At 39.8% G+C, this 255,000-nt stretch overlaps 8 protein-coding genes across 27 annotated transcripts in view; 5 read left to right on the top strand and 3 right to left on the bottom strand.

The window, feature by feature from the left end:
- Nucleotides 1–32,919: 32,919 nt before the first annotated feature.
- dcp1b (decapping mRNA 1B) lies at nt 32,920–46,593 on the top strand. Of its 2 annotated transcripts, XM_078242484.1 has the most exons (10): nt 32,920–33,316; nt 33,879–33,919; nt 34,237–34,364; nt 40,672–40,738; nt 41,039–41,303; nt 41,542–41,634; nt 42,004–42,793; nt 43,833–44,062; nt 44,197–44,409; nt 44,571–46,593. In XM_078242484.1, exons 1-10 carry the CDS (start codon nt 33,158–33,160, stop codon nt 44,646–44,648), a joined length of 2,064 nt encoding a protein of 687 aa, XP_078098610.1. In that variant the 5' UTR covers nt 32,920–33,157; the 3' UTR covers nt 44,649–46,593. The 2 variants fall into 2 exon arrangements, with proteins under 2 accessions (XP_078098610.1, XP_078098611.1); XM_078242485.1 differs by lacking the exon at nt 33,879–33,919 and having other exon boundaries at nt 33,247–33,316.
- A 2,821-nt stretch (nt 46,594–49,414) lies between these two features.
- On the top strand, nt 49,415–136,521 carry cacna2d4a (calcium channel, voltage-dependent, alpha 2/delta subunit 4a). Its single transcript, XM_078242823.1, has 40 exons — nt 49,415–49,672; nt 53,442–53,638; nt 58,011–58,092; nt 60,750–60,866; nt 61,055–61,114; nt 61,488–61,650; nt 61,771–61,902; nt 62,385–62,445; nt 64,079–64,229; nt 65,119–65,193; nt 66,716–66,805; nt 67,071–67,184; nt 67,350–67,428; nt 68,503–68,636; nt 70,316–70,393; nt 70,480–70,560; nt 70,706–70,780; nt 70,931–71,017; nt 71,181–71,252; nt 71,487–71,548; nt 71,834–71,901; nt 71,994–72,039; nt 73,821–73,918; nt 74,109–74,202; nt 74,356–74,448; nt 74,866–74,993; nt 76,843–76,911; nt 123,854–123,915; nt 127,658–127,672; nt 128,140–128,184; nt 128,488–128,550; nt 129,760–129,830; nt 130,906–130,981; nt 131,072–131,124; nt 131,926–131,981; nt 132,421–132,441; nt 132,998–133,118; nt 133,886–134,001; nt 134,449–134,531; nt 134,743–136,521. Exons 2-40 carry the CDS (start codon nt 53,463–53,465, stop codon nt 134,833–134,835), a joined length of 3,360 nt encoding a protein of 1,119 aa, XP_078098949.1. The 5' UTR covers nt 49,415–49,672; nt 53,442–53,462; the 3' UTR covers nt 134,836–136,521.
- lrtm2a (leucine rich repeat transmembrane protein 2a) lies at nt 84,186–107,468 on the bottom strand. The gene is made up of 7 exons (XM_078242822.1): nt 107,009–107,468; nt 100,199–100,391; nt 89,191–89,420; nt 87,021–87,146; nt 86,374–86,462; nt 85,841–85,998; nt 84,186–84,727 (listed from the first exon to the last, which is right to left on the bottom strand). Exons 2-7 carry the CDS (start codon nt 100,275–100,277, stop codon nt 84,186–84,188), a joined length of 1,224 nt encoding a protein of 407 aa, XP_078098948.1. The 5' UTR covers nt 100,278–100,391; nt 107,009–107,468.
- A 1,090-nt stretch (nt 136,522–137,611) lies between the features above and the next one.
- On the top strand, nt 137,612–157,442 carry cpsf6 (cleavage and polyadenylation specific factor 6). 8 transcript variants are annotated; one of them, XR_013500992.1, is made up of 13 exons: nt 137,612–137,724; nt 141,430–141,639; nt 141,889–141,992; nt 142,466–142,611; nt 143,261–143,287; nt 144,727–144,900; nt 146,092–146,199; nt 147,859–148,348; nt 148,595–148,710; nt 148,839–148,992; nt 149,291–149,513; nt 155,200–155,262; nt 156,871–157,442. XR_013500992.1 is itself a non-coding variant. In XM_078243035.1 (12 exons), the coding sequence occupies exons 1-11, from the start codon at nt 137,665–137,667 to the stop codon at nt 149,499–149,501; spliced, it is 1,776 nt and encodes a 591-aa protein (XP_078099161.1). In that variant the 5' UTR covers nt 137,612–137,664; the 3' UTR covers nt 149,502–149,513; nt 156,871–157,442. The 8 variants fall into 8 exon arrangements, 7 of the variants coding, with proteins under 7 accessions (XP_078099161.1, XP_078099160.1, XP_078099162.1 ...); XM_078243035.1 differs by lacking the exon at nt 155,200–155,262 and having other exon boundaries at nt 149,315–149,513; XM_078243034.1 differs by lacking the exon at nt 155,200–155,262.
- Nucleotides 157,443–160,434: 2,992 nt separating this feature from the next.
- yeats4 (YEATS domain containing 4) lies at nt 160,435–163,448 on the top strand. The gene is made up of 7 exons (XM_078243041.1): nt 160,435–160,674; nt 160,894–161,013; nt 161,163–161,229; nt 161,886–161,980; nt 162,087–162,176; nt 162,426–162,513; nt 162,754–163,448. The coding sequence occupies exons 1-7, from the start codon at nt 160,624–160,626 to the stop codon at nt 162,921–162,923; spliced, it is 681 nt and encodes a 226-aa protein (XP_078099167.1). The 5' UTR covers nt 160,435–160,623; the 3' UTR covers nt 162,924–163,448.
- Nucleotides 163,449–165,624: 2,176 nt separating this feature from the next.
- On the top strand, nt 165,625–175,975 carry napepld (N-acyl phosphatidylethanolamine phospholipase D). Of its 6 annotated transcripts, none has more exons than XM_078281695.1 (10): nt 165,625–165,883; nt 168,764–168,836; nt 170,082–170,195; nt 170,412–170,552; nt 171,445–171,669; nt 171,797–171,900; nt 172,087–172,252; nt 172,489–172,637; nt 173,080–173,194; nt 174,501–175,975. In XM_078281695.1, the coding sequence occupies exons 1-10, from the start codon at nt 165,741–165,743 to the stop codon at nt 174,630–174,632; spliced, it is 1,362 nt and encodes a 453-aa protein (XP_078137821.1). In that variant the 5' UTR covers nt 165,625–165,740; the 3' UTR covers nt 174,633–175,975. The 6 variants fall into 6 exon arrangements, with proteins under 6 accessions (XP_078137821.1, XP_078098592.1, XP_078098594.1 ...); XM_078242468.1 differs by lacking the exon at nt 165,625–165,883 and adding an exon at nt 166,463–166,481; XM_078242467.1 differs by lacking the exon at nt 165,625–165,883 and adding an exon at nt 166,488–166,776.
- A 5,475-nt stretch (nt 175,976–181,450) lies between these two features.
- Nucleotides 181,451–199,912, bottom strand: LOC144512071 (proline-rich protein 5-like). Of its 2 annotated transcripts, none has more exons than XM_078242630.1 (10): nt 199,812–199,912; nt 192,978–193,066; nt 188,618–188,803; nt 187,829–187,909; nt 186,882–186,988; nt 186,271–186,362; nt 186,021–186,161; nt 183,115–183,259; nt 182,644–182,940; nt 181,451–182,401 (listed from the first exon to the last, which is right to left on the bottom strand). In XM_078242630.1, exons 2-10 carry the CDS (start codon nt 193,001–193,003, stop codon nt 182,025–182,027), a joined length of 1,452 nt encoding a protein of 483 aa, XP_078098756.1. In that variant the 5' UTR covers nt 193,004–193,066; nt 199,812–199,912; the 3' UTR covers nt 181,451–182,024. The 2 variants fall into 2 exon arrangements, with proteins under 2 accessions (XP_078098756.1, XP_078098755.1); XM_078242629.1 differs by lacking the exon at nt 199,812–199,912 and adding an exon at nt 195,787–196,070.
- A 10,610-nt stretch (nt 199,913–210,522) lies between these two features.
- Nucleotides 210,523–255,000, bottom strand: part of wnk1b (WNK lysine deficient protein kinase 1b) — a 97,000-nt gene continuing 52,522 nt past the window's right edge. The window contains exons 4-37 of one of the 6 annotated variants that reach the window (XM_078242662.1): nt 252,581–252,801; nt 251,121–251,278; nt 247,699–247,787; nt 246,908–247,047; nt 246,544–246,623; nt 246,025–246,303; nt 245,747–245,816; nt 244,976–245,169; nt 242,012–242,317; nt 238,695–240,110; nt 235,973–236,065; nt 235,049–235,123; nt 228,482–228,540; nt 228,159–228,309; nt 227,817–227,933; nt 227,435–227,545; nt 227,201–227,252; nt 226,632–226,772; nt 224,776–225,727; nt 224,115–224,434; nt 223,949–224,019; nt 223,540–223,596; nt 222,390–222,473; nt 222,232–222,268; nt 222,057–222,139; nt 221,539–221,820; nt 221,136–221,407; nt 220,667–220,742; nt 220,429–220,558; nt 219,133–219,330; nt 215,537–215,578; nt 213,656–213,828; nt 213,102–213,158; nt 210,523–212,002 (exon numbers count right to left, since the gene is read on the bottom strand). In XM_078242662.1, the coding sequence (XP_078098788.1) occupies nt 211,559–212,002; nt 213,102–213,158; nt 213,656–213,828; nt 215,537–215,578; nt 219,133–219,330; nt 220,429–220,558; nt 220,667–220,742; nt 221,136–221,407; nt 221,539–221,820; nt 222,057–222,139; nt 222,232–222,268; nt 222,390–222,473; nt 223,540–223,596; nt 223,949–224,019; nt 224,115–224,434; nt 224,776–225,727; nt 226,632–226,772; nt 227,201–227,252; nt 227,435–227,545; nt 227,817–227,933; nt 228,159–228,309; nt 228,482–228,540; nt 235,049–235,123; nt 235,973–236,065; nt 238,695–240,110; nt 242,012–242,317; nt 244,976–245,169; nt 245,747–245,816; nt 246,025–246,303; nt 246,544–246,623; nt 246,908–247,047; nt 247,699–247,787; nt 251,121–251,278; nt 252,581–252,801 (7,030 nt within the window). In that variant the 3' untranslated portion in view covers nt 210,523–211,558. The remainder of the gene's footprint in view (nt 212,003–213,101; nt 213,159–213,655; nt 213,829–215,536; nt 215,579–219,132; nt 219,331–220,428; nt 220,559–220,666; nt 220,743–221,135; nt 221,408–221,538; nt 221,821–222,056; nt 222,140–222,231; nt 222,269–222,389; nt 222,474–223,539; nt 223,597–223,948; nt 224,020–224,114; nt 224,435–224,775; nt 225,728–226,631; nt 226,773–227,200; nt 227,253–227,434; nt 227,546–227,816; nt 227,934–228,158; nt 228,310–228,481; nt 228,541–235,048; nt 235,124–235,972; nt 236,066–238,694; nt 240,111–242,011; nt 242,318–244,975; nt 245,170–245,746; nt 245,817–246,024; nt 246,304–246,543; nt 246,624–246,907; nt 247,048–247,698; nt 247,788–251,120; nt 251,279–252,580; nt 252,802–255,000) is intronic. The other 5 variants (XM_078242663.1, XM_078242664.1, XM_078242667.1 and 2 more) reach the window with 5 other exon arrangements.

The raw sequence follows: 255,000 nt of genomic DNA, 5'->3' as shown, positions 1-255,000 counted from the left end.
AAGAGCATGTTGAAGAGAAGGAAAGAGTAAAGCAAAAAATGGATAGAGAGAAAGAAAAAAGGAAGAAGGGAAAGAGATAAGTTGACAGAAAGAAGTACAGGAAATAGAAAAAAAACAAAGATGTGCTGACAGATTCTGTCCCATGTATGAATTTATCAACACCTGCCCTTATAATATAGTCTGTCAGCTGATACTGTACCGATGCACAACCAGACAAGACGCAGTCAAATATTCATTCCAAATTAGGTATTCCGGTGTTTATAGCCAGATACTCCTTAGCCATGTGTAAAGCGGTTGAGAGGGTCAGCATGTCCATATCTGAGGCCATGGTACTCTGCTGGAAATTGGTGGATAGCCACCTTATAGGAGAAGGTCCAGTATCTGAAATTAGCTTCTTTCTTGCGGTGGCTGAGCTCACCCTTGGGGACAGGGTGAGGGCCTCTGATATCCAGAAGAGGCCTGGAGTGGAATATCTGCTCTTCTGTCTTTCAAAGAGCCAGCGGAGGTGGTTCAGATATTTAATGCTCATATTCAGGTCAGGTCCAACTGAGGGAGATCCCAGGGCAGACCCAGAACATTGAGGAGGTATTGCATATCGTATGTGCCCTAGGAAGGCCTCAGGATTCCACAGGAAGAGCTGGGGAGAAGGATGTCAGGAAGTCTGGGCTACTTTACTTTGCCTGCTGCCACTACCCAGACTCAGATAAGCATCAGAAAATGGAAAGATATTCTGCTGGTTCAGTTATCACACAAATAATGCAATTTGGGCTAACACAAAGGGCTGAAGGTGGAGGACTGAATATTCTTAACAGGACATTGGAACACTTACCCAACAAATATAATTTTAATATGTATAATATTATTATAAAATGATGAAAATCACATCATCAAGAAATGGACATGTATTCCAAAAATTGGATTTCAAGTGCCAGGCTAGATTATTGGTGGAATATTTAACTCAATGCTGACTGAATTTTTTAATGTGTTCTAAATGAAGCTTTTAACCTGAACAGGTGTGTAGCAACAAAAACAATTCCTCAGAAGACAAAAGACAAAAGCATGTTCTAACTAAGCTCCAGCAAACAGCCCTCTTAAATCCTTAAATGTTTTTTCTTTTGTAAGGAGGCTTCAAAACAAAGTGAAATCAGAGATCACACCCTCTCTCACACACCGTTTCAGGTAAACTACACAGAGCTGAATGTCACCTTGAGGAACAAGCAGGCCAGCTGTAGTGATTTGTATTGCACACAGCTAGGTCTGCCTGCGTGACCACTTTCTATTAGTCCACCACAAATTACATCCACTCTCGCTTAATAATGTCTTCAGCACACACACACACACACACACACACACACACACACGTGAAAGCGTAATGTGTGTAGCTACCAACATTTCCATACATACAGTACACACATAATGTAAAGGTTTATGTAAGCGCACACGGTCACATATACAAGGAGCCGATGTGCACACTTACACACATATGCATGATAAGCTCATCCACACACACACACACACACACACACACACACACACACACACACACACACACGCATATTGTTCAGTAACAATCAAACTGAGTTTTCTCATAATTAATGGATTAATCAAGGAGTAATGAATGTGGAGTGGCTCCACACGGTGCTGATTAACAGAGATGATGGAGGGGCGAGGGGAAAACTCTGCAAGGGAGAAGCGGCCATGTTTGATGTAGCCGAGTGAGTGACTTAAGTGTGTGTGTGTGTGTGTGTGTGTGTTTGTATGTGGGCTAACAATAAATGGTAACAATGTCACACAGAAAGAAAAAGTAAGTTGTCTTCTGGCTTCCATTTCCTTTTAATTAAACATGTGTGTGTGTGTGTGTGTGTGTGTGTGTGTGTGTGTGTGTGTGTGTGTGTGTGTGTGTTTGTGTGTGTGTGTGTGTGTGTGTGTGTGTGTGTGTGTGTAATCACAGAGTGACTTTCTCTTCCCAATTAGGGCTTTAATCCATCAGCTGGCTGTTGCTATGGTGTTTCTCTCTCCACCCAATCAAAGCCAAGTACTCTCAGAGAGGAGAACACTTCAACAATAGTCTTTGATACGATGGACAAAAGGGTGAAGGGAGTGGTGATTAAAAAACAATAATTGACAAATAAGAATGAAAGAAGCTACTAAAAACAAAATAGGAAAGTAACTGTAAGCACTTTGTTTAATCTGTGTACACAGGCCTCCAAATACATTGCGACCACACATGAATTGAATATGTTTCATATGTGCAACCGGTTAATTATACTATGCGTATTATAGTGATGGAGTGCTTCAAGTTTAAAAGCTGTTTCTAAATTATGACCAAGAACTGAAAATTGATCAAATTAAAGTAGCTCTACTTAACTGAATTGGAATAAATCCACATTTTAATATATTAATCATTCAGAATTTTTTTTTGTAATTACATAAGACACTGTTTACAAATATTAACCTTATTCTTTAACATTTAATGTTTCGTTTTAGTTGTTTGTGCTTATTTTACTTAAATAAACACTCACCCTTCTCTCTCAGGCTGCTTTTTTCATTTTTACATTGATTTAAGCAGGCATATCAATTAGGAGAGAATTTGGATTTACTATGACTGCATTGCTAGCACAGCTGCTCTCACTGATCCCAGGAGGCAGCAGCACGACTGGAGGAAGCGGAATGTGTGGGTTTTTGTGTGTCTTTCCGTATGTGTGCGAGCAGACAGTGGACAGTAAGTGGTGGGACCAGTTTTTCTTCCATATTGTGCTCCAAAAAATGTCAAAAAATGTCTCTGGCGATGTCAGCATGTCTGACTGCATCTGTCCGTTTGTTTATCTCTGATACACAGAACAGAAACAACACAAACAAATCAAAGTCACACAGAACTCACATTGACTCACATCTCAAAACAGACCCAAATGTTTAGAGATCTGTAATTTCTTTCTAAAGATTTTCAAAGTAGCATATTTAAAAATGATCCATACACTGTGATATTAGGTATCTGTCTGCCATGGAACCGTTTCAGGATGCAGCCAACACACATACACGGGAGGAGGCAACATCCGCAACAGCTTTTTGCTTTAAGGTGATGTAATTAACAGTTGGAGAAAAATGACATTCATTACACACAATGTCCTGTCAATTTGTGCTGCATGTCTACACATAAGGAGACCTCTACTATTTTTAACGTGATATTTAATATACTGAACATGAAAACAAAAACAAAAAAACAGAATCCTGAATGAAATATCCCAGAATGATGCACAGCTTGATGCAATGGAATTATTTTTGTACGTATTATAGTATTTTTCACAAATGTTATTATTGTTGCTGTCCTATGAATATCACATTTCTCCAAAACCTAAACTTTTGAGGAGCTAAAAAAAATCAAATCAAAAACATTGTGACTTTGTGACAATGCATTTTTTTTCAGATATTCCAATGGGATTTAAAATAAATGATTTATTAATAATGGTTTATTAATTTCAAACACCAATCATATATCTGATGATTTCTTAGAATTTTTTTTCCCCAGTTCACAAAGACAACCAACTGCTTCAGTTCATCTGAAATATTAAAAATCACCAAATTTGGAGATACATGGTTTTCATTGGCCAGCAGAGTTATTGCATGTATTTCCATAAAATGTTTCACTAGGCTGCCTTTGAGTTTAACTTTGGCAAGATGTGGACCCATATAGGAGCCATGCAATAAAAAATGAAAGACAAAGCTCTCACTGTAGCTAGAAATGTGCGGCATGTAAACCTTCCCCTGTACCTCAATACAAGAGACAGAAGTGGAGAACAGGAAGAGAGAGATGAAAGGAGGGTGTCACAAAGAGGGACAGACACATTCAGAGTGTACCAGGTGTCCTGACCTTGTCTCTTTGACAGTAAACAGTTTAGATGGAATACAGCTGTCTTTACTGAGGCTAACAACTCCTTCGCTGCGTGGAGCAGTGTGGCACGGCCTAGCCCTGCTCACAGTGTGGACAAAGTCACAAATAATGGAAAGTTTCACTCCGAATCGAGACAGCCAACGGTGAGCACAATGAGTACAAACAATAACCAGATGACAAGGAAACATAGGATGCATTACGTTTTTCACCAAATGGAAAAAGAATGATTTGGAAAAGAACAATTATGCATAGCAAGCAAAACAATTCAGTCATTGTTAAACCTTTCACCTGCAGTCGACTATCAGCTACGGCGCTGGAAAGCACCGCACAGTATCTATCCTCATAATAGTGTAGCTCAACTCAGACACTTCAGTCAGAAGGCAGCATAGTGTCAGTGGAAAAGAATAGAGAAGAACTGCCTGTCTCCCTTTCCCTGTCTTACTTTCATAAGTGGATTTGTAATTCCGAGGTCCTGACCTGTCCTCCCCGACAGGACAGCCTTGCCTTAACTCAGCCCTGCAAATTACTGCTAACCCTGACCATGAAAAGTCTCGGTGTCCAAATCACAGAGCTTTTGATATTAAAGTGAACCTGACTTTGACTCTGACCTCTGCATAAAGATATTTCTATCTCTGGTTTTGAATCCCAGAATGTGACGTACAGTATATGGTCTGAAGTTTTTACATAATCATACATAATTTAAGGAAGAAGAATTTGGACTCATTTACCTGCCTCCAGTGCACTGATCACTGATTTTCCTGTCCGGGCATTTCACGCCTCCCGTTTACATCTTCTGTATATATAAGCTGCACAGCAGTGTCATTATCAAGTCCTGCTATGCTTAAATGCCCAAATGTGTGATCATCCTGCCACCTTCCTACCCTTCTTTCCACCTTCATTTTCTCCTCTTCTTCTTCTAATCTTCTTCCTCACCTTCTTCTTTCTTTTCTGCCCGTGGCCTCTTGCTGGTCTCCATTTCTTCATCCTGCCACTTGGGCCACTGCTGTGCTGACTATGCTTCTTTCTTAAGCTTTCTAATGCACTGTCATGTTCTAATAAATGCTTTGTGTGCCATTGTGTCTGATTTTGCGTGAGCTTGTGTGTCACGGCCAGTTATAGGAGGCTTGGGTGATTAACTCTGATAGCCACCAGATGCCTGATTTAGAGAGGTACAGTCACACACAAACACTGCACCACACACACACACACACACACACACACACACACACACACACACACACACACACACACACACACACACACAAACACCAACTTTAACACAGAGGCACAAGATAGACAGAAACAGACAGCAGAGCAGCACAAAGACACTGTGAGTGACAACAACTGAGTGAAAGCAAAAGAGACAAAAAGGGAGTGACACATAAAGAAGGCAGTGTGACAGTAGGTGAAAAGAGGTCCAACATGTGTGTACAGTATGTGTGTTAGTATGTTTGCACTGTGTGCTACAGAGCGCTGACTTTGTTCTTTTTAAAAAAACAACATATGAGTGAGAGCAGATGATTGTCACGTTTCTCCAGAATGGCTGTGACGTGACCTCAGATCAAAGCTTTGATTGGCCAGATGCCGCAGATGTTGTTTCCTCTTTGGTATTTGTGTATGTGTGTGTGTGTGTGTTTGAGAGAGAGAGAGAGAGAGAGAGAGAGAGAGAGAGAGAGAGAGGAAGGAAGAGATTATAATTCTGAAATGCATTTACCTTAACTGAGAGGACAGATTATGTGACTGTATATATGTTTATATGCGTGCTGTCAATCAATTAAAAAATGTAGTCAAGTTAATCACAGTCATGGGCTGTGTTTAATCACAATTAATCGCAAATTTAAAATACTAGGATTGACTTGTAAACGTGCAGTGTTAAAATAAATAAATGCATGACAAACTGGTTTGAAGAAACAAATTCTTCAGTTTTATTATCTCAACCCTTAACATTTATTAAACAAGCGTTCAATAACAATCTTAATTTGTATCCATATGAACTGCAGACATATTTAGCAGTAACCAACAACTGTTACAAAGTAATGTCTGCTACAAAGTCACAAATAGCTTACCTGTGATTTTTTTGCATAGTAACATCAACTCAAATGAATGCAACAATAAGTAGGCCTATTTTAAAAATAGAATGCCATGATGTATGTGAAGAGACAGAGGGAACAGTCACTACATTCTTGGTTAAAGATAATTACTTCCAAAAGTCTGCATCTGTGCAACATGCCTCCTGTCAACCAATCAGACTAGCATGTTGCCTGCCAAAGAGAACAGTCTCTCACATGGCACTGTTAAGGCAAGTGTAGCCAAGTACATTTTTGCAATATTACCATATGCACCTGCTTGTGACGACCACCACTGTAGTGAACATGTTTCTATGCTGACACAGGACTCTGCCTTATACCTGTATACGGTGCACCGTAGCCGGTGTTGCAGAGCTCTGTAGCGGCTAAACACATCTACCAACTGCCGTTGATACGAACCATGAGAATATGTGTAATCATCCGCACTGCGATAACGGGAAGAGGTTAGGGTCAAACTAGATAAAAATGATTACTTTGATTACTGCGTTAAAAAAATTATAATGCATTAATTTTTTTAGATTAACATTGAAAGCCCTAATATATTTATATGCATGTGTGCGTGCTTGCATTTGTGTGAGTATGCCTATGCATTTGTGTGTTTGTTAGACGCCCTCTCATCAGTTAGGCGTGTGTTAAGTGTTGGAATGGCTGATGTCTATACTGCCAAACACTAAAAACCCTGGGCTCGCTTGTCACAACCACTGCTGTAGAAAATCACAATATAATGGCCATATATACCTCTTCTGTAGCTATAGCTTTGATGTTTATTCTGCAATATAATGACAGATATAATGTTGGCAATTAATATTTAGAGAAACGGCTAAAAGTTGGATGTCATATGACTGGTTCAATGCTGGAATACAAATCCATCAAGTTTAGCCAATTATAGTCGTTTAAATAGGGTTAGAGTTAGGTCTCAAGTGCTTGTTTCTGGCAAGTCCTCCAAATGTTAGAAATACTAGTATATTAGCTATATATTAGCTCTGACCAGCAGTTTGAGCAAGTCCCTCTGTTCATGTGTTGTTTCCAAAGAAAATCCAAAACTTAACTGTATGTGTCTATGTTGACTCAATCAACTGCTGCATTTGATTTTGGTTGATAAAGAAAAAGCTGTCGCTGGCTTCCCATACAACATGCAGGTCTTTTAAACTGTTACTGATGTGAACTAATCATCCTGAAAATTAATGCTTGTCCAAACTGAATTCTCTTCTTCTGAGTAACTGTCTACGTGGGCTGCCTGCTGTTGGCAAATATTACTGCTTAAGGTTATATGCTTGCTGACCAGCAGTGAACAGGACTTCCTTTCATGGCTTGGTCCTCCTCAAAGCGCCATACTCGTTGCATTTTATCACAAATGATGTGCTTGTTTTAATGAGGCTGACTCCTACAGTGAGACTCGACCATATTTAGGCACACTCAATTTCAGATCCCGTGGTGAGGGTGCTTCAAAGACCATTGATTTTTTTTCCCTGTTTAAGGCCCCGGCCCACCTTAGGAAAAGTACCTCAACATCTGTGCTCCAATCAGCCCTACTGTGTTGTGAAATAACTTCCTGCATCATTAACACTTGGCAACCTTCTGTCGGGATGTTAGCACTTGCAATAATTAGCATTAGCATAAGTTAAATGTGGGAAAATTATCATTTATTACACTGCTGCTGCACTGGGATTTTGTCGTCACGAAGAGAAAGTTGATTATGATAAAATGCTAGATAGCTGGAGAGACGCTGGAGTGGTCCTCTTACCTAGAAACCAGGTGCTATTCTGGAGGAACATTAGCATGGCAGCTATTTTCAGAAGTACAGTGTTAATTTATGTTTATTGGACACAGTTTAAACTTTCCCACCTAGAAGTATTGTACTTAAACTTCTCCACAATGACTGACAACAAGCAATAGAGGGGTTTAAACATAGGTTTTTTTCTTATTATAAAGCAGCAAGCAAAGTGCTAAGTATCAAAACGCTCAATCCACAGAGAAATGCACACAGCTAGGAGTCAGAAACAGTGCCTTTTATTTAGCCGCCAGGACCTCTGTACAGTTGTGATGTCACAACTATACTATATATAGGTAGAAATGGCTGCTACTGTGCGGTTACAGTCATTCATCGACTGCAATGACGTGCAGAGACACAGAGTGCGCAGATCTGGAAGACCTGCTAACGCTGATCAGTCAGAGCAGACTGAGCTTTTTCAGAAGGGGGGCTTAAAGAGACAAGCGCTAAGACAGAAAGTTAGAGCTAAGAGAGAGTGTTTCAGACAGAGGGTGAATACAGGTACATTCAGACAGACAGTATGAGAAAAGTAATGTGTTTTTTGAACATTAAAGGATGTAAACATGTTCTAGTAGAAACCCAGAATACAAGAATAAACCTGAAAATTAGCATAATATGGGACCATTAAGTTGCCAGTGTATTAGCTAGTAATAACTCTGCACAGCAAATGGTAGTCAACACCAGAGCAGAATACAGTAGCTCACTAGTCTCATGACCCTTGTCTTGTATGTTGTAGCGGTCTCGAGAGTCTCCCAATGGAAGATATTAAGCACCTTTTCACAGATGCATCATCTAATCATAGAGCTAAATCATACTGAGAAGAAATTACATGCATGAATTATTGGCATTACTCATACACATAAATATATGTCAGTGTGTGTGTATATGAGAGACACTGTATGCCTGTGTGTGTGTCTGTGCAAGGTAACAACAGGACTGAGCAATGCGACATGGTTCCCTGTGTAACAGTTAATAACCCAACCCTGGTAATTGGCATAGAATATTGATGGAGAGGAAAATGTCCCCAGGCAGATCTCTGCTTCATTAGCAAAGACTAGGGGGACGGAAACAGGAGAGTTCATAGCAAGGAGGAGAAAAGAGGAGACGGAACAGAGAAACGGGAGGAAGAGGCAAAAAAAGATCGTTCCTAATGCCAGATGAGCAGACAGAAACAGAAAGGAGAAAAAGTGATCAGAAGAATAAGGAATAGATAGAGGGTCAGAGGAAAATGAGGGACAAGGACATTGTTTTGAATCATATGTGGGTTTTATAACAGCTTTCAGAAACCGAAGGATGTTGAATCACTCAATACATGAGTGACCATTAAACAGTTCCAGTAACAGATAGAAAAGCAGTTATGTCATTCTTTCCTGACTTGGTAGCAATTCATTATATTTAAAGGTGCAGTAGGTAAGACTTATAAAACTAACTTTCTGTCATATTTGCTGAAACTGACCCTACGTTCGATTAGAACTATATGAAGCAGGTAATAAAAAAAAAATCTGGCTCCTCTGGCACCACGTACAGCTTGTAGTGCGATTTGCAAAAATCCACAGCTCCCTGTTCAGATGCACCAATCATGGCCAGGGGGGGGGGTGTCTAACTGTGTGTCAATCACTGCTCATGCACACGCATTCATTCTCCCTTGTGGGGGGAGGGGCTTAGGAGAATGTTTTTGTTTTGTTTTTAGCAGAAAGGGGGGAGGGACTGAGAAGTTGTTGATGTTCAAATTTAAGTCCTGGATCTTCCCAATCCTACCTACAGCACCTTTAAGTGAGCTTACAGGTCTGAGCTGCATTCTGGGCTTGACTGTTAGAGATCAAACTATCAGGATATTACAACAATCACAATGACTCTCCCAGAAAAAACATCTTCCTCCTCGTCCTCTCGCTTTCCCCCTCTCTTTTTTTCTCTGTCCCTGTTGGAACATAGTGTTTGTTTAGTGTGGTATTGCCATGGTTACCCGTCTGCCACGTTGAGGTAATGTCATTAATCATCAACTTTATCACATTGCAACCCAGACAGACGCATGCACGCAGGAGACCAACTATGACATTTTACACTGTCCACTGCTGAAAACACTGAAGGGAACGACGTTTGAAGATTAACCAGCAACAGTAAACAGGCTGAGGTGTGTATTTAACATGGTGGCATGAAGGTAAGTCTGTGTCATCTCACACATATTTCTCTTCTTCATCCCCTCTCTTTATCTCTCTCTGTCTTTATGATCATATTCAATCTCTTTTGGTTGACATGACAACAGACGGTGTCGCGCCTCCTGTTCTGATGACATCACTACAGATGCCAAGCCAAACCCTAAAAAAAATCTCTCTCTCTCTCTCTCTCTCTCTCTCTCTCTCTCTCTCTCTCTCTCTCTCTCTCAGACATATTAATATAGAATACAAATCACAAATGTGAATAGGAGATGAGCTGGTGTAAAGGGTGGAGAGAGGAGATGAAAAAAGAGAGAATAATGTAGAGGAAGAGTGAGAGAAAGACAAATAGCAATAGTTACATCTGAACTACCACCATGGCCAGGAAAGGACTAAGAATCTACAGCCATGCTTGCTGCTCAATGTACTAAATGCTAAAATTAGCATACTAACATGCTAAGAATGACAATGCTAACATGGTAATATTTACCAGGTTCATCATCTTAGTTTAGCATGTTACCATGCTAACCTTTGCTAATAAGCAATGATTACTTTTGCAGGTATATGGCCATACATCAGAGTATTGGGAAAATGAAAACAATGACCTGATGATGGTGCTGGAGGAAATGTCACAGAATCACCATAGTCAGTACAATTCGTCCTCTAGGGACCTGTAGTAAATATCATGGCAATAAAAAAGATATTTCACTCAAAACCACAAAAGTCAAAGGATCACCAAAGTTAGGATTCCTCCTAAGGGAACCATGAATGTCTGTGCCAAATTTCTTTGCAATCCATCTGATAGTTGTTGAGATATTTTAGTCTCGACCAGATGGGTGGACTGACCCGACCGACCGACCGACCGACCGACCAACCAACAGACAGACACTGCCATCCATAGAGCCACAAAAAGTCACACATTTAAAAAACCCTCCTCTTTCTGGAGCTGGTTATAGACGCAGGTCTGAAAATGGAAACACACACACACACACACACACACACACACACACACACACACACACACACACACACACACACACACACACACACACACACACACACACACTGAAGAAGGAGTCCTGTAACAAGCCTGTTTTAGCCATTATGACTCCAGAGTGTGAAAGTGAGTCTGGTCTTTTGGGAAGTGGACTGCTCTATACACATACACACACACACACACACACACACACACACACACACACACACACACACACACACACACACACACACACACACACACACACACACACACACACACACACACACACACACACACACACACACACACACACATACAATGTGGTCTGTGGGGAAGTGGTCCATGGAGCACATGCATCAAGACTGGCCTAGATAGATGGGATAGTGGGACTCTTCTACACTCTTTTACACACATAGACAGTCAAGGACACTCTCATGGCCTATATAGTTGGGTCATTCATACTGGAACACCTTACCCTTGTCTTAATAAGAATAGAGGGATAGAGAGAAGAGAGAAAAAAAAGGAAGGGAAACCCACGCAACTGGCAGATTTCGAGGAAAAAAGCGTCAGAGACATAAAGGTAGAAAGCAAAAGGACAGAAAGAGATTAAATGGCCATTAGAGTGTGAAAAGAAGAGAGAAGGAGACAAGAATTTAGGCAGATTTTTGAAGACTCGCCTTCTAACCTTAGTTTCATCCTCTCGAGTCCAGCCCTGGTCGCTTTGGTAACAACCGATGAGAAGAACAGAACAGAATGCAACAGAAATGCAGACGGAACAGACTGAACAGACCAACAGAAATAAAGAAACAGAGAAAGGCTAAACAAATAAAATGGTCAGACACATAAAGAGATCATAAACTCACTGTTTGTGTTTCTACCTTCTGGTGCTTGTTGCCATGGATACTATTTAATGCAATAACCAAGATAGCTTAATCAAGGTAACGACAGGTCACATCCCTCTGTGACATTTCTTTATGTTGTCTTTATTGGAGAACCATACGCCAGCAGCAACAGAGACTTTAAAGGGACACTCAGCCAATTTTACACATGAGGATCAGATGACTGGTCATTAGGAAAAATTCTCAGCCTGTGAAACCAGTTGTACAATGTCTCTGGAGGGACTTAAAATAACCTTAACCCCCATCATGGTTATCTCGGATTGGCTTGACACTTTAACAGTAAGCCTAGGACATAGAGTTTGGAGAATCTTTCTAAACTTATGTAGTGTTAATTTAAATTTCTAAATTATTTCATTCAGTGGCTTGTCATGAGATACAGAGACCTGCAAGATGAACAGAATTATGCAACATCAAACAAAAATATTACAAGGTCGTCAGGGCATGATTACACCCGCTATAATGTCTTACATGAAAGAAGAGTCATGCTATTAATGGAAATGTCAATTTCTTATCAGAATTTATCAGCACACAACATACTTGAAGCATTTCTAAAGCAGCCCAAGAACACATAATCCGCACCTCACGATTTTCATCCAATGCCAACGTTCAATAGCAATGCAGGTACCCTATAGTGTATGTAGCAAGGTGCAAAGTAAGACCATGGAAGTCGGGGTGGTGTATGGGTAGGATGCTAGACTTTCATGCAGGAGACTAGAGTTTCTTTCCTATGACAGACCTGCTAATAATGTTTGTGTTCTTTCCATAACCTTTTCATGCCGTGAATTTAATGCAGAGTTTAAGCATAAAGCAAAAACTTAAAAAATGTTGGCATTGGATGTAAAAACAAAAACATTTTCACTGAATATAATTTGGGGTTTTGCAGATGCACTGGGTTGTTCTAAAAAAAAAAAAAAAGTATTCTTTAGACCAACTGCCCCTCCTTTTCATATGCTGGTGTTACTTAACCTTTTCCTGTCTGTGTCTAAAATAAGAAAAGTAACAGAAAGTGCTTGGTGCCCTAGGCTACAACAGGCTTTTGTTACCCATGATTCTTAGCTGCAAGAAGTCATTTGAGAGCTATAGGCCCTAGACACACACAGAGAAAAACATACCCAAACAAAAGTGCATCCACACACCCAGAGGCAGAAAAACACCCACAACCAAACACACAGAGGTGCATCACTCCTCTCTTAGTTTGATCTATCTTGCCTGGGTGCTGTCACCCAGCAGCGTGAAGCTCACAGCAGAGAGAGTGTGTGTGTGTGTGTGTGTGTGTGTGTGTGTGTGTGTGTGTGTGTGTGTGTGTGTGTATAGGCCCATGGCGACAGACCACCTTCTCTGTAGTGCAGCTATCCATCCATGACAAGCCCACAAGAGGCCCAACTAACAAGACTGCTGGAACAGAGAGCCTGATAGAAACACACATGACTGTACATCCTTTGTGCTTCAACCCTCACTTCTTGTGAGACAAAAGTGCCTAAAAAGGCAGACGCAAGGCTCTGCGAGATATGTACTAGTAGGCCTAAGCAAGGGAACACTTATGGCATGGTTTCTTCAGGGAGCGTGACGTTCCTTCCCATAGAGGAAGCAAAACATTACATTACATTTTTTACAAATACAAGCTGCTAAAAAGACACAATCATTTTCAAACCATTTGAATGTTGTGTACAATCAGTCGCAGCTCGTTGGGCATAAGAGACCTCATTCCATATCTTCAATATTACAAAATCCCTTATTCCCTGCTGGGACACCCAGGCTAAAAATATATGCACTCATGGTACTGTAAAACACTTCTGCTGTTCATAAAAGAGAATAATTTAGGGGTTCCTGGATAGCTCAACTTGTAGTGTGTGCACCCCATGTACAAAGGCTTGGTCCTTGTCGCAGTGACCGCAGGTTCAACTCCGACCTGTGGCCCTTTGCTGCATCTCATTCCCTCGCTCTCTCCCCTTTCACATCTTCAGCTGTCCTACATAATAAATGCTCAAAAAATAACCTTAAAATTGAGGAAGGAGACACACTTGGAGTGACAAGATTACTTTCAATTAGCTGCTGGAGAGGTAAGAAGTTAGCTGTCCAGAATTATATACACACACACACACACACTTCTTGTCGTGAAGAAGTCGGTAGTGTTCCAGCAGAGAACCTGAGGGTGACTAACATTCCCCCCCCCCCTCTGTTGTTCCCTCTTCCTTTTTTCTCCACTGAATCCATTTTAATCTTCCTTCTCCCTCTCTTTCTCTCTACCTTTTCAGACTCTGAAATTAGCCTCATGAAAAATAAATTGGGAGAGATGGTATGTCTTTTAGCTCATTTGCTAGGAATCATGTAGACTTTAAGGCCTAAAGACCTATTTCCTCAACCATCATCTTACTATAAGCAATTGGGTCCTAGTGTACATGAACACACGGTTTTCTGCCAACATTGGAGCAGTTTTGGTTGTTTCACATGAGAGATGTCTGGCTTGTTTTGTCTGTAAGTTTCTCAATGGTTTGAAGTGGGCAGATCTCAGCTGGAAAAAAGTTCTGTCATAAATTTCCGTGCACCACACAGGAAGAAAATCAATTTCTAGACTCTTTTAAACTCATTTAGATTATGTAATCTACCACTGTCACCATCAAGCGTACATTTATTTGTGTCAAAGTTATTGTTACAATTAGGTTAAAGCAATGCCAAGTAAAATGATCTGCACTTACAACTGCAATACATTGCGAGAAAACATCCACTTCCATCCACTGACCTTCAGTGTGATAGAATACAAGACAAAAAGCAATTTCAAGAGTCAGCTAATTGAATAAACAGATGTCTGCCTGAAAGGCTGAGAGAATACATCTAAAACTCAGAGAATCTACAGCATGCATTGGAAATTGGTCAGTAGCAATGTAAAATATACATCAGTTATGATTAATGAGATCAAACTTACAAAACACCTGTAGAGTATCAGTGTAACAGTGAGGCGTTGGCATTGTCAGAGGTCAAACACGCTTCGATATTCAATAGAGTCAAAGTGCTTCTTTGGAGAGGGAACACCCGAGTGATGAATGAATGACAACTTTTGACAGTTCGACGTGTCAAGCTTGTTGAGTGCCGTCAAAATTAAAGTGATGTGTCTCAGGCGGACAGTGGACTCACAGTGGCCTTCACTGCATGTTTAAAACATCTCCATCATCTCTGTTGCATGTTACCCCCCTCTGTCCTTCGGGTTATTATTTAGACTAATTCAGATGTCAAACTTTCTGTGCAGCTACAACATACAAACCTAAGTGAAACATACAGTGGGCATTATGCATTCTCTCTCTTCCTTTTAATACACACGCACGCACGCCACACACACACACACACACACACACACACACACACACACACACACACACAGGACAAGCTAAAAAGAAAAGAAAGGGAAAAAAAAAGTGGGATATCATTCATCATTTTAAAAGCAGGGTTGGTAACATTTTCCAATATATACTTTTTTATATATTTTTTTAAATGGTCTTTACACCCTGAAAGCAATAAATAACTTATGGGCTCTGAAAAAGGAGTGAAAAAGATCTGTCATCTGTAGCTGCTGTAATCCTGTAAAAACTCCCACCAATCAAACCGAACTGACCTTTTTTTTTAAGAACCAATAAAATGCCTCCTTGCCCAGCTGCTCGTACTCTACCCCTCCTTTGAACGAGCCCAAGCTCAGTGTGCGTCTTCGCCACTGGAGTTCCTGCAAGTCTGCTGAAGAATGGAGGAGAAACTCAGCAAAAGTTGCCGGCTTCCACACTTACTTGCAACCGCCCGCCCTGCTAAAAAGGCAAAGAAAAGAGACTGAAAAAGCGGAGACTAAAAGGGGCTGCAGGTCAAACTAGAGTAAACACTAGCATAGCTTTTCAGCGATGGCGACAGCTGAGGGCGCTGAAAAGCATGAAAAGTGAAGCCGTGTATGCGGTCTTTCTGATGGACAGGTACATTACGTTTTGTTTTTTTTTGGGGGGGGGGGGGGGGGGGATTTGTTGTTTTTTTAGGAAATGTCTAGCCAACGTTGCCCCCAAAACCCAATGCTAACGTTAGCTTCCCTGTTGATCTAGGCTACTAGTAAGCTACACTAGCTAATGTATGTTTACACATTCTTATCTAACAAAACGCCTGTGTAACGTTATATGGTCGCCAGGGTCTCAACATGTGTCATTTACATATTGGCTTTTCACAAATGTGCTGATGCAGGGTCTGCGTTTTTCTTCTTATTATTATTTTGTAGTTATGACAAGGATAAGTCGACGTCGACACCGTGGAAACACGGATCGATGAGACCACCTCTGCCAAAGTTGGACAAAGTTTTGATTACTATATGATATTTATTATTGTTTATATGAAAAATAAACACATTGGTTGTAACTATTGTGTGCAGCATGTACGGAGATGAGATATAATGTCTTGATCGTTGTAATAACATAAATGGAAAGTCATTTATAATTTTTTTTATTCGAACAAAATATAAAACCAAAGTAAATTGTGTAGTTGTATGTACAATAAAGTAGTTTTGATGAGTGGAATTACAGTCCTTCCTCCGCTCTACTCTGAAGCAGAGCGGCGCCTCGCTTTGAAGTGGTGCTCGTGCACATCTGTGTGTGGGGGGATTGTTGAGGGCAGGGAGAGGGGTTAGACAAAGCCAGAGGAGATGCTACTTTCAAATCTCGCTAGATTTTTTTTCCTATTTTTTAAGATTACTTTTTGGGGCATTTTTAGGTCTTTATTTCCACAGGACAGCGGAAGAAATGAAAGGGGAGAGAGAGGGAGGGAATGACATGCAGCAAAGGGCCGCAGGTCGGAGTCGAACCCGCGGCGTCGAGGAGTAAACCTCTATATATGTGCGTCTGCTCTACCAACTGAGCTAACCCGGCCACCTCGCTAGGTTTTCAACCTCACCAACCCTGCCTTTAAGTCCCCAGAACTATTTGGAAGGAACAAGAAGGTTTGACAAATGAGTCAGCTGACGTATAAAGCACCATGACAGGATAAGTTGCGCTAGTGGTCGCAGGGGTAAACTACAGTTCAGACTGCAGTTCAGCGTGCCTGCAAGTTTCAAATAAAAAACACTTGAAAATGGTCATAAATCGATATGAGAGTACTTGCTTGTTTTATGAATGAAGCCGGTTGGCGTGTTGAAGCAGGCATGCTGTTTGTGTTCGGCCAATCAGTGACGGTCATCCCTGCAAACCCAAGCACGAAGGTTCCTGTACTTTCAGAAAGTACTACCCTCCCCGATCGGAGACTTTTTGGGGGGAGTAATAAAGCCCCCAAAACTTAATTTAGACCCTGGTCCCTGTGGTCTAAATGCAATGAGGTCCTCAGAAGGTTACTAGTTCCGGGGGAAAGGGAATTCATGTAATATAACATTTACAATCTAATGCACATATTCCATAGAGTACAGTAAATGCTCCAACAAAATTGCTTTCCTTTTGGTGTTTCAAATGTTTTTTTCTATGTTTTTATGTTGTGTTTACAATAAAAATAAAAGTCCATAAAGTCTCTATTAATGCTTGTTTTCAAACTCAGATTTGAATAGTTTGTACTGGAAGCACTGTTGCTGAATACATGAAAATGACAACACGTATTCAATTGCACCTGCACATCATAACCTCACAACAAACCCACAACAACCAAAACACAAGTAGTGATGTGACCCTAACCTAGTTTAGTAACAAAGATGCACAAAAGAGAACACAGAGAAACCATGGTTACGGTTTTACAGCATCAAGCTCACATGGTTGAGCATTTCACATAAAACAAAACAAGATACAGTGAATTTATATAAGGCTATAAACCTAGATTTACATACGTTTACCCATTATAAAGCACATTGCTAACACTTCTATTGCCTACACATTTTTTTCTGCATATAGCACACTAGACAAGTTGTTCTTGTAAGTGATGGAGTTGTGGGTTGACCACTTTGTGTTCTGTGTGTTGAGCTTACAGCCTGCATTCCCCGTAGGGACCATAAATGGTGTTTTGTATCATGCTTTAAGATCTACTTCAAGTGCTCCAGACTGTTACAATAAAGGCAGGCAGATGGACTGATTAATTCATAGAGGAAAGGAAATGTCATCTCACTGAACGATAAACCCTGAAATGAACTAAAGAAAGAGAACAAATGATTGACAGGCAAAGACGGGTAAAGACACATTGTGAGACAGCGAGAGAACGAAGGGAAGAGAGGACAGACAAGATAGGGACAGAGTGAAGGACATGCATGGCTGCACATGAATAATATAGACTGCCTTCTACTCTTGTCATCTCACAGCTTCTCCTGTAACTTGGAAAACATGCATGCACACACACATGCACATGTTGAGTTGTTTTTTTCTGTGCGCAGAAACCGTTCATTTTAATGTAGCAGGATAGGAAGCACACTCTGCACAGCCTCTAAAACACACATGGAGCATTCCCTAGGGAGGTGATCGGGTTCAGGTTTCTATATATCCATGCAAGAGCGTAGAATTGGTTTCATGAGTTGGGAGGGCAGAATGATATCAGAATAAAACCCTGAAAATAATGCTATCTATACATGCATTATATACGATCCTATTTATATACTAATACTAATATACTAATACTACTAATACTAATATAGATAAATAATGCTGCATTTCTATACATTTCAAGAAATTGGTTATCAAGCTTTCATAATAAAGGTACTCTTGCAAAAGAATTAGTGATACCTTACCATTTATTTAGTTAAAAAAATGTCTTAGGATAAACGTAACCTTGTAGCATATTGAAGTGCATATGTTATAACTGATGTTCTGCAAAAAGGTCCACCCACTCCTGCTTATGAGGCTTATTGCTATGAGCTCATTGTAGTAATTCAAGGCGATCTACAGCAGAGTATCAATACTTTTATCAACTCAAAATCAAACCAAACCGAGACTGGAAATTCGGGTGGAAATGATGCCCTTGTATCCTTGTGGGTGGAAAAATCCTGCAAATTGAATTTGATGAGTCTACCCTCAACATTCTTTTTCTACAATGTTCTTCAGAGGATATGATTTAGGGGTTACTTTGGGTGAATGATGAGAGATGGAGAATGTGAAGGGGTATGAGGTGGAGAAAGAAAGGGAGAGAGAGAGAGTATAAAAGACGATGCTACAGGTCTACAGTCATTATTTCCACTGGTGGCTTCAGCCAGATCAATAGACTTAGGAGGTTGTGTGTGTGTGTGTGTGTGTGTGTGTGTGTGTGTGTGTGTGTGTGTGTGTGTCCTCTGCTCAGTTTGGACATGTGCTTAGTGTGTCCTACCTCTCTAACACACACACACACACACACACACACACACACACACACACACACACACACACACACACACACACACACACACACACACACACACACACACACACACACACACACACACACACACACACAGTGGGGCCGGTGTTGGCGTATTGTCCCACCAGAAATGAAGACGGAGGCCAGATAGCACTAAGAGCAGAGGACAGCCTCTGGATAGATTTCCAATACGCAACCAGAGGCTTAAGCAAGACAGAGTCACAGATAATCCTCCCTCCTGCTCCTCCTCCTCCTCCTCCTGAGCTCCCTCACTTCTCTTTCAATCCCTCTGGCCCTCCCTCTGACTCTGTTTCTCGCTCATTTCATCCCTTTATTCCTCTCTGTTACAGATCCTTCCTTTCTCTCCATTGGTTGCCTCCATTTGCTTCTTTCTGTCCCTCTGTTTCCTTGCCAGACTGTTTTTAACTCTGTCCTTCTCTTCTTTCTCCACGCCACACTTTTTTCTCTTCTTTCTCCATGTCTCTTCCTTTATACCATTTAATGCAACCTGTCGTTCTGTTCTCCTATTTCTCATACAATTAGCACCTCCCTTCTTTCTTCTCCTCCATGTGTCTTATTTGTCTCTCAGATGGTGTTTTACGTTAAAGAACAGCTGTTATTGAGTCACATCCTTAAAGTTAAAGCCATGACACACTCTGAGGGCACTGATATAAACTTCTTCAATGCTGATTGGCCTTTAATGGCTCATTACATGCTCTGCTACAGCTGCTACAACCTTGCTGTGACTAAGACATCTTTAATCACACATGGGGGTGGCATAGGGTAGCTTCTGAATTCTGACCCTATACATGTATTGTGCAGAAGTACTAACAGTGTAAGTGTTTCACTGCCTTTTCTCCTTGTGTCCCCTTTAATACAAAGCAATGTCTACTTGAGACACCTCATCACATGGTTTATAAGTTGTGAGAAGTGCTCAGGAGATGCTAAACTATACAGTATTTCACAAGAAGGATTTTATAGAGCTTTTGCCTGCTGCGACCGAAAATAAAGACGATGATAGCAGTGAGTCTGAACAAAAACAGTGAAATTGCAGGCAGAATAAGACAAAGCTTCTGTATAACACAGCACATGCTCTTTTTTAGCAAGCTGGAGTAAAGTCTAACCATATCACTTAAAAAACAAGTACTAAATTAACAACTACTAAACCCCAATTCCTCTGGTAATGCAGCTCAATGGCCAGCAGCAGACAGCAATGTTTGAATGAATTTGAGAGACAGTGAAGTTGGGAAAGAGCAGGAAGGTGGTTCTGTTACTCACAGACACAAATTAACTAATAGAAATGAATAGACATGCACGCACACTTCCTTGTGTGTGAAAGCAAATGCAAGTTCAACTGGCTGGCTTTTGTTTGGCGAGTGAGGGTGGGGGTAAAGTATTTGAAAGATATTGAAAATGAAAAAAGTTACCTCCCTGTTGTTGTCTCTAAGCTACAACTGGCATACAAACAGGCTTAAAAGACCACATAATACCATGTAAACAAACATTAAGGGACACGTTGCAGAGTAAATGAGTCAGGTATGGTGCAAAAATAGCTCATCAATGTAACATATGCAGACTTAGGCTACATGATTTTTGGTTCATATTTTTTTTTAAATTATTTTTAAAAGAAAAGAAGAAAAGCTATAGCCATATTACAATACAAAGTCCGACAAAAGCTATACAATGCTCCATTCCTATCTCTGCTACCTTGCCAGGAATTAAGATTAGCCTGATATTGAGAAACAACTGGATTGACTAACGGTGGATTGGTGCTTAATTGCCCAGAATTCCATCTATGTCAAGCGTACTGATAGATGGCTTAGCTCACTTAGCTGTTTCCCTGCCCCTGTGGATTCAAATGAAAACACATTTAAAAGAAATACTTGATTAGTGTTATCTCTATTTATAGAAGGCAACAACTTTGCCACTTGCAGTTGATCTGGTTTCACGTATTAAATCATTTGGAATCTCTTAATTATAATCATCTTTCGCTGTGACGATGAAAACTGAATCCACCTTAAAGTCCAGCTAATGATTGGACGTTTTTTTACATGCTCTTCAACAGTTGCTTGTGTGAGCATAGTGCAACCCCTTTGCAGACACATAACAACAGCTCTGTGTGAGAAGTTACACATAAAGTGGTGTTGCCACATGTCTTTTGAGGTGACTTCAATTGAATCAATGAGCATATCAAGTCGAGTCATTACAGTGAGGTGATTTGGCAGGTGGCCAGCACCCCAGTGTAACAATCGGAAACCAATTAATATCCCTGATGGAGGTATCATACTTCTGGCACAATGCCCACAGGGAAAATAAACTCACTGATTACACTGCTGTAAACTGCTGCTGTAATGAGTGTGTGTGTTTGTGCATGGTTGTGTGTGTGTTCCAATTTCTCTGTTCTACATGCAATGACATGAGATGCCACAGGTGTGCATTTGTTTCAATGCACACATCAGTTATTCATGTACAGTAAGTCTGTGATTCAGGTCGTGTTTAGAATAGAATAGAATTTTTATTGTCATTGTTTGGCAACAACAAAACACAGTTTAGCTCAGTGACTCAGTTTGACAGTATAAATAACAAATAGACAAAAATAAAAAATATAAAATTTAAATGGTAAAATATAAGAATTACAAACAAAATATAAAATAGTAACATTTGAATATTGAAATATAAAAATCAAGATAAACAAACTAAATAATAAGGTGGCACTACTAACATATAGAGTACAATGTTATTGCACTTATAAAAAGTATGAGATTATTGCACTACAGACTCTGGGTTTATTGCACATAAGTGCTTCTGCTGGTGTGTGTGTGTGTGTGTGTGTGTGTGTGTGTGTGTGTGTGTGTGTGTGTGTGCATTTGTGTGTGTTTTAAAGACACAGGCACAACTATTCATTATTATGTAGATGCAGTATAATTGGTACATTCAGTGAACATGAGCATTCAGAGCAATCAACTCTGTTTGAATTACAGAGTTGATGTAAAGATGGAGAGTAACTGATACTGGAGAGAAAATGTAATACCAACAACAAAGCTGTTTTTAGGTATCAGGAAGTGTAACATAAAGCCTCAGAATATAAGACAACTTCTGCTATATTTTGTTGTGTATTGGCAGGACTTTTTGTCCCTGAATCCCTCAAGGAAAATGTGTCTTTTCTTTTGCCTCCATCGATGGAGAGAAGAGAGCTCAGGGTCGGTTACAGAACAGTGTCTAAGTAGTTGGTAGGGCTTCACTGTCTTGGCCAAACACTTTAGGTTGGTTAAAATTGAACAGTTTTTGGTCAACAGATGGTCCCTCTTATAACTACACTGTGTTGTTATCTTTCATCTGCAGGAAACTCATTAAGTGGCTCCTATAATATCCACCTCCCTTCTCCACCTCACTACTGCCCTTAACAAATTAAAAAGAATAATAATATAAGTCACATTTAACACAATACAGTTCATTTATGTTAACATGGTATGCTATTACTTGCATACCATGCAACTGGATGATTGTATTGTTGGTGATCTTGTATTAATTAGAGTTTACTCAATATCATAGATCAGCTAAAAACCTGAGCTGTAACACATTTTTTTATTGGAGCAAAGCAGGATACCAACAGTGATACATCAGTGCCAATGTCGGTCTTTGTAACTCTTCAATAGCTGTCATGGAGCTGTCAAATAGATAGACGAATGAGGGATGAACTGTCCAAGGTGCTGAAACACCACCCAAGTAGACTTCAGCATGAGATACATGTGTTAAAAATGGCACAATAACTGGGCCTAAACTTATCAAGGATAAGAAAAAAGTTTAAAAAAAACCTTGAAAATTGACATTAAATTAAATCAATTAAACAAACACTGTGCATCTACATGCCTTATCTAGGATCTACCTGTAATGTTTTGCTGTTTTGCACTGTAGCCCTGTGCTGTAAAGTCACACTAAGGCTGAACTACTTTCTGCCCTGGCATTTGAATTCATTTATTAACCTTTTGGGTGGCTTTGTGGACCAATCGCCTACAAGACGGTGGCAATAACTTTGCACTTATAGGTTCAACCTATTCTTAAATAATAATAAAAAGCTAAATCAACCATTAAGATCTACTTGATTCATCAAGTTATTCTTCTTTATATGACGATTGTGATGATGACAATATCCATTACTTCTTTGGACAACTTGGAATAAAAGGCCCTTTTTGATAATAATAGATTAAGATGGTAATCAACGTGAACTGTCTTACAGACTGCACGCACGCACGCACGCACGCACACACACACACACACACACACACACACACACACACACACACACACACACACACACCTGCCCTTCATGATGATGCCATTGTGTTTGAGCTGCCAAACTATGTGAACATGACCGCAGCTTCTATAGTTATCATTCAACCTATGGTTAGTTGCTTGGAACAAACTGTTGGTGAATGTGCAACGCTGCGACACAGATGCACGCGCACACACACAGCCTACATTGCATACACACATACACCGCCACCCTCTCCTCATCCCCTGTTGCTATGGAACCTGTCGCCAAGGCAGAGAGGTACGTGGTTGTGATGGAAGTGGTGGACGAAGGAGACGATGATGATGATGCTCATAAAGATGATAATGGTGAACGGATAAACCCCTTTACTGAATTACAAGGTCCGGCCGGCTATAAACCAATGCGTTGCTGGGCTTTGCTCTCTGCAACGTGGGTGGAAGGAGCGACGCGTAATACTGCGCAATGCAAACAGACCCTTTCCTCACCGTCAAACAAAACACAGCCCTGGATTTCCATTCACGCTCTGCATGTGTTGCCTTTTAAACACTTAAAAAGTCGTCAAGTTGAACTTTAGTCGTGTCTTGTGCGAAACAATCTACTGTCCTCCGCTGCCGTCTACCAAAATAGCTCCTCATCAACCCAATTCTCAGCAGACAAATAAGTCCTGCAGGCCCTCCTACTGCCACCTGTCATATATATGCGCTGCTATTAATGATGATAACTGGGATTAAAACGTGACAAATACGACTATTGATTATAGAAGAAGGGAGGATCGATAGTGATTGAGAGCGCGTATCAGTGGGCGCTGCTCAATTTCCTGCTCCTTAGCGACCACTGTGTGTTCATTTCTGTTAAATGGGCATAGAAACGCAGGGCTGTGCAGTTTAGTTTAGTCCCAAAACGAAAAAAAAATCTTGAGGAGGCAAGATCTGCCAAATAATTTGTACGGACACGCTTTTGCTGTCATTTTCTGCTGGAAATGTGTCGAAGACAATAATGCTCCCCGCCTACAACTAAATATGACCACAGCCCACTCATTATGCCAATGGACAGGCCTATCAAACCAACAAGTGTAGACTAAACCAAGCAAGAAAAAGGCCTCATCCATATCTGTCCGCGGCTACCTGCAGCCCTGTTGCGTGATTATGGCACAAGTTGACTTGCTGCACAAACTGCACAGCGGGGTAAAGCTCAAATAAACAAACTGCACTCAGAGGGAAAGTGGAGGAAAGAGGACTGCATCTGTCCATCTGTTGAAAACGAGGAGAGCGCAAACACCCCTTATACCTCCCTTCCTCTTCTCTCCACCTCCTCCTTCACCATCCCATCCTCATTTCGGGATCATCATACCTCTCTTACTCCCTCCCTCCCTTCTTCCCTCACTCCCTTTCCTCTCTCATGCACAGTTACAAGATGTTTACCAGTTCTAAATAAAAAAAGACACCACATACCTTGATGGTTCTCAAGGGTGTCCTCCGGGATGTACATGTTTTTGCTTTCATTTACCATAAATGTAGTCCGGCGCTATCCCTATAGGTGAATGGAAGAGAGAGAGGAAAAAGCTGGAGAGGCGGAGGGAAAATAACGAGGGAAAAAAAAGCCCCCAAAAATAAAGAAATAAAAAAAAGGGGGGAGAAGAAATAACTGTCTGACACGGACAGTCTTGGGTATTCCGTTATTTTAGTTTATGGGGAGGATTTCTTCGGATGGAGTGAATATTACCTAATCCCCATGATGGAGGAGAAGGCGAGAAAAATGAGGGAGCTTTCGGCGGAACCGGTTGGGAAAACGCACCGGTGCATCTCTCGGTACATCCGGGCCCTAGGCGTGAAACATGAGACCAGCACCGCGTTCAATTCAATTCACACCTCGTTTGCTCTCTCGCTCACTCCACTTCTTTCTCTCCTCTCCCGGGTGTCTAAAAACAATAGGGTTTCAAAAAGGTTATAAAGCACGGGCGCTGTCAGTGACGGTCGCAATAGAAGTGCGCAAAAGACGCATTCGTGCGCATCTTCAGCAGCGTGTCAAATGTGAGAGGATGAAGAAGAGGAGGTGGAGGTGTTGGAGGAAGAGAAGTAGGAGGAAGAGAACAGGAGAAAAATTGGAAAATGAGAAGAGTGTAAATATTCCATCACGGGTAGCACGGGGTTAAATCTCCCAATAGGTTGTTGTTATTCCACGTATCTATAGCAGAGTCCCCCCAAAAAACAGAAGCCAGGCTGTCCTGTCTCATCCGGAGACGGGTTTCTGTGTCCTGATCCAGTCCATGATGGTCAGGCGGTGTGTCTGTCAGTCAGTCTGTGTGCCTGTCTGTCTGCCTGTGTCTCACTGATCGGGAGTTAGAGCTCTCTCTTCTCTCTGCCTCTGCTGCCCCTGCAGCTCAGCTCTGCAGTGATACCGAGAGAGAGAGAGAGAGAGAGAGAGAGAGAGAGAGAGAGAGGTAGCCCCCCCTCCCTATGCATGTAGACGCTTTGACTGTTTCCAGATGTGTGTGTGTGTGTGTGTGTGTGTGTGTGTGTGTGTGTGTGTGTGTGTGTGTGTGTGTGTGTCAGAGAGAAATAAGGAGGGAGGGAGACATATAGGCAACAGTGGAGAACCAGCGGCTGGTATCCAGATGATGATGATGGTAATGATGAACACAAAGATAATGATCATGTTGATGAAGTGTGTGTGTTTGTGTGTGAGTGTGTGTGTGTGAGAGAGAGAGAGAGAGAGAGAGAGAGAGAGAGAGAGAGAGAGAGTGTGTGTGTGTGTGTGTGTGTGTGTGTGTGTGTGTGTGTGTGTGTGTGTGTGAGAGAGAGAGAGAGAGAGAGAGAGAGAGAGAGAGAGAGAGTGTGTGTGTGTGTGTGTGTGTGTGTGTGTGTGTGTGTGTGTGTGTGTGTGTGTGTGTGTGTGTGTGTGTGTGGAGGGGGGGGGATTAAAAGGATCAGAGGGTCGGAAAAAAAGACAGAAAAGAAAGGTGGCCGAAACCCATGCAGACAAGAAAGAGAAAGTGTGCATGCTTGTTTGTTAGTGTGTGTGTGTGTGTGTGTGTGTGTGTGTGTGTGTGTGAGAGAGAGAGAGAGAGAGAGAGAGAGAGAGAGAGAGAGAGAGAGAGAGAGAGAGAGGCAATAATGATCCATAGCAGGCTCAAGCCTTGCATAGACTCTAATTTCGGCAGGAAGAAACAGAGATGGGAGATGTTGTACCTACATCTGATTTGCCCTTAGTCCCAACACATCTGGACTGCTTCAGCCCTGTTCTTTTCTTTGGCCAAGGCTTTGTTTACACACACACTAAAGATCTGGTTTTTCAACTCTTTTATGACTCAAGCTCTGATCTTTTCATGGCTCTCTTAAACAGAGAAAAACCACAAGGAAGCTGATTTTCAGATCTTTGGATGCTGTGTAAATACAGACTTAAATCTCATGAAGTAGAGGAATTCAGGAAGGTCAGTGCACAATGACTGAATGTGAACCATTTATCTAGAGGACAATAAAATGGTTTTTAGAATTCAATTATGTTTTTTTTTCTTTTGCCCTCTGGACAGTGAAATTTGTTTCAACATCATTCTCTATGGCCAGGAACTAATTTGTCCTGGCCCCTCAAGCACATAAAGTCATTTTCTGGAGACATGGGTCCATTTTCTTAGATAACACAACAATGAAATAATGCTCACTTAGGAGTCAAATGTCAAACAATGTCAACAACATCAGCTCTTAACTAAATAGCTCTGGACCAGGCTTTGATGACATTGAGTCAGCTTGGCTCTTTAATTCCTACTGAGGCTTTTTGATAGAGCTGCTTACACAAATAGCATGTTGGTTCCTAAATTGAGCTGTTTTCTTAAAAGCTCTCCACAGGCACCTTGATATAAAAGATAAAAAGGTAGAAACATTTTCTTTCCGTTATCTACTCAGTCGTTTAAAGGATCTTGACCTTATTTTGAAAAGCAGTTCCTGTCTTTTTATAGCTATACTCACATAACACAATGTCCCAATATTCTATATTAAAGGAGGATTTTTAGATGTCAAATGTATAAATGATATGGCAATGCTTCACAAAACAGAATAACTCAGCTCACTAATACATCAGGATGTATTGAAGTACCAAGCAGCAATTTCAGATTCTAATTCTGGTACTGGCCATCCCATGTAATTGTATTTGACGCTGAATACGAACTTCACAATGTGCAGACCTCATGTCAATCTCACTGCAGGCTATAATCAGGAGGTGAATCTGATGACTCAAACCAGCCTGCATTCATTTGTTCAGTGCCATAGCACAAAATCACCACCCACCATCCTGTAATAGAATAAAGCTTTTTGTCTGCATGTGTCACTGTAGACATAGTAAAGACAGGGAGACAGCTGATAAATTACTCTATTGATGACATTTGACATATGAATTGTCTATTTCTGAATTTCTGTTTTGTGATGCAGATGTTACGTTTCTATTCTGTATATTTGGAGGGAATACCTGCGCTGATGAATGAATTGAAACATTCGGTAACACTTTACTTGAAGGTATCGACATAATCGTGACATGACACTGTCATAACTATGACATGACACTGTCATGAACGTGTCATAAACGTTATAAACAAGTCATAAACGTTTATGACTTCTGTCATTAAGTGTCATTCGGTTTTTGTCATGACAAGTTCATGACAATTATGACAAGTTGACATTAATCAAAGTGACATTACCAGAAGTTGTCATGACAAAAGACATCCTCTGGTAATGTCATTCTGGTTAATGTCAAGTTGTCATTACAAAGACATCCCAAACTAATTTAATGTCAACTTGTCATGAGGACAAGACAACTTCTGCTTATGTCACTTTGATTAATGTCAACTTGTCATAATTGTCATGAATTTGTCATGACAAAAACCGAATGACACTTAATGACAGAAGTCATAAACGTTTATGACTTGTTTATAACGTTTATGACACGTTCATGACAGTGTCATGTCATAGTTATGACAGTGTCATGTCACGATTATGTCGATACCTTCAAGTAAAGTGTTACCAAACATTCTTCGAATTTTGTTGTACATGCTAAATGTTTTATTGGTAGGAAAAGCAGCAGTTAGTAAGTACTTGTGCTGCAGGAAAATGGCTCTTGTGACTGAGTTATACACATTACTAGATTGTTAATTATGGTGCTTTGATGCATAAGTAGCATTTAACTATTAAAGCTCATTTTAACTACTTACCTACTACCACTTAAAACCTGAGAGATGATAAATGGGTAGGCCAGAATAAAAAACAACATTCTGCAGACATTTGTATTCATTTTTTGGACTTTTCTCTAATCATTGGTTTTTGTAAAGTATTGGATACTTAAATCTGTGAGCCTTATGCGGTTATTGAAATAAAACAATCTGAGAATGTAAGAAGGGAAATCACTGGTAACCAATCATAGACACTTGAAACATGACAAGGGGCCACATCTACATGTAGACACTGCTGTTTTGTAATGGGCCACGAGTCCAAAAGATTAGGAATCACTAGCTGGTAACTATTGACAGATGGTCAGATAAATTAAGTGAAGTAAAAAGTACAATACTTCCCCCCTGAAATGATTAGAATTATAAAGCAGCAGAAAATGCAAATCCTCAAGCTACATTTTTTTACTCAAGTATACTACTTGAGTAAAGTATACTACTTGAGAATATGTACATCAGCCCTGTGACGATAGTGAGACAGATGGATATTGACATTATAATGGCAATCTGACTCTTCCTTTCACTTACTACCAAACCAGCCTCTGTTTGATTACACTGGCCAGTGAATGGAAGGACAGACGGAAGAAAGGATTGAGGGAAGGAAGAACTAATGGAGGGCAGGTCGTGGGAACAGACACTTGTGCCCAGGGGACACACAAACACACAGACTCACATACATAAATGTCCTCTGTAATCCAGCCTGCACATGGACTATAGATCTATTCTATTTATGACTGTTCTATATTTATAGTTCCCGACCCCCTTTGTATGTGTGTGAGCGTGTGTGAGTCTTGAGCTCAGCTGGTCTCTGAGAATCTCTGTACAGACAAACATACTCAAATGCTGGTATCTCATGTGGGAAACTAACAATCTGCTGGTCAGTCAAAGGGAAATCCCCTCATGACAGGGAGAGCTACTTTAATCAGCTGTGCAATGTGAGATTCAGGTTTTAGACCCAAAATCTGATTTAATATGCATCACTTTCTATTGGGATCCATTCTACACTCAAATGAAGAGCACAAAGAAATATTTAAATGTTTTAATAAATTAATCCTGGTAATTTGTGTGCATTGGCATCTACATAATGTACCTTGTCTTTATTTTTCTCAAAATTAATAAGAAATTAAAATAAACATTATAGTGCTGAAATTAAATGCAATATGAAGTTAAGCATTTTTAAAAATTAACTACCAAAACAGTTTTTCCACCAGCTAAGAAAAAATAGTTTCTGTATCTAATTCTACATTTTAATGGTTCATTTTTTTTTATGGTTCATGTCATTCGGTTATGCAAAATATCAAGTAAGGAAAATCTACAATTACACTGTTTATTTTTAAGAGTCATGTTTTACCTTGACAAATTCAAAAGGAAAATGAGGACTGAATTAGAGAATCACTTTAAAGTATTCACATAATCTAAGAAATTGGCCTGTTCCAAATATAGTCATGCAGTAGATACGGTGAAAATAAGACAGGTGAGATATTAAAAAAAGTGTGTTTACAAGTCAACTCAACACTGCTCTCTCTTAGTGCTGTTTGACACTTTTCTTAGCTTTGTTTCATCCATTAAGGAGCTATATTTTGTCTGCAAACTGCTCATGAGGAAGCAATGGTTTTAAGATGAGCTCTATATAGAAGATGGAAACTTCATGAGGCCTCAAATGCTACTTTTTGAAGAGAGTAAAGCATGTGCATTTACAAGTTGTAAATGCCCACATACATTGGGACCCAAATGAGGAATAAAATGCCTCGACGTGGAGCCAGATGGACCCATACTCAGGCAGGCCATCTATCACCCATTCACCGTCCCTTTACCTTCAGGTCCATGTCCAGCCCTATGAATGGCTTTAGCAAGACAACTGAAATCATGCAATATATCCCATATTTAAATTATAGATCTGTTTCCCACCAATAATACAGCCCCTTGCTTGTGTGCACACACAGAATAAGCACATATTGCTTTGTTTCAACAGGTATCACTTGGTACAGGATAATGATTTACCTCACTTAAAATATGTAAAAAATTGTTTCTTTCATTTTCCACTGCAGTACAATAATAAATACTCAACTTGTTCCAGTATATGTCACCTATTAACAAACAGCATGTCTGTTGTAATAAAAACAGACAAAAAAACATTTAAAATATATATAGAACAATGCATATTCTCCCCTTGCTGAATTTCAATGAGCTGCCTTTGGCTATATCCCATTATCCTTCCTGCCTGTGAGCCAATCATCAACATCTCTTGGCCTATCCCCACCAATCAGAGTCAAGCACTCAATCTTGATTGAATGGTTATTGACAGTATTGACCTGCTCATGTATAACTCATTAGCCTCATCGTTGACAAACCATCCTGACGAATAGACATATATACCTTGAACACACACACACACACACACACACACACACACACACACACACACACACACACACAGTACACTAGCACCCTGACAAAGTAATAGACATACTTGAAAGAAGACAAACAGGCCCATACTGAATGCCAAAGCAGATCTTTTCATGTTAATGGAGAGGCAGATGTGTCTGACCTGAAAGTGCTTCATTCACATTTAAGAGAAGTTATTTGAAGTGTTTAAAGCAGATGTTTTCATCCAGTGCTGCTTAAAATGAGTGAGCAGTCATTGTTTTTCTCAAGGACACTCTGACATGGCCGTTGATAGATGCATACCAGCTGTTGTACGTCTCTGTGACAATATAAAACCAATTACTGAAACAGCTTTCACAGTACACAGCAGAGCATAGGATAAGTGCCCATTTTGTATATAATTCTAAATAGCGGTAATTTGTAATAAAAGAGGAATCCATGTATGTCTTAATCAGTGGTTGTACGTCTTATTGAGTGATTATACAAGAAGTAATCTGCTATAAAATGCATACGGAAAATAGGGGCTTATGTGTATCCACTTGAAAAGTTGTCTGTGTCTCCTCAAGTACCGCAACAGAACAGGATATGTTGAACTAAATATGGAGATTCACTGTCAGGCGATGCAACAGATAGTGAGTGATAAGGGTATGGCTGATATGGATTTCAAGAATATACAGTCCTGAAAGTCCTGTTCCTGTATCAGTTACAGTTCTGTTCTTGAGTATTAATTTCTAGAAGGATATGTCTCATTTTGGAACCCTAGAGCTAGTTTATTATAAACTGTAGCTAAAATAACAGCATCTGAATTAACCTAGGAAGAGAAATACGTTTCTTTAATTAACAGCATAAAGACACAGGGACAGCAGCATTGTTGAAGGGGAAAGTGAAATATAGATTAACCAGAAAATTACAAGTGTAAACCATTGAACATGGGGGAAATGTAGCCTAGAGAACTGCACCATTGTAAACTTTGTACTATGCTCAAAATGGACTTAACTGGGCCCATGAAAGAATTACTAAATTACACTTTCCAAAAAAGATGCCTTATTTGCTTGTGTATTCATTCCTTCATCATCCATCTACAAATAGCTGGAAAGCCAACTGCAGTAACTCCGTACAAATAAAAACATGCTGTATTTGTTTCTATTTGGAGATTTTGTAACATGGTGTAACTGCTCTCAGGCTTTCTCCTCCCATTGAGACAAAACTCTTGGGACACACACACACACACACACACACACACACACACACACACACACACACACACACACACACACACACACACACACACACGCACACGCACACTTTCAGATCAACTCCGGCCCATGCAATAAATGGCCAGAGCAGGGATGGTTGTGTTTTATCTATCCCTTTGATGCCCCCTAGTGCATTTATTGGGAAATGTAACTAATAGGAGACATCAGTCAGCATCAGTGTTACTGTAATGTTACCCAGCAGTAAGATATAGAAATGAAAGACAAAAGAGGAACATCAACTGCTTACTTGTATGGGGAGAAGTGACAGGGACATAAAGTTAAATAGAATCAAACAAACAAACAAACAAACATACCGGTAGTCAAGCTTTCTTTCCTTACAATAGTAAGGGACCCAGCAACTTTGTGTGTGTCTGTCTACCATAACAAAGTGTTTGAAAACATATATACCACCAATACAGAGGATTGGAGCCCATACAAATAAATGAAATAAAAACACATTCCACAACCAACCCATTAGCAATTAAATTAACCTACCTAATATAAGTATTGCACGTTGCAGTATAAAGTTAATTTGAATTAAAAGAAAGCTACATATCTATGGTCGTGTCTCTCCTGACATTATCAATAATTGTTTGAAGAAAGTAATACTGAAAATCCATCCAGTTGACAAAAGTAATTCTCCATCGATTTTTCCAAGTTGATTAATAAGGCTGAAATCTCGAAGCCTGCTGCGCAACTACTCATGTCTGGTTGTTTACTGTCTGGCTAAACATGGCCGTTGACAAACTCACTCATGGCAGTTAGCCCTCGATAACGCTTGACAATTTAAAATGTACAAGTCTTAAGTTGCAAAACAATCTACTGCGCAGTTACAAATTTAATTGTCTTTTTACCTTGCTGTTGGTTTGGTTTTTATCTCATCTTCCTGCGACTCGTTAGCCGCTGAAGCTAAGTAGCGAGCTAACTTCTCCATAGGGAACAATGACAGCAACTTCTGCAGGTAGCAGCAGCTGCCTCACCGCTAAAGGACTGGACATAAGTCTGGCTGCTCTGCAGCGACAAGACCCATACATCAATGACATTGTGGACGTGGCCAGCCAAGTTGCCCTGTATACTTATAACAACAGGGCAAATGAGTGGGTAAGCTTGAACTTTGGTTAATATGCTAATTTAGCTTAGCCTTGTCATCGTCCCTGATAGGCGCGCTTTGTCACTGACACAGATTTACCCCAGCTAATGGATTGCATTAAGTAGATCCCAGCTTTGTTTTTTAGGGTGTGTGGTAGAAAACCATAAGTAAAGACCTACGCTTTAATATATATATATATATATATATATATATATATATATATATATATATATATATATATATATACAAACACACACAAATATATAAATAGGTATTTTGCACAAAATTGAAACGTTTATCTTTTATCCTCTATTTAATGATTCCCTGGAACATTGTCGTGTCACTAACGTTAATTATATTAACGTTATAAATGACTGTTGTGCCGCTAGCAACATGCACTTGTTAAAAAGACTGATATGTTCAATTCAGCTGTTTGGTATTGTACATGTTTTTTTTAGGAGGGTTTGATATTCTAAAATATTTCATTTTGCTTGTCCCCCAGTGACGAGATTTGGCTGACCAGTTATGTCAGTTATATCACTTTGCAATTTTTTTGTTGTATGTGTTTTTTAGGAGAAGACAGAGGTGGAAGGTACCCTTTTTATTTACACAAGGTAATGAAGTTGATGCAGGACTCTGAAATCTTGGTGTCTAAAGATTACAATTCTTAGTATTTTTTGGAAATACCTGTAAAGCTCTTCAACAGATATATTGAAACTACAGCCATACCTAAATGCTAACATGCAAACTTGAGTATGTATATGTTATTATTTAGCACAACTGTTTCTGTGTAATATATACCATCATGGTGAATACAACAGGACGTGACATAGCTGAAGTGCCTCTAGTTTCAAGTTGCGAATTGCGATTGACAAATGTTTACATGAATCCTTCAGCTGCATTTCTGTGATGTGTTCTTTGCGAATTTCAGACTGGCATCTCCCCGGCATGGTTTCACCATTATGAACAGACTCAGTATGGAGAACATGACAGAGCCAATTACCAAAGACCTCGACTTCCAGCTCCAGCACCCTTTCCTGCTTTATCGCAATGCACGGTGTAAGGATAAAGACACACAGATACACACACAGACACACTTCTGATGTCTGCCTGTTACTTATTGATATCTTCAGTTGTTTGTCTGACACATTTTGTTCTCAACACCTGTTGAGCATGTGAACAGAGGTCCTTTAGTGTAGTTTTATACCCAGACATTTTTTTAGTGCGATATTCATTGCAGTGAATCATAATTATCAGCGCCATACTGATATGTCTTAGCTGACAGTTTTATTGCACAGCCACTTTCAGTGTTGCTCACGGTACTCTGGATATCAATCTAAATCTTGAAATATTAAAGAAATCAAGATTAAGAGAAAATTGCAATAGAAAATGTTTTTTAAATGCAAAAAAACCTTGGTTATACAGGCGTCAGTAACACTAGAGTTAGACAGACAGTCACAGACTGTGCCGACATAGATGACAAAATACCAGGACTAGCCACATAGACTAAATAGTTTGAAGAGACTTTGCTGTTTCACAAGCAGCCAGACAGTGAGACAAACTTATTAAAATATGAAGACAAAGACAAACTGGCACTAAGGGAATAAAGCTAGATAGAGAGATAGACAGTCTAAGCAGAAATGACATGGATAAAAAAATCAGTCACCAGAGAAGAACTGGGAACAACATTAAAATTAGAAAAATAATTGTCCTTCTCATTGTTATTTTGGGGTCTGATTCAAAAGACTAATGGGTCTTTCACTTTCTGTAACTCTCCTGACCCTTAATATTGCTTATATGCATGTATGTTTTGCACACTAGATTTTGTATAATTCACGTCAGAATCCACATGAGACCATATCTTTGTGACTTTGAAGATCTGTAAGCAATGTTATAACATGACACCTAAAAATGACAGGTGTATCTATAGCTACAGGGATTAAGTTAGATGAAAGATTAACAATTTGATAGAGTGACTGAAGTGCGTCGGATGCTGTTCATTTGTGGGGGAACCATTAGTTCCATATAAGGAGCAGAGGTATTGTGGTGACTCCAATTCTATCAACCTGTCTCCCACACACACACACACACACACACACACACACACACACACACATTGCAGAGTGTGTCTGCAGGACAAGAGCCTGACAGCACTACAAAACCAGCCAGCAGAGATTAGATATTCTGCAACAGTCACTGATAATATAAACACACTCACTTAGGAATAGCTGACACACACAGACCTCCCTCCCTCTCTGTCATGGTCTCACACTCTCCATCAGGCTCAGTAAGAGGCAGGTGGAATGCTGTGTTTAGATACCAGTTGATTCCTTATGCCTGCTTTGATCCCCTTACTGTAGTACTTCATTATTCTTAGTGACACACATACAACACAGCCATTATTAAACATCAGAAGGCTCAGTGAAATAATGAGTATGACATAAACCTTTCTCGGTGACCTTAATACCTTTTACACCAGGTTTTAAATGCACTCAGGGCATTAAAGACGATCTGGGATAATGCTGGCCTATAGATGTGGTCAGAGCATTGGTTATGGGGAATAAATTGCAAGTAAACAGCCAAGTCACATTTCTTGGAAAGGAATTTAAAAACGCATAAAACCAATAATCACAGCTCAGTTGATGACTATTTCCTCTGATAAAAAGGAAATGTGGGTAGGGGTTATTATGGAAGTTAAAAAGTGGATGAGTACATAGCATACCTAAAGATCAGTGGCTCAGACAAAGATTACACTGATTGGAGATGGATAATAACGCACCCAAATAAGGAGACCACTATGCATCATGGTTATAAAGAAATGGATTTCTATCACCATAGCTGCTGTTATAAACTACGAATTGTTGGACCCTAAATTATTATTTTAGCATGCAGATATGTGACAAGGTTGAGCCAGATTTAGCTAACAAAACACGTAAAACAGCACCTCAGATGCTCTAAGAGACATCAAAATGCCAAGTGATCATCAGTGAACGTTTACCGGATAATGGTATGTGTGGGGTGAAGGAATTTTTTCCAGAAGACTGTATAAACAGGAACGCATCTCAGCTCAGGAAATATGTTTTTTCTCTGGCTAACATCTGATCCATTTAGGCCCCAGGCTGTTGGTAATGCTGCCAGTCCCACTGTGTTGTGTGACCTCTGTGCAAGGGTCGTGGAATCTTATCATTAGATAAACATGTAGCTCTCAGGACTGCCATTACTTCCTAGAATGGCAGTTGGCACAAAGTGGCACCCCATGCTAAAAATAAACACTGCCGAAATACAAAAGAACAGGGCAAGATTCAGGGAAGAGAACTTTAGTCCAAACAAGTCATAATTCCTCTGGCAAAAATCCCAGTACAGAGGGACAGACAGAATGCTTTCTACATTCTCCTTTCTATAAGCACCTACAATCCCAAACAGTGTTCCTGTCGCACCATTATCAGCATATGGAGTTGATCCGCTACCTAGTTCCAGCTTCTCAACTATGAAGAATTGCTGCTTTACTGTGTCCTATGTGATAGAAAGTTGAATATATTTCTGTTTTGGACTGTCAAATAAAATGAGCAAGTTGATGACGTCACCATGGCCTTTAGAGAAGTGTACTTTCCATTTTCTGACATTTTATAGACAAAATGAATAATTGTTTTGAGAGAAAATAACAAAAAATGTACTGTAGTAGCCACATACAGTATACTGGCTATGTGACTCACACTCCACTTAACATGTCAACGGCGTTCTGTATATCGGGTGTATGGACATTCTTACCTCCAGCTCGAACGTACGTATATCCCAGGTCTCTCTCTGACACCAGCAAGCCTTTGAATCTGACCTCAGGTTCCTCCTCCAGTCTCTCATGTTTGGGTTTCCTCTGAAACAGGCCTCTCAGCATGGCTCCACTAGTCTCTTAGGAGTCTCACGGTCTGGTAGTAATTGTCTCTAGAACTTAAAGTTGCTCAGGTTATACCTTAAGTTGCAGCTCCAGTAATATCTTAACTAGCAAAAGGTTCAATGAAAGTGATGCCCACTGCGATGTGACACTTCCTTTGATTCGATTTCAGAAGCGAAGGATGTACTGATGTGTCAATGTTCCTTTATCCAGGTTAGGTAGTGCACATAAAGCTGTCACAGCAGTTGTGGCAATGCCTCCTTAGACCTGGGCTTCAGTAGAAAAAGAGCAATTTGAATGTACCTGCAGTTTAGCCTCAGAGGAAGGTGTGACAATAGTGTAAACGTCTTCTTAGATGAGTTTCGGTAGCTGTAAATCGTAAAATTTACTCCTCCAATGTCATGAATTCCATTCCTGCAAACGAACGAAAGTGATGGTTCTTCTTGGACAACAATATTTCCAAGCATAGATGTGCGTTACTGTGAGTACCTACCCGTGACAAACCTCCAGCAAACTAAATATAGTGTACAAGAATATCAACACTGTTCCTCATGACTGATGCACAGAGCTCTCCCACAAAGCTGATCATACTGCAGTAAAAGCACACCTAATCCATCTTGGACAACACTGCTGCTTACAAATATTTCTGCATTTCTAACTATACTAAAGCTAAACAAAATTATTCCGTGAGTAGTCCCAGTAGTGCAGTTTGTGTTAAAGCCAAACAGGGTTACTGTATTGTTAAAGCGCATTTAAGCCTTGTGGAAAATACGATGTTGAACAAAACATATAAATCAGATTTAACTAAAAATGTCTTCTTTTAAAAGCAAAGTCCCAACAGAGTGGTTGTTAGGACAGACAATGATGTGCTGCCTCCCAGACATAAAATTAAAAATGTCTTTTCATGCATTCAAGTCCCACTGGAGTCCTGTCAAAGAGTCACTGTAGGTCTACAGCAAACATCACACGTGCGCCAGTGCTCGCTGTCGTCGTCATAGATGGTTGAAAAGGACCACACAGCTTAAGCCCTGAATCAATTGCAGACTTCAGTGGAGTGATTGTTGCCGAAGTTTCCAATGTTCCTTGTTCAAACTGTAAAGGGATGCCGCCCTATTCAGAATCTACATTTCTCAGTTAGTCTTCTTCTAGTGGTCTCAGACTTTGGTCACCCTTCTGTTGAAGTTGTCCCAAAAGACCGTTCAGTGGTGTTCGCTCTCCAGTTCACTTGGTCAGGATCTCTGCTTCACTTATTTAATGCAGATGTCCCTCTGCCTTTCTTCCTCTCTCTCTCTCTCAGTCTCCAGTCTGGTTGACTGGAACCCCTTTTCTCTTTTTCTATCTCTCTAACTTTCACCCTGGAAGTGTAACCTTGTGGCCACGGCCACTTTTTTTGTTGGTGCTACTGGTTGTAGTCCTCCCACTTTCTCTCTCCCTCTCTGACTATCTCTCGCTCTGAGGGGTATTCTATCTTGCTGAGGTATAGACTTTGGGCAGGTCAGTGCAGCTAAAAACATGATAATCTCCTCTATTGAAAAATGTGTATCTTGTCCTCTTCCTTTTCTTCCATCCTTTCTCCTTTAGTGGGGGAGAGAAAGGGCAGCATACTGGTCAGAGACTGTCTTGTATCTGAAGCGTCAGCTTATCCAGCTGTTTCCTCCCATCAATGTACTTCAGTTCAACATTTTTCATTCATTGACAAAACTGTTTACTGACAGCTAAAAAGCTCTCAGAAGTAGATGATGGACGTGATGATCATTTCCCCTCTAACACACCTCACTTCTTCCTATTTCACATCCGTCCCTTTTTTTTTTTTTTTTTTTTTTTTTATTATTTCGATTTCCCAGCACTTTGACTGTGTGTGTGTGTCTCTCTGTCTTTGTCAAACAGTCTCATCCCCAGTGAGCACTAAGCGACTCTGGCTCCACAAGACAGTCTCCCACTGCAGTTACTTATTTGGTACTGGGCTGTTTTTCCCAGGCTCAACTGAAGAGAGAGAGAGAGAGAGAGAGAGAGAGTGTGTGTGTGTGTGTGTGTGTGTGTGTGTGTGTGTGTGTGTGTGTGTGTGTGTGTGTGTGTGTGTGTGTGTGTGTGTGTGTGTGTGTGTGTGGGTGTGTGTGTGTGTGTGTGTGTGTGTGTGTGTGTGTGTGTGTGTGTGTGTGTGGTGTGTGTGTGTGTGTGTGTGTGTGTGTGTGTGTGTGTGTGTGCTCTCCTCTCCCTGTCTCTGACCTCAATGGCTTGTCTGACCTCATTTGTAGCCAAGTGTGCCAAATTTCTGTGTGTGTCTTTGATAGGACTGTGGTGGTAACTTTGTTCTCCACATATAGTAGACCCCACTTTGCTCCTCTGTTCTCTGTCTCTCACATGCCTCCTTCCCTTGATGCGATTGACCCAATCTGTTCTTGAGATCCACTGTAGAAAGTATGTCTGCTGAGGTGTGAGGTAATGTCCAGCTGTCTTGAGTAGGGCTGGATTTTAAACCTCAACACTTTTTTGGTACAGACTTAAATGTGTTGGCGACACTAAGTATCAATCACTGTTCAGCACTAAAACCTGGCATTGAATGCTTGCTCTGATTCATACTCCTTTCATCTTATTTTTTTATCAGACAGTTTATTATTAAAATCATATTTTTTGCCAGTTGTAGTCTGTATTTTATACAAGCAAGGTGGTTGTTCTGCTGCTTGTGTCTAGACAGAATTTTGCATTTGAGAAGTTTTTGTATTAGATAAGGACAGGGAAACATGTTTATATTCCTCACTCTTTAATCTGAACATTTTTTTTTAGACCTTCACTGGTTTTTCACATTTCTGGGACTAAACTTTGGGTCTTGGCAAAATTATGAGACTGGACTCACTGACAGGAGTTGAAAAACCCTGCAATGACACTATCGCTTACAGTATGCTTTTAAGAGCTAGTGCAAATTAAAATAGTAAAATGAATCATGGAGTAATGTTACCTACTTGATCACTCCGTTGTAATCCTGTGGCAAATGGGTTTTAGTGTTGCCTTTTCCCTCCCTTGTTGACTATGTTTATGTAGTTCAAGAGACTCCAGGGCCCCATGTTTTACTGTGTAATGGCATTGTTGGCTTCTGTTCCCTTTGGGAAATGACTCATTTAAAATCCTGGGTTTAGACCAGACAGGGCTAATAATAAACGGAATACATGTCTGCCTGCCCTGCATTGATGTCATAGCAGCAGAGTTGTACGACAGCATGTCTGTGCATTCATTTGATTGTAAGGGTATGGCAGGTCTGAAAACTAATTTTGTTGTCTGCTGACCTTACTGGCTGGTGCATCTCAAAATTCAGCAGGCAGTTTCAATATTTAACCGGCTAATTCGATTTTTAGCATCAACTAGGGCATTACTCCAGAGTGGGACCTTTGTAACATTTCTGTTTATATTTGTTTATGTTCAAAAGTTCACTTCTCTTTCTCTCTTTGCTCCTCTTTGTCCCTCTCTTCCTCACTCTCCCAGTGGTTATCCATGGCATTTGGTTCTATGATAAGGAGGACTGTCAACGTATTGCTCAGAGAATGAAGATGTAAGTGCTTATATAACCACAAACTATATGTATACACCATTTAAAAAAAAAAAAAACTAATTTAAAAATGGGATTTGGTCCACTGAACAAGGACTAGTGAGTTATGGTCAGTCAGCGACTGTGGCTGAGAGAGTTTTTTTCATATCTTAGTCAGACGGCAGAGACTACGTGTGTTTATTAACTGATCTGTGTCTGGGGCTTGGAGCCAACAAATGACAAGCGTAGTATATTTGAATGCTTCCAGAGTGAAACCTCTGTATTCTCACATGACCTGTGTGTGTGTGTGTGGTGTGTGTGTAGCCTGACCCAGCAGGAGCAGACCCTGGCACAGTCTCAAGGTGGATGGTTGTCCCCAGGAGGAGTACGTGGTGGAGGAGTAGTTGGAGTACTTGGAGGAGGAGGAGGAGCAGCAGCAGCAGCAGCAGCAGCAGCAGCAGCAGCAGCAGCAGCAGCAGCAGCAGCAGCAGGAGGAGGAGGAGGAGGAGGAGGAGGAGGAGGAGGAAGTGAAGCAAAGGCAGTGGACATCATTCAGATGCTGACCAAAGCACACACAGAGTATGACAAGGTAGGGAAACACCAAATACTCTGTAATACAGCATTACAGATAAATATTTTGAATGGCGTGAAATGCTTTTGTTCTGGAAAAATATGACGTACATTTTATTTGATTGTTTGCATTTCCTTAGACTGACCAGTAGGGGTTGTAAAGAATAGTCTAAGATCACCTTAAGTCACTTATCGAACATTTGTCCCTCTGTCTTATCTCTTTTTTTTCCACTTTCCATATGTCTCTCAACATTAAGTCTACATCAGAGCCAAAGGAGATTGGCGGCAGCAGTGTTATTTATGGAAACCCTAACCTGATCAAACCAATACCTGTTAAATTGAACACTCAGGTAAAACACCCTCATCCACTTCCTATTTTATTTCAGGGTCGCATTCAGTACATCGTCTTTCCTTGATGAGGCCCTTAGGGAATCAAATCCACAGCAAAAGAACTATGGCAAAGGATCAGATAAAGTTTAAATCAAATGATACTCACAACCAGTAACTAAAAGTGTTGCCATTACGAATTCAGTATTTACTTCATCCGATCCGTTCCTCAATCTAATTTATTTTATTGTCATTTTAAGACGTTTGTAGTTAGCCTGATTTGCTAAAAAAGACTTCAGAAAAAAAACGCACCACAGTTAGTTCCAACAGTTCTCTCTTCTCATGCTTACTGCTCTCCTTCCCTCTCTTACCCTTCTCTCTGTCTCATGCAGGACAGTGAAAGTGCTGAACCCAAGTCTCTTTCTCTTGCCACCCTTTTTGGCTCTCAACATCAACATCAGCACTCATCCAAACCTGACCCAGTCTCTCCTATGGCCACCACTGTGACAGGGCCATCACCGAGACAAGTCAATCGGCCACCTGTAGCACGTTCGCTGAAATACGACGATACAGTAAACTCTGGCAGATGTGTGCCCTCCAAAGGAGGGAACATCGCCATGGTTGGGTGTTCAGATGGAGGGCCCAGGGCTGTGATTGGAGGACAAATAGTCGGGGAACATGGTGGAAATGTTGTGGGCTTGCTGCCGTGTCCCACTACCGCCCATCAGCAGCAGCAGAACCAGCCTCAGCACTGCCCAGCAATCCAGAAACTCATGCAAGGACAGAGAGGAGTGGGGGTCGTCGGAGGGGTGCTTCAGACCCTGTCCGAGTCCCCCGAGAACAGGCTGTGTGACAACGGGGTGCCGCTGGAGCATCACCACCACCATCACCATCTGTACCATCATCATCAGCAGCAGCACCACCACCTTCATCATCATCAACAGCAACAGCTTCAGGCTGACCCAATCAGGAAACTTTTCCAAACCCAGCCACCTCTTCCCTCCTCCAACCCTCCGCCTCTGCAGCAGAACCCCCATCTCTCCTCTCAGCCCGTAATGGTGGATTCTGTGTCATGTTCCCACCTTCAAGCGCAACAAAGCCAGCAGCTGTTTTTCAGCCTACCTAAGCCTCAACCAGAAGCACAGCACAACAGCCATTCAGCTTTAACTATACAGGGAACAGGTGGGAAATCTTTTATGCTATTAATATGCTATGAATATATAAGTGAAGTATTACATAAATACAAAGTAAATACTATTAATAACTTAATATTAAAAAAAAATCAGCAAGTAATAGGTAAAAACAAATTTTCAATGATTTCAATGATTTGTCCTGCTCTACCAGGTTTGCTGCCATCTCAGGTGACCAATGGCCAAGTCACACAGATTTTACACAGATTCCAACTAGCGCTGAACGATTTTGGCAACTAATCTAATTGGGATTTTATTTAACGAATATTGCGATTTTTTTTTATTTTTTATTTTTTTTTAACGTGTCAGTGCTGATACAGGTTAGTAGTGGTGCCCCGTGAGGTAGCAACGTTAGCAAGGCAGTTTTTGCACAATACCTGGCTCTGCACAGCATCTTCTTTTTTAAAGCACACGACTGACATACTGTTTTTTTTTTTTTTTTTATACTAAAGTTTCCGCTGTGTCAAGTTCTGTCGCGGTCAAGGTACGGCGTAGCGTGCAAAGTTGATGCTTCCTCTGCAGACTGCTTTACTCTCGCATGTCATGGGACCAGAGTGTAATTGCAGCCTTGGCGATAAAGAAAATCTCATTTTAACATATCGCGATATTATTGCAAATGCAAATACTCTTTCAGCCCTAATTCCAACCTACTTTTGCAATAATTTCAGTCAGAGTGTACATTAATCCAGTTAAATTTGAGATAAGCAAGCTGTAAAACCTAAGTCGTTTTCCCTTAGGTTTTGCATTTGTACACAAAATGTATAATTTCACAATAATATACAATGGCCATTGTAGCCAACATATGCTAAATTATTGTGTCATTGTATACTAATGGATTATACTGTCTGTTTCTGCATGATCTTGAAATCTTTAATGATGTCTGTTAACCATTAATTTAACATTCACACAGGTATTTGACTATTTGTGTATCTATCTATTGCCAATTCTCTAAACTCTAAAATGCCTGTTTCATCTGTGTTTAAGCTGTTCCTAAATTCCTAATCATGGGGTCCCTCATGCTCTCCATTCAGTTCTGTCTTCCCAGATGTCTGGTGTGGTGTCACCTCATGAGCTCCTGCAAAAGCTCCAGCTGGTTCAGCAGGAACAAAGCCTGGCTTCCCATGATCCCCCTCGACTCTGTCCAGGACTGGCCCCTCGATTCCTGGGGCCCACTCAAGGTCAAGGTGCCGGCTCAGTTGTAGACCCAGTCCCAAACCAGACCACAGGCACTGCTGGTCAAAAGGCTGCGCTGCAGTTTCAGGTGAGCACTATGAGCTCTGTTAGCAGTTGTCTATTTGACTTGTTTACGATGTGTTTTCATTCTTATTTCTAGTTTGCTAAAAATGAGTACTAAGTACTATTAAAGAGTACTAATAACTGTCCCTGTCTATCCAGATCATCTCCCCCCAGCGGATACCAGCCACTGTGGCCCCCAACCTGCTCCTCTCTCCCAGTGTGTTCACTCAGGCAAAGTCTAGTGGTGGGTTGTCAGTGGTTGCCCAGGAGAGCTGCCCTGCCCCCTCAACCCTGACCAGACCCCCACTGCAGCAGGAGATCAGAGTTCTGTCCAGAAGCCAGCTTCAAGCCACACTGCTGCATCTGATCCAGGTAAACATAATATTACTGAAAATATCTGACACTGACACATTATATGTCAATGACTTCAGATCATTTCACTTTGCCCATTTGTTGTGTGTTTATGCAACTAAACATGCATGCACGCACGCACACAAACATACAGTATGATGATCCTTGCTTGTGTGTTTCAGACTGACAGCTCATTCCTGGACAGCATCTATGAAGCCTACATCAGCCGCTTTGCTAATGACTCCAGCAGCAAGTACTGATGACTCTTCACACCCTCTGTCTATATATGCACCCTGTCTTGAGCTGTGAGGCTCATTCTTCTACACCTAATATGGATGTACCATTTCCTCTTCTGAATCCAATCAGACACACTCCTCTGTATCTCCTCTGCACTTCCTTCCCCTTTTTCTCTAGTCACAACAAAAAAGCAGTTATCAGATTATACATGTGTTTGTTTTCATATCAAAAAAACTTGTTTTATCCTCTGGAAAAAGAAATTCTCTCAATCTGAGGACCACTAATTTTTTGGCACAAATGTGGCATGACCATACAGTCTTTACAGCATCTGTAGTTAAGGGGACAATGTAGCCTATACTCTCGTTCACTCTACATGAAAACAAAATATGCTGCAACCTCATGTTTTTCCTAAGTATTTGAATATAGTTCCCTTCACTGTTTTTTTATTCACCAAACTTAGCAGAATTGTATTATATGTTTTGTTTTTCTTTTCTTTACTCCGTCACCAGCCAGCCTTCTGGGCTTTAATAAACAAGTCTTCCTTGTCTAAGAACTAGTGCTGAAGGATATGCTCAAACTGACTTGAAACTGACTTCACCTATAAAAGGTTAAACATATTTTGTTTTCTGTACATTTTGAATAAGTATGTTTAAATGTTATAATAATTTGTTTGATTTAAATTTACAGTTCTTTTAAATTAAGTTCTTACTAGTTTGCCTTCTAAAGCGAGTATATTTTAGTATCCAAATCCTTTTTAAAGTTATTTTTTATTTTTTTATTTTTCTCTTTTTTTCAGCAGACTCTAGCTATGATAAATATTTGTATTGGTCACAGTTGTTTTAGCTTTACGTACAGTAATGTTATCATATTATTACCACGATGAAGAATTCAAAATGACATGGTATCCATCTAAATTGAAGTAACAAGGAAAGTACAGGAGATTGTTAACCTGCTACCTCACAGAGTTTGGAGGTGTTCGGAGTCGTATCTGTGTTTTTACTAGTAGCAGATTGTCAGTTATGTAATTCAACAGTTTTAAAGATTAGATAACCCAGTCAGGGTTTTTATTTCAGTTTAACATATTGGATTTAATCATCACAGAAAACCCACTGACAACCTTTTGAGTTGTTGTGTATATATGCCACAGTTCCTGAACAAAAGAATTTACAGAAATTCCCCTCAGGAGTAATACAACTTTTTATTGGTCAAACGCTTTGCTATTGATGGTAAGTCTAGTTAAATAAATGCATGGTAAATGGAGATTTAAAGCAATAAAAAACAGCAAAGAAGGTATATAAATATCTGATAATAATTGTTTGGAGTTCACAGGCCTGTTCAAAGCAAGTACAATAGAAATATATATGATAGAAAATGCATTTCCGAAATACTGTCACGCTACATGTACTGCATAAAGTGTCAACCAATCAAACCCTTAAATCAAATTCCTTACTTACTACAGCAGAGAAGTCAATATGTTAAAGCTTGTCAGGATTAGGGTTTGCAGTTTGTGCTAAACTCGTATGAAGCCAGACTATACAGTAGCTACCAGAGAGTACACAAAAACAGCAGCAACAACAGAGAGAGAGATTACAGTTCAGGAAAAAAAAAAAAACAGAATATTTGTTTCCTATTTTTGTACTCAAGCAAAGCAAAATGTATTGTTCTCATTGTACAAATAACCAGCATGTTACATTACAATTAAATGTACAGCAAGTACAAAATAATTATTATGCAACATATCTAAAGTTATTTGTTAGATGCTGTTTTGTTCTTTTTAATTTAAAAAGATGTCAGTGTAATCTTTTTATTTTTATTTTTTAAATTTGTCATTTAAAATAAAATAAAATAAAACGAGACATTGTCAATGGAAACATTTTTACACAAGTTTTATTTCTTTTTGACGGAAATGTTTTGCTCTTTCATAAACTGAAGTCTATTTTAATTGGATATTAAATGTTCTCAAACTGCCTCTGTTGTTGCTTACTGTCTTTTTTGTTGTCTTAATGGATCTGCATGGCTGGTATTATTATTGTGTGAATGCTGATTCATTAGCATTCACAGTATTGTTATCTTGTTTTAATTTAAAATCTTTTAGATAACACAAAACCATGGATGTATTATAGCCTACTGACAGCACGAAACACCGCACAGCTGCAGCCCCTCTCTCTCCCCTCGTCCGCTCTTCATCCGTATAGTTCATCCATAGACTATAGGCTACCCTGGCTCAAATGAATACGGGTGGCCATCCAATTATAACGACCTCATCCACATTGTCAAAATCTTTTAAATATTGAGCCATGGCACTGACAAACCTTTAGATAACAGGAGCCTATGATTTCTGTAGCCTACTCCGAAACAACAAACATCCTGAACGCCTTTTTCTCGAGTCGTGTTCCTCTCTCCACACCGCTGTCTTCGGACAAAAAGTCACGTCCTGAGATCGATAATGTTGTCAGACACTTTTTCCTCTCTCTCTCTCTCTCTCTCCCCCACACACACACACACACACACACACAGTGTCATTTGTGATTTCATCCATATATATAGCCTCCTTCTTTTCAGGCAATATATTCACCTCTCAGCTCTTTAGGGTCATGCTTGTTTGTTCTATGCAATGGATATGTCTGGTAATAATACAAAGTATTTATACTTTAAGCCTTTTTAGTCAATTTATTTGAACTTCCACTTTTGACAGTATTACAGTTCAGCTTCCAGTGCAGTGCAATGCATTTGAGATTTCTCAAACAATTTGTTTCATATTTCTGCATTTTCATCAATGTTTCTCACAGCATTTGTAAGTCTTCCATACTTTTTCATAATTTCAGTTAGAAAATAAATTCAGACCTCACAATGTTCTACATCGTTTGGCATTACTGAACTTTTAAAGCCAACAATTCAGTTTAGCTTTTCAAAAAACCTTTCAATATTTGACATCTTTTATACATTAGTGGTGTTATTCAACTTTTTAATGAAATTCATGTTAATTAAAACCATTCATACTTTTCCAACTATTCTCACTACTTCAACTTCTTCTTACGGATTTAAGCTAATAATCCAGTTTAGCTTTAGCAATTTAGCTATTCAGCGTTTGCACGCATTTTCTGCAGGAAATGCATTTTCTATTTTTTATTATTATTATTATTATTATTATTATTATTATTATTCAAGAATGATCCAGCCTTAAGTAACACTAATCACAGTACGGATACATTCATTATTGCTTTAATGTCACATCATTGTTTAGTTTTGCCACAATCAATAGTGTAACATAATGTCTACAGTGATTAATCAACTGCTTTTACACACCCAGCAGTATTGAGGGACCTTGCCCAATTAACTCTTGTAGACTTTATACAACATCATTTTTTTTTCCAATATTAAATCGCTCCCTGTGTTTGTTGCGCTTAACTGAGCACACAGTACAAGCCAACAAAGCAGAGTTGCTGACATAATGATGTTACAATGGTGTGGTGAGAAAACCTCACCACAAGGTTCGTTCAGTAGCTGTTGTGGAGCTTTTGATCAAATCAAATGATCCTCATTAGCAGGTGAAGCAGCTACTAATTGGACCTTGGGGTGGAGACCTTGTAGAGAATGTTTTCTCAACTGTTATTTACTTTTAAGCTTATAGAGCTCAAAGGAAAGTAGAAATGTGAACAGTTTCAGTGTCAAATACCATGCAAGCTAACCTAAAACAATGTACATCCACATTTTTTCATTGGTGGTTGTGTTCCGGGAACTATTTATTTTCACAACATCATCACTATGCAGCTTTGTGTTTTTTTTTACAGTGATAGCAGTTATTGGCTCTGAGTATATTACCTGAAAACAAATCACAGATTATAACTGACTGAGTCACTGACGGCCTGATTGACTGAATTATAGAAAATTTCCCCTGACATGAATTCATCAGCTAGTCTGCCATGGCGACCATAGACTCTGGACTGTGGGGATAATGACCTGTCATTCACTGTTTCCGCATGGCATAGATACATATATACATACAGTATGTTTCTTTAGATAAACAGACTGTGTATAACAAAAGGAATACAGTGACAAGGTTTTATTTCAAAAGTGCTCTGCCCTCCCTGCCTAGTAGTGTTCCATAATATTTCCCGTATCTTCATTTTACTATTATATCAGTCCATTAGTACTAATTAGTGTTCTTGTTATCAGGGCTGTTAATGGCTCCCTAATAACAACTGGGAACCCAAACACTGATAGGAAACACAGTGTGAAGTGATCAGAGTCCAATCAGTCTGCTGCTATCCCCTTTTTTCTTACACTTTGGGAATTTGGCTGCTGCTCCCTTCCTTCCTGCTTCCTCTCCCTAACCAACACTGTGTCATACATGGTAATTAAAATCAGTATTCACGGTAGCAGATGCATAATACCCAAAACCAGAATCATTCATATATATACAAAAAAGCCTAAAAATAGTGTTATGAGTGCCGTACCAATGCTCTAGACTGTTTATAATATTGTAAGGACCTTCAAATCGTTTCAAATTCTTTCAGGATTTACACACACACGCACAGACAGACATTATTAGTATTTCCTCTGAGACTAGGAGGTTCCAGAACATTAGTTTAGCTGATGGAGCTAAAAGTAAGAGCTGACTATTAGCCCTGGCTAAGACTAATCAATGACTTCTTGTGTGTGTGTGTGTGTGTGTGTGTGTGTGTGTGTGTGTGCGTGCGTGCGCATGCCCAGAGAGGCGGGGTCTTCAGTTTGTACAATGAGTCCAAACCACTTTTTGTTTTGTTGCCACTGTATTCTCAGATGGAGGATGTCGTCTGCATTAACTGGTTTCTCTTTGGAAGTCCAAGAGTTGATGAATCAGATGAAAACTTATTCATAGAGTAATAATGTTTTGTACTTGGTTGGGGGTTTATGGTTCTTTCTCTTTTTTATCGCTTTAATACTTTGTTCAAACACAAAAGCGTCGTTCTGCATTCAAACTGTATTTTAAGAAAAATTATTTAAAAATATTTTTCTAAATGACATGGCAAGACAAGTTGGAACCATAAGCTCTACAGTGGCATAGGTGAGTGATACAGCTCAGAGTTTTCTTTGGTATTTTATGCTACAGTGTTGCTTTATGGGGTTTGAGGATCATCGTTTAATGTATTCATATATATATATATATATATATATATATATATATATATATATATATATATATTATTGGAGTATAAGATGAAACGGAGATATCGTTAAATTGATTAAATGGTATAAAAACTAAAATGTATATTGTAAAAATACATTGATGTGAAGTAAAATATAGTAAAATGCTTAAAATAAAATAGAATAAACAAACAAGTTATTTTCAACATCTCAGAAAATTTCTGAGAAAGGGGGGTATGGGGGGGGGGGGAATAAGAGTTCATCCCATCATCAGTGATCTGGGTCAGTGGGGGAGGAGGAGTCCCACAGATGTTACATACTGCTAGTGTGTGTGCATGGATGTCATGTTTGTGTTTATGTCACTCAGACAGTCTCTTAACTGCTCATATTATTAATCTGACCCTTTCTGCATGTGTGTGTGTGTGTGTGTGTGCGCCAGATTGTTTTACTGCATTTTCATTTCCATAAAAGCATGAGCAGATGTTTTACTGTGTCCATATGTGTGCATGTGTACTCCTAACAATTACCATTTAAAGATGGTGATGAAGAGGTTTAATCTATAGTACTGTGTGAGCTCTGGTTCAAGTGTTTTACAGTTGAAAAAGTTTAGCATGACTGAATGCACAGGTACCTATGACCTAAAGAGGACCTGTGCCATGGCTTTATCAGCAGGGGGAAAAGTGATTTGCCAAGTTAGTTATTCTTCACAACATTACCAAATCATTTCTCAAATTTCACACTGACAAAGCAGCCACAACATGTAATCAGAGTTTTAAAAAAAATGTGTGAGAGTAAAAATGATAAACAAGATAGAATATACATTACACATTTATTCCAGATTGTTGCAAGGTTATGCAGGCAGATAGGGAGATGAACCACATACACACACACACACACACACACACACACACACACACACACACACACACACACACACACAATTACACAAAATACAGACACATATGAGCAGACTCAGCAGAAGCAGACAGTGTCTAAATCCTGATAAGCGTGACGTCGAGATTAACACCCTAACACACAAATACACAGAAAGCTGATACACAGGTACAGACAGTACAGAGACCGGGGCGAATACACGGAACTAGACAGACACATGCAAACAGGCACAAATACACACATCACACATTCAATTAGCACCAGGCATTTACTTTCAGTAACATCAAAGCTTCAAAATAAATTTTTGTTTTTAGATTTTTCAGGATTCTGGCTGCACGAAGCCCTCCAGCCACAAATCGGTGTAATAAGCAAGGTTTATCCTGGTATTACTGTGTGTGTAATCATACGCCTCTTGGAATGAGATACCTTCAATCGGTTACAGAATAGCTTTTTTCCTTAATAAACTGGAAAAAGAACTGACAATGAGAGCAGATTGTTTGACCTACAGTAACTTATAGATATAGACACATTTACAGAGCTGATAGATATATGTTGCAGCACCGTGTGTGTGTGTGTGTGTGTGTTTTTGCATGCATGTGAGGCAAAAAGAGTCCACTAGGTGTCTCAGTGTGTTTATATTATAAGATTATACAGTAAGTCAAGTGCATCTTCCTCCACAAATCGCGACTCCCTTCTGATACAACTACCACCATTCCACCAGGTCTCTTCTTTTTCTCTTTTGCTCTATATTTATTTGCCTCTCTTCTGTCTGACATCCTCCCATTCCTATTAGCTCACATTTTTCTCTTCTTTTTGTTTCTTTTCCTCTCTTCTCTTCTCTTCTCTAATATTTCTCTCACACTCTCTTCCCCCATGACAGATGACTTCATTTAATTTTTTACCACTGCCACATTTTCTTCCATTCATTCTCTTTCTTAGTAAAAACAGACACACAGAGAAAGATCAAGCAAAAAACAAAACAAAGAATTGAGATAAATAAAGAGAATAATGGAGAAATAGCAGGTGAGAGAAAGCCTGATTACAAAATTAAGGGGGAAAAAAAGGGAGAGAAACACAACAATAAAGAAAAACAGGACTAGAAAGACAGAAGGTCAAAGAGTGTTATAGAAAAGATAAGGGCGAGAGAGAGATTGTGTGTGCGTGTGTGTGTGTGTGTGTGTGTGTGTGTGTGTGTGTGTGTGTGTGTGTGTGTGTGTGTTGGTTAGAGAGAGAGAGCGAGAGGGATGGAGAGCAAAAAGGAGGGATGGAGGAAGGAGGGGTTTAATCCTGCCTGGATTATGGTATAAACTGGTCCCGGAGAGCAGGAAGAGATACAGTAGAGAGAAAGAGGAAGTCCCACTATCCCTCCATTACTCAATCCATCTAACTCGAAGCGTAATTGTGTCCCAGTGCTGGATTACTTTGGTTTGGATCCACCGGGATGTGAGGTCAGGAATAATTCAGGAAAAGGACGGAAGAAAAACCTGTTTTTTGGGAATATGTGTGCGTGTCCTGCTTGGGAATACCTATCTGTCCGATAGAAAGGACTGAAGACAAAAGTTTACCGGGACGACCCAAGTCTTTCATCTCTCTCCCTTTTTAACCGGCACCCTGTAGAGAGAGGTTGCATGGAGGAGAGAACCGGATAATGAGAGCAATAGAAATAGGATTAAGAGGTGTAGAGAGGGAGGTGTAGGAACATGGCAAAGCTCCGTTGTGACTCCTGGTGTGCAGAAGTGACCTTTGACACTGGAGACAAGAGCTTTCTAGTCTCTATTGTGTGCCAGTGTAACCAGCTGAGCTGACATCAAATCTTCAATCACACACTTCTTTTTTGTTATCAGTCATATTTGAACTTTCTTTCCAGACCCACATGTCTCAAAGGGAATGGTTTCAAAGCCTTGACCACATGACATAGTGAGTAATCTTTTGTATCATTCTATAATGTCTTGGGGAAGTATTTTAATCTTCCTGCAACCCACTTTGAGGCTCCTGCTTGTGTTTCTTTTTAAATTCGCACCCTGTGTTTTTGCAAAGCACATGGGATTGTTTTAATATTTTGGCTCACAGGGAAAGCAGCTATCAAGTCTTTCCACTCAAAGACTGTGGCTTCTCAGCATCATTCTTGTGACTGCTTTTAGGATGACATGCTTTCTCTGTTGTTGGATGTCGCATGTGAGCTTTCTGGATCCTTTGCTTTTCCTGAGCAGGCCTCGGACTGTCACAGATTCTCCACATGTCACTATTTGAGACTGCTCTGTTACAGAGTGTGCCTCTCTTCAAGTTTCTGGAGAGTACCAAGATTTGAACTGTGCATGAATGTCTTTGAGAAAACTGGATTGTATTGGATCTTTTTTGGATTTTTGTAACAATTACTTTACCAGGCAAGTTGAAAAAGGGTGTCTTGAATTTCCTCTGTAATTTCAAAATTAGTCAATGTCATCGTGGTATAACGCCATATCCAAATTTAAAGTGGCTATAATCAATATTTTCATATTAACACTGATCACAGTGGTGACAAACTCAAAAGAGAATTATCACCCACTTCTGCAGTTCTGCTCATCTCAATGGAGCTTTTTTAGCTTCTTTCAGCACAATGTTGGTGTAACTTTACTGTTTTGATTCACTCTCACTGCTCTCATAGTAGTTTTTTCAACTATAAAGCTCTAAATACCCACTATACACTACCTACCCAGGACCAATCAACTTCCCTTCTTTTGTGTTTGCACTGTGACCTGAGCACTTCTTATCTCACTATGCGCTGTCCTAATTTTATGCTTTTCTCTTGGAGCCAGCGTGCAACAATTGCTGGACTGATGCAGATCGCGGCAGCTGCAGGGATGAACCGCTGGAGCTGGGGAAACGGCGGGAATGCCTGTAAATCGGACAAAAGTGGGCCGCACAGAGGGAGGGTGATGATGCTGCTGTGGATTATCCTCTCCAGCTCGCTGTGCCTGATGGTCGACGGCCAGATGAAGCTTTCACCAGAAACGTGAGTACAGTTGCACTAGAACCCTGACACTGACTTTTTACTCTCAGGGACTGAACCATCAGGAGGAACCATTTCAGTCATGTCAAGTTCTGATGTCAGTGTAAAAAGCTATATAGCTCATGCAGGTTTTGTGAGAGACACATTTGCATATGTGAATTTAATTTGCTTTTCACGCATAACACATTCATTTTCACTCCATTTGAAAAAACTTCATTAATTCATTCAAATATTCGCTCTCGTAGATTTGGATGACATTCATTCCAAGGATCTTAACTTAACTGACTTGAGTTATCCAATCTTTTTAGATAGATAGATAGATAGCAACCATACTTGTCTGCAACAGCTTAGATAATTGACAGGATTTTTACTGTAGCCTACATATATAAATGTATAATGCTGTGAGGTGGACATAGTTCAAGTAATGTAACATGTATTGTTATTATTGTATTCACCTGTGTACTATGATTGCATCCTCACTTACGCAGAGATACAATGTGCTGCTATTTACATTACATTACATGTCATTTAGCTGACGCTTTTATCCAAAGCAACTTCCAGTTAAGTGATTTTAACCTTGAAGGTACAAACTCCAGACAACAAGAAGTAAGTGCAAGTACATTGGCTTTAAATAAGCCAAACTACAAAGAGCCAAATGAAAGTGAAACTGTAATTTTTAATTAACCAAGGTGGAGTCGGAAGAGATGTGCTTTTAGCCTGCGGCGGAAGATGTGTAGGCTTTCAGCCGTCCTGGTGTCAATGGGGAGCTCATTCTACCTTTTAGTATTGGTAGGCGCCAGGACAGCAAACAGTCGGGATTTGGTTGAGTAATTAGTTGTCCCTCGCTGTGAGGTTGTAGCAAGCAGGTTGGCTGATGCAGAGCGGAGTGGACGTGCTGGGGTGTAGGATTTGACCATGTCCTGGATGTAAGCTGGGCCTGATCCGTTCCTGGCCCTGTATGCAAGTACTAGTGTCTTGAACCGGATGTGGGCAGCAACTGGTAACCAGTGAAGGGAGTGGAGGAGCGGTGTAGTGTGAGAGAACTTGGGTTGGTTGAAGACCAGATGCTGCTGCATTCTGAATGAGCTGCAGGGGTCGGATGGCACATGCAGGCAGGCAGGCCAGCCAGGAGGGAGTTGCAGTAGTCTAGATGTGAGATGACTAGAGCCTGAACCAGAACCTTCTGCGTTAGAAGAGGACGTAAGGGCGAGTTGGTCTTCGAGTGTCACACATTTAGCAGTAGATACAAGTCAAACAGATGATCACAAACCTCGTGTTTTATTAAGACATTACATCAACAAGTGTACCAGGTCAACCTGGCATGTCTACATGCAGCGTTGTCCTTTTTTAAGCCACACGTGAGATGGATGAGTCAATAGTGTTCTTTCTATTTTAGCTGATTACTCCACACAGATACATATGGCCATATGGGCACCTGTGGGTTGGGGGTGTAGCTGCCAAACTATCCCACAGCCTCTTTACAGCTACAGCTAAGTATGTTTAAGATGGTATACATTTCATTTGCACAGATATTAATAAAAAAAAAGTAATTTTAGAGTAATTTAGTTTTTTGTTTAGGCTACTATTTATTATTTATTATTTGCTTAGCTCTACCAATTTTTCTATTTAGGACTAATGTGCATTTTGCCATAATAAATTGAAACGTTTAGAATACAGTACTTCACACTTGTGCTTATTAATCATCAGCATTTTAATACATGTTAGCATGCCAACGTTAACATTTATCTCGCCAGTGTGCATAAGGACACCCTCACAGAGCCGCTATCATGGCCGTGGACTGGCATGTTTACTGTATATGTCAATAAATCCAATGTGCAGTCAAAGTTTATAACTTTTTTCACTTAGATCTGTATTGGCAAAAGATTTGCAGCATCAAACAATGACAGCAAAAAAACAAACTAAAACTGTTCCGCATTAATATTATAACCCCTTCTCTATGTCCTTTATGAACTGTAATATGAGTTCCTAAAACCATATCTTGTAAAATGTCCATGTTCTACTTGGGATAAGTGGTGATTTTCAATAACTCATAATGCCTAATGTGTTTCATTATCACACAGGCGTTCAGTGATCAGGTGATCAGTTTTTTTTCTCCCATTTTTTCTTTTGGGAATAAAACGCAGCGTTTGTTCTCCAGAAGCCAGACAAAGTTATTTTCCCTGAACAGCTTTCAAACCTCCTGCTGACTAAAAACACTAACAGATCAATACAGTGCTGTCCCACAATAGCCTATTAGTTGTGTGTGTATGTGTGTGTTAAAGTAGAATTGTTTGAGAGGGACACAGAAACTCAGAGAAATACACTGCATTTTGTTACTCGCACTGACTGGATGCTGTTAATATCATTGTTTGTATGTGTGTCAGTGGACATACATACTGTAATAGTTTGGTCGATCAAATGTTAGTCAAATAGATTTATCAACCAACACTATAAATGCAATGATTGAGTGTACAGTTTCAGTATATATTTTGTGTATGTGTGATTTTTTTTTTTTTTTTTTTACTTTGCACAGCTCAGAGAGTGTATGCTGTCACTGGTGTGACGAAGGAGATTAAAGCTTCAGGGAAAGCAGAGTTCAGCAGGCCAACACAGGTCACTGAGCCCAAAGTGCTTCACTCTTCCCACTGCCTGGGGAAGATTTGGCAGCAGGGCCCCTCTGGCTCTGTAAGTTAGCAGGCTATGAAGGTCAAATCTTTAGCCTCTCAGGGAACATTGCTCTGCTGCCAGGAGGAAACAGATAGCTGTCAATAAGACATCAACAGCAATGACACATTTAAGAAACAATTGAGGAGATGAGCAACCTTTTCTGACTGTGTAACACCCTAGATACCCCCCATAAAAGGCTACAATTGACATTGTTTGCTATTTTTCTATGTCAAATGAGTTTCACAGTGAGCTGCATTTTGCCCTTTCAATAATAATAACTGTATTTGTATAGCACCTTTGATTTGACAGTGGAAACAAAAGCACATATAAATCAATATATAAATATGAACATCAAGTCCCATATATGCACATGATAGTGATAGTGAAAACAGCATGATTCAATAAACAAAATGGAGTTAACAGGCCTCTTTTAGGGTACTATATAGAGTTTACTTACTGTGTTGTATTTGGTCCAAATTTGACCCAAGTCTGGTCTTAATAATAATAATAATGTATACTTTATTAATCCCGCAAGGGGAAATTACAATGTTGTCATTACACACAGGCCTGAATTACACCTACCTACCTATACCTGCACTAATGGAGAGACGTCAGAGTGAGGGAGCTGCCCATAGAAAGGCACCCCGAGCAGTTGGGGGTTCGGTGCCTTGCTCAAGAGCACCTTGGCAGTGCCCAGGAGGTGAACTGGCACCTCTCCAGCTACCAGTCCACCACCATACTTTGGTCCATATGCATCGGACTAATTTCAAGGCAACAGTCAAGAGAGCCTTTGATATCCCTGAACAAAGAACATGATACTGAAACTGATATGTACAGTACAACACTCCTACCTAGCACCTCTACGTTTTCAATCCTCACATTTGAGAATGAACCCACACTCATATTTCAGAATAAACATATCAACAAGTCTACAAATGATCAGCCAGTTTTCAGCTACAGTTTTTTTGTATCGAGGCTGGCAGTCTATATGACAACCCTGCCTGCTAACTAGCAGCAAGCTGGCTGACTCCCCATAGATTGAGCCATCTGTCACATCCTGTCTACACTCTAACCTCTATTACCTTTCATTGGCTGCATTCACATGAAGGATTTGTAGAATTACTGCATGTTATTGAGCGCAGAGTATCCCCTTGACCTGGGAGACTGTCATCTTTTATTGTCACTGTAACAGTAATCTGTTTTAATCTGTCATTGGCAAATGCAGGGTAACCTCTTATCATGATTGGCTGCACACTTTCATGGTCACCTTCAATACAGGTCTCATTAGCCCTTATTTTTCCAGCACGATACAAGTGAAATCGATTGAGAAACAGTCCTTATCTTTTTCTTAAATTAGCTGTTTAGCATTTCTTAAAGCAATGTGTTCCACTCAGTGACGGACTGGGAACAAAAAATGGCCCTGGCATTTCATTTACCTCAGAGTGCATGTCAACAAATATTCAGTTTATTGCAATGCATTGTAACTATTTTCTGAACTTGCCACACACCATCTTTTGAGTTGCCATGATAACAAAAATACCTTTGACTGATTGGACCTTATGGCCGCTTACTTTCCTGAAAAGGGTTACATTTATTAAGGTACTATACAAGTAAACCTGCCTTGCCTTTTAAGTTATTGTTATTGTTTTCATAGATATTGATAACAGCTTTGATTATCTGTCACTGATCACGTTTTCTCTGTGTGCAGGGTGCAGCAGTGGGCTGTATCCTTTGGCAAAGAGATAACTGCCCTGTCCACCAGATACTCTGGAGCTAAACTGCTGCAGAAGGTAAGAGATCACGCACAAAAGCTTATGCACACATTAATACAGGCACACACAAGTACGCACACGTTAGACAGATACACAAATACACATATGCACATGCTTAAAAACAGCTGCAGATGCACATACATATATACACAAATTAGGATGCATCATATTGTGTTTTAGTAATTTCCTAGTTCAGACAGACAAATCATGGGGAGGTGATGATGATTGTGGTGGGGATTTAATCCCTTTGATTGATTATCCCTAACATATAGTATATGGCAATACCAGAGAAGGTACATGTAATTTGGAAATTTGCAGTGTTACAGCAGCAAATGGGATAGTGCAAAAACAAGAGGCATCAGTAAAGAATGCAAGATATATTAATAGATACGTGAACAGTAAAAATAAAAAAGCAGTAGAAAAACAGTGAACAGTTAGGGTTGGCTGCTGGCAAATAGAAAATAGAAAGACAAGGATTGAAATCTAAGACTTAGAAGAACTTAAATACAGAGACATTAATGCACTTTATGGTAATAGAGACGGTTGTATAAAACACATGACATCATCACATCAGACTGAGTCGGGCGGGGTCTCTATCTCCTCCCCCTTCCCTCTGCTCCATCGACCAATGGGAACACAACTGACTGGCATACATTTGCTGTACAACATCTGCACATGGCCCAGAGACCAATGTGATGACACACTTAATTCAAAAACACATAAACTCTCTCACACTCTCTTTAATCTTTTAAAACCATTAGTGTGTTTTACCAATACATACATAAAATGTCATACTGTATATACTGTAGCACATTGAAATGAGCTGAATTTGACAAGTGTTCATTTTTGTGTGACTTACCGTAGAGACAGAAGAGGGTGTGTATGTGTGTGTGTGTGTGTGTGTGTGTGTGTGTGTGTGTGTGTGTGTGTGTGTGTGTGTGTGTGTGTGTGTGTGTGTGTGTGTGTGTGTGTGTGTGTGTGTGTGTGTGTGTGTGTGTGTGTGTTTTAGTAATTAGGATGTGCAGTCTTTCTCTGCATGCCACCCTGTAGAATCCCTAGCAGGCCCATTCACCATCTGCCAAACACACACACACACACACACACACACACACACACACACACACACACACAAAAACTGTGTTGAAAGAGACATGCACCCACTGACCATCTCCCTCTAAAGTGTAAAGATATACATCTTTATTTTCGTTTTACCACACAATTTACATGTTGTACAGAACAAAACATCCACCAATCTAGCTGCACAAATAGCCAATAACCTTCAATAACCTAAATGTGTAGTTGGTAGAAACAGTTTTCCTGATCGTGAACCACACAGGATGTAAAATACTGACTAACTTGATCAAGCAGCCCCACAAACAGTAGCGGTAATACTAGTTGCTGTAGTAACAGTATCAGTAATAGTAGTATTTATATATAATGCAGGTCTCCAAGTTGCACACTTTATCCTTTTATTTAGTCAGTGATGTGTAAAAAGCACCCAGTGCATAAATTTAATCTCGGCAACAAGAAGCCATTAATCACCCACCTCTGTGTAATCGATGGCTTTCTCATTATCTGTGGATCATTTAGTGACTTTGTCTTCTTGCCTGAGTAAACGAAACAAGATATTGAGTGTTTGAGTTTATGTTTGAAGATAATACAGAAATTGTTGGACCTTCACTTTTGTTGGAAAGGGGTTTTTATGGTTATTTGCAGTAAGCTCTAATGGAGCTCTTTATCATTCCTTTTCCATTCATATCTGTTTGTTTCTCCCATCTGTCTAATTCAGTCTGGCTCTCTCTTCACTGTAAGGAAAATTGAAAAGCATCATCTTTGAAAGTAAAAATATAATATATATCTTAATTTAAATGACAAATTGGACATCTAATTCTTTTTTCCCCACAGTTTTTTAAATTGTCAGAAATTATTTTTAGGTCAACAGGCTATAAGTTGTAACTGACTACTTGCTAAGGGCCTTTCTCCACCCGTCCCATCCAGGGATTTCCCATTAACAAGCCCATTTTCTTGACAAATTTGATAACCTATTGTCATCTAATCATCTCACTGAAGGTAAAAATAAACGAGTCCATCACCAAAACAAACATTTACTGGGAATCTGTTATCTGTCATCACAACTTATGCTTTTATCATCAGTGCCGGAAATTAACCTTTCAGTTCACAAACAGCAACAGCACGGGATCTCTTAAATTATATCTATGTAGCTGCTCAGATTTAATAGCACAGTGAACAAACAGCAGCCATAAAAATACATGCACAGATGTCAATCAGGAGGCGCAGTGTGCAATAAATGGTTTTCTTGTGGCATCACTCTGTCATATTGCAGATTAGAGAGGGGGTCTGGGGAGGGGATGAAGTCTGGGCTTGACCCCCATCTGTACTGCAAATTGTATAATACCAGGATCTCTCTTCTACAGTTATGTGTGTCTCTGTTGTTTTCCATTGCGTATTTAAGCAAGATATTGTACGTAACTTCTAAATGTAAAAATACAGTGGCATCCGGTGGTAGTCAAAATGGAGGCAATATATTATAAACCTTACTCTCTGAGTCTTTTGTTTTATGATTTTAAGGAGCTCATGGGACATTTTCTCTAGAAGGATGCTCTATTAATGATAATAGCACTGTCACTAATGAGCCAACTGTGCCTGTTTTCAAGAAATACAAGGAGGTCGAGGGTATGGTGAAGATAGAGGAGGTGGACGGAGAGGAGCTAGTACAAAAGTTTGCTGAGGAGATGGAGGAGATGCTTGGGAGGAAGATGAAATCTGTGAAGGTAATAATGATACATTCTCTTTAAGCAAAAACACATGCAATGGTAACCAATTCCAGATGAGCTCTTCTACAGACATGACCTTGTTTAAACAAAGATCATATGAACAATTGCTGCAGGTTTAGTTCGGACTTGATAGTCTTACCTACATGGACAGAGTGTATCCTTAACCTGCTGTATTTTCATCACAGAGGTTAGCGGAAGCAGCAGAGGATGCTGACCTTTACCATGAGTACAATGAAACACTGGAGGTTTGTGACTTTTGATACAATATATGCATAGTCTGACACAGGCAGGAAGATGATGTAACCACTGATTTATACCCAAAATATACTATTCTTTACCTGTACCCCTTCTTGGTGGTGTCAACAGTACTGTACTATCACCATCATAGCCATAACTATATTAAAGAGACTCTGCTTGTGTCACATATTTGTCTCCTTTCACTTCCTTCACACTGTGTTGAACATAAGTATATATCATAGCAAATATGCAAAGTTAACTGAGGCTTTTACAGACCACACAGGAGAATATTCTGTATATACTGTAGAGTTTTTGAACATGTCTTTAATATTTCATCATCAAATCATCTACGAGGTCATCGTCCTTTACTGTTCTCTCTAGTTTGAATACTTTAACTCCATGCTGATCAACTCGGTGGATGAAGATGGGAATTCAGTGTCGCTGGGAGGAGAATTCCCTCTGGAGAAAAATGAACACTTCGATACACTGCCAGTCAACACACAACTGAGTAACATCCAAGTCCCTACTAATGTTTACAACAGAGGTACAGAAGTGTGAACACACACACACACACACACACACACAGCCTGTATTCCCTTGTTACTGTATAACACATCTGGTTGCCTGTCGACATCACTTTCATTTTTTCTATCCCTTTCTGTAGATCCAGCAATTCTGAACGGAGCCTATATGTCTGAGGCTCTGAATGACGTGTTCATTGATAACTTCAAGAAAGATCCAACTCTCACCTGGCAGTACTTTGGCAGCGCTACAGGCTTCTTCAGACTGTACCCAGGTGCTTACACATCCTACATTTAGGACATCCTGCATTCTTCCCATTTGCACATTTATCCTGTGTCTGCATAGTGTTAAGACAACAAGAATAGAGCTGTAGATAAACATTCAGCTACACAAGCCAAACAGTATAGTTACACAGCAACTGATGATGCAGGAAGCTGTCTGTCAAACGCGATGACTCAGTCTCAGTTACAATATGGCTGCTGGTGAATTCTCTCCTGTGTGTGTGTGTGTGTGTGTGTGTGTGTGTGTGTGTGTGTGTGTGTGTGTGTGTGTGTGTGTGTGTGTGTAATTAGCAGAGGATTTGTGACATAGCTTGTTTTACTCAACTGCTATCTCATCCGTCTCTTGCTTATTTGACAATCTGTCACTATCCATCTATGCATCCATTTGTTCATCCGTCTTCCAGACCAGACAGCAAAAGAGCAGTTCAGAGTGTCTGCCTTTGCTAAATCTCTCCATCTTTCTTCCTGTCTCCAGGGATCCAGTGGATTCCAGATGAAAATGGTGTGGTCACCTTTGATTGCAGAAACAGAAACTGGTAAGGCTATATTCCCATCAACATCAGTTCTACTTCCTTATTGATGCCTTTTGAAGGGTTGTAGCTCTCTGTATAGTTTGTAAGTGCAGGATAGTGCTTCTGATGAATGGCAGAAGAACCATAACAACTCAGCTCAACCTGAATCACCAAACCCTAGTTATGGGTCCTGACACTCCAAGCCAGCAGTCATTGGGCGCCATTCGTGTCTATGGCTGACCATCAATTGTAGTTTTTTTTAGTGTGTCTGGCAAGTTGGCACCAGTCTGCCCATATCAGCGACCATTTGGCCAATTTAGCATGTTGAATCAGCTACAGAGGCAGTCAGTCACAGTGAGAGAAGTCTTTCTGACTAGCCTTGCAAATCAATTTCTTTACCCATTAAGTGCAGTTTCTCCTTGTTTTGCCTCCAAGTGCAACTTTTAACAGAAGTTGTTAAAAGTGGAAGTTCTGAGGTGATGTGGTTAGATGCAAAAGCATTTTATCAGTCAGCCTTTGTCTGTGTCACCTTGGTTTATCAGTGCCCTTACCAGTAGATTAAATTATTGTTTAAGTTTATGTTCTATTCATCAAAAAAAAGTAGATAGTTAATAGAGAGATAACCCAGGTTTGACAGAGGTGCACATCATTTGATCTGGCCAGAGAGAGGCAACTCTGTTGCAGGCAGCACAGTTGGACATATAGCGTAACAGGTAGTTGTTAGCGCTTTCATCAGTTGTGGTCAAACAAATCAGCTCATCTCATCTACATTGAAAGTAGCTCTCTAACTCCTGTTAGAGCCACCATAAGAGCCCCAATTTTGGGTGCTACCTGTGTCAAAGACAAATGTATATACAGCAATGGCACAAGACCTGTTTGAGACTTGCTTATACATCAGCAGCCGTATAGCCTTTTACAAATAATAATAATAATGCATTTTATTTATATAGCGCTTTTTGCAACACTCAAAGACACTTTACAAAGTTTTAAAAGAAAATGCACATACTACGAAAAAAAACATACTAAAATACACACATTAATCAAACATTAAAAGCATGTCAATAATGCTGGGAATGACCATCCCCACAATAGGCCTTTTTTCGCAGCAGACATTTGACTTGTCATAGAGGTCAAAGGACAGGTGCTTCTAATAACATTAACAGTGGCTTAGTTAGATTAAAGTGTCCCAGTAAACCATGGCAGTGTGACAGTGAGCCAGCATGCACAATACCAGGACCCTGAAACCCATCATTCTTTTTATTATTTACACCCACTTCCCTATAAAAGGTTGGATTACTGTTATAGGGATTACTGTACGGTAACAGTAAATCAAGTTCCAAGAACTCATGGTCCTCAGACACAACTGTTTCCTGGAAGGTTGCAGATCTCAGATGCTGTAGGGGAAATCTAATCCATGTTAATGAGCTTGGAAATCAGGGGATGGTGATAAGGAGATGAAGAGAAGCATGGATGGAAGAACAGAGGAACAAATAAAAGGATAATGCTTCAACTCTGCCTGTTCTGTCTGTCTGCTAGACTAATGGTAATTAACATAGAGTCTCTGTTCATGCCTGAATGTCATTAAGTTGACATTGTGATAAGGGTAAAGTCTTTACAGCTTCCTACCTCAGCTCTCTCTCTCTCTGTCTCTTTCTAGGTATATCCAGGCAGCCACTTCGCCTAAAGATGTGGTAATCGTGGTGGATGTCAGTGGCAGTATGAAGGGACTCAGATTGACCATAGCCAAACACACCATCAATACAATCCTGGACACACTGGGAGAAAATGACTTTGTTAACATAATAGCTGTAAGTATACACACACACACACACACACACACACACACACACACACACAAAACACAGACACATATGAGCAGACTCAGCAGAAGCAGACAGTGTCTAAATCCTGATAAGCGTGACATCGAGATTAACACCCTAACACACAAATACACAGAAAGCTGATACACAGGTACAGACAGTACAGAGACCGGGGCGAATACACGGAACTAGACAGACACATGCAAACAGGCACAAATACACACATCACACATTCAATTAGCACCAGGCATTTACTTTCAGTAACATCAAAGCTTCAAAATAAATTTTTGTTTTTAGATTTTTCAGGATTCTGGCTGCACAAAGCCCTCCAGCCACAAATCGGTGTAATAAGCAAGGTTTATCCTGGTATTACTGTGTGTGTAATCATACGCCTCTTGGAAATCCGCTGCCCTTAAGCTGTTTTTACACAGAATTTAAAGCTACACCACTTCTTTCATGGGGGTGACCATGCAAGCAAAAGCATTGCTGAGAGTTTAATTTTAAAATGAGATATCCTCGTAAGGAATAACATAATGTGATTTAACTTTGAACTTGACTTGACTAATGTCAGTGAAAAAACAAAGTAACAGCTTCCAGGAATATAAACACCACATCCAAATGTCCCAACTTTTAACACTGAAATCCATCTGAAAAACAACATAAGCAGTTAAATAATTTCTGTGTTACAGAATCACGCGTTGGCTGGAGTAAATAAGCGCAACAAAGTTAAGGGATATTGTGATATTTAGGGATTGATTGAGATTTGAGGGTAGTAAAACTTCAATAACTCGTACCTTTTATAAAGGTTAATCATGTTGACTGTTGATCATGTGGATCATTGATTTGATTGGGTTACATATTTGATTTCTCTCTCCAGTACAGTGACTATGTTCGCTACGTGGAGCCCTGCTTCAAGGGCACGCTGGTACAAGCTGATCTGGATAACAGAGAGGTAACTCGAACTGCACACACACACAAATACACACACACACACACACACACACACACACACACACACACACACACACAGAAGAGACACAAGCTAGACAGCTAATTAATTCACTTTACCTCTGCTAACCTATAAATCTTCAATCAGCTGTTATCTCACTAATCTTGTAATGATGTTATGCTGTCATCACATCACAGTTAAAATGTCACACAGAGAATGTGTGTTATCAGGGGTTCAACCCATTTGAACCCAGGATTTAGTGATGAAACCCTCAGAACCAGTTCATGCTCATGTGTGGTAAAAGTGCTCTGATTCTACTGGTGTTTTAAGAATGCAGATATTTCTTCATCTCTCTTCCACTTCTTTCTTTGTCTTTGTCTTCTCCATCTCCTCTTTCCCATCTCCTTCAAAAAGCCATGACATTTTTCTTCTTTTGCACTTTTTACCCATCCATATCTCATTGCTTCACTGCTGCTTTCTTTGTTCCCCCCCCCTCATCTATTCTCCTGTTTGTCATATACCAACACCTGCTCAGTCTGCTCAGTCTTTGTGTGTTATGTGTTGGATGTGTGCCCTACTTTCACTCCCCTTCACATCATCACAGATCAGGTAAGGTTGCTGGCCACTGACAATTTTAAGTAGGTCACATGACCTGTCAGCAAGGGATTTGATTGGTTTAATGCCTAGAGAGGCAGGCTGTAACAGAATGGGCTTACAGATGTTGGCTGATGTACTTTCGCATAAACTCATGTTGGAACACACACATTTACAGAAAGACAATCCTCAGTTTTTTGGCTGTTATGAGTTCCTACATTCCCAAACAACAATTTACTATGTTTACTCCCACTGTAAGTCAGATTATGTTTGCCCAAACTGTAAGAACCAATGTGTTGTTGTTTTTTTAAATCATTTTTGTTTTCAGTTTTGTCAAATATTGAGCAGTTGAATCAGTGACCTGGGGTAAAAGGGCTGTACATTCCCAGATTCTCCATTCATGTTATTGTCATGATTGAAATATATATATATATATATATAAGCAAATTATCTCATGTCTTGGTCATGTCATACCAACAAGTAACAATAAAAGAAAATGCTGAGTAAGTGTCTAGGCTTAGTTATGTTTATATATAACAGCAATACTTTACAGTTAGCTTGTATTTGTAGGGGCATATACAATTATGTAAGAGGCTAAGAGAACCATGAAGGCTACGTCTATCTCTTGTCTCTACAGTGGTGGAACCCACAACAATGTGGCCATTCATCATAGTGTGTGCGGGTGTCTGTGTGTGCGTGTGTTGATTAATCCTGATTACCTTCTGGTGTTGTAGTGATTTTGCTATAATTGGTCAGTGTGCCAGGGAGCTGGGGATAATTCCTACTCTACACTCTTTTACTCACTCCCTCCTGATCTCTCTCTCTCCCTATGTTCCTGTAGTGACTGCATTCACCTGCATTTACCAAAAGGATAAGATCCATGGCTTATTGACAATGTCTATTTGTTTATTTGTTGTGTGTCTCTCTGCAGCATTTCAAGCTATTGCTTGAAGAGCTTCATGTCAAAGGCGAGGGCAAAGTGAAAAAGGCAATGAAGGAGTCTTTCAAGATCCTCAACGAGGTTTGTGCCACAACCACAACAACTGCTAGGTCCTAACAATATATAGCATTGCTAGCAATGAAATAGTAAGATTATTTGCTTTATTTTTTAATTTTATTTAATTTTATTAATCCTATATATACTCTACACAATTTACAGGTCTGCATCAGCTGATTTCTGTAGTACGAATTCCAAGATCAAGTAAATTGTGTGTGTGTGTGTGTGTGTGTGTGTGTGTGTGTGTGTGTGTGTGTGTGTGTGTGTGTGTGTGTGTGTGTGTGTGTAGGCTGCAGCGCAGGGCCAGGGCAGCCTATGTAACCAAGCCATCATGCTGATAACGGACGGAGCAATGGAGGACTTCCAGGATGTTTTTGAAGAGTTCAACTGGCCAGAACGACGGGTATGACACACAAATACACACAAAAGAAGGATCAACTGCAAGCACCAGCGGAATGTACCTTAAGCACACAAACACAAATCATTGACAGTATTTATTTAAAGCAGTTTGGAGTAACAAATAAGTGGGGTTTATCACATCTCACTATATACTTTATTGTCTCTCCAGGTTCGAGTGTTCACCTATCTGATTGGACGAGAGGTGACATTTGCTGAAAATGTTAAATGGATTGCCTGCAACAACAAGGGTAAAATGGGGATGAATCAATAGCATGGTCAAGGTCAAAGAATATGCTTTGTGTTATAAAAGTTGCTAGGTTGAATCCCTGGTTCTGCCATACAATTTGGGATAGGACATTAATTTCAGCTACAAAGAATAAAGGTAGATGTGAAAACTACTGCAATTACTTGCTTAGTCTATGTGCTAAGTGAGCCAAGTGATTTCTTGTGTTGTACTTAGGAAGAAAAGAGGTCTGTTGGCCCTCTGTGGGATTCGCAGGTGGTGCTGTATGGGACTGGGTATCAGGTGCTGCCCTCTTATGAATTATATGGGGTCATGCAGCAGCTCAGACCTGAAAATAATCACTTTATCCTGCTCTGTGCACATCAAAAATCCCTGACTAAATACCTGATTATCAGCACAGATACACTGTAAACACATCCCTGGCTCAAAAATATCATATCTGAGTGTTTGTCTCTGTGTATAATAGGTAACAGGTGCACTCCCTTCTGTTGCGTACACCGGCAGTTGCTTCTGCCAAAAAAAAATATCTGTCATAAATAGAGAAACATGCTTTATGTTACACTGCTGCAAAAACATGTTACAGTTTCAGTCTTAAGTGAGCAGGTCTACTTAATAATATTTACAGCAGCGTGCTTGGGGAGACATTACAAAGGGGAAAACGGTTGCACATATTCACATATTCATAACTGGCAGTGCTTCAGTAGCCTGTTGTCACTGAGCAGCTTCACTGCAGGTATCCCATTGACGTCATTGTCTCCCAGTTGTAAAAATGCCATAAACCATAGACTAAGCCAAGTTTAAAAAATGGAAACAGCACATTTGCATTGATGGGAGATTCTAAGGTTGTTGTTTTTTTCATTCAAAACACCTTAGTGTTTTTTTTTTTGGGAATACCAGGTTTTTTGAAGTTGGATAAATGAGTTTGCTGCTCTAAATGTAATACCCAAAGGCCAGAAGCAAAAAGATAAAAAAATAATATGGTGAAGGTTTTATTTGCTAAAATGTATGAGTCCTAGGTTTTCCATTGGAGTAATTTGTGATATATGGTATGTTTGTACATTATTTGTGTGTCCTGCAGGGTACTACACACACGTCTCCACACTAGCTGACGTCCAGGAAAACGTTATGGAGTACCTCCATGTTCTGAGCCGGCCAATGGTCATTAACCACGATCACGACATCATCTGGACTGAGGCCTATATGGATACTGTGGTCAGTCTGCTTCTCCCATTATTAGTGTGCTTGCAGACACTATTATCTTGCATCAAGATTATCTGGCATACATAATAAAAATGTCAGACTCATTTAGGCCATCTGTGCTATTACTTTTAGTAATGATCCATTATACCGTTTTTTTTCTGGAGGGCAGTAGAGATAAACGTTGCAATGCAGTCTCTCCATCTCTCTTCATGAAAACATTTAAAACCATTCTATTCATCTCTCTGCCTCTCTCCATGGTATTGAATTATTCAAACCCCTCAATCCAATTCAATCTCCTAGAAACATCATAGCATAGCACTAGCAATTGCTGCAAAAGCAACAAACTAGCAACAACCTAGCAACCACCTAGCATGTTCCTGCCCAGGGACCGCAGTTGCAAATTAGCTATATAGCTAACTCTGACTTAACATTTGTGCTGTGCATGGTCCCTGTTACATAAACTAAAAAAACTAAACTAGCACTGGCCTACTAACAGAAGAAAACACCTATAGGCAATGACCTGAAAACCCCAGGTAACCCCCTGTAACCACTGTGAACACCGCTATCATCAAATAACACCATGCCAGACATCATCAACACAACAACCACCTAGCAACCACCCTGGCAAACTACTGGAACACTTAGTATTTAGCAAGTGTTAGGCATGTTATATGGAAAATGTTATTACGCATTCAAAAAATTCAAAACATTACTTTTACTTTAACAGAGAGAATATTCGTCCACTTCTTGGCAGCAGCCAAGCCACCAACCCCTACCTTCAGCCCCTGCAGCAAGCTAGACATGACACTCAAGACAGCAAAAACACCCATCCCTGAAATTAACTAAGTATTAGTAACTGTAATGTTATTATTGAATTTTTTTCATTTTAATCTTTATTGTATTTGTTACTGAACACATTACTTTAACACCTTACTTAGTGGTGCACTGTAAGCAACACCCTAATGCCACATAGCATTCAACCAGCAATGCTTTAACAACTGTGTAGCAACACACCAGCAAAAATCTAGCCTAAGCCAATTTTGCTCAAGCAGAAATACTTTAATATAACTTACATTCATTTTCAAAGTATGTTTTTTTTACTAAAATGTTTCCTTATCAAGTGCATCTGTTGCTAGTTGCTACTGCATCCCTGCCTGCTTATTTGTTTCCTCCTTTATTTCAGTATCTCTTTTCATCTGTACCATATGTGGCATATCTTTTCACTGCCATTTCCTACTTGTTGTCTCTTCTCCCATATTGTCTTTCCTCCATCTTCACCTTCAGTTACCAAGCACAGCAAAGGTAATCATAGAGCACTGCTAAATTTCTATTTTTAAGTAATGTTAGCCGTATAAAATACAGTATCTGTAATGTCTTGCTTAGTCTTGTATTTACAGCCAATAGCGTTTTTTTGCAACGTTATTTGAGGGAATATCTTAACATATCTTAGCTTCTCTTTGCTTCCCTCGTTAAAATGTTGGCTTAGTTAATGTTCTTTGGTCCAGAGAGATTTAGCACTACTAAGTTAAACATCATCTTCCAATCCATCGCCATTTCACTTCATTTTCTACGTTTGGTCAACAGGAGCGAACTCCACCAATTTAATTTATATTTACAAATTTAACATTTACAAACAAAAACAAATGTGGATCAAGTCATCGTGGCTGTTCTTGTGTATGTGTGTACCACAGCTGTTCAACAGTCAGGCCCAAAGCCTGCTCCTGATGACCTCGGTAGCCATGCCTGTGTTCAGCAAGAAAAAAGAGACTGTAAGTATTCATTTTTAATGAATACCATTGCCCTCAACAGACAGCTGAAACTTTGCATTTATCAACCTGCTGTGTGTTTCCTGTAGTTGACTCATGGGATTCTGTTGGGAGTGGTAGGAACTGATGTGGCCTTGAAAGAACTGATGAGATTAGTTTCAAGATACAAGGTAAACCATATACAATATATACTGTGTCACAAACAAGGATAAAGTACTGTATGCATACTCTGTATTGATTATTCTCTGAGACAGCCAGTGACATTTGATTTATAATATAATAATTACATGTCCTTATGTCTTTCTGTCTCTTCAGCTGGGTGTCCATGGTTACGGCTACCTTTTGACCAACAACGGCTACATCCTGTCCCACCCTGACCTAAGACCTCTGGTACAGACAAAGATCGTATTGTACAATGAATTATTGCAGCTGAGAAACTGCAGAAACTTTATAACCCTGCTTGACAGATGTATTGTAATAACCAAGCATAAGATGGGATAGGTTCCTAAAGACTTGTTTTCTTGTTTGTATGTGTGACAGTATAAAGAGGGGAAGAAGCTAAAGCCAAAACCCAACTATAACAGTGTTGATCTGGCAGAGGTGGAATGGGAAGACACAGAGGAGAAAGTGAGTAACACACACACACTCACTCACATTTCTGTCTTTTTTTATTCTCTGTTTTCACTTTCTTGTACTGTATGTCAAGGTGAGTTGTGTTGTTCAGGTCAGGATTCATAGCATAGTATGACGAAACAAGTGAAGGGCTGAGTATGTGATGTTTTTGTTTCAGCTGAGGACAGCCATGGTTAAAGGAGAAACTGGAACGATGTCTTTAGACGTGAGAACTTCAGTGGATAAAGGAGTGAGTACTTGTGTTTTTGTCTGTTTGTGTCAATACAGCAAGAGGAGCTGTTTTGATCGATGATTAGATTCTCCCCTCTTCCTGTAGGGTTTTATTGTCTCATTTTGTATTATCCAAGTTTTGTTTCCTTTGAGGTGGCAAGTTTTGATTGTCCATTTGTACCGGCATTTTTTTCTCTCTGCGTTCACTATCGTTTTTACAAACTCTGTCCCTCTCTCTCTCTGTCTCTCACAGACGAGAGTAATGTTCCTGAAGAATGATTACTTCTACACTGTCATCAATGAGACACCATTTAGGTTTGTCTGACCATTTTCAACTTAACAGGATTACTCAAAGTGTCAGGATTTAGAATATTAAAAAATATAATATAAATATATATATATTCAAAATATATACACCTCTACCTGTATGAAATAATGAATAGCAAAAACATAGCATTTAAGTAAGTAATCTTTTCTATCTTAATATTCTGTCTAGCCTACACATTTGTTTAAAGTAGCAACATATGCTTATTGTAGGAAATAAAAATTACAAGCACGATTCATCCTGCCAATAACAAATGTCTTCTTTATGTTTGACAGTCTGGGTATAGTGTTGACTAGAGGATATGGACAGTATATCTTCACTGGAAACGTCTCTGTTGAGGAGGGTAAGTCTTTCCCTTCTGTCTTAGTGTCTTTGTATTTGTGTCTGCCTTTCTTATTCTCTTTCTCTGGTTTCTTCTTTGCTTTTTTGCCTTAGGTCTCCATGACTTAATGGCTCCAGACCTGACCATAGCCAATGAATGGTAAGTACTGTATAACTATAACTACAGTGGGTACGGAAAGTATTCAGACCCCTTTAGATTTTTCACTCTTTGTTTCATTGCAGCCATTTGCTAAAATCAAAAAAGTTCATTTTATTTCTCATTAATGTACACTCAGCACCCCATCTTGACAGAAAAAAACAGAAATGTAGAAATGTTTGCAAATTTATTAAAAAAGAAAAACTGAAATATCACAGGGTCATAAGTATTCAGACCCTTTGCTGTGACACTCATATTTAACTCACATGCTGTCCATTTCTTCTGATCCTCCTTGAGATGGTTCTACTCCTTCATTGGAGTCCTGCTGTGTTTAATTAAACTGATTGGACTTGATTAGGAAAGGCACACACCTGTCTATATAAGACCTTAAAGCTGTGCATGTCAGAGCAAATGAGAATCATGAGGTCGAAGGAACTGCCCAAGGAGCTCAGAGACAGAATTGTGGCAAGGCACAGATCTGGCCAAGCTTACAAAAGAATTTCTGCAGCACTCAAGGTTCCTAAGAGCACAGTGGCCTCCATAATCCTTAAATGGAAGAAGTTTGGGACGACCAGAACTCTTCCTAGACCTGGCCGTCCAGCCAAACTGAGCAATCGTGGGAGAAGAGCCTTGGTGAGAGAGATAAAGAAGAACCCAAAGATCACTGTGGCTGAGCTCCAGAGATGCAGTAGGGAGATGGGAGAAAGTTCCACAAAGTCAACTATCACTGCAGCCTTCCACCAGTCGGGGCAGAGTGGCCCGACGGAAGCCTCTCCTGACATATGAAAGCCTGCATAGAGTTTGCCAAAAAACACATGGACTCCCAGACTATGAGAAATAAGATTCTCTGGTCTGATGAGACCAAGATTTAACTTTTTGGCATTAATTCTAAGCGGTATGTGTGGAGAAAACCAGGCACTGCTCATCACCTGCCCAATACAATCCCAACAGTGAAACATGGTGGTGGCAGCATCATGCTATGGGGGTGTTTTGCAGCTGCAGGGACAGGACGACTGTTTGAAGGAAAGATGAATGTGGCCAAGTTCAGAGATATCCTGGAAGAAAACCTCATCCAGAGTGCTCAGGACCTCAGACTGGGCCGAAGGTTCACCTTCCAACAAGACAATGACCCTAAGCACACAGCTAAAATAACAAAGGAGTGGCTTCGGAACAACTCTGTGACCATTCTTGACTGGCCCAGCCAGAGCCCTGACCTAAACCCAATTGAGCATCTCTGGAGAGACCTGAAAATGGCTGTCCACCAACGTTCACCATCCAACCTGACGGAACTGGAGAGGATCTGCAAGGAAGAATGGCAGAGGATCTCCAAATCCAGGTGTGAAAAACTTGTTGCATCATTCCCAAGAAGCCTCATGGCTGTACTAGCTCAAAAGGGTGCTTCTACTCAATACTGAGCAAAGGGTCTGAATACTTATGACCATGTGATATTTCAGTTTTTCTTTTTTAATAAATTTGCAAACATTTCTACATTTCTGTTTTTTTCTGTCAAGATGGGGTGCTGAGTGTACATTAATGAGAAATAAAATGAACTTTTTTGATTTTAGCAAATGGCTGCAATGAAACAAAGAGTGAAAAATATAAAGGGGTCTGAATACTTTCCGTACCCACTGTATAACTATGTATAAGAACATAGATATTATAGGATTCTAACTAGTGTCATGAAATAAGATATAATATTACTGAGTGACTACAGTACTAAGTGTGTGTGTGTGTGTGTGTGTGTGTGTGTGTGTGTGTGTGTGTGTGTGTGTGTGTGTGTGTAGGACCTACTGTGAGACAGACATTGACCCGGCCCACCGTAAGCTGAGCCAGCTGCAGGCTGTGGTGCGATACCTCACTGGCAAAGAACCAGATCTGGAGTGTAAGTGGTCACTTTAATTGCAGAATCTTTTGATTTAGGAAAAACTGCAGATTCAGGGATACACTAAGGCACTCTTATGATCTTCGAGCTGACTCCATTCAATGCTGGATTTTTATTTTCTGTCTTCCTCTTTCTTTTGTCTTATGCCTCAATCGTTTTTATCATTAGCGTTTTTTCCCCCTCTCTACAGGTGATGGGCAGTTGTTGCAACAAACTCTTTTCGATGCTGTGGTCACAGCTCCTATGGAAGCCTACTGGACCGCTCTCATGCTCAACACATCTGGGTGAATGTTAACACACAAGCACACCCACATAAATGTTTCTTAAGACATGGGCTTTTTACATGATTACTCACTTTATTTTTGTACAAATATTTGCCCCCTCTTTCTGCTCCACCTCCCTCTTTTTCTGTCTCATTTTTTCTCCCTCTCTTTCAGTATGGAAGAGGGGGTAGAAACAGCATTCTTAGGGACCCGTTCAGGCCTGTTGAGATTCCAGAGATACACTGGTATGGAGAAAAGAACTGCCAAGTGAGTAAAAAAACACAGCCATTTTGTATATTAAATATCATCACATCAATTTAGTCACACCATTATGTCCAAAAGGTTTAAAACTGGGGTTAGATAAGGTGTTAAAACGGTTTATGTTAGAGTGATCGCAATTAAAGAGCTGTATTGAATCTGGAATTACAGTAAGGTAAGAGTTCGCCCTCTGGTGGTCAATAAAAGGGCAGCTGGTAAATAAGTACAATGTTATGCTTTACTCACAACCCTTTTTCTTACCTCAACAATTCTCAAATCTTTCTGTTATCTTTATCTTATCCTCCTTTTCAATCTTCCTTCTTTTCTTTTGTCATCATAATTAGGCAATAGATATGCTTTTTTTTAAGTCAAGGCAAGTTTATTTATATAGCACATTTTAAGCTTATTTTTATCCCTCCTCCCCAGGTCTTTCCTGACCTCCACAGACAAGGAGAATATGTTTACATTGGACCATTTCCCAGTGTGGTATCGCAGAGCATCCGAGTACCCAGCTGGACAGTTTCTGTACTACATGCCCAGACAGGAAACTAGAGGTAGTGGAGAAATCTTTACTGAGCAAACACACACACACACACACACACACACACACACACACACACACACACACACACACACACACACACACACACACACACACACACACACACACACACACACACACACACTGACTGAGGATGCAGCTCCAGAAAGTCTTAGTTAGTAAACAGGTAGGAATTTGAGCCTGACCCTTCTCTGCCTCTGGATTTAATTTTCTTATTTAGCTCTGCTAGAAAGAATGTATTTTTAAAGTGCTTTAAAGAAACAGGTTTGCCACAAAGTGCTTTAGGCAGCAACAAAGGACAGGAATTTTAATGTAATCCTCACTAAATAGTGCAGACTTAAATGTAATTTTGTTGAAATACAGTATATTCAATGAGTATGAGGCTGATGATACTGCCCTTCCTCATGACAGAATACAGAATGTGCATGTATATCCACTTCCTCACCTAATTAAAGGTCCAAATGAAATGTTTGTTGAGTGTTATTTTAAGGCTGTTTTTTTTATTTCATCCAGCATCAAAACCTCACGTAAAGCAGCTATACTGTATGTACTAAATCTGCGGATGATTTCAAATATTGAGCTGCATTTAAAAGGTACTGGACAGTATAGGATGTTCACACTTCAGAAAGTTTGAAGCTCTATTTCTAAGTCCTATTTTAAGATGGCAATACATGTTTCATGTTATATTATTATAATGAAACATTTTATCATACCATCTGCCATTTTCAATCATTGCCATCAAGTACAAATGTACAAAAAGTGTCTTATATATGTTTTAGGTTGATGTTACATAGTTTGTTGTGTTCAGATATATTCAGAGACTATGAGGCTGACTATAGCGCCAACTTAAGTGCAGAGGAGGTGGAGCTCCAAGCGGAGGAGGGAGGGAGAAAACGAAGGGAGGCGGAGGAGGAGGAGGGTAGAGAAAAACTTTTACTTGTACTTGGCATGCCTCCTCTTTTTATTCATCCTCGTTCTGTTCTTCCTCACCCCTTATTTTAAAGCATGTCAAGTAATGTGTTCTCTGTTTTCGGTTTCTTCACCCATGTCTGTTGTCTTTTTCTAGCTCTGCTCCGTTTCTCTTTTTTCTTCTGTCTCATTCCGTCTCTCTCTCTCTCTCTCTCTCTCATTGAATGAGCATGACACAGTGTGGGAACCTCCTCTCCTCTCTCAGGGAATCAGTTAGCGTTCTGGTTCATTTGCATTGTGCTGAGTCAGTAGCTCTCTCTATTAAATGAATTCTTGTTGAGAAGTAAACATCTGCTTTCATAGAGTTTGTTGGCTGTCTTTTATTATGTTACTACATCATGCTACAATATTCAATGGCAAAAAAAAAAAGAAATCCCATTTTCAACTAAATTACACAATTTCCTGAATGTGTGATTGGTCATGCAGGCATAGACTGGTTTTGTTTTAGTGGAGTGAATATCAGAAATATAAACATGGGGAAACATGCAGTACACACACAGTCCCTCTGGTATATGTGTATTAGTCGATTAGCTCTCATACTCCGTGTTACATAACACCTAAATGTTAGTCTGGCTGGAGTCTGTGGCTTGGTGACAGTTGGCATCAACTGGCATGATGGCTGTGACTATTCGCACAGAAGATGAATGCATGACTTTATTAAATATTACCTACTGAGTCCAACTCAATCTGTCACCCACATATTTCCTGTGCATGCACATACTCATGCCTGTGTATAATTTCGGAGGGGAGATTTGTGTTTGATGTGCATGCATTATGCACCCATGTTTCTACATGCATGTATTGATAAAGTTATGTAAATTCTTGCTAATTGTGTGTGTGTGTGTGTGTGTGTGTGTGTGTTGCTCTACCAGCAGGGAGGATCGTGATTGCTACTACTGCTGTCACTGTTACGGTGGGCAAGAAAACTGCCATCGCTGGAGGTAGGATGACTCTTTTTGTTTAGATACACACTCTTTTTCTGTCTTTTACACACATTTTATTTCACTGGTCCCTCTCTCTTTCTCACTCCTTTTTGATCTCGTCTTTGCTTCACATGCATTTGCAATTTTCTCTTTTTGGTATTGACGGCATTTTACCTACTGATTTGTCAGTGCCATTCCTATTGGATGTGCTGTGGAATTCAGTCTAATGACAAACTTACATCTTCGGTCATAGTTTTGTTGTAACGGATAACAAAATAGTTTAGCTTGTTTCATTCACAGTTTGGTTTTCACTTATTCTGTTGTTGTACTCACCGGAAGGTCTTGAGGACAAGAGGATTTTGTGAGCCGTGTGAAATTGTGATGAAGATGTGACAATCCACAACAGGATAAACAGTTCAATAGACAGGCTTAGGGATTAGACTCCAACTTGACCAACACTGGATTTTTGAGGCCAATACTGATATCAGAACTTGAGAATGATACCAAGCTGATATTGTCCGTATGTCCGATGTTTAAATAATATAATTTGACAATAATCTTTATTATAAAAAATATCCGTAACAGTAAATATAAGATACATTGAAATGTAAGTTAATTTAAATAACTATTAAATTTGATTTCAATTTTATTTTATTTATAGTGTCAAATCACAACAGAGTTATCTCGGGACACTTTACAGGTAAAGTAGGTCTGGACACTATAATTTACAGAGACCCACTAATTCTCCCCTAAGAGCAAGCATTGGTGCGACAGTGGACGAGGAAAAACTTCCTTTTAACAGGCAGAAACCTCAGACAGACCCTGACTTTTGGTGGGCGACCATCTGCAGCTGCCATTTGGGACACAGAGACACAGATACTATAAAGACATAAATATAGTATATTTCAATTGACAAAAATTAAGCTCAAATACACACTGCCGTGCAAGGTAAACTAAACGGGCCTTGGGGTGAGAATAGTTTCTTTCAACTGCTATTCAAATTATAAGGTCAAAAACGAACCTCAAAACATTTCCTGCTGCAGTTTACTGCTGAACAGTTTGCCAGTGTGCACAGACATACCAATATGTTTGTGATCACCTGAGCCAATAACATCGGCCTGCTGATGTATCAGTGCAGCTGTAATTGTGATCACGTACCTGGGCTACTTGGAGAGTACTGTACCTTTGTTGCGTCTGGTTTCTGCAGTAGCCACAAGGAAATAGTTAATGTAGCAGCTGAGGGTGTTTGTGCTTGAGGGTGTATTTTACACAGACACATTTTGTCTTATAGTTCATAGTCTTTGGCTTTGTTTCATTCTTTGTATTTCTGTGCGTATGTTTAGTTCCATTTATGACTGACACACTGATCAGTCATAATTATCCAAGTGAGACTAGACTCTCTGGAGCTGCATCCTCAGTCAGTGTGTGTCTGTCGATGAAGAGAGACGAGGCTCTACATACACTTTCAGCAGATGAAAGCTGTGTGTGTGTGTGTGTGTGTGTGTGTGTGTGTGTGTGTGTGTGTGTGTGTGTGTGTGCGTGCGTGCGCGCGCGCGCGCACACACATGTCTGAGTGTATACCTGCATGCATTTGGTGTCTCATTATTTTGACAGACAGAAAAGCACTCCATACACACTGTATTTAACAGCTTTCGTGGAAATTGTCTCAGGTGTGAAAATCGTGTTATATTTGGAAATGGAAAATCGGGAGAGCAGTGAGAAGTGAGGAAAAAGTTCAAAATAGATGTGTTTCTGTCTCTTTCTTAATCTCACTGCCTCATTCTTACTGTACATCTCTTTTTCTCCATTTCGCTTCCTTCTGTCTCTCTGCTTGTTTGGAAACATTACAGTATGATGAATCAAGAGCTCTGCTATAGCCTACTGGACCTTTTATACATTCTCTGTAACATAGAACAGACAGAAAGATCTAAAATAACATCTAAAAACAGCATTTACAATAAAGAGTACAGTATTAAGAAAAATGTCACAAAAAGAAAAAGATTTGTTAAGCTATATTACTTTATGTAAAGAGAAAATTATTTTTGTCTATATTTATTGTAGATAAATGTCTTATGATGATCACCGATTGGAGGTCAAAGGTCATAGATTGTTTTTATTCACTTCTGTATCACTGGATGCCAAGTGGAGCAGCTCTCTAAGCTGTCAGACCAGTCTCCCTTCACAATGTTTTTTTTCTCCATCCTTCTCTTTCCCTTGTTTCTCTGTCTTGTCATTCTTTCACTTATTTCTTTGTCCGCTACCTTCCTCTTTACATTTGTTTCTTGCGGCTTCTGCGTAAGCAAGGTTGGCTATCTCATCGAGGGTCTCGCTTGCCTTCTGAACTCAAGGGGATATTCAAAAGCTGGCTTGTCACGGGTGCACACACACACATGTTGTACTGTTCCCACATTTGGCATGACTTCTGTACTTGTACGAGTGTGTATTACCTATGCCTCGATCTAGCATTTGAACGCGTATCTATGTATATATTGTTCAATCAGAAAATGCAATGTAAGCACTGTACACGAACACAACACAAAAAAACTTTTTAAAGACCTCTGTTACATGCAAATATGGACCACTGTAAAAACAGTACAGTTGCTTCATATTCCGTATCTTGAGCAGGGACACATTAGCAGCATCATTAAGTTCACGTATGGCTTCCTGACTACCTACACTGCTATTTTGAAGGTTTGCACAAATGTATGTATCAAATAATACTGTCCCATTTTGTAGATTGAAGCGTGAGACATTCAGTTTGAGTAACACAGTAGACTTAAGCTGCTATTTTATGCAACAGAGCTGATGAGTTTCTGTTAAGTGCAAACAATAATTCATATTTACATGGCTATAAGCAGCTAAAAAAGGCTGTGGTTTCATATCTCACCACTAGGTGTCAGTGTTTGTCTGAACATAATCCAGTATGTGACAGAAGTGACATGCTGTATGTAAATAAACCTAATACGCTCTTATTGACAGAGAAGCAGACTGCAGACAGAGAACGAGAGGAAGAACGAGAGATAAGTGGGTAAATAAAAGACACAAAGAGAGAGCAGGGAAAGAATAAAGGATAGAAAGAGATATTTCACATGGAGGAGGAGGTAGAGAGGAAGCAGTGACAGTTAAGAACGAGGGAGAAAAGGAGGTAAGATGGGGGAGGTGAAAAAAGACACAATACACCAGACAGAGTAAAGGATAAAGAGGGCAGAGATGAGAGAAAAGAAGGTGAAAAGACTAAAAAAAATTGGATTGGAGAAGAGGCGACAGAAAGATAAATGGAGACAAGATAAGTGAGAGGAAAAGGGAAGGAGAGAGCAGATGAGAAATAAAGAAAGGTGAGAGGAGATAGAGGGCAAAGGACAGAGAAAATTAGATACAGTATACAGAAGAGATGTTATCATGACTGATTTATGCTCTCATTTGACCCCCTGTATTTAATCCCCCTCAGTTTTTGCCTATATCTCCTAACATCAAAGCAAATTGTTTACTTCCATCCATTTTAAATGAGAAAAGCCCAAATGATGGACATTACTTGACAAATAATTGATATTGATATTGATAATTAGTAGATGTCGTAGTCTTTCAAAACTCGTCAGTGGTCTGGATGTAAATTTGACATAAATGTGATATGTTTTTATTTAAATCAATGCATATTGACCAGGAAATGCTTCATCATCATTGTCATAATCACAATCATCATAAGAACACAACACGCCATACATTTCCAGGCAGTTTAGTCTTTGAAGCCCGCAGTCATCATGGCTGCTGCAGTTTTACGTAACAAACTATAATTTATTATTCTTTACACACACAGGCTATAGGAACAGGTTTCAGCTAGCTAAGATACTTAGCTACCAACAACACAAGACCTGCAGACCAGGAGGTGAGAGGACAACGTTTCTAGATTCATAGACAGAGTTTAGCCATTGCTTTATTTTTCAGTTACTGCCCCAGAGTCCCTCTGAAATTCATGGCTATATTTACACTTGTCATTTAAATCCCTTTAAAATATAATTTCACTACATATTCCTGAATATGCCATTCATCAGTCTCTTTGCATTATTGAGGTGTCCATTGTTGCTACGTGTGTTCAGACTTAATTTGCAATGCAGGATCAAATAATTCTCCAGGTTTTCATGCATTTTGACTAAAGACCAGCTCAGTCTCCAACAAATATTTTTTATATGCTACTATTCTAGGTTCTCATTGCTGATGCAAGAAGTGGTGTAATATTCATATATTCAGCAAACTGTAAGGGGGTGGGGAGGTCAGGGTGCTGGATAACAGTGTGTTTTTCTGATCTGATGTTCTATCTCATACAAGGCATTATCCTTAATATGTTAATTATATAACATGGACCATAACCTTTTAATAACAATTTTCCAATTTGTTTAGTTGACATACAGTATGTTAACAACCTAACCATTAGGGGTTGTGCAAAAAAAAATCGATTCACATTCAAATCGCGATTCAAGCTCTACTGATTCAAAATCGATTCATAGAATTCCAAAAAAAATGTAGGTCTACTGCAATCACATGGGAAAAGTAACTACATTTACAGACTGTGAATCGTTTTTTTAATCGAGAATCAATTTTGAATCGAATCTTGAGCCTGAAAATCGATATTGAATCATGACATTTTCTGAATCGTGCACCCCTACTAACCATAGATGTTTGGATATTATAAAAATAACCAATTAACGAGTGTTGGAACCCAACATTTGGTAAATCTGCCAGCATGTTTCTTCATAAATACTAATGCTGTTATTTCAAATAAGTTGCATAATGAAAAGAATTTATTTGTCTGAGACAAAGTTGGTCATATAGCACTACATGAGATTACCTGTGGCCTACGTGGCTGTATGCTAAATTACTTCACCCTGATACATTTCAGAGATGAGGCAGCGGTATGGATACTTCACTCTCAATGGCTAAACTCTTTCTATGCCTCTTGCAGAAACTTTACCAACTACTGAACTCAAATAAATGAACACGACAAATAAACAAACATTACAGAGATATTAAAACCAAAAACATAAAAGTAATTTACACAACAAAAGACATACATCATGAATTGATACAGAAAACCATGAACAGTTACGTCAAACATTTGGGGGGATCGCTGGGCCAACACACCATATATTAGAGACTAATATAATAATATTTATCAGCATCATAACTCAGGTATAAGATAACACACTATTAATATAGGTTTATATCCAGCCAATTAAAAATCAAGGGGGAACAATAGTTGGAACTACTGTAGGGGAGCAATATGCAATGAAAGCTTTTTGAGATAATTTTACTGAAGACACAAATGTCCTACTCTGTTAACCATAAAATGTGAAAATGTACATAAATATTTCAGGGTGTGAATAAGGATACTTATGAAAACGCCATGTAAAGCAAACAAACTAACCCTTTTTGTGAATGCACTGAGAAACAGTGCCAATCAAACAGATTCCTCTTGAATAAGTGATGATTACTAAGTTTATAACAGAAGGACTCTTTGGCGGTGACAGAATGTTAATGTTATACTGAGACAACTTCCATTGCATATTGCTGACCTTTGAGGAAAAACATAAAGACAACAATATGGGAGAAGGGATGGACGAAAGGAAAGAAAGGAGGTGGAAGTCTTTAAGGAAGTGTGAAATACTTTCCATAAATAGAACTGGATGGAAAGATGGATGGAGAGATAAAAGGATGTGGAGGAGGGGGGGGGGGAATAGTGTCTTTTTTTTAAATCCCTTGTTCGTTATAATGCCTCTGGGCAAATCGTCCATTTTAGAAAGAAAGAGGGGGAAGGGAGGAACGAGAGGGAGGACAAAGGGAATCTGATTAGGGAAATAAAGTGCAAGAGTCTGAATATTGTAGTCCTTAGATGATGTTTTGTAGTCCTTGCCAGAAGACAGGGTTCTCTGAGATAGTGCTTTCATGCCATAGTAGCAAACATTCACCTCTGAGGGGTGAAATCAGTCTGAAAATGAGCTCTGAACAAAAGGATAATTCTTGTAAAGCAAAGTCGGTTGTCCTTTAATTCCCAATAACTTCATTAAAAGCATTGTGAATACTTTTCTGAACCAGCCTAGAAGCGTAGTCCAAGGTATACCAGAAAAATAGTTTGTCCGCCATGATACAGTAAGAGTCTTTTCATCTGTTCAGATACTGATCATAATAATTTAACAAGCATCAAGTAAGCAAGTATTCCAAGCAAATTCCAGTTAAAATGGTTTGTTCCACTTTGAAATTATTGAATCGTATACACAGCTCCAGTCTGTGACACCTGGAGGACGTAATTGGTCCAGAGAAGATCCATGAGAACCAGATCTGGTCCTAATAGGGTAGAATATCTAACTGTTGTCTCTGATCTCATGTATTTGAAAGGTCTAGCCTTCCATGAATGATCATTTTGTCAATCCAAATGGTTTCCTGTTCCGTATTAAACATCCCTAACAAGTCTCAGGAGACACGAGACTCTATTAACATATAATCTGTATGTATCTCCAGTATTCTCTCTGCAACAAAGCGCTAGAGAGGTGATGACTACATAAATGACATCTCTTTGTGTTTATCCATTAAGCTTCCCTAATTACCCCAAGCTTTCCAACACTGGTTGTTTCTTTGGGACTTGGAGGTCCAAGGGAACATCAGAGGAGCAGTAGGCCAGATGAGGGTGAAGAGATCTGGGTTGGGGTCCTGGTTTTTGGAGGAACTACTGGCATTGGAGAGGATGAGGAGGAGAAAGATGCAAACCACACTAGAGCTGTGCACTTCCTAATACTACAACTGTGAATATTGGTCCAATCGACACCATACATAATGTAAATCCCTGAAAATTTGATCCAGTTTTACTAATAATGACCAACGTACACCACGAGTGTCTTGTAACAGCTTATGATATGTTTCGTACTGGAGAGAGTACCAAATCATTTTTCTCTCAGCTAATTTAATAGTGAATTTAGCAGCAGCCAAGACCTGCAGTACTGTAGGTGGTTGATAGGCGATTTGGAGGGATGATAAGTAACAAATACTGCAGTGAGAATGGCTCCAAATGGAAGAGAGAATCAGGGAACAGATAAAGTATTTGTATGTGAGGTGTTAGAGAGAGGGACAGAGGAAGAAGGTTAAAAATAGAAAGAGGGCAAAGAAATGAAGACAAAGTGGGAGATAACTGACTGTGTGCATAAAACAAGCTCTTCCATCTCTCTCCTCTTCGAGCCCTTTTTAAGTTTCGCCCCTTCCAACCTTTACTCTTTGACATGGCACCCACCCCCCATCCCTTTACTCCTCTAGGCCACAGATGAGATCTGTTTCTCTTCCCTATCCTCCCCGTCTGCATCTCCGTCTCCGTCTCCCATCAGTGGCTGCCTCTTCTTCAGCTCTCTCTGATACTTGGCCATCAGCGAGGCGTAGATGCAGCCGTAACACGCGGCTGCAACCATCATGATGCAAACGATGCCGCACACCACTCCAGCAATCACAACTGTGCCGATGGCGCGGCGCACGCTCACAGGTCGGTAACGGGCACGGACACAATCCGGAGTTGCCTCTCCGCCTCCCCCACCTCCTCCTCCTCCTCCACCTCCCATGTTTGAAGTGGAGTCATGACCAGTGTTGCTGCTGTCAGAAATTGGTGTTGCCCCACTGGGGTTAAGAGCGTTCCTGCTGCAGGGAGGAACGCCTCCTTGTCCAGAACGGGAACCCTCACCTCCTCCCCCGTTCTCATCTTCAAGTTGGAGGCAGTAGTTGAACATTTCCACCGGAACGCCACGGATGTCTCGCCCACGCAGATCCTTCGGTAGCGTGCACTCCACCGCGTCCACCTTCCCCCCTGAAGGAGAGAGAAAGAGGTGCCGAGACAGGAGGACAGGGAGAGGTCATTTATAAAATGCCTTATGCCTGTAAAGCACTACCAATTAACTGAGAGAGGGGAAGAGATAGAGAGTGGGGTGGTTGTGCAAACACTAGGATGAGTCATACATCACTTAACACACACACAGAGTTTGCGTGCCCTCTACACTAAGTTGGAGATAGCCTCAAATAAGCTCTTCTATAATTCATGAGATGACATGCCTAGTTTTAGCAGAGCTCTGTGTGGAAGAAAAAAAAATCTGACTCACTAATTCCCACAGGCGGCAGGAGGGTGGGGGATCTGCTTTGTTATCATCACGTGCTGCATTTGTCTCCACATAGTATTTGCCTCCAGATTGCGTATTAGAAAGCCATTGATCCTCACCATTGCCGTGAGATACGTAAAGCAACAGAAACAATGAGATAAAGGCGGAGGACAACAGAAAGATAGAACTAGCAAGTGGTATTTAGCCAGATGCTTTTATCTCGGCGTGCAACAAAAGAATCCCCTCTGCAAACAGAGCTCTCCAAATATCTCCAAACATCCCAGCCATGTGTACTCAAAGTGGTTTGCAGGAGATAGAAGTCAACGCAGACTGCTGTCACCGAGCATTTCACACTTGTTCGGTGCTTTGTCTTACTTTCTACAACATCTCGTGCATTATCTATCCTTTTAACAGCTACTGACATGCTGTTAATGTTTAACTACGAAATGTCTCCTTGCAATTTTTCTGTGATGCTCTGGCGATTATTAAATTATCATGTCCGCCGTGTGTCAGTCTTTGTCTGACTTGTACTGAAGCTGAGCTGGAGAGTAGGGCCCAGCAAAGCAGAAGAGAGTAGAATGAAGCAAAGAGCAGAATGGAACAGAAAAGAGAAGAGATGCTTCATTAGTGGGGCAGCTGAGGCCCGAGGCGCTGAGGTGAATGTAGATTTTTACACATGAAGAGAGAGCAGAGAGCAGCTGTGGTTATCTGATGTGTTTACAGCCTGCAGAGACACGTGGGTAACACACACAGTACACATGTCATATCCCCTAATTGAAATCAGATGCACCTTTTCAAAGCTCCTCTAACATAAATCAAACATCTACCTCTGTACAGCAGCCACTCCATCCAGTGTTTAAAATCGCGGAGGTTGCAGTCACATTCCCAGGGGTTGTGTCCCAGTTCCAGGTGTCGTAGGTTGGCAAGCGGTTCAAACGCTGCCCTCTCCAAACCATGAAGCCTGTTACCCGCTAGAGACAACCACCTATGAAGTAATTAGAATAACATTAATTTACTCTCTTAACTCGAGACAACTTTACCCTTGTGGCATTGATTTTTAAAGCAGGCAGCTACTACATGTAGTGTACAACCACTACTGGGCAATACTTCAATATGTTGAATTCCATTGTAATTGTATATTGATGATATGATCATATTGTGTTCATTTGCAAGTTGTAATTACTAACATAAGGAGTATTTAATTGAATTAAAATGTTTTGTTTGAAGTAAAGCACTGACCTTTGAAATCCTAGCTGGTGGATGGTAATAGTATTCATAATGTTAACAATGTGATCTAACACTAATGTTGCTCTGGGGGTCTGTAATAGCACATTAATTGTTGTTAAGTGTTGATTTCTACCTGAGGCTCTGCAGCTCATCCAGTAGCCCCAGAGGAACAGAGGACAGGCCATTCAGGGATAGATCCAGACTCTGAAGACCCCCCAAACCCTGTAGAAACATCAAAACAAGTGCTCTATTTAGTCGTCTTTGCTCATACAGTATGGTATTGTAGTGTACACTTTCCCCCAAACTCATATTAGTATTATTGGCTTCTTTTACTCGTTCCAAGGGGCTCAGCTCATCCCTCGATGGGCTAATCTTGTTAAATTTAGGATCCCAAGTGAAGTCATGACACAAGCTCACCCTGCAGACTGCTTTGGTTCAGATAAAAGTGGATGAAAGTGTTGAGCAAACGAATTATTACTAATTTACTAACTGGACAGGATCCCATGTATATCTGCTTTGGTTGGCTCTACTCCTAAACCGAGCCTGTCGAGCCTCGCCCAGGAGTTGAAACAGTGTGTCAGTAGTGGTATCAGCTTCTTTCTTCATTCACATGCCGTAGTATTTTGGTGGATTGAATAATCTGGTGCTATATCTCACACTTTGCATGACTGTATACAGTTTAGCACAGTGTTCTGTATGATTCTTAGTATGAATAAGGTGTTTTCTTGTCTTGTCAGTGAGCTGTATTATATATGGTGTTATGTAATCTACAGTGCCTACCTGGAAGAGGTCTCTGTCCATTACAGTTAGTGAGTTGTTGTGCAGAGTCAGTCTTGTCAGGTTGGACATGTCTCTGAATAATCCAGCTGGTAAATTATCCAGGTAGTTATTAGAGAGGTCCAGCTCCTAAAATACACAAAAAATACATTTTCACTTGCATATACACCTTTGCATTTGACACACCTCGTGCCTGATGCTCTTATTAAAAAATGACTTTGACATGACCAATGACATTTTATATTAAACCTTAAAATGGCACTCACATCAAGTGCAATGGTAGGATACGTGTAAAAATCTCCATACTCTAGATCACCAATGTAACAATCAGTCAGAATGGAGAACAAACTCTTTACAGCAGATAGATGCTCAGCAGTGTGGAAGTAAATTGTCTTTCAGTTCAGCTAATGAGGTAGTTGTACATTAAAGGGGTGATAGAATGATTATATAGGGTATTTCACACTGTTCCTTAAGGTGTCCTAATAAGGGTTGTAACATTGATTGGGCTGAAAATGGCCCGGTTGCTATTTTATGGGCCCTTATGCATCCCTGTGTTTTGGCCCTTTTGGAACGAGAGCTTTTCTTCCAAATATGGTATGCTCATCAAGTCAAGTAAGGTCAAGTGGGTTTTATTGTCATTTCAACCATATACACTGTATATAGTGAAACGAGATGCCGTTTCACCATGGATCAAGCGGTGTTACACATTTAAAATATATGAAAACAACATTATATAAAAACATTATATACAAACGACATTCGAGACAGGCTACATTTAGTGCACACACATTATAGACTTTACATAAAGTGCAATTACTACTTAAAGTAGAGCATTTAAGACAGACAAGGGACAAGACAGACAACACACAACAAAAGACAGGGCATAAGTAGACTTGTAACAGAGCATTGATTGAGGTAGGATATATAGAGTTTTAGCAGCATAAAGAAAGTGTGCATTTCAGTTCTGTGTAAAAAGCTCTTCCCCATTCTGGAGGTGCGGGCAGTTATACTGTGGTACCTTCTACCTGATGGCAGTAAGGAGAAGAGTGCATGGGACGGGTGTGTTATGTCCTTAACAATGCTTATGGCTTTGTGCAAACAGTGGGTGTTGTAGATGTCAGAGAGGGAGGGAAGAGACGCCCCAGTGATCTTTTCAGCCATCCTCACAATCCGCTGCAGGGCCTTTCATTCTGCAGCAGTGCAGTTACTGCAAATGAATATTTAGATGAGCTGTGCACTGATTGGTTGAGCGAACCACATACACATACATTGGAGAAGAGACAGCAGGGCTCATATTTCTGACACTGCAACGTTATACATTGTTTGTCTGCTATTTTGTTATTACATTCACTTGTGAGACTTTTTTATACGCAGAAATTAACTATATAAAGCTCAAATATGGGCCGGTTTACGAAAAATGATTTCTCGCATAAAGTCTGTGTTGAAAGTGAATTTATTGATAAAATAGCAGATGAACAATGTATACAATTTCTGAGATCTGCGTGACCTATTCAGAAGACTACCTGATCTCAGATCAGTGGTGTAGCCTATGTAAATGTTGGGGCGTGACAAAGATAGAGACCAGAGCCAGATAAGGAGGAGCCGCCGAGTTGACGTCAACTCTGTGGTTTGTTGAGATTTGCCCGTTTTCAGAGGCAGTTTCAAATTGTGAGATTTGCAGAGGAAAGGGATGTCAATGGGATTTTGAGGTTCTATGTATGTCCTATTTACCCACCAAACTGTCGTTATTCAACTATGACAAGGTAAAATCGGTTTTGCATTCTATCACCCCTTTAAGCATTGACAGTGAATTGACCCAATCCATTGTATCTGATGTTCTAAATAACAAACCGTATTTAAGATTGGAAATAAACAGCAGCCAGCGGTTGTGACTGATGAGCTAGCAGTTACCCAGCCTATTTTTTATTTTTTTGCAGGTGCAGTAACGATCCATCATTTTTAGTTCTTAAATTTTGAATTCCAACTGGGCTGTGCTTTGCACACAATATTTCTAATGATGAGTAGCCCTGCAAAACCTTGAAAACTAATTATCACTTATTGTCCTGGGGAAAACACGGCGCACGACATGGTAAACAACAACATAACAACACAACATGTTCAACTTCTAGGAGAAGAAAAATTCCACTGACAACAATAAAAAATGGCTGCAGACCTCCAGAGAGGAGAGGTTAGCGAAGGCAGAGGCTCCCAGCGATGCAAACTTGTTGTTGGCTAGCAGGAGGGAGCGGCTCCATGGAGGCAGGAGGTGAAGAGGCGGCAGGGAGGAGAGACCCCGGCTCCCGCAGTCCACCACCAGGCTGTCTGAGTCGCAGAGACAGGGAGGAGGGCAGGCGGAGGCTGCGGGCAGCAGCGTTGCCACGAGGCAGAGGACACAGAGGAAGACTTGAAGACAAGAAAGAGGAGGAGAGAGAGAATTATCTTTTCGGTGTGGATACCAATCAGGAGGATGTGTATAGAAGACTGCAGAGAAAGTTAAAGAAAAAGGAATGAATTGAAGGATGTGAGTGAGTGGTTTAAAGTGGAAATGATTGTATAGAAACCAGGACTATAGCTTTCACAGAAGCTTTTACAGTTGTCTAAAAACATGCAAAAAAGAGATAAGATTAGTTCTACATATTTGTCTCTAGCCTATTCTGGCTAGTATTTCCAAGGCAGCAGTCTAATCACAAAGACATCTCTTTCAAAAAAAAGCTCTACTTGTTTGTTTCGTCTTGTATTTTTGAGTGTGTCTGGCTTTGTCTTTTTCTTTGTCTTTCTGTGTGTATGTTTATTGCATCTCACAGCAGTCTGAGTGACACTCGTGAGGAAAATCCCTTCTGTTTTATGAATTTTTGACCTATTGTTTTCTTCAGACTATAGTCATTTCACCATTTCCACTCATACTGTCTCTTTCTTTCTCTCTGTTCCTTTTTCATTCTCTTTCTAGTTTTTGTATTTGTCTTTTTTTGCTCCTTTTCAGGCCTTTTCATTAATTTCTTTTCATTTTCATTTGTCCGTCTGTCAATCTGTCCATCTGTCTGTCTGTCCCTCTGTCTGTCTGTCTGTCTGTCTGTCTGTCTGTCTGTATTTATTTGCATCTGTCTGTTTCTCTCTTCACTCTGTAATTCTCGCTTGCCCACTTTAGTCTCTATCTTTCTCATTCTCTTTCACTTCGAGTCTCTCGGCACTGCTCTGTATTCCCTCAGTGTCTCGTTACAGTGGCTGACTTTGTTTCCGTCCAATGGCTTATCAACACGACTTATGCTTTATCTCTCTGTGTATGTGTGTGTGGGCATATGCTTGTGCGCCTGTGCGTGTGTGCCAGTGCGTGTGTGTTAAGCACCAACAAAGCGTGATATTAAGAAAACTACTCTGTCTAAACTCCAGACACAGACACAACATTCTTTTACTTCCTGACAAGACGGTTTGCTTCAACAGCAGATTTCATCACTTGCATCATCTGCATATTATTAGCATCTATTTCTCAGCGTGCCATTGCCTTTTGTCGCATGTGTCACCCGCTCCCTGTTGTATTTTCTCTCTCTGTTAGTCCATCTGTTTTTCTCAAAATTTGCTCTCTTTCTCATTTTCGCCCTCTTTTCTCTCACTCCCTTTCACCACATTGGCCGTCTGGCTCTAAGAGTGATGAAACTCTGTGGAATAGCCCTTTACTGGACACTCCACATTCTGATATGTTAAAAATGTCATGAAAATCTGATGATATGAGTGATTGCATCATGAAAGTCGTCTCATTCTTCTAAAGTAAGGCGCCTTTCCTCTGGCCCTCTTATCTTACTACTGATAAAATATGAGCCTTCCAATGGCGCAGTGAGAAAGAGAGTTGAGAGGATGCTTTAAACATCCCATTAAAATCATTTTTATTCCCTTTATTCCCTTTAAACTGGTCATAAATAGACTTAAGTGAGAGAACAGAGAGACAGTGAACATAATTAATCATAAATAATGAGTAATGCTGAATGATTTGAGAAAATTATCTAGGAATTCTTTATCACCTCTTTAAGCTCATCAAAATATTGTTGAAGGGACAGTTTGACATTTTGGGAAACACCTTTTGGGAAATGTGCAGATACTCAGCAGCTGGTTAGCTTAGCTTAGCATAAAGACTGGCGGCATGGAGAAACAGCTAGCCTGTTGGTCGCCTGATGAGCTCACGGGGACGTCAGACTCCAGGAAGTTACTGTGTCCGGACAGGAAATCGTCCGACAAATAACCCCCCTAACGCCACATGTGGTTTTCACACTTAGATTTTTGTACGGATTAAAGAAACATGATAAAATGTTTAAGCAAGTGAGCATAAAGAGTGCTGTTTTGTTTAGTTTTTTTTTTACCTCTTGACAGAGCCAGGCTAACTGTTTCTCCCTGTTTCCAGTCTTTATGCTAAGCTAAGCTAACTGGCTGCTGGCTATAGCTTGATGTTTATTGTCCGTACACGTACATGTGAGTATCTAACTCGTAAAGAAAATGAATAAGTGCATTTCCCAAATTGCAAAACAACTGCTTTGAGTCATGTCTGAAGTAAAATCGATGCAAATGAAAGTGCAGTGAGATTTGCAAAAGCAGCATTTCTTTACGATCGGAATTTAGATTTAAAACAAATAATTGGAACACAGTTAAATTTTATCTAAATTTTAAAGATTTTTTGTATGCATCTCAACCCCTCCAAAGGTAATAATATCCATCTTTTTTTCAACAGCAAATGTGCAAACACAAAATGTCAGAATTCAGAGATTAGTTTGATTATATTTATCTCACTAATCTTTGTTACTTGAAAGGTTTCATGGTGATTATAAATTGTATTGCATAACACTTTGTTGAAACATCTGGAAAGACGCTGACAACGGTCTAGAAATAGCATCTTTTATCAGACAGCTTTTACCTGTCAGTCAGACAGAACATGACCTCCCATAACCAGGACACTGCCCCATTTTACATCCCGAACCAAAAAGGGTCAGAAAGTAAAGACTGTGGCCTTGTAAGAGAGATCAGTGTGTGACCTCTCCCTCCCTGTTCCTGTATCTATTATCCTCTCTGCTCCATCCGGCAGTATAATCCTAATCTCTAGGAAAATTAACGCCACTTCATAAATGGATGAAAGAACAGATTTTGAAGCGTCCTGTGCCATCGTACTTTGTGGTGGAAATGCTTCAGAGCACCAATCTTCACTGCGGCAGCTCAGTAGGAATCTAGAAGGATTTTGCTGCACAGTGGCTGTGAATTTCCTAGAACAGGTTTGAAAAGGTACAGTAGTGCGGGAGATTTGTTAGGAGAATGTAGTTCAGAGGTAGAAGTACTGTTATACAACTGAGAGAGAGAGTGAAAGAGAGCCAGGAAGAGAGAGAAAACTGTGTATACTTTGCTGCTTCTCCCTCATATCATGTCATATTTCAAATTCCGGTCATCTTTGTTCACCTTTTCATCTCTCTCAGCCTGAGGTATGGACTTTATTTTGCAAAGTTATTCTTTTTCTGCCCTTACTCTTTCATTCCTTTCTCCTCACCACAACCTCTCCTCTCCCTCTCTTACTGTACATTATAACTCCCCCTCACCCCCTCCCACCCTTCCTCAGTGCTGAAGCCTATCTTCCAACATTTATGAGTGGTTTTAGCTGCTCTCATGGAGGAGGTAGTTGTTATTTTGGCTTATTTTAGCTGCTCCAAATCCTCTCTGCTGTAGCGCTCCACGCAGCCAAACCAGAAGGAAAACATTCAGCCACAGTCAGAGGAAGATAGGGAGGTTTAGTCCAAATAAGTCTTAAGTGGTTCTGTGCAGTTTAATTCAGTACGAACAGACTTCAGACTGAATCTTTTATAAGAATTCCCAAACACATACCGTAAAAGTGCTGACATTTAGGGCAAATGTAGGCTGGCAATGCTTTCAGCAATGGGAAATAAACTGAGACACGACATTAAAATGCAACACCATGTTCCTGTTTGATTGAAGACTTCTGAGGCAACTCTTAGAGCAGTATTGCCCAGTAGACTCCCAACACCCCCAAGTAGTTGTCAGCTTTCTTTTAGTTGGCATGGTGACTGGCACACCCATCTACAGTCCGTGCACGAGTGTGTTGGAAGTTGTGAAAGGGTTCAAATAACACAGGTCGTAGGTAATCTTTGAATTGGGATAATTAACTGTCTAAGTGTATGTTTGCATGCTCTTTTGTATGTATGTGTGTTATGCTGTGTGCAGTCACTTGGGTGTCTTGTAGTACTTTCTGCCTATTTAGTTTCTCTATCTGTACAAAGTTGCAGGATTATGGTGCACACACAAATCTACACAGACATCTACATTTATTTTTAGTGTTTGTCACCTTCATAGGCATATGAAGAGTCGTATGACTCCTGTAAATGTGGGGATGTTTGACAGTGTCTCCTAGGCAACACTGTTTGACAACTCTGGGGCCTCAGCTGTTTGTAAGTTTATATCCAGGGGCCCCTGGGTGACACTGGACCCAGCTATGATGTCATCACTGCAGGCACCTTTGTTATTGAGCCCAGTTGCATGTTACCAAGGGGCCAAGCTGTTTTCTATGCAAGCAACGGACTCGCTGCTATCTTATTACTAGAACGACCAGCTGCCCTCCATGCAACAGAGTACTTGTATTTCTTATTCTATCTCTTTAATGTTTCACATGGTCCTATGTGCAGGAGTCTCACTCAAGGAGTTTAGATTTAACTCCTGTGACTTCCAATACCAGCTACATTACCTGATGCAACATTACAGTATGGCTTCACTTGCATGTAGTTACCAACCCTGAATCTCCTCAGTGGGAATTTTAGGGGCAGTATCATTCAAAATGTTTTGAATACAATAAAGCATGATAAAAAAGTCAATGTGTATTAACTGTACACTGGTTGGTCTTCCTCAAATCAACTAGTGCCTTCAGTAGGAGCAATAATGGTGGCATATTGTTGACAATATATAATTATATTGTATGCATGGTAGTCACACTTAAATTTTGGCTGCAAGGATCCAGTTTTATTAAAGCGATGATATAAAATGTTGAAGATATTTGTGTCAGCAGTCATAAGTCATATAATATGATGGATATGTGATAATGCCTTCACTTGTTTGAGTAACAGAGAAGTATCTTAAAAATGATTATTCGTCATATCTGATGTGTAATCTACCATCTGTCATATCTCAACACACTGTGTAGCCTGTCTTTCTACTGCAACAGTGTCTGTGTAATCTGTCAGAGGCTGTTACATGTCTGAGCTCCACCGTAACCTGAGTCCTCATTTAGTTAGCAGATGGAAAATAGCCAGCCAGCGTGTGGTTACAAAGTGTGCGTGTGCTCGCTTGAATGTTTGTGTGTGTTTGAATCTCTTTATACACTATACTGTCTACCACATCACTATAAGCATGACTTTTCTGTGTAAGGCTTAGAAACAGATATAAAAGAATACACAACACTAGTGCACATACAGTATAATATCGAGGTCCCAGCTGTGTCACCGCATTATTTCCAACATTGACATGGTAATGCTGTGTTACCGTAGCAACCAAGTGCTATAGACGTTGGTAAAAAGAAAAGAGGAGACATAAGGAGGGAGACGTTTGTGGTTCACATCAAAATCCCCATCATTTAACCCACATTATTTTTTTTCTCTCATGCACAAAACCTTTCTGCCTGACTCTTGGGCACTTAAATGCTTACTCACACACAGAAAGTCATGGTCTCACACACACACACACACACACACACACACACACACACATATCACCGTTGCTGTTATAAAAGCAGATGGTTGTTCTACTAGAAAACGTCCTTCAACACTAATAGACAACAAAATCTAATTTGTATGTGGAACAGCATATTGAACCTTTACTGATATTCCAGCCAATCATCCTTCATAACGACCATTGAAGAGTGTGTCCTATATAGCCAGCACTGACACAGTCATGTGTACATCAGTTGAGGATAAGCAGGAACAGGGTGTAGGGATTTAGGCTGTACTCCTGCTGACAGTGTGAGGAGAAGAGAAGAGGAGAGGTTGTAGTAGTCCTCCAACATCTTGTTTTTTATACTTTATTTATTAGCCCCTATAGGTTTACTTCCAATATTTCTCTTTATTTCTGTCTTCCTCCTCTCTCTGTTTACTCTTGTCCCTCTCTCATCCTCCATTTCTCTCCCACCTACTTTCTCTCTCTCTGCCTCCCCTGTCCATTTCTCCTGGGATGAATTCTGCATCGGTAAGACAGAATCATTATTTTGACTTGGAGGGGTGAGTGGGGAAAATGTAGGCTGATCTGCCTCTCTAATTCATGCTATCTGTATCAATTTGTTGTGACACACACACACGAAAGCATAGCCATTGGGAGAGTATGACATGCAATGACATTGTTTTTGTGATAGTAGCTATTAATTAGCAGGAGTGACAGGAAAGACCAAGAAGGGGAGAGATAAAGAGATAGGAACGAAAAAAGTGACGGAAAATAAATTATCAGTAAAGCATACTTTGAGGCCAGTTACAGCAACTCCACGGCTACATATTTCACTGTCACACCATCTATTTGATGGATGTGGCATTGCTTTCTACTGACCACTCAACTGGGCCTCAGAATTTGGAGAGAAAATAAAGGATGCTTGGCTTTTGATTTGTCACATCCGCATCAGTAGAATAGAATAGATTCTGCCTTGGATGTGTGACAAGTCGTAATGTATGCCCACTCATTCCTTAGAAGGGATGGATAGACAGATGGTATTGATGGCGCACATTCACACACAATATTGTGAGAGATAGTTGTCGTGTTTTGGTTTTATTATCGTTTTGTGATTTTTTTTAGTTGGTTATTTGTTGTTTGCTGATAGAAGATAGATAGGTAAATAGATAGATTTGAAGTAGTAGCTCAAATTCTAGTATTAGACTTGATTGTACACTACTTGAGATCTCTTATCATGCTAATTTGATGCCCTTTTCAGAGGCGTGTGGAGGGTTCACAAAGACAAATCTAGCATATCTCAAATGGCTATATTATTCAGGACCATTATCAGTCGTTTTATATGATTACTTGGTGAGTAAAGTACTATTTCTCCTCAGGAATGGGCCCTTTCCTTGCCACCGTCACACCAAAAGCTTGCTCTTGGGGGATTTGTTGGGTCTCTATAAATTATGGTGTGGTCTAGACCTACTCTATCTGTAAAGTGTCCTGAGATAACTCCTGTTATGATTTGACACTATAAATCCAATTGAATTGAATTACTTCGGTATCGCTCAGCAAGTGCTAAACTGTTTGTGGTGCAGAGGATGATCCAGATTTATCCCAGCCAATGTCCTTTGCAAGTGGGCCAATACCATGTATTTGTTTGTTTCATCTGGCACATTCCTGTTGTACCTGCACCAAACTATACTGTGGTCAGAAGAGAAGTGAAAATAAATAATAATGTACATGCAGGTTTCTGCAGGCATCGTGCCCAGCTGGGAGCTAGTTCAAGGACACCCTAGCTGAAGCAATCTTCTAATTCCTACATAACGCTAGTAGGCAAGCTGACGTAATGTCACCGCAACAATAAACTTTACGTTAATTCCTAGATCACAAACATTACAAGCCACCGCCACTAAGGAGGTCAGGGGTCAAAGCCACAGTGCTGTGTTAGAGGATAATATTTCTCTATTCCTAGAAAGATCAATGTTATAAACCACTGTAGGAGAGAGGACAAGAATACATAGTATAGTAGAAAATGAAAGAGTAAAATTCAAGTTGCACCTCAATGGAGAAACCTTGTTGTTTTAAAGTTTACTCCTTGTGAGTACATGTGGTTCCTCATTCTCGAAATAACTTTCAATTATATTAAAATGGCTATTGATTACATACTTGAATTTGCCAGATGCTTTGGATTGTTTGCCAACAAGCTGCCATTCCAGTTTCTATTTAACTCAAGTCTCATGTAACAATAAGGGATCAGGCTCCACTCCAAGCCTAATGCCACATACACACACACACACACACACACACACACACACACACACACACACACACACACACACACACACACATACATTACACTGCTGTGGCTTCATGCCAAACCCATCATCCCAGCAGGGTTGAAAAGTGCCACCAGCTACTAACCACCCAGTAATTAATTTGGTTTGTTGATACCTTCTCATAGCTGACCAATGTCTTTAAAAAGTTCAAATCAAACTAGCTTGTTAAACAAGTAATGTGTCCAATCAATTTAACAGCAGCAACAGATTAGCTGCTGCAGGCAGACAGAAAGTTAGTTTTGACTGTATAGCTCTACTGTGGCTCTGTTCCAAACCTTATGCTACTCCTTTCGTCACAGCACTGTTTTACAGCTGTACTCCTGGCATTATGCTACAACCTCAAACGCTGCATTAAGGCTCCTTTCCAAATCAAATGTTTTAACCTCAGTCATCGGATCCATTCAAAGCCAAATCCTCCCTTCTTTCACCCTCTCTGTCTGTCACTTTCTCTGTCACTCTTTTGATTATGTGGTCAGTTAATCTGCCGGCTTTGTTTGGAACTGCAACAAGGTGCATAAACACGCACAGTGGACCAGATAAGCTACAGTGTGTTTATGTGTGAATAGGAATGAACTCATGCCTGCTTGTATGCAAATGTGTGTTGTGTCAGATGAGACAGTTTGTTGGTATCGTGGAGGCCTGGAGGCACCATATGGCCTCTCCTCCTTCATCCTTTGTTTTCCAAATTGTCTTTTCTCTTTCACTACACCTTTTTAATCTCACATCTCTCTTCCTCTCCCTTCCAGTCTCTCACATTTCTTATTCTGCCCTCTACTTTGCACTTTTTTTAAAGCTCTTTTTTCTGTGGTGTTATGTCACTTTCAAGCTCTTCTATCTTTTCTTTTCAGTTTTGGTACTACTTTTTATTTTCACAACCTGGCAAGGCAAACGTTAGTATTTATGGCATAGAAATTATCTCAAGTATCAGTTTTTATATTCCATCTCTCTCGTTTTGTTTTGAGAAATTGCATGAATGAAGAAAACCTGAATTAAGATGAGAATCTTTCCTGCGAACATGCACATTTGTCCTGATTATAAAACCATCTACCAATTATAAAACCACTTGACTAATATATATGCTTTCAGTGACAAATAAATTATGCAAAAACCTGCGATGGAAATGCATTTATTGATCATTTGGCACAATTTATTTTTTTACTTTGAGCCACAACATTTTACAATTGGCTTTGAATACTGGAAAACACCCATGAACTAAGCATTCTCCACCACCTTTCAGAAAAGTAATAACACTTTCTTTCTCATGTAGGTTACAACCTTTCATCGTAGATTAACGGCCATTAGTTGAAAATATGGCCAACACTGGTGACACTGAAGAATGCCAACACTCATTTTTCTTGTCTTTTTTCTGTCCCGCTGAAATCTTTTGCTTTAGCCCTGCTGATGAAAGCACACATTTGATTTTTGCAACATTTGAAAAATTTGCACTATATTACCAGAATACTAAATGGAAACTAATCTTTTGTATCCTCAGTCTGTCAAATTCTATTTCTAAATGAACTCAGCTTTAAAAGACAGATCCTTGACCCTGTAATAACTGTTAATCTGACATTTTTGTTGGCTCTGATTTGATGGGATGCCTTACCCCTCTCTTCTCCTATCTTCCAGTCACTTGGGATGTGTGTTTGTGTGTGACTGTGTGTATAATAGTGTGTGAGGACCTTGAAGAGTAATAGCAGAGATCAGAGAGCTTCCAAGCTTTATGAGAAAAATACAGAGACAGTGAAAAAGCAAAGGAGAGAGGCAGAGAAAACACCTGTTTTGAAAATTCTTGGCAGTATTGATTATGCACATTTTGTGTCAAGGAAGAATTGAGCTGAGTGAGAGAGACTGTTTTGGCAATATTGTGTTACCTTAATGCAAAGAACGTAATTGCATGGAAGAGATGGTGACTAACGGAGAACCTTTTAGATTCTTATTCTTAAAAGGCTTTAGCAATACTGTTAATGTAATATTTATGTTGAGAAAACCTGATGAAATACACTGAGAGGGAAACCGAGACTGATCATGCAGTTATATTGAACTGAATTTAATGCAGAGATGGATGAAAGAATGAAGAAAAGGTAGAGGACAGGTGAAGAGAGAAAGGAAGAGGTATGAGGTGATGGAGATGGAGGGAGATCGGGTGGCCCAGAGGGAGGTGTAGCTATCGATTTAGAGGCACTGTGTGGGCGTGTGGAGGGTCTGACAGATAGTGTTGCCCTGTTATTTAGTCTCTCCCCTGTTACACAGAAGTTTGTGGGGGCGTTTTTGCCAAACACCTTTGGAACAATAATACCTCTCCAACAGGAAGACAGAGATCCCCGTTTTTATGGTCTCTTTTCTTTTTAATGTAAAGACATTTATTTCCTACCGAGACTGTGGCATGTGTACACCTTTTGTGTCAAGTTTGCCTATTAGCTGAGAAAGTGTCTGGAGTCTCTTAGAGAGCAAGATCCATCCACTCCACTAGCTAATCCACAACACGCAGCTTTCATGTCTGTTGCTATGCCACCCGACTTCCGACGGATTTTTGTTTTGACTGAGTGGTATAAAAGAGAGAGAGATTGTGGGGGGAGAGAGAGACGGGGGCTGTGGGCAGAAAATTAGAGGAAGAGGGAAGAAGAGACGTATATGTCTTCTTATATATATATATATATGGAAGTGAGATATGTATAAGTATATATATGTAAGAAAAAGATGAAAACCAAGAAGAGAAAAATGTGAGGGGAAAAAAGAAAGGACAGGAGAAGGGGAAAAAAAGGAAAGGGAAGCAAAGAAGGTAAAATGCATAGGAAGAGAGACAAATAACCTGCAGGTCTCTCCCCCATCATTCTCTTCCCAAGTTGTTTTGTTTCCACAGACTGCTGGCTGTATTAATACATACAGTAATGTGGCATTTCACTGGAGGACTTGGCACGTGGCCAAAGCCGGCTCAATGCCCTCACCCGCTGTGTGTGTGTGTGTGTGTGTGTGTGTGTGGTTGTGGTTGTGTCTGGGCATGCTAACATTAGCAGCTGTCAAAACAGACAGTGTTTCTCCTTTCGTGTGTGGTTAGAAGTACAATAAATGGGAAAAAATAGAGCAGAGTTGAGTAGGAACAGAGCACTTTTTTCTCCTCTTCTTGACTGTTTTTCTTAACTCTCTCATCTTTTTCATCTGCTTTTGTCGACTCACCAGATCTGGCCAGGTGGTAGGTGGTAGAGCTGGGTGAGGGCAGGCCGATGCCCCCAGGGGGGTGGGTGTGTGGGGGCATGACACAGAGCTCTGCAGCCTTCCTCTGTCAGAGGGGCGGGGCTATGGGGGCGTCAAGCCACCATGCCTGCAGCCTCCACTAGGGCAGCGACTGCGAAAAGCTACACCAAAACACCTGAGGAGAGAGAAAAAAGATGAGTGAGACAGACAGATAGATAGATAGATAGATAGATGAGGCAGTATCACATCACATTGTTATTGCACAGGACTACACAAACTAATGTGCACATGCACACATGCATACACACACCCGTATACACCAGCAGCCAAGAAGGCTAAAGCAGCAGGCGCTGTGTCTGTGTGTTTGCCAGAAGGCTTCCCTGCATACATTAAAAGTTTATTTCTGTGCGTATGCATGTGTTTGCACCTATGCTACCTTTTGTGTGTATGTACTGTATGTGTGCGTAAGTGCATGTGCGCAAGCAACCCCCCCCAACCCCCACCCCAGTATTTCATAGGCATAAATAATAGATGTTTGTGTCTTTGTCAGTTTACACAATCAGTTTGCCTTTCCCACAGACAGACCCCCTACTGCTACTGTCTGGCACAGAGACTGACACACAGAGAGAAACAAAGGGAGCGTGAAACAGGCGGAGAGAGGGGAGGAAGAGAGAGGAGGGGAAAGGTAGAGAGGCAGGGAAAAGACATTAACTCAGAAATGAGACATATGGACGCAACAAAAAGTGTGAAAAAGGAAGAGAAAGAATTAATGGGGAAAATAAAAAAGACATTGTATGTGTTTGTATGTGTGATACTGCCAAAGTACCCTTGGGCAAGGCAGGAGACAGTAAAGTGCTGCTGACATTATGACGTCTTCGCAGAATAAATAAAGGTAACACAGCAATAGTAAACCTAAAATGAATTCTGAGTAAACGGCAAGAAACATGTCACCTCAAAAGTACATCTAGTTCCTGAAATTCTAATGTGTTGGAGACGACGGTGTCAAACTGATTCCATAAATTATATCAGCTCTGAAATCTCTGAAGTCATTCATATGATCCACCTCAGCAAATCTGTTCAAAATAATCAACAAACTTTTCCAATAAAGAAAATTAACTGTTCAAGACTGTTCACATCAAACTATTGGACCGCAAGTTTAATAAGACCTCTCTATAGCAGTTCTATTGCCTGTGATCGACTCATCTGGAATGTCATGGAAAATTGCGGTGCAAATGAAACAAGTCTTGTTACTATTGTATACAATAAAGTTAGTTGTATAGTTATATTGTTTTTTCTCCTGTTTTTAGTTGTCATTTTGTTTTCTGAACTAATATGATAGTTGATTGGTTGCAATTTGTTTGCTGTTGTCGTTGTGATAGATGGACTTTTATATTGAGAAAAAAAAAAAGACCCAGTCCAATTACAGCAGTGTAATGAAACATATCCCACATGCTTTGAAAAAGATGAGTCTTCTTGTCACTGTTGAGTCATTACAGTGAAAATAGGTTTGACGAGTGGGAAATTACCATGGGAGAAAGCTCTTTGGAACCTCAATACCACATGGCTGATACACGCAATTGACTCGCACCCCATGGGCCAATCAGTGTAATTTTGAAAATGCTGGAGTGCTGCTGTGACATGCATCTTTTTTTCCTATTTCCCATCATCAAAACACAATCAGCAGTGTGTGAAATATCGCACTAATCAGATTAGGATGTTCCATGGTTTAGCGGGTTAGTTTGTGGGGAAAACTTTTCCTGCACCGCTCATTTTGCCATAAAGTTGAATGGTGGTGAATGTGCATTTGTGCGTGTGTTTACACTCATTTGTGGATGTGTGTGCACTGATTATGTAAATTAGCACCTGTACCGCCTTAAATAGGCATGTTAAGCAAAAATGATTGAGAATATTTGGAGGTTAAAGTGGATGTGTTAGGGAAAAATATAAAGAGGAAAACATGATAGATGGATTTAGATGAAGATAGACAGACAGTAAATTCAACTTTCTATGCATATGGTCAAGCTGACAGACAGTAGTTGCTGTCACTTCTAAAAGTAACACTCATCAATCTGTTCAGAGTGTCAGGGAGTTATTTACAACTGGTCATACATGCTTTAGTGGAAACTGGAGGAGAGGAGAAGAAAAGGAAGAGGTGAAATAAGTGAGAGGGTGATGACGAGGAAAAGAAGTGTAGAAAAGAGACAGCGATGACAGGATAAAAAGGAAATGTAGGCAAGGCAGCAAATATGGTTAGGTAAAAAAAGAAATGCAATGGGTGAATAGAGAGGACATTAAAATTCTCCTCCACAGCCTCTGCAATGTTTTGGTGTGTGTGTGTGATTGTGTATGTGCACTCCGTGGTGCTATTTGTGTTATCATTATTGCTATTAGTACCTGCCAGACACTGAACAACATATAAAGCTCTTGCCTAATCCCTTTGCTCTCTCCCTTCTTTCTTTATATTCCCTCTGCATATTATGCCTCTTCTCCTCTCCATCATCTCTTCATCTCTATCCTTTCACTTTCTTTATGACCTTCATCTTTCAATTTTCACTATTCCCTTCCCTCCTTGCCCTCTCTCTCATTCCATCTCTCCCTCTCTGGCTCTTTTCTCTCCTTGACAAAGTAACAGAGGCATGTACCGAGGATATTCGGCAGATGGATTTCCTGCATGTGATTAAAGTAACATTAGCCAGGCTCTACTGGGAAATTTCTGTTGTTCTTTTTAAATGAGCACATGAGCTTCATTTGACGAATTCTGAAGCACAGATGAGAAATGAAGGGAACTCAAGGAATTTGGGAAGATTCCTCTCTGTCCTCTAGCTGTACATGTTTTCCTTTTTCAGTTTGCTCGGTGGTGTGAATTTATTTCAAGATCAAAATGGTAGCGACACAGAGCTGTTTTAAAAAAAAACATAGTGTATGTATATGCAAGAGGAGAAATAAGCTTAACAGACAGCTCCATTGTAATTACCCTTTTTACTGATTTCCATTTTTTTAATTTATCTACTATAGAACATCAAACAAAGCATTCTTCACACATTGAGATGAATGCTTTTTTTCCTTTGTCGTAGTTAATTCAACTAAAGATTTCTGCGTCAATTTCAAGTTTTGTGAAACCAATCTTTAATTCCTGCTTCAGCTTTAGGACTGTATGTGTTGCCTTGTTGTGCATGTTGGCCATTTGTCAAATGATTCATGGCTTTATGTTTCTTTATTTTGATATATTTTGGGGAGGAAAACTGTTTGGCTGGGAAGCAGTGTGTGACTTTATGAGCAGAAAGTAAAATCATGTCAAATGTCTGCATTGATACAAAATGGTGAACAGGGCTTATATCAGGTTTATAGCCAAATACACATTTATTGCTTGCTTCTAATTGTTGTGTACATGCTGGAACTGTCACTTAAATGATGTATTGGAGTTGTCGCAGAAGGTCACCTCTGCAGTCACATGCTACTGTTCGCCCATCAGTTTCCATCACGTTAAATGGGTGGTCTAGTGTTAAGCCTGTCTGTCAGGCTATTCTCAGAAAGCTTTTTTTACCAATTTGACCCGAACACAGGGGCAGCCAAAATCCACACATGCACCCATGCACACATTCACACACGTGTAAATACTTGGGTGCTAAATTGGCCTGCATGTTGGGGAGTCAAGTAACACCTCCTCCCCTTCTCTGGGCTCCTCTTCTCTCTCCTCTCCTCTTTCCGTCCTATTTTTCACTCTGTTTATTCCACTAACTGTTTCCTGTCCGCACATAAGCCGGATTTATACTCCGCGGGGGGTTGCAGAAGCTTCGTGCAGAGCCTCCAACGTGCATTTCCTCAAAAATGTAACCACACACCTGGGGGCAGAGATAACAAGTAGAGACCACAAACTGGGATTGGTCTCTGCTTGTGTTTTGTCCCACACGTTTATGATGCAGGAAGGGATTGTTGATAGTGAGGAAGCAAGATGAAGAAAGGCTCAGCAATGTCCCTTTTTTATTTATGCTTGACAAATAAATAAAATATTTTGTGATCTAGAAAATCCATTTCCAGTAAGCATCTCCACCATGATCATCCCTCTCTATCACAATGTGAATAAAAGAATGTAAATATGATTACTGTAGGTACTGTATATGCTGATTTTATGTCTCAGTCATCTAAAGTAGCTGGACAAATTTGTATTTTGCCTTCTCCAGTTAAACTTCCCCATCATGTCTCATCTAACCATGACAGCGTTAAAGTAAGAGTGTAAACAAGATAACTTCAGGTAGAAAATAAATGCATAACAGCTGGAAAATATTAATAGTATTGTGTTGGGTTTTACTGTATGAGTGTGAATTTGCATATGCGTGCACAGCTTTGCTCGATTTCATCATTCTTGTGACATGCCTACTTGGCTTGACTAATAGTTTTTAATCAACTTGGCTGGAATTCTGTCCAATTTGCCACCAAATTGAAATCCACCTGCACTCAAGAGGAGGTCTATCCATGTGTGAAGGCGTGTGTGTGTGTGTGTGTGTGTGTGTGTGTGTGTGTGTGTGTGTGTGTGTGTGTGTGTGTGTGTGTGTGTGTGTGTGTGTGTGTGTGTGTGTGTGTTTGGCTCCTGAATGAGTGACATCACAGCTATAAACACACAGCCCAATTATTCACCTTCAGCTCTACCCTTTACTCACTCTTTACACACACACACACACACACACACACACACACACACACACACACACACATTAGCATTTGGCAGTTGGCTGGTGTTTGATTCAAGCCTTGTTTAAGGGATCTATCATGTCAGATTATTTGACAAAACAAATCACATTATACAATGAAGAGTCATAGCCCAAGTCATAATAACTGACAGGGTTAAGTGCATACCTGCTGTTGAATGTCCATGTGTGTGTGTGTCTGTGTAGGTGTGTTTGTAACAGTGCAGGTTGCTAACAAAGGCATATGAGCCAGCCAAGCTCCACTAAATCAATTTTTAATGGCTTTCATACAGCGGACACACACACACACACACACACACACACACACACACATGCCAATAGCTTGACAACACGTGTTGACAGGCACATGGTGCAAAAATATGTACATATATATAATTACACATACATGTGGGTATGCCGACACATATTGTACACACACACACACACACACACACACACACACACACACACACACACACACACGTTGTGAGTGTGCACATGTCCATAAACACACACATTTAGTTCAAGCATACATGTTAATGCATAGCATGCAGATCACATTTTGTGGCATTTTAATATTAGACCATGTTATCATGCACATTGTATTTTATAGTTATTATTACCAGTTTACCAACATGTAAATGTACATTTTCAGTGTTCTAGTCTAGTACTACACTCTTAAATTACAGTATGCGCTGCAGTAAAATACACTTTATTATTATTAACCCAACAAATATCCAGTATTTTTGAGTTTTGTTTTTTGTTTAAGCACATTAATAATATCACCCAGACTGTTTACACATGTCTGCTAGAAATGATAGGCATGTCAAAAACAAGGTTAGAGCCTACGAAGTGTTTTACAGCAGGTAAAAAAGCAGCACACTACACAGTGGGCATCAGATTGAGAATCAACAGGACACCATAAAATAAATAAAAAAAACTTGATTAAGATTACATAAGATACTGTGTAGTTTAAAGAAACAAGTAGACTAAAGGCAGCCAAATAAAACAATTAATGTGTCTATTTACATTAGATTTATACATGATAGAATATTAATTGTGCTGTTCTGAACACACTTTTCTCCCTACATGACCATTACAAAATAAATGGCTATAAAAAAAATCCTTAGCATCATGCAGATTAAACTTTTTGATTCCCAATATATTAACTGTTAGGCCTAATGTATGGTAGGAATAGCTGTATAAAATTATTTATTTACGTTTAGTCAGCCAGACAGAGCTAGATAAAGTCTTTAATGCACTTAAAGCTTTGGCATGGAATCAGGAAGCCTGGGTGTGCAGCTTTCACTGGAATCCATGGGCTGCCATGTTTGAATACCTCATGCATTTTAAAAAATATCTAAGGGTGGTACATGTGGTATGCTAAAACAATATCCCAGAATATTTGCAGCATATTAACCTTAGCTAGGCTAGATCTCAACAGATTATGCCTGAGGAGGTTTGGTAGTAGCTGACAAAGAGTTACCATAAGACTTCTCTTACAATCAAGTGGAATGAAAAAAAAAGTCCTATTCTGTTCCCTAACATCCATCATACTGTATGTTTAGACCAAACCATTTACTGTTTATGCCCTGCAGGGTATGCTGTTATTTTCAAATATTAGAGCCATAAGTATCTTTACAACGTAATATTTCTTTTAAGGTCTTGAATGGTTTACTGCTGCCTGTCTTTATATGTACTTCTTTCATGTTTAGCTGTAAAATATAAATAACAGAAAGAAATACACCCATACTTGTGAGTGAATAAACCACTGATGCTCTCACCTTCTCCCACTGCCCATCTCTGCAAGCTTTGCCCCAGAACGACAGCCCAAAAATACCAGTGAATGTGCATGTTGTGTGTATCCAGGAAACAGGTAGGGCTGACATTTTCAGCATCCACCTCCTCACAGCATGTACCTTTGGCTCCATCAAAAAAAAAATTGTTTGCTTAAAAAAAAGGCAAGTCTGTCCCTGTCTGCACTCTACTTTGTGTGATATAGTACATCTTTAACCCAAGTCGTAAAATGAGATCAGGAGCAGTTACGTTGAAATGAAGTGTGTTTGTGTGTATGAGTGATGAGAACTAACACCACAAACAGACTTACCTTTTGACCAAATATCTCAGACTGCACCAGCCTTATAGCTTTCTCCCAAGAGCCATCCTCAGCAAAAATATCCTTAAATTAAAAATAAATAAATAAAAAAGCATCAAAAATCTCAAAAAAGAAAACCTGTTACCCCTTCAGTTAAAGAAATCCATGTATTCAAGATCACGGTCAAAAGAATAATGTAAGAATAATCCTCCTTTCTGTATGGAGACAATCCCCCAGCATCCCTTCAACCCACCAATAAATTGTGAAAAAGGAGGGATTGTGGAAAAACAAATGATGTGAAGAGAGGCTTAGACACAAGAGGAGGGAAGTGAGGATGAGGTCCGCAGAGGGAGAGGGATGTAGATAGTTAATCCTTTTCTTCGGCTCTATTCCCTATATGAATGACACATCCAGCGCCGTCCTGTTCACTGGCTTGTGCGCTGCTGTGTGCGTCTGAGAGGCGTGAGTGTGTGTGTGTGAGAGAGAGAGAGAGAGAGAGAGAGAGAGAGAGAGAGAATGAGACAACAGTGTTAGGTTGCTGGCGTCACGCGCTTGCCCTTCTGTGTGTCGCTATGTTTGTGATTCCTGCACTCACCACGCGTCGGAGTGTGTGTGTGTGTTTATCCATGCATGTACACTTAAGGGCTGTCTTTCTGGTGTGTGTGTGTGTGTGTGTGTGTGTGTGTGTGTGTGTGTTTGTGTGTGCCCCCACCTCCCCTTCTTTTCCCTATATGTGTGCAGTTGTGCATGTGGCAGGAAAATGTGTGTGTGTGTGTGTCTTGTCAAATATAGTAACATTAGTGTATGTTGCCTCTATCTGCCTGCAGCTCTCCCACTATGACAGAGAGAGGATAAGGGAGGTGGAATACAGAGTGATAATACAAAAGAGTGAAAGCCGAGAGATATAGGAGTATGAATTGGAGGAGGGGAGGGGAGGGCAAAAAGAAAGGGAGAAAGTAAAAAAAGAGAGAGAGGGAGGTGGCAAGAAGAATAGACAAGAGGTTGGTTGAAAAGGATAAAGGTTGGAGGGAGGAAGAGGACAGGGAGGGATGGAGGGAGATAGAAGGGGGAGAGACAGAAAGAGAGATGCAAGAAAGAAAGCTGTAGCACTGGAGTGAGGGAGGAAGGGATCAGCTGATTTCAGTGAAGATGAGAATCTCCCTCTGCCACATGGGCTTTTCTGCTCCCTCGATTTTTTTCTCCTTTTTTTCTCCTCCCGTCTCTCTCACTTGGCTTTCATTGTCATTCTATTCCCTGTGGCAGCTCTCGTAATGGCTGGTTTTGTGTGTATGTGTGCGTGCAGAGCATGTTTGTGCACACATGTTTTAGAGAGCTTGTACTTTCTCACATTGTGGGGACAACAATCTGGCCTCATTTAGGGACAAAAAGCTGGTCCTCACAAGGTGTTAGGTTAAGGTTAGGGTAAATCCTCAAGAAGTTGTAAGCCAGTGTTAACGTTAGTGTGTGGTGTGTGTTCTTTGGTGGAAGCAATTGTAAGAAAGCACAAATGTTTTCTTTGGAAGACACCAGTGATAATCTTCAAGACAGACAGGAAGAGGGAAGGTGGGGGAGTAAAGGGATGTGGAGGGGGGGACTGTGTATTTGTTTGCACACAGCATATAATTACTTGGCTGCTTCCTTACATGGACTGAATCATAGTTGACACACACACACACACACACACACACACACACATTGTGTTGTTAATGAGCACCAGTTCAGTTCAGTTCAGTTACTTTATTATCCCAAATGGGAAACTTGATATGCAGTCAGGAGTGAAAGAAGACATTCAAGCAACATACAGATAGAGGCAACAATCCAAGACATGAGTACAACAAAGGTTTCCTGTATGTAATACACACAACACAAGTTATCACCACTGGAGCATGTGAATGATTTGGCTCTAAAGTGCAGCATTTTAATGCATTTGAGAGCATGTGAATGTGGAACATCTGTGGGAACCGGTGTGAGTGACTCTGAGGTCTGACACCCAGGTTGGCAAAATACATGGATAATAATCTCCAAAGCTAACAAATGTATTGTCAAATCTGGTATCTTTCCTCTCTCTTTCTTCTTAGCAAAGAGCAATGTTCAAAACATTTAGACAGCAGCTTCTCATTTTTTGCTGGCACTTTCACAGGTTAAAATGACCAATGTTGCCGTCAGTCGCTAATTAACATGAATTCAGTGAGTAACTTCATGCCAACATTAAACTTCTCTGTCTGTCTCTGCAGCTACTATCTGTATCTGTATGTAATCTGAGTGGACTGAGTGTTTTTGTAGTTTCAACAACTCCAACAGAGTAGAGGGTGACACGAGAATCAATTGTCGCTCCCATCCCATTCCGAGCTACTCCTGTCATATCCTGATCACGTGACAGCACCCCCCCCAAAAAAAATCCTGTCCTACAAAATCCCAAGAGAAAGACTCACTCCCGAATCCCGTCCCGCTCATTCATTCCCTATGTTGTCTAAAGTTATCAGACTCTGTTGCACCCCTGTAGCATGTTTGGTTAATCGTGGTCAAATCACTGAGGTTGCCTCGGAAATTTAGGCTACACTTTACATGCATTACCTGCAGGCCTAGGCAATTTCATTATGTAATTCCTAACAGAGATCTTCTCACAGCTCCTGAAAATTGATTGAGGGGTCCTTCGATGACACTTTCAATTGCAACAGCTTCTTTCCAGAATCCATTTTGCCGACTCTCGGTGTAGTCGCTGACGCTGATTGATTGGCTTGTGAACAGGGCAGCTGCTTTGTCTCGCTCTGATAGGCTACTCTGCAGCTAGTAGAAGCCAATCAGCAAACGTATTGTGAGTTATAAGTGGTTCTCTTTTCTAAAACAAAATGCCTCGCAATCTTTGGGCGCACTCACCGCATTGCAGCGTCATTTTTTAATTTAATTTCCGGCTCCGTCCCGCCCGCTCCCATTGATTTCTATGCTCTAGTCCGTCACTATCACGTTACCAACAGTGAAATTGACTTCCGTACGGCAGGACTCCCGCGGGAATACTGTGACCCATGGGAGTCCAGAAAAATTGTCACCCTCTACAACAGAGTGATGGTCTTCTCTCTAGCCGTCCAAGTCATGTTGATTTTAGGAGTAGAATTCTTCCAGTTAAATGTTCGTTCATATAAGCTATCCATAATTGAACATGATCAACTAATAGTTTTGAGCCAGGACCTCGTGAAAAACAAGGTGTTCCAAATTTAGCGAGAGACACCTGTTATTTCCTTGTGCCGGATACATATTTAATCGTCAGATCCCCAATATTATAGGACTCTATAATATCTCTGCAACTTTAGTTCTCAGTAGGCAGCTGTTTTAGGCAAAAAGTCTGATATACCCATTGTACACTACCTGTCCAGTACCAAAGGCATTTAGCTCCACCATGTTTATATATATATAGCCATATACTTCAAGTAGTTGGAGGAGACCAAAACCGAGCAATAATATCAGTGAATTTTCGACTTACACTTGGCCAGAAACACTTGGTCAGAAACACAACTCCAAATGAATGCAAATGCTGCTCCATTTCTGCTAAATTTGTAAATAAATAATTGTTTGCCAACAAGTTTGCCATATCAACTTTGTAAGGTGATTATTCTGACATTATGAGTCTTTTACTGATCAAAATGTACTCATACATTCAATTCTAAATAAAAAAAACTATTTGAATCCCATATGATAAACTGAGGACATAAAAGGACAAAAAACAGTGTCATCTGGAAGTTTCAACAATCAGCCCAAAGTCCAGGATTTATAACTGGTTATATTGCAATTAATCAGGACAAATAAATAAGCATTGAACAAGCATAAGACAGGAAATGTCATGCATTCATATATTAAAAAAAATACGTACTAACAATACATCATTATATATATATATATATATACGGTTTTCAGGCTACGTCATCCCGCCCTTCTATTTACTATTCAGCAGCATCTACACCTTCCTGAGTTTGAACACATCACTGTCTCTCACCAGCTCCATGGCTCGGCACAGACCAATTAAAACACTAGACTGGTCAGCTGGCCAACAAACACACAAATACAACCTGAACATGAGTCACGAGAACATAGTTTTCTGTCCAAATGTGGGCGCTTGTGCTGGCTCCATTTATTTTGAATGTACTTCCTGACAAACACAAATTCGAGTTTAAGCTGCCATTAGCTGCTGCCAGTGCTGGCTATATAGGACACACTCTTCAATGGTCGTTATGAAGGATGATTGGCTGGAATATCAGTAAAGGTTCAATATGCTGTTCCACATACAAATTAGATTTTGTTGTCTTTTATTGTTGAAGGACGTTTTCTAGTAGAACAACCATCTGCTTTTATAACAGCAACGGTGATGTGTGTGTGTTGTGTGTTGTGTGTGTGTGTGTGTGTGTGTGTGTGTGTGTGTGTGTGTGTGTTTCAATCCCAAAGGGGCAATTAGTCCTCTAATTAGTTCTCCCCCCCTCCTCTCAGAGTGCAAGGGTCAGTGATAAGGGTGAGCCACAGTGATGCAACTTTTTTTTTAGCTGCTTTAGTGCCAGGTTCAAGGACACTTTGCAATGGTGGAAACTTTGTATGTTAAAAGGTTGAAAATAGCCTAAATTGATTCATTTGTCTTTTTTACTTTAAGTGTTGTGCTATATGTGGTTGGGATAAATTTGTATGTAACTATGTGATACTTATCTCACGCTGCCATTTAGGCCAGGTCTCTCTTGTAAAAGAGGTAATGCATCTCAAAAGACTACCGGGTTATGTAAAGGTAAATAAAAAAATGAACATTTATTTCTGTTTCGGGTCCTTAGGCTCTCTGGGCATGATCAGCAAAAGAATTGATTTGATTGAGCCATTGCTTCCCAATGGAGAGAGTGGAGACAGCAAAACCCATAGCAGCACCTGGACTTGATGTCCCTTCGCTGCACTCAAAATTCAATCTGTTTCAATTTTGACTTTGATTTTCAATGACCTTTCAGTGTGCAACAGATGAAATGACAGCTGTCTGAGATGTAACCTGAAAGCAATCCGTAAAGGATGAAAAGGACATCCATCCATGTCTTGCACCCAAGCCCTTCATCATCATTATCGGGTTCTTACTTTTATTTGCCACTGCGTTTTGTAATGCAAATGTGAATTACGTAAATCACTAACAATCTTTGCCTTTGCACTGCACCCTGCGCCCCTTGCGGTGAGCACAGCTAATTCCTCTGATCATGAGTAGAGAGCCTTAGCCTTTAGGAAAAAGATACATCTGGAATTACAGTGATATTCTAGCATTGCTAACAAAAACTTGTCAAGTATATACAGCGCAAGATGTTAGAAATGGCACTCTCATTGGCTGAGAAATTGGCAGTTTATAAAAGTTAGTTGAATTTTGTGTAAAGACTGACTGACCCAAGCTCCTGAGGCAGCTCCTTCGAGACTTTATTCACTGATTGAGAGGAAAGAGGTTTTTAACACCAGATAAGAACGCAAGGTAAGCTTGATTTGTTTGCTCCTCCAAGGGATGTGTCCACTTTTTTGGGCTGTTTATGTGTCTGGCAAAAAGGCCTTCTGGCATGAGGATCCATTGTTAATGCCAGCACCTCCTGCCAAGGCGACTTTTATGGCCAGTTCTGTTCCATCAATGATGCAGGAAATACGTGTTATGAAAAATTATTACTGGCAGTGGTTTGGAGCAAGAAAGTATATTTTTTTACTTTTCTGCCTGGCTATTATAGCCTCACCCAGCATTTCCCTGTCAAATATATTCATTCCCCAGCTACAGGAATATTGGTTTATTTATTATCCAGGAGGCATGATTAAATCCCTGCACTCCTTCCTGTTCGTTGCCTCTAATATTGATGATATATGAATTTAAACCCAGTCTGTTGCATTCGTAATAAGTTGCTGTGCGAGCTGTATGGATGCGTATCGTCTCTCCCCTTTCTGCAACAGCCCTCGTCCCCTCTCTCTTTCTCCTCTACCCTCTCTTTCTCCTCTACCAGTTCTGTCTCCTCCTTTGTCTCTATCTCTCTCTATCTTTTAACACCCCCAACCCCTCCCTCGCTCTGTAATTTACTGTGCTATTGGGTGACTGTCAGTGAAGATGAATTGGCTCTAGTCTTCGTATTAACACCAGGTCTGGCCAGACACGTTTAGCACTACAACCACTAGTTCCTGCACGGAGCAAGTGCACACACGCACACACACACACACACACACACACACACACACACACACACACACACACACACACACACACACACACACACAAACACACACACAGATTGTATTTGTCCATGGTATCATACCAGGAGTCATTGGTGTCTTTGTTCCCATATATCAGTGGTTTCTATCGTCCATGAATTTGCCTCATGTTGACCAGACAGTTTTATGGCCCTTTGGTCAATATGGTCAATGAGGATTGCTCCATGAGAAATCAATCATGTTTCAATTCATGCTTTGCAGCACATTTTTCCTTTAAGGCTTCTAATAAATAGCCTATTGTATTCCAATTACTTTTGCCTTTTTATTCATTTATATGTCTGGTATTCTTGTACTTTCCTTGTACCTAACTTTTAAACTGTTTTGTAAAACACAGTGTTGCATGAAATGTATTGTATTGCCACAATAGATTGATTTAAAGATCCAATGAAATAGAATCTTGATCTTCCTGGAAAAGTGATGCTTTCTAGGAAACGTTGCATTGTCAGTAGTGACCTCGGGCTGAACTAGTCATACATCTTTTTTTTAACAATCCAGTTTTCTGCCTTTCCTATTAAATACAATTATCTTTCATTCTAAAAACAACATTTATATATGCTGCATTATTTCTATATTTATAAACTATTGCTATAGACAGTGATACACTGTGATCAGCAGCCACTCATGGTGATTAGTTATACTTAATATCCCCTTATTATACCTTATTTACTAACTTACTTTTGGGCCTCAAAAGCACATTGTAGCTTTATTCATATGCAATACCTACTGAATATAATCAACAACTTAATGTATTATATTTATTGCTTTAATATATAATCACACTGTGTGCATAGAACTGATATAATGCTATATGTACGATGATAAATCGAGCAGTACTGGTGCTTCTAGAAATCAGAACGCTAAAACCAGAACTAGTAACCTGAAACTGAACGTAGTGTCTCACCCTCATTTACGAAAAACAGCACGACCAAAAGCGCGTCCTCCAGAATCCTGACCTGTAATAGTTTAGGAAATTCAATAAGTGCAGCCAGCCTTGTCTGTTGTATTTCCCTGTAACACGCTATCTGTCACTGCAGGATAAATTAAGTCGTACAGTCGACGGATTATGAAGTATTTTAGGCGTGCACACTCACTCTCGCACACAAACACACACACACACACACACACACAAAGTTTATCCCCTCTGAGAGTCTCATTAATTTGGCCAAGTTGATTTGTTCTGAAAGGCTCTTCATCACAGTCAGACAGATGGTAGAGAGGGATTTCCTAGAGGAGAGGAAGAGGGAGAGATAGAGTGGCATGGGGCAGGCAGAAGATGAGTGTGTGGGGGGGGTGAAGAGGGATGAGATGGGGTGAAAGAAAGAGAGAACAAAAGAACATGGAGGTACAGGGATTAAAATGTATAAGAGAGGGAGCGAGACAAGCAACAAGAGAGCAAAAGAAGAATCAAGTGAAAAAGAGAGATGGATAGTTGGGAGATAAGTAGGGGAGAGGATTGAGCGAGCACCATCTGTCTTTTTAGAGACACAGAAACAGAAAACTAGGGGAGGATAGAGGAAAGTCCAGGGAAAGAGGGTGAAGATAGGTATATAGATACTTTTCTCTCTATGTTTCCATGTTTTGTCTTTACTTCGCCTTCAAGGAATAGTTTATAATAATTAATATAATTAATTTTTTTTTTAAATATCAACTTTATGAATTGATAATATGTCAGTGTTGTGTTTACAGTCAATGAATGCAGGTTTAACAAGATTTAAAACTTTGCATCTTGTTTGTTTAACCTGTACACAAACAGAAATTGGTTTTACTGGGAGTTACAGTGCTGTACATGTCGCCATTTATTGCCAAACAACAGCTGTGCAAAGTGACTGTGTTTGTAAACAAAGTTTACATTTGGTGCCTTTGTGCCTGTAATACAACCAAAACATGTATTTGACAACCTGCTTTGACAACCCAAAATGTTGAATTATTCCTTTAAAATACGATACAATAATGACATTGGATTAGTGAGGTAATGGAAGAGGGGTGATTCTATACACACACACACACACACACACACACACACACACACACACACACACACACACACACACAGTACCATGTTGATCTCCTTTCACATCCCAAACCAAATTAGTACCTCAAAATGTCGCCACTTTAATTCACTTTTGATCTGTGACGAAACAGCCCTGTTATGACCACAAGCTACCATGTAAACATTAAGAACAAAGGAAAGAGCATCGCAGTTTGCAGTCACTCTTTCACACACACAGGAACATGTTTCTCACTGTCTCTCCACTATGAATGATTTAGTGAGCGTGCCTCCAACAGGGCTGCTTAAGAAGGCTTTGAAACTAGGTTAACTTAAGGTAGGCTCTGCTGACTTAGAAGGTCCACACACACATATACCCAATGCCAACAGCATTTATTTCCATTTTAAAGAAACAGGCTACCAATTTAACACTCTGTCACTTCTGTTGTGTTACCTTCGAGACAGCTAAACGGGGGTGACAGAATCCTCTGTCCACCTTTTAGCTGTGTCAGTGGCTTTCACAATAATAAAACAACAACATTAACACAGCTATATAACCTCATTTCTCCTGTATATGTTTATAGTTAGTGTTTGGTACTTTCTACACCACAGGGAACTTGTTACCTGCTTGCCAGATTATTAAGCAGAAATTTGCAGCCTCATTCAGTTTGTGTGTGTTTGTGTGATTGCATGTCCTGTGTGTATAATTCAAAGCTAGTAGGTCCAAGCCAACACGTGGCACCATTTCCATTCTTTTAATTGAAAAATATCATGTGGCTCTGCCCGTGCATGCCCCTGTCTCTGCATCCTTGACGTTTAAAAAGTTGCGCATGAGAAAGTGAGAGACACTTCTAGAGAGAACAAGAGAGAGAGAGAGATTATCGTGAGAGAGAAGAGGAGGACGAGGGAGGGAGAGAGGTTGAGTCATCATCCTTTTCGTCCAATCCCAGGCCTCTGCCTGTTGCTTTGGTAACGTGATGTCAGTGCAGCCTCTGGCAACTCCTCTGAGGTTAGCGAGCTATAGCACAGAGGTGTGTGTGTGTCTGTGTTCTTGTGCCTTTCCCTTTGAATTTGTCACAAAAAACAACTATACTTCAGTTTAAGGTCAGAGTTCAGGTTTAATTGTTTACCAGTTGTAATAGTTAAATGAGTTAAATGAGTTAAGGTCAGTAGGATGTCCTAACTTGTGTGTGGATGAATGTACATCCATTTAAGTCTGTGTGTTTGTTTGTGTCTGTGTGTGTACTTTCCTGAGAGTGTTTCTTTGTGTATATGTCCATACATGTTAGTATGTCAGTTTAAATGGTTCTCGGAGTGTGCATTTTTATCTTTTTATCTTTGTGCTGGTGCATCAGTTGCCTGTGCACGTGTGGAAGCCTGTGCTTGCGTGCGTATGTTCATACTTCAATGATTTGACTCCTTAACTCCTTTTACTGGCTGAAACAGTGTTTGTTGCCTGGCAACATTAGTTTATTGAACACTCCCCATCAGAAGTCATAGGATCTCCTCAGGCTGCTTTTTTAACATCACACTGCCGTTTTTGGGAAACACAAACAGTAATTTTGGTGTTTGAGTTGAAAGGTTACTCGGTTAAGTGTTTGTGGAGTGAGATTCATTTGTGTCAGGGTTTTGAAAAAGTGTGTGCGATGGGAGATATTAGGTAGATAAAGGATACCCTTATCCAGAGTCCATTGGCAACATAACAAGAAGCAGTGTACAGTGGCTAGTTCTTCTGTATGAGAACAAAAACTTGTATCTACTAACGATTCATGTTAAATATATAGACTTTATTATATATATATATATATAGAGAGAGAGAGAGAGCGACAGACAGACAGACAGACAGTATAGAGTTTAGTGAATTACCACTTTCTTAACGATTTCACTCAGTAATTGCCTGTTAGCATATAGTGAGAGTAACCAGCCAGAATAAAAGACAACTACCTGTTCAACTTTCAAAATGAATCGCTAAGTGAGAAGCATGTTTTGCTATGTAGTGAATCAAAATATAATTGTTCACGCTTTGTATCTGTACTGAGATCAATGGTTTTCCACTTGAAAGAATGAAAGGTATTTACCAATCACACAAGAAACACTTGGGAGTTAGTCTGGCAAAGACATTTTTTTATTTGACGAATACTACAAATACTTTGTAGATGAGTCTATTTATTAGACAAAAACCTTTCTTTTTTTTTAAAGGAATGCAGTAGGAACAGTGCATATTTGTGTTCCTGCAATCTTATAGTACAACTGAAGCAAGATGCAGATTACAATGTGAGGCGTATTGATGACAGATTTCGAGACCTTTGGAAACATTGATTGTGAGGTTAAGATTAGATTGAGGGAGAGATTTAGTTTCCAAAGGGTCAAATGGTGATGTCATTAAAGAGGATAGATAGAAAGAAAGAGAGGGAAGAAAGAATGATGATGTCATTAAAGAGGATAGATAGAAAGAAAGAGAGGGAAGAAAGATCTGGTAAAAATGAGAGGACTGGGACCCAGTAAGAGTGTTCGCCCCATGTTGGCTGAGTCCTGCAGCGGCACAGGGTTCGAATCTGACCTGCTGCGCTTTGCTGCGTGTCATCCCCCATCTCTCTCCCATCCCTCCCCCCATCTCTCCGCATGTTGGTGTGATAGTGTCTTTGTCAGTGTTGATGTGTGTGTTTGTGATACTGACTTGCAATACTGTGTGTGTGTGTGTGTGTGTGTGTGTGTGTGTGTGTGTGTGTGTGTGTGTGTGTGTGTGTGTGTGTGTGTGTGTGTGTGTGTCCCTTGTTATAAAATCACACAGCATGTAACTACAAAATAAGGGTTAGGTTTGCATTGAAGATCACAATTCAATCATTGGGGCAAGAAATGCCAGCAGTCAGAAAATAATCAATGGTCAGAGTATGTATGACACTTAATTTGGAGATAAAACTGAAGTGTCTGTTACTATCAGAAATGAAAGTCACTTAATACCCCATGAAAATCTTGTTTTGCCAACCTCCAGTGGTTTTCACTTTGCTGCAGTGATGTAGAAGTGTACTCCAAGGTGTGATAGTACACTACTCCATACCTCCCACCTCTTGTTGTCTCTATACACAGTCACACACACTAAGACACACAAATGAAACACATGCCCTCATGCACACACACACAACCATTTGATCTTGCTCGCTCTATTATTGATAGCCACGCTTGGTTGAAATGAAAAAGGTTTTCCAACTCAACATTATAAAAAATCCACTCACCCTCTTTCAATCACTCTGCATTTTGTCTTCTCTTTTTCCTGTCCTCCCTCATGTCCCACTTAATCCCTCCATCATTCTCTCTCCACCTGGTCCACCTGACTCCATTACATCAACATTACGTCCTTTGATTACCATGTCTGTGCTCTATTACAGACCTTTCTCTCTGTGTTTGTATGTTAGCTTCTTTCAGCCCACACTCTTTCTGTTTTTGGTCTATTGTGTGTGTGTGTGTGTGTGTGTGTGTGTGTGTGTGTGTGTGTGTGTGTGTGTGTGTGTGTGTGTGCGTGTGCGTGTGCATGTGCGTGTGTCCTTTTGTCTTGGACTCTCTTCTTCTTCTTCTCTCTCTCTTTCCTATTTTGCTCTCTTTTTCCCTTTAGTGGTTATCTGCTTCACACATCCATAAAGCATACTGCTGCCCAGTGTGTGTGCTTGTGTGAGTACATGTGTGAAAAAGAAATAGGAAAAGAATGAAATGACCTCACCACTAGTGGCCTTATTTTCAGTGTCCCCTCTGTGCCCAGAGACTTAGCCGTTGTGCCAGTTTAATTTATTGACTCTGTTTGTGTGTGTGTGTGTGTGTGTGTGTGTGTGTGTGTGTGTGTGTGTGTGTGTGTGTGTGTGTGTGTGTGTGTGTGTGTGTGTGTGTGTGTGTGTTACAGTATATTTAGCCTCGACTTTAAGGTCTTGCTAAGGGAACCATCAACACCAGTTCTGCTCTCTGGTCATTTAACACAAGCTGACCTCTTGTGCCACCTCGGCACAACACACACACACACACACAGCCAAACACGCTAAACTATGTCAAAAATGTGAGTACACGCAGGCGCCCATTTATAGAACTGCACAGTCACCACGCTCTGTTTCAATTAAAAAATACAACTTAAAAACCATAGATAGATAGATATATATATATATATATATATATATATATATATATATATATATATATATATATATATATATATATATATATATATTACCTTCCCTCTCTCCCTGTTTTTCAACCATCCTTATCTCTTTCTTTCTTCACAGTCTGTCAGACACTTGACACTCTCACTGCCTCATTTAGCAAAAGGCCAGTAAACTGGTCACCTTCCCCTGTCTCTTTCTGTCTCTCTGTTCAATAACATAACTTTAGTGGCAGGACTATGCAGCCCTTGTTCCTAAACATAGCTACACGTTCACTGTTAACATTTTCTCCAGGCCCAACCAAGTGCTACATTCTTGTAGAAAAGTCATAGAAGAGTGGTTGAGGTGGATGGTGGGTGTACAAAGCAACAGACAGACAGCATTATCTGTCTTTCAAAATGTATTTGCTATTGCAAATTAATAGTAGCCTGTATAAACACCAGAGAGACTTAAAGGCATCGGATATACAGATTATAGCAGGTTAAACTTTATTTACATTATTTTCAGGTCCTCAAAGGCACATTTTATCATTTTCAACATTTGACCTGCAATTTGATGATCTAGTGGGGCATAAAAACATATCTAATGCTACATGTATGATTTTAATTTATGAGACAACAATGCAGTAAGACTATGAGTCTGTAGTCTGATGACCCCTTTTCTTTCTCACATTATTTCCTCCCGTCATTCACAGTTCGTATCCCTCCGTCTCTCATGCCTCTATCTCGTTAGTGTAATAACCAATTAACTCCGGCTCTTGGTTACTTACATTTTTGTATTTATTTCCTCATTAATTCATTTCCTGTTGAAAGCACACTCCACTGTGATTGGCAGCTCACGCTAATTGCAACTCAGACTGTGAGTGTACAAAATAGGCACTCTCTCACACACACACACACACACACACACACACACATAGGCACACACATACAGAGGGATCAGTGTGGTGGTTTTAATTAGATTTGGCCTATCAGCCTCCAACTCAGAGAGGGAAAGAAGGCAGATTACTGCTGATCTCCATAATGGCCTTCCAACACTTTATCTGAGGTTATGGTGGAGGGAGACGACTTCAAGGTCACTACCACTATTGAGGAGAAGAGATGTGTGGGAGAAGGTGTTAAAAACCTGAACAAGAGTTTCACAGATCACATGTAGAATACCCTGTGGAAAGTCACATTGGTACAAATGAAAGGGCATTGATTTTGCATCCTTACATGCAATATTTTTTCTTCTTCGAAAAGGCCGATCACATGTGAAAATATGTTGCTGGATTTCCACATATTCATGAATCCACAATATTGGAAACCAACACAGTTCTCTGGTTGTCCATAACCGTAAGTAACTAGATTTTAACACTTTGGATAATTCTGAACAGCCGTCCTGGAGCCGTATGAGCTATATGAACAGATGAACAACTCCGGATTCAGTTAAACAAAGCTTTCTGTGTACATGACTGATTACAGGCTGATTACAGCCATGATTCCGCTTCACGATTGATTTTCAAAAGATTGATTGGGCAGAATCCACGACACACACACACACACACACACACACACACACACACAAACCAAACACACATACAGACACTCACAAACTGAAACACACACCCTCAGGCAGAACATGTCAGAGCCTTTTCCTTATAATATCCAGACTGATCCCCATGAATACATACAGCTCATGGTTTATTCTTACCCTCAGTGATCCATAATTCATTACCTAATAGCATTTTACAAGCATAATTGAGTAAGCTGTGTTGAAATATCCTTATGTAAAAATCCTTAACCATTTACCAGTGAATATAATTTTAGCTCTTTAGCTACAAATAATGTATACTTTACATTTGTGCTGGCCATTTTGAAAGGCAGTCAATACAGTTTTATATTTCTTGTGTATTTCCTCCACTGCTCCAGGCAGCCATTGGTTTTCTTACATTTCCGTTACCTCACAACGATAATTGTAACAAAAACTATTGCAGTCTTGATGTTCACTGAGCTGGATTTAGGCTGAATGTGATTTTTTGTTTACTATTTTAGGTTACCTTAAATAAAAATGATCCGTTGAGTTCCACACAGTGAGGTATACAGATATTAAATTTGGGGGGGAAAAGGGCACTGGTATTGAATTAGTACTCGGTATTGGGAGATTTGAGAGGGAGTTTTTACGTATCCTGATTGATATCGGGAGATAAATAGGGAGTTTGGGAATGAGAATGGGGTAAAAAAATACTTCAGGTCCTTTGATGTATGGCTGTGGTCTGACGAAAAAACACTAAATCTATCTAACTTCAACTAACAAAACAAGTGGTTGGCCCTTTATCCTCCTTTTCTCCTCCCACTTACTCTGTCCCTTACCCTTCCTCTTCCCCCCTGCAACTCGACCTAAAAATGAACACCCCATAATAAACTAATCTCCCTCATAATAAAGCCTTTTTGCCACCTGACTCCATTACAATAATAATTCTGCTCTGTGTTTGATTATAGTACATGATGATGTGTGTGTGTGTGTGTGTGTGTGTGTGTGTGTGTGTGTGTGTGTGCGCGCATGTGCATATGCGTGTGCACGCATGTGTGTTTATGTATGTTTTGTGGGTTGTGAGCACCACAGAGGCTTCCCCTGTGTGGCTGTAAAAAGCACGCTCGGAGAAAAAACGCTGAGTTTTTGATGCTAATGTGAAGTGTCATATCTTCCCTCGCAGTGTGTGCATATTTGTTGTGTGTGTGTGTGTGGGTGTATACAGTATGTGTGCACTGAGAACTTATGCAATTACAGTTCCTTTTTGCATTACCATGCTGACTAAAATGCTGATGGACGTACAGCCCTAAGCTGACACAAGCAATCACTCTGCTGCTGTGTGTGTTTATGTGCGTATGTGAAACATGTACAAACACACTAATTCTTGGTTTAATGTTTTGTGACTGAGAGTGCTGTGTTGTAGGCAGAGGTTGGACGCACACACACTGTCTAAGAATAGTCAGTTCACACAGCAGTACTGAGGCTCAGAAGGCCAGTTACTGTGAAAGGATTTTCGTAAGTTGAGTACTGAAGGCAGAGCTGATCTGTGCAGCAGGTCCTTTTCTACTCCTCCAGCCTGAGAGCCGAGAGAGAGATACAGTCTCTCGCCCTGGGACATTAATCGGCTCATTAATCTTCTTTCTTCTAAACTGGTGGAATTAAAGTTTCCTCGTTCATTTACATTCTACTATTGCTGCTACTACCATTACTTTTAAAGGAATCACTACTTAAACTGATGTTATTATCACAGCAGCGATGTACTATATGGCCACCAATACTGTTACTAATACTCTTTAAATATTTCTACTAGTCCTACTGGTATTATTACTACTGCAATACCAAAACTGTTATCACACTACTTACTTACAGTACTGCTGTACAGTCTTCATATCATAGAGAAGTGATTGTAGCATTAGGAATCTTTTTACAGTTTTCAACTGCATTACATGGTCTTTATCATCAAATTATATTCTTGACCTTGGAAATAGAAGTTTGACCAAAAAAAACATGAACAAAAACAAAGGTCCCTGTATTAGCTTTTTCAAGAGCTTTTAACTTCGTCAAATGGACAAACTCAATCCACTTCACACATGAATACTGTGTGAATTGGTTGAAAGCTGCAAAAACAATTTGTCAAATTAGAAATGTTGCCTAAAAGGGAATAAAAAAAATAACGAATAACTTATAAACAATTTGGAGGTCATTATGTGTCAAAATGGGAAACAATTTAGTTGCTTTCAGTGCCCACTGGTTGCATGAGCTGTGTGCGACATGGAGGCCTTTGCATAATGTTATCTGCATGCATATAATCTCTTTTCTGACAGAAAATAGTATAAAAATGCCATGATAGATATAGAAACACACGTTTGAGTTTCCACATGCAATATATACTTTTATTTATTTAGCTAGTTATGTAAATGTAATGTTTATGACAACTTGTATTACTGTCTCGTCAAGAGAGGTTATAAAAATCTATCAATAGTGCATCTTGAAAACATACAAACCTTGCAATTCCAAGAACAGAGAATGGATACAAAGGTAGAGAGTGCAGCAACAACAAAAAAGATAATACTAGAAAGATCATGCTGCGTAGCCACAGGTGGTGTACATTGTTTTCTTCCTGCCTCCATGTCTTTGCCATGACACTATCAGCATGTGCTACTAGTGTTTGCAGTGGACATTTGCCTTTACTAGAGAGAGGCACTTTGGGATTCAAAGCCCTGGTCTCAGTTGCTAAGCATTGAGGTGTTTCCCTTCCTTTATCCATATACTGTGTGCACACTACATCTGCCACTACCTCCACTCACCTCTGCTGCTTCTCTTTACCTTTCTCCTCCTCCTGGTTATCCTCTCTTCCAACTTATCCATTTAACAAATTTTTATGTTTAGGTTTAATTTGTTATACTTAATTCAACTCTCTCTCTCTCTCTCTCTCTCTCTCTCTCTCTCTCTCTCTCTCTCTCTCTGCAGCCATCGGTGTCCAGATGACTCTGGATGTGATGGAGTCCAGATTCTGGGCCATTGCAGCACAGGTAAGTACATACAGGCTCAGTGTGATGCAGGTGTTCTCCTCTATAACGGTTCTTGCTCATTTTTGTGATTCTCTCCAATAGTTCATTAACAAGTATGGCGAAAGATCTTCATCCCGTGGACATTTCACTAAATGAATCCTTTATATTTTAGATCTTTTGATTGCAAAATGAGATTTGTGACTGACAAAAACTCTATAAACTGTGAGCTGACTTCTATAGTTGTCAGCTCTTTACAACTGTTAGCTTTTAAAACAGTGGCATTTATTTGGATGCCGTCATCTGAAAAACAAAATAATGAATCATGAATGCCAGCTACCACTTATTGCTTTAGTTTTTTCCACGTTAGATTTATAGCTGTTTGTTTTTATTTTTTTAATGCCCACTATAAAACAATGTAAGTGTAGCACCACACTGGCACTAATGAGAAATGTCTGGTGTATTTAGCAGATATAATGAGAAATGCTTGTGGAATACAAACAACACAATCACGCTGTTTTTCAGTTACAGAGGAATATTGATGATCCTCCCCTAATAATGACTCCTGTTGTATTTCCAGAAGTGAGTAAAAAAGTCTAAAATAGTCTGAGCATCAACTTCAACCATTTTCAATTGGTGTGTTCCTGATTACAATTTCACATGTACATTGTAGGCATTAACCAAACACCAAATTCCTGCTGTTCAATATCCTGCTATATAGAATATGCGGCTAACACTTTCTGCTTTAGGGGTTTAACCCGTGGCCTCCTTCCTATATTCAGGAATATCCCTTTAAACCACCAGGCCGTTCTGACACCATTTATTACTCTATGACAAGGAGTCAAGTATAATGATATTTTCTTTTTCTGCTCCATTAGTTGGTAATTACAGCATTTAACCCTTTTTTTTTTTTAAATAAAAGCTTAAAGGTGCCGTAGGTAGGATTGTGAAGATCCAGGACTTAGCCAAAAAATGTGAACATCGACAACAATTTTTGCAAATCGGATAGCTTACATAATCATCTTATCTTCATGTCATGTATTTACTGTCAAGAATCTTTATTTCAAAGGGAGTTTATGTGTGCAGGCACTCACAGTATGTGCTTGTCCTGTCTGTTTATGTTCATATGTATCCATCCATGCATGGGTGTGTACTGTATGCGTGTGTGAAAATCCTTTCTGTGGTCTATTTTAAGTGTTAAGCTACCTCGGGGTGAAGATACTGTACCTGCTGTAAAATCCTGAATGAAATGCATGTATTCAGGAGGAAGTACAGTGACAGGTCACAATGACTTCTGCCAAAGAGGGTGTCATATTGGCCCAGTGGGCTAAGACACAGGCAGTGCTGTAAGAAAAAAATCTTAATTACATTTAGTCTTTGGATCTTCTTCTATGTTGCCTATGCATTGTCTAGCAGTAAAGGTGTTACAAGTATTTTATTTTATTTATTGTCTTTATGAATTGGGAATGATTTGTGATTCATTGGGAAATATTGATTTTTTTTCCTGATTATCACACTACTCATAATTAGGTGTTTCTGAGAGAAATATTGAATTCACAATTAACTAATAATTGGTTTGCTTTAATTACTTATAACATCAAATTAGGAGATGAAATGAAATGATGAAATGATCATTCCAAAGAACTCTGTACTTAGTTCTCAGATCTTGGGGGAAGAGTTACATAAGTGAGGGAAATCCCATCTGACCTTATAGCTACAGTATAAAGTTGAGTGCCTTAAAATAAAATGTCATTAGTTAATTAATTATAAATTAGTGAGGGTGAGAATAAAGCATAAGCTCAGAATGTAAATAGGAAAATGTTCTGACATCTCTGTACAGCACACGCTTTGTATACTGTCCCAGCAAACACACGACTTTCTAAAGATACATCACATTAAAATATGCAATGTGAATCCTGCAGTGTAAGGATCTATCACTTTGTCTGACAGTGAGTGGAGATGCAGTGAGAGGCTGTGAGGTGATAGTAATGAGAATCAAAGATGATAGATTCTTTGCCATTCACATGTTGACATGCTCTTTATGTCATGGGCAAGACACAGCTGATCTTCCTTTCTCTATAACCCCATATTTGTTACTTACATACTGTTTCTGTGTGTAATAGCACTGCACTGCAACTTTTAAGATATGAAATGAAAGTATATGTGTAATTAGTGCAATCACAGAAACAGAATTTGACTTTTGCAAACAAGAATATTTTATAGTTGCAAAATATATCTTCAGAAATTGAGCAGCTTTCTTCAAAATATATTTATGCAATTTGTATAATCAGGCTTTATCAGTGTGTTGCTTACTTTGAGTTTAAGTGTGTATGCGAGACATACAGTGGGATCATCAGTCACAGTGAGAAACAGTTCAATTGAGTTTCAGGGCTCCCCCTGGAGACCCCTAGACTAGACACAACACCAACACAGGATCTGGGGAACAGCCTCTTACATGCTGGATTCAGAATTCTGGCTCTGATGTTAGAAATGAAGAGGCTGCATGAGACATAGAATGGTTGAGACAGTCGATCAGTCCATCTGGCGATATAAGAACATTAGTTTTTGTGATTATGTGACGGTTTCTCTAGAGCAACCATCAGTAGAATTATATAGATAGATACTTTATTGATCCCCAAGGGGAAATTCAAGTAAATATCATAATGTAACAGGCATTTTGCCATGAAATTTACTATGCACATTCATGTTCCCCTGAGAAGCCTTGAATGAGCCTTTTCCACATCGGACACTTCATGAGTCCAACATAGCAATTGTTCACACAAATGATAATGATCTAATGGGCAGTTCAGTAAATTTGCAGAGCAAATTAACCCTTTTTGATTTCAAGGACACCATGTCTTTTTACCCACTGCCACCCATCATGACAGATTACATTTGTGGCTCCACTTCTGGCCTAAGCTACAGGAATAAACAATCTTCATTATGTTGTTTCTTAAGTCCAATAAACATTGTGACCTATGGGTTTTACTCGCAGGCCTTTAGACTTGATTTGTTTGCGTAATTAGCAGAAACTGACGACAGTTTCCTACAGAAATTGTCCCTAATCAAGCCCTGCTATGTACCAACAGCATGCAGGGAAGGATCATGATTTCTGTCAGTCCAAGCACTGAATTGTAGTTTATTTCAGGAGGCAGCGATGGGAAGCAAAGGGAAAGACTGACATTTCGCTGTAATGGGATTGAAAAGGATGATAGATTGACTCATTCACACTTCGACACGCTCTATATAGCCTGACCATGATTCTAAAGACACATTGTACACACACTGTGTACATAAGATGTGACCATGAAGTCAAGAGGAGAACTATTGACATTTTGACCCATGACCCTTTCACTGATGAGGGAAAGTGTTAGAAGGCAAAATTTACAGTGTTGATAGAGAACTTCCACTGTCCAGTTGCAAAGGCTGACATATAGTAAATACACCCTATTATGTAAGACGCACCAAACACCTAACTGCAACTTCTACATTTTCCTACTTCCATTTTTCTCCAGGTCTGCTTGAACATCTGTTAAAACCGTATTTAAATTGCAAAAATCTGCATTCATGAAAAAAACTATATCTGCAGTCTTTTGTCTATTCCTGAAACATATGCTCTGAGATGATGAATGCCTTTGTCAACAGCAATCTAACAGCAACAGAGTGAGACAGACCAGTCAGTTCATTGGCTTACACATCATTAACTGAAGTAATGTTTCTCTCTCTTCTTCATGTTCTCTTTTTATCTTTTTCCGTGTCTTCTCAGCCAAATGACACAGATGTAAGTATGCACAAGTTCCCCTTTTCTCATTTTTCAAAACATCTTTTAACAGTCAGCTTCACACTCTAGTTAAAAAAGATCTCACACACACACACACACACACACACACACACACACACACACACACACACACACACACACACAGACACAGTCACAGACATGCAGAAATTAAACTTGCACTAGCAAGCAACCAAGACACTCAGAAGCCCATCACAGGTAGACACATCACACTGAAATTAACACCTTCTCACCAACAGTTGCACGTTTTTTCACACATACACACGCACTTGTCGACATTGACACATGTTCAAGTATAACACTTCCACAGAAAAGACAGAAAGACCATGTGTTTAAATCATTTCCTCACATACACAAACTTGCTCTTCTTTAAACACACTACTCATCAGATAATGACACATATAACACTTCCTATCAAATATTTTCTTTTCTCCCTGTCTGTCCTCCAGTGCTCTAATACTGATGGAGTTTGTCCTCTTCGGTGTGACAGCTTTGTGAGTATATCTTTCTCTCTGTCTGATATGAAGTGAATATGAATAATCAAGCTAGCATGAATTGATTTATATTATGTCTTGGTATTCAAGCCCTAAAAAGTTAAAAAAAAAAAAAAAAAAAATGTTTTATCTTGTCCTGCTTTTTGGAGCCACTAAGAAATAGATTCATATAACTTTAATTTTGAGTCACTTCATAACTTGAATTACATAAATTATTTAGCTTGTTATCTTTGTCAGTGATGTTTGACACAGATCTTTCCTCACATGAGTATTTGCTTTCTCTGTCTCTTTTTCTCGTCTTAGGATATCGCGTGCTACGTGATTGACAATAATGGCTTTGTCATAATATCTAAACGGCGCAGTGATGTGAGTTCTCACACACACACACACACACACACAGTGATAAAGTGTGATAATTATTTGAGAGCTTTTACGCCTGTCAATTTTTCGCCTGAAATATCCAAAAATATTTTTTTTTAGAAAAAACTTAGTTAGTTATTAGTCTGGATCAACGGCAGTACATATCCAGGATAACTGCCTGACATCCTGAGCCACGTGCCGGATGTCCCTCATCTTCCGTTCACTGCATGTTGCCGTTCTCAAACTCTGTTCGCTTTGGCAAACAACAACATCAATAATAAGTTTAAGCATTAAAATGAGTGCTCATGAATCACAACAACTGTATATGTAGCACAATACTACAGAAGCTTCATTTATGCAACACAACAAAACGTAAGCAAAGCAGCAACGTGCGCTGTAACTTTACTGTAGCAGTGATAGTTCATTGCAAGTTTTTGTACTCTTGTCTCTTTTTATTCCGTTTTTGAAACATCTACATAAAGTTCTGGAGCAGAAAGCAGCACCAAACCGATGTGATGACAATCTTTCTTACTCTGATGTGTGATTGTACAAAGTAGTTTAATTAATTTGAGAAGATGAAAGTTCATAATACATTCACAACATACATAACTATTGCATTATTGATTAAAACAATAATGCTCCTACAATATGCCCATATGTGTTTTTAAGGTTTGAGTGAAATTATGTTTAAGGAATAGTTTGACATTTGGGAAAATATGCTTATTCACTTACTTGCCGAGAGTTAGATAGTTGCTGCGTGCCGTTTTTACACTTCACTGTTTGTACCTGTAGTGATAGTACGCATATTTGTTACCTTTGGCCAGGCTAGCTGTTTCCCGCCGTTCCCAGTCTTTATGCTAAGCTAAGCTAACTGGCTGCTGGCTGTAGCTTTATATTCCCTGTGCAGACATAAAAGTGATATCAATCCTCTCATTTAACTGCTGGCAAAAAACTACCTAAATAAGCATATTTCCCAAAAATTCCTTTAAAGAGATTAGATGTAAGGTCACTACAAAAGAATCATCTGTGATGGGATACATTGCTTTTAAACCAATGCACAGCACAGCTGGATGAATAATTGATCATACAGTTCACATTGAGGTGAAAGTAGAAAGATGGGAGTTGATTTTCCCTCTGTCAGTTTATCATGATATGAATAAGTTCAGCCGCACAGATGGTTTCACACTGTTTTTTGCCCTTTCTCTTTTCTAATAGGCGGGAAGATTTTTTGGCGAGATCGACGGATCTGTGATGACAACACTAATCAGAATGGGCATGTTTAAAAGGTAATGTCTGGTTGTCATTGCCTGACTGGTTGGCAGTATAGTTGTGTCTGGTTACTTCTCTGTCTTGACAGTCTCTCTGTTAGCACAGGACAGGGGGTTACCTCCTCCTGACAGGGCCTGCAAGAGCTCAAGCATCTTAAACTTTATGTAAACTTCTCTAAATCAATTAGGCAAGAAGCTGCAGTGCCCAACATTGCAATGTTGAGTGCCATGTATTATGCCTCCCGCTGTCTCATGCTCATGACAGCATGCATTTAAATGTGGCTCATGAATTTGATTACATGTCATCCTCATGCTGTATCACAAACAGAAGTGGTTGCTGTTGAGGCTTGTCTTAACCAAGAGGGTGGTTTGCAAATGTTTTCTGTTTTGGTTTGTATACACCTAAGCCATGCATTATGCAAGTGAAACCCATGGCATGGAGGGCGTGCTTTACTGTCATTATAGAGACTCGAAAGCTTTGTTTTTATTGCTATATAATGGTATAGGCTCTGCCCTGTGTTGTACTCTCTATGTGCCAAGGTTAGCTAATTCACCAATCTTTGTACATGCAGTATTCCTTTTGCTCCCCTTTCAGCTTCTGTGACTGCTCTAGATTTTCTTTCCTGTTAGTTTTTCCCCATCTTTTATGTTTGAAATCTCATGAGTGATGTGCTATTTTTATACAGCTAAAAGATTTTGTCATGTTTCCTTTCACACGGAATATTACATAACTGGTTTTGAGCATGCATGAAGCTCAGTGGCTGTGCACTATTTGCGCTTATATGTTCATGCATCTGCAAATGTGTGTGTTTATGTCTTCTAGTACATAATGTATTGTAGAAAAACAAGAACAAGTCGAAACACTTGGAAAACCCTCTGTTTAAAAAAGAGGGTAATTCTATCACTGGGATGATTTGCTCTCTGGTTTCATTCTTTTCTAAGTTAAGTTTGGGATCAGGGTTTCTACAAAGGTTAGGCTCAGCTGTACTACATTGTGTGTAATAGTCTGCAGGGGGGTCAAGGAATCGATGTAAGTCAGTGAAATACTGCCTGAGGAGCAACACCATGTGCTTTTGTGTGTGTGTTTCCTCAGGGTGTCCTTGTTCGACTACCAGGCCATGTGTAAGATGAACTCGCACTCTGTCAGCAGCGCCCGTCCACTTCTTAGTGTATGTACAGTGTACTCGCTCTGTATGCAATATAATTACCTTAATGGTCTAATCAATTCTCCAGTAACTGTAATCTGTTTATCTCTTCAGCCGTTCTATGGTTTGGCTTCAGCCCTCAAGTGGTTCCTCTCCAACTTCCTACTGTAAGTGTTGCTAGGGGCAACCAGAATGTCACTATATCTGAAATAAGTTTGCTATAAGAACAAAAAGTTGTGTAAAAGCAGTGGAAGGTTTTTTTTTCTTGGTTGACAATACAAAATTATTATTGAAATAGTTAGACATTTTGGGAACTATGATTTTGCTTTCTTGCCAAGAGTTAGATAAGATGATCAATACCACTCTAATGTCTGTATGGTAAATATGAAGCTACCGCCAACAGTCAGTTAGCTTAGCACAAAGAATGCAAACAGGGGGAAACAGCTAGTCTGGCTCTGTCACAAACGAGCAAAATCAGCCTACCAGCATCTCTGAAGCTCACTAACTGACCTATTAGGGTAAATGGACTCATTTATATAGCACTTTTTTAGTGTTAGCGACCACTCAAAGTGCCCAAGGACACTTCATTATATAGACTGCGAGGGGGCCGGAACCACCGATCTTCTCTTCTTCCTGAGCCTAAGCATGTCTTATTTGTTTACCCCTTAATAAAGCCAAATAGTAAAAACGCCAATTCACTAGTTAACTGGAAGTTATGTGCTGGACATTTTTGTTGTTTATTGTAGAGATTTGGTAAGGCTTATCCAGTCATCCAAAAAACAGCTACCAATTAGTGCTGAATAATTTTAGGACCCATTTTCTCATATTCCCATGACACAACTTTGGGTCCTTGCCCAGTTTTTTGAAAGCTGATTGCAATCTGCTTGCAAGCTGCTTTGGTCTATAATGATGGCCACCTAATTGACTCCCTCTTTCTGTCCACTCTCCTTTTCTCTCTTCTCCACAAGGTTTCTCCTGGAGTTTAATATCTGTGGCTTCTGGCACACGGAGCATTTCGCTGACGGTGAGCTCTACAAGAAAAAATGTCTATGAAATGTCCTTCCATGTGCATAAATCATGTATATTCCTTAAATCATCACAACCTTCGGAGCAGAGGGGTGTACCACGAAGCGAGATTAGTGCGTTAGCGAAGTATGTTGAGCCTGAAGCCAGAGTTTTAAATGTCACGAAAGTGGCTCTCTTTTAACCCATGCACATTGAATGACACACATGGATGTTGTGTCAGTTCAATACCAGGAGTGTTTACTGTGAATTGTGTGCAACCTTAATCACCAGTCTAAAAGTCATTATGGAATAACAACATCACGTCCTCTGATCCACTCGCCTCTCATCTGTCTCTGTCTTTCCATCGATCACACATTCACCTTCCTCATTACTCCACCTGTCAATCATCCACTCTTCCTCCTACTCCACATCATCATCATCATCATCCCTCCATTCAGCCAAGCCACAGTTCAGCTTGTGTGAGTATCTGTCCTGAAGTGTTAGGAACATCAGGGTTCTGTAAAACTACTTTTTTTTGCATTTTGTGTGTGGTGTAGTTTTTGTAGTATACTTCATACTAAATCAAATGTGGTGTCTCTGATTATGTGAGTGGCTTTCAGTGGGAACAGGTGCCACTGGCAAGTGTTACAAAACAACACCTAAGCATAGTGTTACACTGAAACTAATGTAATTCTGAGGAAGTCAGACAGAAAACATAGCTCACAACCAGACATCAAAATTTCAACAAGCCATTATGGCACTTCTTTCTGGTTTCAAACCCATCATTTTACCTGTACACAGAAACCAAATTCAATTTTGTTTGGAATACACAGGGAGCTAGAGTACCTTTGGTCATGGTAGAAAGAGCAATAAATGGCTAAAGTGTGAACCATTTAAATAGCACCGCACCCAGCATTCTCCTGTCACAGACTCTAAGCCTGTCAGTCATCGAGAAAAAGTCACACATACACTTTCATACACACACTTATTGTAATTCCCACCTTGAGACATGACCCATATCTATTTCTCGATTAGCCTCAGCTCATAAGAAAAGAGGGGACATCCTGCAGCCGTGTGACACCGAGTACCCCAGCTTCGTCTATGAGCCATCAGTCAAAGAGACCAACAGCATTATTAAGTGTGGACGCTGCCAGAAGTAAGCACACACTCATGCACTCTTATGCACACACAAATCTGTAGCGCAGTCCCCTCTAAGCCCTCGACCAGTCGTATTAAATTGTCCTTCAAAAATCCATTTTTGGCTTTGCTCTGCTCTGCATACTGAGAGCAGTGTGAGTATCAGAAAGAAGGAAATCAGTGGAAAGGAACAGAAATAGATCTGGGTGCATGAGGTTATAGAAAGACTGAGAGAGAGAGAGAGAGAGAGAGAGAGAGAGAGAGAAAGTATTAAGAGAGGTAAATGGGAAAAAAGAGATGGGGAAAGTGGGTGACAGAAACAGAGATGAAAAAACAGTATGAGGCACAAGGAGGTGAAGAAGAGAGAAAGCAAAGCATCTTAGTGTGCGTGTGTGTGTGTGTGTGTGTGTGTGTGTGTGTGTGTGTGTGTGTGTGTGTTCATAGGTTGAGTGTGAACGCCCTCATGAGGCCAAAACAGATATAAATCAGCACAAATACTGCTTACAGCACCACTGCTCAGATTTCAAAATGTTTATTACCCAGTACGACCAACCCATGCAGTCAAGTAATTCTGTAAACATATTGTTTGCATAGAACTTACCCTATAATTGATTATATGAAACATTATTTGAGAGTTTTTGATATATATATATTTTTGATCAGCGTAACAGTCATTGTGGGAATTGTATCTTCCCTGGCACAGCGCCCCCTACTTGAGAAAGTATTAATGTCATACAATACATGAGAGGTTTTCTTTTTCTATGCTTATGTTTGTGTGTGTTTCAGGATGTTTGTGGTGCAACAGATACCCGAGAGCAACCTGTTGATGTTGGTGGTGCAGGCAGACTGTGACTGCTCCAGACAGTACCCACCCCTCACCATGGAGCCCAAAGAAGTGAAATATATCCTTTGATATTTTTATATTAATGGATGCCGGTTCATCTCGAGAAAGTATCTCACCTTAACACACATACTACATTAGATGTTGTTAGAGTTTGCTTTACATACATTCAGTTTGCTGCTCTTGTTGACTTTCTCTGAAAATAAACTAATTTGTATTGCAGTCCCTTTTGCTCTGGAGAGGGTGTAGACAGACCAACAAGGAGTCGCTAATGTTGCAACAAGTCGAGGATCTGTTAGCAGCTTCCCACCCGTGAACACTATAATTGCAAATTGTGTTTTGATTTTCACATTGCACCACGCCTGCCCCACTCGCTCAAATTTTGAGGCTGGTGTGCACCTGCTGTGGTACTTTTGTGAAATATGTCATTTTCAGTGTATTGATATATGAATGACGACTCAAAAGAAACCTCTGCTGCTCCTGTTGTTGCTCCTTGACCCCGCTGTACATAATGCCTCAGTGAAGTGTGACAGGATGAGGTCCCAGAAGATTCGCCGACGCCCCGAGTCCTGCCACGCCTACCACCCCCAGGTCAGCTTCTCATTGGTCCACCCCATTATTTTTTTCATAACCTCGTCTCATTGTCTTACTGTGCTGGTTCTATGCACCAAATTGTATTAGTGTGAGTTGTTGTAATCAATCCTAGCTTCTATATCTGCTATCATGTTAAGCCTGATTGCATTGAATTTAAATCAAAAGGCATGAACACAAAGTGAAATCACTTTCTGTTTTGTCCCTATAGGAGAATGCCAATGACTGTGGAGGAGCTTCTATTATATCTCTCTCTGCCTCTCTCTTCCTCACCTGCCTCTCCTTCTTGGCACTTGTCTCCTGATGATGGACAACTTTGCTGTTTCACCCATTCTCATATAAAGGAAGAGATTGGAATGAATCAAGAGATGTGTTTGGACACTGGACACCTCAAGTGGATTTTTAAAAAATTAATTCTGCAAATGTTGTTAATGACAACCACAAACCTAGTCTCTACTGACGTACCACTGATGTGGTTTTTGAGCATTTGTTACTCCTGCAAATTATTACACCTGAACTGAAAACTACAAAGAAGGCAAGTGAATAGGCTGTTGTTGCCATAGATACTTTTCCCATTAGTTGCTTTCTCATACATCATTTTGCATCTCAAAATGAAAAGGGACTAAAGAGATGCAGGTGGTAGCTATGACGTGCATTGATATGGGGGGGTGTTCATGTCCCACTGAACTAAATATTGCAGACACATGCATATTGTATATGCAGCTGCAAGCATGCACACCTCGAATACTTTATCATTCTGAATGCTTCATCTACCAACTATCATACGTGCTTTTTTTAAACGTTGAATGAGATGGGGCGAGAAGGGCTACAACAATATATGGTAAACATTGTTATGTAACATTAGTGTTGCTGCTGAAAAGTCATGTTGTACAAGGGAGTTTGCAATATGAGTTTCTCTGAATCTCCTGCAAATCTCAAAGGGTGATGGCTAAGTGCCAAGAACGTACTCGCAGTGGGAGCTGATACAAATTTAATAAAGATAATCAAAGATCAGAATGAGAGTTTTTACTTGGATTACATCACAAAAATATTTATTTCTGTGACATATCTTTTTAAAAATGTCTGCCTTTCTCTGTGTCTTTCTGTGTGTTTGTACATACTGTATGTAATTATGTTTGGCTGGACATCACTGTGGAAATTGGAACTCTCACAGGATGTAGATGTACAATCAAAATGGATAACACAATGATGGTTTCAAACTGTGTTTAGATAAGTTGTTATCATTGTATTAGAAAATACAATTGCATGGTTAAAAAAAAATGTAAAAAAAAGAATACCCCGCAAAAGATGCAGTTGTACCAAAACAAATGTTTCTGGTATTCATTTTTATGGCAATGACTATGCATTTGTTGGACTGTGGTTTTTGGATACTTCACTTGGGCCTCAAGGCCATGTAACTGCTACTTATTACTTTGTCCTTGGCATGAATAACAACATAATTTTATAAATTCATGATAAAACGCAAAGATAAAATGGAAACAAGATTGTCATATGGAAGAAAACTGTTTGGAAATGTCATATATTTAATTGCAATATAAATTAACAGTGTAAATCTAATTGCATAGGGTATTTTTGTATTTCCTTATGTTTCATATCATATCTGCGATTTTGGAACTTCAGCATTTCAATGTATTTTGGGCTGTGAATGTCCCTGTAGCTTTTTTTATGGTATTTCGGAATCATCTCACAAAGCATGTTTTTCAGTTGAGCTTACTCTGACAAAAATGCCTGAGAATTTACCTGTTTGTGTAATAGACTCAGTTACATATTGTGTGTGAGTGTGCATCATCACAGTATGTTGTGTCTTGTTGAGATTATATTAGTAATTTTATTCATTTGTCTCATTTTTGTTTGTAATTTCCACTATACAATATTCTGTATGTTGTATGGTTGACATGTGTCCCAAGTGTATGTATGTTGACTGACTGATGTCATGATTTGAACAAAGTAAATTAAATTATCCATATGGTTTTTGTACTGTATTTAGTACTGTAAAGATACTAACAATAATACCAGGCGAAAATAGAGAATCAGCCTAGGAAGAGACTTTTATCATAAATGTATCACAAATCCAAGCAAAATTTGTTTGAAATTTTACTTTTAAATCATATAAAACTTCACTGTCATGCATAAATATATTTATAGGTTATCTCATTTTGATGATAACTGGGATCTTAGAAAACCTTAGACTTGTATTGACATTGTATTGAAGCCAAACAAAAGTGTCAATGTGAGCTCTTGTATCCAAATGAGCTTTCATATTGCACCAGCAACCGGAATAATCCAAAGGTTTGAAATAACCTCTGCAACTACAAAATACCATCATGAGACACTTCACATTACATGTCATTTAGCTGACGCTTTTATCCAAAGTGACTTACAAATGCTATTATGTCAGAGGTCGCACACCTCAGGAGCAACTATAGGGGTTAAGTGTCTTGCTCAGGGACACATTGGTTGATGTATTGCAGTGGTAATTGAACACAGGTCTCCTACACCAAAGGCATGTGTCATATCCACTGCGCCACCACCCCACAAATGATGTTTTACAGAAAAGGTGTAGGTGTAGGTAGTGTGATGGTTGTTCATCTCAATTTGTGTCTCTGAATCCAGTATTGCTTCATGCCTTGATTCTATTTTCTTCAACTAAATTATGAACAACATTGCAGTACAAGGATTATTTGATGTAAATGACTCATCAGCAGCAGCATGTAGGTTACCGTTTCAGATTTCTGTATTCAGGGATGCTGCCACATCTAGGCTCCCTGACAGGATGTCAAGGCCCCCCTTGTTGTTTTGTTTGGTAATTTCTTTTCCAGACAAAAAATGACGACTTGACTTGCTCAAGAAAAAAAATGACTTGACTTGGGACTTCACTTGACATAACCTGTGACTTGACTGACTTGCCCAAGAAAAAGTGACTTGGGACTTGAGACGGACACGGACCTGTTATTATCGTGTTCATAGGTTTATATGGGCTACAGCAGGTGTTGTAATTAGTCAAGTGGACCAGCAGGGGCGCTAGTTGTCCCCCTCTGTCTCATTGTTTGTGGCTCAGTCAGTCAGTGTTGCTCTGCACCGCCGGGCGGAGAGAGCAACGGGAAAGAGGAAAATGGCGGACGGTGTGGATCACATCGACATCTACGCCGACGTAGAGGAGGAATTCAACCAGGTAGTACATCTGCATTCACCTCAATTCGACTAACTGTGCTATTTTCTGTATATATGTGTAATCATGTGTTGTTAGTATGGTCGGGGAATGGTGTGTTCTGCTGGGCAAACGATTTCCCTCCCATACAGGCCCCCTTTCACCATGCTGCAAGCCTGCATCCTCAGCTACAATTATCGGCTCGAAATGTTTCATTGGCGATGTTATCGACATTTAACACGACGTATGCTACGCGTAGTAATATACATGCAATGTGCAAAGATAGATCATTTATTTGGGTGAATGCTAAAAGCAACCACTTTTATTGTTCACAGTATCAGGCCTTGACATGGCCGCCAAACAAACGTAGTTACGTTACATTAGCTAGTTAGCATTAGCTGTTTTACAAAATCCGTGTAACGTGAGTTAGTAAGTTGCTTTTTAAGTCTTGTGTGTTTTCAGTTCATACAAGCAAACTAGGTTGAAACGAAGTTAATTATGGTTAGGCATGAAACGTCGTGTATGAATTATAAAATAATTTTATCAGATTAGCTTTTGACTGATATTTTAGTGTAACGTTAGCATTTAACTATATGTGTCCGCTGGGTAAACGTTGTTTTCTTCCTCCACACACGCCCCTTTTCTGTAACGTAACGTTACAACCGAATCTGGGATGCAAATCATTTGTTTTTTTTTGGCCATTTAGAGACAACGTTATCTCCACCAACACCTCCCATAGTGTAGCTAGCTAGGTTATGTTATGTTGACCCATTGTACGCACTCAAGTTGCACTCAGCTGCTCGTGCTAGAGTTACGGAAGTCGCACAGCATTTAAATGATCTTTTTCAGTTAAATAATTAAACCCAAACTCAACCGGGCTGATGTATTAGAGAGTTAGCTAGTCACAGATATACTTCATGCTGCAATATGAAAGTGTCAGTATGTCAAAAGTTAGTACAAGCATCACTTTGATAATTCTAGTTCAATTAAGGAAATAGTTCGGATATTTTGTAAGTGGGGTTGTATGAGGTACTTATCCATCGTCAGTGTATTACCTATAGTAGATGGCCAACGGCACGCCCCCAGTTTGGAAACAGGCAGGACTCAGACATGGAAGCTAAGCAATGTACTTCTGTTGACAGGGCCAGCAAGGGCAGCAGCAACCTTAAAATGGCCAGCCTAAAAAATCAATATTGTACTAGTGTTTTATACTATGAACATTTTCACCGATTCACCTTGCCTCTAGGCAGCCCTCTCCAATGGTGAACTAAAGCAGTTACATCCATCTATGCTCTTTTCAAAGCCATCAGACTCCTTTGACAAAAACAGCAATTTTACCTCGCAGAACATGAGAGATACTGGTAACTTTACTAAATGGAAGAGAGAAAAAAACATAACTACATACACTACTTACTTTTATGATAGAATCATGAATGAATGATGATTAATGATGCACGGTGCAGCTGAAATACAGCGTATCGGCACCTGGTGGAATCCACACAGTTACACCAGCTTATGCTAAACTTGCATTGCAAGATCTCATCAGCGCTCTCATCTGGCTTGTTTGTATTTCTTCAAACCATTCACAACTGCTCTGACTGGAGCGCAGCGAAGGTGCCCGTGCAAAATGGATAGCAGCGATAGTGAAAGGGGAGAGACATGTCAGGCTTTATCCCAGCACTTAACATCCTCTAAACCAGACTAGTAGCAGCCTTAATCCTGACATGACCTTCTCAATGAGTACATGGCCCCATGTGACACTACATGTCACAATCTATGATTGGGAACGTCAGCCACACTAAAATAAAATAACAATCACTGTGATTTCTCCAATAACCTGTTCTACCTGCATTCAGTTAACGTCAACTACATTGTTCTTTGCATTGTTTGTATATCAGGTTCATTTTATCTTGTCACATGCACGGACAATATGACTAAGGTATTCATTTGCCCAAGCATCTAAAGAAATCTAGGTGTGTTCACAGAAGATTAAAGTGTTTTAAAACAGACTTAACTGGTTGGCAGTACACAAGAGTCGTACCAGCCCTAATAGATTTAATGTAATGTAAACATGGACTTTTGACTAAATTGATCATTTAGGATCTGTCTGTATAAACAGTAAAATGTTTAACAAACTAAATTGGTTAGGATGGCTCAATTAGGATACATCCCTTGTATGTGTGAAATGTACTTGGGAAATGAAGGATATATCAAACTTCACTGGAAATTATTGTGAAATTTACACATACATTTGTCAATCAGTTTATTTTTGCATGTCTGCCAACATATACACAAATACCATATATATATATATATATATATATATATATATATATATATGTATGTGTATATATATATATATATATATATATATATGTATGTGTATGAGTGAGAAACTGTTATTTCCTTTATGTCAAGGACGATACAAAATTCTGGTGGCAGGTAACCAGGGCTCGAGCTTAAGGACCTCCCGTCATCCCGGGGCCGGAAAAAAGGGTCAGGGACGATGAAAATGAACTTTTGGGACGATATAGTTGAAAGAACCCTGCTAACGTTACAATGAACAGTGATGAAAATGAAAAAACTGACTGCACATTTTGTGTAGCATGCACAGTTCCTATTAAACCTCCTTTTACAACATAAACACACTTGTGCACACACGCACATAGCTGGACGTGTATCAGACGCCGGTCACCGCAAGTATCGACTGTCAGTGATGTACAGTGGCAACGGCGTCCCGTGGTGGGATTCTGCTGTGTTACTAAACAGCCGCAGGAAAGCCAGACCCTGATCCGCTAGCCTCTGACGCCATGGCAGCTGCAACAGGGTTTTAAAACCGAGCCGGTAAGCTTGCTAGCGTTACCAGTTAGCTGTGCCACCGGTCCCCAGAGCAACATGGCCACCGGGAGAGCACAGTCTGACTCTGCAAACGGAGATACCATTAGCGCTATACAGGAGCGTTCAGATCCAGTATGTAGTGGCTGTGGATGAAAGGGAGGCTGGCTGCTGAAAATGAGACGGTTTGGCGTAGAGCTGGGCAATATATCTATTATATCGGTATTGTGATATGAGACTAGATATTGTCTTAGATTTTGGATATCGTAAAATGGCATAAGTGTGGTCTTTTCCTGGTTTTAAAGGCTGCATTACAGTAAAGTGATGTCATTTTCTGAACTTACCAGGCTGTTGTAACTATTGTATTATTTGCCTTTACCAACTTAGTCATTATATCCACATTACTGGTGATTATTTATCAAAAATCTCATTGTGTAAATATTTTGTGAAAGCACCAATAGTCAACACTACAATATCGTTGCGGTATCGAGGTATTTGGTCAAAAATATCGTGATTTGATTTTCTCCATATCGCCCAGCCCTATTTTGGCGCTGGCTAAAACCTCTTTTGGGGGAGCCAAAACTTTCTCTATGCAGGAAAACCCCTTGTGAATAAAAATAAACTGCTTTTTCTTGAATCATTTATTCCACATTATACAAATCATCAGGTTTTCCTGTCCTACCAGTTACTGCTGAAATCAAATCAAATGAGAAAACTAAACACAAATTATACCCCTGCTATGTGTTATGTATACTGAAAAATCAAAACATTATTGGGGGATTCTACACATTTTGGTACTGAATAGCATTGTACATCTGTCTCAGATTTACTCACAGGTATAATCAGTGTTGTGAAACTGCTCATAATGTGTCACACATGTTCTCAACTCAACAGGAAGCTGACTACCCAGTCCACGAACAGATTGACCTGTATGATGAAGTAATATCCCCATCAGCCAACAATGGTGATGCTCCAGAAGACCGCGACTACCTGGACACACTGCCTACACCAGGTGGTTCAGAGGGAGGGAAGAGTTCCCAGCCCAATGTGGTGTACACTTACACAGGCAAAAGGATTGCCCTGTACATAGGAAACCTCACATGGGTGGGTATCAGAGAATTCTGTTCATGCCAGGCTATGTGGAGGAAAATATTGAATAAACTCCATTTTAAGAGCATAAATAAAAAGTAGCAACATTTTCTTTAAAGTCGTCATAGACCTGTAAACAAGGTATTATTGTGCCATGCCAAATGTAGACCCGTGCATTTATCTGCAAGTTGTGAGACATTACATAATTATCAAATTAAGCAAATCGGTGCGAATATACTGATGGTGCGGTCTTCTCTTGTGCAGTGGACGACAGACGAGGACCTGACAGAAGCTATCCGGTCAGTAGGCATCACAGATGTGCTGGAGATCAAGTTCTTTGAAAACAGAGCCAATGGCCAGTCAAAAGGGTGAGATCTTTATTTTCTTTGTGTGACATGATTGGACTAAATCGCAGCCTGCTATAGGTTAGGATAATTACTTCTTGGTACATATTGAGAATCATGAGGGGAATCCCATGTTGGATGGTGGCAATTTTATTCATATCTAGTCATAGTGCTGTTCAGAGACTGTTATGGATGCTGATGGAAATAAGTATGAGCTTAACACTAAAAATAAACATTTTTATTTAAAATTTTGTTTAAGACAGTGTTATTTTCGATACAGGTCCTTTTTAGATCTGATGCAGTGCTGGTCTGTAGATTGTGAAATTACATTTAGGCAGAAATTGTTTAATGCTTGGCCCACACATTCAAGGATGAACAAGGCAAGGAATCACAGTCGCAAGAAATTTCTTTATTAAAAAAAAAAAATCTATCGGTCTATCTCATTCGAGCACTTTGCATAAATGTGATTGCGTATATCCTCTGCATTCATTTTACAGGTTTGCACTGGTGTGTGTGGCCTCGGAGGCATCATCCAGGAAGTTAATGGAGCTGCTGTCAAAGAGGGAGCTCCATGGTCAGAATCCCATCGTCACGCCGTGCAACAAACAGTCCCTCAGCCAGTTTGAGATGCAGTCACGCAAAAGTAAGTAGGATAAATGCACACTTGGCATCGTTATATTTTAAAATGCACTCAGCAAGAGTTAACCATGCTGGTTTAACACTAGAACCGCCAGAGCAGACACATTGAACATTTTGATTCAAAGATGTAAATTATTCCGTCACTGTTATTGCCATGTTTCCTTTCTGCCCTGACTTTTCCTAAATACCTATTCTGCACATGCCTATATTGTCATAGTGAAAGACTAACGTTTAGAAAATCAAATAGAGGGTTTTTTGGTGGCGTTTTTCAAAAAACACCACCATTCAGCCGCCAGGAGCAACGGCGATTAACGTTGGTACTGTCCTCCACCCTCTCCCCCGGCAGCCGAATGGACGTATTTATATGACGGCCATACAGCGCACTGAGACAATGAATGGATGAAACTCATTTGAACGCCATTATTCACTCACATGCACTTATAATCACATTAAGGTACATAGCCCACAGTATTAATCCTTTCAATGTATAAAATATAATATATGAAAGCAAAACTAATCCATCGGACTATAAAAGTTGTGTCCCAACACAGGAGTCCCGTGTGTGCACTATACGCTATAATGAAATCAGGAATGATATTTATGTGATTTATTTGAACAAAACACTAACGTTTCTAAATTGTATTATTTTATAGGTTGGTGTGGAAGTGCGCGATCAGATGGCAAGTTGTGTGTTGACTGTTGAACTGAAAGACACTGCACACAGACACACATGTTAGACATCTAGACAAAATGTGATAATGTAATCATTTGCACCGTGATTATATTTACCATCAAGTTTACTTGCCTAAAAAAGGGCTGAAATTGATTACAGTGTTTTAGCATTTGGTTCGTGCCTTTTTATGTTTTACGCTGCAAGTTATACACTGCTTACAATGTAGAACTGCATCAGTTCAAGCTGTTAGATAGACTTAACTGGCTGTGTATTTTGTGTGGGGGCTGCCGGTGTCCTTGCTGCTATAGAGATTAACGCAGCACTATAGAGATGGAGAGGGATGCAGGCTGAGGGATGATGCGCTCATTCAGACCAGGAAAAGTGATCCGGCGATGTGCGCAGGGTTGTGCAGCGGTGTGAGTGTCACTTACATGGCCTATTTGTGTGACGTCCTGTTGTGTTATTTAACTACCCAATGTGGCAATGTAGACTCTATATTTCAAAATTATTGTTTTCCGTCAGATCGTTTATAGATCTCGACATTTCCAACCACACTTGAAGGCAGCTTCATTTCATGGAGAAAGCTAGAAAGAAAAGAGACTAAGGGACTTTGCTTTGTTGTTGCAGAAAACAGTCAGCTGTTACCCAAACTCCTGGGCAGTTAAGTGCTTGTTTTGTTTTTTACCCCTGAGATATTATAAAACTCTTGTGGCAGCGATAGAGGCAGTGATGTTTTCTCTCACCGCCTCAAAACGGACTGCAGAGTCTGTCAGGTTACATGAGTGGCCACAGCAGGGTGATTAGGGGGATAAGTTTCGGAGCGAGTACCAGCGGCGGAGACGGAGAAACAAAGCGTCTCCCCTGTGCTTTCTGAACTCGGTCAGAAAGCTGTAACAGGAAAAGTTAACCCTCAATTTCATGTTCATGGAGAAGAAGAACCAGGAAATGAGTAGAGGGAAATGTGACTCTACCAAGCCCAGCCAAGCGGACCAATTACAGTCGTTGCGATCCGCGTAGCCACGACACGCAGTTACATTCTGGCGAGGTGCACGTCAGGCTACGACTTAGGGTCCGAATCTACGCAAACCTATGTACATACCTACTGTGTAGATTCAATGCAGAACCATAAATCAAGCTTTAGATGTCTGGCGGTTATAGTACCCCTAAAGTGTCTGGCGGTGCTAGTGTTAAAGAGGTCATGTATATGATAGATATTTGCAAATGCTCTGACACATCAGTTAGTTTCCAGAAAATGCACTTGCACTGCAGCAAAATGGACAACATTAGATACATGGACATATATCTGACATACTGTCACATACACTTATCACATGTATTTTCTTCAGTTATTGAACCAGTCTTGTTTTAAATCTGCACACAATGAACATACTTATTATTTTTTGCACATTAAACTGAAAACTGAGATACTGTCTCTTCATTTCACAGGTACCCAGTCAGGCCAGATGTCTGGGGAAGGTAAAGCTGGTCCCCCTGGCGCTGGCCCTCGTGGGGGTTTCCCCATGGGTCGAGGCAGAGGCAGGTTCCCTGGACCACCTGGCCCCGGTGGAGACCGCTTCCCTGGTCCTGTTGGGCCTGGAGGACCGCCACCACATTTCCCTGGTTAGTTTGTTAACAAGTCTTTGTGCCATTATGGTAGGGACAAAGCCCTACTCAGTTCACTGTTAAGAGTATATTTAAAAATTTAAATCAGATGTGTTGGGAAGTAGATTTTGATTTTAAGTCTGTTATAGCAGTTATAGTTTTAAACTACTGGATCTTGTTGCGTGAATTGGTTTTGCTATATCAAAACAAGGTGAGTTCATGCCATAAAAGATGTTTGTGTCCTGATCACATCTCTACTGGAAAACCAGCTGAATTCTATTTCCATTCTCAAACAGATGCAATTAATTTCCAGTCTCTGCAGTCAAAGCAAATTCATGGATAGATGCATTGGGAATACATACACATCATGAATCACACTGTTAGCTCATTAAACATTATTTGTGATGTGTATGGATCAGTTTATTGGGAATCACTGCTGGTGGTGGTCGTCATGCTCACCTGTTGAGGTTTATGGGTCAGTCTGATTTAGACTTGGGTTTGATAAAAGATGTTTTCATATTTAGAATTTTACGTTTTTGTTTTCAGGTTTTTGTCATCCATGTAGTGAATATTTTTGTTTACAATAATAAAGCAGTGCAACAGATTGAAATAATCATCATAGTGTGACACATGCCTTGAAAACTCAATATGAGATTAAGTAAAATTCTGCTTTCTGTCTGGCAGTGCTGCTCTGTTAGCACAGTCCAAGCTTTGCTAGTACTCACACCCGCATGGAACCAAGGCTAGTCTATGGTAGTGTGTGTTTCTTGTGAGGGATCTTTCACCCATTAAATCTCTCTTGGCAGGGCTGTGTCTTTGCATGTTCCCCTCCCCATTTGTTTTGTTCTTTCGTTGTCCCTCTTCACCTCCAGTTGAACAAATAATCCTTCCCTGGCTGCAATTTTCTGCTTACTGACAATTTCCAACAACATTCATGAGAAGCAGTCTGCTCAAAGCTTTATTTGGCAAGCTACCAATCTTAAACTCGCAAATCTTGGATTGGCCGCCTTACACACAGAGTGGGAGAAAATGGAGCTGCCAGCTTTTCTCAGTTTTGCGTCTTTTTCCCTCCATCCCACCTTTTTTTCACATCCCTTCTTTCGCTTAGTGGCTGGTGCCTTGTGCTGCTGGGCTGTGACAGGCCTTCAGTTAGTAGGGGGAAGTTTATGCAGGGAAGAGTTGTGATTGGTTTGCTTTCTTCCCCATTAGGCCCAGGGATGAGACCAGATCTGATTAGGCACCAAGATGGCCCTCTGATGGATATGAGTTTCAATCCCTTCCCGCCGGGGGGCAGGAACGGGAGCTGGCGTGGCAGAGGTGAAACACCTCGATTGATCTGATTGAATAGATTGATCACCTTTTATCCTAACCCTCAGCTGTTTATTGGTAGGAGTTATACCATTGAAACAGTCAGGTTGACTGCCCCAAAAACGGCAGAATTTCTCACCAAGCTCTCTAAGTCCCATAATAGACGGTTTCCATCAAAAACTGTTGGCCCTACATGAGACCAGGGTATAACCTGTGTTCAAAGTAAAACATTTTAGAGAAACGCACCATTTAGAGATGTACTTTGTTCTTTTGAGGTCAATTCAGTCAAAAAAAATCACAATCTAACAAAATGTCTATAAAAAATTGCATCCTCTAAAACTGATATAAAGATGGAAGTAGAAATGTACTGATTTTTTATTATTAAACAATAAATAGTACAACAAATTGATAAACAGTCGTCGACATTAACAGGAATTACAATTGAAATGTTAACCTTTTACATTTACCAACAAATTGGTCACAAACACACACACACACACACAATTTAATACCATTTGTAGCGGTATCTGTACCATTGAAACTGATACCCAATCCAGCTATTTGAGTCAGTATTGGATCGGTGCATCCCTAATTAAATCTAGTCAGAATACAACAGTACTTTTGTACCTTTTCTGCTCTTCTATCCTGTGTAATTGCTCAATGATCAATCAACACTTCCCTTTAAATTTCTCCATGACAAAAATGAATGAATCTGACTAAAGCCTTTTAGTCCCTATTTGCCTTAAATTACGTCTCACAAGTGGCCCTTGCATGGAAATAATCTTTTTGCTAACTGCAGTATATACAGTATCTCAAATATATGTAAGCTTGCCATGCTGAAGTCTTGGGGCTCCTGACAACTTTAGCAATACACCCTTTCAATGAAGTGTTGATGAAAGAGTCCAGCCCTGCAGGGCATCTGGTTAAAAAAAGCCTGCTTGAATTAAATTGCTATGAGTGTATCTCATCTGTTCTGTTGCCTTCTGATTTCATTTGCAGCATTACTTTGTGGCCTTTTGACATTTGTTGTTCCCTGTAGCTATGGCTTGCTCTTCCTTATCTGTTTGTGTAATTGCTGTGGTAGGCACTTCATTTTTGCCGTTGTTGGTCAAAATGTCCATAGTAAAAAAAAATCCAAAAAAAATCTGCATGATGTAATTCAATGTCTGCGCCGCCTCTTTGCTCTGTAGTCGGCATTCAAATATCTAGCTGCCTCAGGAGACTGGTCAATCACAGGTCATTTTAGAGAGAGGGTGGTCCTATTGGCTGTTCTGTTCAGGCATTGCCCATGCAACAAACAGGGAAGAGGGTGAGCTGCAGGAAGATGTCTCATTCTACTTCAAATGTTGGCGTTCTACACACTGCAGCTTTAATAAGTCCCTATGGGTATCTATATTTGAAAGTAATCATGGAAAATACAGGCTACTACAGGATATCAAATTAGAGCTTGACCCATGAATCAGCTGAGCCACTATGTGTTATGTTTAAAACTAGCCAATTTTATTTTAATTAGAAAAGTCTTATTGATGTCTTACAGCACACTTATTTCCCCATTGTACTCTAATATTTTAGGGAGAACTCTACCTGCTATAACATAAACAAAAGAGAGTTCACTAGATCTTACTTTGTCTTACGCACTTCTGTTGTGTCCCTTGTGTTCTCTTTTAGGTGGAATGCAGGGTCCCCCACGTCCCCCTCCTGGTCCACCTGGTCCTCCAGGGCCTCCACCTCCTGGCCAGGGCCTCCCCCCTCCACTCGCTGGTCCTCCAAATCGTGGGGACAGGCCTCCTCCCCCAGTTCTCTTCCCTGGTCAGTTTGGCCAGCCTCCAATGGGACCCCTGCCCCCAGGTCCACCTCCTCCAGGTTATGGCCCTCCCCCTGGTCCCCCACCCCCTCAACAGGGCCCACCACCTCCAGGACCCTTCCCTCCACGCCCCCCTGGCCCCATTGGGCCCCCAATGGCTTTGGCACCACCTCCACACATGCCAGGTCCTCCACCGGGTGGGCCACCACCAGCACCCCATGTCAACCCTGCCTTTTTCCCCCCACCTGGCAACAACAACATGCCCCCCAACGACAGCCGAGGCCCCCCTGGACCAAACGACCCATACGGACGTCCGCCACCATATGAAAGAGGGGACTATGGTCCTGGAGGCCGGTAAGAATGGGTGTTGGATGTGTAACAAATAATCATAACAGTAATTCATATAATGTTCTGTCACAATATGTTATCAATACATTGGCGCACAGTGGTTTTTTTTGTTTTTGTTTTTTATCAAGTGCAAACATTCTGGATTTGCACATTAAGTTGCTGATTTACACTTTAAAGTTTTTGGTTGCAAAGATAACGTCCTTCATAACTCTGGAACTTAACACATGCTCTGACCCTTTTGTGTATTTGTAGGGAGATGGAGGCGTCACGGACGCCTCTGAGTGAGGCAGAGTTTGAGGAGATCATGAACAGAAACAGAGCTATCTCCTCCAGTGCCATATCTAGAGCAGTGTCTGACGCCAGTGCAGGTAACACACATAATATAGGATACATACAACCGAAAGTACTTGCTTACTGTGGGTGTGCTCACATTTTATGCCAACAAGACATAAATTAGGAGCCAATTAAAGCTTAATGCAACTTGTGTTCTCTTTAGCTGACTATGGAAGTGCTATAGAGACCTTGGTGACAGCGATTAGTCTGATTAAGCAGTCCAAAGTGTCAGCAGACGACCGCTGTAAGGTCCTCATCAGTTCCCTGCAGGACTGTCTTCACGGCATTGAGTCAAAAAGCTACGGTTCCGCTTCCAGGTAAGATTTTTATTTTGTGCAGTAGCCATTAAATGTGACACTGATGGTGTTTACAAGCTATGCTAAAAAGAGACAAACCACTTGTCAGATAGAATATTTTGGATCTAGCACAAAGGTAAAAAATTGTGCCAGCCAGATTTAAAGATGTATGGACTATTTTTTTATATCCCATTTTATGTGGTTTTGTATTTTCTAGCCTGCATTAACAGTAATTCTGACTGTATCTTAATTATTTCTTCCAAATGGGAATTGGCCCTGTAAGAGTTGATATTTGAAACTTTGAAACCCCTGTACACAGTCCAATGATGCTTGTCCATGCCAGGCGAGAACGTTCCAGGGAACGAGACCACAGCCGCTCTAGAGAAAAGAGCCGGCGTCACAAGTCCCGCAGTCGTGACCGGCATGAGGACTATTACCGAGAACGCAGCCGGGAGCGGGATCGGCATCGGGAGAGGGACCGGGACCGAGACCGAGAGAGGGAGAGAGAGAGGGAGTACAGACACCGCTAAGCGAGAAGGGAGGTGGGTACAACGTTTCCCTTGGTATTTTATTCACCATAAACTCTTTGTCTTCTTCATCACTACATTCTTTAGACCAGTCCAGTTCAGGCTCATATAGCCTAAACTACATGGCAGAAGATGTTTGAAAAAGTCTGCTTTGATTGCTTATCTCCTCTCTTCTTAATCTGATTAAAAGTTTCAGTTTAGTTTGGGATTTTCTGTGCCCATAACATATTTGGTCAACATTTAATCTACAGAGGGCGTGGTATGTTATTGCCCAGAATAATATACTATCTAGGAAATGTTGTATTTGTCCTCATGAGTACAATCACGTATAGGCCATAAATCATGAAACATTTTAAAAACCTTTGAAGTCATAACAAGGAAGAGACGAGGTAAGCAAGGAAAAGACTTCTAAAACTCAATACTTTGATTTCAGGTAGGTGTAAGGTAAGTCTACTTCCCTTTTAAGATGTCATAATTGGTAATCACAGCTGTGTTGTGTATCTGGAATTTCAGACTATGTGTAATACACACTTACTGTATTCACCATGCTGCATTGCAAAGAAGGGTTTGTAAGAGTTGTATCAATACTGTGGTTCTCTCAGAAAATACACTGATAGTTAATGGAAATTGACTTTGTTGCATTGTTACTTTTTGGTCTACATGCTTCTGAGGCTGGTAATTTGCAAAATTTGTTGGCCACTTTTTGTGTTCTGCCAAATAAATTTCAAAATGTGTTACAGATCACATGGCAAGAAAGCAGTACCAGCTCTGTTGCTTGTACATATGTTGGGTGAAGTTTTGTTCTAGTTCTGCCTTTTTTGCAGTTTTGAGACTGTAAATACACCTTTACACCTAATCTTTATCGATCATAAAAAGTGGAAATTATCAAAAAATTGTGTTTTTACCAGCAGCTATGGCCAGTGGACCAAAGAGTTTCTGGCTTGAATATTAAGATTCAATAATGAATTGCCATTTCATTATATGTGAGTTTAATTGAAGTGTACTGTGACTGCTGAGTTGGTTTGTCAGTGTGCTTGTAATAATAGTTCCTTGACTGATTGGCAAGTTTCAGATGTCAAAGTTCCCCATCATTTACAGTACTTACTACAGATTCAGCATTTTGTGTGGTATATTCAAATTGGATTGTATTTTTTAGGAAGAAAGAAAAAAATGGCAATGTTCAACTTGTCGATTAGTTGACCAATCTACACTTTGTAAATGTTCTATTCACAGTATTGTTGTATACAAATCCCATTTCAGTTTAAAAGTTGAATATATATATATATATATATATATATATATATATATATATATATATATATATATATATATATATATATATATATATATATATATATATATATATATATATAAATAATATAAATAAATCTCTCACATTGTCGTGTTATAAGTAAGAGAAGGTGAACATTTATTTATCAGTGTTTATCTGCTGATTTTTGGACACAGATTATTTTGACAATGTTATTGCGCCATATTTGCATTAGGTATACATTAAGGATCAGTGCGTAATTAATTGCAGTAGCTTACAGATATGATTGGAAAGAGTAAGTTACATGTATTGAATAATATTGAATAACAAATTGAAAGCTGGGATCAGAAAATTAATGATTCCACATTTTTGTGCCATCAATTTTTAGTCCAGTTGTCAGATTCAGTTAAACAGAATTTTAAACTGTATTTTAACTGTGAGAACTTCTAAATAATATTGAAGGTATACATCAAATGAAAACTGAAAATCTTTTAATGTCAATGCAGCAGATTCATGATTATATGCTAATTGTTATTTCACATTGACTGATACATAGTAGAAATCTACATTTTAATGTTTTTTATGACTCTTGTATGTACGTTGAAATGATATCCAGTGAGGCTGCAGTGTTGATTTTTTTAATAATAAATCGTCCTAGATTGGCAGGAGCTCATGAAAGTATTTTTGAATATTTTGGCTCATAGCATTGTGTTTTGCTGACTTTTTGGATGTTAAGTCATGTTATGGATTAGTTGTAGATTAATTTATCAAACTCTTTAACACCAGCTTGTGCACAATTAATATCGATACCATTGTCAATGGTTTGTTGCTTTTAAATTATTTGAAGTAAATATTAAGTCTAATCGTCTGGCTCAGTGTTAGGAAGATGCTTTCTTCTATTGCGTCACTCGCACTTCTGTAAAGTTTTGGAACTCTAGTTGACTTATCTGGTTTGATCGATTTTGTGTCGTTCTCATGTCTGCCAAAGAACTTAAGATGTCTGGTGTTGTATAAACCAGTCCTTTATAGAGTAGAGTCTAGTAGGTTACATGGACCCTTCAGCATCTCTGTACTTTTGCGCATCACCCCAAATAATATTTCTCATAATTTTACATTAGCTTTCAGACATAAACTACATTCACTCTTAAGACCTTAATGTCTTAATATAGTGGCTCTATATATTAGACACATTATTTATATATGCACTGTGTCTTAAGTTTCTCATACTGAGAAATATTAACTGTGGTGGTTTTCTTTGTGGGGTTGCTGAATTCTGAAAGCAGGCAAAACTCATATCAAAAGAATACTATCCTATACCAACAGTTTTTACTGAAAAGTAAGACTTTGTTTCCACTGGGAACCTCTTTACAAAAGATGACTTTTTCAAATTGTTATTTTTTTTCATGTTTTATTTTTTTAACTTTTTCTGAGTGGCAACAGCTAAATGTAAAAATCTTTTTAAACGAACATTGTATTTCAATAGTAGCATTGCAACCGCAATCACCGCAGTCTGCTCTAACACACATTTTGTTATCTCTGTTGGATAAGAGTTCCCCAGTGGGCACAGGGCCTAATAACTTTGGTAATTTGTAGATGCCAAAACTGCATTTGTCGAGTAAATTTTACCTAAATGTTTCTAGCTGTATAAAATCTGCCTTTGCATTCAGTCTGATATCTTAGAGCATTGTCATCAGAAAAAAAGAACTTAAGCATATTGCTTTTAATCCTGACGATAGTTTGGCTATATTATTTGTTATGTCCACAGATATGCTTTAACACTGTTTTATCTGTTCATATTGCCATGGGGGAATGTACACCATTTGCACCAGGCTGCAACTTTTTATGCTACCTCTTCAGTCTGTCTGCAGGTGCATGTGTGCTGGGGATCAGTCCTTTTCAAACAAGCATACTATTTGATCAGGTAAACCAGGGTCAAGCAGAGTTTCCGTTACAAGTCAGCAATAAGCAGTCATACCCATTTAAATAACAGGGAGGAATAAATGTATACTTGAATATGCATGACTCTGAGCAATGACCTATAGGCAATGTATAAAATAAGATGATTAGAATTAGCCGCATCAATAAAGGCTTTTTAATATTTTCTTCAACAAGAGTGCCTTGGTGTTCATGCCATTCTGATGCTATAAGATAATTACAAATGTGACTTAATTTCGCTCAGCTACAACTACCGTAGACAATTGTAATGCTTTAATTATGTTTAGTTCCCAGGTTATCAGTCAACAAATCAGCTATGTAGTTATCACAGCATCTATTTAAAAAACAAACAAAAAAAAAACAGAATAATTCTATACGTTTTTCTGACATGATTAATAACATTGAAAGCAAAGCTTATACCCACAGTGACAAGCTTGCTACAATGTCCAAATGTAATCTGTAAAATAGGAATTTTAAAATGGGACGTTTCCCATCTTAGGCTGTTTTGTAACCAATAAACAAGTTAGAGTTCTCAGAGTAGTTCATGGACTGTTTGACCCTGGTTTGGCTCTGTCCTGTTTCATTTCCATGCTGTATTAGCTGGCACCGTGCAGCATATTTTAATATTTTCTATGAACTACAATATTCTATAATGAACGTAGAGAAAAGTTAGTCTATTTGGATGTAATTTCACCGTTGACAAAAGTTCAGTCATGCCCCTTCCCACTTGTACTGGATGTTATGGTCCCTTTAAATAATAGTGTCACAAAGAGTACATTGAGTTTGACTACTGTTTTGTAAAATATTGTTATTGTCAGCTAAACTGTTTGTCTGTAGTCGTGCACAGTGTTAAAACCCTTTCTACAACAAAAACGTATCGATAAGTAAAAGTTTCAATATGCATTTGAATCTTTGAACCATGTAAAATCATCTGTACTTATTTGGCATGCCTGTAAGTAAGACCTTTTTGGTGTGGATACCAGTTCTAATTCACCCTGTGAGGCAAAACTTTGCATCACCAAGGCCTAATAAATTAGATTTTAAATTAATAGAAAACCTAGCATATTCAAAATGACTTTATCAGAACTGTTCACTGTCATTTCATTTGATAAATTTACCATTTCTGTTAAGAGGTGCTTTAAATTGGGTGGAAATGTAATCCGTTCAGTAGACCATTGTTGGTAGTCTAACTGCCATTTATAATTATGATTAAGAGGCTGCCTTTCCAGTTTCCTGTACCTTGCATGCTGGACTTTCTTTCTCAATTCTAAATGCAAAATATTGCGGCTTATTGGCTGGCATAATGTAAACTAGACCATAAAGGGGTATTCTAAATTACATTGACACAATTTTTTTCTGTTGTGTGTGTGTGTATGTATGTGTATATATATATATATATATATATATATATATATATATATATATATATATATATATATATATATATATATATATATATATATATGCTTATGGCAACCATATCACTGGGTGGTTGTGGCAAAGTAACTTGCTGTGTCTGGTCAGATGCGTGCCTACCTCTTCATAGTTTTGTGTTTTTATCTACCGCTCTTTTTGTCCTTTCTGTGTCTCTTACTCCTATATTGCTTAATTTCCTGAAAAATTTGGTTGTGTGACAACCAATCATGCAGTGTTTCTATGTTATGTGTCATAGTAGTTAAAGTTTTCAGTGTTTTAGTTTTTAGCTCTGTACCTAATTCCTACCATTACCAGTTGGTTGTAAGGAAAATGTATTCTTGAAAAAATAATTTTTAGTCAAGATATTAAAATACCACTACTAGGGGTGTGCATCTCTACCTTATAAGAGGATTTGATCTGTATCTCGATACATGGGCTATGGTACGGTTCAGGGACAATACATTTTAATCTGGAACGATTCAGTTGGATTCGATGTTGAAACGATTCAGTACGATACGATTCAATCTGATAGGTACAGTTAATATTTGTTTAATGTACACACATTCATTTCCCATTAAAAATAAACCAGTTCAATAAAAGAAGCATTGCCTACCTTCAAATAAATATATATTTTGTAAAAGGGACCAGGGAATAGTAAAGCTAGTACATGCTAACTTCAACTTAATTAGCTAGCCTCTTATAACCATAACATCCACATCAGCTTCATGTTAAATTAAACAGCCTCCTTGCTGCTTTAATCTTAGTAACTCAAACATAGGTCAACATTACACAGCCATTCTACGCACTCCAATAATAAAGTATTACGTGAGTACAATAATACTGTTGTAAGCGTTGGCATGCGGCTGGCAGACTTTTGGGCTAATCTCAGAACATATAAATTTAACACACCCAAATAATATCTATACATATTTATACGAGTCTACTTACATGTTTATGAACACGCATGGATGGATAACTCATAGCTGGTACAATTTACAATATCCACAATGTATTCCTCTTCCTATTCAGCCATTTTCACCAATAACTCCCAAAACGTTTTTTCTGCAAACCCAAACAAAGGCACTGATTGGCCGATTCCCGCAATCCCGAACATGATTGACCAAGTCCTTCATCACACAAATGGTGAGGCTTTTGTCTCCCTCACAAATAAACACACACTTGTCTCTTTCAACACCATTTCACACACCGCAGCAGCTTTGTTGAATTGACAGCAAAGGTTCAGTCAACCGATTCTTAACGTTAGCCATCGGCCAAATCTTGGTCCATTTAGACCGATGCAGGGGCCGTGTATCGATGTAGTCATATCTGTAATAATACAACTGGATACCGATTTGTATCAGTGAATCTTGACACCCCTAAAAACTATCAATGACCCGTAAAAAAACACTGGTGGTAGGAATATTTATGACCAATTTTCCAAGACTTTTCATGTTTTTTGCAAATCACACAAAACAGACAAAATGCTACATTGCAGAACTGATCCTGTAAAGCCAAGTGCACACTATTTAACTTCAGGCTCAATTCGGCTAGACGCAATAAGAGGATACGTTTTGTTCTACCCAGCACAGCTTTGCCATTTAGAGCCTATAAACATTTTCCCTCAAGTCCATCCCTGAATTTTAAATTCAGTATACTGTTGACAATTGTGTAACAAATGTCCAACTTCACTGTCCTGAGTCTATACATATACTATATTTTATATATGGATGTCAATTATTGTCTGTTAAGAGCTACGTGTAACGTGCAAGCATTTATATATGAATTTACTTAACAGGCATATAAACAATTTCAAATCAATGTTTAAAAAAAACTGATACTTAAAATGGCTCAACTGCATATTGTTTTATGTCCAGTGTGTGTACATACTGACTACGTTGCCATGCACAAATTATTCCGGGTTTTGCCCTTATTCCAAAAAAGTCTATTCCTACTGAACTGTTTACATGGCTAATGAAAATTAATATTCCATTAATATACCCGTTAACGTGCAGCTGTGCATACTCTGTTTAATGTAAGTTTTCCACTGTACGAACACAGCCTCCCTCTTTTATTCCTTTAACCAACTATGAAATGTGGGCTTTTCTTTTGGACATGAATCTCTACCCCAGCCTTACAAACTGCGGTAAAACGTCCAATTGAGACACATATTCGGAATGCGCTGTATACTTGATGCTTATTCTAAAACCTGAATAATATTGGCGTTTCTCATGTATTAATCGGAAAACACTACATTTGAAATAAGACGTAATTCGGAATATCCAAACTGAATATGCTGTTTACATGACAGGTATTAAATTCGGAATAAAAGTGGAATATTAATGTGCATGTAAACGTAGTCACTGATAGATTTTAGAGTTGCTTCTTGAATATTTCCTGTTCAAGTTTGCATGACAATGTTTCTGTCTGCGCCAGGGTTGGGTGCAATACACAGTCAACTGAGCATTAAGAAAAACTAAAGTTTGTCCTAACAGGGTATTCTAGAATTTGTGCCTTGTTTTCAGAGACTATGTTTTGCTGACCACCCCTTGTCACAATAACTTGTTCGGTACGTTATGTTATGTACGGTGGACTTGGACAAACTCCAACCTTGTGACTCAAAGTGATGGGGAATTGAACCCAGCCCTGGTGTGCACTACGTATGTGTAGTCTAGAGGTTGAATGATGAGGGGGGAAAGTGTTCACTGTTGGGCTGCCTCGAAACCAAACTCCACCCTTCGTTCCACCTTTCAGCTTACGAGGATCAAGGATGGATGTAAGGAAAAGGGGAAAGAATTTCAATGCGCCACCACCTCCCTACCCTGCATGACCGGACAGGATTACAACCACCACCTCTTCCTCCATCTCTCCTCTCCACCCATCCATCTCTTGTCTGTTCATCTTTGCTGCCTGAATAAGAGCAGTGGATGGAAGACCCTGACCTGTGTAAGGCTATGTTATCCAAACATCTATACTCATGGTAACTAAAGATGAAAGGAAAAAAAAAAAACTTTCCAAACAGTTCTTTTATTTTTATGGTTTTATTTGACATGAAGATGACTGTGTGATGCTTTTTTGCAAAGAAACAATAAATTGGCCCTCACATCCCCAACTAAAAGACATAAACATTACATCCTTTTTTCTTTTTTTCCCCTGGCTCGCTGTACTGTGTACATTCAGTTTAGTTTTTATAGGGTACATATTTGATGTGTTCTCCCCACCCCTCTTTCTCATTTTCATTTATTCTTTTCGTTGTTAGAATGTTTGTAAATGTCTCTGCTTTGATTGAAAACTAGATGGTGTTGTAATAAAAAATGTTTACTGAGGTTCTCAATGAATTTGGTGAATTCCTCTACATGTTTGGCTCATTTATATTAAATGTGTATTTTGGACTGCAAACTGTTTTTCATATTAAATTGGTCTATGATTAGATTATATATTTTTAGCTGTATTAGCAAGCGGCTTTATGGTTTAGAACTTTTTTTTTGTTCAAATGGATTAGACGTTTACAAGGTAAGACAAATGTACTTTATTTGGAATGTGAATTGATAGGTGGATGGGAAGACATGTATAAGGTATATATTGAAGGTCTACATGTACATGCAGCTCTTTGAATAATTATGGTCAACCCTGGACAACACACCGTAGACCAAAAAAAAAAAATTAAATACTGTTCACAAGTCTGTTGTGTGTAATCACACAGGATAGCTATTATACCAAGAACATCCAAATTGTTTTTGAAATGTATTGACATGTATGAACATGTTTTCTATGTTCATTTTTAGGACTAGCTGTTACACCAGATAAACTTTTGAACACAACCTAAGGGAACACATTTAGTGCTACTGGCTCTATATATGCAATTTATTAAATATCGATATGCACCATAACACTAACATTGTCATCATATTCCACCATGTTCCTGTCTTGCACTTTTGTTGAAATAGACTGTGATTGTCACTTTGTGATACAGAGCTTTTGGTTTTTAGTATTTAAGATGATCGGTTTGGCAAATATGCACTGAGTTACATGTCTGTTTTTTACTGTCTGGTCAATATTTACTAAAAAATATTAGGTCTATAGGACCTAATATTTGACCTTCCATCATAAGGCCAAAATATATACTGCTATTGCAGTTTGTTCCTTTTGCACTCCCTAACAAAGGAACATGGAGAAAATGAGATTAAGATTAACCTTGTAGATTAACACTGATCACTGAATACTATAGCAACTACTACCACTATAACTCCGTTTACTGTAAATTGATAGTTTGTCTTACTGGAGATTATTGGTTTCCTTGTCAAAATGATTTTTGTTTTGTTTTTCTTTTGTTTTTGTCCGTCATCTCGGTTCAAATTCATGGCCATCCCCTGAAATATTTCATGTCTGAAAGTATTTGATGATTGTAAAGATTGTGGACCCTACTGCTACAGGAATCACTCTGAACTTTGAAAAGATGTGAATCAGACTGTAACATCATCCAAACGTTTTTAATATCCTAATGATGCTCTTGATTGTATTCTTATTCTAACAGTATACTTTAAAAAGAGTGTTATATATTCACATATATTAATCAATTTGCTCCCATAACCTTGTAAAAGAGTAATGAAGCCTTGTAAATTGGGTTTTTGTACAAAAAATGTGAAAAGTGGGACATTTTGCACTTAAGGGGGGACACACTTTCCCCTCTTCTGTTGTACCTACCTTACAACTTTGATTCTTTTATGTACATTGACTTTTATGATCTGAGCAAACTCTTAATACAGCTCCACTCAATGTCACCCTGAACAGATGTCTAATCAGCCAGAATAAGAACATGTTTGTGCAAGGTTTTCAGTAAGAATACTTAGGTGTCACTTTGCCTTGTTCTGACTTCTCTCCACAGCACTGAAGGTAAGTGTTTTCAGTTCTACATCATGACAAGTGGAAACAGTCCGGTCCAGAGGAAGTCTGGCCGACTTCTGCATCTAGCCAGACCAAGACTTTACCTCTCACAAGCAGCTGGAAAGTATCTTTTTTTGGGGGTTTTCAGTATTTGACTTAGATGGAGTGTAATGGTAGGATATATTTTCACTCATTACCTGATCTTCAGCTACTTTTTAATCGCCTGTAACGTATAATGTTTAGAAATTTAGCCATGTGACCCCAAGCTGAAACTCCACAAAGGTGTGAAATGGGGAAAATGTATCACTTTATATAGAACTGGTAATTTACAGTTGTCTGCCTGTAATTGATCAGCATAGCTATGCACTTCTCAGGGCTACATGACATGAAAAAGAGTTGAGTATCCATTATTGTTACTTTGGTTTTTAGATTAATGGGGTAATTTCTAGATTATTTCTAGGGACTTGTTCCATTTCTTGTTCTAATTACACATTTCCAGTCAGGGAAGGGCACATGATAGCTAAAAGTAATCCAATGGTGATTTGTCCCAAAAAATAAAACCTTTCTAAATTCAGTTTGGTTTTGTGGCTTTACTTTGTATATTATGCATCTAATTAGCTTTCAGAGTGGGCATCAGGTAAGGAGATTTTCAATTACATCAAACCAATCAATGTAAATTATAGTATGCCTTGAGAAGGAAACTTTTTTTAAAATACGTATCAAATTATGTTTAAGGGTTTACAAGTCACATTTTCAAAAATCTTAAAGATGCTAAGATTTATCATTTTGTAGGCAAAATGTATTGCAACATCCTATTAAAGAGAAGCTTGCATTCAAATATTTACATGAGAGTAAAAATGCCTAAAAACCTTTTTCATTATCTGCAATGTCTTTAAATAGCTGTAAACCCTTGGACTAATGCATTGTAATAGTGCTAACCTGCTTTATTAGTGATTAACTAGGGACACATTCTTTATCACATTAACATATTGTCACATAGTGACTTGCATGTCCTTGTTTCTATTGCAGTCATTGTTTTTACACTGTTGTATTGTGTTGTACAATTTTATTTGTGTAATCTCGGCTATATTGAATAGAGGGCTTGCCCTCGATTGTACCTCCGAAAACTAAATAAAGGTTGTTGATATGAGGGGAGTTAACCAAAGAAAACTTTCAACTGATTGTGCAAACAAGCAGTTGTTTCAAACACCCATACGAAAGATTTAAGTCAAAGGTTTCCTTACCTCACCATTTTGTGCCGATACAGTAATTTGGTCAAATTACTTCACAATGTTAAAAATGAAAGTGGTGTTTGCAGTGTGTGTGAGCAAACTAGGGTTTATATATAAATGAATACATGCAACATCGTACTTGTCCGATGTTAATTGAAACCATCAGCCGGAACCTTAGTGTGTCCATGTCGCACGCCGCACCGTACAATTTAATACGTTACACTTGTCACTTCCGGCGCTTGTTTGGCTGGTTTGAAATGAGAACGTTGGCCGTATAAAACATAATTTGAATGCTTTAATGGCAGGTTTATTAAATGTGGATACACGCTGTGATACAAGACGAGTCCTATAGAGTGTACTACTGGATCAACTTCACTCTTTCTAGCGTACTATGTTCAAAAAGATGACTGAATTTGGTCCAGATTCCGGGGGGCGAGTTAAGGTAACGTTAACACTAAAGCAGTCTGGGGTTTTTGAAGAAAAGATTAACTCGTACTGCAGTTTCATAATTAAGCAAATAAATGTTAAAATCACAAGTCAGAATCAATGTAACGTTAACCACAGTCCGATTTTTTTGTTTTGTTTATTACTTTGTATTTGGGAGTATTTTAACAGGAACACATTCATATGATTATATATGTTTTCCCTTTGTGATCTGCAGGGAATAACCATTGTGAAGCCCATTGTGTTTGGGAACGTTGCCCGTTACTTTGGGAAAAAGAGAGAGGAGGATGGACACACACATCAGTGGTCTGTCTATGTGAAGCCTTACAGAAATGAGGTTAGACATCCAGATCACTTGAAGACTTTTGCAATACTGCCATTAATGTTGACAAATTAATTAGTTGGAAAGATAATGGCCAACCACTTCTACTGTCACGGTTTTTTCTTCTTGAATGTTTACATAAATACATAGTATTGTTCTTCCAGGATATGTCTGCTTATGTGAAAAAGATCCAGTTTAAGCTACATGAGAGCTATGGTAACCCACTGAGAGGTGAGTAGTCATTTACATAATAAAATGTGGAATAACTACATTGAATGCATCTGTTTTTGTTGTCAGAGGGGATGCATTGCTTACTCTGGATTGTACTTAATTATATTAAAGGTCCCATGGCATGAAAATTTCACTTTATGAGGTTTTTTAACATTAATATGCGTTCCCCCAGTGACTAGAAATGGCGATAGGTGTAAACCGAGCCCTGGGTATCCTGCTCTGCCTTTAAGGTCCTTATGACGTCATAAGGAGGAAGGTTACCTCCCCTTTCTCTGCTTTGCCCGCCCAGAGAATTTGGCCCACCCATGAGAAAGAGAGAGACATCATGGCTTTCAAACGAGCAAAGTGGCAGTTGGTCAAGGCCACCCCCCTTTCTCCTCCTCAATAGCTACAGACACAGAAATGGCACATCCTAAGTAAAGCTCATTGTGGGACTGGCTCTAGTGGCTGTAATTCTGCACCAAGGCTGAATTTCGGGAAAGAGACTTCAGATACAGTATTAGGGGACCACTAAGGTCTATATAAAAGCATCCAAAAAGCAGAATGTCATGGGATCTTTAAAAAGAAAATGTGACAAATGCAATAAATGTAAGAAAATGTGAATGGAAATTGGTAGTACAGTATATATTGGCTCACTGTGTTTCTCTTTCTTCCAGTGGTGACTAAGCCTCCATATGAGATTACAGAGACGGGCTGGGGGGAGTTTGAAATCATCATCAAGATCTTCTTCATTGACCCCAATGAGAGACCTGTGAGAGCCTAACTATTTAGTAGGCAGTGTGATGCAGGAATTTTGAACTTTACCTCCTTGTATGTATGCTTATATTGACTTGTACCTGTGTCTGTGTGTGTCTCAGGTGACTTTGTACCATCTGTTGAAGCTGTTCCAGTCAGACTCCAGTGCCATGCCTAAGAAGACAGTTGTCTCTGAATTCTATGATGAAATGGTATGCCTGTTTTCTTGCTGCAGCTCATGACCACAGTTACTGTACTGCATCAATTTCTATGTCCCTTTACTGTGACAATGCTAGGCCTATTAATTATTATCTACTAATATTTAATCTCTCCACCATAAATAAATTGTTAATTACATAAATTGCATATCGCTTTCAAAGTTTCCACACACCTAGAACTTTGTTAAATTTAGAATTGTGTGAGACTGGAAGCGATGCACCTGACATCGTAATTTTTTTCAGATCTTCCAGGATCCTACAGCCATGATGCAGCAGCTACTGACCACGTCGAGACAACTCACCCTTGGAGCATACAAGCATGAGACAGAATGTATGTACACACACACACACACACACACACACACACACAAAATGAACACACGGAAAGAAACACAAGACACACATGTTTAAATACAGACTAGTATATACTTATTTTGACCTCAGTGCCCTGCATAAGGGAAAATCTAATGTGTGCTTCTGGACAGAAGAGCAGCATTCATAGTTTGTGTGTGTGTGTGTGTGTGTGTGTGTGTGTGTGTGTGTGTGCGTGTGTGTGTGTGTACGCGCGCAGTCGGTGAGCTGGAGCAGAGGACCAAGGAAAAAATGGAAGCAGCAAAGAAGAGAACCAGCCAGGAAATCACAGAGCTGAAAGATAAACTAAAAGCCAGCCGAGAAAACATCAACCACCTGAAGGCAGAAATCAGGAAACTGGAGGAGGACGGAGACCACAAGGACCACTGAGAAATGGGCAAACACAGACATAAGTGATTAAAAAACAGGCATTGTTGTGACATATTTTGATTACACTTTTTTGTTATTTGTTTTGTGTGTGTGTTTTTACATGAGCTCTTAACATCATATAGGTCAGAGCAGACAAAATGATTTCCCCATAATATATTTCTACTGCAGCGCTGAAAAAAATGTCAGCCATCTTGCTTGTGGCTGAAACAAGGATTTTGTCATTGTTGTCTTTTCTACCCAAACATTGCTGGATCAGCTGGTTGTAAGGTAGAATGACAACATGTAATTTTGTTAGACATGTTTTTGCAATATTAATCTTCCAATCATCTTGATGTAGTTGATCCCTGTAAAGTGATCCTGAGCAGAGGTCTAATCACCCAAAATCATTAAGCATCCCCATAGTATTCACACCTACCTGATGAGATGTCCACATTTGTGTAAACAGTTTTGAATGTGAATAGCTCATTTGTTTGTTTTTTTTACTGATCTTTTGTTTTTCTATATAAAGTAAACGTGTTTACAGGATTGCTTGTATATGTTTTTTTCTGTTGTAACCATTTGGGTGAAGTCTTTTGAAAAACTGTTAAAAGAACTTGTCACCAAAACTGAGCACCTGCTTGACCCATTACAGTTTGCGTATAGGACTTGGCGAAGGGTAGAAGATGCTACCACCACTCTGCTAAACCTTGTTTTTAAACATCTTGAAGGCAGCAAAACACACACGCCAGGCTGCTATTTGTGGATTTCTCGTCTGCTTTTAATACAATCCAACCCCACATTTAAATCTAAAAGCTCATTAAGAACTTTGGTTTAGATTTTAATCTTATGGGCTGGATCCTTGATTTATTTTTTTTTTTTAACTAACAGAACTCAGAGAGTGGGGGTGAATGGACGCATGTCAGGAGAATTAAGTTCAACTATAGGGTCCCCTCAGGGCTGCGTCCTTTCTCCTCTACTCTATATTCTGTAAAATAATGACTGCTGCAGCCATTACGACTCTGTCATAGTCAGTCTTCTTCATGCTTGTGAAAACAGCCATGGTCCTGTTGATGAGTTTGTACAGTGGTGTGACAGCTAAACTGAATGTAACAAAAACTAAGGATATGAGTTTAGATTTTAGGCACACTACAAGTACCTGGGGTATTTTATTGATGACAAGCTGAATTTTAATTATAACACTGAGATGCTGTGTAAGAAAGGTCAGCCACGTTTGTTCTGCCTCTGGAAGTTATCTCAGTTTCATGTTGATAAGACCCTCATGATTCCATTTTATAGATGTTATATCAAGTCCGTTTTAACCTTTTCTTTAATCTGTTGGTGCAGGAACCTCGGCATCAAGGCCAAAAATGCACTGTCCAGGATAATGAAAGTGAGCAGCAAGATCTTGCATTACAGCAGAGTATGCTATCTGATCTGTTCAACAGACAAGTAGGGAGGAAGGCTGAAGCCATCCTGTCCGACAACGCCCACCCTCTTTACTCTGAAATTCAAATGATGCCTTCTGGCTCTAGGTTCAGATTCCCTGTGATTAAGGTATCAGGTACAAGCACTCTTTCATCCCCACAGCCATCTCACTTGTGAACTCAGGCCCGGGGGAGGAGGTAGTAACTCTCAACTCACTTGGCAAAGTGAGTAGTTTAGTTAGCGATATGATGTGGTTGGTAATGATGATGATTAGGATCATGATGATGTCAATGCCGCTGATGTGGACAATTTGTGTTATGATGGAAGAGATGTTGATCGTGTATTCAACGTGCCAGGTCACTTTGCACTTTATTGTGGGTATTTGTAGCTTTTTCGTCATTCTGCCGCTTTTTTAGATGTTATTGATGCTGTGCTTTCTACACAAGTCTGTCACCAGTGACTATTGTTGGTCTTCCAGCCCACTGGTATTCAAGTCCCCCCCCAATCTCCTTCTGTATAGTATGACTATGTTGTATTTCATGTATACCTTACTGCAAAAACCAATTGTCCTCCAGGGATAAAATAAAGTTGAAGTTGAAAGTTGGGTTTGATGATGGTTGATTCATGAAACATGATGGAATACAGGTGTTGCACTACAACCAATAGCATACTTGTCAATATCACTAAAAGGACAATTAACACCAAGCATTGTGCACAACAATGGCATATGTTCTGACACGTTAAATAGAGCCAAACAGGTTTAACCCTGATCTTTCATGCTAAGTGGAGCAGAGTTAGACATGCTTCTCAATCCTGAACCTGTCTAGGTTTAGCATACTTTGTAGGATTCACGCTTTCCTGCTGACATTTATTTAACACCCAGCTAGTTATCCAGTATATGGACGTGCATATACTAGATAACTAGCTGGGTGTTAAATAAATGGTTTAAAGTGAAAGGGGTTTAGGGGCGCATAGCCTGTCAGCTGTTGCAGTGACAGTGCATGATTGTTTTTTTGTTTGATGCAACAATGAAGTTTGTAGGCCTACCCACTGAAATAAAAAGGACATGTTTTCTGCCTTAATTCAAGTAATTCAATGTCTTAGGAGTAATAATTGACGTTTAAAGATTGGCATCGCCAGTTGGTACGTTGCAATAGTTGGTGAAATGTAATTAAATCAAATGTAAATGTAATGAAAATTTCATTCAAAAACTATTAAAACATTACCATAAACTTTAGCTACGATATGTGAATTTTCAGATTTCCGAGAGTCCGTGAAAGCATCTAGCAGGAAGTTCAAACAACTTTTGTTGTCCGGACCGACATCGTTCTCGAGCTGTACACAAATGCAACTTTGTCCTCTGGCTGTTTTTTAAAACTCCCAAGCAAATATGGTAAAATACAAAAAGGTAGAATGGAACCAGTGTTGTGCAGGCCTGTACATTTGTTGCTGGCGTGTAGATGTAAGTTTAGTAAATACACCGAGCGACTGAATGCAGTTTGTGTGCTCGGGTTCAACTGGCTTCAGGTGTCCTTCATTAGGAGAAGGACTTCAAGGTAAGTCTACACTTTCACGTTAAATATAAATAATACAAAAGTATAGATGTAGAGTCCTCGTGGGAGCATATAGTAGCTTGGCAGAGATGTGCTAGGTTTTGAGTCGTTATTTCACACTTTTTCTCAGTTATAGCTAAAAGTACTCAAATTTAACTCCGTTATCCTATCTAAGAAGAAATGTGTGCCAGCAATGAGTTTTTTCTAGTCAGTGCTGATGAGACATGCAAACATAAAATGACTTTTGCTGTGAATGAGAGAATAAATCTATTTGCCTTAATGAATAAGGAGACAATCAAATAAGCAGTGATTTATTAAGAAAATAAATCGGCTAACGTTACCTTTCTTTACCGTATTAAATATTATTGGTAATTGTCTTTACCAAATTATTAAGCATAATAAAATATAACAAGTATAATAATAAGCAAGATACACATTTTAGAAATATTTTGTAAGTAATTGACTTATTATTTTAGTGTACAAAATATGATTCCCCACGTTTCTATTATAGTGCGCTCTTTTTTATTAAACAGCCCGCGAGAGTTTTCCGGGCAGTCACGTGATCAGAGGGTTTAGCACCGACGTCAGAGAAACAGAGCTGGTAATGATCCTCACCGTGCTGCCTCCTGCATTTTAAACTCCACGTCTTACCATTTTAAAAAAACATATTTCCAACAGCGGAATTAATATTCCACTCGCTAGTGTGTAAAAGATACGTCATAGTAATGTAAACTGTAACGTTATTGGAAATGCAGAGGGAACCGTATAGCTCCTAATAATAATGTTACCCAGCTCGCATTAACATAGTATAAGAGTTATGGCTATCCTAAATGCAGCAAACATGTCTCCCCGCTAGCAAAACAACTGGTGGTATTCTGTTGCGTTCAAGTTTTCAGGTAAGAAAATAGGCATGTGGCTAGGGTATGTGTTACTCGACGGTGAGTGTATGGTGTTTTCTATAGTTTTCCCCAAGGGACCCATTTTGCTGGGCTAGCTACATTTCTGTTAAAATGCCTTTTAGCTTCGTTATTACAGGAACTTATTTCCTATTTGGCAAATAAGTTAATAATATAGCCAGTGCTGTTCTTGCTGCCTTTCCTCTCTGTGTCAATGTGTCGGGAAATATTTGAAGACTTCTAAAGATGTTAAGGCTATTTATCTAATGGTTTGGCAGTTATTGAGTATAATAGGAACTATCATGTTTAGACTTGTGTGTGATGCTGTCATGAAAATATAGCAGTAATATCATTTGTTTGGGACACTTGCTTTCATGGGAGGGAAACCTGGGCTAGGTAAATGGTATAATCTGCAATTGACTTTCCTTCACAAATATTGTATAACTCTTGCCTGATAACTTAATAGAAATATTGAAATAAACTTGACAACAGAAAAGGAGAGAAACTTCAGGCTATATGTTGCTCATATGACCACATCTGGCACGCTGGCTGGCTACATAGATCTTTGTTTGGTTGTCATCCACAGAGCTCCATTGTTGTCCCGGAGTCTGTGTTTGTGCAGTTAGTCCATTCATGAGGCTGAGTGCATCATCAGCACGCCATAGCTTTAATGTATGGAGTTCCGCAAAGAGGACAAGTGCGTTGTGGTGCTTGTGTTGCAGTACTGCATTGGTGTGTATACCTGGCATAGTCATACATGTCTCTTAGCACAACAGAGGGTCCATCTTTATATTTAGAATAGCCTCTCATCAATATCATGCCATGAAGGGACCACATCTTACAAACCTCTTCAATCAATATGGGATAGCAAAGAAGGCCACACTCAAGTGCATTCTCTCTATAAGTGCATGAAGGAATCATTTGAGTGGATAGTAGTTAGTAAGGGGGTGTGCTGCACTGTGATTGCTGTGGATAATAGCAGGATGAGGAAGGGCTGTGATTAGGCTTGCTGGCTTTGGGGTGTGTAGGTCCAACATAAATTGATGTGCCTAGTAAATGAGGGTGTTTCTTTTCCTATCCCTTAACTAACATTTCAAATTAACTCTCATATTTTGCAACTTGTCCTACAAAGGGGATTATTTTTTTTAGTCACACAGTCAGTCCAGGATTATTTTATATTACCTTGGGTCAGCTCAGCTGAAAGCAGACCTGCAGCTCAGGGTAGGGCTCAACTTAAAGTTTAATATTGCACCGCCATGTTTGAGGTGGATATTGCCTAAGAAGGAATTAGTCAGAGCAGTTTCAGCTGTTGCACTGGGCCTGTAATAGGCCTGTATAAAGTAACAATATGGTTTGAGAACAGCTAAGTAAGATTCTAGTCTGGCCTTATCACTTGGTATTAATAGTTAATGTGGCTTTTTTTTTTAACATGGATTGCCTTCATTATTTCTGTATTATGTATGCATCAGTTACTTTCCAATCAGTATTACACAAAAGAAAGTGCTCTTTGTGTGTTTTTTTTATCTGTCGCCCTCACCATATAACTTGTCATATTAATCTTTCCTGCCAGCAAGAAGACATTATGTCTTCTTGCCGGCAGGAAAGATTAATATTACTAATACATTATGTATTAGTAAGTCTAGCTAGGTGTGGTCTGAAACCAGGTTGAGGCATTTCATTTGGTGCACTGTTAGCACTATTTCACCCCTGATAACGGTGTCATTTGAATACAGTGAAGCTGATGTGTGTGTCTGATTATCAGCGTTCTGTCTCATATGCAAACTGCTATGATTTAACTGTCAGCTGCTTAATGTGCTTGTTGCAGTATGAATGTGTAAGGCTGTCCACATTCTCAGCAGCTTCTGGTGCACCTTTTAAGCAAGGCATGTGACCCCTGGATGCTTCAGGAGCTGTTTGAGCTGTGGTGCTTCTGACTGTGAAGCACTTGGTAACTATGTTGTTTAAAATGTTTGTTTCTGTATGCTAGGTGTAGTGGTGAGCCCATGGAGAAGTCATCTTCAGGCAGAGCAGCACTGGAGGAGAAAAAAGGCCTGGTGGGGGTAAGCAGCATACTACACACAACTAGATGGTAAAAAAAATGTGATATGTGGTAAATTCTAACTTGTAATATACAGTCAATTACCGGTATAACATTTTACAGTGAAATGCATGTTTCTGAACTCATTTAGGAGACTCCTCTTTTGTCTGGGGATATGTGTTTCTGCTGTTGTTGGCTGTCCAAATATGATTACAAATTTGCGATGAACATGACATTTTGACTTGTCATAGCAGGAAAAGCACAGGTGGAACAAATAACATTACTGATCGCTCAATTCTATCTAAGCGGCCCAGTAAGCCATTCCAGTGAACCAGCGTGTAAAATAGCAGGTACTGCTAATCTCAATGGAAATGCAGCTGTTATCAGTATTATTGATTACACCTGTAGTTTTCTTACTGTCAGCAGACATTTTGACATGTCTTTTAGTTTGCTATTACCTAAATTGTTTCTGCTGTAAAAACAATTCTATTTATATTCACTGTTGAGTTACTTGACTCATGCTCTACCTGTTTAAGGGTAACTCCGCAGATTTTACACATCAAAGTCTGTTTACAGGTATTGGGAGTACTACTGCAAATGTGAAAAAAAGTTGTACACAGCCTTTGTGGTTCCAGAAGGAGCTGTGTGAAATCTGATAAATTGCTTCATGCGATGTCATTTGTCATGTCTCTTTGAGCTAAAGACTACAAGATTGAACATGAAAACAAAGTTCTGGTAGTGTGGAGTAAGGAAAGCAGTGAGCTTACCAGACCTCTTAAGCCTGCGCCTCATCTCTGCTTGAGGCTAGCAGCTTGAAGCTCCATTAGCTGCTACTAACATAATGCACCCAAAGCTCTGACTTAACTGTTTGTGGGCGAGTTGCATTGTGGATAATGTAGGCACCAGATTTTGACAAGGAAGAAGAATGCATGAAATAAAATGGGAAGATATCTTTGCTTCTGCTTATTGATTTTGACCCTTTTTTAAACTGTCCATCGTGAGTCCGACGGTGTTATAGGAGTGCGATGTTAAGTGTGTGCAGAACTCTTTGATGATTAAAGTAAAGGCGGGATTGTTGCATTCAAAGCTACCAGAAGCTGAACATGATTCCAATTCATCTTTCTTTTTAATTTGAGGGCACAAGATGTCGTCTTGATGATGGTTGGTTATGTGGTTGGTGATGCTAATTACCCATCAAGTTTAAAATGCCTTAGATAATACATATTGAATCCATCACTGTGGGTCTTTGTTTGTACCTGTACTCCAGGATGGTGGGGTGCTGAGAGGTGCTGAGGGTGGGGAGGTAAATCCTCAGACCCAGAGGAAGAGCAGCTCCTCTCGATCCTCCCGCAAGAGCTTCCGCTTGGACTACCGGCTGGAGGTAAAACCTCACTTCCCATCAGCCCCCTGTCCCCTAAAACCTCTACCTGAAATACACACATCACCTCTTCCGACTTCACCTCATTTCCATAAACGGCCCTTAACATGCCATCTCTACAGTTCTCTACCTATTGTGTTTTAACCTTACGTCGTTTGAAATGCTCTTCTTTAAGCCTAAAATAAATAGCAAAAATGTCATTGTTTACTTTTATTATAGGAGGAAGTGACAAAGTCCTGTCAGGACAAACATGGTCGCTGGACAAACCCCTGGCCCACATGGCGGTTCCCTTCCTACACCACCCTGCTCAGATTCCTGTTGTTGGATAAAAATCACAGCAATATACCAACTAGTAAAGAGGTAGGTACTTATTAGAATAAAAATGTAAAACCATTAACTACATTTTTCATAAGTAAGTCCAAATGGTGTTGAATTGGTATGTTTTAAATTGAACCTTCCCAATGTAATACAGTAGCATATATATGGAAGATGGTATAGAGGATAACTCCAACCTAAAGTGACCCACTTCCACACTTTTAAAAAGCTGCAAATGTATGCCTTTCCTTGTATTATCCTCATAGTGCTTCGTATTAGAGTTCATATACAGTATTTCCCACCTCTGTTGTGGGATTATTGCCCTTGAGTATCTATAGCTCCTAGTGGAAACCTTGCTGAGCTCAGTAAGAGCTTAATAGGGTTCAAAAACTGCATTCACTCAGCAACAGAAACATTTTTAACCCCTTAATTGCACATTTTTGTTGTTATATAAAATGTGAACAACCAGAGAGGTCATAGATATGTAGTTAGCAACATTATGTAAATATATTGTGCTAGATCCTGTAAACTACATGCTAGATCAAACTTCACAGCACACATAAGTAAATAGTTCAAAGAGCTTTTTTATTTTTTTTATTGAGAATACATCATACATTGCAAGCAGCAACAAAAACATGTTGATCCCTGTGTTTAGAGTGGAGCAACCAGTGCAGGACTATAACATTTGCAGAGCCCAGAACACTGAGTCTATTATTAGGGTGCGAGGGGATTAATGTTCATTTTTGAAAAGGATTAGACAAAGTCATACGACTGAAACATCCTATTCCTTTTAATCAGTATGTGGTTGTTTGCTCTCCCTGTCCTTCTGTGCTGCTTCTTTCTCTCTTCCTTTCTTCTGTATCCTTCCCTTTATTCCTCCCTCTACCTCTCTCGGTGCTGCTCTTACTCGTCATTCTCTTTTCCCCTCCATGTGAAGGCTCTGGACAGTGAACTCCCAGTGATGGAACCGTACTTTGTCCAGAACCCAGACCTCTCTGACTCTGGTCCAGGTCTGAGAGTCACCTGGCTTGGCCACGCAACGGTTCTGGTTGAAATGGATGGGCTGAATATTCTGACAGACCCAATCTTCAGCCAGAGGGCCTCACCATTTCAGTTTATGGGACCCAAACGGTACAGAGGCCCCCCCTGCAATGTGGAACAGGTTAAGTACTTTGTTTTTCAATTTCCCTTAAATTCAATAGTTCACCTTTTTTTTCCAAAAAAAAGTTTGTTTCTTTGGCTGCTTCCTTTTTATACCTCGTTTTCATGGTCTATCCTTCTGCCAACAGCTGCCCAGGATCGATGCTGTCGTCATCAGTCATTCTCATTATGACCATCTGGATGCTGGGTCTGTGGCCAGCCTTAATGCACGCTTTGGAGGGGAGCTACGCTGGTACGTGTCGTGGAAATATAGTATAACAGTAACGTTTTGAGGTTCATGTATTCAGCTTACTGCTTACAGCTGCTCAGGAAAGTAAAATGAATTTCAGTGTGAACTGACAAAGTTGTATCGTATTATGCCAGAATTTTAGAATAATCGCATCCCTATTATGCAAGTGTGATAATGTCTGTTTCCCAGGTTTGTGCCCCTGGGTTTGATGGACTGGCTGGTGAAGATGGACTGTGAGAATGTGATGGAGCTGGATTGGTGGGAGGAGAACTGTGTCCCGGGTCATGATGACATCACATTTGTCTGCACACCATCTCAGCACTGGAGCAAACGCACCGCACTGGATGATAACAAGGTAATAGAATGATTATACCTTTTATTATTTATCAAATCATAACGAGTTATCTCAAGACACTTAGGTCTAGACCACACTCTAATTTACAAAAACCCAATAATTTCCCCCAAGAGCAAGCATTTAGTGCAACAGGGGCGAGTCATGCAGAAAAAGGCAGTTTTAAATGTTTTCTTTTGAGTTCAAAACATATTTAGTACATACACCTAACTATTTGTCTTGTGCTCTTTTTCTCTCAGTCTTTATGGGGCAGCTGGTCTATTTTGGGTCCGGACCATCGATTTTTCTTCGCTGGTGATACCGGCTACTGTACTTCCTTCCAGGAGATTGGACGACGCTTCGGACCGTTTGACCTCGCAGCAATCCCCATCGGAGCTTACCTGCCCAGGTTCTATGCATAATACACATACACTGTCCATTTTATTAGGTACACTACAACTGTAAAGTCTACTTTTATAATGTGTGTCATGAATGTGTTCTAGCATAGACCTTTTTCACACCAGACATTTTGGCTCATCATGGTAGAAAGCACAGGTGAAACTATCCTACTATGAAAAAGGTCTAGTTGTACATTATATTGAGGTATTCCCCCATGTTTGTAAATGGGGAGGACAAAAAAAACAGAGAAACACCTCAATCTAATGCTGTCTGGTACAACTCCAACCTCAATATAAAGTTAGAGCTTTTTGACAGTCAACAAAAACTGAACTTTACTAAAGGTAGAATTTATGGCTGAGATGGTGAGCCTAATAGTGGCAACTGTCTGAGACACTAACAGTTAGAACATACGTTTACTGCTATACTGTATGTAAGAATATCTGTTTTTTCAGGAATATGATGCAGGGGCAGCATGTAGATCCAGAAGAGGCTGTTCAGATTCACCAAGACCTCCAGGCCAAACAGTCTGTGGCCATTCACTGGGGAACCTTCGCCCTTGCCTATGAGGTATACAGATACTTTAGTTAGTGAATTTGTGGTCAAACTATTCCTTTAACCCACAAGCAAATGGAGGTTAAGCTAGAATTGTGGCATTTTGTAATTAAAGTGTACACGCACTGCAGCGAGAGTCATGTATCTTAACAATAGCATCTTTATTATATTCCGGTAAATAAACTTTAACAGTGTGTCAAAGCACCAACCTCTGGCTTTTAGGTCTCTGTGAAAACAGGCTGCTGTAATGGTGAACAACGAATTGTAGTCGGCTGTGTCTGTATTTAAAACATTTCTTAGGGTTCCTACTAATGTATCAGTTGCCAGTTTATTAGGTACAGCTAGCTAAAACTAAGCAGTTTAAGCTTTGCAATAAATTCTACTTTATTTTTTTTAAATTAAGGTAAGAATGTTCTAGAGATGTTGATTCAACTTTATGATCTACAGTGGTGCTCATAAGTTTATGAACCCATACTAAAGAGGAATAAAAAAAATCTTTTGGGAATTGATCTTAATGCCTTAATTAAAACAATTTGGAAAAAACCAACCTTTAAGGACACCAATTTTCTTTGTGAATGAATAATGTATCATAAATAAATGTTCGTTAAAACACGGGGCATAAGTAAACACTTAACTATGTTAACAGATTTTTATTTTTAAAAGGCCAGTTATTTCATGGATCCAGGATACTAGAATAACTATCAGGATGCATAGTATCCTGGATCCATGAAATAACTGGCCTTTAAAAATAAAAATCTGCCTGCCTCTATGGGAATTTAACATAGGGGTGTACTTACTTATGCCCCCTGTGTTTTAAAAGGAAGAACATTTCTTTATTTACAATACATTATTCATTCACAAAGAAAATTTGTGTCCTTAAAGGTTGGATTTTTCCAAAAGATTTTTTTATTTTATTTTTTATATTCCTCTTTTTAGTCAACTTTAGCATGGGTTCATAAACTTATGAGCACCACTGTATTTCTACAGTTTGTGGTTCTGGTGAATTGGATTGTGTTAAACTGACTGTTTCTAAGCTAAATAAAGAAAAATAATGTTTTAAACACATTTTTCTACAGACACAGAGCTGACGCATCATTTCATTACAATTCATTGTTCACTGTTATAAATCACAGGGGACATAAAAGCTAGAGTGTTAGAGCACCTATTATGTTCTGGTAACACAACATAACAAAAGGTGTCATTGTTTGTTAAGCTGCACGTCTATTGCTGTAGCTAACAGTTTCATTCTTGCGGCTGTGCTTGGAAAGTCAAAAACAAATGATTACTCACTTTCTCTGGTCCTGTTTCCTCCTTCATCCAGTATTACCTGGAGCCACCGGTTCGTCTCAGAGAGGCTCTGGAACAGAAAGGACTGAAGACAGAATCCTTCTTCACTTTGCATCACGGGGAGTCTCGCCTTATAACTTCACAGGAAGGAGATGTCTTTGACTGATCCTCTTTGTAGCATTTCATGGGCCATGTGTCTGTAACAAAGTGCAGAACATTTGGTCATATTTTGATGGACTTCAGTGATTAAAGTTTGAAATGCATATCCCAACTGAAAATAGGAAATTAACACAATACTGTTTACATACTGAATGTTTGCACCATGCCATTGTGAGCAATACTACCTACAGAAGCTGTAACTCCATTATATAAAACAATCTGATTAATTAGGTTTACACAAAGTGTGTAATCCTCAAACATCTAAATAATCAGTTAACAAAGAGAAATGGGAAATGTAAAAGTACAGTACCAGTTTTACATACACTTTTGCAGCTAAATATTGTTTCTATGGTGATAACTTGATTTTTGGTATTAATGCGTTTTTGTGGTCTGCATGCTGCTTTAGAAAGCTTTCTGGCAAAAACAATGTCCCAGACCGGAGGAGTAACTTAAAAACAGCCACTTAAAAGAAATCTGCATGTTTGTCATCAGTTGACAAACTGCAAAAACGTTCTGACTTTCTGAACATCAACAAATCAGAATATAAATAGTCCAATATAATGAGAATTTAACTCACATGGAGTAATTGGTGATATAGTAACCAGTGCTCTTAAGTGCAGCTAATAATGGAAGTAAAGTTTGTGTATAGGTAACAATGTGGGGTTGAACAACAAACCTTCAGTATGAAGCAGGACTGGAGACAGTTTAATGCAGCTTTCTGTTGACACAGCTGGACTTTGACGTTCCTGTGAGCTGTAATTAAACACAGAAAACAAACCTTTAGAAAGTTATTTAGAGTAGTAATTTTTAAAAATTGGTGCTAGCTAATGCCACAATACAAAAAGGTATTGTTTTTCTGAATGTACTCTGGTCAACCCTAAACTACATAAGACGCAGAAGGGTAAGAAGAAATCAGTTATAGATTTCCACCCACTATGCTCATAGAAAGTGCTGCTGAAAAGCTGTCAGATGCAGGCAGAAGTTGAGCTGGGTTCAGCTTCATGCACTGCAAATATTGTGCATTGTTCCTGCTTCAGAAATTTGGCTTTTGATGCTCTGTAACCACAGCACAGACTTTTTTTTCTCTCTTTACTTTGTGTGATGATTCATATTTTCACTTCTTAGAACTTCAGCCAACAAATGCATTTGCTTCAGAGAGCAACAGTAGAATAAGTGATTTTATTTTTTTATATTTACTTTTCATATTGAATCTTAAGCCTGAATGTACGAACAGTTGACAGCACAATATTGAGTTAATGTAGTAGACTGGTTATACTTACAAGGCCAAACTGTGGCTTACACTTGATCCATGTCACTGAATCTCCCATTAAATATCACTTGCATTTTAAATGTTTGTCTCTTGTGTCAGCAGCAATTTAGGGTCTCTCTCTCTCTCTCTCTCAAAATGACTACTAAAATCAGTATACTATTCAAACAGTATTTGACTCCTTCACATCCAATACTGCAGGCTATTTTCATTGACGTATTAAATGGTTCCTTAACCTAAAAAAAAAAAATGCTCCTTAGTATGAATGTGCTGAACATTAAATGTACTTTAAAGCAAGGATATTGAAGCCACTGTGTGCTTACTGTACATGTTATGGGCTGGTGTATTGTATTAACACTGCCGGAGTTAGTGGTTGAAATATGAATATACTTCAGATAAAAGGTTCTGCCCATAGGTAATATGCAGTATTCCATTAAAATACAGTATAAAATGTCAAAGTCATAAGAAAGGTCATAGTATAATAAAAAGGTCATACTATAATATGTAAAATGTAATATTATAGTTTGCTATTAAAAAGTTATAGTTTGCCACAAGAATTTCATAAAAATATAGCATTATATGTTAAGTCATAATACATTTTGCCATAAAAGTTCCCTAAAAAGTTACTGTGCCATGAAAATGTCACACAATAATATCACATACAATGTGATAGTATACCATAAAAAAGTCATAGTATGCCATAAGATTGCTATACAAATATAATAGTATGTCATAAAAATATAGTATAGAATGTCAAAAAAGTCATATTCAAGAAATGTCATAGTATAGTACATCATGAAAATATCAAACGTCATTATAGTTTGTCATAGAAGTGCCATAATATGCCATCAGAATGTCATAAAAATATAGTGTATGCCAAACAATATAGTATAGTATGCCATAAAAGTAGTATAAAATGTAAAAATAAAAATAAAAAAAAAGTCATTAGTATAGTACAAATATCATTGTATATTCAAATGTCAGCTGGTTTGATTTGCATTGATATGGATCTTATCTCAGTTAGCTATTAGGCCAACTGAAATAAAACCATGCCAGTCTCTAGGTATGGTGAAGGCTATGTGATGATGTGGGGCTATTTTAATTCCAAAGGCCAAGGGAACTTTATCAGGATGCATAGTATCCTGGATCCATGAAATAACTGGCCTTTAAAAATAAAAAATCTGCCTTCCTCTATGGGAATTTAACATAGGGGTATGTATAATTATGGCCCCTGTATTTTAAAAGGAAGAACATTTATTTATTTACAATACATTATTCATTCACAAAAAAAATTGGTGTCATTAAAAGGTTGATTTTTCCTCTTTTTTTTTTAAATTAAGGCATTAAGATCAATTTCCTAAAGATGATTTTTTTTTAGTCAACTTTAGCATGGGTATGAATACTTATGAGCAGCACTGTATTGTGCTACTGTATTATTATTATTATTATATATAAAATGTCAGAGTATGCCATAGAAAATATAGTATAGTATGCTATACCATAAAAATATATATGTATAAAATGTCAAATGTCATTAAAAGGTCATAGTACAGTATGTGATAAAAAGTTATAGGAACATGTCATAGTATGCCATAAGATTGCCATAAAAATACAGCATTAAATGTCAGAAACAAATAGTCAAAGAATAGTCATAGTAAGGTTTTAAAAAAGCATAAAAATGTCATAGTACTATAGAATGTCATGCCATAAAAATCAAGTATATATCATAAAAGTCATGAAATGTCATAGTATAGTGTGCCATTAAAAAGTTTTTAAAAAGTCATAGTATGTCATAAATATGTCATTATAGTATGCCTTACATGTATAGTATAATATCCCATAAGAGGTCATAAAAATATGTCAAATGTCATTAGTTTGTCATAGAAAAAGTCATAAAAGTGCCATAGTATGCCATCAGAATGCCATAAAAACATAGTATAATATGCCATAAAATGTAAAAAAAGAAATCATAAATGTCATAGTATAGAATGCTATAAAAATATAATTGTATATTCAAATGCCATAATAGTGTCATAAAAAAAAAAAAATCATAAAATGCCAGAATGCCATCAAAATGCCATACAAATTAGTGTGTCAAATGTCGCAATGTCATAGAGTAGAGCCAAATCATCGACTATAGATCTATGGAAAAACGCAGCAGCACAAGTATCAGTCCTAATGACCTCAGAATCACAAGAATTAGAGGAGAGTGACTAAGCAAGGTGTGATTTCTGTTTTTGTTTTGTTTGTTTTTGTTTTCCTCGAGACCGCAGAGGGTGGGGGGTGGGAGAGGGTTTTTGTTCTTGTTCAATTGCGTTTGTCTGTTCTAAATATAAAAAAAAAAACAATACAAAATTGATCAAAAAATAAATGTAGTATATTATGTCATAAAATATAGTACAATAAGTCGTAAAAAGTCATAAGAAATGTCACAGCATAGTATGCCATAACAAGTCATAGTATGCCATGAAATTCTCATAATATAATGTCACAAAAACGGTCAAAAAAGTCATAGTATATTATGTCATAATATGTCAAATGTCATATAAATGACAGTCAATAATAATGTCATAGAATAGTATGCCATAAAAACGTTATAAAAGCCATATTATAGTATGTAAGAAAAAAAAGCAATAGCTAAAGTAGGCCTATGTATATATATATAAAAAAAAAAAAAAGAATCATAGTATGCCTTTAAAAAAAATCATTATACTATAAAGTCATAATGTGTGTAGTGGCTTCCTTCTAAAATCCAATAACCACGGTAGTAATCGGATAAATCTTATATAGAGGGTTTTCACGGCGCGTCATCAGACCCGAAGTCGCCATGTTGGAGGTACTCCGCATCAAAGCACAGGCACTGAAGTAGATCCCGAACGGCGTTAAGGAAAATGGTTAATTATTGCCGTGTTTTAGGTTGTACCAATAGGTCAGACCGAGAAAAACATTTGGAATATTATCGACTTCCAAAAGTTATTAAAAACCAGGGAGAGGAATGCTAGAAGTTATCAGAGGAAAGGAGGTGCTTGTGGTTGGCAAAACTCAACGAGGGAAAACTCTGTCTTGTTCGGTCTTTGAATTGAAAAAAAACAAAAAAATATTGAGAGTCACTTGGCTACACCTTGAGTATCACAATGATATCATACAGTTAAGGTTACGTTGATTAAAGACGTTATTGCATTACTTACTTTGGCCTTCACAACACAACGGTCGTTAATGACTTGGTACTGCGTCTCTCTCACCCATCCACACACCATCTGGTTATAAGCCTCCAAACATTTGTAGGATTTAAGGTCTTCCGCTGTGTATGGGGTCGGCGAGAAAACCAGGTAGTTGACTATATAGGCATATGCAACTGAAGGAAGAATCACCGGGTCTCCATGGATCCAAGAAGAGGGAGCCAACTTGTAGGGATCTGCACTGCCAGTAAACTGTAATTTCTCAAAATATCGCGCCTTTTTTGGGGTCCAAGTCTTTCCATGCCTTTGCATCTTGGACGCGTTTTGATGAGCTTTTCTGTTGTTTAGACAAAGTATTAAAGTATCCAAAGTGCACAATACTCCATTACTCCATTCAGTCGTTTACACCGAGTGCCTCCAATATGGCCGTGAATCCAGGTTACCACCCAGAACGTGACGTCGGTGAAAACCCTCTACGGGCATTCAATTGCAAAACAAACACTTTTTTCCAGTCCATCTCCCATAAATTAATGGATCAAAAGAAAAGCTAGTAGGCTAATTCCCACTTCAAATTATGAATGTGATTATCAATGCACAAAGGCAGAGTAAATAAGAAGCCTGAAAAAGTTAACGGGAAATCTTAAAAAAGTAGCATTCACACCTGCTCCGGTGATCGGCGTCCACGTAGCAGCACGTTGTTTCCCAGGGAAGTCCAGGAAAGCCTGCCGCTTCTTGAAACAACTGCGTCAAAACTTTTTATATGTAGTTTACTACTGTGCATGCGGATAGATAGAAACTGTTAAAAGTGTTTTAAATATCTTTTTTCTTTAGCACGCTCACTGCTCTTTTCTTTTCGCCTCCATACTGCCATCGTTAGCTCGGCCCCTCCCCCCGGCGGCGCACAGGTGTCTGTAACATAGACAGTATATAAGAATGGACCAACAGATCCCGTTGCTCTGGACGGAGACCAGTGAAGGCCATTAAAAGCACTTTTCTGGTGAGCGCTGAGCGTTACTGCGCAGCCTCCAACTGAGAGAAACGACGTAAATGTGACGTGAGCAACGTGTCTGAAAGTTGGATGTCTTCTAAACGCTTCAGATGTAAAGTTATTCGCTGTTAAAGTGACGTCAAAATGAATGGCAGTCAATGGAATGCTAACGTCGGGTGATCGCTTTGTAGCATCAAAATGGCGCCATAGGAGGTTCGAGCTCTGAAGCGAAGCTTACCCCCTTGGTCTGTAATTGCGCTCCTCTCTTTCCGGCCCTACCAAAGCGTCATTCTGCCCTTTCCCCACCTTTCTGCCACAAGGTGTTACTGCAGCATCTATTTGGATGCAAGGAAAAGATAATACACACTTTAAAATGGGAAAAGCACAACACAAGATGGCAGTGTCTGCAAGGTTTTCTCATTTTGCATTTAAAAATATGAACCTAAACCAAAATATTGACTGATATTACTGGTTTAAATCAAAGTTTGGGGATTTTATAACAAACGATGTGCTTATGCAGAGAAATACAATTGTTATGGTTTTCATCCAAAATGTTTAATAGTTCCTAGTATCTAAAATGATGAGGATGATGTCATTAGTAAGCAGTGATGAGAGGATTTTTTTTTTTTAGAATGAAATGGCACATTTGAGTATTTGCTAAGCCACATTGATCTCACTGATCAGAAACATTACATTGGCACACATCTTTTTTTAAAGGCTGCATTCATTCATAAGATTGTGGCCTGGGTGGAATTTTCTTCCAGATGTGTAAACAAGGAAAACTCAAATCAAAGCTAGTTTGTTCCTGTTTAGACAGACTTGGGAGCAAGAACATACTGCAGTTGCATGACACATGGCTTTCTGCTATTTTAAGTGGACACCAATACAGCGTGAGAAGAGCTGAGATAAGATGTTAGTCTCTGGTTAAACATTAGCAGTGGGAAGGGCCCTGCATGAAAATATCGTCTTTGATTAACATCTGAATAACTTTAAATAACCAAATTAAAACGGTCTCCTTGTCCCTCATAGAGGAATTTGTCAACACAATCAGTTCAGTTAGATTTTGATTCAAAACATTTTCATATGAAAAAGTCCCCTAATATTTACTTGAAGACACAGACTGAATCAGTGACTCACACACCCTCTGTCTGAGCTGACGCAGAGGGGACTTTCGGTGACAATTTGGATTTAACAGGAAGTGGCATGAAAAGGTCCAAGGTTTGAAAACAGTTGAATACAGCCAAAACAATGCTTGGAAGAAGGCTGTTATCCTCTTGGCAAGCTGCAAAGACTAATTCATCGTCATTTACAGTGTTTCATTATCAAAACTATCTTTCAAAAGGAAGAATCAATCAATTAATCTTAGAGTTAATGCAAGACAGAGTGCAAAATTGTAATTAACATTTTAATCATCAATTAATAAAATAAGGTGAAGTTCAACCAACAATATAGAATCATCATTGGTCAAACTGGAGTTTCTTTTATACTTGAAATGTTTAAATAAAAAAGTTTGAATTTGACCAGCAAAGCTATTCAATAGCCCTACTCCTGAAGAGATATTTACCATTGGTAAAACAATTTCATTTTTCAGCATGCGCACCTGCCCCTGGGATATGTTGTCATTACTGGCTCTATGTATTTTTCCAAGTTTTCATTCATAAGAGAAAATGGGACAATCTCCTCTGAGAGAGTAGAGGAGCGATTTATGTGATTAAAGCTTCCCAGAGAGGCCAGTGCTGATGTTTTCAGGTGTGGGCATATACTTTAAGAAAAGGCCAAATTGATATTTTTAACAGACAGCATGAGGTTAGACTTGTTTCTAGGGATGGGCGGCCACAGCTACTAAAAAATAACTTAGTCTGAAAGGATCCATGATGATCTAGAGTCTCAAACAGCAGGAAGTGTCACAGGGTGTAAGGAATATCGTCATGGTTTGCACACGTCCCCGCATCCGTGTGGATCTCCTTAGATGTGTGTATGCGTGTGTGTCACACCACACTCTGCCTGCTGTTGTCTCAGCTGTGGGTCTGACCCTCCAGAACAGCGTCGTGAGAAGTCCAGGAAGATGCCGTCGTGCTCCGGCTCTGAGTCCAAAAACTCCGAGACGCTGTCCATCATGACCTCCGGACTGGACGAAAGACTGGGACTGGAGCTTGTGTCTTGAGCCAGCACTGTAGAGGAAGCGGGGGAGTCAGACACTAGCGAGCCTGTGCAGTGTGTGTTGTGGCCTCGGGAAGGCTCCGGGAGGATGCAGGAGGAGTGATTCTGTGGCTGGAGAGGGTGGGGACCTGCAGGGCTATCAGCGACTCCGGGCCCAGGGTCCTGGCTGGAGTTCACAGTGTCTGTACAGAGGACAGCAGATGTTTAAGAGACACAAATTGATGATCAGACTGTGATGTTAAGACAACATATGGGTTTGCGTAATGTTCAGTAAAATGCAAAAGGTGTTTCTTGAAAAAAACTAAAACATTACGTTAAAAACATCATCTGAAACATTGATCCCTCCAGAAACAATTGCCTCTTGGAATCTTAAAATTTGATGTGGTCAATGATTTGTTGTATTTTTATTACCGCGTAGCCGTACCTGAAAGTGCAGCAGAGACTGTGGAAGCTGGAGAGTGGTTGGCGAGGCTGGATGTGCTGGTGTTGTTGGTGACAGTGGTGGTGGATTCATCCAAAGAGCTGCTCTCCTCCAAGCAGGAAGTCACCTCAGAGACGGAGTGTCGTCTGATACCTGTGCCACCTCCTGTGGAGTTGTCAACGTCATACTCCACCACAGGGGTCAGCATGGGAACGTTGTAGCTCTTAGAGCGTACCACTGGGTTCTTGGGGTTCGGCGAGCTGCTTGGTTTGGAGGACCAGGAGCGCTGCAAACGCTTTTCTGGAGAGAGAAAGAGAGAATTAGAAGTAGAGAAAGATTGCTTTAGAATTTTGATTACTTTATAATTGAAAACACACCACAGAGTACAAGAACAAGAAAACACAACCACTTCAAGAGATCATGGCATTTGTAACCTTTAATAAAAACATCCACTGTACATCATCATGCACATACCTAATAGGCAGGAAGAGCAGTGCGAATTGGAAGATCCATCTCTGGAATATAACCCATGAGTCCCGAGGTAGGGAGAGACCACCTTCTGGATGAGAGACTCCAGACGAAGGTAGTCGTCAGTTACACCTTTAGATTCATGGACTCCCTGCATCAGACACACACAAACACACACAAACACTAGTTAGCCAGTATGTGTGTTAGCCAGTAATTGCTACTTGTTTGCCAGTGGTAACGGAAACTTTAAAAGCTATGAAGAAAATACCAGGGGAGAGAGAACATTTTATCAAACACTCTGCCAGTTACTGTAAGTAGAATCAAAGATCTCTGAGAAGGTAGCTGAATTTTAATATTGTTTAAACATAATGGGGTGACAGTGGACAATAGGACCCGGCCGGAAGACAACATGAATAAATAAGCTGAGAATGTTGAGTGAATTGGGTCCAAATCTTAGACTTGTACAAACATGTATAAACATACCCAGATAAGAACAACATCAATAGCATTGCTCACTTTAGATAGAGAGAGACAGACAAAACAAATATAGGCAGAATTTCTGTGAGGACAGTGACCAATGGATGTCAAATTTAATAATGTAAACCACTGCAAAGATAATTCTTTGTGGATTCGTTACTACGAGGGACTACTTTCACGTTACATTGTAACTTGATTCATTGTTGATATAAAAAAATATTGATTAGAGTAGCTTTAAAAGGAGTGCGGGCCAGGTATGGGTCTCGGTTTTAGGTCAACATAGAACTCTACAAACTGGGAACATGAGTAAGAAAAGCTGCATCAGCAGTTCCTTAATAGGAATAAAGGAGGTGTTTGCTTGCAACCTTGCACGCATCCAGCTTCACCGTGCATCCACTCTGCATATGTGGAGCCCTCATTGCCCTGTTTATAGCAGATGGATCTTCTTGTTTTGTGCGGCCCAAGTGCTTGCATCTCCACTGTCGACAGGAAACACAGCCATTACAGCTTTGCTGCGAGGCTCAAACCCACTGTGCACTTGATGTGTTTTTAAGTAGATCCATGGCAAACAAATTACCTTCATAATCGATGGGAATCAATATGGTGCTGTTTTACGAACTCAGAGACATTAAGAATAACAAGCTTTTCGGTTTGAAAGGTTCAGGCTTTTTGTTTGCGTAAAACTAGGATTCAGTTTACATCGCCTCTACAATTTTGATAAACTTAAGACCTACTTTTTGTTTCACGCTGAGAGGTGTGAGCCCAGACTTTAATCCAAAGTCTTCAAATGACAAAAGGAGAGATCAATCGAGTTTCAGTACTCTGAATTATTGAGCATATGCATCAAAACCACAGCACAGAAAAAAGCCACATAAATAGACCAGACGTCAGCGAATTGGCGCCACAGAATGAAAAAGAAATTACTAACAGATGAAAGAAGTAGTCACAAAAAACAGCAAACATTCAGTGCTGAATTTTATCTCCCCTACGCTCAACCTCTTGTCTTAGCTGCCCTGCTTTCCTGTCTGTTTTTATATCTTCAGCTCTACCTGTTGATTCGTTGTGGGCAACAAAAAAACAGATCAATTAAAACAAGGAAATATATATATTCTGTTTTCTATTCTTGAGTCTTTTTTACCCTCTATACCTTCCTGCCCTGCTGCCTTGCCCGCCCTCTGTCAGAAGCAGCCGATTTGGGTCAATGAGTCACTACAACGATGTCGAAAGTAACCCACACAGGAACAGACGCAAAGTTCAAACTCCCAGACACACTTGAGAACACACTTAATCCGAAATTTACATGTCTAAATTCATAGCAATTACTATTGTTCTATGGCTTTTTTGCGTAAACTAAACCAGCATAATTGTGAATAGTATTGTAAACATTATATACAATACAAAAAAATTAAGATTAGAGAAAGGACCAAAAAAGAAACATAATATTGTGTAGCAGAATTTTGTTTCTTTCTATCGTTTCTTTAATCGTCTTGTAACCCGTCATGGGAGTCCTGACCACTGCCTTGATCCCCTCAGGAGAAGAAGCAAAATTATCAATGCATCCTTCAATAGTAAAATATGGATTTCATCGACAATGACTGATCAGCAGAAGACAAAAAAACTGGTGTGAATCTTGTGAAATGAGCAGCATCTTAATTTGGAAATCCAGTAAGTGTCTGAATCAAGAGTACAGCAACACCGCTGTTAAATGACAAGTAAACAACTCTCTTCCTGTTCCATGCGAAGTGAAGGTAATGGATAAATAACTACAAATAGCTGCACAATGGATGGATCAAATAAACCTAGTTCAGCCAAATAAATTAAAAATTGTTAAAAGTTTAAACTTAAAACTCTAAAGGTCAGACTTCTTACTTTCAGTTGCCTACTGTTACTCACTATAGTCTATTTTGAAATGTTTGTGAACTGAAGCCAATCATCCACAGGGGACACATCAATGTCTGTGCTCTTATCACTTAGCAGATAAGATGAACATTTCACATATTCCTTTGACCCTTTGCTTCAACAAGTTTTTGCTAATAAGTTCTGAAACACGGTCATCATAATTGACTTGGCTGTTTTTTTCCTTCTTTTTGTGAGGACATAAGGGTCTTAAAGGACACATGAATAATTTGCACAGACAAACATTGACACAGATACAGGCAGGGTGCAGAGGGTACTGAGTGGTCATGGGAAGACGACTGTGCTCTGTGTTCACACTGAGATTACTTCCTGTGAGATCCCTTTGCAAGAAAAAAAGTCAACAGATCTCTGTACCCTCTGATCCCCCATCTGTTGTCACTTACCCTCTTCCCTAACTCTACAACAGTCATGTCTGTGCAAGCAATGTGTTTAAGGGTGTGTGTGGAGATAGCGTGAGAGATTATAATACAAAGTGTGTGAAAAGGAAAGGAAAATATAAAGAAAGTGTTTGTGTGTACCTGTAGAATTAGCAGCATCTGTATGATAGAAGGGGGAACTCTGGCTCGGGGTCGAGACAGAGCCTCGTCCAGTTTCAGGTTGAGGGTGATGATGTTCCTGAAGTGGAGGAGAGCCAACTGACGCACTGATGGCTCCTTACCCTGAAGGGACACACACACACACACAGTTTTGTAAGGGGAATATAAGCATGTGAGTGTGTGTATGGCTGTGTGTGTGTGTGTGTGTGTGTGTGTGTGTGTGTGTGTGTACCTGTACAGGATAGAAGATGGCCTGCAGCATGGACAGAACATCACAGAAGAAGAAGTCCCATGTGTCAGCCAGGGAGTCCAGCAACTTCTGACCTATAACACACAAGCATGAAGACAAACAACCAGTCACCACAACGTCAAAGAAATTACAGCAACAAAACTGTCTGGCACACTCAACAAAAGATAATGTCCTACAATATTTTGGGAAAATCTCGGCATCATGTTATCAGAGAACGTTGTGTGGTTTGTTCTCATTGCTCTCATGCAGAGGTTGTTGGTGTTCTTATTTCCATGCAAATCTCGCATGTCTGAAACATGACAGAGCATGTAATTGTAAAGTAAAGATTCTGATGCTTTCTAGCCCTGAGAATGACTAGATATTCTTGAAGCTTCTCTCTCTCTCTCTCTCTCACACACACTGTAGTACAGTACAGTACAGTACTGAGTCACTGTATTTCAGCGCAGTGATTTGTCTTAATTTCTCACTTGACTGGATGTTGTGTAATTGACGTAAAGCATCACTTCCTGTTTGGTTGCTGTGATGACAGCACTGACAATCTATTGCAGTCAGAGTGTGTGTGTGTGTGTGTGTGTGCGCGTGCGCGCGCTTACCTTCATAGAAGCGGATCTTGTCTCTCAGTATCACCATGCCTTTAGTGAGCAGCTGGTTCTGAAGGTACTCAGTGAAGAAGGAGCCCAGCTCTGTCTTCAGCAGCTGCCTGCAAATAAAATATGAGTGCGTATAAGTGCATAGTGTATGCGGACACACCATCAGTAATACCTCCTAAACATGAACCAAAACTAATTAGTTCTTGTTCACTGGGGAGCTACAGTGTTTAAACAGCAGCAGACTCAGGAAATGAGAAAAGATGTTCACACTGAAAACAAAAGGTTATTATTATGGCAACATCCGGACATTTCAACAACAGGATTTTACATTTTAACTGTTAGCATGGGTAGAGATTAGGTATTAAAGGAAGAGAAAATGTGACCTTTAATCTTTATCTAATCGTTGTCACGACTACTGATGTGTTTCTACAATGTAATGTTCACATTGTTTAATTACATAGATACAACAGCTCGAGTAAGTGTTAGGGTACAGTATAGGTACAGTATTTATGTATGTGTGCAGTGTAATATTTACGGTACATGACTGGAGTCAGTTGAGCCCTGTCTCAACTGCCCTCAGCCATACTGTAATTAAACCCACAGCAGTGACCCCTCCGTAACCTCGACCTGTCATTTAACTTGAAGGTGTTTCTGATTCAGTGGACATTAGGCAGCCGAGAGCCGCAGGAGAAAAAAAGAGCAGTAGAGAGTGATGCAACAACAAAAATCTGTTACAAGCCATGTGTTATTGTGTCAGTAAAGACTAAATTTAGCATGCTGAAGCTGCCTTTGTGTGTGGGAAATTACAGTAAAAGACAGAGTAAAACACTATAATTTTGTCAAATTTCTTCCTAAAATAGAAACCATCTCAAGCTCAACATGCTTGTGTGAAAGTCAGCGAGGGAGTCAGAAAAACAGAAAAATAAAACACAAAGAGACATTAAGCTAACCTGACACCTTCATTCAAAGCGTAGAGTTCATTTTCCCCCAGATCCTTCCTCTGGAAAACTGATATCACTGCATTGTGGATGCTGAGAAGAAACACACACAGAAGCATTTAATGGACACATATTCACAAAGACTGACATGTAGAACAATAGAATAATATTCAATTAATCAACAATATGCATGATCATTACATGACTAGTTGCTGCATGAGGCACCAATTCACACAAAAAAGAAAATAGTTTTATGATTTCCATTCTTTAAAACTGAGATACAGTATAGATTTACAGAGCCCCTAAGGAGAAAAAAAAGAAACGGTCAGGAGGTGGCATGAACTTGTTTCACTGTAGGTTCCAGTCCAGCTCATGCTGTTCATGCAGAACTCCCCCTCCAACCCTCCGGCAAGCGCTCCTGTTTTCCACTCTCTGCTGTCTAGTGTCAAACAAAGCTGAAACACCATAAAAATAACCAGAGAGAAGAGAGAGAGGGGGAACCAAAGAAGAAAAGGCTATATGAGGCAGAATCTGAATGAGATGAAAAGAGGAGTGAGAGGTGGATGGAGATAAAGAGAGATAGATGATGGCCCCTTAGGGAAGAGAGAAAGAAAGAGTTGATGCTTATGAGCAATGCACGTGTGTTTGTGTGTAAAAAAAAAAAAAAAGGCACACACACAAATACATGTCCGTGTGTGTAAACATACAGGCGTGGCAGCTTGAGTGAAAAAAATACATATATTCACATTCATTCAAATATGACAAGTAAATCAACACGGCTCAAACTTTAGACACACTAACCTGTTCCAGGTGGCGTTGGTCCCGGCCCTCCTCTGCTGGGTCCCTCTGTCCCTGCTGCACTCCTCAGCCAGTCCTCCAGTTGTTCCTCCCTTATCCCCTCCTCCTCCTCCTTGGGATTTTGCCTGCGAGAGGTCGGTCAGACTGGAGGACGAGTTGCTGGCCAACCTCAGCTTGCTGTGGAGACTTCTTGAAAATCCAAAAGACAGAAGGAGAGAGATAATTATAAGCAGGAACAGCAGTCCATTGTGGTACTGGATGATACTGGTGGAGCCAAGTCCACTTTCCAATAGAGCTGCAAAGATTAATTGAATAATCGATAAGTTGTCAACTATTAAATTAATCACCAACTGTTTTGATAAGTGATTAATCACTTTTAGTCATTTTTTATGAAAAGAACTTCTCTGATTCCAGCTTCTTAAATGTGAATATTTTCTAGTTTCTTCACTTCTGTGACAGTAAAGTGAATATCTTTGAGTTGCGGACAAAAGAAGACATGTAAGGATGTCATCTTGGGCTTTGGGAAACACTGATCAACATTTTAAACATTTTTCTGACATTGTATAGACCAAACAACTAATTGATTAATCTAGATATAATCGACAGATTAATCGAACATGAAAATTATCATTAGTTGCAGCCCTACTTTCCACATATGCTAGTGGAACCCAGTTAAAGTACATAAAGCATTAAAGTCATACAAAGACAATAATGTTTTCAATTCCTCAAAAGCTGAATGTACAGTAGATTTCCAAATCTATTAAAATCTGTCTATGCTACTGGATGTCAACAATCAAGGCACCATACTAATCAGATAAAGATGAGTAAAAACTCAAAATCAGCAGGAAATCCAAAGAGAAAATGTTTGACGTACTACTGCTGAGCAAAAAAAACTTTAATTCTTCCTGATTTTAATGGCTGACAACTACAGCTTTCATTGATGAGTGATTATATTTTATTAGCCATCTGTGTTTACACAAGCTTATGCACTATACTGCTTTGGAAACATACAGTAGAGAGACAAGTGGGTACAGGGAGAGTGACTGGGAGAAGAACAGGTTCAGACAACCTGAAGGAGGAACATTTAAATAGAGAAATGGAGAGAGGAGGAAAAAGTAAGGCAAAAAGATGAGGGGATATATATATATATATATATATATATATATATATATATATATATATATATATATATATATATATATATATGAGAGAGAGAGAGAGAGAGAGTTGGTGTGTGTGTGTGTGTGCGTACTTGTATGTGACTGTTGAGATTTAGACTTTAACAATGAGGACATACAGTATTTGGAAAGGGGAAAATGAGGACATTTAGGCGTGTGCTCACTTCTTCAAATGGCTGGTAAGGTAAGAATTGTTGGGTTTTAGGGATAGTTTATAGTTTCAGATATAGGTTGTGGTTAGTAATGTACTTGTAAAGCCCCTGACACACTAACCCGACAGCTGACCGTTGGCAGAAAAGGCCTGATCAGTCGGCTCCCCGAGGTCCAAAAAGTGCCACAGAACACACCAAAGCGACGCCGACTCCATAACAGCAGGCGGCGCTAAACTGTATTGTCGCCCAAAAAATGAAAACCGGCAGCTGATTGGACGAACGCGTCACGTGGGTCTGGCTGCTCCCGGATTTTTCAACGGGGCATAATGGCGGCTCATTCAGAATACGATTTCATATTTTTCGAAGATAGTTCACCGAAACGTGTTTCTGAAAACATTTTAAGCGAGAAATAGGCCATGCAGTTGCTGAATCTGTCTTCATTTCAGATCGACAAAGACAAAGATTTTGTGAGGCTTAGTCACGCTCATCCCGCTCGTCATTTCCGGGTTAGCACTCCACCAATCAGATTGGTCATGGAGTCCGACTGCCCGCCCTCCGACGCAACAAGTCAGGTCGGCCAAAATGAAGGCTGACAGCTCCTCAGACGGATGACGGCACGGAACACACCGAACAGACTTGAGTCACTGATCTCGTCAGACTGTCCGACGCCCAATTATCGGGTTGGTGTGTCACTGCCTTTATGGTTAAGATTAGCAGTGAAAGAATGTCAATAAGGGCCCTAAAAAGTACAAAAGAAGAGGAACAAAAATACAAAAATGTGATTTGAAAGCTGAAACTCAGGAGACAGAAAATGAAACTAGTGTAAAACTGGTAAATAGGTCAGGTACAGTTAATGAAAAAAAGTTCTCTCCTACAGGTATGTGCAGCATATGTGTGTATGTATATTTGTATTATGCATGTACTGTATATATGCATGCAAGTATACACGCATGGCAAACTCCAGTTCTACATATATTACTGCTGCATTGTCTCTACTGTCCATCAAATGAAAAAGACTTTCACATTTATTCAAACAACTAAACACACACACACACACACACACACACACACACACACACACACACACACACACACACACACACACACGTATGTGTATGTACTTACTCCAGTAACTGAAAAGATACCACATATCCCCACTCCATAAGTGTGTGTCCCACTGAACAGAATGAGAAGCAGATGAAAGAAAGGATGAAGATGGTGGAGGAGAAAAAGTGTCTCTGTCCTTATTGGGCTCTCTCACTCTTTCACGTCCTTTTTTGTCCTTTTTCTCTTTTGTTTTATTTCTCTCCCTTTCACTTCTCCCTTCTTCTTCTACCTTAACGGTTTCTTCTCTATCCTCTTCTCTCTTTCTCCCTTTGCCAGTCTGTGCCAGTCGGTGACCGTGTGACCCTGTAAGCTTTTGTGCCAGGCGAACAAAGAAACCCTTTGAGGTTCAAGAGCTGCCAAGAGGGTGGGGAAAGATTTAAAGGTGACACATTTCACTTCCTCCACCTATTTTTCTGTCTGCGTAGGGCCCAGGACAAATAGAAGTTGTATTCAAGCTATTATCACATGTGGGTCCAATTAACTGATCATTGTACAATATATCTTTATTCATCACACTGATCCATGCCCAACGAACTTTGTTCACATATTTGAAATGAAAAAGAATTGAATTTTTTTGGACACAAAAAGCAGAAGAAAGAGAAAAAGAAGGGGCTAAAATGAAAGGTAGAAAGTGGAAAAGAGACAAACAGAGAATGGAATGGAAAATCAGAAGCATGAAAAAGAATATCTGGCATGCAGGGAAGGAAGAGAAGTGTGTGTGTGTGTGTGTGTGTGTGTGTGTGTGTGTGTGTGTGTGTGTGTGTGTGTTTTAGTTCTCTCTGTCAACCTGGATCGTAGTTCAACTCCACATAAATAGGTCAGTGCGAGAAACAGGAGCCCTAGGCACACACACACACACACACACACACACACACACAGCTTGCGTCAAAGTGAGGATGAATTTCCAAATCCTCTCAGAAAAGGTGCAATGTTGTGCACTTAATCAACCCACTCAGTCTAATGTTTTCTTCTGAAGAATGGAGGATGCAGAGAATTAAAAGAAAAGATGCAGAAGATACAGAGAGACTAAAAAAAAAGAAGAAAAAAAGCACACTGCTGATGAAAAAAAAGGGACAGATTTCTACATTTATGTAATTTAAAGAACGCTGATGTAAACCGGAAGTTAGATACTTTTTGGTTTTTGGCTCTGAAACAGGAAGAGTTGTGAGAGAAAACGCTGCGGTCTAATTACTAAACAAAGGAGGATAAGGGGGATGTTTGCATGAATGAAAGAATGAATGAGGTCATTCAGGAATGTGGGAGTGTGTGTGTGTGTGTGTGTGTGTGTGTGTGTGTGTGTGTGTGTGTGTTTCACTTTCATCTACCTTTGATGGGGTACAAAGAGAGAAAAAGGAAAAGAAAAAGTATTGGAGCTGCAGTGAAACTCTGAATGAAACCTGCTGGCTGTTCTCTCTGTCAACCTGGATCGTAGTTCAACTCCACATAAATAGGTCAGTGCGAGAAACAGGAGCCCTAGGCACACACACACACACACACACACACACACACACAGCTTGCGTCAAAGTGAGGATGAATTTCCAAATCCTCTCAGAAAAGGTGCAATGTTGTGCACTTAATCAACCCACTCAGTCTAATGTTTTCTTCTGAAGAATGGAGGATGCAGAGAATTAAAAGAAAAGATGCAGAAGATACAGAGAGACTAAAAAAAAAGAAGAAAAAAAGCACACTGCTGATGAAAAAAAAGGGACAGATTTCTACATTTATGTAATTTAAAGAACGCTGATGTAAACCGGAAGTTAGATACTTTTTGGTTTTTGGCTCTGAAACAGGAAGAGTTGTGAGAGAAAACGCTGCGGTCTAATTACTAAACAAAGGAGGATAAGGGGGATGTTTGCATGAATGAAAGAATGAATGAGGTCATTCAGGAATGTGGGAGTGTGTGTGTGTGTGTGTGTGTGTTCCTACCTCCTCAACGAGCCCTCTCGTTCCATGTTAGCCTTGGCAGACAGCTGTGACCTCGAACCGCCCTACAACCACTAACGACGAATCAGCATCTGAAAAAGGAAACAAGCTGAATTAGTGGTAGAGAACATCATCTGACTTCAAACAAAATTACCTGAACCTTTGTTTTTGTTTTTGTTGAGTTGATTTTGTGGTTTGAAACCCAAGTGAATTGGCCTTCTTCCCAGTACATGTTTTGACATGTCACAGCAGGTAAAGAACAGGTGTAAACAATAAAAATTAATAATGGTTGAATTTGATTCAGCTGCTTTAGTTTCAGGCTCATTGTCTCACTGTTATGGCTTACTGGGGCACTTGAATAGAGCAGAGACATTGTTAATGTTATTAGTGACACCTGTGCTTTTCCTACCATGACAAGTCAATATGTCTACTGTAAAAAAAAATATTACATGTTTGAAAATGTCTAACTTTGGCGACTTCCAGTGAAAGTATCAACAAAGCACTGGGACAAAGAGAAATGCACCTATACCTCCACAGATCTGACCTAGGGAGGCTGAATAGGCTGAAAGCAACACATATACTGCACCAATTGTCACTGAGATCTGAGTCTAATTTTGCTATGAACAAAACCATATGCCTTCACTTTGATGTGAAAGATACTTTAACTGCACAAAAGAGTTTTAAAGACAATCAGACAATTTATAGCATTCTCCCTGTTGGTAAAATATGAGATGCTGGGATGTCCTAGTGGTTTAGAAAGTGCCATACTGTATATAAACCAGTCTGTTGTTGCATGTCATACCTCTCTCTCTCTCTGTATATCGACTGCCATTTTAAAAAAAGACAAAATGCCCCCAAAATACTAAATATATAAAACATTTGAGAAGATGCATTGTGCTCTGTACCTGTTGCAGTAGACAGGTGTCTCTACTCACTGTCGTGCTAACAAGACACCATATTCTAATTAAATTACAGTAATGTGGTTGAGAAAGACATTTGATCCTACCACAAACTTAAAAACCCCTACTCACTCACTCACTCACTCACACACACACACACACACACACACACACACACACACACACACACACACACACACACACACACACACACACAGATAGAGTGACACACATATCAGTCAGGCTTGTAGTACAGGGCCAAACAGGGTAAAGGTGAGACTTTCACCTGACCTGTATCACTGTCTTAACCAAAACAACATTTCTGCTTTTTATTTTCTTTGCTCCACAGCCTTGCAATGGCATTGATACAATCTGCAAACATTAAAGTGTCAGTGAATTATTTACAGTTCCAGCGATGTTTTTAGAGTTTCATCACTCTTGCATTGTTAAAACCTTTTTATTTTCAAATGTACTGTGGGTGGGGTTGAGATACTGATGAAGTTGAGGTCATGATCAGGGTAATCACAGTCTGTTTAGATGAAAACTATAATGCATTTGTCTGCTTGGGTAGTAATGACTCTCCAGTGGTTCAGGCTTTACTTCCTGGTCGTATTTGTCGCTATGCAATATAAACCATGACCTTCTGTTGCCTGGTAGCTACAGTTATACGTGGTTATAACAATTACCTAGTCAAACTATATATATATATATATATATCCTTTTTATATTTTATTTTATATTTATAATTTATCCGTGAGACACATTTGTCTTGACCAGTGTGCTCACTTGATCAGGATTCTGCAGAAGCTTATTCTGCTTATTTGAGACCAGAAAGGCACCACTTTCAAGAAATATGTGGTGTTTGTGGATGGTAAAAAAAGTACATGATATCATAGCCATTTGTGTAGATAGATCACCTTTGGCTCTGCAGAGGGCAATGTCTTTGGATTGAATTGACACACACGCCATGGCTTATTCCTGGTGCTGCATGTCCTGCTGCCTGTCTCTGACTAACTCTTTCTTAAGCCACCCTTTAGTGTGGTTTAATTGGCTCTTAGACTGTAGTTTCATGGATTGTGGTTATGGGAGCTTGAGAGTGTTTCTCATACAGCTTCTGGCTAGTTTTCATGAGCAGTCCAGGGAATGAAATCAGCGAGCTCCCACTCATTTAGAATCCTGACTTCTCCGAGTGTAAAGCCCCCCCCACACACACACCCCCTCTCAGCAGCAGACAGTTTACATTATAAGTAGATATCAGTGCCTCCTCTGCTAAAAAATAACAACCATAATCTGCTCAACACACACACACACACACACACACACACACACACACACACACACACACACACACACACACACACCACACCACACCACACCACACAGGCAGCAGGACAGGGAAATTACCACCATGCACCAGACAAGTGCTAAAGTAAGTAAGTTGTCTGTGTCTTGCAGCAGGTTTGTCTGCTCTACCAGCCTCTGGCAGAAAACCAAACCACAAGTTGGAAGTCCTGCTGTGCAAATCATTGGTGTCTGTCTGTTTTTCAGAGCTATCCTACCCAGTCCTCCTGTGTGCTTCTTGGCTACCTGTGGGCAACCAGTGTACAATACAACACTTTCAAACTATGCAATGCACAGAAATCCTGGAGTGTAGTGCATGAAGAGAGCCATAATAACACTATATAGGAGGAGAGGAAATTCTTCATAGGACAAATCATAATCCCATATGGAGTAAAAATGGAAGATGTTACTTTTAGGAATCTAAGGCAAAAATAAGACATTATGTTATGGTAATAGCTTAAAGTGTTGATATGTATTCTTCCATCAGTAGCCTATAAAACTGACGAGAGGACAGTTGCTTTTCTCAAGTTTGGACCGAGTTGTTAGATTTTCATACAGTATATGCTACTCACTTTTTCAGAAGTCTTCCTCGCCCCCTTTAATAGCAAGTGTTCTCTATGTTTAAATCCCGCAACAACAGCCACAAATAACTCCTGTATTCATGTGAAGGCTGGAGGTCTACACGGTTGTAAACAGTCCACAGTCGCAGCTCTTTAGCGCAGATAACAGCGCGCGAGGGCTGCGCACGTTCTGCTGAAAAGATCCGATATGCGGATCTGGACCCTCGTGAGCTGCGAGCTGTCAGCGCGGCTTTCAGGACTCTCCGCGAGCGTCAGAGAGACAGAGAGATAGAGGAAGTGAGAAACGTAAAGCGAGAGAGAGAGAGAGAGAGAGAGAGAGAGAGAGAGAGAGTGTGTGTGTGTGTTTCCCTTAATGCTGTGTGTGTGTGTGTGTGTGTGTGTGTGTGTGTGTGTGTGTGGTTGTTTTATGGTCCTGAGACCTTTTAAGATACAATCTGCCCTTAGTAGACTTTGCTCTTATAAACCTGTTCCTTATTACAGACATTGTAGTGTGTGTGCATGTGTGGGCTTGGTGTGTGGTGTACTATCAGTAATTGCATATGCAGTCTGCAGGTTTGAGTGCAGTTTGTCTGATGTGACACAGTGAGCTCTGTAGTTAACCTAGTGATCTGTACATTAGCGCACACACACACACACACACACACACACACACACACACACACACACACACACACACACACTCCACAGTAAAAGCACTCAGTGTAATGTCCAGTGTTTTGCTGTTGTATTGGTTTGGCTATGACTTATTTCACTATGAATTAAACATGATGGGAGTCCAATCTGCTGACAACAAAGACTCCCAATGTCTTTAAACCTGCTGACAAAGCGCCCTCTAATCTGCACTAACAAGTCACGTCCAGGCTGGAGTTTGACTTGAGGAGGAGACTTTCTTTCTAGCTAGTCTTTTTAGCCATGGGAGGGGCCATGGTTCAGTACCTGCCATAAACCCAGCTGGACATCATGTGTGCCTTCTCTTTGTTCATATATCAGTACAATAACATTACATTTTACTTAGTAAAATAGCATTTAGTTAGTGGCTATTTTAGTGTAGAAGTAGTATACTTCTACAAACTGTAGAAGTAGTATACATGTAGAAGTAGTATACATTTTAATTTGAGGACCATCACCCTGCCAAAACCTCTTGCTACCTCTTTTCCACCCCATGCAAAGTTTTCTAGATCTGCCTCTGAAAGTAGCACAAAGCGGAAATACTCAAGTTCAAATAGCCTATCTTAAAATTAAATTTCAGAACTTGTGTAGTTGAATATGAACTATAAAGTAGCAGAGTGTCAAAGCCTTAAGAAAACGTAAAGCGAGAGAGAGAGAGAGAGAGAGATTGTGTGTGTGTGTTTCCCTTAATGTTGTGTGTGTGTGTGTGTGTGTGTGTGTGTGTGTGTGTGTGTGTGTGTGTGTGTGCGTTCGCGCGTGCACGCGCAGGAAGCAGCTTTGTGTGCAGGGGTCGTGGGTGAGAGATGTAGTCTATGGTGTTAGTGGTTTAGTGTGTGTTTGTGTGGAGTGTTACATTATTATATTATTATAATACACAGTACATAATACAACAATTTAAAAAATAGATAAACAGCAAAAAAGAAAGAAAGAAATGCTGATGTTCTTTTTTCTTAAGGCTTTGACACTCTGCTACTTTATAGTTCATATTCAACTACACAAGTTCTGAAATTTAATTTTAAGATAGGCTATTTGAACTTGAGTATTTCCGCTTTGTGCTACTTTCAGAGGCAGATCTAGAAAACTTTGCATGGGGTGGAAAAGAGGTAGCAAGAGGTTTTGGCAGGGTGATGGTCCTCAAATTAAAATGTACACTACTTCTACATGTATACTACTTCTACAGTTTGTAGAAGTATACTACTTCTACACTAAAATAGCCACTAACTAAATGCTATTTTACTAAGTAAAATGTAATGTTATTGTACTGATATATGAACAAAGAGAAGGCACACATGATGTCCAGCTGGGTTTATGGCAGGTACTGAACCATGGCCCCTCCCATGGCTAAAAAGACTAGCTAGAAAGAAAGTCTCCTCCTCAAGTCAAACTCCAGCCTGGACGTGACTTGTTAGTGCAGATTAGAGGGCGCTTTGTCAGCAGGTTTAAAGACATTGGGAGTCTTTGTTGTCAGCAGATTGGACTCCCATCATGTTTAATTCATAGTGAAATAAGTCATAGCCAAACCAATACAACAGCAAAACACTGGACATTACACTGAGTGATTTTACTGTGGAGTGTGTGTGTGTGTGTGTGTGTGTGTGTGTGCACACGCGCGTGCGTGCGTTTGTGTTTTCACTTGTGATCACAGTATCTAATGTACAGATCACTAGGTTAACTACAGAGCTCACTGTGTCACATCAGACAAACTGCACTCAAACCTGCAGACTGCATATGCAATTACTGATAGTACACCACACACCAAGCCCACACATGCACACACACTACAATGTCTGTAATAAGGAACAGGTTTATAATAGCAAAGTCTACTAAGGGCAGATTGTATCTTAAAAGGTCTCAGGACCATAAAACAACCACACACACACACACACACACACACACACACACACACACACTATGTTTCACTATGTTTGTGGGGACCCGTCATTGATATAATGCATTCCCTAGCCCCTTACCCTAACCTTAACCATCACAACTAAATGCCTAACTGTAACCCTTACCCTAACCATAACCTAATTCTAACCCCTAGTTTTAACCCTCAAACAACCCTTTAAAGTTGTGGGGTCCAGCATTTTGGCCCCACAAAGCTGTCCGGACCCCGCAAGTATACTGTATTCCTGGTTTTTTCGACCCCACGAAAAAAACAAGAACAAGTTAAACTAGTTAAACAAGAACACACACACACACACACACACACACACACCTGTAAAAATACAGCTTGCCCAGAGTTTACTAATCACGTGTTACTAAGAGCTCATCATGCTCACTGTATTTTAGGGTGTATAGATGCTGTAGACATGCTCCCAAAAAACACAATCACATACTTAATACAGACTGGCACACAACACAAGTTTCTAGACTCTGCTTGTGATCACAGTATCTAATGTACAGATCACTAGGTTAACTACAGAGCTCACTGTGTCACATCAGACAAACTGCACTCAAACCTGCAGACTGCATATGCAATTACTGATAGTACACCACACACCAAGCCCACACATGCACACACACTACAATGTCTGTAATAAGGAACAGGTTTATAATAGCAAAGTCTACTAAGGGCAGATTGTATCTTAAAAGGTCTCAGGACCATAAAACAACCACACACACACACACACACACACACACACACACACACACACACTATGTTTCACTATGTTTGTGGGGACCCGTCATTGATATAATGCATTCCCTAGCCCCTTACCCTAACCTTAACCATCACAACTAAATGCCTAACTGTAACCCTTACCCTAACCCTAATCATAACCTAATTCTAACCCCTAGTTTTAACCCTCAAACAACCCTTTAAAGTTGTGGGGTCCAGCATTTTGGCCCCACAAAGCTGTCCGGACCCCGCAAGTATACTGTATTCCTGGTTTTTTCGACCCCACGAAAAAACAAGAACAAGTTAAACTAGTTAAACAAGAACACACACACACACACACACACACACACACCTGTAAAAATACAGCTTGCCCAGAGTTTACTAATCACGTGTTACTAAGAGCTCATCATGCTCACTGTATTTTAGGGTGTATAGATGCTGTAGACATGCTCCCAAAAACACAATCACATACTTAATACAGACTGGCACACAACACAAGTTTCTAGACTCTGATGTGTGTGTGTGTGTGTGTGTGTGTGTGTGTGTGTGTGTGTGTGTGTGTGTGTGTGTGCGCGCGTGCGTGTGTGTGTGTTTGATCCAGCACATTTGACCACCAAAAATCTGAGTCACCATCTCAGAGTCATTTAGAAAAATAGAAAATAACAAAGTTGTTCCTTAAATCACCACCAGTGCTGCTGATGAACCACTGAGCAAAGTCAGTACTGACCTTTATTTACTGTACCCGGATCACAAGTCAACGTAAGTGTTCCACTCCATTAGCATCCTGCGCCACACTGGTCACACTGGTTGCAGTCCAGGTGCAGTTACAGGTTACATGCTTCATTCAAGGGTAGCTGAAGTTAGTGGGAAAGCAAAGAATATATTAACGAGTGGACGTAAAAAAGAGGGCAGTAAATGAGTAATGTGAGTTTTTCTTGCAGCGAATGTTAGTTTAGGGACATTCTCTCACGCTTGTGACTTGCAGAGAATGTGTTTGGATAATGTGTACCTGTGTATGCAAGTGTGTATCTTGCTATCAGGAGATATCAGTTCCAAAACTGAAAAAGACTGTTTGTTTAAATTCTGGTGCTCATTTATTTCTGCAGTAGATTGGCAGCAACATGTTAATGGCTGCCAATTTTCACTTTTACAGCACACTTTGAAGTTGATTAAATGAAGAGGCTGCAGGTTCAAGAACCACAAAGCACACTGTGACGAGTGTACATGATAATATGCGATGCATGCCATTTATTTCCTTAAAACAAAAGCTTTTTCAGTGTAATATCGTTATATAATCAATATGGGGGTTTGAGGTCACTCAGATTCAAATCTTGTGTGAAACCTGTAAACTCATATCAGGATAAGTTGCGCTCAGTCTCCCTGTTTTTTCTTTTCATTAATTTCCTCTCCGACACACACAAACACACATACACCTCTCACTCTCTAAAAACTTTAGTTTCAGTTTATTTCTTATGGTGAGAGCTTCCCTTTCCTGGTTACCGTTGCCATGGCAAATGGATAACAAATTGTAAAATAGTTCCCTCGGTTAGAAACAGGAGAAAACTGCATTTCTGTAGTTTTACAATGTTTTGCAAGTGAAATTCTAATTCATCCCATTCCATACTTTGTTTTGGCCCACTGAAAATTTTTGGATTTTCTTTTATCACATGTATACCCAAACTCACTTCTCTATATGAAATCAAATTTATATTGAAGACATTCAAGTACCTGATGCTCTGACTTACATTTTGTGACAGCAGGTAGAGGTGCCGTGCCTTGCTCAAGGGCACTTTGACAGGACAAAGTGTCTATTAAAGTCTATTAAAACACACACACAAACTCACATTAGGCTGGCACAAACAAACGCACACAGTCAAGACCTCATGTGGACAGGAAAAGCACTTAGGTGGACACACACTTTTACCAAAAATGTAATGTAATGAAATACACATGTATGCAGACAAATGCACACACACTTTGTCCGCAGACAAACTGGTGTATGATTTAAAACTCGGTGCCATGTTAATCTGGGCTGTGTAAACAGACGAGAGGAGAAAGGTTGCCCTCATGCCAAAGGAAACAGCAGCAGGAACCTGTAATGGCTCCGCTCAGGAGCCCACATCGGCCAGCGCAAACCTGCAGCCTCCGCTTACACAGCTACAGTACATGATAACACTAAACATGGCAAGGTTGCAACATCTAATTGCATAGGGGAGGGATATATGTTCCCTTAAAATTAACATTCAGCTCATTATTTTTTCTTTTCTGTGTTTATGTCAGAGCCGAACTAAAATGATCTTACACCATTTTAACCAAATATTTTTTTACAGTAAAATGCACTTAATCTTTTTATCTCCTCCTTTGTGATTATAGCCAACTACATAGAAACCACTGAGCAAATTCAGCACTGACCTTTATTTACCCGGATCACAAGTCAACATAAGTGTTCCACTCCAGTAGCATCCTGGGCCACACTGGTCACAGTCCAGCTGCAGTTAAAGGTTACATGCTTCATTCAGGGGTAGCTGAAGGTAGTGGGAAAGAAAAGAATATATTAATGAGTAATTAAATGAGAAAAAGAAAAAAGAGGGGATGACGCATCTATGTTAAAGAACAAAACTCGTCTTAATGTTCAAAAGTCAAAATCATCATGTGTAGGACTTTTTTTTATGTTAAAAGATATAAAAATCATATACGATTCCCATAATTTTTGTAGAATATATTGTATAGAGCCCACTGATTCATTATTAGCTGGATATTGGATTTTTGCTATCAGATGATCACTTTAAAGCCACAACTATACAGACATTTGATTCTAAATCCCAAGGGTGTGTTGGCTGGGACAAGAAAAAAATGCAATGTTTAGTAAACAGTGTTTAGTGTGTATACTTGAATACACGATACATCCATCCATCTTCATCCGCTTATCCGGGGTTGGGTCGCGGGGGTAGCAGCTCCAGCAGGGGACCCCAAACTTCCCTTTCCCGAGCCACATTAACCAGCTCCGACTGGGGGATCCCGAGGCGTTCCCAGGCCAGGTTGGAGATATAATCCCTCCACCTAGTCCTGGGTCTCCCCCGAGGCCTCCTCCCAGCTGGACGTGCCTGGAACACCTCCCTAGGAATCCCGAGGAATATACGATACATGCATAATGCAAATATACACACATACTTACGGAGAGAACTCTTTTTCATTAACTGTACCTGATATGTTTTGCAATTTTACACTGGTTTTTATCTTCTGTCTCCTGAGTTTCAGCTTTCAAATCACATTTTTTCCTCTTCTGTACTTTTTAGGGCCCTCATTGACATTTGTTCGCTGCTAATCATTCCTAACCACAACCCATATCTGAAACTAAAACTAAACCCAACACACACACACACACACACACACACACACACACACACACACACACACACACACACACCCCTTCATGAAGCCAATATGGAAACTCTCAGTCAGCTAAAGAGGTTATGTAATAGGTATTTATGTGTATATATATATATATATATATATATATATGAAAACTCTGTGGTTAGTCCCTCCACTGCTATAACATCCAGTTTAGTCACATGACACTAATGTAATGAATGTTACCATGTTATGATAATATCACTATTACCTGGTCTCATGCTATTTCTGTTTAATTGACAGCGGAGATGTTGAAAAGTGACGACACTCACAAAATTACACGGCAGACTGTTTGGACTATTACTTATGTTTGCGTATTATGGTTAAACATCTGGGGTTCCATTTGTGCCATATTAAGGCACATGTATTAATTAATATCTTTGTCTGTCTGTCTGTCGATTGCCCACATCACTCCACATCTTACTTAATTTTGGCACAAATGGAACCCCATAAAATGGAACCCCATATCATATATTTTGGCACAAAAGGAACCCGATACTGCTGTGTCAATGCTGACCGTGTCATGACTATGTGTTGTTTCACTCCGTCGATGCTTTGTGTCGTTGCACTCCGTCGTTACTATGCATCGTTTCACTTGGTCGTTGCTATGTGTCGTTGCTATGCGTCGTTGCTATGCGTCGTTTCACTCTTTCATTTGTCGTCCTAATGTGTCGACTTACTGTTATCAAGATGAGCAGATTTCCCAGCTAAACAAGGGGAACGTTCCACACACAGTGGCCCTGCCGCGGTGGCAACAGGGCCTGCCAGTATTATCCCATCTAAAGCAATTATTGCAGATTATTGTCCAACACCTCGCCACATTAATAAGAGCAATCAGAATATCAGCAAACGACAGAGTGAAACAACACAAAGTCTCTACAGAGTGAAACGACACAAACGACGTCATTACACAGTCAGCATTGACACAGCAAGACAACACAGTCAGATGACAAGGAGGGCAACAGACGACAGGAGTAAGTTGAGTTGACACAGACAAATGTTGAGTCATGTGAGCAATAGACAGACAGACAGACATAGACATAAACAGTAAGCATAGACATAGACATTGACACATAGACAGACAGTGAGCATGTTGACTTAATTTTGTGTTTGTCCTACTGTTTGCTTTACTGAAGAGGAAGTCATTTAATGCACTGCCTTTTATTTTCTCCTTCATCTGACATTGTGAGAAAGTATTAAAACTTTTAAGTTTGGTTAAAGCCAGAAGAACAGTGACCACTTCCTGTTTCGTGCTGTAAAACAACCCAGCAGCGTTTCCAAAATTTGACCTGGTTGCATTGTGTTTAAAAAGTAATGGTGTCATGATGATCACGCTGACTTAATATGTGTGGTCCCTGTAGTTCACCAGTGATGCAGAAAGGTCATGCTTTTTTTTTTAAAATGCTTGCATGTCATATACAACTGTTTTTTTTTTTTTTTTTTATAGATTCACAAGAATGTCATGCTTAAAATCTTATTATGTTATCTTATTAGCCACACTAATGGATGGAAATGTGTCAGTTAACTCAGTCCAGACTGAAATATCTTGACGGCTTACCAATCTCCTCAGCCATGCTCTTATGTCTTTATGGTCATTACAAACATGCTCCTGAGGTAACATGACTTACTGATGCTAAAATACTACACATGGCAACTTGAATAGGTGAGGTCAAGTTCAGTGTCTTTGTGGAGTCACTTACAAAGAAGCACAAAATATGAAATCAAGACAAAAGATCCTAACAAAAGATTTACATTTTCTGTCATTTCTATAAGAAGTATTCTATATATATATATATATTTTCATACAGGAAAATGGTTTCTACAGCTTATGCTTGTAACATTTATATAAACTTAAGCATGGAACTGGCTTTCCTGTCTGTCTGCAGTCTCTGCATTTCTCCCACACACATGCCATCTGAAGACCCCTCACCACCATTTCTCTCTCTCTCTCTCACTCTCAGTATCCTTTCATTTCATTTCATGCATTTCAGCAGTAGAAATAAAGGCCACTCTGATGTACTAATTGGTCACGACAACAGGATGAATAAATGGATGAGACCCGTACAGTACACACAAAAAATCCTAATTAAGATGATTTTCTAGCTTAATTCACATCTTCTTGATTAATATCTGCTCTCCTTGTTAATGTTTAAAAAAACACTAAATTTGTTTTGTGTAAAATGTTTATGTATGTGTGAAGTTGTGGGTTTGGTTTCACATCATGGTTTTCACATTTTATCTCCATCCTCACTGAACTTCGATGAATCTAATAGAACATGGAAACATTTCTAATCATTAAAAAAGCATGACCAGAACAGCAATTACTGTTAACTAAACTTAATCTTACCTCTACATCTTGTGTGAGTTCACCTGTCAACATTGCACTTACAGCTCACAGCTGGTTGAAAACCAAGCCCTACACTGCAATTTCTTTTTACAATTGTATTAAAATATTGTGTTTTATATTCAGGCTAATCAAGCTTATTACATGCTATGTAAGTCCTAAATGTCTTTCAGCTATTTGTTTAATTGCCAGGACGAGTAAAAGTAAAAACAAAATCCAAACGAATACAATTATATTCAGGAGCATTCTGCCAAGTTCAACAACGGCCACTGAGATTAAAATCCCAATCAGTGTGCAAGTTTTTACAGTGCACTTTTCATATCACTGCAGGAAAACTGCATGATGGAAGATTTATTGTTATAATGTACCGGTAAGTCTCATTTTCCTTCCTCCCTTCCTTCCTTAAGCCTCTTTTTCTCTGGACTGACCATGGTATTTTCATTGTATCCACGGTGACAGATAAGCACAGATTCACACCTCACAACGAGTTGTTTCCCGATTGCCCCCAAAGCAAGAAGCTATTTAATATGGTCTAGATAACAGAAAGGAAGCTGAAGGAGTGCTGCAACCATGTGGAAAAGAAAAGCACTGCAACAAAATTGAAGATAAAACAAACTTGTCTGTCTTATTTCATTATGATGGGGGGGGGGGTAGTGCCGAACATTTGGGGCAAAGGTTAGTTATTCTGATACTATAAGCGGTCTAGAAAAAATGCAGACAAAATTAATAAAATAAAAAATCATTTAATATTGCCTCGTGTTTTTTCTTTTAATGCCATGTTATGACTGATGTAAAGCACTTTGAATTGCCTTGTTGAAATATAAATGAATGATATATGTAGTAATAATCATTTTTGACCAAAACCGAATATTCCCATTGAATATAACTGATTATGAACTGCTGTCAATATGATAAATTTAGTATTAATCCATTTTATACAAGTTGAGATTTCAACCATTTGTTAGGAGCTCATAATAATGATAATAAACCTGGCTTGTTTATGCTTTATACTGTATGTGAGACCATTAAATGGTTCACAAGAAAAGTCTTTAAAGTCTCCAAACACATCTCAAAAATGCATTGACTGTTTGTGCATGTCATTGTGTACCTGTCTGTCCATCTGATCTGGTGCATCGAGACCCATAGGCCTGTTAAAAAGAGAACGTATCTGAAGTTAAAACATTAACAGCAGAGAGACATGACGTAATTTCATTCCTATCTTTATACTGATTTAAAGTCCAGTCACTGCAATGCATTTAAACAACTTTTATTTATTAAGTTTTTACAAATAAAGTAACAAATGTCATTGTATTGTAGCGCAAAGTTTTCTTTTTAATATGAAGCTTGAACACTCTATACTTAGTGCAAAACATACCGTTAAAGGCTGCCGATGACTCCCTACATGTATTGTTTTTTCTTTTATTCATTCATTCATGTTTTTTTTATCCAACCACTTACAATGTCAAACATGATACAGAAAAATGAAACCACTGAATTAAGTTAGGTGCAGCTAGAGACATTAAAACTGCTGATAAAACAAGTGAGGAATAATACAAAAATAAAATGAGAGCATTAGAGAAACCAGAAACATAATCAACATATTGAGAAAAATGTTTTCAGGGAAACTGTTGCTGTGCTTGAGACTCGACATCATTCCACAGGAGCAAGCTACATAAAATAGCAAGGAGATGCACTGAATCAATCTCTATCTATCTGTGTGTGTGTGTGTGTGTGTGTGTGTGTGTGTGTGTGTGTGTGTGCGTAAAGTCAAGTAAAAAGCATAAAGGTTAGTGAGTCCTGAACAGGCAAAAGCTCAGAAAACAGAACCTGAATCTAATGCGAGCGTGTTTTTGATACACTGTATGTGTGTCACCAGAAAAAGAATCCTACTTTTCCTCTTTAACGTCAGGAAACTTCACAATAAGAGTGGATAACTCTCAAGCCTTTCACAGTCAAGAGTCCTCCACCACAACCCTAAAAAAAAAAACTTCACAATAATTGCACCCACTGATGTTTAACTCAAGAATCCTCCAGCAGGGGGTGTAACTGTCAAACCCAACTGTAACCTCAGAGCTTGATAGCATACTGTAACTTTAAATAATATTGCATTGTAGCCGGTGCACAATAGGCATTCCTTTCATAGTACTTATGTAGTCGAGACACAGCAAAATATGATCAAACTTCGACTGTGGAAATCATTTGAGGCTCAAGCAATTGCAAAGTGAAAATCCAGGATGTTACCTGGTAACCAAAACAGCTCCAGTGGGTAAAAACAGTAGAAATACACTGAATTTACTTTTTCTTTTTCTTTTTTTTATTCTTTACCTCTAATGTTTCCACTCCACTGACAATAAAAAAGTCAAATGGCACTGAGTTGGTGGCATCATTAAAGGTTTGACTTCTTATAACATCATCATATGATAATCAGAACTAAAGCAAAGTGGCTCAATGATTATTCACAGCTTCAACCAAACTTGCCTAGTAGTAAAAATGTTGCATTATTATTCATGAGAAATGGAAAATATCCCAAGAAACAAGCAAAAGCAATGTGTTTTGTTTGTACAAGCTCTACAAAGTAAGCTTTTTATGTTTTTATGTGAATCCAGAACACCCATTCCCGGCACACACACAAAAAAAAAATGTTTTATGTGAATGTCAAAGATTGTACCAGACGTGTTTCATCTACAAACAAATGAAAAGATAAAAGAGGACAGGGTGTCAAAGGCCTTGAATCTAAAACCACTATTATCAATTCCATCATTTAAACCACCATCATCCCTACCAGTCCAATCATCATAAGCACCACTGTGCTACAGTCATTCTAACCACCACCAACACCACCTCTAGCACTGTGACGCCCTTATGTTCAAATAGCGTTTGGTGCAGCTTCAGAAACATACAGTGGGAAAAGGAGTGAATGAGACAATATTCATACCTTTTGTAGACTTTTTTGCCCAATAGCAGCAATTCTCAGATGAGGAGGCATGCCTAACCAAATCTGTTAAAAAGACAGTATAGTTCTGCTGGTTTTGTGAATGTTATTTGATTTTTCCGGGTGGGGAAAAAATTGGATAACAATGGGTTACACTGGAGGAGCAAGATGGCCTAAAAACTTATTTTCTCAGTTAGTACTATGGGTGATGTGTTCTGATATAAAAACACTATTTCATGCCAAAGTCTGGACAGTTTTGGTTATTTTACATGAGAGATGTCTGTATTTCTTTGTTCTCTTCTCACTGTTTGAAGTGGACGGGACTCCGTTGCACCAATCAGGAATCAGCAACCTTTGAATCAGATGACAATAGGTGGCTTGTTTGGTCACTGTCAAATCTGATGCATCCAATCTGAATCTTGAAAAGAACTGGATTCTATCTATACTACACCAGAGATACTTTAACATTAAAGGAAAGTAACTTCATTGGTTCCTCTGATGACTTTATGCAGCCCCTGGGCCAGTGCCTCTAAAATACAGAGTAATCCAAGCTTCAAATACAATCTTCAACAACTCCCTCCTTAAAATTGAACAAATATTCCAGCCCCTTTTGCCTGCAATATCTACATTTAAAACCCTGAAAAAATGGCACTGATAAACTCTTATGTTCACTCCATCTTTCATTGTGTTGGTGGTGTAACACAGTCAGGCCTCATGTGGAGGTAAAGCACAGCAATGGGCCTCACTTCACACAAACAACACCAACTTCAAATGGTGGCCTTTTCAATCTTAAGTGGTCAGTCTCATTGGTTTAAATGGCAGCAGAGTTGGGGTCAATTCTTCTTCCTATCAAAGAGCTAAGCTGGAAAACATTCTTGCTTTTTGGGGAAACAACTCAATTAATTGAAATCAAAGAGAATTAACCACAAACCAGCTGTTACGCACACAGTCAACAGCCATTACTGCATCTCCACCAATCTACTGCATGCCTGCTCCACTAACACCAGGTCCAATCATCACCACTGACTTCAAAAGTGACCCCCCCCCCCCAAAAAAAAAAAAAAAAAAAAAAAAATAATAATAATAACTCTCCACACATGCTGTCAAGTGTGCTTACTTTAACCCAAGTCCTCAACCCCCAATGGAACAAGCAACAGGAAGGATGCAAGGCACTATTAAAGTACCTCCAGTATTCACCGGAGGCTCTAGGATGTCAGGGGAAGCGAAATAAAGCAAAAATAAAAGACAGACTTTTTTTTCAAGTACATTAAAATGGACACCATTGGTTTATACATTCACATTCATCTAATAAAACCAGGGAGAAAGGGAAGAGGAGGGCTATTTAAAGTGTCTGATATATAAGTACTGTATTAAGAAAACAAAATAGCTAGCATTACTTTATTATCTAAATATCAACTATCCATCTTGGAGGTCAGTTTCGACTTTCAATTCAATCAGTTATAAAAAAAGGAACTGAAACTGCAGTTGATAAGTTGTCGGTAAGGCATTTATTTTGGATTGCGTCCTCAGTAACTGGATGTGAGGACGATTATTGAAAAGAGGTGTTCTCAATTGTCGCTTTTTGAAGAGAATCCATCTGCTGAAAGCAGTGAATTGAAAGTGAAACGACCCCAAACCGTTCTCTGTATGCTTTTTGTTTCATTTGTGATATTTTACCCTAAAACTAATGTTGTCCAACAACATTTGCTAATAATAAACAACAATAATCACAGTGTTTCCACATCATACACCGATGTGCGCGTATAACAGGTCCATTGACAGAATACCTTTTTTGTTTCTTTTTAAATAGAATAATAATCATTAACAACAATAATTATGACAACAATAGAAATCACTTCAACAAAAATGTTGAAAACCAACCTAATGATGAATAACACTAAGAACTGAGGCATTAGTCTGTGAATCTGTGTCTGTTTAACGGCTGCTACACCTCCAACAATGTGTGTGTATTTACATGAGTCTGTGCATGACTGTCTGTGTGTGTGTGTGTGTGTGTATGCAGGTATATGCAGGTGTGTGTATTTATATGAATGTCTCATGCATTGTGTGTGTGTGTGTGTGTGTGTGTGTGTGTGTGTTAGATTGCTAGCTGGGGGCAGCAAGCAAAACAAACCCAACAAAACACAACCAAAATAAAACAACAAAATGGAATCATCATGGCTGACATTCTAAACAATAAACAGAGACACAAACTGTACATGAACTCTGATATTATTATGATAACAAGGCCACTTTTTCACACTGAGTTCTCTTGTTTGGGCTTTTTTTTCCTTTTCTCTAAAAGGTTTCTGCTGTTATTGCTTCAAATGGCAACAGAGAGGCCCAGAGAGGGATGGAGGAAGAGGTGGAGTCATGATGTCGAAGAGGTGCTTGGTGTGCAGAGGCATCTGTCCTGTGCATTCAGTACTTTAGTAATGGTGCACACAGCCAGTATGTTCCTAAAGTAAGCAGTGGAACAGGAAACAGACGAGGTGTTTGACGGTTATTTAATACTCTCTGCTCTCCCTCTTTATTCACTTTCTTTCCTCCATCTCTCTCCATCTGTTTGAATGGTTTGTCGGAACAAGGGAGGAACAAGACACAGAAGGTAACAGAGGAGTAGCTGTCACGATATCTTTCGCAAGCTGACGAATTAAAACCCCACCAAGTGCTGGACTGTACCTACTCTAAACCAGGCTTGAGATCAGCTCAGCTCCAGACGTTCAAATTCTCAAATGTGCATTTGATTGGTTCTTTTTGTGCTTTAAATTGAGAACAATTTCCAAATTTCAACAAAAACACTTCCTGAATTTAATATCCTGTTCTAAACATCGTTCCAGTCTGCTCTCACCTGATATCAAAGCTTTCTTTTGAGCATACTGTACATTTAAGGAATGCTTTGCTGGCACAAACACAGCCACTGCTTGATTTCAGGGTAATATAGCCTCTCGTGCATTGTTTGATGTTGAAAGACAACCTTAATGTGATGGCCAGCCATGCTCCCCTCTGTATCCACCAGTTACCTCTTTATAGAGTGACAATGTCTTTTCTGTACAGAACTGGGAAAAGAGCTTAAGATTATTTAAAACTCAGTCTGTGAGCTAAACATTTAAAATATTGTAAGCAATTACAGCATTAGAAGCTATTAAGAGGTGCTGTGTGGACAAACAGTTGGTTTTGTTAAAGCTGGCCACCACATTCCTCCCCCTTAACCTGATGTAATATCTCACCACTGCTGTCTCACAAGGGTGATTTTGTGACCTGCCTTGTAAAGACGTGTACACTCAATTTAGAATGAAAATGGAACAATGGTGGCCGAGTCATAAGTGCGCATAAACAATACCCCAATACCTTAACAATACCTCACACACAAACAGTTCCTAACACCAATCCAGAACCCTGTCACAACCTCTTTGGCCTTTTAACATTGCACTCATGAGTCTTTTCCTTTATCCTTAAGCATCTGGCTGGCTGTCACAAGCCCACAGTCAAACACAGCAGAAAGGGAAATTGTGTGACTGCATTCGTGTCCGTGACAGCTTCTCACTCACACACAGATGGATGCAGAGGCGAGATGCATCACACAAACTGTGGAGATGTGACCACATCGCATTCCTCCTTTCTTTTGCTCCTCTTCATTTCATTTCCTTTTTCCGCTTGAACAGGTCAGCTTCTGTCATTTCAAACTCCTCGCTCCCCACGCAATCCTGTAACACTCTGTTCCACACCAGTCCAGTCCAGTTCAGTCCAGTAGAGCTGTGATTTAAACCAGCCCTCATCCCCAGCCCTACGTGGTCCTCAGGTTAGGTCCTCCTGGGTTGCTGATCGACTTCTGGAGAGAGTTGGTCAGATGGAAAGCCTGGAGTGGCCCCTGCCCTGGAATCTGCCCCTGTCCACCAACCGTTGTGGGGTAGGGGCCCAGGGGCTGGGAGGTGCTGACCAGTAGAGGCCCAGGCTGTGCTGGAGCCTGGTGTGGGTTTGAGAGACCGTGAGCCGGACCAGACCATTGTGCACTGTAGGCGGCGGTGGGGGTGTAGTGGATAAACTGGGGTTGGGGTTGGGGTTGAGGTGAAGTGGAGGAAGCAGGTGGGTGGCATAGGGAGCCCTTGCGGGTGGCCAGAGAGGTAGCAGTGGTGGAGTTGGTAAGGAGGTGGGCTGAACCTCCAATGCTGCTGGGACACAGCTGGCTGGGAGCCGAGTACTTCCTGCCCAGACTGGCTGACTGGATAACCTGGATAGGGGGATATTTAACATGAGGAAACGTTTACTCATGCTAACACTTAAGAGTTGTTCATTCAAGCATATTTATTTTTTTAATGACCTTTCTTTAAAAAATTGTATTCTCTATTTCAATTGGTAGATACCTGTGTGTCCACTTAGCAGTGACTATTAGACTGACCAAGGCACAAATTCAAGATTTTTTAATTGTAAATTTTGGAAACCTGCATCTCAGGGATTTAAAAAAAAAAATTCTTAAGAACTGATTGTTTTGGAAGTGCAAAGCTTAGATCATTCATATTCAAACAATTATATTTATTTATTACACGGCTTGGTTGAATACTTGATTCTGATTGGTCAATCACGGCATTCTGCAGTCTGCTATTTCTGTTTACCAGACCGTTGTTAAGTATAACAGACCGCTGCCATGGACGAAGTTCTGATCATAGACTCTGGCGGATAATTTTTACATCAATAAAATCGTTTTAAAGTCAATATTTGTGCTCATACGGAGCTCATACCGCTGATCAGCCGATCACAAAGGGAGAAAGAGGGTGGGGAAAACGGGGATCGCTAACAGAGCTAATGGGAACAGTGCAGACAGAGCATTAGTTAGCTCAAGACCCCAACGCAAACATTTTTTATATGGATTGTTAACCAGGCCAAGCACACCCTCAGGGGGTTCACTGCAGGTCTCTTGGTTTTGGTGATTTAATGATTTGCAACAGTACAATGTAATATCAAATTAGAAAGGTACTAAATTATTAGCTCAACCTGGCTTGTAGAGGGGCCATGTGTTTGAATCTAGTTTTAAAACCTTTATTATTTTAGTTTATTTTGGAACATTGTCAGTTGTCTTTAATCAAATAAACAAACTAATTGAGCTACATAAACCAGTGGCTAGCTGATAGTATTACAGCATAGAAGCACTGAATGGTTTGTGGGTCTCTTTGCATACAATGAAGCTGCCATCATGTCTGCTGTGTCCACTGTACGTAATGGGAAGTTGGAGGTGTCTAGAGAGGTAGGAGCACACAAGCTTGTTTTTGTCATTTAGTCCCCCTAACAGGTTAATTTGGCTATGCTGTCATATGGTTTATTTATAAACTAACCTCGTAGCTATGTCCCTGTATTGGGGCCTGCTGCAGCTGTTTGGCACTCTTCTTCCCCTGAAAAAGATGAATATTTAGTTCAGTTTACTTACCTGTCCATTACTTTTTAAACACAAAAATGGATCACACAAAACAGTTGTTTTCTAATCCTCAATGATCAATAAATAAAGACAAAAAAATTGACTGCGGGAGGGTTCGAAACCCTCCTTTTAACAATTCTTAAACTCAGTCTGAAACAATGTACATTTTGCTACTGGATGTTCCCAGAGCTTGACTTAAAATAAATGAAGATGATCACTGTAATCACACATATAGTGCCAAATGAATACAGGACCTAGTAGCAGTTTAGAAAAACAAATGTCAGTAGGTTTTAGCTGTGCCCCCCCCCCCCCACTTTTTGCTTTCAACAAAGTGCCATTTAGAGCCTTTTTTTCTGTCTGTCTTCTTGTCCGGTAAACTAAATACAGGAACTGGTGAGTCATTGCTGAAGGAACATTTATTTGTGTCAAAACAACTTCTGCTCCATTAAGATGAATCATAAAACAGCAGTAAACCTGTGAGAGGTTCATGGCATCTCTGGCCCAGTTGTCCACCAGTTTATGGAGGTCATCGGTAAAAGTTCCTTTTCTCTGGTGGGGGGCTGAAATGTTGGGGGGCAGACACTGAGAACCACCCTGGCTCTGACCCAAACCACCTGAACCGCTCACTGCATTGGTGCTATTAGTCCCTGTGGAGGGAGATGGAGAGAGAGGAGGAGAAGAGAAAAGGATGTGAGATATTGTTCAAACTAGAAGATGATAATTGATGTTATCTGAATGAATGAGAATGCATCCCTGTCTTGACCATGAAAAGGGTGTTACATGGTGACAGAGCCTGGTCGGGATAGAGCTTTTAAGGATAGGTCAGCATGAAGACATGGTCATTATTTTGTTTAGTTGTAATAGTGGAAATAATTATGACAGATGATGTCAGAACTATGATACTAGAGCAACATGGGCACTTTAATATGACAAAAATTGAGCCTGTTTCAGAATATATCATATTAAATATTGCGTTCTCTCAAGAGTCCCATTGCTTTAAGTTAATGATACACTGGGCAACCTGTAAAACTGACATGCCCAGCAGCATTCACCAATTAGATGCTCCAACACAAAAGAAGCAATGCTGAACCAGGCTGCTGTTGATCACAGTTGCCCCGCGTTGCACTGATCTTGTGTTTTAATCTATTGTTTGGCCATAAGATGGCACTCAAGCTCTGTAACAGCTGGTGGTTTGCTTTTTGCCAACCCTGAGCATCAAACTGATCAGAGCACATTCACTGCAGAATAAGCACACACTGCAAACTGGCCAGGGTGTCTGAATGTGAGTGCTGTGCTGTCTAAGCATTTAGCCTCTGTTCAAGTTAACATTAACTATTGTATGAAAATAGCACCAGAATCATAGAATGTTCCAAGACTGCACTTCTTCACATCAGTGCCTCTCTACCAAGCCAAGAGGAAACTAAATCAATATATGCTGAGAGGTGATTATAAAATACCTTTGCTACACACTCTGCTGGTTTCAAGTATCGTCACATCATTATGTCAGAATTAAATGTTCCACTTTAATCAAATCTGGATCTCCAATATTGTAGACACAGCCCTGATAATATGCTCATGCCTTTTTTCACAAATATACAGTTTTAACATATCATTCAGTGAAAGAGAACATCAGGATGAATAGGATTTGCTATTGTTATTTTACTGTCATAAACAATGCATAATAATTTCCTCACAAATGTTTACTATCATTTCTTTACTATACCTTAAATCCAGACTATAGTAACATTACACTGATCTGTTCATATCAGCTATTACAGGAGAAAAGACAAAATATTGCAGGGATTAGCCAGTAAAAACTAATCATACAGTTGTTCTGACAGAAACCGGCATGTCATGCTAAATAAAATGGAGGAAAATAAGAATGAGGAGACGCTGAGTCATGACTGACTACAGCAGTATGGAGTTCTGGGCAATGTAGTCAAGACCACAAGCCATGACGAGGAAGGAGAGGAAAAGGAGGGGGCAGAGTGGCGAACAGCTGTTTGTGTGTGTGTGTGTGTGTGTGTGTGTGTGCGTGTGGTGCGTGTGCGTGCGTGTGTGAGAGCTCGCAGGTACATGCACTGTCAGTTTGAAACTGTGATGGCTGGTCAATTCAGTCATTTTAGTCCTCAAACTGGGTGTTCTTTGATCCTTCGTCATCAAAATGTCAAAATTGAAAATACAGTGTTTCAGCAGCTGAAATAACTGAATCAAACTGATCTCAAATCTGGCAGAGGATCAAAGTTGAAATCTAAAGGACATTAGAGAGCAGGAGGAGGAAGCGTGGGAGAGCAAGTGCAAGGATGCAAGAGGGGATCGATGAAGGGAGGAAAGACCAAAAAGAGAGATAATTACTACAGAGCTGGTTGCAGGGGCAGACTTTTTTCACCATCTTCCCTGTGCAGCCGGAAGACAACGATTGGAGGATTGGGAGAGAGTCAGAGTTAAACCCACACCCACAACACCCGACAACCAAACACAGTATGATTATTTGAACTTGAAGCAGTCAATAAATAACACTTTGGGGTTGAGCTGCCCAATAACATGTTTACACTGAAATCAGTACCTGTCACACAGTGCACTGTGAAGTAGTGTTAAGTATTTTATGTGCATTTTTAAATATAAATGAAAGACATGTGTTCTGTAATCTGCACTGTGAGAAAGGTTGACCACAGATGTCAAGTCACAAGGCTGCCATCTTTATACACATCTGAGTAAAGATGTTTTTCTTCAGACAAGCCAAGACATGTAGGCAACCTTCTGAGGAAGTGCATACACCAACTTTAAGCACATTTACTGCAGTAGCAACAGAGCAGTTAATACTGGAATATAAATACTTTGCAACCAAAGCATCTTGAAAACAATCCTTGTGTTTAACAGCAAACCAAACTGAGTCTTTGCACACTGCCTCAAAGTCTTGCCTGTGTTGCTGTGACTTGAAGATGCTTTTGGGTAACCAACCCCTGGTTCTGATGTAATTCTGAGTCCTCTCTACAGCTCACCAGACCGTACCAGAACTGGGTCCAAATTAGGATTCAAATATATATTATAAAAAGCTCTTTATCGAGATGAATTGTAGATGAGAATTTGTTGTTTGTGTGTGGTGTGTGTGTATGTGTGTACGTGTATATACATATATGTATGTGTATATGTATATATTTGTATTCATGTATTTCTCCGAATGATTTGTATATGCGATAGGTTTGTTAAATAAGTAAATTTGTGGTGTCTTGTAATCCCATGTGGGATGGGCCAAAATGTTTGGCATGACACAGAAATAAAACACAACTGTAACATAAACATAACTATATCAAAGTATAGTTTCCAGACCTTTGAATCGCTGCACACATCTCTGATTTGGTCAATGTTTTAAATTGTGAAACAAAATGGCAATTCAGTCTTGTTTTCAAGGTAATTTACATGAATGAATGAATAAATGAATGTAATGTCAATGTTCCATCACTTTTCTCCTATGCTACCGGTTTGCGAACAAGAACAAGTTATAATCAATAAGACCCAGGTCTGTCTCTCTCCTGGCTGTGCAGTGATAGGGGAACAGGTACAGGGGGAGAGGGGTGAGAAAAGGGAGTGAGGAAAGTGTAAGGAAGGGAGAGAAAGGGTTTGAGGTGCAGAGGGTTCAGAAGCATTCATAAACATCTCTTCATCAAGCGCAAAACATTTGACCAATGCTACATATTATGATTATAATATGATTTGAGAAAAACATTTTCTTAATCACGAAAAAATAGAAATAAAGAAAAGACTGATGCACAGTATTTAAACAGAACTGTGCTTAAAACGAAAGAGTCACTGCAATTAATCAAGTTTAATCAAAACAAATAATACATATCCTATTAAAAACAAAACCGTATGGCAGAAAGCTCAAGTCATCAGGTCTTCACTTGTCTTTCCCTGTTAGTCTGCTTGTTTTCACAGAGGCAAAGGTTAGAAATGAAAGCAGTCAGGATTTGAAAGAGTCAGACTGACACACAAACAGAACTGTATCATCTATTTCTAACTTAGTAGGACTAGAGATGACATGTCTGTTGTATGCCTGTGATGCTAGTTATCATGGGCTTGAAGCTTATTTGACAGGTACTGCACAATGAAGCTTCTGGGCTGCTGCTGTTTCACTTTCCCAGGGACCTAACTTGCATTCAAGCCATCATTTATGGTTATATTGCACTCATTTTTGACAGACCACTTAAGTGCACTGTAAACAGATACACCAGTTGGTCTTCTGTTGTCTTTCTGACAAAGTAGTAGCTCAAAGAGCATTCTGGTACTGTACTTAAACCCCACTTTCTGTTACCATCAGTAACCCTTGGTGTCGCCAAATCAACCAGGACTAAAATTGTAAGGATTATAAACTTTAAAACACAATATAGTGAAACTCAGTTCCCCTGTCACTAATGACACTGGTTGGTATAAAGACGTTTTATGTCATAGAACACAGTTGCTGTTTTGTGTTTCGGCTGGTACACTCCACACGGCCTCTAGAAAGCTAACGAATGACGAAAGGTTATGACGAAAATGGCAGTGAAATTTGTTGACAGCTTTTAAGAGCGTTACTTTAGACAGTAAACACTTTGCTGTGTCCTTTCTATTAATTACGACGCCATTATTTTATCTTTGACAATGCTGTTATTCCCTGCAGCTGAAAGGGCTGGCATTGAATGTGCAGTTACTTGTTAGTCAAGGACAAATATGTCAAAGCAAAGAAAGAAAGAGAGAAAGAAAGAATAGTGAGAGAAAGACCGAGAGAGGGTTTAAAAAAGTAAATAATTGAAGATGACTATGGGAAGCTCTGGGATGTAAATATGACTATGTTTGTGGTTGTGCTACCTTTCTGTGTCCTGCAGCAAGCTCTTATATCTAATTTTCCCTTTATCTTCTGTACCTAAACATGTTATTTTCCAACATACACAATATGTTGTTGGAAGGCAGTTCAAAAGATTTTCAAGCTTCTATCTGAATGAGGGATATGGTGTGAAAAAAGTTGGCTGTTCTTCCCAATGTTCTTTGTGTCTTTTCTGTAGTAAACAGTAATCAGCAGCTGACTGCTATTTTTATTTGCAGAAGGGTGAAAACCTAGTTAAAGGCTCTGATTAAAGTTTAGTTTGGCTGGTAATTTTGAGCAAAGTACTTAGATCACAACTGCAGCATTAAGAAAGCTCTTAGGTGCGTAAGTGTGTAAAAGTATAAGCCTACATGCTCCCCTGGATGAATTAATGTTTTCTACCAATGGCTGAAAAGCTGATTTTTTTTCGGTTACAGGACATTGGTGATATCAGAAGCAGAGGGTCTTCCATTTAAAGAAGGAAACCCACGGGAAGACAGGACGACCGTGACTTGAGTAAAACAATAACAACAAAAGTACGGACGACAGGTTAAAAGAGAAGAGCAAAGAAATAAAGCGTTACACACAAAGAGCCAAGCAGGGCGTACTCAGAAAGCGCGTCCTCCTGCCGCCAGGCTTGAAGGCCAAACGCTCCGAACCCCAGCTGAACTTTACACAGCCTGAAGAGAGGGAGGAGGAAAGGATGAGGAGGAGAGAAGAGATGAAGAACCAGAAAAGGAGAGTGTAGAAAACAGACAGGTAGAGAGAGGGAGATGTAAAGAAGATAAAGACAGAGAAAATGAGAAGAGCAACAAAGAGACATAGGACAGAGAAAAAAAGGGGAAATAGAGAGAGACAGGACAAAAGTAAGACAGAAAAGGTAGAGATGAGAGGGAAGGAGAGAGACACGGTTGAAGGAATACAAAGGAATAATGTAACATTCAGTTATCCATCACACTGCTCTACACAGAAAGAGATAGAAAAAAGATGTGGAAGAGTCTTGTTGTGAGGGAGAGAGGACAAACCAACTGCATGCATGCAAAGTATTTATTATGTTGTGGGGAAGCTCATGAGGCCTTCTGCAGACTGGAATTCACAACTGCATGCCTACCTGGGGTGGGAGCACACAGGCTGGGCACAGAGAGTGCCGCCTCGCTGGTGTAGGCCGAGCATAGGTTGTTGCTGGAGGAAGAGGGTTTGAGAGGCTGGAGCAGAGTACTGCTGCCCGAATCAGCCAATCCTCCTGTGGCTAACAGAGCCAGCTGGCCGGGGTACATGGTAGGGACGCTCTGGGCGGATAAAGTGCTGCCTGGAGATAGCACAAGGCATAGGCAGGAGAGGACAGGGCAGGGATGACACACCACAGAGACCAGAGACAGACACACACACACACACACACACACACACACACACACACACACACACACACACACACACGATAAAGATAATGGACAGATAAGACACCCGTCACCGCAGACATTTAAAGACACCCCCCACACACACAACCACACAGGGAGAGACAGACGGGGAAAGCAGTCAGAAATGTTCAAGCTCTGAGCCTGCACCAGCGTACACCCACATGCATGTGTAACCAAGCAGATCAACACACACACACACAAACACACACACACACACACACACACACACACACACACACACACACACACACACACACACACACATATATGTGCACATGGATGCATAGACACAGAGACAGTGTAACATTAGGGTAAACATTTCTGACCATTCTGGCTGTAGTGTAGGATTCAAGATTAAGGTGACTGTTTTGGTGGTGAGTTACATTGCTGTTCAGAGGTACAGAGTTGGTCAGTTTTTTGATTCGTGAAATGTTGATGAAATGTTCTCACCTTCCTCTGGTGGTATTTACAGTAGCTATGCTGACATTTTTGGTTCACTTTCTCCAGGTTTTGGTAAGGTGAATGGAATTTCATTTGTGTTGTTACAACATTAAAACATTTGATTTAAACAAGACTAAGAGTCTACAGCCATGCTAGGAGCTCTGTGAGGCTATCTTTCTACAGGTACAGCAGTGCTTGAGCTAAATGCTAACTTCAGCACGCCAACATACATGCAATGCCAATGCAAACATAATATATTTAATGTATTTAAAATATTTGCCTGGCTGTACACAGCAATGGTGGGTTATCTTGAGTGACTGAGACATTGTTTCTGAATAAGATGTTGCTGTTGTATTTCTTTAAATGTCAATATTTAGTGCTGTGAGCAAGAAAGGCAGAAATCTTAGAGATGGATATCTCAAATCCTGGACAAATAAAACCAACTACTGCATGGCTAGTTACCATGAGAAGTACTTTAAGTAAGAAATATTTTCTTTGAACTTTGGGTGAACCAACTCTTTAATATAAATATTTAAACAAGAGCCTACCTGGCTGTAATGGACTCTTGCTGCTGTGCGTGGAGCTGGTTCTAGATGATTTGGAGGATTTGCTTTTAGTAGGTCGTCTCCTCCTGCCAGTCAAGCCTATAACTGGAGGGAGCACTGCAGCTGGAGGAACCTAAACCAAGACCAGAGGAAGAAAAGTTGCTTGCTACATACTATAGTATGGTATATAGTATGTGATGCCGTATATAGTGTCTGCACTGATATAGCCAAGGTGAGTTACCTTTCCCAGCCTGGTAAAGAGACAATCTATTTCCTCCTTCTGGCGGAAGTGCAGGGCCTGAATCTCACGCATGTGTCTGGAGAGGGAATGTAAAATATGAGGAATAAAATATTGACAGGCAACAGAAAGAAAGAGATAATGAGGGTGAGGACAGCATGGAGAGAGGAGGATGGCCAAGTGTTCTGGGAAGCGCTTAACATCCCTTTTCAAGAAAAGAGGAAGGAGTAAGATAAAGAAGTAATGAAGGAAAGTGGGTGGTTAACCTCATTCTTGAGAGAGAGGAAAGAGGAAGAGGAGAAAAGAGAAGCAGAGCACAGCCTACTATTTTTGGTTGCATAGAAATAGAAGACAGAAGAGAGCAAAATCAAGTGAAAGCCGTTTAACCTAATAAAGAAGAGGCAACGGAGAGGTGAAAGATCCATGTATATTTCCTCTCAGATGTTTGGGAAGAGAGGAATGGATCACTTACTTTTCTCTAAGGTGGTTGACTTCCTGTTTGAAGTCTTCATCCTCAAATTCAGAGTCGTTGTCACTGCTGATGTAGGGGTTATTGAAGGAGTTGGTGTTTAGACTGGGCAGAGAGGCTTTATGAGTGGAGTCTGGACTCAAAAGCTGCCCATGATTACTGGGTCCGTTAGCAGCATGGGCAGCAGGCAGAGGGGTCTGCCTGGACTCGAGGCTCTGCTCCAGGGTACGACTGACTGAGAATCTGCCAACACGGGCTTCTGGGTTGATGGTAACCTGAAATAAAAGAACAAATATTGGATGAAACAATGAACGAATGGAAGGTGGGACAAACAAAGGAGGGAAGGACTGGTTGTGGCAAAGAAACCCCTCACCCATTACACTACAAGATCAAAAACAGGAAATACCTGGAAGCGTCCAATGGTAGTGGTGGGCTTAGGAGAGGGGCATGGTGAAGTGAGGGGGGAGGGGTGGTGGGACCCTACCAGAGTCCGTTGGGGTAGTCCGTCCACAACATCTCCTTGTCCTCCCCCCCCTCTCAGAGGAAACGAGGAGTCCTTGTGCAGTGTATTCTCCGGGCTGGAGAGACTGGAGGAGGACGAGGAAGAAGAAGACGAGGAGGAGGTGGTGGAGGAAGACTCGGTGCAGGCCGGGTGTTGAACAGGAGGCGCTTCAGTAGCCAACGAGACCTAGAGAGAGAAGAAGATTAAGGGAAAGGGGACAATGCACTTAGCTGCTAACAATATTTATTACACAGAGAAATAGAGAAACTTGACAAAGAAGCGTTCACAACCTGAAATGAAAAGTTTAGTAATAGACTTTAATAGACTTTTAACTACATTTATAACATCACCCATAGACTCATAGAAAAGGAAATGGTAAAAGGTAAGGTAACGTGTGGGCTGTAGAGTGAGGGAAATCTTACCTGAAATCTTCCCAGTTTAATTCCACCTGAAGGATGAGGAGGGTCAGAAGAGGACCCAGAAGCTTCCTCCAGAGAGAAGGGAACTGAGAGACAGATGTTACAAATATTAGACAGACAGATAAAATGCAGATATAGCAACAGATATTTAAGTTAATAGATTTATTAATATACATACTTGGTTGTCCCGTTGAAGATATGCCACTGTGAGAGGCCTAGGGTTAGCATGGGGAGAAAAGAAAGTGGGTTAATACTGAGCAGTGTCATTGAATTAAAACCATATATACAATGTCACTATGAGTTAACAGAATAATATCCAAACAGGTGTGGGTTTACCTGTGTGTGGGTGCAGACAGGAACGGTCTCTGGGCTCAGTGCTCTCCTCAACTGAGCATCCAGGTCCTCCAGAGGCTGCTGGGACTGGAAACAGACAAATACAAAAACTTTTAGACAGACAGAAAAAATAAACACACACACCACACACCCTGACACACACACACCCCACGCGCGATAGGCCACTGAATTTAATAAGCAATACAAGCACAGATCAGCCAAAAGCACACATACTAGGGCTGGACCATATTCATTTTTGCTGACATACAGCAGATAGGATAGTGTGTGTACACATTTTAGAAGTCAGAGCAATGCAAAGGCATTATCAGGCACACACAGGTAAGGTGATGTAGAAGGCCTACAAGGTATTCTATTCTCCTCAGCAATTTAACTGCAATTAAAAAAGAAATAATTAAAATCAAATCCCTCGTGAGCATTAACTGCAGCAGGATTATCTTAATCAAACAGGACATGAGAGTTACGTAAGCGATTGTCGGTAACTTGGCAGGTCAGATTTTTCTAAACAGAGCTACAAGTCTTAGTAGTCAGTGGTTACATGGAGGGACTATTCTTAGATGGCAGCATTCACAAACCCAACAAAAAAGTCTGGAAACGAGAGTTAGGTCAATGTCTTCTCTGCCTTGAAGTACTCAGTCCTCAGCCTGTCTGCCTGTCATCTCTGTCCAATTGAGATTCCATGTCTCTCACTCTCTCTCTTAACCAGCTTCTCTGCGATCCTACTTTCTTTTATCATATATCAATATTCTTCATTTAAGTAAAAGTATAGGGATCTTTTTGTAGTTTAATGTATTTATTTTATGTTACATTGTTGAGTTCTACTGTCATATACTCTGATGTGTTTTCAGTTGTTTAGGATGTAATCTTCTTTTGAAGTAAGATGGGTTTATGATGGCGTTGTAATGTCTAAGATGTTTCTCCTTTCAGTGTTTTGTCATTTAGGGTTAGGTTTCACATGGTATTAAAATATTCAATGTGCGCTCTACACTATGAATTAAATGTATTTTTACACAGCAGAAGCACTATTTATACAGATAGGACATGGAACTGTAATCATAAGCATTACAGGCTCTCAGTATGCATACGGTATTGCATTACATTAGAAATAGAAATCTAAAAATGAGCAAACAAAAACCTGTATTAGACAAGGTCCAGGGAAGCATGGCAGGAGTTCTGAAGGAGGAGAACTGGCCTAATTCCAGAGAAAGAGAGGTGATGAAAAGAAAAAAAATATTTGTAGAGGAGGTTATAAGAAGTGTGTTCATTGTGGAGAATGTTAAAAGAAATTTCCATGCTAGATGAGTTGTAAGGAAAGGGAGTAGAAACATCTTGAAACACCTATAATTACATTTTTAAGATAAAATTCTCTTTGACTTCTTAACCTTTAAAAGCGTAGTGCTGTAAATTACCTGGGCAGTTTCTCTTAAAAAAACACTGCTCTTCTAGCTGATCCACATAATAAATAAATTATACAATCACTAGTGCTTTAACTATATATAACTAGCATGAAATAACTAGTATTACAGCTAAACTGGATCACTCACCGGTGCCCTGGATAAAGGGGGTTTGGATGGAGTAGTCTGGCCAAAGGACGATGCAGGGATGACCGTAGAAACTGAAATCATAAAGTTGGTAGGCAGTACTTTTAAAACACAGGTTAACTGACACTAGAACATATGCAGAAACACATAAACGTAATCATCGACATACCAATCGGTGCAGGGGTGGAGATAGGTGTTCCAGGGCCCTGGATTGGAGCAGGTGACCCCAGTGAAAGGCTGGTGGGGGGCTGAGGAGGATTGGCTGGCTGGCTGGAGCCAGGTGTGGTGACAAATGTGCTGGAGGTAGAGCAGGGTCCCAGTGGGGAAGAAGTACCTGCCACGGGGGCTCCAGAGGCAGGGTCAGCAGCTAAGATGTCTCCCCCGGTGGACGGCACCCCTCCACCGAGATCCATGAAGAGAGACCGCAGCTTCTTCTCCAGAGCTTGGATGTCGTCCGGTTTGCCTTGGGACTCACTGAATGCCTCACACCTGAGAATAAGATCAATACATGTTTTGCAATTCTGCTCAATAAATGACTTTTAGCCCCTAAATCCTGATTAGTGCATGAAAGTCATGACATCAACTTTTTCCAAGTGAGCTCTGTCCACTTTAAACTAATGAGAAAAGCCCAGTGAAAACACAAACACAGAACCAAAGCTGTTCTAACTTTGGCAGAAAATTAAGTGTAAGTAGGACACAAGCAACTGTACAAGGACTACAAGAACATTGTCTAAATAGATACAGTCTGTGTGACAGTTTTCTATATTCAATGCTATGGAGACATTTCAGGTACCAAGTCCTAATAAGTAAATCAAGCAAACATCTCTCACCTTGCATCACATTCCCCACAGTGTGTGTGTGTCTGCCCAGGCAGGGCTGCCGTCTGCGGCTGGGAGTGGACCAAGGTTGGTTGGACTGAAGGAACATTGGTGGTCACTGGCAAGAGCCCCACAGCGAAGGAGGAGGAGGAGGAAGGGGGGGTGGAGTGGAAGGCAGCAGCAGAGGGAGCAAGCTGGGGGCCTGGGATGGCAGTGGTTGGGATGACAGAGGAGGAGAGAGAAGCAGTAGAGGAGGAGGTGGGAGAGACTGATGGATGATCAGAGGAGACTTCACTGGCTAGAAGAGTAGAGGAGGGAGGGGAGGATACAAGAGGAAAAGTCTGGGCGGAAGGTGGGGAGGTGAGCATTGTTGGGGGGATGCTGGAGATGCTAGCAGGTGGTAAAGTGGAGAGTACTGAAGTAGCAATGACAGCAGAGACAGTTTGAGGCTGAGACTGGCTAAAAGCCTGGGGCGGAATTTGTGCTTGCCCCTGGACCTGCACCTGTCCCTGGGGTTGGGACACAGCCTGTATCCCCGACTGTGAAAGTAGCTGTGACTGAAGGATGGACTGATTCACCACAGCAGGAGGCGGGGAGGAGGAACAAGGAGGGCTGAGACAGACAGCGGGCATAGAGGAGGGGGAGGAGGAGGAAGCGGGAGGAGGAGAGGCATCCAAGACCTGCTCCTGTGCCTGGTTTAAATTAGAAGAGACAAGTCCAGCAGTAGGATCCACAGTAGGTGTGACTGTGCTAGCCTGTGAAGGCACAGAAGCTCCTGCAGACTGCAGAAGAGGATGGCTGGAGTGGATGGATGCTGGGGCGGTGCTGGGTCCGGCATCAAACTGATTCTGGTTCTGTCTAAGCTCAGAGAAGGCTTGTTGTAAGCTGATTACTCCAGCAGACTGGGACAATGCTACATCTTGGCCTGGAGTCTGAGATGGAGCTGGAGCTGAAGCTGGGGGAACTGAAAAAAAAAAGAAACAAGTGTTTTAATCCCCAAAGTCCATCCTGTTCACTGTAAGATCTTTGAACTAACAGTACTTTCATTGTTTGTTTTCACTGACTTGGAGATTGAAATTGGGGGTCATTTTCCTACATACTGTAGGACAGGTCATATGTGCAAGAGGGTAACTTTCAAAGGAGGTACTGTAGTTAAAGGGCAGATCCACTCCAACAATGTTTTAGGAGTGCAATACTAAATTGGTGGATTACTCTTTTAAAGGCTTTTTTGGGTTACAAAGTAGGCTGTCTTGTACAGTTGTGTCAGTGACTGTCACTGTTGGTGTATTTAGAAGTGTTTCGTTATCACTGTGTTACAGATGGACAGGTTTGGACAGGAATTTATCAAGTTCAGAGTGTGGAGGGGGAAGATGGTTAACCACTTAAGTTTGGCTACTTTCAGTCTAGTGGTCCTGATTTGATTTGTGCCAGTCCTCTCCCTCCAGTAACAAAATATGCCAGTGGGAAGGACTAAGATGAACTAAAAGTTTTTGAACCACTGCTTTAGATCTTTTATTTTTAAATGAAGGATACAGGTATTTATATTCCAATGTTCTAGTAGAAGATCCTATTGTATCAAATTAAATACATGCCAGAGTGTTATTGCATTTGGACAGAACATTTACTCTAAAAGCATTACAGCGTAATCTGATGAGTGTGTGACAAAGTACACTGTCATTTGTGTGTTTGAAGTTAAATTGAAGAAAAACTGATTTTTTACAACCTGGGTCTTATTTTAATATTACCGTTTGGCCATCATTATTATAACATATCATCAAAATGTAATTTTCTTAACACCAACTTCATATCAGAAAAAAAAGTGAACTGATTGCTGACTTTCAAAGGCCATACGCACACACAATGCTTACCTGTTTCAACAGGAGGTGCCCGGGCAGGAGAAGGAGAGGTGGGAAACATTTGTTCCTTCAGCCTGGCTTCAGGTACGGGGCAGACGATGAACCTCCGACCTGCTGAATGCACCACTTGTGCTGTTGCACTGGGAGGGATATCTGGGAAGAGATGAATGTCAATACATAGCATTATAATTTGTTAATCCCTGAGAGAATAATCTGCAAACTGCCATTCTACACTAAAGTTCACCTGCAAAAAAGCAACAGGAGGCTTTGTGGATACAAAATACAAGCTTTATCCCAAACTGCCCAAACTGTATGGTATTAGCATAAAGTGGGCACGTCTGTAAAGGGGAGACTTGTGGGTACCTGTGGGTACCTATGGAACCCAATTTCATTCAGATATCTTGAGACGAGAGAGATTTGGTGGGAAGTCAGTACTGTGCTCAAGGACACTCTGCAGTGTGAATGCTTGCTGACACAGATGCTTAAAGTAAGCTCTTGCAGTTGCCTGTGCCACCCTGTTGCTCCATTGGCACTCAAACTGGTACCTGTTGTTATTTTAAGGCTTTTTATGTTATTTTTACCTGGCATGGGGACAGATATAACAGGAATCTGCTGCGCCATATCACCTGCCATCTGTAGATCAACAACACAACATGACAAACACTGAAAGATAAATGGTGTAAAAGAAATAAAGGTGCTACACTGTACAGTGTGTATATGAGCAGCTATTTTGACATTTTGTCTATCAAAAACCAACACCAGCAACCCCTAAAAAAAAAAAAAAAGAGAAAGAAAGAAATTAGTGTTGCATTTACCTGGCTGTTTGTGTCTCGCTCCAGACCCTTCTCATCTGCGTTCTCTATCACCTCTCTGACCTGCTCAATGAAGGATTCCCTCTCACTCTCCAGGATGAACTCACTCTGGACCTGGAGTATAAAAAGTCAGATTAAGATGTGTGTATATGTGTTTGTATGAAAACAACAAAGCCTGATTTATACTTTCTATGCAAGCACATTGACACTGAGGTATAATTTTGCCTCCTGTGGGAACCTATTGATGACTCTCTCAATGAAAGCACAAGGACACAGTAATTATGTGTACTTGCATGGTTTTGGGTGACAAAGAGCAGATAGCACGCACACTGGCACGTGAAGCATATTCCAGTGGAGAAAATGTAAAAAGTGACAGTGTGTGTACCATGATCTGGGCGATCTCCTCAGGGTTGTCTCCATCCAGGTCAAACCTGAAAGTCACCATCTTCCTGTTGTGGGTCTCCAGCTGACATTCTGCTACCCTATCTCCTCGGTTGGAGATCTACACACACAAAATACAAAAAATAAACAAATACACAAAGAAAGAAAAATACTATTAGAAAGAAGGGGACAGAATGTAAACAGATGAGTATCTTAATTATGTGTTTCTCATTATTTTTATTGCAACTCATTACTCTGTAAGAACCCATAAATACCAAGAGTGGTACAGTACAAAAGAGGATTAAGTGTTTTATTATGAGTTGAGATTTATGGGATGTGCTATTACATTGAGGACATTGAGTTTCGCCTTGGAGATCTTCTCATGGCGTGATCGACTACGCACAGAACGTCTCTGATGTCGCTTGCTGGAGCGCCCTTCATGGCGACCTCCTCCTCCCTCGTTGCCGTCACTCAGACCTGACGTCTCAGAGTGCCCACTGAGGCACAGAGGAGAAATAGAGGCCAAATGTAATTAAAGAAAAAGTGGTAAATAGGAACTGAGTGAGAGACAGCATAACAAAGATTAAATGTGATCAAAAAAATGTAGCAGTTCAGACAGTGTGTGTGTGTGTGTGTGTGTGTGTGTGTGTGTGTGCATGAATTTATTACCTCTCTATAGATGAGAGAACTTGAGGTGGCTGAAGTTGGGTCTGGGACAGCTCTGAAGACTGAGAGGCAGAAGGAAACACACACAGGCACATGAAAATGCACATACACACACAACTCAATATTATCGCTATCAACACAAGAGACATTTTGGAGGGAGAGAAAACAGCAGGAAAGCATGAAATATAAGCAAAGTGTGACAATAGTAAGAGAGAAAACTAACTAGACTGCAAGAAGTATTATCATAGGACATCAAGGACTCATTCTTAATAAACTACATAGAGCAATCATGAGACAGAACACATCAGAACAGCTAAAACTAGAGCATGGAACAAAAAGAACAAAGCAAGTACTGCCACAAAAGAGAAAACAAAATGGATTGTATTCATTAGGTGCATACAGTATTTCCAATAACACATGCAACCCTGTCTCATAATTAAGGTCTAGAAATTAGAAACAAATGGTAAGAGTTAGAACAGAGTTCAACTCTTGCACTTAGACCAAAAAGAAATCTGCGGACAGTAATTCATCGATTCTATTAGACATCATTTATATGTAGACCAATTAACCATCAAATCAGTCTCTTGCATTTTTTACAGATGGTTCTGTGACATCACACCAACAACCCAGGAATCCTTTCCAACAATTATTGATTGTGGGTGTTGCTACACTCAAACCAAGCCCCACCAAACTGGTTATTCTATGTAAATAAACTGCAAACCAGCATATCATCAGCAAATCATCATGGATATCATAAAACGAGACTACAACCCTTTAACATTGCCATTCAGCCATCATTAATTAGCAATTCATGTACTTTAAATGCAAATTTAGCCAGCACCACTAAACACATGGCTGCAAATATGGATCAAAACTCTTCATTAAACCAGAGTAAAATACCCAACATTTTAGACATCAACTGATAACAACAGTTGTTCAGAATGCAGCTCTAATACAGCTGCCATTCAAACTGATGAAGTATGCAGGATATTGAGCCTCATGCAAGAACCACTCCTATTAACAGATTTGTTCTTAAATAGCACATACCAATTTAGATTTTATGATTTTTATTGCCATATTTCAGCACAGAAATGTAAACATTTCTGTAGTTGCTAGGAAGATTCTCCAACACCTGCCTCTTGGTTCTTAATGCAGGTCTCTGTCCTGTTGTACCGACAGTGTAACATCACCTATTGTAGCCTATATTATTTTCTCATCCAATACCTCTGTGTCTGTCCCGGCCACAGTATGGAGCTGCGCTGATGACATGTTGTTGACAGCTGTACCAATAATATTTAATTGTTTTGTGTCTTCTAATACCACTCTAGAAACTGCTATATTTGTTTCTGACCGCAAGGCTTGAAGCTACATAGTGTGAAATTATTCTTTTTACTCTTGGGTAACATTTTTGTGAATGAAACCTTCCCACACACATGCACCTCATGAACAGGTGGCATTCATCAGGCTAAAACGAGCGATTTACAACAAGTTTGTGCTGTGAAGAGAGATGGTGAATTGGTACACTCGTATGAGCAAACCTCACAGGAAGTGAGGAGTTTCAGCATAAGAATACAAAAATGTTCTTGCATCTTATATCATATGCAGTCCATCCTCCCAATGAAATATGTATCTTGGACAAGTAGGAATTTCATAAAGAACAATGTTAAAAATCCTAACTCATAATCCAAGGCTCTACTTCGCACAGTGACAGGACATCCCTGTGGTGGGTCTGACTGTCAATAACCAGTACCTGGGGAGGGGCTTCCATGGGAGTATCAGGCGGGGCGGTGACTACACTGATGATTGGAACCACCGGGGCCAATGGCTGGGGCACAGGTGTGGGCACAGGAGGAGGAGTAGGAGGGGACACAATAGTAGGCACCACCCCAACAGGGTGTGGCAGAGGAGAGGGAGGGGAAGCCACTGCCGCAGATGGCATGGTAACAGGGAGGGACAGCGACGGAGAGGGCAGGGTCACCAAGGAAACGGTAGACGGAGTTACACTGGGCTGAGGAGAGGAGGAAGGGCCAGAAGGAGGAAGAGGAGGAGGCAGAAAGGAAAAAAAGCAGGGAGAAAAAAAGAAGGTAGATAAGGCAGAGTAGGAGGAAAAGGAGGGAGCAACGTCATAGGGAGGATGAGGAAGGAGATAAACCCGGCAAGTGATAAGATGTGATGAGCACAGACAGATTTAACGTCAATCACCTTGGTAATGGAACAGTGAGCTAAAGGTGGTCTTTAGTTTAACTGTTAGCGCCAGGAGAAAAAAACATCTATAGTTCACTGACCCATTACTGACCCTCACCAAACAACTTTCCGAGCAAGACAACTGGAACATTGATCAAGACTATTAGTGACAAAATCTCAAATTAAACAACAGACTCAGTGACAGGACGATTGTGTAAACACACACGACTCAAAGATCATGCAACCACAAACAACTTAGATCTCTACAGACAATGTACAGTGCGGCTTTACAGGTAGTGGAAGAGCAAGCACATTCTTTGTACAATGTAGACAGGGCAACACTTTTAACACTACATTAAAATGGGGAGACAGGACAAAAACCTACCTATAATGTTTTCTTACACATAGACTTTAAAAGTGAATCAAGGAGCTATGCTGCGTGAAGTCTACATTGACTTTACAGGCATTGTGTGTGTCCTTGTGGTCTAACAAAAATGTCAAATGTCATAAAACATTTGCAAAAGGCAATGTTTCTTAAAGGTTTGAAACCTGCATAGTTTAAATCCATGTTTATTAGCTAGCAGTGTTCTTCCTCCCCGCCTGTTGGCACATTGCTGTGTATCTTGGCGCATTACAGCCACCTGTCCATAGTGTAAAACCATTGACAGGACTGTATATTACATCACCCAAGTGAATGTGCATGTACGAGACAAACACAAGGATCCACCCGCAAAACAAAAAAAAAGAATTAAAAAGAATATGCTCCAAAGTGCTACTAGAAGTCAAAAGCTCCACATGGTACCTTTAAATAACCTACATTGTATTTCTTTTGTCTGTTTATGCACAACACAAAGATCTTAAGGTAAAAATAATAGTGCATAGCCCATAGACAGTTAAAGAAATGGACCAACAGATCCCGTTTCTCTGGACGGAGACCAGTGAAGGATATTAGAAGGACTTTTCCGGTGATGGCTGAGCGTTACTGCGCAGCCTCCAACTGAGCTTGAAGACGTATATGTGACATGAGCAATGTGTCTGAAAGTTGGAAGTCTTCTGGTAGCTGTGCCAAGAGAAATCTCAATCATTCCGAATCTTGCAGAGACGGAGAGCGTAGGTATATGTAAGGAGATAACATAGGCACAGGCTAATTATTGCTAACTAGTCGAAACTGCCTGTGAGCTTCTCCTGTACTATACAGTAATTCCTCTACTATGCGACAGTAAGTCGCGTGGTTATGACACAATCGTTAGCCTATTTTTACAAAAGCGTATACTACGGAGCCATAACGTGAGGTACAAGGTAATGGAGCCTTTTATACATTGGCGTGTTTCTTTAGAAATAAACAGTGGACAAATAAAGTCTTTAAACGCTTCAGATGTAAGGTTATTCGCTGTCAAAGTGACGTCAAAATGAATGGCAGTCAATGGACTTGTTAGCATCAAAATGGCGCCATAGGCGGTACGGGTTGAGGAGAGAGACTTACCCCCTTGACATAACCAACAAGCCAGTCAAGCTGATTAACTTGCTGTTAGTTGAAGTCGTCCATCTTTAAATGCTTCGTACACCATGTCATTGTGAATCGTTCTTTACAATTAAATTCAGCTGCAAAATGAACTTCAACATTCTGATGTACACTTAAATGTTATTCATCTGATAATTACCGTTCTACAACTGAAGACGGTAAAATAATTTGCACACTGTGTTGCTCACTTTGCAGATGTACTGTAAGTATCAGTGACATGTTAACCTACCTATAAATACTCTTGTGGCAAGAATCTTAACAAGACAAATATTTCTTTTCTTTCTTTAAAACAATATTACACTGGATACTGGCCTGGATACTGACACTTCACACCTTTCTAGATTCTTCACTGCCCACGGTTACCAATAGTCACCTCTTTATCAGTTCTAAACCAGGAAATATTACCCATCTTCATTTCCTAAAAATGTGCTCATATGTTTGATCAGATGGTTAGTAGGAGCATCTGGGGTAAACAAAGGAGAACTACTAATGATAGGCATCAACAAAAGACAGAGCTACAGTCAGGTCCATAAATATTGGGACATCGACACAATTCTAATCTTTTAGGCTCTATACACCACCACAATGCAGTTGAAATGAAACGAACAAGATGTGCTTTAACTGCAGACTTTCAGCTTTAATTTGAGGGTATTTACATCCAAATCAGGTGAACGGTGTAGGAATTACAACAGTTTGTATATGTGCCTCCCACTTTTTAAGGGACCAAAAGTAATGGGACAATTGGCTGCTCAGCTGTTCCATGGCCAGGTGTGTGTTATTCCCTCATTATCCCATTTACAAGGAGCAGATAAAAGGTCCAGAGTTCATTTCAAGTGTGCTATTTGCATTTGGAATCTGTTGCTGTCAACTCTCAATATGAGATCCAAAGAGCTGTCACTATCAGTGAAGCAAGCCATCATTTGGCTGAAAAATCTAAACAAACCCATCAGAGAGATAGCAAAAACATTAGGTGTGGCCAAATCAACTGTTTGGAACATTCTTAAAAAGAAAGAACGCACCGGTGAGCTCAGCAACACCAAAAGACCCGGAAGACCACGGAAAACAACTGTGGTGGATGACCGAAGAATACTTTCCTGGTGAAGAAAACACCCTTCACAACAGTTGGCCAGATCAAGAACACTCTCCAGGAGGTAGGTGTATGCGTGTCAAAGTCAACAATCAAGAGAAGACTTCACCAGAGTGAATACAGAGGGTTCACTACAAGATGTAAACCATTGGTGAGCCTCAAAAAACAGGAAGGCCAGATTAGAGTTTGCCAAACAACATCTAAAAAAGCCTTCACATTTCTGGAACAACATCCTATGGACAGATGAGACAAAGATCAACTTGTACCAGAGTGATGGGAAGAGAAGAGTATGGAGAAGGAAAGGAACTGCTCATGATCCAAAGCATACCACCTCATCAGTGAAGTATGGTGGTGGTAGTGTCATGGCGTGGGCATGTATGGCTGCCAATGGAACTGGTTCTCTTGTATTTATTGATGATGTGACTGCTGACAAAAGCAGCAGGATGAATTCTGAAGTGTTTCGGGCAATATTATCTGCTCATATTCAGCCAAATGCTTCAGAACTCATTGGACGGCGCTTCACAGTGCAGATGGACAATGACCCGAAAGCATACTGCGAAAGCAACCAAAGAGTTTTTTAAGGGAAAGAAGTGGAATGTTATGCAATGGCCAAGTCAATCACCTGACCTGAATCCGATTGAGCATGCATTTCACTTGCTGAAGACAAAACTGAAGGGAAAATGCCCCAAGAACAAGCAGGAACTGAAGACAGTTGCAGTAGAGGCCTGGCAGAGCATCACCAGGGATGAAACCCAGCGTCTGGTGATGTCTATGCGTTCCAGACTTCAGGCTGTAATTGATTGCAAAGGATTTGCAACCAAGTATTAAAAAGTGAAAGTTTGATTTATGATTGTTAATCTGTCCCATTACTTTTGGTCCCTTAAAAAGTGGGAGGCACATATACAAACTGTTGTAATTCCTACACCGTTCACCTGATTTGGATGTAAATACCCTCAAATTAAAGCTGAAAGTCTGCAGTTAAAGCACATCTTGTTCGTTTCATTTCAACTCCATTGTGGTGGTGTATAGAGCCAAAAAGATTAGAATTGTGTCGATGTCCCAATATTTATGGACCTGACTGTATATTCAAATAGCACAAAAACAAGACAGGACGTCAAACAGATTCACTGACCAAATTACATAGATGCACAATCACTTATGGACACACGAGGGCACCTATGTACAGTTTATCCACAAACACTGCCATACATAATAGTACCTGAACCAGAGCTTGCTGAGCAGATTGGTAAAGAAAATAAAGATGTTCTATACTGGGAGATGGACTGAGGTCAAAAAACTAAACAAACACATTCACAAGTACACATACATGCGGACAGACAGACAAGTAGGTATGTATGAACACACATAAAAACAAACCCGGTAATATGTGCAGGCAGCATGCCAATGAGCGAGCCAGAGTGGAAAGAAAAATAGAAAAAACTATCTGAGCTGACAAACAAAACATTTAAAAAAAAAGCCTTTCAAGGCAAGCAAAACATACAATAATAACACATAGGCCAAGAATGAAATTGACTATGACGACTGACTGCGCGTGTGTGTGTGTGTGTGTGTGTGTGTGTGTGTGTGTGTGTGTGTGTGTGTGTATATATATATGTCCATGTGTGTCTGTGTTTCCATGTATGAATCCATCTACAGCGGAGTGTATGGGAAAACAACACTAACAGAGAGTTGGCCAGCACCAGCTTGTGGGCATTAGAGATGTACTTATGAAGTATTGTGTTACATATATTTCAATTAGTGGTGCTACTTTACATACCTGTGATAACGCCTGCGGCAGAGAGGTGTGTGTGGGGCTCTGAACTGATGTAATATTGTGACTGGATGAAACAACCTGGAGCAAAAAAAGAAAGAGTATAAGAAAGAAAGAGAGTAGTGGGAGAGGAAAGAATAGAGGAAATAATAAATACAGAATATACATATAAACATTTACACATACAATATCATTTTTAAGTTTGATACTGTTTTTGCTATTGCAGTTCCCAGTCATGTCATGCTTATGATAACCTGGATAAACTCAAATCCCAGTTATGTGAAACCAACATTAGTTGGAAAATGCCAGCTGGGGTAATCTATTTTTTTCTCATTAAATTTAGTTACATATTACCCCATGTATTGTTAATTGCCTGATAGGTTGTTAACAAATATTACAATAAAGAAATATTTTGTAAAATGTGAATGCATTATCAAGGTTTGGAATGCGGCTGTTATGTAAACATGGTGAATGTACCGGTAATTATGGGGGAATGGCTGTTTTGCTCGTTCACAAAAGGAAACTTTCCATCTGTTTCTGACAAGAAACATTTGATCTCCGATTAACATCCGATTTCACGCTCAATCAAATCAGTTTAGGGCTGCAATTAGTTCATCGCAGTGGTTTGTGCTGGGGGCAAACACAGTTCTTCAGAAAAATCGTGGTATTACTGCAGGCAAAGTGCCAGCTCCGTGGGAGGGGTTACCTTGAAGCAAAGGCAACAACTTCAAAGATAAAGCCGACATACGAGTTATTGCTGTTTAAGCACAAAAAATAGGCTGGAGTTATTTTTGTATTTTATCTTTATGGGGTTTGGACATCAAGGGCATGTGGTATTAAAAGTGGGAGAAAAGTGATGAAATGAGAGAAGAGAAGGGACATTTTGGATGTATAGTGACTTTTCAGGTTGCTTCAATTGTTTTTCCTTACCTGTTGGGGAGTCCCAGGAGGAGCTGGCTGGGTGTTGACAGGGACCAGAAGGGGTCCCGGAGTGGACTGGGAAGGGGGAGCCTGAACCTGCTGCTGTGGAACAGATTTAAAGAAAGATGGACAGAAAGGAAGAAATGTTGTAGGATATAAAAGTGTGGAGGAAAGGGATGGGAAATCAAGAGAGATTGGCAACAAGGAGAAAGAAAAACAAGAAATAATCAGAACATGTATGTACTGTAGCTTGTAGACCAGAAGCCGTACATGAGTGCAAACACAAGGTACTTCTGCTGTTCTCTAGTGATCAGCTTTAGTCTACATTTTGTTCTTGTGTATGCACACATGCAACACATATGTTCATCCATCTATACGGCAACAGATATATGCACACCAATACCGACTGTATGCATATACAGTTTGTAGTGTAGCATGTACAACAGTACATGCACAGCACTGGGGTTAGGCACGGTGTAAGTGCAGGGATTTTTGTTTTTTTACATGCAGGTCAGACTGTAAGTGATTGGTAGTGATAATAAGTCTATAAAGCACAGAGTAGAAGCTGGAATACTGACACCAAACACTTTAAACAACTCACTGCTGTTTTCCCTAAAACATCCTAACACAGGTGTCACGTTTGGATCTATTGCATAATGGACCAAGATATGATAAAATATCAGTCATGATTATGGTGGGCAATGCTACCTGTTGCTAATGATGGTAACTCCAAATATGCTCATGTCAAGTTGCCACATTGCCTGATACAATCGTGTTCAGAAAGTATGTAAGTAGAATATGATTTCTAAGTCAAATATACTGTGAGTTTAGGTGACACTGTATGTAAACCCATCTTTGTTCAAAAATATTTTGAAAAGAGCCATTAAAGAGTCTGATTGGTTTGAAATGTTGCAGGTTTTTACTCTATTTCCAGTCAAGTTAAACTTTGGAATTATTGATGTTCGACCCTATTACATTCCTAGTAAGCATCAAGCCAAACAGAGCTTTATCTTTCCTTCCTGAATCCTTTGAATAATTCACAGGACTAGAGGCCCGTTCTATTGACTGAACCCTTAGAAGGCTGTTTGCAACTTTCTACTTGTCACTAAGCCCACCCTCACAAAGTGTGGTGGGAGCTTACGCAAGTATGTTGCATCAGACACACTGCTACCAACCTTTTCCTAACATCATAGGCAGTCACGTAAAGACAATAAAGAACTTCACAGCACAGATATCTAATAAATAAAATGTATAGAAAGATAGAAAACATGAAACAAAAAAAATAGAAGTAATGACAGAGTAAAGGAATGAGAAGAAGGTCAGTGACCAGAAGTGGTTCAAAGTAAACAATAAAGAAAGTGACACTGATAATATCAGCGTTCTAAGGGTTTAATGAATTTGAACTGTGACTTTTGAACCTTGTGCAGGACGTTGATTTCCAGTTAAGGCAGGAAATGACAACACATTATGCTGAAATAAAGAACTGACTTAAAGCCAAGATCTTTAGCAATTACAACACAAAACAACAGAAAGAACCTAAAATATACAAATGAAATGTCTATCTGCATGGTTACATTGCAAGGTTTGTCTGAGCCCCCTTGGTTTTGTTGTATGTTTCTGTGTGTTTGTCCATACAAATCAACAAAGTCTCGTAGCTTTCACATACTTCAATTATTTTCTTTAGATTCATATATGTCTAAAATATAAAGTTTTTAGATATCCAATGCTCATCATTCGAGGTAATTAATGTTGTCTGAGGACCAAACGGACTTAGGATTTGTACGAGCAAAAATGTAAGTATACCATATATACAGTATACTCCCACAAACACACATTTCTCATATACATTCATATATGAACATACAGACAAAATGTTACTTACTGACAATAAATCATTCAGATACACAAAATAAACACTAAAAGGAAGGGGGCTTAGACTGCTTATAAAGCTTGTACACCAGAGTTGGTCTCAAAGACTACCTTTTGAATGTTGCTTTTAAAATAAATATTATTCTCACAATACTGAGTCTTATGTTTGATTTAAAATCACAGGTTTCTGGTCTTGGTTGTACACAAATGTGCTCTGGGTCGTGCACTCTTCTATAAATTCTTACTTAAGTAGTGCCGACTAAAGCTAACACTTTTCTACAAATCATTTTTCTATAAGCTAACATTGTCAGGGAGTGAACAATGTAAGACATTTTGAAGGCAGACCAAGAGACTCTCTCTGTAGTGTTGATATGAATGGAGAGGATTAAAATCACAACCAAAGACTACATGATGACAGGTAAGCATCAGCTGGGGCTCCTGGGTTGGCAGGGTAAAAAAACAACAACAGGGATTGGTTTAAGGGCCTCTGGGTCAAATTACTAATATGAATGAATTCAGCTGCTTTTCATAGAAAGATTCCTTTTACTTGATGGATAACACCACCACCATCTACTCTAAACAACATGTTTTTTTTTTATAATTACAGACTGGCACATGACATTATGGTCACAAGATCATGAAAAATTAGGTCTATGGCAATATATATATATGAAATTCTCAATCTTTAAAATGTTGACAATTTGCAGTCAAACAAGAAAGATAAGGTATAGAATGCCATAATATTGCAATTACGATATATCAACAGCTGGTTGCGGATCTTTGCTAAAAAAGCAACTTATGTAATTTCAACGAGTAATTGACCCAGGGGTGTAGGGGTGTTTTTAAGGTCTAAACTCAGTACCAGTGAGGGGATAGCAGCCTGCATGGCCAGCAATGACTCATGGTATGTCATATCGGGTTGGGCTGGTATCACCCCTCCATGCCGAGCCCAGGCACTCTGGATCAGAGACTCCAGCTGGGTTGAAGATGCTCCCCCAAACTCAGTGGATGGAGTGGCAGGGAGAAAGCTCTGCATGGAGGGTGGATGTCCCTGGGGATCTATGGGGAACACCCCTCCGGATAAATCGTAGAGCGCAGCGGAGGACGAGTGAGGGATGGACTGAGCAGCTGAGGAGTCAAAGGGAGGGAGGAGAGGTGGGGGAGGAGGTGACAGGAACTCCCCAGCGTCAGAAGAGGCCATAGAGTCACTATTAGTTTCTGGGCTTCTGTCTTTTGTGGCTACACCTATGTGGTGAAGAAGAAGACTTCCTGGAGGTAAGGGGAGCTCGGGACTGAGATATGCGTACAGCTCTTCAGTCACCGGCTGGAGACGGCTGTACGTGCCTGAACCACCTGAGCCAGTTCCAGTGTTGTCCTCTAGAGGGAGGTCCATGGAGCTCCTTCGGGCCCGGTATAGTCTGGATGCCAGGAGGCTCGGGTCTCCAGCAGCAGCTGCAGCGGCTGCAGCTAAATGGAACTCAAAAGCACTTGTTGATGGTGGGGCTTCAGCCATTACTGGAGGTGCAGAAAGAGGGAAAGCGGAAGAGGAAGCATGCTGTGGTGGAGGATAGCATCCATCAGATGACGAGGAAGAGCCACCAGTGGGCACACTCATGGGTGGAGGGATTGGGCTGTGTGCACTCATTCTTTGCATGATGTGTGAGTGCAAGAACCCTGTTTGAGGTGCAGGAACAGGATCAAAACCTAAACCAGCAGCTGCAGCTGCAGCTTGCCTCTGCTGATGGAAACTGAAGTGGCCAAGCTGGTGTGCAGTTATTGGGTATCCTCCATATGCCATTGCTTCATAATGGTCCAATAAGGCAGCTTGATTTAGACTTAATCTCCTCACTGCTTCCTCGTGCTCTGCTCTCATGTCTTTGTAGCTGTACAAACTTGGGTCAGATTGTCCTGGGAGATGCAGCGCCTCCCCAACACCAAGTCTTTGAGCAGCTGCTGCAAAACTGGGATTTACCATGAAGAGAGAAGGGGTCTCAACACCCTCCATCCCAGAAAATGGATGCAGGCTGCTCCCATAGCGGGTGTAGGCAGGCTGGAAGTGTCGGGTATGTGCCTCGAGAATGGACGTGCTCTTGCGTCTCTGGGTGTTGTAGGCCTTTGGAGGCCCAGTGGGAGGAGGCGAGAAGGAAAGGGGGCGCTCAGGGATGGAGGGGAAGAAAATAGTTGGGGGGTCTGGAAGAGTTTGGAGGGGGATGCTCCCTCCCGCTCCTCCTCCTCTTGTGCTTCCTCCTCCACTGTAGGGGTGAGGCATTGAATGCTGCTGCGACAATGAGATACAATGGATTGAAGAATGAGACACAGATAATGAGCGAGAGAACCACAGCAAAGGCCCACATGGAATGGGAGAAATAGTGTATTAAAGATCATTATTTCAAAGCAATACCAAGAAAAAAAAGAGACATATATTCTCTCTCCACACTAGAAACAAAATGATGTGGTTAAGATAGGACAGAATATACCTAACAGCTGTAAAAGGGAGTGATGAGATGGAGTGAACAGGTAAGGTTAAGACACAAAGCTGCAGTAAAACAGGCAGACAGGCCAAGTTACAGACTGGCACAGCACAAAGACAAGCAGAGAACCCAAAGACAAGACAGTAAAAGTGGGAGACACTGTAAGAGCTCACAGGTGGATGTGCAGTGGGGTAGTATATAGTTTAATACAAAGCGAAGATGACCAAATGCTGGTCTTCTAAGCACAATAATATCCTGAGGCATCTGCACTCAGGAAAACTGTCTTTTATCACAGAGCTTCTATCTGCAAAACGTTATCTTCTAACTACAGATAGATGAAAATGTACATGATCAATTCAAGACGTTGGTTTACATCACTTTGACATAGTATATAGATAATATGTAAATCGCATGTCAATATCCTAATGAGGAGTTTGGATGCAGCCTGCGTCATAGTTTTTGTTCAGGAATTATCTAGACAGGCTTTATGTTTAGCATGTTATCTTCACTTGTAAAGTAAAAACACTGAAAAGAGGGCACCCTGGTGGCCTAGGAGTAAATGGTTGAAACTGGTTGCACTTCATTCGCCATTTCTCTCTCCCCTCATTTCCTGTCATCTCTCTACTGTCAGCTATCTAATAATCCTTAATTGAGTTTCTGTAACTCTAAAGCAAAAATGTTGTTTACAGAAATTGGTGTACTATCCCCATGTCATTCATTCTCAATTAACCCGCATTTATGTTTTGGATACAGCAACTTTCTGATGCCAACAATTTGTACTTGTAAAATTACCCCTTTAATAATTTGAGCTGTCAAATGAACAGTTTTCCTGTTGGCAGATGAACATGATATTAGACATTTTTATCATAGAGCAAAGATAAAGGTAAAGCCAGTCAGTCTGTATTCAATATGAACACATGGTGGTCTAACAGCCAGCAAAAAAAAAAAAGAGTGAAAGAGAGGCGGATGGGTAAAATGACAGACTCACAGCAGTGTCTGAAAGTAAACTGTTTGATCACTGAGGTCATACTTATCTACTTACTCAAGATAAAGGTGCCACTTAAAATGCCTTTAATTAAGAATATACTGTAGATGTAGCATTTTACCACTGACTTAATGTTGCCAAAGTACAGTATTGCTCAGCCCACACAATTTAAACCTCCTTGCTACATAGTAAGCTCAGCTCTCATTATACTGTAGATGATTTTATCAACATGTTAAAGACAGATACTGCTTTACTAAATATCAATATTCAGCAGAGGAGGCTAAGAAGGCTGCAGTGGTACTAAACTAGTTTAAGATCTCTTTTCAAGTGTGCATTTCATCTTGCATTTTCTATGAAGTAACAAATAAATTACAATTTCTGATTCCACGTAGTTGATTACTGCTTTCTAAGGCTAGTTGTACAAAGCTGTGGCAAAAAACTGCGTGAGAAATGCAAGCTGTTTTATTAACAGTCCTTTGATTCAGTGTGTAACCCAGCAGTTTGAACACATTACTGTTATTTGTATAGTACATTGGCTTTGTCATAGGTCACTTACAATGGCACTGGGCACTCTTCTGTAAATACAAAACAACCACCATGTTTTAGCAGTTTTATCTACTTTCAGACACCAGTGTGGCCCATATCCATAATCATTCTCTCTCTCCCTTCCTTTCTGGTTGTCACCACCAGTGTGGCCCCTGGGACTTAAGACTGTGAACCTACAGGGGTAGAGAACAGGGCAGGTAGGCTGGCCCTCCGCTGCCTGGCCCTGGGCAGAGAGGAGGCAGAGTGAAGGGGTAGGACCGTCTCCAGGGCCTTGGAGAGGCGCCCGGCAAATGTGTCCCTCTCAGCTGCGAGAGGCATGCATGAGGAGGTGGTGGTGTAGGAGGATGAGGAGGACAGGTCTGGAGGAGGGGTGGAGGGCTGCTTTGGAGGAATGGCCAGGGGCGAAGGAGCATGGGAAAAGAAGTAGGAGGAGGGGGGGACGCAAACAGACATGCTACGACTTCGACGACAGCGCAACGCAGACTGTAGGCCGGGGAGGGGTGATAGAAGAGGGTGGCACCAACATGAAAAACAAACACAAAGAAATTTAAAAAACACACAAAATGACCTAAACATAGAAAACAGCGGTAAAATTAAAACACAACCAAAGGACACACACATTAAAAAAGTGAAGTTGAAGTGAAGAATGCACACACAAAATCAATAATATAATGAACACCAAAACAAATTCCTTGTATGTGTTAAAAAACGTACTTGGCAATAAAACCTTTTCTGATTCTGATTCTGAAAACGTTACCAAGTAAATACTGATACTAAGAAGTGAAAAAAAATACTTCCATAAATAAAACTTAGTACATAAACAAGCAAAATGACACTTCTTAAAGTATTATTAAATAATTAATATAAGAGAAAAACTAAATCTGTAAATGGAAGATGATTGCATCCATTGCTTTGTAGCGGTAACCATTACATGTCCTATATCATACTGGTAAGAAAGGTATAACAACAACAGAAAGAGCACAATAACACAAATGAATTACAACAACACAAATAAAATATGAACAAATGCAGTAAAAACAAATGAAACAGAACAATGACAAAAGAAACTAAAAAGAATTCAATTTGAAACAAAATAAAAAACAAAAACATTCAATATTACATAAAAGGAGAGAATAATGGTTATTTAAAGCGTAACTCTTGCCAAAATGCAACCTAGGGTCTTTTTGTGAATGTACCGGAGTCAAACCTTCGTTTAAAAGCATATTTAGGACGGAAACGCCACTTTTAAGATTCACCGTATTCTTGTTTTTCGGTCAAATGGCCTTTTGAATGGGAGTGCTAGGGGCACTACTATGATAGCATCAAAATCGCTATTTTTAAAACACTAAGAAGGCTCGACACAACATGAAATTTTGCTTGAAGTATCACCAGGGGCTCTACACCTTAACGAAAGCATTGAGAACATTTTTTGTGTACCCAGAGTTTACTAAAATTAAAGGTTTTGAACAACTCACCGTAGCTCTTGTTGTTTCCGGCTGCTACCACCTCGGCAGTCAAACCGAGTTTTAGTATATCCCTTGTGCACCGGTGTAGTTCAGGTGTAGAGCCCCTGGTTATACTTCGAGCAAAGTTTCATGTTGTGTCGAGCCTTCTTAGTGTTTTAAATATAGCTATTTTGAGGCTAGCATAAAAGTGCCCCTAGCACTCCCATTCAAAAGGCCATTTGACCGAAAAACGAGAATACGGTAAATCTTAAAAGTGGGGCTTCCGTCGTAAATATGCTTTTAAACGAAGGTTTGACTTGTGTACATTCACAAAAAGACCCTAGGTTGCATTTTGGCGAGAGTTACGCTTAAAGATATTCAATTAAGTAGTTATTAAATGTGACAAACTAGGTTGTCAGTAAGTCAGTTTGTTTACAAAGTTACAGTTGATGAGGAAATAAGCCTATTGAGAAATCTCCCAAACCATCATTAAATTATTCAATCAATCGGTCTACAAACTGAATGATCATCCAGTTGAACAACATCCGGCAGTATGGGTGCTGGTAAACTGGAACTCCAACAAGAACATTTGTAGCCAAAAGGTCACCAGATGGAAAAGTCTAGGATGGGAAATTCCAGAAGAAATGCTCGCCTCCTCATTAGTAAGTACTTATTAAGGCGCCCTTGAGCAAGGAATTTGACTCATCTGCTGCTAAAAGCTCAACAATTGAGGATTATGGTTAAAACAGAAAGTATGCTCAGCAAACATTCCCTGAGTGAGTGAAGAAAGCTAAATTAAATCCAAGGCCATAAGAGAGAACCATGCTTAGTCAACATTGTGCAGATATTCAATACATCGGTATTCAAAGAGTGAATAGACAGGCAAATAAACAAAAGTGGCATACTTCTAATTTCTGCCAAATGTAAATAAAACAATGACGTGTCGAGTTTCATCTTCAAATTATCTCTATAATGTGCATTTTCAAAAAACAGTTTCAGAAAAAGTCTACGAATTATCTCTTTCTTTAAATACAGTAAAAATCCAGAAAATTTTGAGCATACCGCATGGATAATTACATCATTCCGCCGATACCTGATTAAAATATACAACATACTTAATTAAGAAAACTACTATATTCTAGAAATAGGAAATGTAACATTTACTGAGTAAAAAACTGCATAAAAAACTGCAAGTATCATGGTTTACTATGCTGTTGGCATTTTATCCCACTTGTTTTTGTTCTTTCCTGAATATGATGCTTCTGCATGAGCAAAGTAAAAAGCATGGGGGTTGATGTGTTTCCAAGTCCTAGTTCCAAGCCCAACTACCAATGTAGAAATCACGTTTTAAAATATGAAAACAAAGAAATATACAACATAACAAAAATAATGGTTACTTAATAAACAACAGATGCAGCAACAGAACAAGGAGAAATAAAAACCCATCAACAACACTTGTGTATTTAGTTTAACAAATACCCGCAATTCCCAGCCTACTAACGAACACTGCAAACTTCATTCCTACTCACTCCCACTCCAAAACACAATGCAGTGCTCACTTCAAACGGACAAGTAATGTTCAGCACAGCTGTGAACTGTGCATAGCACCACTCACAGATGTGTTAAGCATGATGTCATAAGTGCAAGTGGATCCTACACGTGCGTTATGTCTAATTTAGATGAAATCACCACTCACCATTGGCTGCGGCGGCTGGGCGTAGCCTGGGTGCTGCTGCAAGTTAGCAGAGGGGGTGGAGGGGTAGGGGGTTTGGGGCTGGGAAGAGGGGTGGGAAGAAGGAGGGCAGCTGTACGACATGGCCAGCTGACCCAGGTGGGGAGAGTCTAAGGAGAAAACTGAGGAACCCTGGCCGCTGTCCAGACCTCCTTCAGCTGAGAGAGAGAGAGACAGAAAGAGATATGTTAAGACATCAGGAGGGTCACCTTTTCCCCTGTCTCCTTATTCTAATACATCTCAGTCTGATTCATTTCATCTTAATGTAAAGACTTAACAAAAGCTCACAATCAAGTAATTGTAAACAAAACTGTACTTCTACATGGGAATAATCTGTATATCTCTGCAGGAATTCTGCACTGCATTTATAGTAATTGTTCTGCTGGGTTGATAAATAAAATCTATCGGCCACAGTGGCGTACAAGTTGTTTATAAAGGGCACAACAACGTATGAACAACTTCAGTGGTATACAATTCAAAGGAATGAAGAATCAATAGTCAGTGCCAGTGTGTTTTCAGTTTACAATAGGATGACTGTAGATGGAGATGGATGCAATGGAAGTTGTGACCATCATGTCTCAAAGTAATCTTCAATCATACCTTACAGATGCTTAATATATTATTTTTAATGAACCACATATATGCATACCCAGGAAATAATCTAAGATCTGTGCTGAATGTGATGATGACGAGTGCTACGACATCGACTCAAATCTTCTTCAAAGTTTGTCTTACATGTGTGTGAGATGCCGGCCTGCTGATAGTGAAGCTGCTGTTGCTCCACTTCCGTCTCCTCTGCCTCTGCCTGCAGACGGACAAACACAAGCTGTGGTCACGTCCATGTGGTCCACATTCAAATGCAAAATTCTACAACTGAAAAAGGACCATGTGGACTCTGACTGCCAGGTGGAAATGCCTGGTACAAAGGTAAAAATTATACTAACAAACTGATTTACTAACAAACAACTTTTTGGTCTTGCAAACTATGCTAGCTAGCCTACTGTTAAACAAACCTGTGTGTGTGAATGTTTGAGTGTCTCTTGTTGCTGCTGTTGTTGTTGTTGTTGTTGTTGTTGTTGTTGTTGTTGCTGCTGCTGCTGCTGCTGCTGTTGTTGTTGCTGCTGTAGCTGTTGCTGCTGTAGCTGTTGTTGTTCAGTCTCCAATTTTCTCTTCTCCTGTTCTTCTCGTACCAGCTGCCTCTGTTCTCTCTTCCGCTGGATCAGAGACACGCGGTCCTTGATAGCCTTGGCCATGGTCTTATGGTCACCCTCAGCAACGTAACCAGACTCAACCTGGGTAGTTAGGTTAAGTCACAGAGATACTCTTTTTTAACAAACAGGCCACCTCCAACCCTTCGATTTGTAATATTATAATCCCTCCCTTTCCATCTCTTTTTATCAATATAGTTCTTTCCATCCAATATCCTTTCCTTCCGTCTATTCTCTTTTGCCTAAATCCATCCCTTCCTCCCACTACTCGTACCATCTTTCTACAGTATGCATCCGTCAGTTCCTCCCCTGCATTGTACATACCATTTCCTGGGCCACATCTTCAGGGACGTCCTTGTTCAGGTCAAAGGAGAACTCAATTGCTTCGTTGTCTTTGTATTTGCCTGCAAACAAGTTCACAAATGGCTGGTGAGGCAGCTGCCTCTCTGTTTTCTTTGGAGTAATTAAAATCTATGTTGTAAATACAATGTTAATGGTTATTTACTAAAATAAGTTCTTTGATTTTCAATAGCTAAATAGCGATTTTTAAGTAGCTAAGAAAAGCTGCTTATATTTTATGACAAGAGTATGTGTTTATGGGGATAACACTTGAATGACATATTCCCATTACAATTTTTTCCATATAGAAAAGATCTTAACTAGAGGAAAAAATACAATTATTCCCTGCCTTTGAGCTTCTTGACGTCTTCTATCCTGAGCCAGAGTTTGATAGCAATCATTTCCTCATCATCCTCTTCTGCCAGTTCAACCCTGACCCCCGTGTCCTCTTGGAAGAATGCATGGTTCAAGAGGATCTTTATGGCATACCTAGAGGAACAAGAGAAATAAACAGATATGTAAGAGAGGATTTAATTCTTGATACTACTTGATACCAATTTGTTTAAGACCACGATGCTGGTGATCCGAGCTGGTCTCCATCTGATAAGCTGACGGACACGGTATTTAATTTATCTGTTGGGAATCACAACAGTCTTCCACATAAATTCCACATTGTGTAAAAAATGATGGATTACAGAGCACCAATCATATGACTTTTCTTTACTAAGAGACCAAGTAATTCAGGCTGTGAAGAAAAACAAAGGAAGTGCAAGAGAGGGAGAAATAAGAAGTTTAGCTTTGGTTTAGTTTCTTAAGCAGTAGACAGGAGGGATCGTGGATGTTTTGGCAGACCCACAGCATGGGCACAGAGAGAACAGAGGACTTCTTATTTTTGACCAAGAAGCTGTTAATCAGAACAGGATTTAGAGAGAGGGTGATTTTGCAATCAAATATTACTGGGTATGGTGGTGGTATGTGATCTATTCTGTTTTAATAAAGTAAGAGATTGAATGCAAATGTTGTCTATACATCTCACACAGTCATGATAGAGAGTCCATATAACATCCATAAATCCGAAGGTATTACTAAATAACAACAATGCCGGGTTTGGCTTTAATAGTCTCTGTGTATGAGTCTCACCTTTCATCCTTGTTTGTTCTGATGCAGCCATCTATAATTTCCTTCACCTCAGGAATGGCTACCTTGTCAAAACTGCCAGGCTTCACTCCCTGCACACACACAAAAAGAAGAGCAGTGAAGACAAGGAACCTTTTAAAGAAAGACAGATGTCAAACACACACACAATACATCAATTCAATGCATTTTGAAAAAAATTGAAAAGGCATGAAGAACACAAGGAAGCCAAAGTAAAAGAGAAAAATAGATTTACAACGAGTGACAGACAGACGGACAGGTTTAAGATTTATCAGATAAAATGTAGGTAACTTACCAAAGAAGTACTGACAATAGACAAGTAGACTAGATATCTGTTTCACTGACAAATGTCAGAAGCAGTTTTTAGTTTAAACTACTTTGCTAACTGCTTGTCAGACTGACCGCCTACTTCTGCTGTTATCCTCCAGCTCTATCTTCCCTTCCTTACTTCTTCCCTACTTTCTTGGCCCGTTTCTCTTCTGCAACCCCCCCAGTTCACCATTACACAACATCTCTTTCTCTCTCTCTCTCTCTCTCTCTCACTCAGTCACTCACTCACTCACACACACACACACACACACACACACACACACACACACACACACACACAATTCCTGGGCAAAAACAAAGTTAGGACTGATGGAGGAAGTAATGTTATTAAGTCTGACAGAAGAAGGGATAAAGGAATGAGAGATACAGAGAATGCCAGATTTCAGTTTAATGAGGCTGATTGGAGGGCAGGAATGTTCCAGAAGGAGAAGAACCATGAAGTACGTCAACAACATTGTATATCACAGTATTAGAAGTAAATCCTCACAACCCTCTCAAAAGGGCCCTGCCTTACAGTCATACAAAATGGGAAATGGGTGCACATTATGATACAGAGCAAATTTCAAGAGTGCCTGTAAAAAGAGGCAGTAAGCCTTATTTTTGGTTATATGCTACAGTGTACATCATAACACAATGGAGTTTGTGTGAGGTTGAGAAGAATATTTAAAGCTATAGCGCATAGTTTCTGTCACCCCCATGAGGAGAAGTAATGAGAACAACACTGTTGGCGCGTCCACATGATACAAGCCTTCCGTGACCGCGCACCACCTCCACCCCTCCTCCACGCAGTTGCAAGTAGAAAAAGGGGACACAGAGGATTAAAAAACATGATGGACTCTTCGGAAGAGGTAATTATCTTCACTCGAGCTTCTGAGCGGGAAAGGCACCGGACGATACAATCTTCTGAACATAGCCATACTGAGAAACACAGAGAGTGTTGTGTGGAGCTGATAGTCTTAATTAGCTTTGGAGCAACTCATTTGGCAATGGCTTGAATGTAACGGACGTTCATTAATATTAAAAAGTTACGCACTAAAGCTTTAAATTCACATTTACTGCTTTATTTATGAGAGTTGCAGTTTAAACACATCAGGGCTTAACCTAGGTCTCTCTCTTTCTTAGAAACAGAGGGTGGAAAACTGTAAGGCTGAATTAGGCAGTGAAATTAAAGGAAGCAGGTGACTGGGACACCCTGGGGTTGTCACAAGGTTGTGTGCGTATGGGTGTGTGACAATAACAAATACAGACAACTGAAGTTGTTTGTTTGACTCAAAGTCTGGCTGACTGAATAAAATTATCTGAGAAGCATGATGTCCTCTCGCTTTCAATGTATGAGATTACTGCTATTAAATCACAACTCTAACACATCCACACAAACAGAGTTGGTGACCCAGAGAGGCTGAAGTCACCACAACTATCAAATATGTTGATCAAATTTGGGGTGTGATTTCAATTTTGTGTCAGTGAGATGAGGGAATAGAAAGAGGGAGGAAAAGAATAGGGAGGCAGGAGGGCCAGGCGACCATATGGATTGAAATATACTGTCTGGATTTATTCTTCTCATGGAGCTTCTTAAATCAAATTTAGAGATTCAGAGAGATGACAGATGACAGAAAGACAGAGGACGGTTTCTTTTCTCTCACAGTTATGGTTAGAGGCAATCTTAATCCAAATCCCTTTAATTTGAATTTTCTGGATGGGCACCAAAAGGATTTGATAAATTCCATTACTGAACTGAAAATTTGAACTGAAACTGAACATACAGAATTACAGCATGATATAATAAAACAAATCCTGAAAAAGTAACATTTGTCAAAACAAATCACAAGTGCTATTGCAGCCTTTGTCTGGCTATAATTAGTATATTTAAAAAGAAAACAGAACACATTATTTTTTTTATTTTGGGTATAAACATTAAAAGGAAGTTACAATTCAATTGTAATGTTGTTGTGTTACCAGTATGTAAGAGAAGCACTTGTTTTAACTGAATGTTTCACTCATCCATAAGCTCTAAACAGCAGCACATTTCCGTAGTATTACCAGCCAAATATTTAGTGATAATGGTGGTAATCCTTCCTTAGTTTGAAAAAAATATATCTAATTAAGTAAGTAAAATGTGCCCACATGTTTGAGAATCTGATTTGCACTGATTTTACGGCAACACAAGAATCATTTTATGTTTCCAATAAAGCTGAAATGAAAGCTGTGAAAAGACAGATAGATGCAGAGAGATAAGGGAGGCACTAGAGCAGGACAGAGAGAGAGATAAAAAGAAAGAGAGATTTCTAGTAAATTCCTCTGGTCCATTAACCATCACTGTCAGTCTACACAAAGCTGATCTCAGTCCTGAGAGGGGGGAGACAGCTCTCATCTGCCTGTGTGTGTGTGTTTGGTAATGGCCTCAGCAGCACTCCACTTAAAATAGCCTCTGATTGCATCCGTCGTCTGTCCCGTCTGTGTTTTGGTCATTTAAATTTTTAGCTGTTAACGGTTGATGCAAGAGTGTTATATTCATATTTTGTTTTCATTCATACATGTCTCATATTTCTCTGCATTTGTTTTCAACTTTCTCTCAGAGAAAACTCAGAGAAACTCCAGGGTTAAAGTGCCTTGCTCAAAGACAACACAACAACATTCTTGGGGAGGGTTTTTAAGGTCTTTGATCTGTTTTGACATTTCTGTATATGACATGGCTTGCTTGGTATTGCTCTCTAGTGGTGGAGAAAAACATGCAGCCAAGAAGTCTTTCCAGAGTGCTCCCGTTGTCCCTTTTGCAGGAGAGATCAAGGGAGAGAGGCGGGGAGGGAGAGAAAATAAGCAAGAGGGACTAATCACTGCAAAAACACAATCATATGACTGGATCTCCTGCAGCTCATGCTAAACTTATTAATGCAGTCCGTAAACAAGTATGGGGGGAGTGACCGAGAGAGAGCCAGAGGAGGGTTGAGATTAGAGACAAAAAAAAGCTGTTTGATGCAACACATGAATGTCCCAACTTGGTGACTCTGTAGTCATTCACAGCAGAGGAATTCAAAAGAAATTGTTTCACCTGTACTGTACAGGAAATGCAGACTTACACTAGTAACCCGTCTGTAGATCTGGGCAGCGTTTTGACATTCAGAGTAGGGGTACTCTGAGGTAGCCATCTCCAGCATACACATCCCGAAGGCGTAGACATCTACCAATTCATCATACTTCTCCTCATACATCTCTGGGGCCATAAACTCTGGGGTTCCTGATGAAAGGGAGAGAAAAAAAACAATGAACTATCACAGTACATTGTGCTAGGAGTGATGTTAAAGTCAACATCTTAAATGCTTTGTAACACAATATATCTGTACACTATGAGGTTTAAATAAGCATCATAGCTAAAAAAACAACTGTGTTTAGGGAATTTTTATGATTTAAAGGACAATTCCGGCACAAAATGAACCTAGGGGTTAATAACATATATGTACCGAGTCGAACGTTCTCTGGGATCTGTTTTCATGCTAATCAAATGTGTCTGTAGCTTGAAACTAGCTACCGCAAACCGGTGTTTAGCTGCTAACGCTAGCTTTCGGGGCACAGGGTAAATCACTATTTCTACACCACTAACAAGGCTCAACATAGCACCACATTTAAACGGTAGCATAATGAGGGTCCGTACATGTAAACCGAAGCATTGAGAACTTTGTAAGTGTACAGACAGTTTATTACAAAGATGGATTATAAAGACAGTAGTGTTAATGTTTACATGCGGACGCCATCTACGATAACAGTCATGACGGACAACGTGCAACCAGTAACCAGTAACATAGCTCAAACACAGCGCTCGTGATTCAACTGGTTTGAATACATTTGATTGAAAACAGATCCCAGAGAACGTTCGACTCGGTACACATATGATATTAACCCCTAGGTTCATTTTGTGCCGGAATTGTCCTTTAAACCATAAAGATTCCCCACAGCTGGATATTTTAAATTACAAACTCATTACTGGTACCCCATATTAGACTTGTTGTTTGTGTGCAAACACACGACAAGTCATGTGTGTTCATGCATACGTGTGTGTGTGTGTCTGTCTGTTTGTGGATTTCCAAATACTTGAGGTCTGCCTAACTACTACAAAGCAGCTGTGAGATTTACAAAGCATATCATTTTCGCCTCAAGTGCATGAGAATTTGCACAATAATGTACTTGTGCGCGAATGTGTATGATACCAGAATGTCTGTTAACTAAACTGAATGGCAGCCAAGTTATATTTTGGAACACAGCAGACACTTTTGACTCGACTTGAGTGTGTATTTTGTGCAGGGTGTGTTTTTGGTGTGTTTGCAGCCATCACATCTCCAGACAGCTTAATAGAAGACTGACTGGTGTGTATTTCACATTTCAAATACCTGCGGTTTGCTTTTACAACCAGACATTTAGAAGTAGTAAAATGCATCTACAGTAGCGTGTGTAGCAGTTCACAATGTGTCTGTGTTCATGTCTTTGCTTATACAAATTCGCAAATTATGTTTGTTGTTTAGTGGCAGTGCACATTTTTTCCTACCTATGACACTCTTGGCAAAGGAGGCCCTTTTTAGCGTGGCTAAACCTAGGTCCCCTATCTTCACCGAGCCCGTGGGCCCCGTGATAAAGATGTTGTCGCATTTCAGGTCCCTGTGAATGATGGGCGGGGTTCTGGTGTGCAGGAAGTGGAGGCCTTTGAGGATCTGTCTGCACCACGAACGAAGAACCTTGATTTTCATCACCTTGAAACGCTTCAGGTAGCTGCAGGACAAAGAAATCCCACATAAGACATCATGTCTTTAACAAAGCAAGATTAAATGTACACAATTAAACAGAGAGAAGCAGGTCCAACCCAAGCACAGCTTCTCAACACAATACCTGCCGACTAGTTTCCTCTTTGAAGGTCACTCCGTAAAGAGAAGATATGCATCTCATATCTCATCTGAAGCAGCATTTTATTTAGGTTTAGGGGCACTCACTTTGAAGAGTTTTGAATGTATTCTACATATATATTGTTATTGCAGGACACGAAAAACAATCCATGACGTAATTACATGTAACTATTTCAAAGCAAAGCATGGAGAGGCAGACAATAGCCAGATAAGATGCAGCAACGGAAACACGTATAATGCTTCAATTAAAAATGAAAGCTTACACAAGCAAAGGGGATTACGGTCAGACAATTCCATCTTAAAAAGATACATCACAAATACTCACACAGACACGAATGTCATAACAAAAGACAAGCAGTTTGGCAGACAATTTGGCGTCTGCATGGTTAGAGACTGACATTGCGCGCATGCCAAATAACCACTGGAATACTGAGACAAACATTTAATCATATTACCACTTAAAAACAGACATCTATTTTAATCTGGATACAAATAAAGAGCTTGATTCACAGTACAGTCAGTACTCAGGAACGTTATTCAGCAGGACTGAGAACATGTTTTAGACTGATATGTGTTTATTTATTTGACCATATAAAAAGGCTATTCTATTCAATTATTTTAGTCATTTTCACACTAAATAAAGCACAAATATCTCATCACATCATGTATATGTCACAGAGCATGTTCTAATGAAAGAATAGTAGCCATGCTAAAGCACATCATTAGATATTTTTTAATGTGGTTTCTAAGTGGGAGCTGCCCATTATCTATCCCCACTATCCCACTAGCCCAACCTGTCCCCCTGGCTGGAAAGTAAGGAGACACCCTTTGACTGCTCGCCAGGCGTTCACAGAGCTAACACAGATCCACACCTGTGGGTGATCTGGAGTCTCCAGTCCAACTCGTTTGTGTGTCTTTGGAATGTGGGAGGAAAATGGAGGAAACTCCACAGGATCAAAGGGAGGTCAGGACAGGAATTTCACTTTCAGATTTCACTTTCAGCCAAATAACTCAAACATGCAGGTGTCTGTATTTGTATTGATTCAATTGATTTGAAGAAAAGGCTTCAGTCGAAACTTCTCTTTAGGAGCTTTGTGAACTCATTCAAAATCCATTTGACTGTCACTCTTGATTAACTAATTCAATGATCAATGTATCAATTGAATTCTAAGCAAAGTGCTTCCAATTTTCTCCTGTCAGCTGGGGACTGTTCTGCCTTTCTCTCCTCAGCTCTTTATATGTAATCTTAGCTAAATTCAAGTACAGAGCGAAGACAGAGGATGCAGGGTTAGTCATCCTCTGATCATCCAGACCATGAGGAGGATTCAAAAGAAGATCAACAACGTCACAACTCCTAATTTTTTTCTTTTGATTAGTTGGTATGTGCTAATTTCACTGCATCACAGCAGGCTGAACAATTTGATATACTTGTTATTCGTTAAAGTACTTGAAAATTATCCTTTGGTCCTTGATTTATTTACTGCATTAAATTCAATGTCCGAGCTTTAAACTTAGCTCATACTAAATCTGCCAATTCTGGTGAATAACTGGCAGCTGACTGAACTGCCCAGTGACTCGGCAAATCTGTCTTAACTGGCAAGGAGCCGTTCAGACAACTCTGGACTCAGCATCACAGACCAATCTGCTCCAACCCAGAAGCAGACTGCTGGTAGAAGCTGCAGTTGTATACAGTAGTTGCAGAACCTGTGTCTTTACCAGAGTAGACTACATTCATTATCCAGTGGTATTTCAATACAATTCTAGTATTTGCTGCTACTTTATACTTCTACCCCTCTTCATTTAACAGGATAATATTGTAGCTCTTACTCCACTACATGTATTTGACAGCTAAAGCAATCATTTCAGTTGTCATTTATTGTGACCCACTTCCACCGAGATCACCTAGACTTGGTGGAACGAAGACCACACTAGGGCTGCATCTAATGATGATGACCATTATCAATTAGGCTGCAGATGATTTTCTCAAGTGATCAACTTATTGTTTGGTCTACAAATTGTCATCACAATTTCCTAAAGCTTAAGTTGATGTCTTTACATTGCTTGTTTT

This window comes from Sander vitreus, chromosome 23 (genome assembly GCF_031162955.1).
Source record: "Sander vitreus isolate 19-12246 chromosome 23, sanVit1, whole genome shotgun sequence".
Classification (NCBI taxonomy): domain Eukaryota; kingdom Metazoa; phylum Chordata; class Actinopteri; order Perciformes; family Percidae; genus Sander; species Sander vitreus.
The sequence above is the reverse complement of the archived record's forward strand: the minus strand, read 5'-3'. Positions and strand labels throughout refer to the sequence as shown.

Excerpts from the sequence above, each read along its gene's own strand:
- lrtm2a (XM_078242822.1), bottom strand. The coding sequence starts at position 100,277 with ATGCCCCCACACACCCACCCCCCTGGGGGCATCGGCCTGCCCTCACCC. Across the intron at positions 89,421-100,198 it reads CTACCACCTGGCCAGATCTG|TCTTCCTCTGTGTCCTCTGC; the intron begins GTGAGTCGACAA and ends CTTGTCTTCAAG. Across the intron at positions 85,999-86,373 it reads GATGAGCTGCAGAGCCTCAG|GTGGTTGTCTCTAGCGGGTA; the intron begins GTAGAAATCAAC and ends ATTACTTCATAG.
- cpsf6 (XM_078243034.1), top strand. The coding sequence starts at position 137,665 with ATGGCGGACGGTGTGGATCACATCGACATCTACGCCGACGTAGAGGAG. Across the intron at positions 148,711-148,838 it reads AGTGTCTGACGCCAGTGCAG|CTGACTATGGAAGTGCTATA; the intron begins GTAACACACATA and ends TGTTCTCTTTAG. Across the intron at positions 148,993-149,290 it reads AGCTACGGTTCCGCTTCCAG|TCCAATGATGCTTGTCCATG; the intron begins GTAAGATTTTTA and ends CCCTGTACACAG.
- cacna2d4a (XM_078242823.1), top strand. The coding sequence starts at position 53,463 with ATGCAGATCGCGGCAGCTGCAGGGATGAACCGCTGGAGCTGGGGAAAC. Across the intron at positions 76,912-123,853 it reads GAAAACTGCCATCGCTGGAG|CCATCGGTGTCCAGATGACT; the intron begins GTAGGATGACTC and ends CTCTCTCTGCAG. Across the intron at positions 133,119-133,885 it reads AAGTGTGGACGCTGCCAGAA|GATGTTTGTGGTGCAACAGA; the intron begins GTAAGCACACAC and ends TGTGTGTTTCAG.
- LOC144512071 (XM_078242630.1), bottom strand. The coding sequence starts at position 193,003 with ATGGAACGAGAGGGCTCGTTGAGGAG. Across the intron at positions 186,989-187,828 it reads GCTTTGAATGAAGGTGTCAG|GCAGCTGCTGAAGACAGAGC; the intron begins GTTAGCTTAATG and ends TTTTATTTGCAG. Across the intron at positions 182,941-183,114 it reads CTGCTCTTCCTGCCTATTAG|AAAAGCGTTTGCAGCGCTCC; the intron begins GTATGTGCATGA and ends TTCTCTCTCCAG.
- dcp1b (XM_078242484.1), top strand. The coding sequence starts at position 33,158 with ATGACAGCAACTTCTGCAGGTAGCAGCAGCTGCCTCACCGCTAAAGGA. Across the intron at positions 33,920-34,236 it reads ACCCTTTTTATTTACACAAG|ACTGGCATCTCCCCGGCATG; the intron begins GTAATGAAGTTG and ends TGCGAATTTCAG. Across the intron at positions 42,794-43,832 it reads TTTAACTATACAGGGAACAG|TTCTGTCTTCCCAGATGTCT; the intron begins GTGGGAAATCTT and ends CTCTCCATTCAG.
- napepld (XM_078281695.1), top strand. The coding sequence starts at position 165,741 with ATGGAACCAGTGTTGTGCAGGCCTGTACATTTGTTGCTGGCGTGTAGA. Across the intron at positions 165,884-168,763 it reads ATTAGGAGAAGGACTTCAAG|GTGTAGTGGTGAGCCCATGG; the intron begins GTAAGTCTACAC and ends TCTGTATGCTAG. Across the intron at positions 170,196-170,411 it reads GCTTGGACTACCGGCTGGAG|GAGGAAGTGACAAAGTCCTG; the intron begins GTAAAACCTCAC and ends CTTTTATTATAG.
- yeats4 (XM_078243041.1), top strand. The coding sequence starts at position 160,624 with ATGTTCAAAAAGATGACTGAATTTGGTCCAGATTCCGGGGGGCGAGTT. Across the intron at positions 161,981-162,086 it reads TTGACCCCAATGAGAGACCT|GTGACTTTGTACCATCTGTT; the intron begins GTGAGAGCCTAA and ends TGTGTGTCTCAG. Across the intron at positions 162,514-162,753 it reads ATACAAGCATGAGACAGAAT|TCGGTGAGCTGGAGCAGAGG; the intron begins GTATGTACACAC and ends GTACGCGCGCAG.